Below are 245,000 nucleotides of genomic sequence, written 5' to 3' on the forward strand. Positions count from 1 at the left end.
TGTAATTACTTAATACATGACGAATACACTTATGCTAAAAAGCATTTACATGGGTATACATTCTAATGAACACAAATACGAACCAGGGGAAAAGAATATTCCCCTGGGATGTAAAAAAGACCAACAGGTCAGTAACTACCCCACCCTAACCAGGTATGTGGTGGAACATATTATTGAAAATTTAACCAAAGAGAATTTGTGTGATACTCATCAGTTTGGATGGTTTCCTCCGGTTACCGATAAGTGAGACAGCCCAAAATATAATGAGTGGTAGTTATACAGTCATTTTAGTATTGTATACCCATGTAAATGCTTTTTTAGTATTTAGGAGTTTAGCGGTTCTGTTGTTTTACTTATAGTTTATTTGTTTTTTTCTGTGTTTTTAATAAAATCCATCTTATTTATATGAGTGCTTTATACAGGACTGCATTTTTCTCTTTTGTGTATTTTGATCCTTTAACACCACCAGAGATTATTTTTATCTGTCACGGCGGTGACTCCTGAGGCGGGTAGGACCTCGCTGGCTGGAACAGCGGGGAGCAGGCAAGGATTGTTGGGGTCACATGCAGGGTTCGGTGTTAGGCAGCAAGCAGGATCGTCGTGGTCACAGGCAGGGTCGGCAACAGGAAGGCAGGAGCAGGGCAGAGGAGCAAGAACTGGGACTAGGGAGCAGGGACAGGACAGGGTCGAGCTAGCAGGAAACAGACTGGGGCAATCTAGTTCAATAGCAAGGGCCTTTAATATAAACAGGATTCAAAACAGGAACAAGCAGAAACAGATCAGGGCAGAGGGAGTCTGGACATACAAAACAAAGGCAAGGGAGGAACAAGAAACAGGACTCTATAAGGACAGAGGACAGGAGCAACAAGGAGACAGACAGGCAGACAGACAAACAGACAGACAGAGGAACCCCAGAGCAGAATGAAAACAACAGCACACTCGGTGTCTAGGAAGACTCTGACACTGCTCCCCCCTCTCAGGAGCGTTCTATGGACGATCCTCCAGGCTCTTCAGGGAGACCTAGATCAATGGCAGACTCGATGTGACCAACCTCTGCTGGTTTGACAGGCAAAGTATTGTCCTCACAGTGACATCAAAGCAAACAGCAATCGGTCCATCAGGCTCTTCATAACAATCAGTGAGTGCATTGAGTTCACTTTCCGTGGTCTCCTTTTGTGACCAACGTATCTCTTTTTCTTTGGAATCTCTTTCTCCAACTTTATCTTTTCAGACTCTAATTTATCACTAAATGTCTGTCCCTTCATACACTTGCTCAGGTCTTGGAAGCGTATGGCATTGCACCGTTCATCCATCAGGAAAGCGCTGTTGAACAATAGCAGTTCTGAAGAACTCAACATGCTGCCAGTGGCATGGCATTTTAAGCAGTTTAAGCATAGCCTTGCCACTATGAGATGCATGCCTATCTATAGACGTACGCTAGGCCTCGTGGGGGTGATAGGGGTAAATTTCTCTTACAATTAGAGATGCGCATGATCTATGAATTAGACACCATGGCTCCGCGAGGACTGAATGAGGAGTTTAGACTTAGCTGCTTCTTGTAGTCCTGCATTTTCCTTGTTGCTTATATGCTACGTTTCTCTCGTTTTAAGTATTACATGCAGTTTTTATTGACCTTAGAGACTTGTGCTCATGAAACATGTTCTTTTTCTTTCTGTGTTATTATGTAGTCACTAGAGGTTCTACTGTCTACCATCTGACATTTGTGTATTAGTCATTGTAGACCATGGCTGTTTTACACTGTCGCTTCCATCATTGTGTGTCATTGTATTTGACTGCCCACATATCCGTATTTGATGTTTTTAATACCCTTGTGTTTGATCATCACTGTATCTTTTCCCTCATTGTCTTTTTTCTATCATTACAGGGAGTCCATACATCATGTGGTGTTTCCCTGATACTGCACTGACTGGCCAGGTCTTATTTGGACTGATGGAAGACTACACATGTGCAGCATTATACTTTATGTTGCTTGTCATGACCCAGAGATGCTCTAGGTGGCAGTGCTGGGTAACTGAGTACGCCTCCTCTCTATGGTGCTGTTTCAGAGGCTGTCCTGCATGCACATGCTCACTTGCAATGTTTACATAAGCTCTGTTTTTCCAAGATGGCCGCTGCCTGTCAGTGCTATGCAAAGGTGATGTGGAGCTCCCTGATGAACTGATTAATGGACTTCTAATTGTCAACACTTGGTGGGTGGGAGTATATATGTCTTCTTGGTTCCAGTGTCTCTTAGCACTTCCCTGAAGAAGGTCCTTAGTGTACCGATACGTTGGTTTACACGTGCTGTCATGTTGTTTGGATACAATCTTTTTGCTACATACTACTGAGTGCTGTTTCTTTGCTTTCCCTGCTGGGAAGGCAATCTGTTGCATATACTTGTCTTAAGGAACACGCACCTGATGATTTGACTCTTTTGCTTGGAGTGCCAGCTGTGCTCTATCTGTGTGTGTGTGTGTGTATATATATATATATATATATATATATATATATATATATATATATATATATATATATATATATATTCTATGTCATAGCTGCTTGTAATAGGTGATTTTACATCCCCAGAGGAGCATGACAGCGCTGACTGAGGATTCACACATCGCTGGTTTCCCTGCTGCAATGGTTAACTTTGCTTATCTTGATAGGCATGATTGCACTCTGTTTATTAGGTTTTTCACCAACAGGGCGCCTATTCTGCACATAGGGATTTTTCATGGGCAAACCACCAGGACATACCCGTTTCGGATAAGGATTGGACTATGGACTGTACACTAAGGCTCTTGGACATTGAGCAGGTTTTGCATTAACGATTATCATGTTTTGCCTTTTAGGTGGTTAATGCCCCATTTATCAGTAATGTCATTAGAAGCCATAACCAGGCTACATATTATGTATCCATTGCAATGGCCTTGTGACGCTTCTGCCAAAGCTTTATGCCAGGGCAGTTTATATTGGTCACGTGCCGGGTCCACGGAAACAGAGACGGATTTGATACTAGGTCCACGAGTGACCAACAGCCTTCCACATCGTCGTTTTAACATTTATATTTTTGCACTTAGCACGTTGGAATATTGATTATTGTATGACAGTGCATGTCTGACCTTGGCCTCATATGCAATTTGTGGTTGGGGCTTTTTTTCTGTTTGCCACATAAGTGACACTGCAGCAATGTGAATAGGGACCACAGTTCAGCTCTATGGCTTCTGTCACACACATACATGTGGAGCCTACACACACCACTTTTGGCTTGGGAGCCACTGTGTGAACTTTAATCCCACCTTCAGTGGCTTCCACTATATTTCCTATTGAGCTACTAAGTACACTTTGTACTGAGTGCTCACATTGAGGTTACCCAAGGTCAGCACTGCATCTGACATCACGCTGTGCAATCAACTTGATTTGCAGCACCTGTTATTTGTAAGTATTCTAGGGGTATATATATGTGTTCACTTCTGTCCTGTAACTGCACCACCTTGACAAAGGTCCCATTCGTGGACCGAAACGTTGGTTTTGTGTTTATTTTTTCAATACATTTGTTTGTTCAATTCTGTAGTGCTGCCTGCTGATTTCATTTCCAAACGGTATCGTAGTGTGTGTGTGTGTGTGTGTGTGTGTGTGTATATATTTATATTAACATTTATGTACTCCATCCTGGGAGCCCACATTTCTAAAATGATATATTTATGTTCAAATTTTTTTTTTACCTTTTACTCACTCACATACACATTATTTCTCTTATGGCAAATTCTTGTGTTAGATATTTTATTATACTGCTCCTTGTTGTGCTTTAGTATGCTATATCAGCCATTGTATTGCTGGTTTTAAGCACACTGTCACCTTAGTGGCTTTATTCCTAAAACACTGCAAGCACTGCTGTGCTATTATGCATTTGGGTGCTTATTGGAGTGTTATCTCCTTCCTCATTTAGCAATGTTTGCAGCCTCCAGTTAGGTAGGAGGGTCTTTTTCATCTGATTCATGTGTGCTGATGAGTTTGTTTGCAGATATGAGTAGTCTCTTTGCATGTTTGTTGGTATCCTTTAGCTGTTCCCATACTAGTCATTTGGCTACATCATGAGCCAAAAATTAGCAGCAATTTAAATTCAGGTATTAAGATCACCTCTTAAGTGATAACCGGCCGGTTATAATCACATTGTGTACTTTGTCCCCAGTGTGATTTTATTAAATAGAAGGGGTTTTTCTCTGCCTCCTGTTTTGTTTAATTTTGACAGTCCTCTTTATTTGTCCTTATTATTTAGAGCTTAGCAGTCAGTTTTTCTAGTCAGTTTTCATGTGTGTTAATTTCAGTTTTTGATTTTGAGTGCCCAGTGAGGGTATAAAATAGAGAGTTTTTCTTTGCAACATTATCCCATGATGAAACACGGAGAACGTGGGAAACGCATTGAGGTATTGTTGCTAGCCTTAACATATCTCACGTCATCACGTCATACGTCGTCCCATTCAAGCGTTACACGCTGTGATGCGGTATTTGCCCTCACTGCTGCTTTCATCTACGGACTCATTCCTTTCTAAATCTCCAGGTGCGCGCTTTTTTTATTCTAAATGTAAGTCACTGATACACGTTGTGTGTGTTTTAATATAATTATTTGGATACTCAAATCTAGTGCACTGTGTGTCTCTCTTGTCTTTGGAGATCCGTTTTGGTCTCACCTTTGGGCGAGCAGAGCGCCCATACGACATACGCTGCGAGGAGTTGTTTTTTGCTAACAAGACCTATGACCTGTTCCCTGGAGTAGAGGGAGACTGCGCAATAGGGATTCATATATATATATATATGTTAGCCAAGCTTAATAATCAAAAAACGAATAGACAATACCGTTCTGTGGGTAACTAAGGGCCTCATGCAGAGAGCAGCGCTAAAAGGAATCTCGCCATTAGCCGGCGAAAATGGAGCTTTAAACTGCCGAAACAGGCAAGTTTTAAAAAACGCGCCATTTTTTTTTTCCCTTGAAATTCGCCGCGCGGCTGGAGAGTTTCTAATCTCTCCAGTTTTTTTTCTGCCGTATGCAGAGAGCCGCGATCGCCATCTAGTGGCTGTTCGCGCCAAAAAAATGGCGCGATTTTCAACATTTTTCCCCTCCACCAAGCAGCTGGCGCTCTGCGGCCGGTGGAGGGGGAAAAAAAAAAACGCGATTTTTTTTCCCCACTAGTTTCAACAGCGCTCATAGCGCTGGTTGAAACTCTCCATATGCAGAAAGGCAGTTTTATGCCCTTTCTGCATATGGAGATAAAAACTCTCCAATAAAGCTAAAAAAATTCCCCCTCTCCAATTCGGAATAGCGCTGCTCTCTGCATGAGGCCCTAAATGCTTTTATTTGTGTGAGCTTTCCAGATACACTGATCTCTTTTTCAGGCGGTGTTACAGTGGATAAAGCAAGAGAGGTTTAACTTAAAAACAGTGCATCTTGGAATATTATCTGTGACTGAAACCTATCCCTCCCCCTGTGCTGTATGCATTTATGACTTGAGGTGTTAAATGGTCCCTGAATTTTAGGTGTGTGTGTGTGTGTGTGTGTGTGTGTGTGTGTGTGTGTAAATATAAATATAAATTTATAAAGTGCCCAAAGTGTATATAGTGCTTTACAAAAGGTGTGTGTGGAGTGGGAGTGTATAACAAATGTGTGGGTAGGTGTAGAAATGTAAGAGGGTGTTGCATTACTATAAAAGTGTGTGTAGATACTATGTGGTCCCAATTGGTATATAGGGATGGAATTACGTTTTGTATTATATATACATACACACACACACACACACACACACATAAGAATGCGCTAAAATCTATGTATCATATCCATGTTTCATCCATGATGAAAAGATCCATATGTGACCTAAAACACTGTTATTCTACTGTTCTTGGCTGTCACTTAAATGAAGAACTTCATTATGAACTTGGGAGTAGAGTTCTACTTTGTATCTCTTTCTTTGAGGAGACCTGCACTTTGAAGAAATTGTTTGTCTGTGTTGTGTTGGCTGCACAAGCAGGATTCTCCTCACCTGAGGCTGTTTCCCCGCATGATTGGAATTGTAAGATATAATATTGGGACACTGCTGAACCAACAATACTTACTCAGGAGTGTTTCTTGCTCCAGCGTCCTGTGTAATGTTCCGTTGTAGCATCTTTGGTTATAGGTGGATCTCTCCATTGTGCCTCGCTGTTTCTCGTTCTTCCCATAAGAGCTCAGCCACTTTTACATATGTCCTTTGAGAAAGATCTCTTTACCAAAGCCCAAGTTAAAAGATACAGTACTGTCTTCAAATAAGTCAGATTCCCACATAGTGAAAGAAGGACTGCTTTCTAATAAGTAACTATATTCAGTTCATAAAGTCATCTTCATTACCAGGAGCAATCAATCCTAGATCCCTCTGATGTCGCAAAATGGCATTGATGCTGTCTTTGACAGTCTTGAATTTTGCAGCAGTAATTTTAAACTGCTTAAGTTCATTTAAAATGGCACACATAAAATTGGTGGAAAATCGCCGTCTTCCCCTGTAAAACTTAACTTGTTTGCACCACTGAAGATACTAGTCAAAACTGACATCATGCTTGAAGATAAGAACAGCAAATCGATGAGGCTGTCCTCCACATTTGGTTGCATACCTGGAAAGAGTTTCCGTTGATATGATGGAAAGAGGTATGTCACACACTGCATTTCCATGGATCACCTGTGTTTTTTGCCTCTGTGGTGCAGCAGGTGTGCTTTGGAAAGTAGCCACCACTAACTGATGTGAAATGGTGATTTCCTGCATGTCTCTCTCTCTGTATGGGGGTCTCGTAGCCAAAATGTCCTCCTCATCTGGGATGTTCTGCAACATCAGGGAGCTTGGAGACATATGGGAGGCCTCTGGTATTGGAAAAGGTGCCACCGGGGATAGTGAGGCTGCCTTCAGGGGTGGTGAGGGTGCCTCCAGATGTCTTGCTCTCTCCTGCTGCGGTGAGCATAGGATAAAATAGAGACCCGCAATGTCCCTCTCCAACTCCATTCTCTCCAAACTCAGGTCCAACTTGGCTTCAACTCTGTCCCTGTTTTGCTGCATTGGGACAGGTGTTTCACATCAATCCGACAGTTCCAACATGCTTCTGACAAACCTGAATCTGGTGCGAGGTGGGCTGGGACTGGTGAGAATGGCTTGGGCACTGCTGTATCCCGGATGAGGTGGGCAAGGGGTGCCAGTTTGGGCTCTGCTAGATCCTGGGCAAGGTGAGCAGGGGGGTCGGGTTGGGCTGTGTTGGTCCTGGAGTGAAGTGAGCAGGGTCCTGAGCTGGGAATGATGTGGATGGGGTTGTTGGTTGCAGCATCAGCTATAGAGCTCCCAAAACATAAGTGAAAATGGTTTAAGCCATCTTCCTCTTTCTCCACTTAGGACCCATATTTTTGACATTAGGAGTTTTTTGTGCTCCTTTTTTTTTTCTGTCCCCAATTTAGCTTTTTGTGTTTGGGGGTTTTGGGTAGTCCTGCCACCTTTTGCTTTCTCAGGATTTTGGAAGGGACGGCAGCAGCAAGGTTCTTACGCCTGTAGAAGCGGGATCCATACAAAGCACAAGAGAAAAACAGTTAGTTCTGATCAATATCAATGAGTGTGACTATGCAATTTCTGGGAGCTTTTATGTACAGTGCCACTCATGTCACCGGGGCAGCATGCGGTGTAGGGTGGAGCAATGTTTGTAAGGTGTCAAAAGTGGGTATTTACCTGCACCTGTCGCTTTGTCTTTTAAATGCAGCATAATGTATAATGAAGATGCAATTCACATTGAATACACATTCATTAGTGGGTCAGTCCCTATGAAAAGCACCAATGCCCAAACTAATTGCCAAGGAATACAGCATGGTGATGAAGCGCATTTTCAAGAAAGAATAAAGAATAGCCAACACACAAAGGTGGCCCGCAGAAGCGGGCATCCAGGTATCACTTTACTGTGTTCGGTATCATGCTTCTGGGAGGACTAAGATTTGTAGAAGGGTCTGCCAGGTCATAACTGAGTAACTACAGAACTGTATACACCTGTGCTTCTAAGGCTACGTCTATACTCAGGCAGACGGAGCGGAACGGAGGGGAGGCGCACACACACTGCAATACTCTTGCTAAAGCCTGAGCTTTTCATGGCTTTGCAGGGTATGCAACGGGCGCGATTTGGGGGCGTGGCAATGAAAATTTGGAGGCGTGTCAATGACGTTCCGGCGGGGACGTCACTTTCCTACCTCACATCCCAATGCCATAGCGCAAAAAAATCACTTGTCTCTGTCTTCTTGAATTTCGCACCGTTGTGAGCTCCGTCTGATGTGCGCGCTGGCGCCATCTATAGGCATCCTCAAAGAGGACAATAGATATGATCGCGCAGCGTGGGTGCGCCTCTGCTCCGTTCCGCTCCGTCTGAGTAAGTATAGACGCAGCCTAATGTCTTTATTCACGCAGCCCCACATTATCCACAGATCATATGTGGTTTTTGCCTGTGTGGTGAAGCAGGTGTGCTTTGGAAAGCCTTTTAAAAATATATATCTTTTACAACCTAGTCACTTGCTGAAATACAGGCTGCAGGGCTCGGGTCTATGCTTTTTATCTATTCGTGCATGCATGTCTATGCAACGCATAGCCTGTGTGTGTCATTGAATAGCAAAGAAAATAAGTAGGGGCTGAATTTTTTATGAAGTAAAGACAGAGAATTAGTGAGAAGGGTCCTTAGCCATCTGGGCGAGACTATTCCGCTTCATAGAAGCAAAGTAGAGGAGGGGGGGGTGGCTTAATCTATTCTATGCAAACAGTCAGTCGATATTGTGATCAAATCCCCCAGCACTAATGTGAGACACATTGTATTTGCAATGTTTTGCATTGTATTATAATATGTACACCGTATGTCTCTATGTGCCTATTATACTAAAATAATGTATAAAAGTGTCTAAATAATACATAGGTCTAATAATGTATACAGTATATTTCAATAGTATTAAAAGGGTTCAAAATTAAAATGGTTTTTGACTTCCATTGACGTCTTTTCCTGGCTGTCGATTTGACATTTTTGAATTCTTTAAAATAATTGTGAAATAATTTACTGTAAAATATAAATAAACAATAATTAAATGCTTAAAGTACAGTGCACACATATTTAGTGTGTGCACATGCATTAATGTGCTTATTGAAGGCCTATGGGTGTCATTTGAGAATTACAGTTCTACTATACAGTTTTACAGAACATTACTACATGTAAATGTAGCCATGTGTAAAATTGGTGTACATATCTCTTTCATGCTGGCAGTAATCCTGGTAAGTATGCAGGGTTGCCAGTAACACTCATGGAGGTTTGCGCTCACACCCTGGTGAAGTGCCATATGTACACAAGGGGAGTGGTAACATGCTCTGGTCCACTATTAGTGACACGAGGTGTGGCTATTTCCTAAGTCTATATAAGACACAGCACTGCCCAAAGTTAGTTGGTTAATCTGTATGGTTCAAGAGTTATGATTCAGTTCTGGAGGTCTGCAGCAAGCAAGGCTGTCAGACCTGGTCAATAGTATCTGCACTGTGATCAGGGACCTGACACAGGTGGTGATCTCCCTGCGGGGAGAGGTGACCCAACTCGATTGGGAGGGAAGAACTTTGTAAAGGGATGAACTGTAATACAATGAGCGGCTGAGTACGACCGCTGCGAGGGGCAGTCTGCTATGATGACAATAAAGATGCCCAAGTTCACCAAACCCTTGCTGTGTGGGAGTGAAGTTCTTGCACAGGAGGAGGCACCACAGAGGAAGTCCTCATCAGTTACATCTTCCTGCGGATGCAGAGATCCTGATGAGGTGGAGGCGCTGCATTGGATATAGGTAGGACTCTAAGCACACTACCTCAGATGCCTCTCTTGCTGATATCCCCATACCAACCCAGCGGGAGACTCAGGAGTCCTGTAAGCCAGCAGGTGCACCACAACATACATGCATGTAATGGGGACCAGTTAGACCATAGGGGCCAATATGAGATTGGGTGGGTCCAGAAAAACCGTTACATAAACTTGTGTAAATATACATTTGGTTATGGGATTAGAGATTGCTGGGGTTGTGTGTTTGTTAATTTTAATTCAAAGAACTACTGAAGCCACAAAACGCCACTGCATCTGAGCTGCAGTCACAAAGCCACAGCATGCAATGAAGTGCCAAAGAATTTCACAATTTTCCTGCAGTCACGGGAACAGTATATTTTGCTCCATCTATATATAATGAAACATATGTGTGGCCTCAAATACATTTCGGTGTGCCAAATATATGCCAAATGTGCCTATAAAGGTATTTGTACATGACTCCAACTGTCTTTATTAAATATTAATAATCTTCCCTGCATCAGTTTGCTACTGTATATATCAGAACATAGCTCCAGTATGCCATCATAATGCCTATCCAATGGACATTATATTTTCAGCAGTATATAAAGTAATTCTACTAATATGCAATATGAATGACCACGAATTCGTTAACAACAAATTTATGTGAAAGACAAATCCAGCATTAAACTAAAAAGTAGGACAAACTATTAGAAACTATTTCTATACACTATAGATTCTTAATCAGAACTGGAAAACTACAAACAAATTCATCTGAGTTTAAAAGTTGAAAGCATTTTAAAAGGTCAAAGATATTTTGCAAGCCTGGACTACTGTTGAATGGATAGTCTGAATTGGAAAGTAGTTTGTTGTTTTCTTTTTGTGTAATACACATCTTGTAAGGCTGTCAAACACAGGAATGTGTGATGACGGGAGTAAGCCAAGGGTTATAATTTTTTAAAGAAAGAGAAGAAATTGAATGAACACTGTTGAGAAAAATAATAATTAAAACAATCACATATTACTGTATATTAGTGTCCTTGCTTTAACTTGGTGTAAATGAGCTTTGGGATATCGCTTAAACTAATGAACCATTGCTGACTAATTATTTCGTTCAGATTTTAGTGACCATGTGTCAAGCTCCTAAAAAGTGTGTATTTTACTTCTTTTATATTTTCTGCTTCATCAGCTTAAAAGTACAGTACTGTATTAATCCAATTCCTTGCATTTCATACAGAGTGTTTAAAGAGAGACATCTTAACCTTTGTAGATCTCGGCACCCTCCTCCTAGTATCCATTAAAAATAATAAACTACAGTATAGTAAATAATGAGGATACCATTCATTCATGGTAAAGGTCACAGCATTTACAATATCTAACACCAATAGCATTAAAAAAAACCAAAAAAAAAAACCATTTAAATAGCCAAACATAATTTCTCCCGGACCTGGCTAAACACATATCATACTCGACTCTTTTTACCAATCAGGTGTGGGAGATGTAAGGTGGCATCTCGTAATTAACACAGAAACCCACCATGAGAACATTTAGCAACAGGCATGCCTTACAGCTATGCTCTTGCACTTGCATCCTAAACTGCCCCATCAACTACTAGCAAGGCCATCATGCCACCGCAGAGATCCTATGGTAATGAAATGGTTAAACCCTCCACTACCCACCCGAGAGGCCTAACCACCCACCCTGCGACTATTTCCCACTTCACTCAATCCCTCTACCTACAATAAACATTGCAATGCCTACTACCTACTGTACCAATACACAACCCACCCCCTGTACCCCCAACAACCACCCTAATACATACAGTACAGTACAGTGATGGGCAAAATTACTATTATCCAGACATGTGCATTTGCCCATTTAAAATAAAGTATAAACCAGCATAAATTAAATAAAATGTGCACTTACCGCTGCCAGATTAAGGCTGTCCTCATCATCAACACTTTTGCTCTTCGCCTCCACAAGATGACTCCTAAAAGTTTGTTGGAATTCAATAATTGGGTTTTTATCTAGAGTTATGTATGATGCAGCATCCCGTAGATGACAATGAGCGTCCTGTACGTAGATCACCCTATCCTTAATCACACCACCCCCCATATCAGCCTGATGGATGACAACATTATCCAGATCCCTGAATTCCCTCAAGGCAACAGATTCCAAGCCCGAATGGTTCCTTTTGCCCATAGGTCTTGAACATAAGTTCTCTACATTTTTTAAGACCATAGTGTAAAAGGTATCAATAAAATTGCCCTTGGACTGATATGGAAAAAACAGAGATTTGGGGCAAAAAGGTGAATGTTTAATCAATGCAGTCACAGAAATTGGAGTAGGATAAATTGAAAATTTGGACTCTATGAGAGAACTTAAATCACAGCTGTTATGAAAGGACTCCATAGGAGATGGTCCCAGTACAGAGCCAGAATTCATGGTTTTAAACTCCATGGGAGAACTTAAATTAGATAATTGCTCACTACAATTGGACTCACCAATAAAAGGACACTGTAAACTTGCTATAGAATCGGATTCCCTTAATATCAAGGTCAATACCTGTATACAGGCCTCTTCTTGTGTATTAAAATCTGGTTCAGGTGTCTCTCGAAGGGTTCTTTAAGATAAAATATCTTTTCAAGCTAATCTTGCGAATGAATCTATTTAGATCCATAAAAAGATCAAATTTGTCAGGTTTAGTAATAGGTGAAAATGACAAACCCTTAGCTAGGAAATTTGATTAGAGGAAAGAAGATGTGTGGAAAGATAAGGTATGGAATAATCCATACTTTGTTGTTCACATTTCAGTGATTTGTTCCTCTTCGCTCTTTGGCAGCGTTGCCCTGCTTGTGTTCCTCTGAACTTCGCTTTCTCCTTTGTTAGGTGTCTACATATGATCCGTGGTGATTCGGATATTTGTCCGAAAGCGGATATGTCCTTCTCATCTGCACACACTCACTCTGGGATTTCCCTAAAAAACGAAGACGAAGCACAGGACGCCAGGGCACCAGTACCTTTTGAGTGGGGATTATATAGTTATCATTAACCAGTTTCTTTTATCTTGTCCCACCTTTATTTTCGTTAGATGTACCAATATCTTAATCATTGACAACTGATTTATCCTTCTGTTACACAGAGTATCTATTTTCTATCGAACATGCACACAGTATGAGACATGAGTCTTCTCATCATTATTGATATTTTCAATCACAATAGATTTAGTCTTAGTTCCACCTTTGGTATCCTTGAGTGCATATGAATGTATTTTTCTTGAAGAGTCTAGACTTATAGTCCCGTGTATGGGATGTTGAACAACCCTTACCTTGTGAGAAATGTCTATAAGTATTCCTTCTCCAATCCATTGTTCTACCATTGGCATAATCATCCTCATCCCTTTTTGATTTATTTTTCTTTCTAGTAATAATTTATTTTTCAAATGATTCAACTCTTTTATTAACCATATCATCTAAATGTAAAAATATTGTGGTATCCATAAACGGCTTAACAATAGCTTGTACAGCCTCTCTCTCTACCTCTATTGACTTCAATTTCTCTTCCCTATATTTAATTAACAATTTAATAAGGGGGAAGGAGCAGGTCTCAAGTGCACAGTTCCAATCAATTGTAAAATCTATATCAGTCTAAAATGTGTGTTTTTGGGATTCTTAACCCCCTATGGATTTGTTTTTTTTATCCAAATATTGCTTCAGAGAGACTGAATCCCACCAATTGGCCATCTCTTCCCTAAACAGTTTTTCCAATTTATGGAACTGTGCCCAAAGATCTATGTCTCTCTTTGCAGCACTAGCAACAATTCTCTCTTTATTGTTAGCAAATGTATTATGCCTGGCTAACCTCTCCTCACACGATTTCATCATATTGAGAGTTTTAAATGTGGATACCCCAACCTATATAAATACACAAATTATGTGTGCAAATAAATTGCTCCCACAATTAAAATGCTAAATGTAAAATTTACAATGCTAAAATACACAATTCAAAAAGGCATAAATCCATAAATTGGCAGCTGTAATCAACAGTTGAGCAAATACACAATATTACATGTAGTATAGTGTTTCATGTGATCTGGCGGCCTGTTTCTGGATGCGTAAATGTAGAGCCTTTTTTAATGTTTCCGCACTGCGCACATGCTAGGCAGGGGAATGTTCCCTTCACCGGTGTAAAAAAAAAATCTGGTGAAGATCTTTTAGTGGTGCCTAAATCTGCTCGAACAACAGAATCCCAGATGGTTGGTGCCCACCTGTAGGACATCAGCGGTGGAGCTGTCAATACTTTGAGTTTCCCATCTGCTTCAATACCAATACTTCCGAATAAGTCGGCTTATATCAATACTAGCTGTAGAAAAAATACTCACAAATGGAATTCTGCTCGTAAGAGTATTAGTCATTCTCGGATGCAGAATTTCCCTATCAATAGCAGATAGACATCTTCTCAATCTCCAGTTCATCTATGGGGTATCCTCTTGCTTCAAATCTATCCACCATTTGATGTAATCTGTCATCTACCTTGGCTGGTTCGCTCACAATCCTTTTCACCCTGTATAGTTGGCTCCTGGGGAGGAGCGTATACTCTGAGGTATATGAAAACTATTATGCAATAAAAGGGTGTTTCGATTCGTAGTTTTAAAATAAAGATCGGTCTGCATCACAGGTAGACTCTAGTGTCTAAGAAACAGACCTCTTTTTGATCATAATGCATTGTAAAAGTGATAGTGTCCACTGCAGAGTTAAGTTGTTGAAAAACTGTAAGGAGACTGTCCACGTTAGCAGACTACACAATAAATACATAATCTATATAATGTAGCCATGTGGTAGCGAATTGTACATACAGCGGGTTGGTATACACATATTGGTCCTCGAAGTGATTCATGAAAACATTTGCATACGAGGCAGACACATTGGAGCCCATTGCGGTCCCCCATATCTGATTGAAGAACTGATCTTCAAATAGAAAATAATTTTCAAACAATACCAACTTCAATAGTGTTAAGAAAAAGTCTTGTTCTTGACCAGTGAAGGATTGCGTCTGTATAAAAAAAAAAGTAATGGACAGCCTCCATCCCCTGACGATGTCTGATGGAGGTGTAGAGGCTATCCACATCTAAGGTGACCAGAAATACGCCAGGTGTATTGATCGAAAAAGTCCTGAGATGTAACAGAATTTGCGTAGTGTCCTGGATATAGGAAGGGCCTATAATGACCAGCGGTCATATCATCATATCCAAAAAATTTGCAATTGGCTCAAATATTGAATTAGTGGCTGCCACTATTGGACGCCCAGGAGGATCATCTAGCCTTTTATGCACTTTCAGTAACATGTACTGTACAGAACAGGAATGATAGGATCCTTGACAGTGAGATATACTCTAAGCTGTTTGTTGATCAATCCCGCAGACTCAGCCCTCGCCAGTAGAGCTTGTACAACCCGTCCTGTTGGGTCCTGTGTAAGTGGGTGGTAGTTATCTTTATTGGAAAGTTGTCTCAAAATTTCTGATCGATATTGTAATTGGTCCATGGCAACTATCACTCTCCATTTATCAGCTGGTTTGATAATTATTGATTTATTATGTCCAAGGTTCATGATGTACAAGTCCTATCCAGACCTATATGTAGCCTTCTTCCTCTTCTGCTTCAGTTTTGTTAGTTCAGATAGAGTTAGCTGTGTATATGTTTCCACAGCATGGCTTGTTGATGGCAGATTTTGTACACTCTTCTTCTGGAGATCCCTAGATTGACTGATGATGGTGTCCCTATATGTATTAGGAAGTGACTGGTCAGTGCTTATCACCTGTGCATATGAAGTCTGAACTACCTGTTCCTGCATGGTATTGTGCTCCTCATGTGCAAAAAAAGCTTTCCACCTCAGGTTGCTAAACAAATCTATTAATGTTAAGATCTACTTCAAAGACATCAACATTATTGGTGGGCGCGAGTGACAGCCCTTTCTGAAGAACGATTTTCTCAATGCCGTGAGGCTATATGATGAGATGTTGATTATTGTCAAAATCCCTGCTGGAATGACCATGTTATCATCTGCTGTTGTTGTTGGCGTGGTAGTCGTCATCCTTGTCTTCCTCTGATGGCATTTACCTGCCCTTCGCATGGCACCTTGTCTCCTCCTTGGGAAGGTTCCTTCTCTAAAAAGAGGCATAGATGGATAGTTCAAAATCGGATGAATAAGTCTGGTCCTGTCTGCCATGGCAGGGCTTGTGATAGCATCGTTGTCCTCATTGGTTTGTAGACCGTTGGTAAACCCAATGATAGACCTTATTATTCTCATAAGCATCACGTTGGAATTTTCTTCTTTCTGTATTCATCCATAGTTTTGTCCAATTTCTCTTTCAAGATCATACCTCTGCAGGTGAAAATTTAAATTGAGCTTTTTTCTCGGTGTCCAGAATTTTCTCTTTCACCGCAGTAATCTCTTTATGTACCTGCTCAATTGTGAGGATGATTAAATTGAATAAACACTTGTTAAGTATTTTTTTGAATGTATCACAATAATCTTTGTTCTCACTGAATATTGTAGATCTGAGATTAACACGTAGACCCCATGGAATCTGCCTATGATACTCTGCCAAAGTGATCCCATGAAGCTGCAGATTTATATTCTGACGGAAATCACGAGTAAAATACTCCTCTTCTTGAACCCCCCAAAAATCCATCTGCCCCCTAACGAGCGTAGAGATACGTGCTGCCTCTATGTCACTGTAGGAGATGTATGGCTGCCCTCAGGTGGTGTGACAATTACTGGTATTGGCATTTTAAAAAGTATGAAATGTGTAAATTATATACGAAAAAATTATCATAAATCTGTAAGCAAAAGGTGCTACCACGGCAAGGTAAACAGGAAATATATCAACAGAAAAATGCCGGGTGGACACAAACATAAGACTATAAACCAAAATTTTTTTTGTATACTTAAAAGAAATGGAGGTGCGCACAGACGAACAGGGAACACCAACCAGTCCAGAAGATACACAGCAAAAAAAAGGGTCCACAACACACTCATATGAAGAATAGTAATTTAATGAAACATCAGGCAACCAACATGCTCCAGAGCAACGTACGTTTCATACCAAAACGGTCCGTTCTCAAGCTCTAGTTTGACAATGCAACAAGGGCAGAATATTTAGGTATCAGAGACATAAACGGTGCCAAAAGATAAATTAACCAGTTAGAATCAGCTGTGCAGTTAATCATAATCATCTGTGTGCCAATGCTGAGCATGCACAATAGCTCTAAACACATTGGCACTAATCCTAACCACTAAATCAAGCAACGCTGAAGATACAAGCCAATATACTTACATATAGTGGAAAACGGAGGGGTCTACACCCCATCCGCGTTGTCCGCAGCACCCCTGGAACTGGCGATCCTATTAGATAATAGCAGGGAGACCTGCTGGCATCCCAGACAACCAGCGTCGCTAGGGCTATCATAGGACGTGAAGACCAACTCCTCCATGTGGAAGGGGAACTGGCGTGATGACGTTATGCGCCACAAATGTAAACAGATAAAGACTAATACAGCAGCAAGCGCATGATGTATGTATGTATGTACAGTGGTGTGAAAAAGAAAGTACACCCTCTTTGAATTCTATGGTTTTACATATCAGGACATAATAACAATCATCTGTTCCTTAGCAGGTCTTAAAATTAGGTAAATACAACCTCAGATGAACAACAACACATATTACACCGTGTTATGATTTATTTAACAAAAATAAAGCCAAAATGGAGAAGCCATGTGTGAAAAACTAAGTATACCTTATGATTCAATAGCTTGTAGAACCACCTTTAACAGCAATAACTTGAAGTAATCGTTTTCTGTATGACTTTATCAGTCTCTCACATCGTTGTGGAGGAATTTTGGCACACTCTTCTTTACAACGTTGCTTCAGTTCATTGAGGTTTGTGGGCATCTGTTTATGCACAGCTCTCTTAAGGTTCAGCCACAGCATTTCAATTAGGTTGAGGTCTGGACTTTGACTAGGCCATTGCAACACCTTGATTCTTTTCTTTTTCAGCCATTCTGTTGTAGATTTGCTGGTGTGCTTGGGATCATTGTCCTATTGCATGACCCAATTTCGGCCAAGCTTTAGCTGTCGGACAGATGGCCTCACATTTGACTCTAGAATACTTTGGTATACAGAGGAGTTCATGGTCAACTCAATGACTGCAAGGTTACCAGCTCTTGTGGCTGGAAAACAAGCCCAAATCATCAGCCCTCCACCACCGTGCTTGACAGTTGGTATGAGGTGTTTGTGCTGATATGCTGTGTTTGGTTTTTGCCAAACGTAGCGCTTTGCATTATGGCCAAACATCTCCACTTTGGTCTCATCTGTTCAAAGGACATTGTTCTAGAAGTCTTGTGGTTTGTTCAGATGCAACTTTGCAAACCTAAGCGGTGCTGCCATGTTCTTTTTAGAGAGAAGAGGCTTTCTCCTGGCAACCCTTCCAAACAAACCATACTTGTTCAGTCTTTTTCTATATGTACTGTCATGACCTTTAACATTTAACATGCTAAATGAGGCCTGTAGAGTCTGAGATGTAACGCTTGGGTTTTTTGCAATTTCTCTGAGCATTGCACGGTCTGACCTTGGGGTGAATTTGCAGGGACATCCACTCCTTGGAAGATTGGCAACTGTCTTGAATGTTTTCCACTTTTGAATAATCTTTCTCACTGTAGAATAATGGACTTTAAATTGTTTGGAAATGGCCTTATAACCCTTCTCAGATTGATGGGCAGCAATAATTGCTTCTCTAAGATCATTGCTGATGTCTTTCCTTCTTGGCATTGTGTTAACACACACCTGAATGCTCCAGACCAGCAAACTGCTAAAACGTTGGATTTTATAGAGGTTGTCACACTTGCTGATAATCAATTAATCAAGGGCATTTGATTTGCAGCACCTGTCTGCTACTTAGCATCTTAATTCCTATGGAAGCAGTAAGGTTGTATTTAGTTTTGCACTCATAGATTCTCCATTTTGGCTTTATTTTTGTTAAATAAATCATGACACAGTGTAATATGTCATGTGTTGTTGTTCATCTGAGGTTGTATTTAACTAATTTTAAGACCTGCTAAGGAACAGATGATTGTTACTATGTCCTGATATGTAAAACCATAGAATTCAAAGAGGGTGTACTTTCTTTTTCACACAACTGTATATATGTATACTATATACTATAGGCTATACTGTGGAGGGTTTTTGTCACTTTTTTTTACCCACCATAACCTTAATAAATGTGGTGATTTTATATATATATATATATATATATATATATATATATATATATATATATATATATATATAAATATATATATATATATATATATATATATATATATATATATATATATATATATATATATATATACCAAGAGGTTTCCGCATAAAAAATCAACCCACAATTGGTAGAGGGGATCCTGAGTTTCTTAAAAAATGGATAGGCATATTGAACAAATGCTCCTTTGATTTAATGATTTTGGTAATAGATCAATCCAGTAAGGAACTTATTAAAATAAGAACAGAAATAGGCACAATTTCTACCAAACACGGGGATACTCTTAGCACAGATACATCCACAGATTGGGTTGATAAGATTCAGGTAAACATAGACGCATATCGTGAGAACATTATTAAATATAAAAAAGAAAAATTAAAGGTTGTCAAGGCAGATTACAAGGAAAGACGTGTTTATAGATGGTTACTGGGGATCAGTGAAAATACGCAGATTACACAACGCAATAGACGCTTTTTCAACAAATCTAAGAAAGCAGGCGCAACTGAAAGCACCTATAACACAAGTGATACTGATTACTCTGATAACCCTGATAACACACTAGCTGAACCTTTTTTAGGGCAGGGCAAGCCTCCCCTTCCCAAAGTTTACCCAACGCAGAGGGAAGACAAGAAGAGGGGGCGGAAGCGGCAGATATCAACTGCGACAGACAAAAACAAGAGGAGGGAACAAGGGCAACCAGCAGAAAACATAATATTTAACATGTCTAACTATACCCTCAACCCCGCTGAAATAAGTCTTTTGAATAAAGGTCTATCATTTGTTCCTACCCATAGACAGGACCCTTTCCAATGGGAGGTTGACCTATATAAACTAAACCGTCAACTTAAGCTCAGAGACTATTTCAGCAGGATACCAGGGACAGACGATAGCTCAATGGCCAACACTGACATATCTAGCTCATTCAGACCACAGAGTACATTTGACCCCCAAACGCATACAGTGGCGATCAACTTTATTCGAAGTTGGCAAGTTCCGCGAATTTCGGAATATCCCGGTGATGTGCGGTTTAGTAATGTTTTCTCCCGGGGTGTATTGCGTTATATCGCGCCCGTGATTTAAGCATTTTATTCCCGCTGGCTGCAATACTGCAATGCCGTGTAAAAACGCATGGGGGCGTTTGCGAGCTGTTGTCTTTGAAGCCGAGAAATTCATGAATTGTAATGCAGTATATACTGTATATATACAGTATATACTGTATAACAACAATCCCTATAACACCCCTATAACCCCTAACATACACATACTGTACTGTATATGCACATCAATGATACTATAGGCCGTCCCCTGGCGAGATGTGTTTGCAGCAGAGAGAGAACCACTGCTCTCTCTGCGCAAACATCGGCACATTAAAAATTATTTAAAATACATTTTTATTCATAGTGTAGATGTGCAGGGGGTCTCCGGAGCTGAACCGCGTTGGTTTCAGGTCTGGGGACCCCCTGCTCCCCGAGATACGGCCCCCTTTATGAGGTGCATTTAAAGGTCCCGATCACGTGACCGCGACATGTAAACAAAGCAGAGGGATACTGGCACCCCCTAAAGGGGCCTGTATCTCGGGAAGCAGGGGGTCCCCGGACCTAAAACCACAGCGGTTCTGCTCCGGAGACCCTCTGCACATCTACAGTATGAATAAAACACATATATAAATAAACACTCGTTCCTTTCCTTTGCGGCTATGTGCTATGGTAACGAAGCAGCATTTCTGTATTTTAATAATATTGTACAGTGAGCAGGGGGTTCCCTGAGCCAGAAATTAATGCTCAGGGGACCCCCTGCTCCTGCACAATATTATTAAAAATACAGAAATGCTGCTTCATTACCATAGCGTATAGCCGCTAAGGCAATGAAGGGGTTAACCCACCGTGCCCGCTTTATTGTGGGTAGCGGGGGTGGGTGAGGGGGGTATTTGGCCCTTGGTGTGAGTTTAGGACTTGCGGGGGGGTTGCGGGTGCACTTAACCCCTTCACGACCGTAGCAGTTAATACCGCTACGGTCATGAAGGGGTTAACCCCTCCCGCTACCCCCCGCAAGCCCTAAACAGCCACCATTGGGGATAATACCCCCTTCACCCACCCCCGCTACCCACAATAAAAAAAACTCACACACAGCAGCCGCCCAGAAAATAAATAAATAAATCTAAATAAATAAATGAATATAAATAAATACAATTAAAATATATTTTTATTCATAGTGTAGATGTGCAGGGGGTCTCGGGAGCTGAACCTCGTTGGTTTCAGGTCCGGGGACCCCCTGCTCCCCGAGATACAGCCCCCTTTATGAGGTGCCGGTATCCCTCTGCGTTTCATGGTCCCGATCACGTGACCGCGGCCTGTAAACCAAGCAGAGGGATACCGGCACCCCCTAAAGGGGCCTGTATCTCGGGGAGCAGGGGTCCCCGGACCTGAAACCAAAACTTTTCTGCTCAGGAGACCCTCTGCACATGTACAGTATAAATAAAACACACACATCAATAAAGAATCATTCTTTACCTTTGCGGCTATGTGCTATGGTAATGAAGCAGCATTTCTGTATTTTTAATAATATTGTACAGTGAGCAGGGGGTTCCCTGAGCCAGAAATTAATGCTCAGGGGACCCCCTGCTCCTGCACATTATTATTAAAAATACAGAAATGCTGCTTCATTACCATAGCGTGTAGCCGCTAAGGCAATGAAGGGTTAAGGCAGAATAAACAATAAATACATTACATACATATTTTTAATGTGTGTTAAACCTCCCTGCCTTCACTGTAATCTGTGTAAAACCCCCTCCCCCTATTGTGTTTTAAACCTCCCTGCCTTCACTGTAATCTATGTAAAAAAACCTCCCCCTATTGTTTGTGTTAAGCTTCCCTGCCTTAACTGTAATATATGTAAAAAACCCTCCCCCTATTGTGTCTGCTACGCTTCCCTGCTTTGACTAATCTGTGTAAGCCCCCCTCCCCCTATTGTGTCAGTTAAATCTGCCTGGCCTGTGTTTCTGTGAGTGCAGTGTGGAAGGAAACATGTATCTGTAGGCGCCTGAGATAAATATATGTAAAGGATATATAAAAACCGAGCCTGTTGATGTGTCTGGCGTAGCTCCTCAAGGTGTGCTTAAAAAGAAGAAAGCACAACACATAGCATAATACTGTATATATAAAGGACGTACTACATATAACACAACATATATCAGCTGAGAAACAGATAGGTGAAATTTACCAATAAAAACATTTAATAACAATTCATAACGATCATAGACATAAAAACATATGGACAGAATAAAATAAAAGTTGATTAGAGCACTCCGTAGCACCGATGATATCAGATGTAATGCCTACTTACCAGATGGTAAAAGTAAGCAGGCAGTGGATATATTAGAGAGTATCCCCTCTCGATGCTGTAAGCTGCTTCCTGCTCCCGGGCGTCTCCGGTGGTGTGTGTACGTCAGCCTGTGAGCAGGACCTCACACGATGCACTGGAAGGGACGTGCAGCTATTCCGGAACAGCAGAAGTAGATTCGGCTCTCCTTCACAAGCAGCAAACTAGCTGGATAGCAGCAAACGCAGATTCGTCTGTTTAGTGGTGGGGATCACCAAATACAAGGTGCTAAGGTGCTGAAATCGCCAGCCTACGCGTTTCAAAAGTCAACCGCTTTCTTCCTCAGGGGTATATGATGATCTGCTATCTGTTTCTCAGCTGATATATGTTGTGTTATATGTAGTACATCCTTTATATATACAGTATTATGCTATGTGTTGCGCTTTCTTCTTTTTAAGCACACCTTGAGGAGCTATGCCAGACCCATCAACAGGCTCGGTTTTTATATATCCTTTACATATATTTACCTCAGGCGCCTACAGATACATGTTTCCTTCCATACTATTTTTCTGACCAGGGGGTCAGTTTTTTGTATCACCAGGCAGCCCCCTATGTGTAATCTATTGTTAACACATGGGGTTTTGACACAAGTGTGATTATCATTGCTTTTTGGTTAGCGCTACCTGTTCTGTTGTTTTTATGTGAGTGCAGTGTACTGTATGTAAATGTGGGGAGGGGGATCCCGTGTAAATAACCACACCCACTACCCACTACCCACCTGCACATGGCCCCTCCGCTGCTGCAAAAAAGAGACAAAAATTAAAACATACAAAAGTAATGTCCCCTAACCCCTTAATCACCATAGCGGTTATTAACCGCTACAGTCATTAAGGGGTTAACCCACCCTCACCCACCATTCGGGATGCTTACATACCCTCCCACACTAACCCCCCCCCCCGTGAGGCCTAACCACCCAGTACCCACAAGGGAGGCCTACCCACATACCGTTGGGGAAACACCCCCCTACCCACCCCAGTACCCACAATAAAAACAATACAGTGCCCCACAATAAACATCATTCTATTTATTAAATACATTACCCACTCCCTGTGCCCCCCCCATACATACAAGATTTATTCTTTTACATACAGGGTTCATAACGCAGCCCCACGCGAGTCCCCGGTGGGCTGGCAGGGCACCTGGACAGACCTACAGTTTACCAGCAGCCCTTTTTACACAGGTTCTGGAGGCCTGCTGGTGGGTCCCGCCAGCACCATGGCCCCCAGGTGGTCTCCTTGGGTCACCGTGGGCCACAATTGGGTCCCCACGGTAGGCCCGCGGATGTCTGGGAGCCCCGGGTCAGACCCACAGGTATCTGCGGGGCTTCGGGTGGTTCCCTCGGGTGTCTGGGTAACTCACGAGTGCTCACTATGGGTCCGCGGTGCCCCCACAGAAGTGGGACCACACATCATCATCCCCGCACCTACGGGTCGGCGGTGCCCCCACAGAAGTGGGACCACACATCGTCATCCCCGCAGACTACGGGTCGGCGGTGCCCCCACAGATGTGAGACCACCGCTTCATCCCCGCATGTGTCACCCGTGGAACCACCAGCCTGATACCCTTGGGATACCCGAGGATACCCACAGGTGGTCTCCATAGGTCCCACGCAGAACCACGGAACCAACCATGAATGTAAAAAAAATAAACCTGGCCTATACATTCAATACATACACCCTCCCCCCCCAACACCTACAGTACAATAATGTGCAAAATAACTATTATCCAGATATGGATAATAGATTAATTGCCCATTATTAAAAACATTAACTAGCATATACAAATAAATAAAGTACTACTGACCTCATCAATACGAAGTGTCCGTCGCCAGCAAAATCCTTGTCTTGCCCACAACATACATAGCAAATACAAAGCCAATACATTGCAATTACATTCAGATATCAATTAACCCCTTAAACACCTTATCAGATAATAACCGCAAAGGTGATTAAGGGGTTAAGCCACAGTGTCCCGATACCCACCCTTCACCCATGAATTTGTACAGTGGCTTCATCATGCAACTATATTTATATACTGTATATATATATATATACAGAGAGAGAGAGAGAGAGAGAGAGAGATACAGTATATATATATATATATATATATATATATATATATATATATATATACAGTATATACACACACATGATGAACCAATATACAAATACATGTAGAAGGGTTATCAAAACCATACTGTCCTACAAATAACACTGCTCCATAGAACTTCTCCATAGACACACTACATTAAAATCAATTTCCTTTAATAATCACAACTGATTTTACAATCTAAATCATCACAATCCAATGAAAAGCCAATGAAACACCTCACATTCCAATATAAATGATGCATAAAATCTATGCACCATATACATTCTGCAAATGAATCAACCAAGTAAACAAAAATCAATTAGCAATCATTATTTACACCCCTAAACAATTCACACTCCATCCCGAACAATGAAACAATTAACTAATTCACGCCTGGAGCAGAACAATTTAGCCTGTGAAAAAATATAGTACCGACCAGAATACAACCTTTAAAACCAAGGCAACACACAATACAATACCAACGATTACATCTATCTAATTTTAAAATACTTTAAACTCACAATAAAGCATAGCAGCATAGACAAATTAATTTAAAACACATCAAATCAAGCTTTTAAAACAACATCATTTCTTACCCTGTATGTATATATCTCTCTAGACATATATACAAACATACATACAGTGGCAAGAAATTCCTCCGCGGCGTCTGGCTTCAAAATGAGACGACATAGGTTTTAAAGGCCTATGATGTCACATTTTTCGTCATGGTTCCCACGGTCCTGATTGGGCCGTGAAAACCATGTGTTTTGGCCGATTAAAAAAAATGATGACGTCACTTAAAGGGAATGAAAGCACAGCCAATCAGAATGGCTTTGCTTCAATTGCCTTTAAGATGACGTCATGAAAAGACACATGGCCACCCTCACATGGTATGGTAGCCAATCAGAGCGTGGGAACTCCATCCCTACTCTGATTGGCTCTAGTATACCATGTGACAGAGGTTTTGGGGGGAAAATGATGTGACGTACTACAGCCAATCAGAGTAGGGATGGAGTTCCCACGCTCTGATTGGCTCTAGTATCATGTGACAAGCTTTCAATGATGTCACAATGACGTCACAAAAACATCCCTTTGAAAAAGTTAGCCGTGACTGACGAAACGCGTCAGGGAGCGTCATTACGTCAGACGCACTGACATTGAAGTCAATACCAAGCGCTGGAGCGGACTTATCCACGCGCGAGTGCTACAGATACCTACACTATACTGAGCTACTTTCTTGGACTTTCAAACAGCACACCAGCCCTGGATATCTGCGGGGACGTCGTTCCTTTACAATCGGAGCCTGGGACTGCCCCAAGAGTATGCAGTATTAACCGGATGGTGGTGATTATTATCACATATGCTTGATTTTATTGTACTTTTGTAAGTGCGTTTTTTACCCCCCTCCCCCTTTCCCCTCATTAAATCTACCATTTTACGCTATGGGCGTGCGCTCTCTCCTCTTTTTTTCCTTTTAGATATCCTGTGGACGCGGTTGGTCCACATTGAGAGCTGCCGGAGACCCTCCATACCAGCACCCATACATTTTTACTGGAACCATTTGAGGACTGGTTTACCTTTTTTTTTTTTGCCTTTTTCTTTATATGTTGTTTTGTATTTTGTATGGGCCTATTATATGATTTTTAGGTCTATTTTGCTTATGTCATTCAGGGATATACCCACAATAGTTCACATTTGATTTAGATCTATTTCTAGCAATCACATCTACACTGGTTCACTTCAATCAGAGGCGCAGCTTTTTTCTTTTTTCGCTTTTCTTCTTTTTTTGTTTGTCATATATATATATATATATATATATATATATATATATATATATATATATATATATATATATATATATATATATATATATATATATATATATACACACGCAAGCACAGAAAAGAAAAGAGATATGGCGGCACCCAGACCTACTTAACGTATAAAAAGGCAAATGTAGATGAAAATCTATGTTGTACAGGACTGACACAAAATAATAAATATTATATTAATAATAATAAATATTATATATTTCGTCTCAAAAGACTTCATCAGGGGATGAGACGAAACGCGTAGGGAGTGCTTTGTGGACGTGACATTGTCCGGTTTTAATACTTGTTTGCTATCTAATTTACGGGACTTTATACATTTGGTAAATCAATACCAAGCGCAGCCATCACATTGTTACCCTTGCGGGGGCTGTTACTATCCATCTGGTAAACCCAGTGACGTCATCGAGTTCTCGCGGGACTGTGATCGGAGACTCATTGCAGTGACAAGGGGCTGGGAGTGGGACGACGCTCCTTACCTCCTCCGGTACAAGGAGTGCACCGTGGAAGCTGCTGATTTCCCTCCATATTGGATGATCTTACCGGAGTGGCTTGGTTCCTGCATTCTGGCTGGTGATTGAGTATTATTCATAAATGCTTGTATTCCCATTATGTTTGTAAGTGTGCATTTTTATACATTCAACTCCACATAAATTTTTGTTAACTTTACTACGCTATGAGTGCGCCTGTTTTTTTTTATATATATATATATCACACACACACACACACACACACACACACACACACACACACACACACACACACACACACACACACACACACACACACACACACACACGATAGAGAGGATGCTGAGGAGGATCTGGGAAAAGGGAGCTTTGGATCAGGAGGGTAGAGTGAGCCTGCTATGGAGGCGCTGGGTGGAAATGTAGGGAGGGTATTCCCTCCAAGTCTGAGTTGAAAACAAGGTTTGTCTCACTAGAGGCCAAGCTGTTGGGCAGATAATTCTGTTCTCTGGAATTTTGGGGGATAGATTTTGCCCCCCTCAAACTTCAATGAACTTTCCCATCTCTAGTTATAATGTCTTCAATGTCATGGTAGCTAATCCCAGTGACTGCTTTTTCAGTAAATTGATTTATCTTAGGAATAGCACCAATTCGAGAAGGCCACACCATTAGAAGATAAAATGGATGGAAGTATCCAGGGCCACTGCAAAGCACCGTCAATCAGCGTAGGCGAACCCAAGTGTATAGAGAAAAGGTTTTATTGCTGCACAAACATCAACATGTATGGCATTGTCACACCACCAAGGGAGTAGAGAGGTATGGACTGAACATAAATTTAAAAGACCAAAAAAGCCAGCGAAAAGCAAGCTGTCTCATATTAGTTAAAATCACTGACTGAAGCAACCAATCATGTGTTAGGTTTCTTCCACTCTAGTTATCTGTCTGTCAAACATTGAATCGGATATATCTTTGTAAATAAAGTGTCAATTGTATGGTATTCAGCATAGAGAAATCATGATGTATCATATAATTAATTTGCACGTGTATTAAATATTCAAGTGTATATGTAATGTCAAGGGATATATATTGGACATATTTCCCTGTGAAACATTAAGTTTAATGCAATTCAATATGTATATAAAAGACACTATTAGCCTAGTTACAAATATCCTTCCCATGTGAAACAAATGAATACAAATGTAGCATAAATGAAGTGAGCAACAATGAATGCATACTGCTGCGGCACAGTTTATTCGAGCATTTGCCCGTTCTGTGCCGCAGCAGTAGCCTGGCGCGCGCCCGAGTGTGACGGGCGCGCGCCGAAGCAGCGGAAGAGCGCCCTCCGATCGGGGCGCTCTCCCTACCGCTGCCGGGTCCGCCGGGTCCCCCGGAACCCCCTGCCGCTGTCCCGCGATCGCGGGACACCAGGGCTCCCTCGGGGAGCCCCTGGACACGCGTGCAGGGGGCGCACGCTCCCGATGACGCGTGACCGCGCGTCTATGACGCGTGACCGCGCGTCTATGACGCGCGGCACGCCGAGGGGCGGCCACTAGCAAGCCGGGAGATTTCCCGGCTTGCGATACCGACCACACTTCAATAAAGTGTGTCGGTAGTGTAACATCCAAAGATGTTTAGTGTAGTGAGCAACTTTTAACAAAAGCTTATATGTTAATCCCTTGTGCTCAATCTCTTTATATTTAAAATGCCAAAATTCTGACATTCATAAGATAAATATCTCTATCCCGAAAACACTAATGGTTGCAATTGTATTTAACCAACTTAAAACAATTAAAATGCTGCAGTGCACTATATCCGCATGTATATCTCAGAAATAGCTTTCGTCTGATGCTTCACCAAGAAATCAGTTATGATTAACCTCTAATAGAAGATGTTATGGTAATCATAATATAATGTATAGCAAAAAACTTCAATTTATGATAAATTCTCCTATATAATAAATGGGGAGTAAACATAATAAGCAGAACAGAACTGTAACTGAGCATTAGAGGAATTGTTAATTATTGGCAACCATTTTAATGCTTAAGAAATTCCAAACCATTTCCATAAAAAAAGAAATGTGAATAGGCTAAATCAGACATCGAGAGGAAGGTTATATTAACCTAACAAGAGAGCTGGAAAGAAAGTATTCCAGAAAAGGAATCATCAGACTGTATAAGGATAAGTGAAAGAAATCAATGCTCAAGGTAGGATCTTCTGAGTTATCATCAGAGATTTTAAATAACCATTAAAGAGAGTAATGAATATAAATATTCAATATAAATTGGACATTTATTTGGTGAGTACCCAGGTATAGAATCCTCAATGTTGCAAAATGACTGTAAAAGCTTGAAACCAAGGTTTCTGCAGGAACTATACCGACATGTACAGTACTTAACTTCTTTAACCGTTCAGACTCTAAATTAAATAATAATGTGTTTACCTGTATCTCTTTTCCTCATTCTAATTGTGGATGCTAACATTGCAATACTGCAATAATAAATGTGTATATTTATTTAATTGCTTTCTGTCTCAGATAAATTATAGCCAGCTTTCAAGGAGAGGGTGTGAGCAAATTGTGACAATACAACAACATTGAAATCACTTGGATTTTTGTCTAGTACAAATAAACATTTTACTAGGGCTCATAATCAGATTGGTAGGTCATAAGGCAGCAATTTATGTTACTTACAGTAAGTATGATAAATTCAAACATTTAAGAAATAATAAAGGACATGCATGCCACGTCATTACTAACTTTTGCAGTGAAGCTTTAAAATACAAATGTAATTGCATTATTTTTTTACAACTTTCATTTATTATAAAATCACTACATAACCATAAAAAGTGGGTTGTAATACAAATGGTAACACAACTCAAATGTGATTTACAGGAACATTTCCTTCTATTTGTTTTTTTTTTGTTTTGTTTTAAACTCCATTATTTACTTTTGACAAAGCGCTTCGGCGTGAAACGCGTTAGAGGATCCGCCAGAGCTCCAGTTTCCATGTTGCAATAAAGATTCTTCAAAGTCACACTACTCAGCCTCTGCATTGGTTTTTGGTGGTGCATTGATCTTTCCTCCTGCGGAAGGAGCACTATGGATAAGACAGACAGACAAAAGATTGGTATTGCGCACAGAGGATTGAAACAACGTGTCTGGTATCCACTGATACTGCAGAGCTTGCACTGAATAACAGAAATCCCATTTGTTTCGTAGTAGAACTACTTCTTCAGGGATAATGATTACACACGATAAGACACTATAAATACCCAGCGGAAGTGTGTGATTGGACCTGGCAGGGGGGAGTACCTGTCCAACCATGGAACACAAACAGCAGCTGATAAAGATGTCTATTAAAACACGTGTATTATGACATTCACAATTAAAAATATATATATATACTGTATATATATTGCACACACATATTTACACACACACACAAGATTTTAATACAATAATCATAAAATTTACTAAAAACAGTCAATGAAGACTATACATTTACTGAAAAATGTTCAAGGTGAGACAAGAGTAATCAGCGTTTGCCACCAGCATGCAGTTCCTACAGCAGTTCTCCACAACATAGGAGCACAATACCTTAGTGAAGTGGACTCAGACCACGCCAGGAAATGCCATCCCTATTACAAGGAGACCGAGGATATCGATCCGTCTGCCGTCTGCAGGAATCATCTTGTGCAAAACGAGAAGATCCGGGACGCTTACCTGGTTACAGTCTGCAGGAACGAGAGACCGGTGTGGAGATTGGGGGTCCTTTGCCACTGTGGTAACATGTCCTGCTTGTTAACCTCTTAATTGATATACGCATCTTACCTACTTTTATATATGGTTCACTAATATAATCATTATATACTTCACCATGAGATGTTTGCGTTGTTTTCTTTTTCCTTTGTACTAGTTTCATAGGATGTTGAGCCAACCTTTATAAGCAGCAGCATCATCTCAATATTCTTATACACAGGTCATATATTTATATTATTTTATGTGTGAGCACTGGTAATCACTATTCAATAGGATTTCACGTTATCACTTAATCACTGTTAACACTATATCTAAAATATATATTCACTAAACACTTATATTATTCATTATCTGATGCGCAGAAATCTATTCACGTTTGTTTCATTGCCATAGGGAGCCATCTTTCTTCTCAACAAAAGAATCTGGCTCCTACAGGAGAATTAGACTTGTGAATAAAGCCCCACTGAAGATTCTCCTGAATGTACTCATGCATTGCCTTGGTTTAGGGCTCTGGGAGCAATTAGGTACGGCCACGGGGAGGCACTGATCCTGGCAGGAGACCGATAGGTTTGTCGAATGGCCTGCGTGGGGGAAATACTTTTGTCTGGTTCTTATCAAAGACATCGGTGTAGTCCAGAAAGGGACTAGGGAGTCCAGGCATGGAATTAACGGGAGAGTGGTTAATTTCCAATATGGGGCAAGGAACTTGGAGGCTGATTCCAGTGTAGGATTTTCCCCATGCTGTCACCTGACCGGAGACCCAGTCAATCGGGGGTTATATTGCTAGAACCACGGGAAGCCCAGTAAGACAGTGCAGGTTGGGGAGCGAATGACGTCAAGGGTGATAGATTCTTTGTGAACACTAGCCACAGAGATGAGCAATGGGACTGTCTCCTGTGTAATTGCGAATTGCACAAGAGGTCTCCCATCAATGTTGGTCACTGACAAAATAATTATTTTAGAACATAAGGGAATGCCGTGAGCTGCTGCAAATGATTTGTCAATAAAGTTGCCAGCAGCACCAGAGTCCACAAAAGCCTGTAAATGTATGGATGAAGTCCCCTGTAGGAGATGAGCGTAAAGAGTAAAGCACTGGAGATGTTTTAGGAGAAATAAACAACATACAGTAGGCTTTATTATCCAGCAGCTTTAAACAGAAACAAAATTAGAGCAGAAAATAATAACCATGCCTTACCACATGTAGTGAACTCACTAACATTCAGCAGTCCCTATCTGAGGGCTGGAAGGCTAGGCCTCTTACCAACCTTTTGACACCAGTCCAAACAGAGGTACCTGTAGGCAGAGTGCTCTCCACATTAGTCCAGGGTCTGTGGTGGTGTCTGTGGGGGTTCCCTCTGGCGGGTTCCAGGGACCGGTGTTCTTTGGAACAGAGAGTCTCTATTCCACTGGAATTTCTCTGGCAGCACAGACTCTCCCTGTGCTAGAGATTTCATGCAGTCTGTGAAGCAGAATTTTAAGCCTGTTTGATGAGCCAGGTGGAGACTGGTCAATTAACTCCTACTGAAATTAACCAGCTCCCTGCTATACCCATCAGCTAATGACAGGCTAAATTTAGAAGTCTTTTAGACAGGGAAAAGACCCTGTAATATTCCACACGTTAACAGGAATCAGGAGCCGTTGACTGGACCTTGGAGGAGGAATAACTGAAACGCCTAGAGAGGATTCCTCAGCACTCTCTAGGAACAGGCGCTTTCCTACTTAGCAGGACACTTATTGGTGAAATGTCCACAACCCCTGCAGAACATACATCTCCTGTGCTTTTCCTCTTCTGACAACGACAACCTCGCACCAACTAACTTTATGGGCTCTTTAGCTGCAGGTGCCCTCGAGTGGAACAGGAAGTGGGGTGCGGGAATAAATGTGGAATGTTCTGTGAGATTATTCTTGCTCTGTTTGACACTGAATACGCAGGTCCATGCATATACAAAGAGCAATGCGATCCTCGAAAAAGGTTGGTACATCTTGGCAAGTCAACTCATCCTTTAGACACTCGGATAGGCCCTGCCAGGAGATGGCCCCAAGAGCCAGGTTATTCCAACTCATCTCAGCAGCTTGGGGCCGGGAATGTAATAGTGTATTGCCTCACAGTGCGTGTACCCTGACGCATCCGTAGTAGCAACTTGGAGACGGAGGATACCTGTTCTGGGACATTAAAGACCCTCCGAAAAGCCTGAATGAAGGCTGTAGAGTCATTCACCAGGGAACATATCTCTCCTGTGATGGAGATGCTCATGACAGGGCCTCGTCAATGTATGCCACCCTTGCCTGATGAGAAGTAAACATTGATGGCTTGAGCTCGAACTGAATTTTTGAATGAATCATCTCCATAACATAGAGGAGCAGATATATGAGGTTTCCAAAGGGTTGGAAGAGCCCTGAGTATAGGAGCTGAAGAGATTGGTGTAATCTGGAGGGTATCTATTCTGGCAGCAATTGTGTTCAAAGATGAGGACATTAGGGCCAGTTGTTGATCTTGGTCTGAAAGGCGTTTCTCATGGTTTTCTAGAAGATTCCCTTGGGCGGAAACAGCCTTCAATACCCAAGCGGGGTTCATTTCTGGCCAGAGCATAATGTAACGGTGCTCATCTAAAGACAGGAAGCGACCCGCAGGGCTGAGGTAGAATATTAAATCACCAACCTGCAGCACGAAACAGAGTCCTGAATTGAGTGGATTAGTCGGTGGTCACAGGCCGGAATCAAGGCAGGCAGCAACTGAGCAAGGTCGGGGTCGCAGGCAGTGGTCAAAGCAGGCGGCAGAGTTACAAGGTCTGGGTCATAGGCAGAGATCAAGGCTGGATGCAAGCAAACAGGAATGCTTGAGTTTAACTGGAACAAAACTGAAACCATGCACTGGTAGGTTCCAGTAGAACACTGTAGCTTCAGTGTAGGTAGAAGTGAGGAAAGGATTGACAGGAAATACTATTGTCATCAGAGCTTCAGTGTGAGCATTGACTGCGCCAAAGCCTCATACAAGGGCCAAATAACTTTCCCAAAAATTGTTACATTTTAATTATCATATCTCCTTATAATTCCTTGGCGCTACTTTACCAAGATTCCTTAAAAAAAACAGAAGCTAGTGATTTCTATTTTTGTATTGTATTGATGTCAACTTCATAGCTGGTGCACTTGATGGACTTTTTCATAAATTAAAAAGGTTAATGGGGAAAGATACAAAAAAACAAAAGGGATGAGGAAAGGGTACAATACATATACATTTCTATTTGATCATAAAATTACAATTCAGATAAAATACATTTACATATTTATGTGATCTAATTCTGATATACTGTATTGTGAATTTTTCATGGGGATCCAAATTTCACAGAATTTAACAAAAGATCCATTTAACAGACATGAGATGTTCCATAAGATTAAATTCTTTTCATTTTTGTAAAATCATAGTTATTGGTAGAGGTTCTTGCTTTTTCCAGAAGTTAGCTACCGTACATCTGGTGGCCAATAATTTATGTGGTCAATATTAAGAAACGTTTAGGTATGTTTTGGGATTTTTCTATGAAATAATTCTGTAAATGGATCTCTTGAAATTGTTTGATGGGTTCTTCAATCAAATCAAATATCTGGGACCAAGTTTGGGAAATTTGGGGATAAGACCAGCAGATATGAAACAATGTACCAACGTCACCACATCCTCTTCAATATCTATTGGAATATTGTGGATATATTTGATGTAATTTGTCTGGTACTAGGTTGGAGCAGGATTTTTGTTTAATAAATGCCTAGTAGTTTGTTTTTTGTCTTGTTTTTATTTCCTAATTTAAGGACATACATAATGCATCATAAGAAAATTAAATATGACTCTCAATAAGTAGTTCAAAAAGTAGTCTTCAAATTACTATCTAATTGAAATAGCACAATCATCAAAGTGTTAACATCAAAGTGCAGTCTCCGGGTAGAAAATAAAACCATGTTCATTAAAAGCTTTGCAGTTTGCATAACATCATTTTGCCTGTTTAAATGGGCAATCACTCCAAAAACCAAAGTGAACTAATGCCAGTGACAGGATTAAATAGTCTAATCTGGGTGATTCAAAATGCCATGGATGCAAAAAGTAGAAGTTGCTGCACAAAAGTTACCTGTATTTACTGTATTTGTTGAAAACTAAAAACACAAAAGGAAAATAAAAAAATATACACCATTCTTTGGTTTGTGTTGAATTTGCAATTTTCTTTTGATATTGTCATGTTATTATTAGCTTTTATACAATACATTCAATGTTTACATTATGGACCAATTTTAACAATACGGCTATGGTTTTGGGCTGAAAGCTATTTATTTGATGTAAATTACATTTTGTGTTCTGAATACTGTATTCCTATGTGTCATTCTTAGTTTATCAAAACATGTTATTTGAACTACAGTACAAGCTTTCTTTCGATCAACTAACTGCTTGCTGTGAATACACCAAGGATTTTAATGTATTGCTAATACTAGACTGTGTGGATTAAAGCAAAACATAAACCAACATTGTGGCACAGAATAAGTATGTTATAGGGCTATTGTGTTATTGTTCTCTGGTGATTGCAAGGCACAATTTGTGTGTCAACATCCACTCTTTGTGACACTTATCTAAAGTCAATGTATTAGCAGCACTTATTTCTTTTAGTGTTACCTATGTAGGTATAGTTGTCTGTTTTTCAAATCTGGATTTATTTTCTGTACGCCTCACATTATAATTATTAATATTATTATGTTGTAATTCTAGAAAAAATGTACACCATTGTAAGTCTTACTCAAAGGCCATTCATGATTTGGCCCATGAAGGGAGGGAGAAAGAGGGATATAAACTACTCATTGATTTCTATACTTCCAAAGATACCTCAGAGAGTATCTAGTAGGTGCTAAATGGAGACATACCTGTGAAAACACCTGAAATACCTGGGAAATATGCTAATATGAAAATACTGAATATTCACATTTGCATACTGTATATCCCAGGTGTGTGGCTATGATTTGTGTATATATGGTGCAATACCTGTGGTGCACATGAGATCTGAGTCTCCGCTACTGGTAATCTGGGTATACCTGAGTCGATGTTCGGTCGGTAGCGCCTCCACCTGTACAGGATTCTGTGATGTAGAATAACCCCGCTACAGGACCCGCATACAATGAAACACACACTTATGAAAGATAACAGTTTTACTGAACATAATAACCTAGGATATATATATATATACCACCAACCAGGCCACGCACGGCTGTACCCTCCAATGCTCCGCTCACCCACCCAAGGTGTGTGTGACAACGCTGCCCCACTATAGTGTTTGAGTTGGTGCACTGATGTGTTGGGTACCTGCCGGGTGATGCCAAACCCGGGAGCGCTGATGCCACGATGCTGGGATTTATGGATCCGATGCTGATACTGCAAAGCCTCCGCCTCTACGTTGGGTGGGTCCTTCATGGATTGTACCACCGTAAACAATGTCTTTATTAATGTAGGGCGATCTATGTCCTGGACCACAGGCCGCAGCCACAGTGCGGCGACTCCCTGTGTCCCTAGCACTAATATTGCTAAGCAGGGCAGGGTCCCTATCTGAGGGGCAAGTCCCTATCGCAGTCACAAACTATGTGGGAGTCAGGGCCTAGCTGATGCATAATAGGGGTATCTGGCCTAGAGCAGATGCCACTGACATCTGCACATAAAACTTGCTCCAACTGCCACTCTCCTAACTGTCAGCTCACACTTCAAGCACACCCAACGTTCCAATCTCCCCTCAGGAGATTCTAGCAGTCCTATTGGCTGTACTGTATCATTTGTTGTGCAGCCCCTGGGGCTGCTGGAACATTTGCATGCGCAAAACATTTCAGCACATGCTAGTGCACAAAAAAATGGTGGCGCTCTTACCGGCTACCCGCCTGCAGCGGAGGTGAGGATCGCTAAAGGGAGGACCAGGCTACACATATTATATGGTTTCAACAAAGACTTAACATTTGCGAAAGGCAGATTTTAATAAACTAATGAATAATCTAGTCAGAGAATGTTCAGTCCGCACTCTTGCTTCCTATGGATGTGGAAAATTGATTCCTCTCTGTCCTCTTGCAGCTCCTGTTGTTCGAGGTGTCTTCCCCCACCTCAAAGATGGATCCCGGCGGAGAACTCCGTCGGCAGAGCCAGGCAACCAAGAAAAAGAGAACACAGGAGCGCACCAAGGTAAGAGTATTATATTGTGATACAAAAAATAAAAAGTAAACACTTACATATAGTAAAATTTTAGTATGTCCCGATCTAGGCGATGTCCTTTTCAGTCAGGCACCACTTGAGAGGGTATGCAGAGCCGATGTTCAGATCCCTCCAGATAGCAGTCCCGCGTGCTGGGGCTATCTCTGTAGCACTAGCTGCATCTAGCCTCCACGAGTGTAAGCGTGGTTAGGGGCGAAGTGCGCATGCGTGGGAATGAAGCCCCCCGTAGCCGTCTGTGGATGCCTGTCCGTTTGGGTACTCACGACCGGAAAAGATACACTTGTGTGTATGCCAGCTACCAAGGTGAGTAGAAGCTGGTTACACAATTCGCAACGCGTTTCGTATACCAAGTATACTTCTTCAGGCTTTAACTAGGGCATCTATGGAGGGTCCTTTATATGTCAATCATATTCCACCATTGGCAGTTCCTGAAAACGAATCAGCCAATCATGACAGCACTTTGAGGGGTGGATGAAATTTCAAACCCTCCTCTCTGTTAACCTAAATTAATATATAATACTAATGTATGCAGTGCGAATTAAACCCAATCAATGTCACATTTTTGGATTTGGAGATATATATTGTCAACAACGAATTATTTACCAAAACCCATTTCAAGAGCACTAATGTTAACTCCTTTCTTCATCCAACAAGTGGACATGAAAGGAGCTGCATTAACAATATTCCATATCGTCAATTCTTACGCATTAGGCGCAATTGCGCTGACTTGGAAACGTTCAAGGTACAATCTCAGATACTCTTTGAACGTTTCCAACAAAAAGGTTATGACAATACTATAATTACTACGGCTTGTAATAGGGCTTTAAATACTAATAGGAATAAATTGATTAGACCCCAAACAACAAACAAATTAAAAATGAGATTGTCAATACAAATGGGAATTTAAACATACCCAATCAATCGTTGGAGAACACTTCTACTAACAATTCCACCTCATCAATTATTGCATCACATACTGTAGAGCTTAATGAACAAAACTATAAGAACAAGAAAGACACCTTATTTTGTCACAAAATGTAATAGCTCACACAACAAGATTAAACATATTCTCAATAAATATTGGTACATTTTACAAATGGATCCAATACTGACTAAATTTCTGTCGAAAAGACCGCCTGTCGTTTTTACTAAATCAAATAATCTCAAACCTATTTTGGCCCCTAGTCTTCTTAAGGGGAGTTGTTAGGACCAGTATGTCAGGCCAGAGTCTGCACTCATGTTAAGCTTCCATTTTGTATGGTCATAACTAGTTAAGATTCTGTAGTCAGCCTTTTTGCTGAAATATAATTCATAAATGCACTCAGTTTCTCTGCTAAATTGCATTTTCTTTCTTCCTGGCCAGAATATTACTAGATACTTTTGTGTGGTCAATTTCCTGGTGTTTTAGTAGAATATAATAGAATGGTTCTCTGCAAGAAGCAAGGTAGTGAAAAAGTTGCTAAGACTCAAGGTCTCTTTTGATAACAGACAATGAATAAGCTATGTATTTAGACAATTGCTTGTATTGAAAAAAGACACGTCTCAAAAGTCACGCCACTAATATGTCCTGCCCCTAAATCACGCCTCTAATCAAAGCTACGCCCAAGACACACCTAGTATACGCCCAGGACACGCCTATGATACGCCTCTAACCAATATCTTTTTTTATTCTGTATAAAAACCATTACCCTATGAGTAATAAATTGAGACGTGCGTTACGTTTCATTTTGTTCGTCTCCCAGGCCTGAAAAGTTCACCGAAGACCGGAGATAACAGTTGCAGGGTGTGAAAAACTTCTCCGGGGGAGTCTGCTGCAAACGGGTGCAGATGGTGTAGTATCCAGTCACAAGGCTTCAGTGTACCTGGCAGGGGAAAGGTTCCTCTCGGTGCTGAAGCCAGGGGAGGAAATAACGGATTTTCCTTTCAGTTTTGGCGTCTAGAAGTGGGAAGTTCACAGAGGTTGTGAGTATATATGTAAATTTTTATATATGATGCTTCACCCCCTCTGGGAATTTAATAGACCTAAATTGTGACTGAAGAATTGGGATAGGCCCTTTTAAACAGAATTTTTGGTTAGAGTCCAGTAAATTCTGTGCACGACTGGACTGTTGTCTCTGATCTAGCAGAACGACCATTGTATATTGTGTAAGTATAAATGTTGCAATTATTTGTCATAATTAAGCTGTTTTTCTTTAAGCCACTAATGGGTGCTTGCATGAGTAAGAATGACTCTGGACGGAAGCCTAGGAATGTACAATTTTTAAATGCGAGTGTAAATCTGGTCTGATTCCTGAGGAATTTGTTGCTCAGACAGCTAGTCATTACCCGTTTGTCGAATATGCAGAAGGTTGTTCTCGGCATGAAAATAAGGCAATGTATTTACAAGGCAGAGGGCAGAATAGACGGAGATCTTATGCTGGTCCCAGAAATCAATCAGGGAGAATAGCTCAGAATAATGGTGTCTGTTTTAATTGTGGTGGTTTTGGTCATTGGCAGAGAGTGTGCCACTATCAGTGAGAAGCAGGGAAGTGCTGCTTTGCCCGTGGGGGCTCAGAGTGAAAGTCTCTGTAAAAAAAAAAAATACCGCTACTTTATGTAGAGTTTGTTTGTAACCCTGATGAATTTTCTCCTGAATGATTTCTTGTGTGAGACACTGTATGGTCATGCTTATTAACATCTGTACAAAAAATATGAATATTAGTTGCTCATGATGAAATCTAAATTTTAAAAGGTTTTAAAAAGGTGTACACCGAATAAGGGAGAAATACCTCACAACTGACGGGGAGTATATTCAGCTCGGTCCCTGATTATAGTTTGAAAGGTTTATTCGTCCTGGCCAGGCGGATACTTTTTAAACCGGACACATTTCTTTTCGTTTGCGGTATTTCTATCTTAATAAAAGGAGGGGCACAGCCTCTCCCTTACAGTTTAAAGAATGTGAAGCATTCACATTAAAATTAACTAGCTCTGTGCTTAAGCAGTTTATTCATGAGTAAAATGGTAATGTAGAACTGTCTTCTTTTCCGTAAAGCAGTAAGATAACACATTTCAATTTTATTTCTACAGGATTAAGATGTTTTTGTTTAAAATGCTGGTAAGAGCTCATAAGCACTGTTTGAATTAATATATTGCATTATATATGTATATAACGCCATTAATGTACATAGCGCTTCAAAAGGAGGGTGTCCATGGTGTGAGCGGAGTGTGATAATATCTGCCTTTAGCAGCATGGAGGTCAGTTATTTTAGCGAGAATTGTCTCCGTTAAATAAGCAGTGTAGAAGCCATACAAGACAGGTAGGGTCAAGCTTGCTGTTTATTTAGTCATGGTATAACTGTTGCATGTTTGAAGATATTTTGTTTAGTTTAAGAAAGGACATAGTTAAAACGGGATAGCAATTGTATTGATGGAAGTTTGCAGGAGTATGAGATTTCTTTCAGAAGGCATTCAGGGGAATGAGTGAAAGAATGTTGCATGCTCTTGTTGGCATAGACTTGGTGTTTATAAGTAATTTAAAATATTCCCGTTATTTAATCTTTGAAAGACCATACAAAATGCAGTTTTAGGACAGCGTGGAAAGCTTCATATTTAACATTAAACTAACGTTAGAATCCCCTGCGTGAGGATTAATCCAGCAGTTAATATGAATTAGACAGCGAAACCCGTTATCTGTACTGTGGAATTTCTGGCTGTTTTCCCAGAAAGAAAAAAAAAAAAAAGGCGCTTTGAAAATTATTATTTTTTTTTTTTAAAGTCAGAGTGTCTTTTAAAGTGAATGCTGGCCGTGTGCTCAGCACTTTGCAAAGAGTTCAAAATTATTTGTCTATTTTAAAAGGAAATCTTTTGTTCAGGATTTCAGGATTTTTCTTATATTATAAATGCCACAGTTGTTAAAAGACCTACTGCAGGCTTTTTCTTTTAACACAAGCAGTAAATATTTTTATAGTCATAACACATACAAATCTATTTACCAGTTTAATATTGCTATATATCAAAGCAACCTGTTTTCATAATTTTTTTTGTATTTTTGTTCACATATATAGATAATATATGAACAAAAGAGGGGAGATACATACATAGGTTATTGAATTTATTATAGCAATGTTAACTCCAAGGGCTCTTGCAGTAATAAAAAGTTGCTGCGTATACTATTAACAAGGGCTGACATGCCCCTGGTAAAAAAAAATAATAATAATACCTTTGCAGATGTCACAGCAAAGCAGGTAGCAAGCCGTCCCTATGTTGAGGGATATATAATATCTGTCAAATTTATCATTTTGTAACCATTTATTTGTTTTTGGGTATGTCCTGGAAATAGAGTTAAAGGACAGGGGATATATTATTGCAAGTGTAATTGCATAAGTGAACAGGGTATATATTATATACAGGGCATTTCACATTTTTTTTAGCAGAATAGTTACAGTGGAGTGTTTGAAGTGAAAGCCAGGAGTGACTGTGGGTGTGGGACAATAGCCATGAGTGCAGGCTGTTGGGATGCTTGACTTGTGGGGCGAGTTTTAAGGTTAGTTAGTATTAAATGACTTAAAAGGTTGACACCATTTGCATCAGAGAAAATGGCAGATGGCAGTTAGGTATGAATGAGAGTAAGTGTGTATTGGGAGAAGAGAGATTGATTTGTAGTTTGGGACAGTATTTTTGTCCCCATTTTTGAAGATTGGGACAACTCTAGCAGTTTTTCAGGTCTTACAGGATAGAATTGATTATGGAAGCAATTGGTTTGGCAAAGGCTGAGGTACCAAGTTTTAGGAACTTGGATTGTAGCAAAGTCAAGTCCATATTGGTTGCTTAATTTAAAATTTGAGGAGCGTTAATAGGGAATATCTCTGTTTAATATTGTGGATGCTAATAATAGTAGTAACAATATTAATACAAGAATTTATTTCTAGGTATAAATTCTCTCCCTATGAGACACTTATGGGATGAGTTATGACCATCAGTAGTTCAAAGTAACGAATTAAGGACCATGTTATTGGTAATAAAACAATTAATAAGTATTGCATGCAACTAATATATATTTTTGAGTCTTTCTAGGCACAGGTTAAAGCTGAAAGTGCACCTACGCAAGACGGGTTAATGGTCAAGCATTTTCTACGCAAGCACGCTCTTCATCCCAGATGAAAAGGCCATTTAAATACTACTCATCACCAGCATTGCAGTAAAAATTTCTTATCATCATGGATACACATCAAGCACGTCAAAATAGTGCCAGCCTAGGCACAAACAGCTAATAAAGACAAAGACACAGCGCCTGCAAATAAGTGTTTTGATGGACACAATACTCTGTGACCACTAATCATCAAGGGAGAAAGGTTATAGGCAAAAATGTCCAGGCCTCAACACACGAACTTTGAACTTTTTATTTTTACAGGTTTTTATTATTTTTCAGTTACAATGTATGCTCCATTATGTTTGTGTAAGTGGCGTCCCATAAGGATGACAAAATAGTATAAGGTATTATTTGTTTAACTTTGTTTATTTTGTTTGGATTTCTAGGTTAATAGAATCTCCCTGCAGAATGATATCTCGGTGGGAGAATGCTTTATCAGTCAAACACACGGTTATGTTAATTGCTCACAGGTAGAGTAAGAAACAGAAGAGATGCACCCAATACACAAGTGCTAAAAAGTAGTCTATGGGAAGAATAAGTTTCAAGGAATTTATTCCCAAATGTAGGAGTTGGGTTACTGTATGACAGGTTTACAGGGATATCCTAAATCATACAGCCACAGATATTTACTCACTTAACCAAGAATAGGTTTAGTTTAAATTAATGACCCCGCAGAATAAAAATAGCTCTAGACTATATTTTAGCCTCAAAAGGAGGGACATGTATGCGCCCTAGTTAAAACGCAATGTTGTGTATTTATCCAGGATTTAGGGACCATGGGGACTTGGTGGTTGGATTGATTTGCTTTGAGCGAAGCTAGCGAATGTTTTTGTGTGTGTGTTTGTCCTACTCATTGCTCTCTATGTATTAAGTACAGCAAAACTCTGATCCAGAAGTGTGTTGCAACCCCCATCGAAGCTATGCCTCTCTGCGGTGATGATGTCGCCAGTCCCCCAGAAGAAGAGACCAAAGAAGAAATCAACTGGGCTGATATAATAGCCGGAAAAGAAAGGAATGCAGTTATGCACAACTTGGACATCTTGGTCCATCAGGACTATGAAATGGTTAACTGTTCTGTTCTTTAAATAGACTGTCTCTTAAGGATATGGGGGACTGAGAAGACTGGATATGAGGAAGGTGGGAGGTCACAAAGGGAAGTGAGTCAACCACAAGGAAAGGATCACGTCAGCCATTGTGACCATAGCAGCCATCTTGGTCCGTTTTGCCATTCTGAGTAAATGCAGTATGAAAGATGTGTGCAAGAAGAATGTTTGTGCAGTCGCTCTTAGCAGAAATTAACCCCCACCAATTCTCACAAATAGCTGACCCTTAGATTATGTGACATATTCTAATCTATAGAAATATTTAATGATATATATATATATATATAGGTTGTGTGGCATGTGGGCCACTAAGATTGTACCCTGCAATCACACTGCCCTTTGTTATCTGGGTTTCATTCTTCCCACTTTCTATGTATCTGACATGTTACCCCAAGGAAGGCTGAGAAATCGAAAAGATCTGACCAGGACCATTAGTCCAGCCCGCATTGCAGCTGGGGTTTTTATACCTAGTTTAGGTGTTCTGGATCTCTATTCTAAATTAAGTGAGCTGATGGTAAATATTGATGATGCTCTTAATCAGACAAGTGATGCTATCATCCGTTTGACTAATGAACAAGAGCAGATCCGGACAGTATTATTACAGAATAGAATGGCTCTTGATTATCTGCTAGCCTCACAAGGAGGTGTTTGTAAACTTGTAGGACAGAAGTGCTGTGCCTATATTGAAGACGAGTCTGGCGCTATTCATAAAGATATGGATAAGTTACAGGAAATTCAGGCAAGGATGCGTAAAGAATCCTCAGGCCTTAGCTTAAATTGGATGTCAGGACTCACTAGTTGGATCGGAGAATTGGGTATGAAAATTCTCTATGGTTTTATTGTAGTGATTAGTATAATCGCAGCAATTTTTGTTATTTTTCACTGTGCTAAGTGTGCAATGCTTTCATTTGTCTCAAGGAAACCTTCAGTTTCATCTCACGCCATGTATGCAACTAATAATTCATATGTGGCCATGAACAGAGTCTATGATACTATTGGTCCCCATAAGGCCATAGTCATAGAGAAGTGTACCTAGTAAGGGTATTTGTTCTTTTAGAGAACAAAAAGGAGGGATTGTTAGGACCAGTATGTCAGGCCAGAGTCTGCACTCATGTTAAGCTTCCATTTTGTATGGTCATAACTAGTTAAGATTCTGTAGTCAGCCTTTTTGCTGAAATATAATTCATAAATGCACTCAGTTTCTCTGCTAAATTGCATTTTCTTTCTTCCTGGCCAGAATATTACTAGATACTTTTGTGTGGTCAATTTCCTGGTGTTTTAGTAGAATATAATAGAATGGTTCTCTGCAAGAAGCAAGGTAGTGAAAAAGTTGCTAAGACTCAAGGTCTCTTTTGATAACAGACAATGAATAAGCTATGTATTTAGACAATTGCTTGTATTGAAAAAAGACACGTCTCAAAAGTCACGCCACTAATATGTCCTGCCCCTAAATCACGCCTCTAATCAAAGCTACGCCCAAGACACACCTAGTATACGCCCAGGACACGCCTATGATACGCCTCTAACCAATATCTTTTTTTATTCTGTATAAAAACCATTACCCTATGAGTAATAAATTGAGACAAAGGATTTGAAACCTGGCGTGCGTTACGTTTCATTTTGTTCGTCTCCCAGGCCTGAAAAGTTCACCGAAGACCGGAGATAACAGTTGCAGGGCATGAAAAACTTCTCCGGGGGAGTCTGCTGCAAACGGGTGCAGATGGTGTAGTATCCAGTCACAAGGCTTCAGTGTACCTGGCAGGGGAAAGGTTCCTCTCGGTGCTGAAGCCAGGGGAGGAAATAACGGATTTTCCTTTCAGGAGTGTTCCTCCGAAAAAGAAGGATTTAAGTGATATATTGGGTCTAAAAGGAAATCATAGATGCAATAAGTGTAAAATCTGTCCCAGAATGCTTACACAGGATCATTTCAAATCTAAAATGACAGACTTCAAATATGAGATAAAAAATTATATTGATTGTTTGACAACATATGTCATATATTTTACAATGTGGGTGCGATCTACAATATGTAGGCCGCACCAAATGCCATCTCAAAATACGTGTAATGGAACACTTAAGAAACATTGCCAATATTCCTAAATTATTGGCCATGGGTAAACCACTTACACATCTTTTGTCCCATTTCAAAGATGTTCACCAATGCTGCACCACAGGAGTCAAATATATGGGCATCAAACATATAAAGACCAATATTAGAGCTGGTGACAAAGATCTGCAAATTGCAAGGAGGGAGCAGTTCTGGATTTTTACCCTCCAAACTAAATATCCTGGGGGGTAAATGACTATGTAGAGCTGACTCCCTTTTTGAGGTGAACATCTATATATTATATCTTTGAAGTCTGACATATATTTGATATGTTCACTCTGAGGGTCTATGTCCTCTTCCCCTTTTTTTATTTTTATTTTTGGTGTTATATGTTATCCTCCTTTTTGATTTGTTTCTTTAACTTCTTGTTTTCTGTCAGCCACTAGTTTTTTCAGCTACCCCCCCCCCCTTTTTTTTCCCCCTCCTTCTTTTTTCCCCTTCCCCTTCGCCCCCCCCCCCCTCTCTATCTTTGTTTCATGTGTTTTGCATTATTTGTTTTCATGTATTTTACACAATGTTTTAGATGCTGTTCATATCATTATATATGATTTTTTTAGTTTAATATCACACTTAATTACAGGGGCTACCTACCAATGTAACTTTATATGTCCGAATTTGATTTCATTGGCATTCATATTTTGCTAATAGTTTATCATTTTTTACCATTGTAATATTCCATTACGATTTCTATATACCACTGCATACATTAGTATTATAGATTAATTTAGGTTAAAAGAGAGGAGGATTTGAAATTTCATCCACCCCTCAAAGTGCTGTCATGATTGGCTGATTCGTTTTCAGGAACAGCCAATGGTGGAATATGATTGACATATATAGGACCCTCCATAGGTGCCCTAGTTAAAGCCTGAAGAAGTATACTTGGTATACGAAACGCGTTGCGAATTGTGTAACCAGCTTCTACTCACCTTGGTAGCTGGCATACACACAAGTGTATCTTTTCCGGTCATGAGTACCCAAATGGACAGGCATCCACAGACGGCTACGGGGGGCTTCATTCCCACGCATGCGCACTTCGCCCCTAACCACGCTTACACTCGTGGAGGCTAGATGCAGCTAGTGCTACAGAGATAGCCCCAGTGTGCGGGACTGCTATCTGGAGGGAACTGATCATCGCCCCTGCATAAACTCTCAAGTGGTGCCTGACTGAAAAGGACATCGCCTAGATCGGGACATATTAAAGTTTTACTATATGTAAGTGTTTACTTTTTATTTTTTGTGTCACAATATAATACTCTTACCTTGGTGCGATCCTGTGTTCTCTTTTTCTTAATGAATAATATACCAGGAATAAATTGGGATGATGTTTTTGCAGGGAAAATTTTGGAAGATAAATGAGCAGTCTTTAAAACATTGTTAGAAGAGCACACTTATCAGTAAATATCTTGGGTAATAATTCTAAAAGAAACACATCTGGCCAATGTGGCCAAATAAACAATTAGGGGAGGAAATGGAAAAGAAGAGGCAGGCATTAAGGTTCTTAAAGTTGGAAGGGGCGGAGGCATCGTATCAGAATAATAAGGAATGTAACAAAGTTGAAAAAGGTCAGTCAAATTAGCAAACATTTTAAATGTAAAAAGGATTGCAACAGAAAGAAAGACCTAACAAGTTATCTAAGTACCTTAATAAAAAAAAAGATTACAAAAGAAAATATAGGAACCTTTCAGTGTGAGATGGGCGGGCAAATTATTGGAGATAAGGAAAAAGATGAGGTTAAACAAATGATTTGCCTCTGTATTTATCAGGAGGAATCAATTTCAAAAATAGTGCAACAGGAGGAAGCCACAACCTATATTAACGAACAAATGGTTAACTGAGGAAGATGTGTTTATGCAGCTTAATAAAACTAAAGTAAATAAAGCACCTGGCTCCGATTGCATGCATCCAAAAGCTCTCAAGGTGCTAAGTTCAGTAACAGCCAAACCATTAAATTTCATATTAAAGGACCCAATTTCCAAAGGCAATATCCTACTGTACGTGTGCTTTTTAAAAAATAAATCCTTTCTGTAGTTTTAGATAATACTTACTGCCTTATTTTATTTTAAAATGTGGTGCCTATGTTTAAAAATGGAGCTAGATCACAAGCAGGGAATTACAGACCTGTAAGCGTGACATCAATAGTGGGGAATCTACTTGAAGCTTTAGTATGTGATAATATTCAGGAATACCTAATGGGTAACAAAATTATTAGCAATAGTCAGTATGGATTTATGAAGAATAAATCATGCCAAACTAAATTTATTAGTTTCTTGGTGGATAAAAAATAGGAATTTAAACCAGGATAATGCAGTTGATGTTATCTACTTAGATTTTGCAAAGGCTTTTCATATGGTCTCACACGAGGTTAGTGCACAAAGAATAAGAAATTGGACTCTGTAAAAATATTTCTACCTGGACTTAAAGCTAGTTGAAAGATAGACAAAGTTGTCATAAATAAAACCTCTTCAGGTTGGGCTAAAGTTGTGAGTGGAGTACCTCAAGGATCGGTACTGGGACCCCTGTTTTTTAACTTGTTTATTAATGACCTTGAGGTTGGCATAGAGAGCAAAGTCTCCATCTTTGCTAATGACACTAAATTGTGTAAAGTAGTAAAATCAGAGCAAGTTGTGATTTGTCTCCAGAAGGACTTGGATAGACTAGAAAACTTGGGCAAATGAGGTTTAATACAGATACATGTAAGGTTATGCATTTGAGAAACAAGAATAAACAGGCGACTTACAAATTAAATGGGGAAAAATTAGGTGAATCCTTGATGGAGGATTTAGGAGTGCTTGCAGACAGCAGTCTTAGCAATAGTGCCCAAATTCATACAGTAACTACAACGGCAAAAAATATATCATCTTAAATGGGTAATGGATGGAAGGGAAATAAGCATAATTATTCCCCTCTATAACGCTTAGTAAGACCACACCTTGAATATGGAGTCAAGTTTTTGGCACCACTCCATAAAAAAGACATTATTGAACTAGAAAAAGTGCAGAGAAGAGCCACCAAATGAATAAAAGGGATGGAAAATCTGACGAAGAGAGGCAAGTTAATTTGTATTTGCTTACATTAGAAAAGAGGTGTCTAAGAGGGGATATGATAACTAAATACAAATATATTCGACGACAATAAAATTAGCTTTCAAAAGAACTTTTCAGCTCAAGAGCAGAACCAACATCATGGGGTCATCCATTAAGGTTGGAGGAAAGGAGATTTCACCAGCAACAAAGGAAAGCATTCTTTACATTAACGGCAGTTAAAATGTGGAATACCTTACACATGGAGACTGTGATTGCAGATACAATATATAGCTTCAAAATAAGTCTGGACATCTTTAAATAAAGGAAAGGTACACAGGGATATGCCAAATAAATAAACATGGGAAGGATGTTGATTGAGGGAGGAATTTGATTGCAATTATTTGGAGTCACAAAATAATGTTGTATTTTTTCCCTTTATGAGCCATCATTGAATAATGTTTAACTGGGGTTTTTGTGTGTCTTCCTTTGGATCAAAATACTGTGAATACAAATATAGGATAAGTATCTGTCATCTAAATTTAGCATACGGTAGGTTGAACTTGATAGACATGTCTTTTTTCAACCTCATGTACTGTAACAAGTAACACACCACTTTGCATCTACCTGATGCACAGAAGGACTTAGGCAGGGCAGCCATACAGTACAGTGCATTTTTTGTATCTCTCCTTTGAAATATATGTATAAAGAATAAAACACATGACAAAATGTGGAATACAAACATGTATGTCACTTCTCAGCTGCTGTGCCTGGGTTTCAAAAATAATTTTCATACAGTTAGAACTTCAGACATAGGTAGGCTGAAACTTGATCGGTTTTGTGAGAAGCTGTCTTAGCTCTTTATAAAATTAATTCAGAAGGTTGAAAGGAGAACAGTTTTACTAACAAAAATGGCCCATCAATAAATTAGATTTGTTGTTTTTTTTGTATTGCTTTACAGAGAAAAGGGCTTAACTGAATTTCACAAAAACTGGTAAGATTTCTAGAGCCTCTTTTCAACAAATACGTCTAACTTGTAACATTTTTAAGACCTTGATTGTGAAACATTATCAATGGCACCTACAGCATGAAGTACCTTGTTTTTGTACTTGCCGTTTTGTGTTTAGCAGCATGACTGCAGTTATTTTCACAAGCATGTAGTTATAACACAATACTAAAAATCAACTTTCAGGCACTTGACCTTTCTTTTTAGTTGTTTGCAGACAAATGGGTCATTTGTCTCTATACAAAGGTACATAAAATATTTATCTGATGTCCTGATACAGAACCCTTAAAGTGGTACACAAACTTTCTTGCAATGTTAAAATATATGCAAATGAATAGTACTGTATATACATGTTTACAAAATAATGCTCAAAGTATAGAAGGCACAATGTTCAATGTTACAGCTGAAACATTTTGTAGGTAAAATATATTAATGTACATTTTGACAAAAAAAAATGTTTTTTTTTCCAATGAGCTCTATTCATAGGGTGCATGTCAAATCAATTTTTTTGGTCCAAGCAATCTTTTAAAATGAAATTTGTCAAAAAAAAGCCTGCTGTGTTTAGACATGACTTACTAAGACCAAAGTGAATTAGTTTAAGTGATAGGTTTCCTTTTCTAAACAGAAGTGAGTGATGCCTTAAGCAAATGGACGTTTGTTTTTTGTTTTTTTAAACCATTGCTGGAGGTTTAGAATGTTTCCTTTGTTTTCAATTACAGGGAATGTTCTCGATGGAAAATTGGATTATCAATCTTGTCTGTTTCATCCCATTGATAACGTAATCATATTGTCCAGCAGATATGCCCCTGCCATCTAAAAAGACCAACTAGTAAAAGGACACATTTTAATCCTTTTGCAGCACAATAAATTACTGGCCCCTCTGGTCGTGAAAGGGCCAAGGTAGCTATTAAGAGGGTAATTCTATATATGCTGAAGCGGCTTTTCTATTAATCTTATTACTATCGTTTGTTTGTAAATCACCAACACGTTCCACAACATGGTGCAATGAGTTCAGAGAGATGTAAATTACGTTAACAGAGTTACATACCAAATAAGGACAAATAGCACAAACAGATATGAAAGGTAATGAGGGCCCTGCTACCAAGAGTTTACCATCTAGAGCAGTGGTTCCCAAACTTTTTCGGTTCAAGGCTCCCAAAGGCGATCAGGATTTTTCCACAGCGCCCAAAGTTAAAACAAAGTTGTATATACATACCTAACATCTCTGACACTCTCTCTCTCTGACACTCTCTCTCTCTGACTCTCTCTCTCTCTGACTCTCTCTCTCTGACTCTCTCTCTCTCTCTGACTCTCTCTCTCTCTCAGACACTCTCTCTCTCTCAGACACACTCTCTCTACCTCTCAGGCACTCTCTCTCAGACACTATGTCTCAGACACACTCTCTCTCTCTCTCTCTCTCTCTCTCTCTCTCTCTCTCTCTCTCTCTCTCAGACACATACACACACACACACTGATACACACACACACACTGATACACACACACACACACACACACACAGACACACTGATACACACACACACACACACACACACACACACACACACACACACACACTGAAACATACACACACACACACACACACACACACACACACACACACACACACACAGATACACACATAAACATACACTGATATACACACACACACACACACACACAAAATACTGATTAGTCCAGCTCTCCCTATATAAAGTAATATGATCACTGGTATAGAACCAAAAAGGAATTTTTAATATATACACAAATGAATAAAAAAGAGCATACAATACCACACATGGAAAACTACAATAACATAAATGTAGTACCATATATGGGGTGTGTGGAGGAAAAAGGTGGAACAAAACAGGTGGGGGCAAAAAAGGGGGCGCAACAACAAAAAGGTGGGTATACATGGAAGTACAGGGGGGCAACGTTTTGGGAATTAACCCTTCGTCAGGCCCGTTCCCCTCAGTCCCAAAAGGGACAAAAGGGTACTTCCCTGATCCCAGAACCCACAAAACCACAAATAAGCCCCAAATGAGAAAGTATAACCCCTCCACTAATTCTGATAGCAACAAGTGGTAAGTCTAAATTAATAAGTAATGACAAATATATACTCCACTAATCTAAGTGTTCAATACTAGACAGAGATGACCGTAGTGAGATAAATGCAAAATCTAAACATAAAGATCAAACCACAAGGTTCTCTGCACAATAATCAGAACGCGCATGCTCCTCCTTCTTCTGAGTGAGGAGCAGGCGCGTTCTGATTATTGTGCAGAGAACCTTGTGGTTTGATTTATTCTACCTACCTCTTATGACTTTTGAATGCCTAGTGCTGCATTCTGTTTATGATCTTTATGTGATAGTCCATAGTGCGGCAGCACAGGAGAAGTCTTGTAGGCGGGAGTTCTGGCAGTTTCAGCTGAAAATCCTCATAGACTTTAATGGAGATTTTCATCTGAAAACAGCCTGAATTGCTGCTCCAGGGTAGTTAGAATAAAGCAATAAGCAGTAAAACCCACCTTTGAGTTCAGGTTACAATATTTACAAACATTTCTAGAATAAACATTCAGGAATAAAGTAAAAAATACTTCGTTTTCTGATATTTTTCATTAAAACGAAATTTAATTTTAACATCCCTCCCCCCCTTATTTTTCTTTTGTACCCTCTCCCTCCTACCACAAAATAACTTGTGTAAAAAAACAATAAAATACAAGTTTAAAAAAAAGACATCAATTAACTAGTTTTAGCACATGAAACACACTACACCACTCTCACTTTTGACCAACAGTATATAGTGCTTCTAAGAAAACTTACATTAAAAAAAAGACATTGTACTCTAAAGTCCCTTAGGACTGAAAGGAATTCAGTGCTCAACAACTACCTGAGATGACAATACAGAATAGCAAATGAAAGAGTACAGGAGCTTGACGATTACAATAAAAATATATACTGTAGCGTACAAGAAAAGTTTCTACTCAACAGTTAATACACAGCCTCCCATTCTACCAATACAATATAGAAAATGTATGATGTGCAGTGCACAATGCAAATCTAGATTTTAAAAAAAATACATAAAGTCACACAGCGGGTAGACTGAAATCAGGGACATACAATGTCAGATACAATTCTGTGTCCCTGCATGGATGAGAAGGAGCAGGACCCTGAACCTCAAATGTAACCTCTCCATGCCACAGGGTCCCTATTTATCACAACACAGGACGGGTTAACTAAACGTACTGAGCTGATACTTTTCTAGCACGGCCAGCTCCGGACCTCGCCGCCCTAGCTTCCAGGATAGTGTAAGGAAGGAAATCAGTGGATGGCACGGATGCCATCTCATATGCTTTGCAAACAGAGGGGGTGTTGCAGTCACTGCACCTGCCTGCTCACATGCTGGTGGGAGTATATCGTTCAGCAGTGCACGCCGTGGGCTTATCACTCCTGTTCCTCCCAATTGTGACGTCACAGTCGTGTTCCTAGACATTGGCGGACCTGTTTCTTTAAAAGGCTCACACCAGCTGCCTTTTTCTTTACTAGCCCCTCAGCTGGTGGAGGAGAACTTAACCTAGAGTTCACCTCTCTAAAGCTTGCAAATCCAATAACACCAGCCCATTTCTATATCTGAGCCTCTTTTCAGAAAGATAATTTACCTTGAGATAGAGAAGGTGTTCTCAGCTTGAGTTCACATTACTGTATTCTCTACCTTGTTCTGGAACAGTTGCTTCACTTCACTTGGGGGCATTGCTCCACTGAACTTGGAACACTCTTGTTGGCTCCTGTGCTGCTGCTGCCAGACTTCTTATTGCAGTTTGAGCTTTTGTTTTTTTAAGGCAGCAGGGATGACATCAACTCCTACAAACGTGACCGGTGAAGAGGGACTGGTAATGTTTGCCCCTCTCGGGGAAGGGATCCTATGGTCAAGGAACGTATCCCAGAGCAATGTCAGCTCCCCCGTGGCTCACAAATTCGTGCAACCCCCTTGGCGCATCGCTCTCTGGTCCCTGGCTTATGGATCCATGGTGGCCGTTGCCGTGTTCGGCAATATTATAGTGATCTGGATCATCCTGGCTCACAAAAGGATGAGGACAGTCACCAACTATTTCCTGGTCAGCCTAGCTTTCTCAGACGCCTCTATGGCTGCTTTCAATACTCTGGTGAATTTTATCTATGCCCTGCATAACGAATGGTACTTCGGGGAAGCTTACTGCAGGTTTCACAACTTCTTCCCCATCACTGCCATCTTTGCGAGCATCTACTCCATGTCTGCCATAGCTGTGGACAGGTGAGTCAATCGTAGATGGGCTACAGTATGATCTGTATGCAACAGATCAGTGGTGTGGTTGTAATGATAACTCTAACCCATCTTTTATATTCCCAACATATTAATACTTTCCGTGCCAGTAAGTGTGGGATTAAAGGGGCAGCTAGTGTGACCACCTATTCCCTAATTAAGTAAATACATTATTTTTAATGTTACCAATGGAGTTCAGTTCATGTTCTACTTGGAGGAACTCTTTTGAGATAGGAGATATACATGTACTGTATGACTGCTGGAACCTGTCCTTGGTAATCTGGTACCAGCTGCTCATCCTTGTACTATCTAGTGTACATGTTGAGTCAATGATTTCAGATTTTGTTTATGCATCATTTTATATAATTACGTATGTTTTTTCGCGTTTAGAAAGCCTACAGTTCTAGTTTGTTAAAGTCCCCAAAGCTTTAACTTTGTCTTTAAACGACTGAGGCTAAAGTCCTACACAATGTCAATGCTTATCCCTTTGACAGAAGGGAATATTACTTACTGTATGATCAAAGATTGCAGCTCTTTCTCCATTACTCACTTGTTTTATTTTGCGATCCCATTGCTGAAATTCCTCTTCTTCTGCTCGTGGCAGGATCTGTTGTACCCTCCTGTAGGAGTAAATTCGAGCTGTTTGTTTTCACACGAGAGAGAGTCTTACAAACACAACAAATGAAATGAGGTAACGATCAGTGACCGAAATAGGATGGTTCAGGAACAGGGGATGCTAATGCTAATAAAACCACTGCAACTAAAAAAAATGTTTTATATCAATTTCACAATGCTCATTGCTCACAACACACAGATTATCAATAGGGGACGGTCCTTGTAATTAAACTGTCAGTGATAATCCAGTTTCCTCTTCCAGACAATATCCCCGGTAACATGTCAGAGCCTCTTTATCCTGACTTCTGTTCCCTTTCTCCTGTACAACAACTGTAGTGTAATAACAGTCACAATCTCTTTTGTTTTTTTGTTTTTTCAATGAATGAACCGTGGGAGGAAAGATCAGCACTTCACATGACATGTTAATCTTTTTTTTTTTTACTTCAAAATAAATTATTGCGAGTTACATAGTTTCTCTTCCGTGATCCTGTTATTATAAATCCACTATTTTAAATGATTGGTTTAGATGAATGTAGTCATATCTACTAGAACATATTATAATGCAATATGTACTTCTTTATAGCAGAATGCATAGAGAACCATCAACAAAGGCGTTTACATGTAGTGTACAGATATACTGTGAGCAATGCTGCACCCCCACTGCCATATAGTCTTGTAAAGCCAAGTAACAATTGAAACATATTGAAAATGTAATAATGTAACTATTTGAGTCCTAAACTTTACTTTGCTAAAAGCTAAACCAATAAATGTATAAAATACCCATGATACTGCACTTTAACTTATGATCATTATTTCCAATGCCTTGGGAACTAAAACATTTGATGATCATTTTCTGGTGCATTTTAAACGATAGGAAAAATAACTCTATACAGCTCAAAACTATTTTCTAAGATAAGAAGTACTGTATAGACACTGGGAAGTGATAGAGAATTAGTGATGGTCAGGTTTAGAGTTCAGTGAATGGAGACATGTAATGTGATGTATTTATATAGTTTGTTATTTGCTAATAGAGAGTCTTTAATGGCAGATGGAAAAGCAGATTTGCCCAACTACTCTATTATGGCTGCTTGGAGACTACTTTCTAAAATAAATAATGTATGCTATTACAATTTGTCTCCTCACCTTCTAAAAAAAATACTACCCTCACAGGTATGTTTATAGACGGTACTTTCCATTTTATTTCAAAAACAAGTATATATGTTTAGGGTGTTTTAGCAGAAAAAAATGCGTCTTAACTATTTCGCATACAATACATGGATTTGTGTTCATATCATAATGATAGACTAGTTGTATGTATTATAATCACTCAAGTAACCATTAAATCATACAATGTTGTAGTTTTTGTACCTACATTAAGTGAAAGTTTTTCAGTTTGATATGAAGAATGGGGGCCAATAAAAAACACATTAGAGAGTGTACACATTAATTATTGCCTGGCTTGGAGGCATGTGTTGCCATAAGTGATAATGTTCAAATAACATCTGTAAAGAAATGTCATCATGGTTCAATTAAATATGTTAATTCAGGTACATGAATCGATTTTTCTCTGGGAACAATATCATTTGTAATCTCTGTTCACTGAGAAGATAAATAACTCTGTACTGCTGCCCATTTCACTAGTATGTATCTTTTATTCTTATAGAGATCAGCTTGCAATACTACTGTGAATCTCATTCCAGTATTGGAAGCAGCCAAATTGCTACAAAATGTTGCCATTTTAACTACTGTATGACAGCAAATAACTGTCATTTTAGCATTGTCAATAAAACTCTTAGATTTCAAGTGTTTTGAGTTAAGATTTACTTTTTAAATAAAAGTCCAATAATGTCAGTTCTTATTCTCTTGTTTAAAATATTTCACCTGTATAATTGGAGATTTCAATTCACATACATTAAAACCCGTATTCAATAGAAGTAAGTGGAAGTTAATGCATCATTAATTGCTTGCTACAGTATCTCATTTAGGGTTAGATTCACAAAGCTAAGTTAATTCAGAACTCATTTACCTAAATCTGGATCAGACATTATATTGTGTGAGTTAACATAGTATCCTCAGAGCTAATTAATTATATGCAAAAACAACATCTGAACTACATTAAATTTGCATAAGCTTAACATCATAATATTGTAGCTTAACATAGTATTATTTTCCATTAATGCCAGTCTTGGCATTACTCCTATCCAGACCCCAAATAGGGCTTTTGCGGAAGTATAGAGAGAAGAGGGAAATAATGCCCGAAATATTACTGTGTTATTTCAATATTGCCTAATTCTGGCATTAAACCAGAAAAAGTACCTGGATAGGACTAACGCCAAGTGTAGGTATAACCTAAATAACATAATGTCAGGCTCCCATCTTAAGCTTAAAGGACATTAATGGATATGCAATTTTGTGATAATGCCCCCTTTCATTACAATTTTGTGATGATGCCACCCTTCATTGTCTTTTTCAAGTCATTTTCACTAACATCTGTTATAGTTAACACAATGCGTTTTACTCGGGAAAAACATGGCTTAACGTTATGCAATTTTCCTTAAACTATTAGTGTTAATCTGATATTACATTAGGTTAACACCACGTTAAGTGACTACAGAGCTGTGTGAATTGGGCCTGTGAATGAATTAATTAACTGTGCATTACCCTGCTCCTCATCATATTGAAATATGGCTTTAGATTCTATTCATATTTGGCTTGTATACTTGTGGTACATAAGTTGGTTAAAGTAGCATTACTAATTTGATGTTGTCATTTACCTAAACAGGTTTCATAAAACAGAACACATTTTTTTGTGGGGGAGGATTGTGGATGTTGCTGCTTTTATTCTATTTTACATTCTTTCGGCTTAAAGCCTCCAGCCTTTTGCCATTAATATACCATTGTTTTTCTGTTAAATTTGTTTTGACTAAGCTTAAAAAAAGCTTTTGTTATGTCTTAAGGTTAACCACATAGTCATTTCAGAAGGAAATGCACCCTAGGGTTGTTAAGGAGCTAAGAGGTAGATCCTCAGAAGGTCGCTAATGTTGAGCAAATACCATAACGTTCCCGAAATATAATAATGAATTCCACATTTTAACTGCCCTTACTGTAAAGAACCTTTTCCTTTATTGCTGGTGAAATCTCATTTCCTTCAACCTTAAGAGATAACCCTGTGTCATTTGTATGGCCCTTGAGATCAATAGTTCTTTTGAAAGCTCCTTGAATTGTCCCCGAATATATATGTACATAGTTATCATATCCCCTCTTAGACCTCTGTTATCTAATGTAAACACAATTACTTTAGTTAGCCTCTCCTCATATGTCAGATTTTTCCATCCCCTTTATTAATTTGGTAGCTCTTTGCTGCACTTTTTCTAGTTCCATAATGTCTTTTTTTATAGCGTGGTGCCCAAAACTGTACCCCATATTCAAGGTCTGGTCTTAATAATACTTTATAGAGGGGTATCATTATGCTTACTTCCCTTCCATCCATTCCCCATTTAATGTAAGATAAGATCTTATTTACCTTTGCAGCTACTGCATGACATTGGAAACTATTATTAAGTCTGCTGTTACAGTTCTTAAGGAGCTAAGTTCACTAATAGCCAAACCATAAAATGTAATATTCAAGGACTCCATTTCCATAGGCCAGTGTCACTAGATTGGCGTAAAGCAAACATGGTGCCTATATAAAGGAAGCAAGATCACAACCAGGGAATTACAGACCTGTAAGCCTGACAACAATAGTGGGGAAGCTACTTGAAGTTTTAGTATGAGACATTATTCAGGAATGCGTAATGGATAGCAAAATGATTAGTAACAGTCAGCATGGATTTATGAAGGATAGGTCATGCCAAAGTAACCTTATTAGTTTATTTGAGGAGGTAAGTATGAATTTAGACCAGGGTAATACTGTTGATGTGGTCTACTTAGATGTAGCGAAGCTTTTTGATATAGTCCTAAATAAGAGGTTAGTGTACAAAATAAAGGACGTTTTCATAAATGGAATATTTTCAGGTTGGGATAAAGTTACAAGTGGAGTATCTCAATAATCGGTTCTGGGAACCCTGCTATTTTACTTGTTTAATAATGACATTGAGATGGCATAGATATCAAAATATTTGTTGATGACACTAAATTGTGTTAGAGTAAAGTCAGAGCAGGATGGAATTTTTCTCTAGAAGGACATGGATAGATTAGAAACTTGGGCAGGTAAATGGCAGATGAGGTTCGATACAGTACTGTAACTGTAAGATTATGCATTAGGGAAACAAGAATAAACAGGCAACTTACAAATTACATGTGGGTAAATAAGTCCCTTAAATCCTCTCTTTTTTATAACTAAATTGTTGCTGTCATTCACCTACAGTAATCAGGTTTCAAAAAGCAGAATCCTTGATGGAGAAGGATTTAGGAGTGCTTGAAGACAGCAGGCTTAGCAATAGTGTCCAATGTCATGCAGTAAATGTAAAGGCAAATAAGATTTTATCTTGTATTAAACGGGGCATGGGTGGAAGGGAAGTAAGCATAGAACAGAGTACAGTTTTGGGAAACACTTCATAAAAAAAAAATTGTGGAACCAAAAAAAGTGCAGGGCAGAGCCAAGAAGAGCCACCAAATTAATAAAGGGGATGGAAAATCTGATTTATGAGAGGCTAGCTAAGTTAGATTTGTTTACATTAGAAAAGAGGTGTCAAAGAGGGAATATTAAAACTACTGTTTATACAAATATTTTCAGGGACATTACAAGGAGCTTTCAAAAGAACTATTCATCTCAAGAGCAGTACAAATGACACGGGGTCATACCTTAAGGTTGAAGGAATTTATTTTAATTGTACATTAATAAAAATTAAATAATAATTTATATTGTTATTGTTTATTTATATTGTTAAGGTATATATGGATATACATTATTGTACACCCTTACTTTATATAGTCATTATTATATTATATACCATATTAGTTCACACAAACATCACTTTAAACACTAAAACCCCTAATATAGTTTATGATGTGTTTCAGACATTACGATCCATAATATATCTTTGTATGACATATGTAACTTTTTGTAATGAAAGGGTTAAGGCCTATACTCATTACATTGCTTTCTAGGCTATTCCAAGAAATAATTCAATGATAATCAGGGTCTGGATGGGAGTAACGGCAGCTTTTGGAAGGTGCTAAATATCGTAGTGTTACTATCATGTGCTAACATGAACGGAGGACTGAGGATCTCCGTTGTTAGGTAAACTTCTCATTACCATATGATTTGAATGTGAAGAAACCTAAAGTACATTCAAATGTATTGTTCCCCTATTTTGTAAAGAAAATGGCTAAGCATCGTAGCGCTAAGCACCTTTGGGGATATGCGTTATGGATATCGACACGTTAAAATAGATAAGGTCACGTTAAAAATGTAACAACCTTCTGAAGATCTACCCTTTAGTTAGTAGTAGTGCTTTATTATTTTTACTGCAAATATAATAATTACTTTACAGATAATAAAAGTGAGTCAGAGCCTCAAGAAACTTAGAACCTAACTTAATGCATTGCATTGGTACAGGGCATGTAAAAAAAGTTTGTTTGTGTTGAGGTTTTGTGCAATGTAACATTTTGAGTCAAACTTTTTAAGTTTGGGAAATTGAATATCAAGACTGTAAAGAATCAGCTATTTTTTCACTAAAGTCCTTTCTTTGTAAGTATCTAAATCAGCAGTCGTTTAAGCAAAGGATTGCAGTGGTTCTACACTATGGAAGAAATGAGATTTTTCTAAAAGATGTAACTTTCACATTATCTACTGGACAGTCTTTTTTTGGTGAGCCAATCAGTAAGTGTGCCCATTAGAGATCATAAGTGAGACAGATTATTGGTCCTAATTCACCAGCTTCAACACACATTTAGCAAAGGGAGCAAAAATGTGACTTTTTGTACAGTATAAGCAAAACTCATAATTTAATTTAATTATTTTTTAAAGTGGCACAACTTCACACATCTGTACTAACTAGTATTATAAAGGACAGGAAGAAGCACGGAGAAAAAACAACACACCATATGACAAGGTAACATTAGGGGCCTTCTTATCGGAAGTGTGTGTTTTCATCCAAAAATTCCCATTGTAGTCAATGGGGATTTTTGTCCGATAATGGCCTGAATGCCCACTTCATTATACTATTATATAGAATTTCCCCATAATTTCATAAAAAGTTCACATACAAAAATATTAGCCATTTGAGGGCACCTTCGATATTGTGAAATCACAGAAAGTGCCGAAATGTACACAGGGGGCTTATTTATCAGAGTCTCCAAGCACAAAACCAATGAAAAAATACTTCATCAGACATTTGAAAAAAAATAGATCCTATAGGTTTCAATGGGAAATATCTTCCTAGTAAAATTTGATGCATCTTTGTTTTTCTCCAGTCATGCAACCAAGAAGCTTTGATAAATAGTAACACCATATTCCTAATGGCGGTCTCAAAACAGTCTGCTATTTTGTACAATTCTTTAGGATGATTGCTGTCATGCTTGTCAGAGAGATAGAAGAGTCCAGTGCACCCAGGTGTAAATTCATTCTCAACCTTATTATAGCGTATAGTAGCAACATAAATTCCAACATAAACCATTACAGCCCTATAGATATGCCTCTGAAATTTCCCTACATTGCCAACTAAGGAAAGAACATAATGTTAGTTGGATTGAAGGGACTTCCTCTGGTTTCTATAGGAAATATATATATATATATATATATATATATATATATATATATATATATATATATATATATATATATATATATATATATATGCAAATATAGCTGTATGCTCATCTGCATGTCTTAGGCAGGTCTGCAACCCCGCCTTTCCCCATTATCACCCAGCATACAGCACTTCCACTGCAGCAAGGGATTCTGGGAAATGACATGCAAATGAGCACACAGTGTCACTTTTTGCCTCAATAACCATTTTTAACATGGTTCCCTATAGGCTTAAGCTTGCTGCATGGTCACTATGCCTATAGGGAACCATGTTAAAAATGGTTATTGAGGCAAAAAGTGACACTGTGTGCTCATTTGCATGTCATTTCCCAGAATCCCTTGCTGCAGTGGAAGTGCTGTATGCTGGGTGATAATGGGGAAAGGCGGGGTTGCAGACCTGCCTAAGACATGCAGATGAGCATACAGCTATATTTGCATATTTGCTTTCCTGTGGAGGGTTTTTGTCACTTTTTTTACTCACCATAACTTAACTCAGTATTATGGTTTGGCCTATCCCATAAGCCTCTCTTGCATTCCCAGTAAAATCAACCCCACACTGATGAGACCCATCAAGGTCGAAACAGCTGTCTGTGGGTGGTTTTCTGGGTATGCACCTTAACCCTGGCTGTGCTCAAAGCTGTGACCATGCAGCAAGCTTAAGCCTATAGGGAACCATGTTAAAAATGGTTATTGAGGCAAAAAGTGACACTGTGTGCTCATTTGCATGTCATTTCCCAGAATCCCTTGCTGCAGTGGAAGTGCTGTATGCTGGGTGATAATGGGGAAAGGCGGGGTTGCAGACCTGCCTAAGACATGCAGATGAGCATACAGCTATATTTGCATATTTGCTTTCCTGTGGAGGGTTTTTGTCACTTTTTTTACTCACCATAACTTAACTCAGTATTATGGTTTGGCCTATCCCATAAGCCTCTCTTGCATTCCCAGTAAAATCAACCCCACACTGATGAGACCCATCAAGGTCGAAACAGCTGTCTGTGGGTGGTTTTCTGGGTATGCACCTTAACCCTGGCTGTGCTCAAAGCTGTGACCATGCAGCAAGCTTAAGCCTATAGGGAACCATGTTAAAAATGGTTATTGAGGCAAAAAGTGACACTGTGTGCTCATTTGCATGTCATTTCCCAGAATCCCTTGCTGCAGTGGAAGTGCTGTATGCTGGGTGATAATGGGGAAAGGCGGGGTTGCAGACCTGCCTAAGACATGCAGATGAGCATACAGCTATATTTGCATATTTGCTTTCCTGTGGAGGGTTTTTGTCACTTTTTTTACTCACCATAACTTAACTCAGTATTATGGTTTGGCCTATCCCATAAGCCTCTCTTGCATTCCCAGTAAAATCAACCCCACACTGATGAGACCCATCAAGGTTGAAACAGCTGTCTGTGGGTGGTTTTCTGGGTATGCACCTTAACCCTGGCTGTGCTCAAAGCTGTGACCATGCAGCAAGCTTAAGCCTATAGGGAACCATGTTAAAAATGGTTATTGAGGCAAAAAGTGACACTGTGTGCTCATTTGCATGTCATTTCCCAGAATCCCTTGCTGCAGTGGAAGTGCTGTATGCTGGGTGATAATGGGGAAAGGCGGGGTTGCAGACCTGCCTAAGACATGCAGATGAGCATACAGCTATATTTGCATATTTGCTTTCCTGTGGAGGGTTTTTGTCACTTTTTTTACTCACCATAACTTAACTCAGTATTATATATACTATTATATAAAATAATTTTGTCTGTCCCTCTAAAAGATATAACTCATTGGTGACATCATAATGTGCATAGCCTGGTAGCAGAAAAAGGAGAATAGTCATTGTGTGGGTGCTGAGGTCAGGATTGGAGAGGTTCGGATTGTCGTAGATAGCCGGGGTCAGGAGTACAGAAGAGCGGAGTCCAAAACAAGCCGGGTCAATAACAGAGAGCTGCGAACAAGAGGACAAGACAAGACTGCAAGGCTAGGAAGCAATGAACACAACTGAACATAGGATTATGCTCAGTCAATGTGACAGTGGCACAGCTTAGCATATATAGGAGAGAGCATCCAATGAGAATAAGGTGATGTGGAGGTATGTCATCAGTGGTGACCACCATTCGCTGCTCCGCTGTGCAGGACAGGTGTGGGGAGGCACCTAGGTGAATTGTTGATTGCTCATCTGCGTGTGCTGGTTGTGCGCTGCACGGGCTCTTTGCGCCCTGCTGACGGTGCGGCATGGGCAGAGTACAGAGGCGGGCTGGAAAGGGAAGCTTAAAGCGGGGTGAGCGCGCACACCCGCATGTTGGGCAGTCACTGGAGCAGCGACAGCACGACCAGTAGGTGGAGCCAGAGGACAGGGACCCCCGGCAGTGTATCTTCTAAAAAATCAGGGGACGTTGTCTCGTAGCCATAAAAATAAAAAGAACATTACATAGTGCAATAATGTTTTAAATCAGTGATTTGTGCGAAAAAGGCTCAAAAATGACTACTCACATTGAAGTAATCAAAATCGGACAGTCATCCAACTTAAGGGGTGGATGCACCCTGTGTATATGCAGCAGCCACCAGCCCCCAACCTCCAAGGAAAAAAGAAGAGACCATATAGTGCAGATGGTATTATATTAAAACAGGGAATACAAAAATGAAGGCTTACACTTCATATGATCGAAGTAGGCAGTATTGAAATGCGGATAACGGGTGCTCAGCTGGTCGCGATCCTCTGAGTTCCTCGCTCTCCTCTGCTCAACCGGAAACACTCGCGTCCACGCCGGGGCTCCCGTCACGTCACTTCCAGTGCAGTGGGAACCACGATGGTAGGAGTGGATCCTCAGTGTTCTTCCTCTCTGGTGTGGGCTGAAACACTCTACGCGTTTCGCCGTTACTTCTTACGGCTTTGTCAGGAGTATCTATTGGCTGCTAGACTGGGTATTAAATACTCTAAACCCCTCCCTCTTAATTATATTCTATTGGCCAATCAATGTGACATCATAGGTAAACAGAGTGGGTAGGTGTAGCTTATTAAATACAACCTCCTTTCTTTAAAAAGGGGCAGAATTTACACACATAGTTGCCTAATTCGGCATATAAATGAAAACAACCTCCTTTCTTGATCTCAAAAAAGGGGCACAATTTATACATATATTAGCCTAATGTGTCATATGAACAAACAAAGTATCAACATAATAAAATTATATAAAAAGGTTTAAAATTATATTAAAAGGCTCAAAAATCCTAATCTAGAGTTAACTTTATTCAGGACGATTGTGGTGTTTCTCAAAAGAAAAGGATACATAAAAGAAAACACAATTAATGTAATATTACAGATAATATAATCATAACATCGCAAAAGATTATACCTTATATTCACAATATAACAGATATACAGAACCTTAAAGAAAAACTCCCAATTCGATATCCACTTTGAGTCCCCCAGGGTTTAGGGTTTTCAATGTGAAAATTCAATAGGTCTCTCTTTTTGTTAGCTGGACATTGCGATCCCCTCCCCTCCAATGGGGTAGAACTTTTTCTAGGACCGTAAATGTCAGCCCTGTGGGATTTCCTTGATGATATTTAATGAAAGTTTGTTTCTAAGTCCTTTATTCACTATTTGGTTATTTAGACACTATATTGTTATTTAAGCACGAATATCACTATTATTGTTTATTATTCACATATGAGTGGTTATATTGTGTATTTTACATTTAGGGTGTGTTAGAGCGCTATTGTCACTTTTTCACCCCCGGCAGTGTAGGAAGGTTAGCGGGGAGCGCACCGAGGGTGTTGTGACTCCGCGATCCTTAAGGAGAGAAGGTGGGGGGAAAGAACAGTCAAACCCGTCATTGTTTTGCCAAGGTCTGGATTGGTGCATGAAGCTTACATGGGCTGAGCCCAAAGTACAGTATACTGTATGTATATATATAAATATTATTGCTATTATATGTGCAGGCCCTTAAGCTTGTATTTAAGCATGCATAATGGTTAGCATACACTCTTTGTTACGCAAACATACAGGAATTAATAGTTCGTAATTAGTTATTCATTTTTTGATGTTTTAGTAAAGAATTTGGCTTGCTTTGTTTGTTTAAGGGTTCTATACTCTTTGATAAAGTCCTGGAGAGGGACGAAATGCGTCAGAGTGCCCCTTCTGTGATATACAGCATGTATCATTAAAGCTGATTTTAATCTTATCCTTTCCTGTGCTGGACTTCTATTGCTGTGACCGCCTTCAACCCCTTTTTTCTATTTGCTTTGTTTGTTTGTTTTCTCTATTTTGTTTTTCTTCTTTTTCTTTTAATACACAGTACAGTATAAGCATTGCCTGGTACTTACTGTAGCAACATGTAGGCAACATGTAGGCCCTACATCGTGGGGGGTAATAGGCTTCTACAGATGCCCAGGGGGAAACTGCACAATGTATTGATGTACATACTGATGTCAAATGCACACACCAGACTTCCATGTTAACATGGGAATCGGAAAGAACCCTCTACTTTTTGTGACATCAGATACCTTTCTGTTCTCAAATGTGGAAAATGGGGGACTTTAGGAGTGTGGGAATGTTGCAGTGTACATGTGATAAAGACTGGTTAGATTAAAATGTTAGCAGTTGCTCTCTATATGTAATAATAAAGTTGAGATCAAATTATCATCTGAAATGCACTGGAGTCTTCTACTGTATTTTATTACTAAAAATAGTTTTAAGAATATTTATTTAAAACAGAAAAGCAGTTACGTTTCTGTTACTAAGCACTAGATCATACTGACCACCATAAAAGCAGAAAGGAAAAGGAGGAGCTACATTGTATTCTACAGAAGAAGATTTAAGACCATTTTGTTGACATTTATAATGTAATGTTTATAACATATAGATATACGGTATCAGGCTTTATCGTTCTCCCATTATTACACAGAATATCACTGTTTCAATAGGATTTAATGGCAGTGTGAGTGCAGTCTATCACAACATATTCCACCAAAAGGGAACAATGAAACCTTCTACATCTGTACTTTGTGAATTTTGCTCAGCCAACAGTGTCCTTAATTGCAATGCAATTGTGAATTGCAAATGTTGTTAACACGTACATTTCATCATACTTTATTAAAAAAAAAACATTCACCTTAAAATTTACAATAAATCAAGCATGATATGCTTAGCTATAACTATTATTAGGTAACATTATGTGAACATCATAAGTTAAACGCATACTACTGTATATGAAAATAAAGTAATAACATTATAAACCCATACAACTGGGGCTGTGCGAGCTCTAGAATAAAGACGTGTTTGTCTTTTAAATATACTTGCTTATTTCTGCATGGTTACAATGCAGAGTGTAGAAACAATTTACATAAATGTACTTATCAGGAGATGCACAGACAAAACATAAGATAAAGCTCTTTTTGTGTACTGAACAGATGGGCACCATAATACTATAGCACCTATCATGCTTGAACATGAGAAAAGTGATGTAGATCAGATTACCAATTTGAAAAACTGATTTACTTTGTGAATTACTTGTTGATTCCGGGCTTTCAACACTTACATTTATTTGGTAATTATCCCCAAACGTATTGCACTATAACTAGGACAGACAGATGTGCTACTATTGGTAACTGGAGTGAAATTCATTCCATTCCTACAGTACCTCTTCAGTTTATTTCCACTCACTCTAAGTGAACTCAATAACACTAAAATGGATATGTGATTGGAATCTCCTACAGCCATTAAGAACAATTACCATTCTAAGTCATCAATGAATTGCAATGGTGAATGTGTTTTTTTAAATGTATTTTCAAGTTGAACTCATAGGGGGATATTCTAGCAGCTGTAAGTTACATACATACATACATACATACATACATTTACAAAAACATGAATCATCAGGCAATCACCAAAACTCCAGAGCGACATACGTTTCAGACCACAAAGTCTTTTCTCAAGCTCTGTCCTTGACCTTGTGGTCTGAAACGTATGTCGGAGTTTTGGTGATTGTGTGGAGTCTAGAAGGAGTTTTGGTGATTGCCTGATGTTTTATTGAGATTAAATAATCATTTTTCTATTGAGTGTGGTGCGGTCTTCATGTTTTTGTGTATCTATTAGACTGGTTGTTATTCCCTGTCTGTCTGCAAGCATCTGGAGCCCATATAAGCAAATGCATCCCTATTTTACAGCTTTTAAGCACAGCATGGGACCAGCAAAGCAAGTCAAACCACTCACAGACATGTTTCAACCTTAATGGGTCTCATCAGTGTGAGGTTGGTTTATACCATGAAGTATAAGAAGGAAGATCGCATTGATGCATAATACACTTTCTGGATTTTAATTGGATAAACAAGGAGAGCCCAATGTGATTAATTTGAATTTGTGATGTTAATAAGTGAAAATAATATATTGATTTTAATAGTGTTTGTAGAGAATGGAGAGTCTGCTGAGTACTATTCCATATGTGGTGAAATGCAAAAAACAGAGATTATACTTTGTACAATTATAGGTTCAGATCCACAATAAAATGCTTACAGTCAATATAAAAAGTATCTGATGAATATTGCATACTCAAGTTAATAAAAAGAACAGGATTGTGCTTACACTTAAGATAAATTCATATTATGATGCAGCCGTATACTTCTAGCATACCATATATTCTGCTGTGTTGCTTAACTATTCTTAGTTATGCAAACAGAAAAAAGTTATTAGAGCAAGAAATAAAATGGAGTTTAAAATTAGCCTATTTCAGTAAATAATCTTCTCTGACCAGCTATGATCCAAAAGAAAATATACATGTTTTGGTAATTTTGAAAGGGGTGCAAAATAAAATGTATAGTACTGTATACAGTAGATCACAGCACATTAGTCTATTTTTGAGTGAGATTCTTTTAGATCAACTGATAAATACTATGACATTCTCTTCCAGAGATGTCCCATTTAATTAACGTTCAGGTTATTTTTTTGAGAAGTACTGTACACACAAGGTGAAAAGTTTGGCAAATTTTAGTAACTATATGTTCCCATCAATAATTTGAAGTTTAAGAGTAAAAAAAAATGGCATAATTATAATTTTTTCAAATGCAAGCTTACATACACATTTGCTGCATTCACAATTCGAAAAAGTCTACCATAGCAGCTGAAAGTTGTTGCAAAAGCCAACAAATTTGGCGAATGACATGGGATTCTTTAGAGAAATTTTACACCAGCGACTTTTGTAAATTTACTTCTTTTACCAATCACAACAGTTCAAAGTTCTCCATTTCCCAAAAACTGGGTGAAGGTTTTGCCAGAGTTGAGAAAAAAATCAGAGCTATTATTAAAAGAACAAGAGAGGGACCCAATATGAACAACTAGTGGAACTGTTGATACCTTTATTATAAATGTAACCGACTTCTGCCTAAAAGATATACATAGTTACATAGTTACATAGTAGATGAGGTTGAAAAAAGACATAGGTCCATCAAGTTCAACCTATGCTAAATTTAGACAACAGATACTTTATCCTATATCTATACTTACTTATTGATCCAGAGGAAGGCAAACAAAAAAAATCCATTAAGGGGAAAAATTAATTCCTTCATGACTCGGATTAATCGGATTAATCCCTGGATCAACATCCTTCCCATGAATACTTATTTGGTATATCCCTGTATACCTTTCCCATCTAAAAAGATGTCCCAACCTTTTTTTGAACAAATCTATTGTATCTGCCATCACAGTCTCCATGGGTAATGAATTCCACATTTTAACTGCCCTTACTGTAAAGAACCCTTTCCTTTGTTGCTAGTGAAATTTCCTTTCCTCCAACCTTAAGGGATGGCCCGAGTCCTTAGTATTGCCCGTGGGATGAATAGTTCTTTTGAAAGCTCCTTGTATTGTCCCTGAATATATTTGTATATAGTTATCATATCCCCTCTTAGACGCCTCTTTTCTAATGTAAATAAATCTAATTTAGCTAGCCTCTCCTCATAAGTTAGATTGTCCATCCCCTTTATTAATGTGGTGGCTCTTCTCTGCACTCTCTCTAGTTCCATAATGTATTTTCTTAGGATTGGTGCCCAAAATTTTACTCCATATTCAAGGTGTGGTCTTACTAGTGATTTGAAAAGGGGCATAATTATGTTTACTTCCCTTCCATCCATTGCCCGTTTGATGCAAGATACGATCTTGTTTGCCTTTGCAGCTACTGCATGACATTAGTCACTATTGCTAAGCCTGCAGTCTACAAGCACTCCTAAATCCTTCTCCATCAAGGATTCCCCCAATATATCTCCATTTAATTTGTAAGTCGCCTTTTAATTCTTGCATCCCAACTGTATAACCTTACATTTATCTGTATTAAACCTCATTTGCCATTTCCAGTCTCTCCAAGTCCTTCTGAAGAGAAATTACATCCTGCTCTGATTCTATTACCTTACACAATTTAGTATCATCAGCAAAGATGGAGACTTTGCTCTCGATCCCAACCTCAAGGTCACTAATAAACAAGTTAAAAAGCAGGGGTCCCAGTACCGATCCCCAAGGTACTCCACTCACGACTTTAGCCCAACCTGAAAAAGTTCAATTTATGACAACCCTCTGTTGTCTGTCCTTTAACCAGTTTCCAATCCAGGTGCATATATTATTACTGAGTCCAATATTCTTCATTTTGTACACCAACCTCTTGTGTGAAACCGTATCAAAAGCCTTTGCAAAATCTAAGTAGACCACATCAACTGCATTAACCTGGTCTAAATTCCTACTTACCTCCTCAAAGAAACAAATAAGGTTAGTTTGGCAAGATCTATCCTTCATAAATCCATGCTGACTATTACTAATAATTTTGTTTTCCATTAGGTATTCCTGAAAATGATCCCGTATTAAACCTTCAAGTAGTTTCCCTACTATTGAAGTCAGGCTTACAGGTCTGTAATTTCCCGGTTGTGATCTAGCTACCTTTTTAAATATAGGCACCACATCTGCTTTACGCCAATCTTGTGGTACTGAGCCTGTGGAAATGGAGTAATTGAATATTAAATATAATGGTTTGGCTATTACTGAGCTTAACTCCTTGAGAACTCTTGGATGTATGCCATCGGGGCCAGGTGCCTTATTTACTTTCATTTTTTCAAGTCGCTTATGAACTTCTTCCTCAGTTAACCAATTGTTCATTAATATGGAGGTTGTGGCTTCCTCCTGCGGCACTACTATTGAACTTGATTCTTCCCTGGTAAACACAGAGGCAAAGAATTTGTTTAATACCTCAGATTTTTCCTTATCTCCAATAATCTGCCTACCCATCTCACACTGAAAGGGTCCTATATTTTCTTTTCTTATTTTTTTGTTATTAAGGTACTTAAAGAACTTTTTAGGGTTGACCTTACTTTCTATTGCAATCCTTTTTTCATTATCCATTTTTGCTAAATTATTGCCCTTTTGCAAGTTTTGTTACATTCTTTATAATTCTGATACGATGTCTCCGTCCCTTCTGACTTAAAGAATCAAACGCCTTCCTCTTCTTGTCCATTTCCTCCCCTACCTGTTTATTTATCCACATTGGTTTATGACTTATTTCTTTTTTACTTATTACCCAAGGGTATACACTGATAAGTGTGCTTTTCTAACAATGTTTTAAAGACTGCCCATTTATCTTCTACATTTTCCCTGCAAAAACATCATCCCATTGTATTACTATTAGATTAGACCTCAGTTTATTAAAATCTGCCTTTCTAAAGTTTAAGGTCTTTGTTGAACCCAAGAAATCTATTTTTTGATAATTTATTTCAAATGAGACCATGTTATGATCACTGTTACCCAAATGTTCCAGGACTTGAATATTTGTTATTACTTCTACATTGTTTTATATGACCAAATTCAGTATTTCCCCTCTCCTGGTTGGTTCCTCAATAATTTGGGTCATATAATTATCTTTAAGCACCCCCAAAAACCTGTTTCCTTTTGTTGTACCACTAATCTCATTGCCCCAGTCTATGTCTGGATAATTAAAATCCCCCATTATGCAAACATGACCCAGTTTTAATGCCTTTTCCATTTGCAAAAGTATTTTAGCTTCCTCAATCTCACAGATATTTGGTGATTTATAGCATATTCCCACAAACATTTTCTTAATACTTTTACCTTCACTGCTAATTTCTATCCACAAAGTCTCTACATTTTCATCATTCCCTTCATAAACATCATCCCTTATAATAGGTTTTAGATCCGGTTTAACATATAAACATACTGCACCTCCCCTTCAATTTGTTCGATCAATCCGAAAAAGGGAATAAACCTCTAAATTAACTGTCCAGTCATGAGTTTCATCCCACCATGTTTCAGTAATGCCTATGATATCATACTGCTCCCTTGAAGCTATTAATTCAAGCTCCCCCATTTTATCTGTCAGGCTTCTTGCATTAGCAAGCATGCATTTAAGTTTTTTCAGCCTGTACTATTATCTTATCTGCTCCTTCCTTTCTGCTCCCACTCGGTTTAGTCTTTAGAAGTTTTCTAGTATTATCTGTATTTACTATGGGTGTCTCACTGCTTGTCAAACTCGCACTTTCCCCCATTTTACCTCCATACCACCTTGTATCCTCCTCTATTCCATTTAGTTCATTATCTGTAATATATATATCACTTCAAATATATAAAAAAACATTAATGGGAGACAATCTGTAAAATAACCCTTGAAGAAGTCACTCACGTGACGAAACGCGTCGGACATTGTGACGCACTGACGTCATCCACAAACCAGGAAGAGTGTATGTGGACACTGTAGCAGCCATACGTGGGTTAGAGCTGGCGATTTTGCTTGGCACAGAGTGAGAGGAGAGAGGTTACGCAATCCACACGGCTGGGGCGGCGCTCCGATCATTGGATACACAGAGTGTGGATTTCCTTCTGTGACGCTGAGAGTCCCTTCTAAGTGCTATGAGGGATGATCCCGTGGATACAGTTACACCACCACTGTAGTGAAGAGCACCATCCCTCCCCTCCTCTCATCTGATGACATCTATACTGATAAGTATATACCTGCACATCTACATAATTGCTCTGACTTCACCTTGGCTGCACCTTCCTCTTCCATGGTTTTGGAATTTTACAGATTGTCTCCCATGAATGTTTTTTATATATTTGAAGTGAGTGCATGTCCTGGCGGCATCTCTTGCAATTGAATAAATTTGTGTCTTTTTTATACAGTATTATGCTATGGAGCTGGCGCTTCTCTCTCTTTTGTTCTTGTAGATTCCCTTGATCTGGCTAGATCATATTGACTGGAAATTGAAAGATTTCTTAAAATAATTACAATAATCATTATTTTATTTTGTTCTGATCTTTGCTTTCTTTTCCCCCTGCGCTCCTATCCAATCTGTATCAATAGACTGTATATATTTTTGGTTCTGATAATATTGTTTTCATAATAGAGAAGAGGTGGTCCCAGGGGTCCAATGGCAGAGCACTACCAAACAAACACTGGGGGCTGCAGTCAGTTGAAATAAAAACAAGATTTAATTTTGCATTAAATCCTGTTTTTATTTCAACTGACTGCAGCCCCCAGTGTTTGTTTGGTAGTGCTCCGCCATGTGACCCCTGGGACCACCTCTTCTCTACACAACGCTCGGCGTGACGCACCCACCCAGATGGGATAGAGCTGTGCTGCAAAGGGAGACTGACACTGGCTGATATGGTATGTACTTTTGGTTTTGCTGGGTACTTACTCAGCACCTTTATGGCATATATGGAGATCTGAGCTAGCCATTCAGCGTTACTGGTACAATTATACCTATGCTTAGATTGTCATACAGAGTCTCCCTAGCACTTATATATGCTCTTATACTCACGGATTACAAATACTTATCTTGATTACATACTTATACCTTTTGGGACAGCTGAGACCTGACCTGGGGACATACCCCTCACCAAACGTTGTTTTCATAATATCATTATGTGTTTGTTCTTCATTAATATATTTCAAGGGATATTACTTTAGACATATCGCTATTGATATTTTTCTATAGACAACTTTACTATGTAGGCTATGAGAAGACATATCTTTTCTGTATAATGTCTCCCAAATATTATTTCATTATTATTGATTTGCCCTATATGTACTATTATCCATTTATATCCTTCTCCTCACCAGATCATTCTATAAGACTGTTTGTTTTTAATTTGTTTCAATGTTTGTTTTTAATGTGTTGCTATCTTTTCTCTGTGTGTTGATTCCTTTTGACACACAGTTGTTGCGCAGCTGATATGTGCCGCCCCCTGACTCGAATTCATTCACCCTATTGTTTCAGTGTTTGAGCCAATCAGATTGTAGTTTGGCGATTTCGCGCCATTGGACCTACACGTCACTGATCAGCTGGAGGCGGGGGGACTCCTATATCAGTGGCTGCAGACGCAGTCTGTAAAATATTCTCTTTGACAAAGGGCGACGGCCCAAAACGCATAAGAGCTTTTTACCTATCCCATACCATGATGAGGTCCCCCACACGTTTACGAGGCAACTACAGAGACAAAGATCACATATGAGCTAAGAGAGTGTTTTTTCCCTGTTATTTTGATGTATATTTGAGACTTTATTATATTTATGCTGATAGTGATGCCCTACAGCTGAGCACAGAATTTTGGAACTCTGTTTCCTATTACCTGCTAAGTGTAACTTCTTACTACAAATCTCTACCAGCAGATCCCACCACTACCTACAAAACGGAAATAGATTCCATAATTGAACTGGGCATTTCCAATATGTGGATCTCAGAGGAAACGGGTACATTTCTTAAACAACCATTTCCCCTCATACCTGTAATATATATTTGACCAAAAATTTCCAAGTCAGTTACTGCACCTACAGGTAGACCAATTATGTCCACCAGAGGATCACTCTGCCATCCAATTTCACAATTTATAGACTTTTATCTACAACCAATGGTAGTACAAAGGAAATCTTTCATTAATGAAATCTGTCGTATCTTTTATCACATACAGGGGTTATCCTCCATCACAGATTACACCATTTTAGTAAGCATGGATGTTGCTAGTCTATATACCAATATCAATCACGATGAAGGAATTGAGGCCAGTCACTTTAATAATCATGAAAAACATACGGGCCCTCGGCTCAATTTTTTGCTATTTCTTATGAAATTATCTTACATTAGAATTTTTCACATTTGAAAAGCAATTTTATTTACAATCAATGGGTTCTTCTATGGGGTCAAATATGGCCCCCTCCTATGCCAACCTATTTATGGATACATATGAGCAGACACATTCTCAATGGTACTGTACTCCATATAGCAGACACATTGTCACATATTTACGCTATATAGATGATGTGTTTCTCATTTGGGGGGAGGGCCTGGAACAGAGTTATTATCATTTATTGATGACCTGAATAGCATTCCATCTACCATCCGTTTCACAGCCAATTTCAGTAAAACTGAAGTTACCTTTTTAGACACAGTGGTCTATAAAGTAACAGGTCACTAGCTACAAGAATTTTTCACAAACAAACAGACAAGAACACACTACTCTTTGCCACCAGTCATCATCCCTCTACATTGAAGAGAGGCTTACCCTATTTGCAATTTCTTGGAAAAATAGAAATTACCAGTGATCCACATGAATTGGAGCACGCACTGAGCAAGATGGTACAACGTTTCCGGGAAAGAGGATATAACAGCAAATACATTGCCACTGCATTGGCTAAAGCCAAAGGATTGGACAGAGACAGACTTCTTAAACCGCTTGCCAAAAGTAAGTATGATGACCGGTTCAATATCAAACGCACATTTAGTACAGCCTCAGGTTTTATCAAACAAAGTATCTTGCAACATTATCACATACTCTCACATGGTAAAAAAAATTGACAAACACTTTGTCGATCCACCACGGTTCTGCTACAGAGAAGTGGCCGCAATCTGGGGGACTTCCTTACCCATGCAGACCCAAACAACAAAGTATGCATCCTAACCAACATGGCTACACATACCAGCAGGAGTACATAAGTGTCATGGATGCATTAATTGCCAACATCTGAACCTGGGGAAAACCTTTTCACATCCCCACAATGGCAATCAGATTAAAATCATGGATTACATGAATTGTGAGTCACGGTTCGCGGTCTACTTTATACGATGTCCCTGCGGTTTATACTACGTGATGAAGACCATGTGGATGTTAAAGGAACGACTGAGTCTTCATTGGTCTACAATACATAAGGCACTGCTGACAAAGACAACAAGGAGGATCTTAACCTTCAACCAGTTGCCAGGCATTTCAAAGAGCATCAACATGGATTATCTACACTTTGCTGTATGCCAATCGTGCAAGCTCATGCCCGGGCAAGAGGGTGTGACCACAATAAAATACTTTTCCAACTAGAAGCGAGGATGATTTAGAGCCTTGATACCCTGAGCCTCAGAGGCCTTAATGAAGATTTTAAACTGAGTTACTTCATATAAACACTGCTGATCCACTGGATATTGGACAACCATGACTGCTGATACTAGGATGCTTTATTTTCCACAGCAGCCAGAGATGGGGTCCAGAACATCAAGGATCTCACTTGTCGTTGTTCCTGTTGTGACTAGACATTATCACTTGCGGATTTCTTGGCATTATACATGGCCCCTTTTATAACTCATGTTTATGTTGCAATTGGGCTATAACTCAGGAATTACGGTTGGTATAGCACTAACCTTATTTTCAGTGACTGTATAAGATTTATTTGAGGTACTCAAATGACAAATTAACATATAGATTGCTCTCTAAGGGCCTCGTGCAGTAAGCGCCGATAAGGCTTTTATCAGCATTTTCCCGCCAAATTTGCATTTGCTATTCAGTAAGCGCAGATAAGTGGCCAAAATCGGCATTTTGTCTTCCCGATAAGAATTTATCAGCAGGCGGCTGCCGATAACCCTCTTATCGGCACTTTTTGCCACTTTTTCAAATCGGCTGTATTCTAGTAGCCCCGATCAGCTTATCGGTGCTGATCGGCACTCTAAAATTCAGATTTCTACAGCAATTTGTCCCGCCAACTAAAGTTGGCAAGTTGGAGGGGAGAAGGATCGGCAAGGTTGCCGGGACGGCACTTAGAAAAAATAGCCCATCTCTACATCAATTGAGTCAATGGAGCGGGGACTTATAACTTTATAGGAGTGTTTACGTTCTATTGCTCCTAATAAAAATTTTCTTGGCAATACAGTGTCGATGTGATTCACTTCATCGTGTCACCGCTTACGTTTATTATTGGCAGAACATTGTACTTGTCTATTTTATCATGTTTTGCGTGTCACATTAGTCTTAATGTTATGATGTGTCAAGGGAAACTCCTATAGTAAACTCTTAAAGGAAGAGGTCACATCATATGAAACATGTTACTTAAGTGTGCTTCAATTTATTATATGATGTAACACATTTTACACATCTAACAGATCCAGCGTATAGTAATGTTGGTATACATTATAGAATGCTTTGAATGTGTAACGCATGATCAAATGTCAATGTAGCTTTTTTTTTCATGTTTACATGTAATTTGTGTCCTTCCCTCTTTTAATGACGTCCGCAATTGGACACTCAATAACATTGCATGTTTACATTGTACACGATGCATTATAATCAGTTCATGCTAACTTATACACAGATCTATAATAGTTACTCATTTTGAGACGATTCAAACATAATCAATATCAAGTATCCTGATGGCATAAAATTATGCATAGGCACATTATAATTAGTTCATGTGAACATGTGACAATAACATGATAAATTAGACATGTTGCAACGTAGTTTTTCAACGTCAATGTCATGGTTGTATTCTAATGAGATGACTGAGTGTTGCGTTCATAAGTGGTACATGCATTACACATTCCATAAATACTTGCGAATAAATTGTTGTTCAAAGCTTAACGTAACATCATAGTCAAATATCATGATTGCTTGGTGAACACACATAAATAATCTGTATAATTCATAATGTATACCCGTTTGGAGTTCACAACTTGGATATGTTTATTTAACACCTTGCACTTCATCAACTCACGTGACATCATCACATAGGTATTTAAAGGAGGGCAATTAACTGCGCATTGTCAGCTACAGACCTGAAGATGATACGATTGTTCATGAGACGGAGGAGGATTCTATTAGAGGAGAGGCTAGCTGAGGGACAGGATGTCACAGGGCAAGGAAGGGATAGGGACAGGGACAGGGACGCGGAGGGGAGAGGAGATGAGAGGAGAAGAGTGTAGAGGGAGAGGGGGGTTGGCCCGGTATTACAGGGGTTGCACCCCATATGGCCACCCCCTAACCTCACCAGGGAGGCAAGGGGTTAACTGGACTGCAGTCCAGGAATGTGGCTTACACCTTGTCATGTCAGGAAACTGTATGTTCCCCTGTTACCATGTTTCATTATAATCCTGTATTTTAATGTTTTAAAGTGCATTTCTGTAGCTCCAGTTCTGAAGGTCACAGAGAGTTGATATTTGGCCAATATGTGGAGTCACTGTAGGCATTAAAAACTGGCAAATTTCAACCCACTGAGCCCACCAGAATGGAACTTATTAATATGTGTAGATATTAAAGAGTATATGTATGGTATTTTGGATCTGCTCTGAAAAATGCAGACTCCATCTGCTATGCTAAATAGGTCAGGAAGGGCAGCCGGATGATTGAGCCTAAGTACTAATCAACAGACCAAGTACTAATCAACAGAGACTCTGCCACTCTAATTGTTACCTGAGGGCGGAGAATCATCAAACTGGAGTGGTTTGTAAGTGTTATGTCTACACCTACAAACAATGAAGATACAATCAGATACTTCATTTGGTAGACTATTCGTTGCCCCTGATTGAATTATGAGGCTACAGAAATAAGACCCTCAGAGTCCCAGTACACATGGGCTAACTAGCTGGGGGGCATGGTTTAATCTGTGTCTCCACGTTAGGGATTGGATACAGATAATTGTTCACCAATAGTCTGTATTCAATGTTAAGAATAGGGTTACACAGGTATATAAACTGTGTCAACCCTACAGTTTTTAGTTGTGCTTCTGATTCCACCTGGAATGTCACCGGATTGCTGGAGAATTGCTAGCTGATATTTCTCCATCCCCCAACCCTAAGTAAGTGTTACCTTCTTGTCTGTTAATTGTACTATATTGCTGTGTTCACCTTTTTTAAGGAATAAATATATTTTATTATATCTAAGCCTCGTTCAGTTCAACCCAGATATTTGGTGTTCATTATATCTTGTCATAAGTTACCGTGACAAAGAGAGAGGAGAGAAGTTGTGCCTCGTCCACGTTTGTACAGGGAGAGAACCATGTTAGATGGGATGAGTGAGGAGGAGATCATAAGTCGGTATCGTTTGAGTTCAGCAGCAATCTTATCTCTTTATGAAGAGATACGGGTAGATTTAGATTTTGTGACAGCCAGTGGTCGTGCAGTCCCTGGGCTTGTTAAAATGCTGTGCTCATTACATTATCTTGCTTCCGCGTCATTTCAGACAACTGTTGGCATAGTGGGCGGGGTCTCGCAATCGACATTCTCGCGGGCCTTTACCCAGTTTTTATGTGCACTGAATAGACGCGCTAGGAATTATATTCATTTTCCTACAGAGCACACAGAGTGGCTGGAAGTCAGGAATGGCTTTTATACCATAGCCGGGATACCATGTGTGATGGGTGCAATAGATTGCACACATGTTGCCTTGATCCCACCTATTCAGAGTGAGCATGCTTACCGCAATCGTAAGCACTACCATTCCCTGAATGTACAGGTGGTATGCGATGCCACAATGAAGATTATGCATGTGGTAGCCAAATTCCCTGGTTCCAGCCACGATTCCTCTATCCTGAGAAACTCATCAGTCTTCCATGCTTTTGAACAAGGCTATTTTGGACCTGGTTGGCTGGTGGGTGAGTACATATTATGATGTGTTCACAAACAACTCTTGTTTTTATATGAAATGTTGTATGTAATAATGTTTACACCAATTGTTTCATATTTGTGCACGATGGATTATAGGTGACTCAGAATACGGAATTAGGCCATGGCTGTTGACCCCGGTGCCAAACCCTCAATCTGAAGCAGAGGAGAGGTATAATGTTGCACATATATCTACAAGATCTGTCATCGAGAGGACACTTGGCCTGCTTAAAACAAGATTCCGGTGTTTAGATCGAACTGGTGGGGCACTTCAATATAAGCCTGCTAAAGTGTCAGATATTGTAATTGCTTATTGCATTTTGCACAATCTGGCATTCCGCCATAATTTAGAAACCGACATATGGCAGGGCTTGAAGGAGGAGCATACCGTACATTTAGCAGCTGACACTGAGCAAACAGCCTGTGGTGTGGAGACACGTCGCAATGTGATTAACACATATTTTTCATGTAAGCAACTACCTATATGTTCATAGTACTACATAGATATATTAATTCATTGTAATGATAAATACATGTGTCCAAATACCATTCACTTAGGAAACAGATGTATATGGTTCTCCCACCTTTCTTTTCTCTGCTGTGTGGACAAATGCATGTGGCTCCGTTATGTCATTCATCAACAGGTTGTATTATACTTCTTACCACTAAAAAGTTTTGCGTGTACGTGAGGGAATAATGTGTACAAAATCTATCTTTTCTGTACATGCTATTTTTGGATATGCATAAACAATAAACCTACTATTTTGATAGACAATAACTAGTGCAATATGGTTACATACAAATGTTCATTTGTAGTGTGACGTGTGTCACAATGATGTGTAGACTATTGTGTATTTCAGATCATATTTGACGTTTTCTATGTTTTTGTTTAATATCACATAGAAAAGTGTCACTTCTATGTTTTGCTTACCTTAATTAACATGTCATGACAATGATTTTTATTCATTGATGTTTTCTTTTTCAAGGTATATCACTCCAAGGACTAGACGGAAAAAAAGGTAGCGCTAATCTAAAAAGGGAGAGGCCCGCAGCCTGTAATATAACTCTGACCCCCCAGGTCAGATATAGAACTAGAAGACACGTTATATCTGTGGCGCTGGGTCAAGTACATATATGCAAAAGTATTACAATGGTATCAATTGGCGCAATGGCGCTAAACAATTTTAAATGATTAAATATATAATTAAATATACAACCAGATGGTGATAAGATAATTCATTGATGATCTCAGCAGACGGTGATCAAACATGGAAAGAGAAAAAGACAAACATAGTGTAATACTGTAAAACACTAAACCAACAAACAAACAAAAACTAACAATGTCGCTGAAACACACAGTGGACTAAAAAATGTAAAAGGATATATTTAATATGCTATAAAAACTTCATAAAACATATGACACAATAATGACAAAGTGAAGGTCCCAAACGATATCTGGCCGGATTGCCCGCTTACCGGAGCCAAGAAGGTAAAAGGCAGTGGATATTTTAGAGAGTATCCCCTCTCACAGTAGCTGGCACAGCTCCCACACCTTCCTCTGGCGTCTGCCACGTGTTAGACGTTCATCCACGCTGTCGCAGGGGCAGGGAACGCTGGCTGAATGTACTGCTTCTGTCCTTAGCAGTTCGAGCATGCGCAGAAGCGCCCGGCACAGGGCAGATGGAGCCGCAGATTCTCCTGCTCCTTGCGGTCGCGTACAGGCAAATGGCGGCAAATTCAAAAGATGCTTTCAGGGGAGCAGCCACACGGCAGAGTAAGCAGTGCATATCGGCAGCAGATGGCAACGCAGAGATATCAGGGACCACTCTACGCGTTTCGGAAGACTGCGCTTCCTTCCTCAGGGGTGAAAAATATATAGTTCCTTGACCTTGCAATGTCCACATATATATAGTCCCGAATTAAAGGTGTACACTCCCAATGTATTGGTGGACATGCGCAAAGGTGTTTATAATTCCCAGTCTCAGCAACACACTAGTGACAACATAAAACTGACATAAAACTAACAATACATTACGTGTAAAGGCTGACAGAATATATACTCCACACAACAAATATACACTCATCTATGATCACCTACATATAACAGGAAACAAAAAAAACAAATGTTAGTACTAAAAACATATATGGATATATCTATTCCCTTATCGGGATAAGCAGCTCCAGGGAATGTATTATACCTCTAAACGTATATTATTCATCAGAATTGTATATAATAACACATCTCTACTGTCCTGGTAAATGGATTAACATGCAATGGACAGTATGCAAACGGGACTGGTAGAAAAATGCATATGAATTACAAATACATCAGGACCAAACGAATCTCCAGCCTCTCCAAGCAGGACAAAAATGCTCAGTCAGACAATAAATGTCTGGGATGAGTGTCAAAAAAATATAAAAATATATAAAAATGTATAAAAAAGTGGAATAAAAAAAAGTGTGAGTGATATGTGTTATATATAATAACAATAATGCGCTGTGCCTAGTAAATATAAAGAACACTTTAATGGGTAACAACATTATAGTGTAAAAGATGTGAATATTCTTAATGAGTGCAATACACGCCTATTAGTTGCAAGACAGAAAATCTGTGTACACTGGCGACACACTTTATTCGAGCTCGGCTAGTCCCACGAATTCGGGTATACCCGGGTGTATTGAGGTTTGTGACTGTTTTCTGCCCGAGTGCATTGAGTTATTTTCCGGCAGGGATTGAAGCATTTTATTCCCGTTGGCTGCAATACTGCACAGTACATATATATATATACTGCATTACAATTCATGAATTTATGCCATCTGGTAGACACGCGAAGCATTGCAGCCTATTAAATCCTAATCATTATCATTTAACAGATCAGCCGCCCATCAGCCAGGCATGAACCCAGGCTGGGAAGGCAAATGCAACGGGGCTTGTCAGAGGTGAGGAGCGGCGCATTCCAGGTATCTGCCAGGTACATACCGGGTATTTGCTCGAATAAAGTGTGTCGGTGCAGTATGAACAGTCACTGATCACGGAATCTACTTTATTTATTAACTAAAAAAGCCTTGAGGTCGAACTCGATGTTGAGCCCCATTGGCGTCAGAGTCTTCAGCTCGTATATCCAAAAGGACTCTTTTCTCCCTAGGAGACTATTGATGTTGCCACCTCGCCAGTTAGGAGTGAGTGCCTCTATGGCCACACATTTCAGTCCAGTGGGGTCCTTATTATGCACTTGGAGAAAGTGATTCGATACATTGTGTGTAATCAGACTTTTAGTAATATTGTACACATGCTCGTACAAGCGGCGTTTGATGGGCCTTGTGGTCATTCCCACATATTGCAGACCGCAGGGACACTCCAACAGATAAATGACATTTGAAGTGTTGCAATTAATGTGTTGTTTGATATTGTAAGTTTTGAATGTGACTTTGGAAGTAAAAGCTGTGCTTTTAAAACTGTACTTACAAGCAGTACATGTGTTACAAATAAAATAACCCTTGAGGCCGAAATTGCTAGAGGACTTCTTCTGCACTAGAGGGCAGCTAGGTGCTATGCTGCGTCCTATATTCGGAGCTTTAGTGAACACTATGCTTGGCCTTTTGGGTAATATTGCCGCCAAGTCCTTATCTTTCATAAGTATGGGCCAATATTTAAATAGGATCTTTTTGATATTAGGGGCCATTGAATTATATTGCGTGATGAATGATATCTTTGGGTTTGTGTCGTTTTTCTTTTTGTATTGAAGAAGTGTATCCCTATCTAGCAATTCGACCTCTGATATAGTCTGTTCCAGTTTGTTTAGGGGATATTTACGATTTACAAATGTATCTTTTAATTCTAGAGCTTGTGTCTGAAATGTGCTGTTTTTAGAACTGTTTCTTTTCAGCCGTATAAACTGACCTTTTGGTATGTTACCGATCCACGCAGGGTTGTGATGGCTACTGGCGTGCAAATAGTTGTTTGCTAGGACCGGTTTAAAAAAATTTTTGGTGTGTAAAATATTATTATCTATATATATACATAAATCAAGAAATTCAATAGATGTATTACTAGATGTGAACGTGAATTTAAGGTTAAATAAATTGTTATTCATATAATCTTGGAATATAATTAACTCTGAAGTATATTATGTATATATATAGATAATAATATTTTACACACCAAAACTTTTTTTAAACCGGTCCAAGCAAACAACTATTTGCACGCCAGTAGCCATCACAACCCTGCGTGGATCGGTAACATACCAAAAGGTCAGTTTATACGGCTGAAAAGAAACAGTTCTAAAAACAGCACATTTCAGACACAAGCTCTAGAATTAAAAGATAAATTTGTAAATCGTAAATATCCCCTAAACAAACTGGAACAGACTATATCAGAGGTCGAATTGCTAGATAGGGATACACTTCTTCAATACAAAAAGAAAAACGAAACAAACCCAAGATATCATTCATCACGCAATATAATTCAATGGCCCCTAATATCAAAAAGATCCTATTTAAATATTGGCCCATACTTATGAAAGATAAGGACTTGGCGGCAATATTACCCAAAAGGCCAAGCATAGTGTTCACTAAAGCTCCGAATATAGGACGCAGCATAGCACCTAGCTGCCCTCTAGTGCAGAAGAAGTCCTCTAGCAATTTCGGCCTCAAGGGTTATTTTATTTGTAACACATGTACTGCTTGTAAGTACAGTTTTAAAAGCACAGCTTTTACTTCCAAAGTCACATTCAAAACTTACAATATCAAACAACACATTAATTGCAACACTTCAAATGTCATTTATCTGTTGGAGTGTCCCTGCGGTCTGCAATATGTGGGAATGACCACAAGGCCCATCAAACGCCGCTTGTACGAGCATGTGTACAATATTACTAAAGGTCTGATTACACACAATGTATCGAATCACTTTCTCCAAGTGCATAATAAGGACCCCACTGGACTGAAATGTGTGGCCATAGAGGCACTCACTCCTAACTGGCGAGGTGGCAACATCAATAGTCTCCTAGGGAGAAAAGAGTCCTTTTGGATATACGAGCTGAAGACTCTGACCCCAATGGGGCTCAACATCGAGTTCGACCTCAAGGCTTTTTTAGTTAATAAATAAAGTAGATTCCGTGATCAGTGACTGTTCATACACAGATTTTCTGTCTTGCAACTAATAGGCATGTATTGCACTCATTAAGAATATTCACATCTTTTACACTATAATGTTGTTACCCATTAAATTGTTCTTTATATTTACTAGGCACGGCGCATTATTGTTATTATATATAACACATATCACTCACACTTTTTTTTATTCCACTTTTTTATACATTTTTATATATTTTTATATTTTTTTGACACTCATCCCAGACATTTATTGTCTGACTGAGCATTTTTGTCCTGCTTGGAGAGGCTGGAGATTCGTTTGGTCCTGATGTATTTGTAATTCATATGCATTTTTCTACCAGTCCCGTTTGCATACTGTCCATTGCATGTTAATCCATTTACCAGGACAGTAGAGATGTGTTATTATATACAATTCTGATGAATAATATACGTTTAGAGGTATAATACATTCCCTGGAGCTGCTTATCCCGATAAGGGAATAGATATATCCATATATGTTTTTAGTACTAACATTTGTTTTTTTTGTTTCCTGTTATATGTAGGTGATCATAGATGAGTGTATATTTGTTGTGTGGAGTATATATTCTGTCAGCCTTTACACGTAATGTATTGTTAGTTTTATGTCAGTTTTATGTTGTCACTAGTGTGTTGCTGAGACTGGGAATTATAAACACCTTTGCGCATGTCCACCAATACATTGGGTGTGTACACCTTTAATTCGGGACTATATATATGTGGACATTGCAAGGTCAAGGAACTATATATTTTTCACCCCTGAGGAAGGAAGCGCAGTCTTCCGAAACGCGTAGGGTGGTCCCTGATATCTCTGCGTTGCCATCTGCTGCCGATATGCACTGCTTACTCTGCCGTGTGGCTGCTCCCCTGAAAGCATCTTTTGAATTTGCCGCCATTTGCCTGTACGCGACCGCAAGGAGCAGGAGAATCTGCGGCTCCATCTGCCCTGTGCCGGGCGCTTCTGCGCATGCTCGAACTGCTAAGGACAGAAGCAGTACATTCAGCCAGCGTTCCCTGCCCCTGCGACAGCGTGGATGAACGTCTAACACGTGGCAGACGCCAGAGGAAGGTGTGGGAGCTGTGCCAGCTACTGTGAGAGGGGATACTCTCTAAAATATCCACTGCCTTTTACCTTCTTGGCTCCGGTAAGCGGGCAATCCGGCCAGATATCGTTTGGGACCTTCACTTTGTCATTATTGTGTCATATGTTTTATGAAGTTTTTATAGCATATTAAATATATCCTTTTACATTTTTTAGTCCACTGTGTGTTTCAGCGACATTGTTAGTTTTTGTTTGTTTGTTGGTTTAGTGTTTTACAGTATTACACTATGTTTGTCTTTTTCTCTTTCCATGTTTGATCACCGTCTGCTGAGATCATCAATGAATTATCTTATCACCATCTGGTTGTATATTTAATTATATATTTAATCATTTAAAATTGTTTAGCGCCATTGCGCCAATTGATACCATTGTAATACTTTTGCATATATGTACTTGACCCAGCGCCACAGATATAACGTGTCTCACTGCAAGGACTGCTCATGGTATGTATTTGAATTCACATATGTAATAAGATGTGAAAACCTCGATACAGGTATAGTTAGAGGATGTTTAAACAGAACGTAATGAACAAGTGCTGACAATAGAAATATGTCCTTTCTGTATTGTGTCCGTGCGTTTATCTACACTTTGTGGTTATTGTACAGTGTGTTTTAAAATCATTACCTACATTAGATAACATGTCATTATTACAACGTAACAACATCCATTCATGCACATGAGCGATGTTAACACTCAATGCATGTTTGTATGAAATGACCCAAATGTGGTAAACATCATTAACATTGCAATGTATGTCATTATTTATTCTCTCACTTCATCTTCATGTTGATTAATACATTGTCACATGTGTATGTATAAGTGAAAGATGTGTGTTGATTTGACGTACATGTTGCATTTGTCAAAATGTTAACACCATTCCAAAGTATAGTTCTTTGGATTCACATTTTGTTCAGAATCATTCAAAACAATGACAATGTTCCTAAGTAAATTTTTATTTCATTGACGTTACTTAATAATAATGATCATGATCCTTTATAACAACTGTCAACATATGAACATAAATGAAGTATACATTTACATACGCACACATTTCATCAACATTGCGTGTGTGTGTATTCCTGTTTTTGTGTGATGCATGTATTTCTACCTGAAATAATATTAACCTACATAATAATGTTGTTTTTATAATCGGCGTCACTTAGCTATGTATGTGTTTAACGTTTAATAATAATACTAAACTATAGTTAATCGTGTGAATGAAATGTACACACAAATGTTCATGGTTTAATGATGTGTACATAACATTCATTATTTCATGCATGTTAGGTTAGCACTACAACCTAGGTGATAATATAACATTCACACGACTAAAAAATTTCTATCACCTCCCTATTGTTATTGTGTACGTTCAGATACAATGTCTACGAGTTGTTATGTAGCATTTACATTCTTTGACAAGTCACACGTGAGATTATAATATATAGTAGATTAATGTGTTTGCTGAGTGATAATGTTGGTTGCATATATCACATGGCAATACATATAATGTTAGTAGAAAAATATCAATATAAGTTCTAACTTCAGTGCTTAACAACATCATTATGATAATTAAGTGCATTAAGTGCATAGTAAATATTTGCACTATAGGATAACATTATGTAGTGAGTGTTAATATGTGCACTAATCATTGCAAGCATTGTTACATATTCATTATAATAGTTGTTCGCTAGTCGTCACAATCAGCTAATATAACGATTGGCCCATCTGAAATCATACATTGGTCCCATGTATTCATCCTCGACATCTGTGAAATACAGAAAACACATGATGTTCAAAGATTGCACATTTATCTATGTTTCAGCATGACAACGCTTAACACATCTCTATATGATTGTGGATATTCACGCATAAGTAACGTATATGTTTAAACTGCAAGGATCAAAGTAAAGATATAAAACTATCTCATGTTTCAAATGGCGGTGTTCGCATTACTACTGATATGTTTGTTCCAGTGCCTGCATACATAATAATGTGCGCGCACAACGTCTGTTGCGCGCGCACGTCACGAATGTGTGGACTAACTCTTAGCGCATGCGCAAAACGATGTGTATGCTGTGCGTTCAATACATGTCCCTCCATGCTGCTGCTAGCAGTATGCATATCATGGCTGAAAGGTATGATATGGAAGCGAAACACATTCACTTCTACACCCGTACATATCTAAACTTTGTAAACGGACATGTGCCCACGGCCAAAACGGACGATCAGCCAATGAGCGAACAAAATACGTGTGACGTCATGTGAAGGCAACATGAAATGCACGCAAACACCCTTCCCACTGAATGAACATTGGCCTCCAGCGCTGTGCACGCACCGCCCCCCCGACGCGCACGCATGACACACTGCACTGACTGTAACAATAAGCTACGGGCACAGCCAATACGGTTTCACGCACGCACTTCGGTTGGGGGGGGAGGCTGCATCGGTAACCTTTTTAAGGACGCCTTGGGACATGATCACTTTCCCACGTCACATGTGGGCGACACATTGTTTTTATATGTTGAATGCTAAACAATGAGGTGTGTGTGTGTGTGTTACAGTTAGTGTAACATTTAGAAAAGATGGTTTAAAATCGATAATTATGAATGATTTAGGACTCCGTCACCAATGTGTACTCCTGGTTCGTCATGTAGTCTATTGTTATAGGAAATAATCTATTTGTGAATGCTCCATGTAAGGCTGTCTGCAATGTTACGCTGTATCCACTCATTCGGCTAACAAATTGTCTATATTATGCAGATTATGTTATAATATTTGTGACATATATAATTTGAGTCAAGGCATAACGGAATGTGTATTTACCATTATTGTAGAAATCAAAACTGATTTGGCTGCAACAAATCGCTCCATGAAGGCACAACAGTATCATCCATGGTTGAGTCAACCGTTGAATCCTGATTCAGGCACATCTCAGTGAGGCCGTCATATGGATCTGCAGTGGCTTCTTGAAACAAGACATTCGGAGGTACGTACAGTTGTTGGTTGTTTTCACCTCCACATTCGTATTGGCCATATAAGTTTTGAAACATATCACAGTAGTTATGTCCATCTTGCATCTCGTCGAGAGGAATGGACGGTGCAGGTATATCAGCAGACGCGACAGTCTGTGAGGCTTCTATGTAACTGGCATTAGGCAAAAATATGCTATTTAACAGCAGATATGTTCCATGTTCCATGGTACAGTAGAGGCAACTCTTATTCGAACAAAAACCAGTGGCAATTCCCCCCAAAAAACAGGAAACACCCAGGTATATTCTGAATACATGCCTTAAACTTTCCTTAAACTAGCCCCAGCATTTCTGCATTGATTAATTGGCTATCAGATTAACAGCGGGGGTCCCTGGCAGTCCCATTCAAACTGAATTGGACTGCCAGGGATCCCTGCTGTGTTAATCCTATGGGTCGTTAGTCAATGCAGAAATGCCTTAAACGTGCCTCAAACTAGCCCAGAACATACCCAGCACATACCCAGCACATACCCAGAATGTAACCCGGCTAGTTTACGGCAAATGTTAGAATAAACGTTGCCTCTACTGTAAGTTTAAATGATGCAGCAACCTGCCAGCAGCCGTATCGTTGAGCTTGACGATGAGGGACACGCTCAAAACATTCATTTGCGGATAAAGTGAAACGTACAGAAGTTTTAAATTTTCTTTGATTGGCTGTTTCTTGGTAGTATGAATATTTGTTTTGGATCAAGTCATAGATTTCCCCCACGGTAGCCTTTTTCAGTGGCGTTGACTCGATTGCTTCATAAATCAAAAATTTGTATGATTTACGTGGATGGCTGTGCAATGTGGAAGGTCCTGCCATTTCTTCTCTCTTCAAGTGTACAGTGTCTAAGTTGAAAGCATAAGGATGTCTGCTGAATGTGTGAATAGTTACATGTTATCTTTGCGGTATTTTCCAAGGTTAGAATACAACCGAACATTTATACGCCTTGTTTTTCTCCCACAAGAAATGTGTTACAATAATTGGCTGAGATTCTTTGTCTAAGATACCCTCTTTTCACAGGAATCAAAACTTTACTTGCTGCTTAGGCAATCAAAATGAGAAAAACAAGTTTACTCTTAATTACAATAACAATGTGTGTAATCATCAACTGTGCTATGATGAACAGATTTCTATCTTTCTCTCTCTCTCTCTTTCTTTCTCTCTCTCTCTCTCTCTCTCTCTCTCTCTCTCTCTCTCTCTCTCTCTCTCTCTCTCTCTTTCTCTCTCTCTTTCTCTCTCTTTTTCTCTCTCTTTTTCTCTCTCTCTTTTTCTCTCTCTCTTTTTCTCTCTCTCTTTTTCTCTCTCTCTTTTTCTCTCTCTTTATCTCTATCTCTTTCTCTCTCTCTATATATATATATACATACAGTGTATATATATATATATTATTACTGCTAAATTCAAGGCCTTGATGTGTGGAAACAGGCCTTGTTGTAATTATATTCAAAGTTCATTAAAGTGTATAAAATTACTGGTTCAGAATGCTTGAGGGCCTGATTGAGCCAGCTGTGTAGAAGTTCTATTTAGCAGCAAACACGGCTACTTTGCAGCCATTAAGGCCTATAATGTTATTTCTGATTATATATATTATATATATAGAGTGCAAAACTAAAGGCATTGATGGGTGTAAGCAGGCCTTGTTGTAATCATAATCTAAGTTCAATACAGCTGACTGAATTAGGGGTTCACTCATACTGATACAATAATTGTAGCAAGTGTCCTAACATTTGTATATCATTAACACAAGGGCTGTTTGCAGACAACACTGGCAGAAATAAATAAATATATATATATATATATATATATATATATATATATATATATATATATATATATATATGTATATATATATATATATATATATATATATCAGTAAATATATATACACACACACAAAGATTGACAATGTGTGTGTGTATATACATATATAGATAGAGATACAGAGATAGACTACAGATATATTCATACACACTTACAGATCTGTTATTGTAACCACAAATCATACATGATCACATGCCAACATGATGAACTATGAATGAAGATTAAGGTAAGTAATGTCTTACAGAGTGAAGACACAAGAAAACATTACATTAAAAGTAGGCTGTTATATGGGTAATTACATTAATTTGTATGTACATAATATTAGCATGAAATGACAATCTAAATTTCAATAATACACCTGTAACATGTAATACGGAACAAGAACTAAGTGAATGTAATCTTCCATATACATGCAAATTGTGTCATAATGTATTAACATTAATAAACTAATGATTAATAGATATTCATATGTTATAAAATATGCCTTCACTCATTCAGTGAATGAGCATTTATAAACATTCATGTGTACAAGGACATACTTGAATGTTTGCAAGCATCTGTACATGATCATACATACACTATGCATGAAAGAGTCTGCAGTAAAGGACACCAGTGCACAAAAATATTTAGTGAATGTGCTTATTTATTTTTGTTTATCCTTTTGAGAGCGAGTCACAGGCCAGCTTGTTGGCTGTTGTGTTTGCCTTTTCCCTGTGCCAAGTACTCTCGCCTTAACTGTTGCACTTGTACTGGCCTGTGGCAGTTCTGGGACACTGGTTGTGGGCTGTGGCACTTCAGGGGCACTAAGTGTGGGCTGGGGCAGTTCAGGGGCACTAAGTGTGCCTGTGGCACTTCAGGGGCACTGAGTGTGGGCTGTGGAACTTCAGGGGGACTGAGTGTGGGCTGTGGCACTTCAGGGGCACTGAGTGTGAGCTGTGGCACTTCAGGGGCACTGGGTGTGGGCTGTGGCAGTTGAGAAACAATTGATAAACATTGCAAGAGTAGTGGTGGAGCACTTTCTTGTGTTTTAATCTTCTTCCAAAAGCTGGTTATTAGTAATTGTTGTCCTAACTTTCTTTTGCGTGTCTCATTTGTAGGTGTCGGTTCCATATTTTGAACAGATGTAAGCGGTTGGATGTTGACAGGGACCTGCACAGAACTTGCACCTACTGTACCGGTATCATCTTGAAGTGGGGAATGAAGAACTGATGACTCTGGAGAAAAAGTACCCTCTGATGGGGTAAAGTGGAATTGTTGTTCTCTTGCTGTACTCCGAAACTGATTTGCTTGGCTTACATTCAGAACTAGTGCTTGTAATGTCCTGTTTACATTTTGGATTTCTTTAGGAACTTGGATGATGACATTTTAATTTGTGCCATTTCTGATATTGACCTTTCATGCATCCTTTCATGCAGTGACATCATCCTTTCAAGCATTGACAGCATTTCTGAATGGCGACGATTTTCTTCACCCAAGATTCGTTCTTCAGAAGCTGCAATAGCTGAGTAGGTGTCACGAGCAGGAGGACTTGAATGCTGTGTTAATCCAGGAGTGTCAACATCTTCATGGTCACTTGAGAGAATTTGTCCTTGAGCGGCAACATCTGGTTCTACAAATAAATAAAGACATTATGAACTGACATGGAACTTTCATTTTTTTTACACTATAATGATAGTTCTAATAGTGGAACACATATGTTTCCATAATTTCTTATTTGTGTCCAATTAAAAGATGATTGTTGAAGCAACAAGGACGTTTTGACTCAGTGTGAAAGAAGAATGAATTAAAGTTTGTTGTAACATCACAACTCCTAGCTGATACTTGAAAACAGACACAATACATGTTGTGTCATGAATCACTACATCTCCTGTGTCAATAACTGATGAGCAGTTCATTACATGTGAAAGGCATTTATTTTGCATGGCAAATGAAATGCTTCCAATTTAAACATTATATGGCCTGCACCTCATACACTCACCCTCCATTCTTGATGATGACCTTGATGAGACAGGTGACGAGACGTGTTCATAGTCAGGTGCCACAGGTGACACAGGAGCTGCCGGACCAACTATATAGAAGAAAAACATCAGAATTTAATTTTCATGTGTACATTATTAACATTAAGTATCTGTAGTGGGAGTACTTATGGCTAAATATCAACATCCCGTAAGGAAATCACAATTCTATTGTTAGGGCAATCTGTATATTATCCATCTTAACATAAATGTACATCTGAAACTAATAGTCACATCTCTTTTGAACACCATACAACATACATACAATGTTCATGCATGAATGCGTTATAAAATTAACTGGTCTGTTGTACATACACTGCATATGTTGGGTATTAATATAGCTACAATTATGTACATCACTACCATGAAAGCAAAGTTGACTCTGCTTATAATTCAGTACCTAATTGTGGAAATGTGTATAAATGTTTTTAGTGATCTGACTGAACATTTAAGAGAAGCAGGTGTAGCGCTTAATGTGGCTGACACTCAGCAACACATGCAGTGTGTCGCTCACAGATGGTACTGGTGTGAGAAGGTGGCGTATCTATAACGTTACAATAATATATAACTGAACGAATGACTAACGTACGTTGTAATATATCGTGGACTGGTGGTTGAAAGTAGTAAGATAATTACGATTTCTAATGAATGTGATGAACTTGTGTTCACCTGTTCAGCTTCTAACAACTGTAGTCCCTCCCCCAGCACTTGACACCACCATGACCTCTTATCTCCCACCTCAGGGGAGCTCGTCTCGTAGTTATGAAATAAAGAAACACTACATAGTGTAATACTATTGTGAATAAATTTGTGCAAACAAAGCTCAAAAATGACTACTCACAATAAAGCACCTTGGCTCGCAGGGAAGGAGCAGAGGGGCCGGAGGATTGGAGTGTACTTACTCTGCAACATAACTCCGGCCAGAAAGAATGGCCGCTCGTTGAGGCCGGGCTCATATAGAGCCTGGCCGCGCGCCCACAATGCCTGGGAGTGTGCGCCAATCAGCTGTCAGGTAGGGGAGTTTTTTTTTTTTCAGGCAGCGCGAGCAGGGAAAATGTTAGCGCGAGCGGGGGAATTTAAAAAAAAAACACGTGTGCTGCTTGGGCCAATATTTACTCGCTCAGGGATTAAATCCACCCGCCCCGGGCATGTAAATGTACAGGATTGTCGAACACTGTATATATAGATATACATAGAGATATATATATATATATATATATATAGAGAGAGAGAGAGAGAGAGAGAGAGAGAGACAGAGACAGAGACAGAGACAGAGAGAGAGAGAGACATATATACAGATATATATGTAGGTATGCTTATATTTGGAAGAAATTATAAGTTGCAGTGGAAATATGGATAAGAACTGTAACATAGGATACGATTAGTACAGTAATATTTGTCACCTGGTGGAAATTGAGCTGAATAAATTACGATATCTCTGTCCCATGGCAAACCCTCCACGACGACAGGAAGAAATTTTGCACGCATCTGCTCCTCCAATGGAGTTAAGATTAGAGCTTGTGCTGGCGGCCCACCTCCATTGGCAGAAGCATGCATCCGTTGTGCTTTGATTTTTTTCTTTAAATTGGCCTTGATATCATCAAATCTCTTCCGACAATTCCTGCGGTCCCTGACATGATTCCCACACGCAGACACAGCCAATGTTATTTGGTCCCACATTTCTTTTTTTGAGGCTGAACTTGTCCGCCCTTGAAATACATAAAAAATATATGACCTTACTAATTAATAGAAAGACGAACATTTTACACAAATGATACCTGTTCCAAGAGATACCAAACATGCTGGTTTAGGTTGAATATGTGTAGCACATGAGCATTTACGTGGAAACATACAAATCTAAGGAAGCTTGCATGATTATTGTATGAACTGTGGCAAACTTTTTGGACTGATTGTTATGGTCGTTATAAAGCATGAAGGATTATGTCTGAAACAATTAACTCTAATTGATCGATATTAGAGATTAATAGTTTGATATTAACACATGTGACATGAGATAGGATACAATGTCTTTGAACAATCAATGCAAAGATTGACTTACCTAATAAATGCCCATACAGAGAGTCATAGTGCTCCAAAATCCCTATGACAAGAACTCTGTTTTCCTCATCATTGAAACGAGGATTACGTGGCCGCTCCACACATTTCTTCCGATCACGTGCAGCCACAGAGCTTGGCTGCTGCTGACTGGACTCTCCTTCTTCCAATGGAAGAGACTCCAAAAGCGGCCCACCACCAACCATCCCACCACCAGACACCCCAGCAGCACCAGCAACAGACACCCCAGCAGCACCAGCAACAGACACCCCAGCAGCACCAGCAACAGACACCCCAGCAGCACCATCAACCGACACCCCAGCAGCACCAGCAACAGAGCCACCACCAGCACTCGCACTCACAGCAACACCACTCACACTCCCAGCAACACCAGTCACACTCGCAGCAACAGCACTCCCCTGAATCCTACTTTCACTCAGACGCGTACTCACACGACTACCAGTACAACTCACACCAGCATCACTCTTCCCACGCCTTTCGGCCATACCTATAGCACTCACAAAGAACAGAAAAGAAATTTAAACACAATCGCACTGAACACTTACAAACTGAACACAACAAAAAGATGTTAACAAAACAACGCAGGACAAACCGATCACAATACACATCAACTCTCTCTGTCAATCTGAAATATGCAAATCGCCGAGCTCTGTGTGTGTCTCTCTCTCTCTCTCCCAACAACAAAGAGAATGAATAAAAATACACGCTACCTTTAAATAGGCCGCTCAATCAAAATATGCTTGCTTCGGCAGATTCAGCAAGAAGTTTCATTGGCGAACCTAACACCACCTCGCCATGCACGCCGATACACCTGTGTGTGATCGGAAAATCATCGCCAGAGTGGGAACAAATGTTTTCGGCTTGATTTGGAAGGGATTCGGCACTTATTGCATACGGCGAGGGAAAATCGGCAACTTCATGCCGATAGTGAACACTTGCCGAGAGCAGTTTTTCGGCGCTTACTGCATAGAGCCCTAAGTAATGTCCAAGTTTTCTGTGTAACCCAAAACAGACTTACAGTATAGACTGCTCATGAACATCTGCTGGTTACATGTCGCCTACACAGATATTGTGTGCTTCTTAATATATGTTTTAGTACTTAGCACATACCATATTTCATCCTGTTACATCATCTCTGTATATATGTTTATTTTTCCCATCGCTTTTTCCGCTTGGGTGCTCTCACTATGTAGTCTATTCCTGCCATGCATTATTTGTCTATTTATGGAATTTATATTGTCTCTAGCTTCATAGAGACATCGCAGTCTGTGGACATCCTCTCCTGAGGGTTTACATGCTAATGTGCATGCGTGTTTATATTGAAAATGGCCACCTTGTTGGCTTGGGTGCCTAGCAACCTCAAGCTTCAGCCACACATGTGCAGTGGAGACAACCAAGTGAAATAAGCTTTGCGTATGCGCTAGACCCTTCGATCCAAGATGGCCGACCCGATAGTTCAAAATGGTTAGTGCAGTAATATAGACATTGCGGGAGCGTAGGTTTCGCGGACTTTTGCCTAATGTTATTGTTTGTAATTGATTGTGTTTGTATTAGATAAGTTTCATCTGGTCTTAGGGGTATTTATGTTTTGCATATTCATTCCATCACTGCACCACCCTGAGGAAGATCCCGCTCAGGGACCGAAACATTGGAATTTTTTGCTCTGTTTGTTTTCATTACAAACCCTTTTATCTGACTTATCTGAGTGCTGTCTTCTGATTTTGTTTGAATGGTATCGTATATATGTACATATGTATATATTTGTTAAATATAAAAATTAATTTAAGCTGGGTTTTTTTTGGGGGGTGGTGTATGTTCGGAGTGCAGCTATATGGAAACACTTTCTCCCTTTCTCTCCCTGTATTTAAATCACACCAGTTCCTGCTGGCACCCACCCTCACTGATGTTCTACTATTTCTCTACCAATTTGCTGAGCAGGATCACCTACCCCATCTGGGATCTTGTTTATTTCTGAAGGTTTTGCTCAACTGTTCTCCTAAATAACAGTAAAGTGTATATTGATTGGCATGCATATATTTTCAATAGCAATATATATTTTTTTAACATTGTTTTCCTCCAGCCTCACTCTTGGGGTGTGACACTTTCACACAATATTCATAATAATGTGCTGTCCATAAAGAATCTTTTTCTCCCTTTCTATCTTATGAGCCTGTTCACTACCATCCCTGAACTTAGAAAATTGGAAACTCCTAAACTTTTAAATCCTAACATTTTACCAGAGTGAGCTGCTTGAAGGTTTGCATATCTGTACTCATTACTGTATATATCATTTTTTGGAAGCTTTCATCTGTCTTTTAGAAATATTTCAACTCTCTACTTTAATATTTTCTCCTTCTCAATCAAAGTACAATAAAAAAATATATATATTGTTTATTTAAAGGCAAGTTTTATTTATTTTTTTACACTGCATTTAGGTAAAACGGAAAAGGGGTAAAATACAGAACCAGAACTGAAATGTAACAATGGTTGAACCAGATGTTACATTAGTCTGATCTGAATTATTTCCTATTTGCAAGTGCATTTCACTATAATACTATACCTGCAAAAATGAAAATTATTACGATCAACCCTAATGTAACATGAAGTTCAATCTTTGTCAAATTTTAATTTGCTGAGATACAGTACTCATTTTATATTTATAATTATATTGAGGTGTTTGGAGGTAGGTGTCCCCCTCCTCCCAGAGCTCACCCCTCCCCACCTTTTTAACTTGAGAGTTTTTTTCATTTTGCTGTATGGACAGGACCTACTATGGTTGTTTCTCCTTATACAGATTTAAAAGGAAAGGTTCACAGTTTAGTGTTAGGACCTGCAAATTTGGTTGGTATGCAGGCTTATGACACTTTGTCTAAAACTTAATAACCAAGAAAATATTATTATTGAAGTATTAAAACTTTATACTTATAGCCATATATGTGTAATGCTGTGCTCACCACAAACAAGGCAGGACCCCAGTACTGAGGTGGGAATAGGTAGAAATGCCACCCACAGCCACAGGGGCACGTCTGGAGAGTGAATGATCAGGCAGCCGGGTCAGGATTGGAGAGTTTAGATTAGTCTTGATACTTGCTGAGGTCTGAGGTAGGAGCCAGTAGAATTGTCAGAGTTTGATAGCCATGGTCAGGGGTTAGTGCCAGTTGTACAGAAAAAGAGAAAATACTAATATACTCTATTGTGAAAGAATAGTTATCCCATTGAGAACACCTAAGTGATACACATAAATATCAACAACCTCTGGTGTTATGAATTAGCGTCTGCAGCTGTAGCAAGGCGGAGTGACTCAGCACCCCTAGAAACACTGAAACAGAAGAAACAAAAGCGCAAACGCATATAGTGAAGTAAGTTCCAATTATATTAAAAAAATATTGTGGTAAAATATCTGCGTACATCAATTCAAAGCATATTAGGCATTTCATGCACTTATGTCATGTGTTACCCGGCACCGCAACGACAACAGGATCACTTGGTCTTAGCTGGACCATCAGCGTGGAACTTCGGGCTTGAAGGGCTGCTTGTTCACCATCCTCGGCAGACCCCCCGATCGCCTCTGTTTGCTTGTGTAGATGCTTGTGGATACCGGGACCATTGGAGCCGCCGTCAGGCTCACACTTCGGATGTTCCGTATGAATTGCGACACACCGCAAAGCAATGACTGCCGTCAGAGGTAGTTTACGTCGCTCAGAAAGTCCAAAGTCTCTCTTGATATCCGTAGGGGCTATAAAAATAGTACATATATCCTACGCGTTTCATAGCATAGGCTACTTCCTCAGGGATCAACTTACTTCACTATATGCATTTGCGCTTTTGTTTCTTCTGTTTCAGTGTTAGTGCCAGTTGGATAGTAGAGGTCCATAAGCCATGGTCAGGTTTGGAGAGATGCGGAAGGTCAGAGGTAAACCGGGGTCGGTAAGCCAGAAGTGCTATAAAATATATATATATATATAAAATATATGGTTACCAGAACCAGTCCGATGACAGAGAGACAGCACATAGTAGATAGAAATGCTAAATAAATTGTACTTAAGGATTTGCAGGACACAATAAGAATATGCAGGACCGAAACGTTGGTTATTGTGTCCTGGTAACTATATTTTTTCTTATGCTCTATATGACAAGCATCAGGATTATTGAGGAGGCTGTGTGTGCAACACTGTTCCACTACTGACAACATATATATATATATATATATATATATATATATATATATATATATATATATATATATATATATATATATATATATATATATTTATATGCTGTGGTGGGTATTGGGGTTTGAGCTTACTGGGAATGTGTTTGTTAATTCAATTCCAACTGGCAACAGTTGTTTGGAGGTAGGTGGCCCCTCCTCCTAGTGCTCACCCCTCAACACTTTATAAGCCTGCATGCCACGACAAGGCATAACCGTATGCAGGAACCTACACTAAATATATGTAATAGTTGTCCCATGGACTAGTGAAAAAATGTGTGAAATCCCTGAAGGGGTTAAATAAACATAAGCTTATGTGAGTAGTGCAATTAAAATATGGCTGAAGCCAGTACCATAGTTACCTTACTGAGATGCAAAATGTGGGTGCACAAATTCCCTTGTGAATATAATAAAACTTACACATATTTCTCTTTGTCAGCCTTATACATTCACCTACTCTTCAATAGAGGGTGATGTCCAGACTGACACTGGGGTGTATTATACCTGCACTAATTGGAAAATCGGTAGGGGCTCAGTAACTGCTATGTAAAGCAGATGAGCCAATAAACCTACCCCTATGACGTTTCAGAGATACTATATTTAAAATGCCCTTAGGGAGTATGCAGCAAGGGAAAGGATTGCCTAATATTTGTGAGAAACTGTATATATATATATATATATATATATATATATATATATATATATATATATATATATATATATATGATGTGGAGGGTATTGTGGTTTGAGCTTACTGGGAATGTGTGTGTTAATTATATTGATCCAGAGGAATGTAAATCAAAAATACCAGTGAAATATTTGCGTATTACAGATGTACAGTAGCCAGCTTTATATTACCTACCAATAATGCTGTATATTGCATTATAACACAGAATATTACTGTGTTTCTATAGGATTCACAGAAAGTGATAACTCAGACAATATCAGAACATCCCATCATAAAATGCTAACGGGAGCAATTTTTAACCCTTGCTACATCTGTATGTCTAATAAAAGAGAACATTCCTTCCTGACCCCAGTAATTGCAATCATATTTCTCCCTGGATCAACATAATTCCATTAGTTAACATATTGGATAGCTTTCAGTCCTAAAAGATGTGTAACTTTTTCTTAAAGATATCCACTGTATCTGCCATCAGAGTTTCAATGGAAAATACATTCAACATTTACTACTGCAAAGAACCCTTTTCTTTGCTGCTGGTGAAATTCCTTCATCTAATCTCAAGGAATGACACATTGTCATTTGTGCTGTTCCTGGGATGAAAAGTTCCCTTGTAAGTTCCTGGTATTGACCTTGAACATATTTGTAAATAGTAATCTTAACACCTCTAATCTGATGTTAACAATCCTCTTTTGTATAACATTTTATCATAAATCAGACCTTCTATCCCTTGATTTATGTGGTGGCTATTACAGTATCTGCACTTTTCCCATTCCGTAATGTATTTTCATGTACTGTAACAATGCCCAAAACTGAACTCCATACTCAAGGTGTGGTCTAACTAATGCTTTATACAGTGGCAAATAATGCTGACTTCACCTCCATCTTCCCCCTTTATGTTTGATAATTTACTATTAACATTTGCAGCTACTACTAGTACTATTACTAAGTTTGCTGTCTATAAGCACTATTTTTTGCAATTCATATTTTATTAACACAACGTAAAAAAATACATATAACTTGTAAAATTTTAAAACAAAAGCATTAGCATATTCAAAAATTAAGTTGAACTTTTACATATATACGCATATTTGTATATAACACATGCATTATTAAATAAATACAAAACGTATTATATGTATGTGTTTTACAGGGAGGATGTATAGGGAAAAATAAATAGGAAGCTCAAATTTGATAGGGAAGAAAAAATTAAAATGTATCTTATTTTCCTTTCTCAATTTTCTTTATTTTCAGTGTTGTTTACTTAATTATTATAGCAATTTAGAAAGAGATTCCAAATGTCTTTATACAAACTTGTTTTATTATGAAAATGAAAACTTTTTATAAAGCTACTAATTCAACCATTGCGTTAATCCACTCGGTATATTGGGTATTAACTCAGATTACCTTTTCAGTTATCTTTTTTGTGCTACGGCTCTTGCTCTGAGTAGTCAAAAACTATGTGAATTCTTTAGATTTTCGTTTTTATTATGGAAACCTAATACAAATACTGTTGGATCTTAATACTAATTATTTTCCTTTTTTAATCTCATTCCAAATGTGTAAAAATAAATAAATTGGGTCAATACCAGAACAAATTAAAATGTGTCCCGGTAGATTGATTACATTTCCAATGTTTGTCAGAAATTGACAGTCTTGCTTTATATAATCTACTGTATGTGGTGGTAAATACGTTCTATTATAATTAATATTTTATATATATATATATATATATATATATATATATATATATTTTTTCTGTCTTGAAATAATTTCCAATATTCTAATCAAAATTATGTTTATTATTGCTGTTTTTTAGATCATCCACTTATTTATTTAATACATATTATTTATATACTTATATTGGTATGTTTGACAACATCAGTCTGTTTGGCCTAAACCAAATTTTTTTTTCATATTGACACTGCACAAACTATTCCTTTATATCCAATGGGGTCCTCATAATATCTGCTATTCGTGTGCTATTCGTGTTTTTATATTTGTATGATTTTATAATTGCTCCATTCAAGTGGTATATATATGCAATCTACTAATTGACTGCTTCAATTACTTTATTGGCTAACTGTTTGAATACCTCCCTATAAATACTAAGGACTGGTGCTTAGAGGGCATCCCCTGAAGAAGTCGTCATTTGATGACGAAACGCGTAGGGCGTGGCTATACTCCGGCCGCCATTTGCTCACGAACACTGCTACTGTGTGACTGTAGAAATTTGGCTCCCGTGTGCGGCTCTCCCGGCTCTCCTGGACTATTATCTATCACATTGGAGGCGTTTGTGTCCTGGAGGGACCCTTCCTAGTGAACACCAAAGGTGAAGGACCCCTTTTCCGGTTCCGGTTCCACGGAGGATACTCACGTGACGACGCCATTGACTGCGGACGCATGCTGGTGATCGAGCTGCTTGGCACATGAGAGCCTATCTCATACACGCTTATATTTGCTGTATCTCTGTGAGTGGGCATTTGTAAGATTTTATGTTCATTTAATACAATTTTATTGTGGTAATGCACTAGGTGTGCGCCTGTTTTTTCTCTTTCCTTTTTTTATATATATATATATATATATATATATATATATATATATATATATATATATATATATATAGAGAGAGAGAAGAGATGACCTAGGCGCAGATAAGCCAGGAAAGAAACAAAGAGAAAAATATCATAGGGCAGTATGTCTGTAACTTTCAGAGTCAAGGTGGTAAGATATACACTTACACTTCGTCAGCCAAATATAAGCCTTTAATCCACCACTGGGATTCAGGAACACTGCTACTGTTATGTCTTCGTTGTTTGTATGGGTCTCAGACTCTCCACATATGCTGCTTGCTTCAGGAGTCACCTTTCATCTGCAGCTGCGTGTCTCCTTAACATGGGATAGAGCTCACCGGGAGGGGGGGGGAGGGGGATGGGGGGGGGGGGTGAAAGGGGACAATGGAACAAAAATAGTATAAAACCTTTTATTGTAAAAAACTATCTAAAAAATAACAAACAGTATCTCACTCACATGGTGTGAAATAGTATCATGCAGTTGAGAGTTTAAATTGAGTCTCTCACACTCGTAGAGTTTGGTCTCCGGTCCACTGCACTGATGCTTGCCTGGTTTACTTCCGCGTCACGTGCTCCGGCTCGAATTCTCGCGAGACTTCGACCTCCGATGACGTCACAGCGCTATCTCCACTCCGTTCTGCAGCGCGTCTCACTCTGCTCGGTTTGCAATGTCTGCAATGTCTGCAGGGTCTGCCCTACGCGTTTCTCCTCTAGGGCTTCCTCAGGGGCATAATATATATACTGTATATATAACAAAACACACAAACAAACAGTAGCACTTAATAATTAATTATGTGAATATTAACGTGCTTAAATCTATAAAAATTAGGCGAATACTTAATTATATTAGTGATTTAGACTAGTGCTATTAATAGCTATTAGTGTTATAACTAATTATAAGTGATGTTCATAAATCATAAAAAAGTCACTCAAAGTTCACACAGGTGTAGTCCATCAGGTTCACTGAGTATATGTAAACATTAGGATGGTATCCAGACCCCAGATACTAATGGTTCGTGCAGCTCTTTTGATGTGGTATAGCCACCCACAAAGTACCTACAGAAAAAAACAAAGAGAAGCGCAGGCACCATAGTGTTATACTGTATAAAAATAGAGTCCATTTAATAAGACACGCGGTCCCAAGGAATCGCACTTACAGGATTTAAAAACAACAAGCATGTAAGAGAATAATCTCTAAGGGGTTCCTCAGATGGGTGGGAGGGGTCCAGTGTATATACTCTGCCTGAGTAGGTTGCAGCCGTTGGAGCTCCTGACACACACCGCTGTGCTGTATAGATCAGCCTGATAATCCACATGCAGTATAAATCCTTCAGTCAATGGAGATTCCGGCTGCTAGACGCATGTGCAGCATGAATAACAGGGCTCCACACAGGCAGAAGGCACCTCCTCTCTCCGTCGCGCGCTGACATCACCACCTTGTCCCAACTAGTTTTGTCACTAACACGTGGCTTCCTCAGGGAATGGTGGACACCTAAGAGCACTTCCTATATGTATCCTAACTAATGTAAACCTGTCCCCATTAATGTAAACAGTTAGCTGATTCAACACAAATAAAAACATATTAACACTTCCCATGCTGTATCTCCAGGTTATAAAAATATGATATATGATATATATATATATATATATATATATATATATATATATATATATATATATATACAGGTGCGCCGACGAGTATTCTTGGAAAAATCTGGGGCTATCACCAACAAGACCCAGGTACATGCTGGGTACATGCTGCAACATTTCAGTGACATTTCTGCAGAAAGACTAATGGCCCATCAGATTAACACAGCGGGGGTCCCTGGCATGCCCATTCAGCTGTTTAAAGCTGAGACAAAAGGTGAGCTAGAGACAAAAAGTGGCACTGTGTGCTCATTTGCATGCCATTTCCCAGAATCCCTTGCTGCAGTGGAAGTGCTTTGTGCTGGGTGATAATGGTGAAAGGAGGGGTTGCAGACCTGTCCTGTCAAGGACATGCAAATGAGCATACAGTAATATTTCCATTTGTTATATTTATACTGTATACAGCTGCCCCTCCCCTGGGGTACATAAGCTGACACTCTCCCAGAAGTCAGGGCTATCTCCCCTCTCCCTGTGGAGTGGAAGCATCTTACCCTTTATCCCATCAGGGGGTAAAGGAACTGAGGAGAGGCCTACCGGGCCTCAAGCCTTGTGGGTGCTGCTCCAGGGAATGTGCCTGCTCTGAACGTCAGTATGCTGTTAATAAAGACTCCATTGAACTATACTTTGTGGCTACTTGACTGGGCCATTATCTGAATTGCCAGTGCGGATCATACTGGCTGTACCAGGATCCTCACCGGCTGGAAACGCTGCACTATGGATGATCATCCCTGAGAACCTGACCTGATGCCTCCCCATACAACAGCGGAGTTCTCAAGACTTCTCAAACTAACAGGTATGCACCGCACCAAAATACATGGTAGCTCTAAAGCATCAGGACAGGTTTTTGCAGCCGGACAAGGAGATACGCTCCTGCTTCACCCACCATGTTGATGCATGAAAAGTGTGTTAAATCAGCGGGGGGGGGCAAACTGGGGGGCGCGACCCCCAGGGGGGGCACGAGACTGCCGGCGGGGTGGCGCGGGGTTTACAGAGGCCCCGTGCGCTTCCCGAAGGCACTTAAATTAAGTGCCGGGGGAGCTGCACGGCCTCTGTAAACCTTCACTTACCTAGGCTCCGGCGGCTTCCTTCCTTCGTCGCCATGGCAACGCGGCATCAAAATGACGCCGCGAGGTCATGTGACGTCACGTTGCTATGGCAACGTGATGTCATGACTCCGGAGCGCAGGTGAGTGGGGGTTAGGGGGGGCGCGGGAGTGAGGGGACCGCCGGTAGGGGGGCGCAGGGAAAAAAGTTTGTGCCCCCCTGCTGTAGAAGACAGTTATGCTTTGACATAAAACTCCCTGGCACTACACCTTCCTGCCATTATGCTACAAATATTGTATACACTGTATATTTAAAATAAAAACTCATTTAAAAGTCCTGCAGTAGTTTCTAAATTGACTTGCAATTTATTTGTGAAATTTTGCATTTTTGATGCTAAGGGCATCATGCAGTAAGCGGCGGAAAGGCACTTCTCGCCATTTTCCCGCCAAAAAAGCCTATCCGTATTCAGTAAGGGGCGAGATTAAAAAAAAAACGCCAGTTTGGCTGGCGTTTTTTTTTCCCGCCGGTGGCGGAGCGAGAAGGCACTTTCCGCCTAAAAATCCAAAATTTTCCGCCACGCTGTATTCTAGTAGAGGCGAGTAGCTAAGCGGAGCTATTCGCCACTCTAGAATGGTGTTTTGCTGGCGGATCAGCCACGCAAGAAAAAGATGGCAAGTTGCTGCTGAGAGGCAGCGGATGAGCGGCGGATCGGCACTTACAAAAAATTCAGGCCTTTTTCCAGGCTGGGATTGATGCCGGGGGTCTCCGGAGCTGTTACCATTAATATCAGCACCGGACCCCCCTGGCATGCATCCGAGGCAGGAAAAATGCATTTAAAGCCCACTTCATTACCTTAGCGGTTAACACAATTAACTATAGCTATCGTTACAGAGAACAAGTTCACAACATACAAAAAAGGACACCAAAAATTACAATATACTAAAGCAAGCCTCTCCATAACCTACAGTACAGCATAGAAGCCCAAAAATTACATCTCTCTAATAATAAAATACATTTAACACACATCTATGCATAGCAGCATAGCCACAATCATTTACAATACAGTAAATCAAGCTTTTACAACACTATCATTTCTTACCCTGTATGTATATATCTCTCTACAGAGATGTAATTTTTGGGCTTCTATGCTGATGGTGACTTTATTGGATCACATAGTATACTTCTTGTGATGTCATGCTATTTTAGTTGGATTATTGTATTGTTAACATTGATTTGCAGCGTGTACATGTAGCTTACATTTTATGCTACATGTATACACTGTAAATGCAATGTTTTAAGTGGCATTTGAGGCTTTAGATTGAATGATTACATGAGATTTGTGTAGGAAATTGCTTTTTAATTCATTGAGGATGTTATGCATAAGTGGTGTTGCCATTGCAGGATGGCTTCACCCCTTAATTACCTTTGAGGTTAGTACCCGATAAGGTGATTAAGGGGTTCATTGGTATGTTAATGTCATTGATATGTATTGGCTATTTATTATTTTGGCAACAGACCCCAAGGATGATGCTGGCGACGGGGCCTTCTTATTGATGAGGTTAGTAGAATTTCCTATATTTTACTACGGTATTTAATGTGTTTAATAATGGCCAAATAATGTATTATCCCTATGTGGATAATAGTTATTTGGCACATTATTGTACTGTATGTGCTGGGGGGATAGGGAGTTTTGGCCCCAAGAGTATGTGGTAGGACTCCCTTGTGGGTAGTGGGTGAGGGTGGTTAGGCCTCAGGGGGTGGTCGGGTTAGTGGGGGAGGGTATGTGGGTGATGGTGGGTTAACCCCTTAATGACTGTAGCGGTTAATAACCGCTATGGTGATTAAGGGGTTAGGGGACATTACATTGGATGTTTTCATTCTTGTGTCTGTTTTGCAGAAGCGGATGGGGCATGGGCAGCATGAAGATGAGGATGGCCTTCAGCGTGGCAGCCGCACATGGGTGAGTGCTATATGTATTTAATGTCTTTATTGTTCTGTATGTATTTTAAATGGACAACTGCACTATTATCCATTTGTGGATAATAGTAATGTTGCCCATTACTGTATTGTATGTTGTGTATTGCTGCTATGTTTATTGGGGGCATTTGTCCCCAATAAACATGCTATTATGCGTTAACCCCTTCATTGCCTTAGCGGCTATCCGCTATGGTAATGAAGCAGCATTAATGTATTTTAATAATATTGTGCGGGAGCAGGGGGCCCCCTGAGCCGAACCGCATTGATTTGTGGCTCAGAGACCCCCTGCTTCCCGAGTTACAGGCCCCGGTTTGGGGCATCGGTTACAGTGTGGACGCCATGTTTATTGTGGGCACGTAGCGTATGGGACGCTATAAACATGGCGGCGACACTGCCCATCCGATCACACATATCGGGGCCTGTAACTCGGGAAGCAGGGGGTCCCTGGTCCACAAAGTGATGCGGTTCAGCTCGGGGGACCCCCTGCTCACTGTACAGTATTATTAAATAAATATTAATGCTGCTTTGCTACCATAGCAGATACCCTGTAAGGTAAGGAACAAGTCTTTATTGATATGTGTGTTTTATTCTATGTGCAGAGGGTCTCCGGAGCTGAAGCGCTTTGGTTTTAGGTCCGGGGACCCCCTGCTTCCCGAGATACAGCCCCTTTATGGGGTGCCGGTATCCCTCTGCTTTGTTTACATTCCGCGGTCACGTGATCAGGACCTTTAAATGCAGAGGGATACAGGCAGCTCATAAAGGGGCCTGTATCTCGGGAAGCAGGGGGTCCCCGGACCTGAAACCAATGCGGTTCAGCTCCGGAGACCCCCTGCACATGTACACTATGAATAAAAATGGTTTTAAAAATAATTTTTATTGTGCTGATGATCTCTCTCTGCTGCAAACACAACTTGGCATGGGACGGCTTCTCGGCAGTTTCTCGCTAGGCAGCCGTCCCGCCACCGGTTACACTCCATTTCATCAAATGGTGGTGGCTAATTCATTCGCCGCTGATTGGCCCATTCCTGCATACAGCGAGTTTAACACGCCAAAAACATGGCGCATTGCTAAACTGCCTAATGCATTTTTCGGCTGCTTACTGCATGAGGCCCTAAGTCTTTTAATAAAGGTGTCACTTAATATATAATATTTCTTATTGTCTTTTGACTAAACATCTTTAGTATTTCAAGAGAAGGTAGCAGGTTGGGACTTAAAAAAATGTAAACATTTGGAATATGTGAAAGTGCCTAAAGGGTTAAATTAATTAAGTATTTATGCTATCTGTGGTTCAGTGCAAGTAAAACCAGAAGTCAAATTCTTTATATATTCTATAGAAGTCAAATTCTATAAAATATTGTGGGTGTACAAGTTCCTTTGTGAAAAATAATAATATTTACATATATATATTCTCTCTTCAGCAATTGCTGAACACACAGTGACATCAGACAAAAGAGAGTTGCAAGGAGATATCCCTCCTGAGTTTTAGCTCAAGAGGCTTAAAAACTAACTTTTAAAAATACTTATAGGTGTCAGATTTCCATACAAAAATGCATAAATGACAAAGATGTAAATCCTTTAACATGGCCCTGGTACCTTGTTCATAGGAAAGATGTCTGGGTTAATCCTAAATGGGAAAGGATTTAAACAATCTTGTCCCATTTAATTTGTTGGTAGCATGCTTATTGTTACTTCCCAAATTCACAACCTTACATTTATTAGTATTGATAATCATCTGCCAATTACCAGCACAAGCTTTTGTAGAGAGAATACATCTTCCTTTGATTTTGCAACTTTACATTTAATGTCATCAGTAAAGATGGAGACTTTGATCTCTATGTCTACTTAAGGCAATTAATAAACAATTTAAAAAAAACTGTAGCACAGTACTTAAGCTTATCACACTCTACTTTCAACTTTTGCCCAAACTGAAAAGTTTCCGTTTATGATTGCTCTGCTTCCTATCATTAAAAGAGTTTTCAATCCAGGTACAAATATTTTTTACCAAGACCAATTTCCTTAATTTTGTACAATGACCTAGTTTTTTGGCACTGTTTTAAAAGACTTTTCAAAATCTACACTAACTACAGTAGTTTGCATCAACTGCATTGCCTTGACCTAAATTCAGACTTACTTTACCTCCAGAAAGAAAGATATTACTCCTTAATAAATCCTTAACTAATGTCCCTACTATTAATGTGAGGTTTCTAAATCTTCAATTCCCTGGTTATGACAAAACAGCTTTTTTTTTATAAAGTCACAATGCCTGCTTTACACTAATCTTGTGAACACTGAGTCCTTAAATATTAAATATAATGCTCTGACTATGACTAAGCTGAGTTCCTTAAGAACGCACAGGTACATGCCTGCCTGGCCAAGTTTTTTATGTTGATTTCTTAAAGCCACCTTTGCATGTATTCCTGGCTTCTTCAATTGTTAGTTAATCGTATGGTTGTGGCTTCCTTTTCTTATAATATTTTAGCAGGTTGTTCCTCTTCGGTAGATAGATGTGCAAATAATTTGTTTCCTTATCACCAATATTGTCCTTGCCCACTTTACACTGAAAGGATCCTGTATGATGTTTTCTAATCCTTTTGCTATTAATGTACTTGAATAACTTTTTAGAATTGATATTACTTTCCATTGCAATATTTTTTTCATATTCTGATTACCATTTTGAAACTTTTGTTACAGCTATAACTATGTATAGGGCCTCTGACCCTTCTGACTTCAAACAATCTAGACGGATGATTAAGAGTTCGGTAATAACAGTGGAGTTATGTGCAAACTCATAGTACGGGGGAGGGGGCTAAATGGCAAGTTTACACCCCCTAAAAATAAGACACTGACTTAGAGTTGGCCTCAAAGCTGTTTGCACATAATTATTACACGTAGAGGTATGATTGAGTAAAACGCTAAAATTATGCATAGCCAATAATGGCACTAATCTAGAACCTCATATAATCATTTTAGAACAGTTGTTTGCAACTCTATTGCACTGAACTTTAAGTGGCATATTCTAGTAGCTGTGAGAAGTGTACATCGGTCGGAAAGAGCCCTATCTGCTTGTAAATGCAGGTTTTGGTATCCTGTAAGCCCTTCTCGCATGTCCAAACAGAGCGTGAAAAGCTATTTTAGAATCAGTTTCATTATGGCTCTGTAAATCCAAGCGGTATGACCAAATAGATTCAAACTCGCAATTTTTGCCAACTCACTGGAGTTCTAATAGCTTTGTTAACTCCAAAAGGCAAAAAAGCTTCAGATAACTCTCAGTTTATTTCTCGCCACCTCAAGGCTGACGAGATAGCCTCAATAGATGTGGATTAGCATCATTACAAGCCACACAACCTATTTCAGGACTGCAGAGTATGAACTGACTTACTTTATGTGTTATTAAGTTATTCTCTTTTCGTTTTTGCCCTTTTACACTACAGAAAATCAATACACAACAAAACATAACATAGAAAGTATATTCCCCAAATTACATGCTCCATTGTCTCCTGAAATCTCCAGTGGCTTCATTAAATGGCACATTGATAATTAGCTGCCGATTGACACCCCCCAGCAAACACGCACTTCCTCATTGCCAATGTGGATTGTTTAAGCCTGTGGGGGTGTAGGATGTGGTCTATGTTATTGTTGGTGGAAGTTAATTAGCACAATGTCATTACATGTTTTGCGGCCATGTTGTGGGAAGAAAAACCTCCAACATGTCAAAAATTTCTATGTGATTATTATATACTTGATTGGCACATAATTTAGGAATCATTATTAATGTGATTTTGCAGAGCATCATGGATTCAAAGTATTAGGAACTTTATGGTGTCAAACCTAATGATTTCTTAAACGTACATTTATATAATAACTAATCCATATTTGTTGGCAAATATCTATTGTCATCTGGTCATTTAAACAAAAATGTTGATGGTGCAGCTGCTGTAAATGTTTTCCTCTGTTTTCCTCATGTACTGTACATGTGCCCCGGCTGCTACTAGATGGAGGAACTGTGTTCTGCAAACTTTCCAGCCCTGTGTTACCTGCATAAAACTTCTCTGTAGCTCTGTGCTGCCATCTGCTTTTCCTGATTTCCAATCATGACATTGATGGCATTATTTGTGTCCTTCGTGTGTTTTAATAGTGTGCACATTGTTGCAAAGAACTCCTTTAAGTTCCATCCAAACCCAATGGTATTATTCTTGTTTATAGAAATAATGCTCATCTAGTTTATCCACCGTGGGCTGCAATAGGTTCAACATTGGAATTTTCAGAACTTTATTTTGGGGAAAGATGATGCCTTCTCCCTCCAGAATGGGACATTTGGTCGTGGCCATTCTGCAATTATTAAATAGCCGCAGGCGCTTCACCGCGCCACTGAAGCTGATCCGCTGCTGGAATCCCCGCCACCGGCCGCTTCTAAAGTAAGTTTTATTACTGTTTAGGATAGAGGGTTAATTTAAGGATTTTAGCATTTAGGGTACGGGGTTAATTTAAGGGTTTTATCGGTTAGGGTAGGGGGTTAATTTAACGAGTTTTAGGGTAAGGGCATACAGTAAGCAGTTATGGTAAGGGCTTAGGGTAAGGGGTTTTAGGGTAAGGCACTACCTTAGTGGTGAATTGGCTGGGGGCAGCTTACGGCGGCGTGGTAAGTCGCAGCGAAGCGATGGTGGCCATTTGGTCACAGCCAAATGGCCGCCACCAACTGTCCTAGACGTCTCCCTCTGCTCATCTTGTTCTGAGCACTGTGGACATGCGTTGTCAGCAATGTCGTGATGAATCAGATGATGGAACCATTAGAGATGGGCGAAACTGTCAAGATTAGGTTTCTGAAATTCCGCGGATTCACTCCTTCCGATTCAAAGTGGATCCAAATTCGCCCATCACTAGCGACCGGTCAATCAAAAGTAGGACAAAGTCAGTGAAATTTAGCAGAAAATTGTAATGTTGTTACAGTGTCACAGCATGAGATTGTTAATGTCTTAAATTGTTCCAATGAGCAATATGTTTTATACTTTCTAGACAGTGAAAACGGTCTAATGTTAGTGAAGCTGATTGGAATAACAAATAAATCACTCTTCGAGATTCCATTTAGGGCAATTTCAACCAAACATTGCAATGCTTGACCATGGCTTTACTGCCATTCATATGAATGGAAGTAAATGTGTGGTGAATGTGGTCATACTATTGTTAAAGTGAAAATAAATGCTTGCATCATATTACATAGTTAAAAGATTCTTAAGAAATGCTTTTCTGCATAATGGTCACAATGTTTCTATAACATCATGTTACAAGGAGTAACAATTTAATAAGTTTATGAAGTGGAATACTATGACTTAAGTAGTCATTAAAAGTCTTCCAAATACACTTAGCCAAAATGGTAATGTACAACAGCATAGTCATATTCATTAAACAGTGATCATCCATCTCCCTTCGGCAAGGGATCATTAACAGACGCCACAAAGACTAATAATATCCACGAGCTACAGTAATAACAATACACCATACATTCATATATAGCCACAAGAAAACAACTAATATGAAAATCACTCAAAGGAAAGCCTGTAAAGAGAGAGAGAGGGGGGCAGGAGGGAGAGATAGTAGGGGGAGAGAGAGATGAGGGGAGGGGGAGAGAGAGAAGGGGTGAGAGACAAGGGTTTAGAGAGGAAGGGGAAAGAAGAAAGTGGAGAGAATGGGGGGAAAGAAGAGGGAGAGAGAAGAAGAGCAAAGAGACAGAAGGGGGAGAGAGAGATAGAGAAAGAAGAGAGAGATATAGAGGAGGGAGAGACAGAATGGAAGGAAAAGAGCTATTTGCAAGTGTTACTAGAGATGGGCAAAACTTTTGCCATAATTCGAGACTGCCACGAATTGGACAGTTCCATTTACCGGCGATATCCGGCGGATTAATCTCCAAAAGGTGAATTTGGCTTATGAATCTGTAAATGGATGTGCATCTGCAAATGTAATCCAAATTCTAAAATTTGAATGGGAGAAAGAGTATATACTGTACATAGGGGTGCAGCCTTCATTTTAAGCCATTGCATTCTATGCTGGGTTTAGCGGTGGTGGGTTGATTGGAGCTGCTTCTGCTACTGCTGCTGTTCTAGTTCTATACTATAGTTAAAACATTTATAAATTATTTACTTAATAAAATTTGTAGCTTAACCCTTAACCTGTGACTGACTGGACTGACCCTGTCCGTGTGTGTCCACTGTCCAGTCGACTCTCTGGGCTGTGGTCTTCCTGACCTCAGTGGTCATTAGCCTGTGCTTCTGTGTCTATTATATACATTACATTGCAGTATATTAATATTTAATAATAGTATTAATAACAACAATACTTACAATTAGTTTCAAGATGGGTTAAACTTATATATATATTTAGTTTCTCTCATTCTCAGCACCTAGTGTGCCAGTGCGCAGCCCAGACAAATGAGCACAGCAGCCATAGGGACATTCCATGACTAGAGTTGCCAAATTAGTACTACCACTGCTATTTTCAAAGCAACAACAACAGCAGCACTCAAGCACTCAAGCCAGGCAAATAAAAAACACTGTGCACAGTGCAAAAGCACCACCGAGTGCAAATCAAAATCACTCACTGTCAATTTTTTTCTCTGTTCTCTCTCATCATAACACACACACACACACACACACACACACACACACACACACACACACACACACACACACACACACACACACACACACACACACACACACACACACACACACACACACACACACACACACACACACACACACACACACATTCTCTCTATATACAGTATAGATTGTGTGTGTGTGTGTGTGTGTGTGTGTGTGTGTGTGTGTGTGTGTGTGTGTGTGTGTGTGTGTGTGTGTGTAAGTTTGGTAAAAAAAATGCAACATCACACTACTTGTTTTTTTTGTTTTTATTCCCTAAGTCTTATTGCACTTAAACTGTTTGCTTAAACTGCAGCCTGGAAGAGCTATATCTCAGTGCACAGCTGTTACAGGCGATCGTGCAGTTTTAGTGTAGATTTTAATAACAGTATATTGTAGCAGGGGTCTCCGGAGCTGAACCACATTAATTTCAGGTCTGGGGACCCCTTGCTTCCTGAGTTACAGGCCCCGGTATGGGGTTCTGGTGTCTCCTACGCGTTTAAATCTTCCACATAACATGACCGGGAAATTTAAACAAGGCGGGGATACCGGCACCCCATACCGGGGCCTGTAACTCAGGAAACAGGGGGTCCTGAGGCTGAAATTAATGCGGTTCAGCTCAGGAGATCCCCTGCTTCAATACTATTTTACTTAAATGAATTTTAAAGTCGCTTCATTACCTTAGTGGGTAGCCGCTAAGGCATTGAAGTTGTTAATCCAGAGTACCTGATTTATTGGAGGCAGAGGGGGTGGGTGAATGGGAATACTGTACTTGGCCCAGGAAGAGTGGTTAGGCCTACCAAGAAATTTGCAGGAGGAGTTAACCCCTTCATTACCATAGCGGTGGAAACTGCTATGGTAATGAAGGGGTTAACCCCTCCCGCTACCCACCCGGTAGGCCTAACCACCCACCCTTTGCCAAGTATCCCTCATAACATGACCGGGAATGGTGAATAGCAGTTTCTGCCAAAAATGCGATTTTGGGCATTATTTTTGCTTATCGCACTACTTGTTCTAGCCAAATTGTTATAGTACTATATAAAGCTGTTTTAGTGTGCTATTGCCGTGTTATCTGAGCTTTGTAAATATCTACACATGTACCAGTATGATCGCACTACAAAGGCACTTATAGTGCTTTAAAACACATATCAAAGTTTACTGAATAAGCCCTTAAGTCTCTGAATAAGCTAGGACAAAAGGAGATTGTCTGACTTATTATACTGTAATAATATACTGATATTATTATACCTTAGTTTAATATTATATTTAAGTAATAACCCCCGAAGAACAGGGCATTACTGGCCAATAATGCCCTGGCTGGATGAGTTGAAGTCCTGAGGTGAAGCAGAAGAACTTTAACCCAGCCAGGGCATTATAGGGGGATTATTACTATTATAGGCTAAATGTAGTTTTTTTTCCATAAATAATAGACACTTTTTTTTATCGTTATAGATTTTTTTATTGAAATAAAATGGTAAATACATTAAAGCACCTCTATATACACTTACACTGCAGCTACCTATATCCACACACTGCCCCCCACCCAGTGTACACACACACACTGCAGCTCTACACACACACACACACACACAAAACACAAACTGCTGCTATACTGAAACTCTGTAGCTACATCCAAACGCTGCTGCTGCTGCTAAACACACATACAACACAACAGCACCACACACACTACAGCTCTACACACATTCACACTCACACACACAAGCTGGTGCTACACACACCCACACACACAAACTCTGCAGCTACACACACACACACAAATTCTGCAGCTACACACACACAAACTCTTCAGCAACACACACATACACTGCAGTTACACACACACATACACAAACTCTGCAGCTACACACATAAATTCTGCAGCTGCACACACACACACACACACACAAGCTCTGCAGCAACACAAACACACAAACTCTGCAGAAGACACAAACACACATAAAGTCTGCAGCAGACACACACACTGCAGCAGACACAGACACCAACTCTGCAGCAGACACGCACACACAAACTCTGCAGCAGACACACACATGCACACAAATTCTGCAGCTACACACACATAAACTCTGCAGCAACACACACACACACACGCTGCAGCTACACACACACACACACACACACACACACACACACACACACACACACACACACACACACACACACACACACACACACACACACACACACACACACACACACACACACACACACACACAAACTCTGCAGCAGACACACACACTGCAACAGACACAGACACCAACTCTGCAGCAGACACACACATTCACACAAACTCTGCAGCTACACACACACAGTCTGCAGCTACACACACACACACACACACACACACACACACACACACACACACACACACACACACACACACACACACACACACACACACACACACACGCTCTGCAGCTACACACACAGACAAACTCTGCAGGAGACACACACAGACAAACTCTGCAGCAGACACACACTGCAGAAGACACAGACACACCAACTCTGTAGCAGACACACACAAACTCTGCAGCAGACACACACACAGACAAACCCTGCAGCAGACACGCACACACAAACTCTGCAGCAGACACACAAACTGCAGCAGACACACGCACTGCAGCAGACACAGACACACCAACTCTGTAGCAGACACACACACACAAACTCTGCAGCAGACTCGCACACACAAGCACTGCAGCAGACACACACACACAAACTCTGCAGCAGACACACAAACTCTGCAGCAGACACACATACTCACACACTGCAGCAGACACAGACACACCAACTCTGTAGCAGACACACACACAAACTCTGCAGCAGACACGCACACACAAACTCTGCAGCAGACATGCACACAAAAACTCTGCAGCAGACACACACACACACAAACTCTACAGCAGACACGCGCACGCAAACTCTGCAGCAGACACACAAACACTGCAGCAGACACACATACTCACACACTGCAGCAGACACAGACATACCAACTCTGTAGCAGACACACACACACAAACTCTGCAGCAGACACGCACAAACAAACTCTGCAGCAGACGTGCACACACAAACTCTGCAGCAGACGTGCACACACAAACTCTGCAGCAGACACGCATACACAAACTCTGCAGCAGAGACACACACACAAACTCTGCGGCAGACATACACAAACTCTGCGGCAGACATACACAAACTCTGCGGCAGCCACACACACAAACTCTGCAGCAGGCACTGTTACAGTGAAGAGGTCACCAGGCTCACTAATAAAGGTTAAGCCTGTTTGGTTACCTCTGACCCATGTGTTGGGGTTCAGGAGTGTCAGCTCTTTAACCCAACTGTGAAAAAGAAAAAATGTGAACAAGCGCTAAAGATTAAAACACCAATGTGACAAGTAAAAAAACAAAATATAGTGGCTGCCTAGTAATACTGTCAGTACTAACAGAAATTATGGAAACAAAGAAAAAAACCTGGCGCCAAAGTTCATTGGATAGTCCTGTACTCCTCAGGGGATCAGCACACTTGAAGCAGCAAGGCATAAACAGGCAATGCAACAAAGAGTCCTCTGGATGCTGTTGATGTCTTAGCAGAGATGTTATTCCTGCTGCGCCGTGACTCTCGTGCTGACCCTCCCTCCAGGGGTTACCAGGAACGGCGGCAGTGACGTGGGCCCGCTCGTGGGGCTCACAGCTCTACTCCACGTGAGGCTGCTCTCCTCACTTCCTCCTCCGGTTTCACAAGCTGTCTCAGTGCGCCCGCGCGCGAGTGTGCCCTTGCCCTTTAAAGGGACAGTTCGTGCGTTCTGTATGCCAAGAACTAACAGCTGCAATGGAGCTCAAACCTGAACCAAGTGTCCCAAAATAGTCCAGTACCAAGCTCAAAGTGACTGTGTCACCTGCCCTACGCGTTTCATAGATGTTACTCTACTTCCTGGTAACCCCTGGAGGGAGGGTCAGCACGAGAGTCATGGCGCAGCAGGAATAACATCTCTGCTAAGACATCAACAACATCCAGAGGACTCTTTGTTTCTTTAGCCCAACTGTTGTAAAAGCATTACCTGTAATTATGCAACAATAAAGAATTGTTTGTGTTTTTACCTTTTCCAGGGATGCCAGAAAGCAGGGATTGCTGTGGTATGAGTTTCAGGGGGAAGAGGGGGGTTTGCGGAGAAAGTGTTGTCAGATTGTGTCTTTCTAGTAAGGCCAGAATTGCTGGTTCCCCTAAAATGTACCCAGGAATCAGGTCATATCCTGGATACATGTAGACATATTGTCTCGGTAATATCTCCCCTTGAAAACGCTTGTGTGACTCACACTAGGGTCCCTGCTTCAGCACAGCCCAGAAAGGTAAATGGGGAAAAGGGATGTAAAGTATCCCTGAAACTATAAGGGGTCCCCAGGTTAGGGGGGATACCCAGTTACTGTACAGGTAACCTGTCATGTACGACCCCCTGCTAGCACACAACCTACATACGGGACAAGGGTTAATACCGACACTCGCAAGCGCACCCACTCTTCACCCCCGCAAGGGTTCGTCAAATGGACAGTATCGAAAAGTTCAGTTCGCGCTCTGGCTCTTTAAACTTGGAATGTTGATTCCTCTCTGTTCTTTTGCTGCTCTCGTGTTTTGAGGTGTCTCCCCCACCTCCAAAAGTGGATTCCACCGGAAGACTCCGACGGCGATACCAAATGTCAGCAAAAGAGAAAAAACACAAAAGCGCACCAAGATGAGAGATGTAATATATATTACCACAAATTAAAAATAGTAATAACTTACATGTATAAAATCTTTAATAATCCCCGATTCTAACGTTGACTACAGTAGTAGGGCATCAAATAGGATATACACGTGGATGATAGGAGGCACAACGGAGACAGCCCCAGCGCGCGGGACTGATCTCCCAGGACTGAGATTGCCCTTGCATATACTAGGATATTTTTAAAGTCTATATTTTATGGAACAGTGTGTTTTAAAACATATCTGCTTGTGCCCAGTATTATGAGCTGGGACTTTCAGAATGTGCCACGGTGTCTACCCATACAGTGGAGATGAAAGCCCAAAGGATTTCCGAGGTGGCAAGACCATTTGGACAGGAGGGAAGGACTCAAGTATATATGTCCTGAGATCAATGGACGCTTTTTGCATTTCCATTGATCCCACCAGACAGGCAAGAGCCTGTCACCGTGGGTGGCATTGAGGGAACCAGAGGCAGAGGTGCCAAATTGCAAATGCTCCTTGGTTCATTCGGATTTCCAGGTAACCCTGTTTCTGCCAGTTTGTCTAAGACTGGGTGCTGAGAATATTCTCACGCTTCAGATCAGGGGCCAGTATTCTGTGAATGAACGTCAGAGGTATTATAAACCCTCGCACCCCTCAGATAGTTCACCAGTCCTCTAAGATTCTCAGATTCTAAGTCTCCAGCAAGAAAAGGGCTGCTTCAGCGAAAGCTGCCTGGAATATTTTCAGTCCTGTTTTTGCAACTGTTATCAGGGTTAGGATTCCATGCACCCAGGAGAGTTTAGATCGTTACCCCAATTCCCAAGTAAGTGTGTCTTTTTGCTGTGGTTTGTGTAACATTGTGTGTTTGTCTTTTCCTGTGAATAAATGTACAATTTATTTCATTAAATTGTTTTGCTTAATGTATGATCCTGGTAAAAAGGTGTAAATTGCCTGATCTCCCGTGACAGCCACACACACACACAAACTCTGCAGCAGCCACACACACAAACTCTGCAGCAGACACACACACACAAACTCTGCAGCAGCCACACACACACACACAAGCTCTGCAACAGCCATGCACACACAAACTCTGCAGCAGCCACACTCACAGACACACACACAAACAATTAATGTATTTATTCTGTTTCAATACAAATATATAATTACTCCAGACAACATATGGAAATGAAAGATGATGGGGTTAAAACCAATGAGACCAAAGCCCAATCAGGATGATTTCAATTTAATCCACACAAGCTATTTAAAAGGAGAGGCTGTACTGGGTCTTCACTCCTCCCCTGATAATGTGTAACTTCTTTTACGTGAAACATACGTCGGGTTTTTAATGTCGTCACGACGGTGATGTCCGTGGTCGGAAGCTGATGTAGGCACAGCTGAGCTGCACACTGGATCGGGTAGTATAAGCAATGGATACAAAACTGCACTAATATACAGTATCAGAATGTATCTAAATAACTTTGTGAATATATAACAACAATGTGGACAGTTTTTCTCTTGTCTGTTGCAAAGTCGCTACTTCTGAAGTGTAACACATAGCCTAATGTGAGCAGTTCTGGGAGTGTTTGTGATCATGATGTCAGGTCTGCACTAGCACACAACGGTAATTAACCGCATGACTTTTGAGTCAAGGCTCTAGATAAATGGGCGTGTAAGTTATGCATATTGATTTTCAGCTTACCCCTGGCCGGACACACCATATGAAAGTGTCTTGTTTGTTAATCTCAGCAGAACTAAGCTGAAGTTGGTGTTCTGACTTGTCCAATTTATTTAATCAATTGCTACTGACATCTCAAACATTCACTGACTGCAATGATTTTACTGTGGTGAGTTGTCAGTGGTGTGAAAACTGAATACAGCACCTTTTATCAACTGGCATGTGTTAGAACTACATCAGAGTTTTGTGCTTAGTGAATGGACAAGATATCTCTCTCTACAGTATATACAATTAGTGAGGTTATACTGTATGTGCAAGATATACACATTAGATAAAGTATTTACATCAAGCTACTGGAGGTGAAGTCTGACTGATGATATATATATATATATATATGTGTGTATACCACAAGAATAGATATACGTGTCACTGACATGACTGTTCTCTTTGCTGCCGAGTTACTTTAAATAACACTGTTGGACATAATATTAACTGAGAGTCTTCTGTCTTTTGACCGTCCAGCGGCATCTCAGAATCCCACCACACATGATTTTAAACAATTCACTGTATATAAATACACACACATTTTTGAACGAATAAAATTGTATTATTTTGGAATAACTTTTCGAGGAGGTTTCTGACCAGTCTCTCATGGATACACATTATACCCTATGCCCTTATGCTGATTGTGAGCAATTCAGATGATCAATCAATCTGTTGATTTACTTATTTTTATCATTACTTGTTTAAGTGCAAACATATGGGGATACTTTGTTTGATTGCCTTTGATCAAATCCTTCTTCTGTGATACTAGCTATATTACCTATGCACCACAATTTTTCACTTTAACTAATTGTATTAGCGTAGAGCGTGTTGATAATCTCTTTGTTTGACATTAGTAAATAATTGAGATCAACTGAACCAAAATCTATCTTACTGCTATCCAGGGAGGTAGACAAATATAAGAAGCATGTAAAAGTAACTTAATGTAAATATTAATTGTAACCGCCTCTAGTGATCAAAGACTAAAAAAAAACTTGCTTGAATAAGTATTTTAATGGCAGAATTAGCTATTATAGGTTTTAACCTAGGCTAAAAATATGCAGACTAGTAACTATGTTAAAGTATATGCTAATGTTGAGAAACCTCCCACTCCCTGGACTTACAGACAAATACTGTACTGTAAGTTCCTTGCTAAATGCATCTCTCTTAGTTCTTCCCTGTTTAGACAATCTACATATATAAAACTCAAACAATGTTTGTCTGTGGGTTTGTACATTTTCTGATTGGTTGGCGGCCGGCCACACCTCTCGCTATCCCATTGGTTGAGGGGCGGGGTTTGCGGTGACCTCACAAACAGGGAAACTTCACCTGTCGGTTCTCCTCCTCACTCGGCGGTTCTCCTCCTCACCCCACGGGCCCCTTCTCTCTGCTCCAAGCAAGATGTAATGTCCTCCTCACTCGGTGCTTCTCCTCCTCACCCCGTGGGCCTCTCCTCACTACTCTGAGCAAGAGTCCAGGGCTCATGCCGGGGACCGGAGGAGGGGGGGAAATGAGCGCCGGGGAATGGGGTGGGGGTGGGGTAGTGTTCACCGATTGTCCTCCTCACTCGGAGCTTCTCCTCCTCACCCCATGGGCCCCTCCTCACAGCTCCGAGCAAGAATCCGGGGCTCGCACTGAGGAATGGGGACCGGGGGCAGGCGGGGTGAAATGACCGCCAGGGACTGGGGGCCGGGGAAATGAGCGCTGGGGACCGGAGGGGGGTGGAAACGAGCGCCGGGGACCGGGGGGGGGACAAAGGAGTGCTTGGGACTTGGGGGGAAGGAGCGCAGGTGAGCGGGGAGGAAGTGGAGAAAGGAGCGCCGGGGACCGGAGGGGGGGGTGGAAAGGAGCACCAGGGACCGTGGGGGAAGGAGTGCTGGGGACTTGGGGGGGGGCTTTGGAGCAGCGGGGAATGCGGGGGAGGGATCGAGCACCCCCCTACTGTCTCCCATCCTGGCAGCCAGCCACAGGGACAGGGGACAGGAGGGAGGGACACCGCTTGACCAGCACATCCCGGGGAACGCCGGGTATATCAGCTAGTTACCTGTAAAGTGGTGAAGAGATTGTGGAAATTTAGGAATTAGGGAAAAAGGTAGTGTGTTGCCAGAGAGAGAGAGAGAGATTGCATAGGATTTATGGTGTAACAATAGACCTTGCTTTGTAGGTTCTTTGCCCTAGTCCTAAACCTAAATCACAGACCAAAGGGTGATTTAGGCAGGGGGAGGGGAGTGAGGCTTAGTAGTAGCAGTGTGCGTTTTGCACTAATAGATCCCCTTTAGATTTTCCTACCGCTTCTCAATGTAAAGCGCAAAGGACAAGAATGTGAGTGATTTAAGTCCCAGCTCATTGTATTCTCTCTCAGATAACATCTCGTTCTGTATTGTGCCAGATAGACAGCAAGGCTCACGGGGAGCAGAGAGAAGGCATACAGTATGTAAACGCGTGACATCTATTGTCTCATGCACTTCGTGTTCTCTCTGCTTGCCCCTGAACAGACTGTCGGTAGTAGCCACCAACATACATTTTACTTGCAGGCTCTTCTTCTTGTCCCCCTAGCCTGGAGAGGGTTTATATAGCTATAGCACATATCTAATAGACGCACCTTCATTAACCCTATCAGTGGCCATGTTTCCTATCCCTCCCTCCCCCCTTTTCTCCCCCCCCCCTTCCCTGTCTTTTTCTCTGTCTGAGTACATAATGTTCTCTTTGGTCCTTGTTTGACCGTTGTGTGCATCATACGTGTATTATTAAATTCTTTTTTAGGCTGATCCATTTACTCTTTGTTTTTCAATTTGAGTGCTGGGAACATTTGAGTGTTAATTAAAAAAAAAAAAACTACTGGCCATTAACCCTTGATTACCTTAATGGTTAGTAACAACAATGGTAATGCAGGGGTTAACCCCCCATCCCCCGCTATCCAACCGGGGGGCCTAAATACACTCCCCGGAGCAACAACCTCCACCCCCTCTACCCATTGATTGTCACAGTGGGAAACCATGCCCCCAATATGGGCATGGATTGCCACAATGACAATAAAGGGGCAACCTTTAAAAAAAAAAAGATAACAAAAAATACAATACATAACAATTAAATAGATAAAAACAAGTATTTGACAAAAAATGCATTGATTGTCACTGTGCTTATCTATACCCTGAAAGGGGCATAGATAAGCACATTGGCAGTCAATGGACAACCAAAAAAACTGCTCTTAAATTGAAAAAACTAATCAATGCCTTTCTTGCTTTTGTTGTATTCACCCATGTCTTACTCTGGCACCAACCATTGACCCTCGACGCAATGCTCAACAGCCTGATGCGCAGACGTCCATGGTCCATTGTTGATTGAAGAGACGTCTCCCGTAAGTTGTTCCTTACTTTTCTTCTTTCTTCTTCCTTTTCTTCTGTCTTCACTTTTTTATAATCCAAAAGGGCCCGGAGATGTTGCCCCGCCGACTTCTTTGGATTCAAATGAGAAGGGACAGGCATCATATAAGGCCTGTGACTTCACATTTGAGTGTCAAATGATACACCCCCAATCCTATTAGTTGGTGTACCATGTGACAGCTTCCATTTTTTTAAAGAATATAACATCATCTTAAAGAGAGTGTAAACAAGCCAATCAGGTAGTACAGGCATACCCCGGTTTAAGGACACTCACTTTAAGTACACTCGCGAGTAAGGACATATCGCCCAATAGGCAAACGGCAGCTCACACATGCGCCTGTCAGCACGTCCTGAACAGCAGTACCGGCTCCCTACCTGTACCGAAGCTGAGCGCAAGCGGGGAGACTATAGAGCCTGTTACAAATGCGTTATTTACATCAGTTATGCACGTATATGATGATTGCAGAACAGTACATGCATCAATAGGTGGAAAAAAAGCAGTGCTTCACTTTAACTACATTTTCGCTTTATATACATGCCCCGGTCCCATTGCGTACATTAATGCGGGGTATGCCTGTATATGCTTCCTTCCCTTTAAGATATCACTTTTGAAAAAAAGAAAATGGAAACAATCACATGGTATACCCACCAATCAAATTTTCATTCCTTTTTAGGAGTGATGTGACATCTTCCCTCCCTTTATGATGACGTTACATCACTCCCAAAAAGGAAAGGCATCAAATGGTATATCTACCAATTTAATTTGTTGATGACTTCCATTTTTTCTTTGCTGAAATTATGTTATCTTAAAGTATACTACCTGATATGCTTGCTTTCCTCCCTTTTTGATGTCGTCACTTCCATAAAAAAATGAAAGCTGTCACATGGTATACAAACCAATCGGATTGGGATGTATTATTTGACATTCAAATGCGATGTCACAGGCCTTGTATAAGGCCTGTCCCTTCTCATTTGAGCCCAAGAAGACGTTGGAGCAACACCTCCAGGCCACCTTGGATTATAAAGAAGAAAAGAAGAAGTAAAGAAAGGAACAACTTATTGGAGACTCCTCTTCAATCAACAGATGATCATGGACTTCTGCACATCAGGCTGTTGAGCATATCGTTGAGGATCAAGAGTTGATGCCGGTGTAGGATTCGGAGGGTCAATCTCGGCAAAGCTTAAAAAAACATTGCTTGGCTTTAATTTAATTGCGTATTTTTTATACGGTAAGCTGCCCATTGACTGGCATTGTGCTTATCTATGCCCCTTACTCCCCTACAATCTATCCCAAACGCTGCTGCCAGAATCACGCTACTCTTTCCTAAATCTGCCTCAGCATCACCCCTGCTGAAATCACTCTTATGGCTTCCTATCAAATCCCGTATCACACAAGCAATTCTCCTCCTCACTTTTAAAGCTTTACACTCTTCTGCCCCTACTTACATCTCATCCCTAATTTCTCGCTATGCACCATCTCGATTCTTGCGTTCTGCTCAATGATGTCTTCTCTCTGTACCCCCCTTTGTATCTAAAGCCCTCTCCCGCCTTAAACCTTCCTCACTGACTGCCCCACACCTCTGGAATGCCCTTCCCCTCGATACCCGACTAGCACCCACTCTATCCACCTTTAAGATCAACCATAAGACACACTTGCTTAAAGAAGCATATGAGTAGCACTGAAGATATTACTAGACACATGATACATAAAGCTTGGCACCCTGCAGAAGCACTTACCAAAATGCCCTCCTACTGTTTCTGTACATTCCTCCTTCATACCAATTAGATTGTAAGCTCCTCGGAGCAGGGACTCCACTTCCTAAATGTTACGTTTATCTGAAGCACTTATTCCCCTGATCTGTTATTTATATTTATTTATTATTTGTTATTTATATGATTACCACGTGTATTACTACTGTGAAGCGCTATGTACATTTATGGCGCTATACAAATAAAGGCATACAATACAATACAAGAAGCAAAGTGACAATCAATGCATTTTTTATCAAATGCTTGTTTTTATTAAATTGTTATGTATTTTTTTAGCTTGCCCATTTATTGTGATTGTGGAAATCATGCCCATATTGTGGGCATGATTTACCACAGTCACAATCAATGGTATAATTGTCAAATGCTTGTTTTTATTTAAATGTAATGTGTTTTATTTTATGGTTCTTTTTTTTTTAGCTTGCCTATTCATTGTCATTGTGACAATCCAGGCCTGTGTTGTGTTCATTGTTTACCACAGTAACAATCAATGGGTTTATTGGCAAGTGTAATGTATTGTACTGTTAGCAATGTTATTTTATTGTGTATTTCTTTTCTTTTACAAACAAATGGATAAATGTGCTATTGGCGATTTTTGGCTTCTAGTGCCTTTGCCCCTTTGTATGTGTGCTGATGGGAGTTGAGGGGGTTGGGGTATTTGCCTCGGGTGGGGGGGTGGTTAGACATCCCGGGTGGGTAGTGGGAGAGGGGGCTTAACTCCTTAATTACCATAGCGGTTAATAACTGCTAAGGTGATTAAGGGGTTAGTGGCCAGTAGTTAGTGGAGGACGCAGAGGACGCGGAGGATGGTGATGAGGACGAAGACGGACTTCATACTGGCAGGGGTAAGTACAAATTTAATTTACTTTATGCTGGATCAATAAAGTTTTATTTTTAATGGGCAAATGGGCAAATGAGCTGTTATCCAGATTTTTTTATGCCTACTGGGTGGGTAGCGGGAGGGGTTAACCCCTTCATTACCTTAGCGCTTGTAACCGCTAAGGTAATGATGAGGCTAACTCCTCCCACAACCTTTCCAGGAGGCATGAAAACCCACCATAGGCCAAATACCACCTTCACCCACCCCTCTACCCCTATCGCATCTGTTTACTTTCACCTTAGAACTGGAGAATATTTACAAGGCACTGGTATTTAACCGGTAGTTGTTAGCCGCTATGTTAATGAAGCTGCGTGTAAATGTATTTTTATTACATAGGACAGAAGCAGGGGGGTCTCCGGAGCTGGTATTAGTGCGGGTCAGCTCTGGATACTCCCGGCTTCAATCCGATGCAGTAAAAATACATATTTTCTTCTAAATCACCCTTGTGGTGGTGAAATGAGAACCTGCGTGTTGCTTGCGAGTTGCAGTCCACGATGTGACTTGTAGCTACGATAATAGCTCAAATGTAAATTTTTGGAGCTCCCGCATGGTTTATTTGAGTGGGAGCGCTACCGATCGGGAAGAAGCAATTGTCAAGCGAGTCTGGCAAGTTATCGAAGCTTTCTGAATAGCTACACTTTAAAACTCATTCGAGAAGTACTTAAAATGCTCGATGAGTTACTTATCGAAGTAACAAGAATAGGCCAATATATTTGTTTCTCTCTTTCTATGTGTCTTTCTCTATCTGTCTCTCTCTATCTGTCTCTCTCTCTCTCTCTCTCTCTGTGTATCTCTCTCACTGTGTATCTCTTTCAGTGTGTGTCTATCTATTTGTGAGTGTGTCTCTCTCTCTTTATGTGTGTGTGTGTGTTTGTCCGTGTGTGTCTCTCTCTCTATCTTTCTCTGTGTGTCTCTCTCTTTCTGTGTTTGTCTCTCTCGCTCTCTCTCTCTCTGTATCTCTGTGTGTCTCTCTCTCCTCTCTGTTGGTCTCTCTCTCTGTGTCTATCTAGCTCTGTCTATCTCTCTGTGGGTCAGTGTGTGTGTGGCTGTGTGTCGCTCTCTATCTGCGTGTGTGTGTGTGTCTCTCTCTCTCTGTGTCTCTCTCCATCTGTGTTTGTGTCTATCTTTGCATGTGTGTATCTCTGTCTTTTTGTCTTTCTTTTTTTCTGTGTGTGGTTCTCTCTCTGTGTACTGTATATATCCTCCTACATGTCTCTACAACAATTCCCTGTTGAAACACGTGAAGTGTGAAACACGCAATGAAAAAAGAGTTTGCTTGTGAGACAGACGTTGGAGGACTTCCGCTTCTGGTCTGTGTTACTATATGTGTCAAGCTCTGGCTGGTGGAATTCTGGTAGTGACACAGACCACACATGAACCCTATTTCACATGCTTGAGTCCTGGTTTTCGGCTCAACTGTGCTAAAGTTTTAATACTGAATTGTAAGTCCGTATATTGATTTTATTAGTTATAAGAAAAATCAAAAACTGACTCTGGTGCGCTTTGTCTTTCTTTTTTCTACTCTCCCCAAGACATATATCTATTTTATCTATCTAGAAAACAAAAACATCTGGATTTTTTTAAACAAGACTGAGTTAATAATGGTCATTGGAAACACATCCCTTTTGCTTTCTGAAAAATATTAAAGTTATATTATATGAAGAATCTTTTTTTTCTTGTTGTTTTTCTTGATTTAAACATGATCAGTGGATTTATTATACCGTACCAGTAGTATACTACAAGTCAGCCTTTCGAGAGCATTTACTGGTCTTAGAACAGATGGAGAACCTATCTTTAACATTGAAACTAGTTGCATTAATTTGTTTAATCTCAAATATATCCTCCTTTGGGTTTTGTGTGATTAGCATTCCATGTATGAGGATTGGGCACAGACTCCATCCCAGTCAAACTTCGGTCACCTGATTGGCTTCAGTCTTGTTCCTGTTCAAAAAAAGGGAGTTATGCAGCGCTAAACACTATTCTACTAAGGAGTGGTAATAATAAATAAGTGTCTAAGTGAAATATAAAAATGATAAGACTTCAAAATAAAACATTTAAAAAATGTCCCACAAATAATGATATAGTGTCCCGAATTTGATAGTGTCCTGAGTGTTCGAACTGAAAACAATGTCCAGATTTATACTTAAGTCCAGCTGCTAAAGTCCAGGGAGGGGGTTCCACGTCCCTCCAAAACAGAAGTAATGTGAAAGAAGATGGTGTCCTCTGGCGCGTAGTCTCATTACTGTACATCATAAAGATATGTGGAAGACAGAAAAAATATGTGACAGTATAATAATGAACACACATTTTTTAAAGTTCTTTGAACTTTACGAGTATTAAAATCACTAATGTTAGTGACACAAACACGGTTCCTTTTAAGGAATAATATTGAGTTTCTCTTACTCTAGATTGGTGCTGTCCTGCGTTAATTAACTCCAACCTCTTTCACTCTGGGGCTCGTAATTTGTGCTTCTTATTCAGCCAGGTTGGTTTGCTAAAAATATGCGTGTACTGAATGGGTGATCTCATGAGCTCCATAGTGAGCAAATATTGAGGGTTGTGACCCTACCAATAGATAAATAATAGTAGTAATTGTACTATAGTAGTCATTTAAACTACAAGAAAAGAGGTCTTTTTCAGGAGCCTCTTGATATTGGTAGTCTGGATAGTAATAATTAAGTGTTAGAGATGTTAAAACAGAACCTGGTCCACTCTGGGGTTAATTGATGTAGCTTAGTCAGATTATATCGCTATATCTTATATACTGTATGCATAGACTAAATGGGTGACCCCATAGGCTCCCAACTAACCAGTATGTTAGAGGTTATATAGTTCAACCAAAAATAGAGGAAACCTCCATGACAGGATATGATTTAATAAAATAACTTGTAAAAAATACACTCACGGCATAGGTAATCACCTGGTGATTTCTTTCAGCTGCAGAGAGAGCTGCTCAGACAGAGCCGCCTCTCCCTGCACAAATCTCGCACGAAATTAATGTTTTTTAATAAAAAAAATTAATACTAGTGTAGATGAGCAGGGGATGATGTCACGTCCTTTTGAACTAATGTAACCTATAACATGGTACAGCAACCAATAAGATTGTCTTCAATACCATTGGCTGAAATACCATGTGATATAGCCATGTGGTTTTAAAGATGTGACGTACCTCCCTTGGAGATGACGCCACATCCTTAAAAAAAAAAAAAAAAAAAAGAGGCGGACACATGATACAGCGTATCATCTGACTATAAAATGTGACGTCGCAGGCTATGTATAAGGCCTGTATATCTCATATTACCTCAAGAAGCCGACGAGAGAACATCCTGTTCTGGATTTACCAGGGCGCTTTGTATTGACAGATGAAGAAAGAAAATTAAAGAAAAGTAGAAAATAATGACAGATGAAGAAAGAAGATGGTGATAGAAGATAAAAGAAAGGAGATTTTTTTTACCTGATGCTGGTCTTCAAGGTGGATGGCGTTGGATTGCGGGTGATGACGAGAGATTGCAGATACAACGGGATTCGGAGGGTGAAGATTTCTAAAGGTAAGAGAAATATTGAATGTATGTAAATGTTTTTTCTGTTGTATTTATTTATTTTTATGTTTGTGATTGCCCATTTACTGATAATGTATTAATCTGTGCCCAGTGACATTTTATGGCAAATGCTTGTTTTGAATTGATTGTAATTTTTTCTATTTGTTTTAATTGTTTGGATTCAATTGTTTGGAATTTGGATGGCTTGTTTTTAATACATTTTAGGATTGGTTAGCGTTTTAAATTAATTAATTGTTTTGTTGATTAGTGCTTTTATTTATTTCATTGGTTGGCTAATGCTTTTATTTATTTAATTGAGGTGTTTAGGTGCTTGTGTATATCTTTTATTATTGTGTATTTTTGGCCTTCATGCTTTTTTATTAGGGTGACTATTGACTGCTATAGAGGCACATCATGCCCATATTATATGGGTATGATGTACCACTATGCCAATCAATGGGTTTAGGGTGGGTATAGTGGTCCCGGGGTGGGTGGTTAGGCCTCCCGGTTTGGTAGCGGAGGAGGGTAGTTTAACCCCTTAATTACTATAGAGGTTATTAACCGCTAAAGCAATTAAGGGATTAGGGGCCATAAGATTGTATTTTTTCTTGTATTCGTCTGGCAACGGAGGACTTGGACCTGGAGTATGCTGATGAGGATACCCTTCATGAACGCGGGGGTAAATAGAATGGTTTATTTACTTTATTTATACTGGCTGGCTAATGTTGTATTTTATAAAAGGCTAATGAGCTATAATCCATATCTGGATAATAGTTATTTTGCCAATTACTGTACTGTATGTGTTGCGGGGTAGGGGGGTGTATTTATTTCAATCTATTGCACTTTTTTTTTTGGCCAGAGAATTGGTACCGCAGGCCAGCGGGGACCCGCAGGGACCACCCGAGGGACCTCAGACACCCACAGGAACCACCCAAAGGCACCCAGACACCCACAGGAACCACACAAGGGCCCCCACACACCCAAGAGGACCACCTGAAGACCCCCATGGGAACCAACTGAGGACCCCTGTACACCCAAGGAGACCACCAAAGGACCCCTGGAAACCCATGAGGAGCACATGAGTACTCCCAGACACCAGCGGGGACCACCCATGGGGACCACTCGAGTGCCCCTAGACTCTCATGGGACCACCTGAGTATCCACAAACACCCGCAGGGACCACATGTGGACACCCACAGGGACCACCTGAGGACCCCCGGACACCCTCAGGGACCACCCAAGGACCCCCAGACACACTCAGGGACCACCCAAGGGCCCCCAGACACCCATGTGGACCACCCAAGAACCCCTTGACACCCGTGGGGACAACCTGGGGAGCCCGGTACACCCTTGGGGACACCCTGAGGACACCCGGACACCCGCGGGGACCACATGAGGACCCCCTGACACCCACGGGGACCACACGAGCGCCCACACACACCCGTGAGGACCACCTGAAGACCCCCATGGGAACCACCTGAGGACACCCGTACACCCAAGGGGACCACCGAAGGACCCCCGGAAATCCACGAGGACCACATGAGGACTCCCAGACACCAGTGGGGACCACCTGCAGGGACCACTAGACACCCATGGGACCACCTGAGGACCCCCAAGCACCCGCAGGGGCCACATGTGGACACCCACAGGGACCACCTGAGGACCCCCGGACACCCGCAGGGACCACTTGAGGACCTCTGGACACTCTCAGGGACCACCTGAGGACCCCCAGACACACTCGGGTACCACCCAAGAACCCCTGGACACCCGCGGGGAAAACCTGGGGAGCCCCGGACACCCATGGGGACCACACGAGTGCCCCCACACATCTGCGAGGACTACCTGAAGACCCCCATGGGAACCACCTGAGGACCCCGTACACCCAAGGGGACCACCGAAGGACCCCCGGAAATCCACAAGGACCACATGAGGACTCCCAGACACCAGCGGGCACCACCCACTGGGACCACTCTCTGGCCCCTAGACACCCATGGGACCACCTAAGGACCCCCAAGCACATGCAGGGGCCACATGTGGACACCCACAGGGACCACCTGAGGACCTCCGGACACCCGCAGGGACTACTTGAGGACCCCCGGACACCCTCAGGGACCACCTGAGGACCCCCAGACACACTCAGGGACCACCCAAGGGCCCCCAGACACCCATGTGGACCACCGAAGAACCCCTGGACACCCGTGGGGACAACCTGGGGAGCCCGGTACACCCTTGGGAACAACCTGAGGACACCCGGACACCCGCGGGGACCACGTGAGGATCCCTGGACACCCACAGGGACCACCGAGGGCTCCCAGATACTCACGAGACCACCTGAGGACACCCGCGGCCTCTGGTATCAATCATGTGGGAGTAGAGGAGGTGGGTATTAGTGTTTATTGTGGGTAGCAGGGGTGGGTGAAAGGGATATTAGGCACTTTGTAGGTAGCGGGAGGGGGTAACCTCCTTCATTGCCTTAGCGGTTAGACCCCCAACATCAATCCGTTGCAGACAAAAAGCATTTTTTTCCCTAAGTTCTGTATCGCCGACTCTCAGCAGCTTCTCACCAGCCTCACGCCAATTTTTCCTGACGTGAGGATTTAGGGAGAAACTCGCCATTGTAATGCTGCGATAGGCCTCGATAACCTAATCACGGCTACTAGAATTCCACGAGGTTCAGAACCTATTGATATGTGGCTTATCGCCACTCACCCGGCGTTTTTTTTATGACGGCTGAAATTTTTGCCAATTCATGCTTTATCGCCCACTTATGGTGGCTTACTGAATAGCAGTAGGCATTTTGGCTGATAATTGCTTCAATATGTGGCTTATGAACACTTATAACATAGGCTCCCAAATGGTTAAGGTTGATAAACTGCATGTCACTATGACTTCTAGAACACGTGCATCTGGAACACTGGCTATTACTAAGACTTGTATAATACAGTACATATCTGGAAAGAATAATAAGGTATCACTACTAATGAAAACATTTTTTTAACTAAAAGAAAGGCTTCAAGCAATTTTCTTTTATACAATTTCTCTTTCATGGGAGATTTGCGTTATTGAGAAATTCTTCTCTTTGTACTGTGTATATTTTTCTGTTTTTCTTCTTGTTTTCCTTTGTGGTCCAAAACAATAGTTATTCTCAATTACTTTAGAAATGTTCAGAGATGTGTCTCATGATAATTGCCATGTTCCCACAGTAAGGACATACAATTGATAACACTGCATAATGGAAATACAATCTAAGATTAACTCTCACGGGATTTTCAAATGAATTAAGTGAAAGTATTTGCAGGTTTTTTTTTAATGTGGTTCATTCCCAAAGGCTCAATAAATTTATCAATCATACTTAGTAAATGCTCAGCCAGGATCTCTGGAGACATTGATTTTTTATTTTCTCCACAGAATCATTTTTTATAACTATGTAGAATAATAGACACTCATATCTACTGTACCAACCATGGATCAGCATGTCATTGTTTTCACTGGGTCACTAGAATCACTACTATAGATTGTCATATTACAGGATAGAAAAACGACTTTACCATGCACTTACATCAAATGTGGCTTTATACAAGCAACATAACACATTATAAGGCTATTTCAGGAAATTACAAGTCTCATTCATCAAGGTGTCAGCCCGTTATTTTTGTCCATATTTGTGGTAATGTTTTAACCTTTATATTGTATTTTGATAATATATCTATTAGATATTATTCTACTGTACTGTATATACACATTGTATGTATACTATTGTGATCACTTGAGTCTTGTGCTATGATCTCACTGCAATACTGTATTGGATTCATTATACGTTTTGAACATTTATTTTAGTGTCTTGTTTTTTTTAAAAACTGTTTATTGCTAATTTTTCCATATTTATAGTATATTTAAGTGGGAATTAGAGATACCACCCTGATACCACTCAACCATCTTTTTTTCATATATTTTATTTTCTATATTTGTTCTTTTCCATTACCTTGAGGAAACTCTGTGATGTTACATCTTATTTCTTATATTGAATTACAACAAACGGAACATCTTTTCACTTTTTATAAAATTATATTTTAGATACCCAAACTGTCAAATTAGCTTGAATGGCTAAAAGTCCTTAATAAGTAAGGCTGGGCTTATAGTGGCGCGTGAGGCAACAGAGCGACGGGAGCGACGACAGCAAAGCAAAATTTGGAAGCCGGTCAAATTTGATTTTTCAATAGCTGTCGCCACATGTGACAGCCTCTGAACCAATCAATGACCTGGTCGCCCGCGACGTCGCCGCAAAGCGAATTACAACTTTTTCTAGCGGCAATGAGTGACGTCACCCGTCGCGTCGCCGTCACGCGCACTATAAGCGCGGCCTAAGATAGAAAAGCAGCACAATAAACTCAGAGCTTCCCAGTCCCCCCCCCCAAAGGTAACTGGTGTGTGTATGTGTGTGTGTGTTAAGCATGCATGCTCTGCAGCTCTATCCTCTCTGGCAGAGAAAGGTTTAAAGTGCTCCACAGAGCATGGTCGGGTTTTACTGATACCTCCACTTCATGTTCTTCTGATTTCCACTGGGAGCTCACAAATATATCTACCTGATGTTAGGAGCAGCTGACAGAGCCCTGGGGATCTCTGTATGTCAGGTTATAAGGTCTAAAACACTCACCTCACCACGGGACATCTTTGGGGATCTGAGTTTATACAGTACTATATTCACTTTGTGTGGGTCAAGGGGCAGATTTATTGGAGGGCTTACAACAGAATGATAGATGAAGAAGGGGATGAGATAGTAAAAATAAAGGCAGGATTGTTTTCCCCAGAGTTGTATTTTAACGAGTGGTCTCTGCCTGATTTCTCTGAAACCTGCAGAACTCCTGGGTCCAGGCTATACTTTTCGGACCTGTGTGTGTCTCTGTGGGGGGGAGGTGTGTGTGTGTCTGTGGGGGGGGGGGGGTTGTCTATATCTCTGTGTGTGGGGGGGGGGGAAATTATGTGTGTATCTGTGGGGGGATGTGTGTGTGTCTGTGGGGGGGGTGGCTATACTGTATGTGTGCTATTCATGAGGGGGAGGTGTGTGAGGTGGGGGGCATTGAGTGAGTGATCGAAAGAGTGAGTGGAAGAGTGAGGGGGGAATGTGGAGGGAGTAGTGGGGTAAGAGGAGTGGGATGAGTTAGTTGGAGTTAAGTAATAAGGAGGGGGAAGAGAGAGGAGGGTGGTGTGAGTGAGTGAGTGAGTGAATGAGTGAGAGAGAGAAAGGGGTGCATGAGTGAGAAAGAGAGGGATGCGTGAGTGAGAGAGACGTGTATGTGAGAGATGATTAATAAATAATTTTGTCCTGGTTTGTCTCTTTAAAAATATGATCACCTTAAAAATGCAGCATTTCTTTTTTCCTACATGATCTTTCAATGTTATAGCCATGCATAATAATGGCATACTACTTTCCTCTCTGTTGGCAGTAAGTCCTGATAAGTACAGGTATGCCAGCAGTAGTTATGGAGGTTTTCCCTCACACCCTGGTGAGGTGCCCTATGTATGGAGGGGAGTGGCTGTATGCTCTGAGTCCCTGGATAGTGACATCAGGGATGCGCCTGCCTCCTGAAGTATATAAGGCTGTCAGTTAGTTAGTTGTTCCAGCAGTTATGTGAAGTTGCTGGTAAATTGTATTCTCCTGCATAAGGGATTGTAGGAACACTTTGTGACCCTAGTGCAGTAACTAGCGGTAAAGGTTGACCAATCAAGCCTGTCTAAGCCACTCTGTGTCCAGGGACCTGGCACAGAGAGGGTCTCCCTAGGAGAAGAGGGAATCCCACTTCAATACGGGAGGGCGTACCTGGCAAAGGGACAGCACGAAGAGATGTGCGGCTAGAGCCGGCAGCTGCATGGGGCAGTCTGCTACATCCCAATCTACAATAAAGATGACCTTGTTAATGAAAACCCCACTGTGTGAGTGTGAGATTACTCAGCAGTGGCAGTCACCACCAAGAAGGAGTTCCTCACCAGGACAATCTCCCTGCGGAAGCACAGACCCTGATGAGGTGGAGGCGCTGCACATGATGTAAGTTGAACTCGCACCCACTACCTCAGCTACCTGTCCTGATGACATCCCCTAATACCATCAAGCGGGAGACTCAGGAGTCCTGTTGCCTACAGGTGCACCACCAAACACGAACACGTAATGGGGACTGGTTAGACCACCCGGGCCAATGTGAGATTGGGGGGGGGGGGAAACCCGTTACACTGTTGTATCAGATTCATGTAACTACAATCATATTGTACCTATTTCAATCATCCACCCTTAAAAATGCAGATGCACTCTAGTGCTACCCATCTCAGTTAGCTGTCAATAATGGTGAGTCTACAACATCTGTCTTGATGTAATCTAAAGTATTTTTAATTCTGAAAAGAGCCTTGCACAAATGGAAACAAGTTTTAACTCTTTGAGAGCCCCAGGATGTACTGTAGCTACTTCTTCATCATGTCTTTGTCTCCTGGGGCCCATGACATAGTAGTTATAGCAGTTAATGGTGGCTCATTTTGCATAGGAGTACGGGACACGATCTACAGTACACTGATGAGGAACAGAAGGAGGATGACTACTCATCTGCCAATTTCTTACTTATAAAGGTCTAATAATACAATATCAGTATGTTTATTCTGTTAAAAGATATACATTCTTCACAACAAATTACATTTCCAAAATATTTTTTTAAATACATTAATTTTGTAGAAAAGCCAATATATCCACGATATTTAATTCCTTTTTCTGGCACAAGCTGCTAAATTTAATTGAGTGCAAAGACTACTAAGATTCTTTAAAGAACGCCTGTTTCTCCGCAAGGATTCATGTCTTCAAGAATGGTTAAGTCTGAACCATCTGTCCTTAAATTATAACATCAAAGGGAAAATATGAATTCTCTAGATGTTCACTGTCATTCACATGCTACACTCAAGTTCATTTTCAAAATAGGCACAGTTGATGGCACAGTACTGTATGTAAAAATAGAGTGGGGAACATTAATATCAGTTACTGAAAACGTACAGAGTTGCTTTTCATGACAGTCAGTTCTTAATAATGAATAGAAACTTAGCTGGAAAGCTTTCACAGTACTGCAGACTCCCCCAGTACTCCAATTAAGTGTAAGGTATAAAAAGAGCAGCACAAAGTTACTTAACGCATGGCAAGCTACATGCCTTTGAAGTATTAGATGTTTCATGGAAAATTGTTGACATCCTTTTCATCTATCCTTCAGCTACTTTAATAAGTATCTGTTGGCAATATTTTCAAATATGTACTGTATTAGTTACAGTGTGACAGATTGATTCTGCACATCTAAAGCTTTACATTGTTTTTAATGTGGGGTAACAATTGTTTTAATGAAAGATTTCATTGAAAGATTGTGGGGGCTATGCACTAAGCTCCGATAAGTCACTTTTAGACCGCAAAGTGCTCTTCGATCGTGATTTTTGGCTCAACCCGATGCACTAAGCAACGCAAACAGGCACTTGCAGTCTAAATTGACTTTTTTCAGGAATTTTTTCTAAGTCCAACTTTGCTCGATCGCAACCCTGTTTGCTTGAAATTCTGCCCTTAAAAGGGATGCACTAAGCAACGCAACCTTAGCAAACGCGAAAGTTGCGTTGATTAGAACACGTCAGGTCAGAGTAGACGCAAAGAAATCTGGACTTAGAAAAAATTCTGGCTTTTTATTTTTGCATGCACAAAACCCATACAGCAGGCCGGTGGGTGTCCCCGGCTGACCCCGCGGGGGTCCCGATGGAGCCCGGGGGTCGCGCGGGTGTCCCCGGCTCACCAAGTGGGGGTCCCCGCGGGAGTGCGGGGGTCCCTGCAGGAGTCCGGGGGTCCCCGCGGCCGTCCCGGGGTCCCCGCGGCTGTCCCGGGGTGCCCGCGGGCCTGCAATACCAATGTTGCACCTCCAAAAATAAAAAACAACAATTCTAATTAAATACACCCCCTAACACATACTATACAGTAATGGCCAAAATATCTATTATCCAAATGTGGATAATAATGCATTTGGCCATTTTAAATACATATAACATCCAATAAATACAGTCAAAACATATTACACTTACCTTTTACAGGCACCCACGATGAAGGCCGTCTTCATCCTCATCTTCATGCTGCCCATGCCCCTACGGTGCTGCAAAACATGAACAACAATTACAATAGCCAATGTAATGTCCCTTAACCCCTTAATCACCATAGCGTTTATTAACCGCTACAGTCATTAAGGGGTTAACCCACCGTCAGCCACCACTCGGGAGTCCTACATACCCTCCCACACTAACCGCCCACCCCGTGAGGCCTAACCACCCTCACCCACTACCCACAAGAGAGGCCTACCCGCATACCCTTGGGGCCAATACACCCCCCCACCAACACATACAGTACAATAATGTGCAAAATAACTATTATCCAGATATGGATAATATATTATTTGCCCATTATGAAACACATAAAACATCCACAAATCAAAACATGATTTTTTAATCTTAAAACCACCACATTGCATGTTAAAATAAATCCAGCAGCAATTGCAAATATAAAAAAAACAAACTGCAGCTACACAAATGTCTCTGAAATGTCACACAATTGCATTGAGTGTGTACATGATGCAATTAATCAGTGCATCATATAACACTTTGCAAAATATATGTAACAATCAAATACACTATGAACAACGTCCCCTAACCACCAATGCCATCCTGAAAATCAATTAGAAACTAACCAACATCAATACAATTAGCATCAATCAATTAATCCATTTCCTCAAACAATTAAAATACAATACAAATCAATTATACAATTCCCTATTCAATTGCTAAAGCCAAACCATTGCTAAAACAATTCTTATTTAAAGTAACCACCATCATTCTAATCTTACTACCACGTAGTAGCGGCAAAAGCGAGTGGCGTTCAAGCCTTGTGGACATTGACTGTGGCTAATTCACGCCGATTTGAGCCTTGTGCTCTGGGACTTTCACCTTGGTATTAACCCATCTACCACCCTGAGACGGAGAGCTCTGGATACTCTGGAGAGTGAATAGCAGACGAGACGCTTGCTGACCCACCACCTGCTGAGACCAAGTAAAGGGTGTCGCCTCCGGTCGTCTCCTGGTCTGGTAAACCAATTAACCAACTGCTTGTTTATTTCACTTTGATGTACGCAGAACTATTTACTTTTAATCATAAAGTCACTTTTTAAACTTTACTTCACTATGTGCGTTGTGCGCCCTGTTCTTTTGTTTTTTGTCTAGTTCCAGGGGTGTCGAGCCACCCCCAAGAAAGGCTGCAGACCCACATGTAGTGTCATCCTCACTTATAAGGTCAACAATATTGTTTTTTATTCACTGTGCACTGATCACAAGTTGTCTTGTACTAGGTATTAGCTGCGCACTATCACCTATCTTTTTACCCTTTATGGGGTGCTGGTATGCCCTGCAGAATGTAAATAACCCAGTTACGTGACGCGGGAGCTTTAAACTCCAGGGGATACTGGCACCCCATAACGGGGCCTATATCTCCTGAAGTAGGGGGTCCTCGGACCTGAAACCAATGCGGTTCAGCTCGGGAGACCCCCTGCTCATGTACACTATTATTAAAATGTATTTATTTAGTGTACGATCACTAACTGTAACAGTCTTGCACATATCTAGCAAATCTCCATGCAAATGTTACAGGTGGCTTTTTTTTCTATCAGCTAGCGAACTGAAAGGTTCAGAACGCTAGCAGGGGGAAAAGAAGCAACTCGTACGCTGTGGCTGTTTTGAGCTATTTTGAGCAGGTATGTTAAAAAATGGCCTCAAGGCCTTAGTGCATCGCGTCCCCGGCTTCACTTTTTAACGAATCTGCTTTTTGGTCAAATCAAAACGCAAAGCCATTGAGCTTAGTGCATAGCCCCCTGTGACTTCAAGTAGCTCTCAGCTGTTAAACATTTTCAGTAAAGTATTCAACACTGACTGAACAAAATTATAGACTTTAGTAAACTAATTAAAGCATAGAGTTTGGTGCGGTTATATTACCTTTAACATTTAAAAAATATTGTTTATGAGCATTCAAACCCATATTGAGCCAGTGTACCAAGCTTCCATAAACTGTTTCGACACACCACAAAAAAAAAATCTGCATTTCATGTTAGAAAGTTATTAATAAACGTTTCTAAATGTAATGACACAGATGGTCATTCAGAAGTCTTTATATCACTTCAGATGTTGTGGAATTTTTGGACACTATGAAAAGGGAATCGCAAGATTGAACATGAACAGGAAATTACATACAGTAATACTTCCCATTATTTTATGTGCCTCAAAGTAGCTCATCACTGACCTCTTCTTTAACCGCATTCAAGATTGCAAGCTGTTAGATGTGACGCTAAAATAAAAAAAACATTATGCTATACTAACATGTGCGCCATTCAAAAACAATGGTAACGCGGGCTTTACAGTATCTCAACACAGGCATGCATTTACATGTTATTTTGTACGTTACTCCATGGTAATGGGGACACTAACGCCTGTTACATCTGTACATTGAGGTAGGCTCATAAGGTCAATCCTACGGTGAAATTATTAGCAAAAGTAGTTTTTCGAACTGATTCATAGGCCCATATTCTACATTCTCTAAAGTGGCAGGGGCAGCAACAGAATTTTTCTTCCTGCAATTCCCCCCTATAATTTTCTTCAAAATTTCACTGTATTATATAAAAAAAATTCTCAAAAAATATCGACGTGTAGAAATAAACAATCAAAGCAGAGACAAAATGTTGACAAATATCCTGAAGGGCTTGCTCTCTGGCTCTGACTTCGGGTTTTGAAACAAAATGCTGAAAATGCCAGGTATATATTGAAATATTTTATATGCATGGCATATTAATTTAATATATAACAAATCAAGTAGCATTCAGGGCTTAAATCACAATACCTGTTAAAAAAAAAAAAAAAAAGAATAAAAAGATCCAGATTATATGGGCACTCATAATCTCCCTTTACAAGACAAATACAGCAAAGGTGATTCCTCAATTTATTTTAATTTATTACTATCTTAAAAGATATTTAGTATTCCCACTTCTTCATGTCGCTCTGTGCACAAATCTAATACAATACACAATTTAAAATCAGAAAGATATATCACCAATCAAAATAAGGTCTATAAACTACTTCGAAAAGAATGTACTCTATATTGATACATAGAAATACAGGCATACCCCGCATTAACGTACACAATGGGACCGGAGCATGTATGTAAAGTGAAAATGTACTTAAAGTGAAACACTACCTTTTTCCCACTTTTGATGCATGTACGGTACTGCAATCGTCATATACGTGCAGAACTGATATAAATAACGCATGTGTAACAGGCTCTATAGCCTCCCCGCTTGTGCAGAGCTCCGGTACAGGTAGGGAGCCGGTACTGCTGTTCAGGACGTGCTGACAGGCGCATGCGTGAGCTGCTGTTTGCCTATTGAGCGAAATGTACTTACTCGCGAGTGTACTTAAAGTGAGTGTCCTTAAAGCGGGGTATGCCTGTATACATTTTAAAGCTGCACGAAAAATGCTCTAAAATTAAAGTTGAATAATGAATTTAGCATTTTTTCAATTCATCTTCAAAATACACAGTCCCAAATGTTAGACAATTAGAATACATAGGATTCTTAATTGAAAGAGGACTCAAATGTTCTGTGCTTTAAGAACATATACATCCATCACTCCTTGACCGGGCAAGGGTAAGTAACCCCAAGACGTCAAATAGGGCAGTTTTCTGTTAGTTGTGTTTCCAAGAGTCTTATTGCACTAGTGCTTCCCCACTGTAGACATTCAGTAGATATATATAATAGATCAGGATTTTTTGTGTACAGATCTTTCAGCTTTTGCGCTCCCACAATTTTTGTAGCTCTATACACTCCTTTCTATGGAGCCCCACCAGGCTGTTCTACTCTCCAATAATAGCAAGAGTGAACAAAGATGTTCAAAAGTACCCCTATAGATGCACTCTAAACAAAACATATATGTTTCTAAGGTAATAAGGTGAATAGGTCCCCTATACCAGAAACTAAAAACGAAAACGGCGCAAAAAACAAAAAAGTTTTAATACATCTTTAAATTAAACTATTACACTCAAATGGATAAAATATGGGTATGAACTGACCCCTAGAAGGAGCGATATGAGTCAATATGGAGATGCTTATGGAACTAGTGTTCTCCTATTAATATGGAATGCACCCCATAGACTCCTGCGTATGTATAGGACATATATTACCACTGAACCTTAACACTAATCAAATGTCTATACGGTGGCTATATCTGGCAAAATAGTATTTACTGTGTTAAACTTAATAGTTCAGAGGTTGCCAATTTAACACAGATGATCATGGCCGTCGCACTGTATATAGTAACAAGGTGTTAACAGGTCTATGCTCGTACCAGCGTGTGAACTCCCGGGACTGTGTCCCTTGCAATGGTATTATCCCTTCCACATATATGAACTCAAGTGCTGCAGACAATGTTGTAACAGGTGTAGCTAGCTTGTAACAAAAGATTGCTGAATAATAACAGCTACGGCGCTCGTTGCAGTGCACAGTGCACACTATAAATTCAAGTGCTGCAGACAATGTTGCAAATCATGTGACTAGGCTGTAACAGAGAATTACTGTGTGGTAACAGCTAGCGGCGTTCACCCTGGTACAAACATGCAACTCCGCAGAAATAAACGGCTACTGTATTCACCGCAACTGCACTCGTGATTGGCAAAAGGCCAAATCTACTGACTCTCCAGTGGAGAAGGGGAAGGGAAAGCAGGGAGGCTGCGGCGAGCCTTAACCAAATAGAGAGAGGCATGCAACCCGTTCAGGCATCAGGTAGGGTCCTCGCAGTCGCTCCTACAGTGACGTCACCATCGTGACGTCAGCAACAACCGACACGTGTTTCGCGCGTGTGACGCGCTTCTTCAGGGGGAGGAGTCTACCCTTCCGAGTAAGTCTGTGGTATTTGTAGGGAGACCTGGACTCCTATTGGTCCATGGATCCTTAGAATTTTTACCTATAAGCTATCAATAGCAGGATTAACCCTATCGGACCGGGTTTGTGTCAACGAACTGATAGTTCAGGACTTATTAGCTATTTTTAATAATGTGAAGTCATTCTACATTAAAATGATATATTGTTAGTAAGTCATTCCTAGGTTGTTGCACAATAGGTATGAATAAATTTGGAGTGCAGATTATGTATCGCCCAAATCATCATGTAGGAGTGTCTCAATAGTATATAGCGATCCGCCCCTAGGGTCAATACGGATCTTGGCACATGAATTATGCTGTATGATAATAGTTCAAAAGTTGTTTAGAGACTCAAAATAGATATGACTTTGTTATAGGCTGAGGGGTCGTACGATAACAAATGAGGTATGTGGGTGTAGGAGTGTGTCGCCCACTTATAGTGATCCACCCCTAAGGTCAATACGGATCTTGGCTTAATTTATACACTGTATACCCGTGCCCCAGATTAGTGTGGTATTGGCTGTATCTAGTGCCATAACTATACTAAAGGTATTTAAGGTACCTGATATAGATGTTCTACTATACTTGTTGTCATAAATTAACGTAGAAATGCAGAGTACATAAATCCCTCATTCAATCCCGAGGGTGACTGTGTGTGAAGGAGATAGATCCACCGACACTCATGTTGGAGTAGGATTTTGTCCCAATCACCCCCTCTAGGGCTGGGAGGTACATGTTCAATTGCTGAAAAAGTCATGACTTTTGAGTTGCCCTGATGGTGCTCAGCAATATGTCTGGCGATGGGTGTGTCCGTAAGATTTCTTACGTTGCCCAGATGTTCCAATGCACGTACTTTGAATGGTCTGTGGGTTTTACCCACGTACCTCATTCCACATATGCATGTCATTAAATATATGACTCCACTAGTTTCGCAGTTAATGAAGTCATTTATTTTGTAGGTAGTTGTACAATTGATGTTCATATATGATTTGATGTTCTGCATGTAGGGACAAGCTTTACATCTCGTACATTTAAAGAAACCCTTTGGTTTGTCTCCAAACCATGTTTTCTTAGGTACCGTTTGGAAGTGACTGCGTACGAGTCGATCCTTGACGTTTCTGCTACGCCTACAGCTCATGCTTGGCATCTCTGGGAGAATTTTCTTAAGATCAGCATCCTCCAGAAGAATATGCCAGAACTGATTAAAGATATTTCTCACTTCCTGCCATTGGCTGCTGTATTTGCCAATAAAACGTATGATGTTGTCTTCGTGTGGCTCTTTTTTGTGTACGAGAAGTTCTGTTCTCACTGACGTTAATGCCCTATAGTAGGCTTTTTTGATCACCTTGTTAGAGTAGCCTCTTTCCCTGAACCTCAGTGTCATATCTTTTGATTGCAATTTAAATTCCTCTAGGGAAGAGCAGTTACGTCTCAAACGTAGGAACTGGCCGATAGGAATGTTATCTACAATATGTTTCGGGTGATGGCTTGTAGCCATTAACAGTGTGTTGGTGGACGTGGGTTTCCTAAAAATATTGGTTTCTAGACTACCAGTGTCAGTCTTGAGGATAGTGATGTCCAGAAAGTCTAGTTGTTTCTTACTGGTTTGGTAGGTGAGTTTGAGGTTGAAGGCATTATTATTCAGATGGTCAATGAATTCTACCAATAGTGCCTCTGTACCGTTCCATATGAGAAGGATGTCATCGATATATCTGACCCATAATTCAACATGTTGGGTGTACCTCTCAAATTCCTCAAAGAAGACAATAGTCTCTTCCCACCACCCCAGGTACAGGTTGGTATATGTGGGTGCACAGGTCGTACCCATAGCCGTGTCCTGTACCTGGTGGTATAGAAGATGGTCAAATAAGAAGAAATTATGGGTCAGAGTATATCTAAGTAGGGTGAGTACCAAAGTGTTGTGTGGAATATCATCCTGCCCTCTTGCTCGCAAGAAATGCTCTACCGCAGAGATCCCAAATTCGTGGGGGATACTAGAGTATAGGGCCTCTACGTCGAGTCCTACTAGAAAGGTGTGCGGTTCTAGTGAAATGTTGTCTATTTTAAGAAGAACATCTTTAGTGTCTTTCACATGTGAGGGAAGGCATGTGACATAGGGGCGTAAAAAGGTATCCAGATACACGCTGACGTTTGACGTAATGTTATCAATCCCTGAGACAATAGGTCTTCCTGGGGGGGGAATCTTCCCTTTGTGTATCTTAGGCAGACTATAGAAAGTGGCTACCTGCGGTTTCTTAACTAACATGAAGTCATACTCCTGCTTGGAGATTAGTTTGCTTGTCAAGGCTTCTGTGAGTATGTTTGTAAGTTCTTTCATGAACGCAATCGTTGGATTGCTTTTTAATACCTTGTAGCAATTACGGTCAGATAGAATACGTTTGCATTCACTTTCATAGTCACTTTTGTTTAATAACACAACATTGCCTCCCTTGTCAGAGGGTTTCAGGACTATTGAAGAATCAGATTCTAGGTCTTGGAGAGCCTGTCTTTCATTAAAGGTTAGATTTTGTGTTCCCTTCCTTATCTTTATTGATTCTATTTCCTTCGTAACTAGTTGACAAAACACGTCTACATTGGCACATGTACCACCACCAGATACATGTGCCAATGTAGATGTGTTGTCAACTAGTTACGAAGGAAATAGAATCAATAAAGATAAGGAAGGGAACACAAAATCTAACCTTTAATGAAAGACAGGCTCTCCAAGACCTAGAAACAAAAGGAGAGATGGGGGAGCACAATGTGAGGGGGATGTAATAACTTTCACTGATGGTCAATATGGTGTTTAAGACTCTATTGATCCCTCATAGAAAGAGAAACTCCTTGGATAGGGAGTTTGTGTACAAATGTGTGCACAGGGTTTAGATGGAAAAATAAATAAATAAATAAATAAACTTACACGGCCTTGTGTAAGTTGTATCCCATCAAGGTTTCTTTTACTTCTTTTCGTGTCTTGCTTCTGAATGGTGGTACTTCTTTCTTTCTGGTCCTTTTTTCTCCTTTGGGTCTGTGGATTCTTGACTGTAGTTCGCCTCTCGTGCGGATGTAAGTGTAAACAATAAAAGAAGGCAATTAGGCATATGCATACACAGGTCTGCTGCGGTATGGGGGTGGAGCAATATGATATTGCATGTATCCAATACTGATAAATAATATCCCACTCACACGGCCTAATGTGAGTGATCTCCTATATCTGTATCTTGTCAACACCAATACGATTAACAGATTTTTGGGTGGATAACATATAGCCAATGACCAGGGCTCAAACGTTCAAACCTGGTGGAGGAGGGATAAAGGGATGTACCAAAATACTCACACGGGCCAGTGTGAGCGCACACTCATAAAGGTATCTTTGATACTCCAGTAGCAATGGTGGTAGGTAAACACCTAAGAGCTATAAACAATCTCAAATGGACTCAGGGACACTGTACACTATGGGAGGTGAAATCTTTATTTAAACTGGCATAAAATAAGCAATAAACACCTTAAAACAATTTAAAACAATAAGGGGCTAGGAGATATAAAACAAAGAAGCCACTGCTGCTTCTTAAATAGGGAGAATAAAACAGCAAAAGGAAATGGTTGGTGGTTAGTGGGCACAAAGTCTCTTTTCTCCGCGTCCGGATGAAGAGAGTTTCCACTGCACCTCCGGATCCTCACTGAGTGCTGCGCGGTTCCAAAAGTCGATGAGCTACGCGTTTCACCCTGAACAGGGCTTCCTCAGGCTTTCACGAGCCATCGACTTTTGGAACCGTGCAGCACTCAGTGAGGAACCGGAGGTGCAGTGGAAACTCTCTTCATCCGGACGCGGAGAAAAGAGACTTTGTGCCCACTAACCACCAACCATTTCCTTTTGCTGTTTTATTCTCCCTATTTAAGAAGCAGCAGTGGCTTCTTTGTTTTATATCTCCTACCCCCTTATTGTTTTAAATTGTTTTAAGGTGTTTATTGCTTATTTTATGCCAGTTTAAATAAAGATTTCACCTCCCATAGTGTACAGTGTCCCTGAGTCCATTTGAGATTGTTTATAGCCCTTAGGTGTTTACCTACCACCATTGCTACTGGAGTATCAAAGATACCTTTATGAGTGTGCGCTCACACTGGCCCGTGTGAGTATTTTGGTACATCCCTTTATCCCTCCTCCACCAGGTTTGAACGTTTGAGCCCTGGTCATTGGCTATATGTTATCCACCCAAAAATCTGTTAATCGTATTGGTGTTGACAAGATACAGATATAGGAGATCACTCACATTAGGCCGTGTGAGTGGGATATTATTTATCAGTATTGGATACATGCAATATCATATTGCTCCACCCCCATACCGCAGCAGACCTGTGTATGCATATGCCTAATTGCCTTCTTTTATTGTTTACACTTATATCCGCACGAGAGGCGAACTACAGTCAAGAATCCACAGACCCAAAGGAGAAAAAAGGACCAGAAAGAAAGAAGTACCACCATTCAGAAGCAAGACACGAAAAGAAGTAAAAGAAACCTTGATGGGATACAACTTACACAAGGCCGTGTAAGTTTATTTATTTATTTTTCCATCTAAACCCTGTGATCACACATTTGTACACAAACTCCCTATCCAAGGAGTTTCTCTTTCTATGAGGGATCAATAGAGTCTTAAACACCATATTGACCATCAGTGAAAGTTATTACATCCCCCTCACATTGTGCTCCCCCATCTCTCCTTTTGTTTCATATATACCAAGGGTCCAGGATAGACCCTAGTGGGGTAATTTGAGTCACACGAGGACTTTTCAAGAGACCTCCGATTAAGGTTGTATTATACCCTTCACATCTTTAAAATACACCTCCATTAACCAAGCGACGGTTAGAGCTAGCGCCCGAGTAACACACCATAACTTCTCCAAGACCTAGAATCTGATTCTTCAATAGTCCTGAAACCCTCTGACAAGTGAGGCAATGTTGTGTTATTAAACAAAAGTGACTATGAAAGTGAATGCAAACGTATTCTATCTGACCGTAATTGCTACAAGGTATTAAAAAGCAATCCAACGATTGCGTTCATGAAAGAACTTACAAACATACTCACAGAAGCCTTGACAAGCAAACTAATCTCCAAGCAGGAGTATGACTTCATGTTAGTTAAGAAACCGCAGGTAGCCACTTTCTATAGTCTGCCTAAGATACACAAAGGGAAGATCCCCCCCCCCAGGAAGACCTATTGTCTCAGGGATTGATAACATTACGTCAAACGTCAGCGTGTATCTGGATACCTTTTTACGCCCCTATGTCACATGCCTTCTCTCACATGTGAAAGACACTAAAGATGTTCTTCTTAAAATAGACAACATTTCACTAGAACCGCACACCTTTCTAGTAGGACTCGACGTAGAGGCCCTATACTCTAGTATCCCCCACGAATTTGGGATCTCTGCGGTAGAGCATTTCTTGCGAGCAAGAGGGCAGGATGATATTCCACACAACACTTTGGTACTCACCCTACTTAGATATACTCTGACCCATAATTTCTTCTTATTTGACCATCTTCTATACCACCAGGTACAGGGCACGGCTATGGGTACGACCTGTGCACCCACATATGCCAACCTGTACCTGGGGTGGTGGGAAGAGACTATTGTCTTCCTTGAGGAATTTGAGAGGTACACCCAACATGTTGGATTATGGGTCAGATATATCGATGACATCCTTCTCATATGGAACGGTACAGAGGCACTATTGGTAGAATTCATTGACCATCTGAATAATAATGCCTTCAACCTCAAACTCACCTACCAAACCAGTAAGAAACAACTAGACTTTCTGGACATCACTATCCTCAAGACTGACACTGGTAGTCTAGAAACCAATATTTTTAGGAAACCCACGTCCACCAACACACTGTTAATGGCTACAAGCCATCACCCGAAACATATTGTAGATAACATTCCTATTGGCCAGTTCCTACGTTTGAGACGTAACTGCTCTTCCCTAGAGGAATTTAAATTGCAATCAAAAGATATGACACTGAGGTTCAGGGAAAGAGGCTACTCTAACAAGGTGATCAAAAAAGCCTACTATAGGGCATTAACGTCAGTGAGAACAGAACTTCTCGTACACAAAAAAGAGCCACACGAAGACAACATCATACGTTTTATTGGCAAATACAGCAGCCAATGGCAGGAAGTGAGAAATATCTTTAATCAGTTCTGGCATATTCTTCTGGAGGATGCTGATCTTAAGAAAATACTCCCAGAGATGCCAAACATGAGCTGTAGGCGTAGCAGAAACGTCAAGGATCGACTCGTACCCGGTCACTTCCAAACGGTACCTAAGAAAACATGGTTGGGAGACAAACCAAAGGGTTTCTTTAAATGTACGAGATGTAAAGCTTGTCCCTACATGCAGAACATCAAATCATATATGAACATCAATTGTACAACTACCTACAAAATAAATGACTTCATTAACTGCGAAACTAGTGGAGTCATATATTTAATGACATGCATATGTGAAATGAGGTACGTGGGTAAAACCCACAGACCATTCAAAGTACGTGTATTGGAACATCTGGGCAACGTAAGAAATCTTACGGACACACCCATCGCCAGACATATTGCTGAGCACCATCAGGGCAACTCAAAAGTCATGACTTTTTCAGCAATTGAACATGTACCTCCCATCCCTAGAGGGGGTGACTGGGACAAAATCCTACTCCAACATGAGTGTCGGTGGATCTATCTCCTTCACACACAGTCACCCTCGGGATTGAATGAGGGATTTATGTACTCTGCATTTCTACGTTAATTTATGACAACAAGTATAGTAGAACATCTATATCAGGTACCTTAAATACCTTTAGTATAGTTATGGCACTAGATACAGCCAATACCACACTAATCTGGGGCACGGGTATACAGTGTATAAATTAAGCCAAGATCCGTATTGACCTTAGGGGCGGATCACTATAAGTGGGCGACACACTCCTACACCCACATACCTCATTTGTTATCGTACGACCCCTCAGCCTATAACAAAGTCATATCTATTTTGAGTCTCTAAACAACTTTTGAACTATTATCATACAGCATAATTCATGTGCCAAGATCCGTATTGACCCTAGGGGCGGATCGCTATATACTATTGAGACACTCCTACATGATGATTTGGGCGATACATAATCTGCACTCCAAATTTATTCATACCTATTGTGCAACAACCTAGGAATGACTTACTAACAATATATCATTTTAATGTAGAATGACTTCACATTATTAAAAATAGCTAATAAGTCCTGAACTATCAGTTCGTTGACACAAACCCGGTCCGATAGGGTTAATCCTGCTATTGATAGCTTATAGGTAAAAATTCTAAGGATCCATGGACCAATAGGAGTCCAGGTCTCCCTACAAATACCACAGACTTACTCGGAAGGGTAGACTCCTCCCCCTGAAGAAGCGCGTCACACGCGCGAAACACGTGTCGGTTGTTGCTGACGTCACGACGGTGACGTCACTGTAGGAGCGACTGCGAGGACCCTACCTGATGCCTGAACGGGTTGTATGCCTCTCTCTATTTGGTTAAGGCGCGCCGCAGCCTCCCTGCTTTCCCTTCCCCTTCTCCACTGGAGAGTCAGTAGATTTGGCCTTTTGCCAATCACGAGTGCAGTTGCGGCGAATACAGTAGCCGTTTATTTCTGCGGAGTTGCATGTTTGTACCAGGGTGAACGCCGCTAGCTGTTACCACACAGTAATTCTCTGTTACAGCCTAGTCACATGATTCGCAACATTGTCTGCAGCACTTGAATTTATAGTGTGCACTGTGCACTGCAACGAGCGCCGGTAGCTGTTATTACTCAGCAATCTTTTGTTACAAGCTAGCTACACCTGTTACAACATTGTCTGCAGCACTTGAGTTCATATATGTGGAAGGGATAATACCATTGCAAGGGACACAGTCCCGGGAGTTCACACGCCGGTATGAGCATAGACCTGTTAACACCTTGTTACTATATACAGTGCGACGCCATGATCATCTGTGTTAAATTGGCAACCTCTGAACTATTAAGTTTAACACAGTAAATACTATTTTGCCAGATATAGCCACTGTATAGACATTTGATTAGTGTTAAGGTTCAGTGGTAATATATGTCCTATACATACGCAGGAGTCTATGGGGTGCATTCCATATTAATAGGAGAACACTAGTTCCATAAGCATCTCCATATTGACTCATATCGCTCCTTCTAGGGGTCAGTTCATACCCATATTTTATCCATTTGAGTGTAATAGTTTAATTTAAAGATGTATTAAAACTTTTTTGTTTTTTGCGCCGTTTTCGTTTTTAGTTTCTGGTATAGGGGACCTATTCACCTTATTACCTTAGAAACATATATGTTTTGTTTAGAGTGCATCTATAGGGGTACTTTTGAACATCTTTGTTCACTCTTGCTATTATTGATACTATACCTCTTTGCACCTAACATTTTTAGGACTTCCTGTCAAATAGGTGAGCAGCTCTTTATAACCCTTTGTGTTCTACTCTCCAGTTATATATAAATACAATGTTTATTTAGAAGATATTTGTGGGCTCATCAAGAAGCCAAAGCTTGGCCTTCTTTCCACTAAAATTGCATTGCCCAAATTAACAATATATAGCCTAGATCCCCCTGGTCCCCTGTTTGTCCCCTTACCTTTCCATAGTCAGTGGAGGCTGGGAAGAGTGCAGAGGGATGCGCAGTACTGTAGCAAGTGCAAGCAGTGGCCATTAGGAGAATAGCACAGCAGGGGAACTACACTTCCCAGAATGCTGTAGGGGATGATCACGCGGTGCAGCTCAGCCAATAGGGCTGAGAGATGCATGGCAATTAGAATTCTGGCAGTTGAAGTGCTGGCAGTTGGAGCCAGGAGAAAGAAAGGGAAGGTAGGGTCTGGGTGTTAGTGGCACCCAGACTAGGCCAGATCTTTAGGTGCAAGATAGGCACCACTAACCTAATCAGATTGTGGCTGCTACAGGGAAACTCCTAGCTAGGGACATTTTCCCTGCAGCTTTATGCAGTTAGTGTATAGTGCCATTTGAAGACGCCGCATAGCGATTTGCGGACTGTGGTCAGGGGCCGGACTCCCATCATAAACTATGACAGGTGAGACCCTCCTACAGGAGTTCACCCAACGCAGAGGCAGAGGTTTTGTTGACATCGAAGTCGCAGGATCAGTGTATCCATTTTGATTTTCAGCCATACCCGGGTGCTGTAGGACCTAGGCAGCAACGTGCAATGTGCACCAACTATAACACTTTCAGTTACTGTTGGCAGCGCTGTCTCACACATTGGGTGGGTTGGCTTTTGTGGACACCAGGGAGGTTGGGTACCCAGGGGCACCTCAGTACTTTTGGGAAATTCCATCAGGGGTGGACACTACTGTTGGAGGGCACAGTGGGGATATGGCTGTGCTAGGCCTATATTGTATGTGGGTTAATGATATATCTAGTTTTACCTGTGTTCAGTAAACTGTTATTAAATATAAGTGTGTGATCTTATGGCTTTGGGTCCTGTGAAGGGGTTATCTGGTGCTGTCAGGATCCCTCACAGGTGGAAGCGCTTTCACCAGATGGATCAGGAACACCCCAGGCTCCTAGTAGCAGAGGTTCAGGCCTCCTGTTAGCCACAGGTAAAGCACCACATACTCAGTAGCCGTCACATTTCCCATTGGGTGGGGGAAACAGTGCTACATTTTGAGGTTCTTGCTGCGATTTCAGATCTGGGTGTAAGGAATCGGGGAACACGCCCCTTGTGTTGTGTTCCCTCCTTACCTGCCGCATCTCAGTTCCCATCTCCTTCCAGAGCATGCACGCACCCGCGGTTCCTCTACTCGTACCACGTAGCCCGACCAACCCCTGGTCGTGTCCCACATTCTCTCACGCATGGCGCGTACACATGCGCCGCCCTCTAGCTGCGAGTCAAGACTCTCTGTGGCTTTAAGTGTTCTGAAGCAAGCGACGCCATCTTGCTTCCTGGCAAATCCTGCCCTCTTCCTCCCGACAGGAAGTAAACCTCTCTCTGACTTTCTCATTGCTAACAGCTGCCGCTGCCTTTTAAAAGAAGGCAAAGTACTACCCCAGTACTCTATGCTGTTCTTGTCTGAACTTACTCTGGGACTTGAACTCATCTCCTTTGGATTCCGGAAGACTGGGACAGTCACTCATTCTACTACTGAGATTAGTTTACCGTGCGGGTAGTGTAGGATCTGCTGATTAGGGTTTGCCTTGACGTGGTAGCAGGCTTATACTCCTTTGGCCAAAGGATAAAACTAAGAACCCTTAATTTATATTTAGTGTTGCTGCACCCTTCTGTTTCTGGCATTATGTCTTCAAGGAGGCTGGACATCCTCCAGGAATTAATTCCCTTGTGACCTTCTGCTCGGGACTCTATCCTCCCCTACTCCTCTCCAGTGGCAAACACACTCCCCAGCGTTGGTGCCTGAGAACGCGCGCCTCCCAGCTCTGCTGCCAGAGCATGCGCGCACATGCAGCTAGGCTACTCGTGTCTTTGAGCTTGGCTCCGCACCTCCGGACGCGTTTCGCATTCTCTTGTGCGCGGCGTGCTCACGTGACTACGTGCGCCGATCCCCAGCTGTGCGGCAACTATTCCTATATCGTGTCTCCTGCGGCTTCCCCACCTCGCTATTGGGTCCCTTCCTTTCCCTCGGTTTGTGTGTAGGAGCACAACCGTAACACCCTCGGCTTGTGTGTAAGAGCACAACTGTAACACTGGGATGCCCAATCTAAGCTTAAAAGCAGTCAGACCAAATTAGGGACCATGTCCCGCCAGAGCGTCCACCATATGATGAGACACATTGCCTTGCAGTTGCCATTAGTCAAGTCCCAGTATCCCTGCCCCTGCCCAGCTGGCGAACTGCACTGAGACAGATACCAGGGTTCACAAAAGTACGTATTGTGGACGCTAAATGGGAAACAGATGTCCAGTAGAGTACGCTCCTGATTGATTGTTGATGTAATATTCCAGTGGACAATGCCCCACAGTTCCTGCAGCTTCCTGAAGCCCCACCCGGTGGAAGTCCACTTATCTACCCTAGACTGAGCACCAGAACATAGGCCGCTAGAGCTGCTCGAAGCGTGGCAAAACATCAGGCGGCCCCCACATCTCTCCCCAGGGAGCCCTAGCCAGAGTGAAGCTGGCAGCCAACGGTCTGGACAAATCCACAATAGTGCCCATGGCCCAGGGGAAGCTCAAAGCCTCATGGAGGCCTTACAACAATTGACAGAGAAAATAGGTCAGTTAGCCCCGGTCCAACCCTACTGCAAATTAAAAGCATTCTCTGGTGTGCGGCTCACACCACTAGAAGAAGAGGCGTTCGAGGAATGGCACGACCTGGTGGTGCACGTACTTGACGTGCATGGACGCGGTCAAGAAATAGACTCAATGAATGCCTGCTGACTCCTGCAGCCAACAAGGTATGGTTTTATTGCGATTGTCACCCGGAAGCCAACGCCAAAGCTCTACTCCTGCCTCTATTCAAAGCGTATGGTGTCCCAGACAACGCCATCTCTCTAATGGCTTGGTTCTATGGCCTTACCCAAACAGAGGGGGAGGAAGTGTCAGACTTCCCTTAACAGCTTTAGTTGACCCTATGGACCCTATTGAAGAAGAAGATTGTCCAAAGGTCAGAGGCCGACAAGTTAAGGACCCAACAATTCCTGTGGGGAGCATTGCCAATGCACCCGGTCGCCATCCGAATCAGCTGTGTCCTTTCCCTGGAGCATCCTCTCCCATTCGAGAAACTTATGGATAGAGTGCAAACTGAAGAGACACTCTTGCAGGTGCATCTTCCCAGAACATCTCGTGGCTCTGCCAAAGGAGAGAGACATGCATATTCCTCAAATGAGTCACCCAAGGAGGGGAGAAAAGGGGCGTCTGTCCCAAATCCCAAGTAGGCGGAAGGTGCCGAAGACAACCCTCCTCCCAAAGCACATGCATCCGCGTCCAGGACGCCCAAGAGAGTTTTACCTACCTACAGAATCGAGGTGAGCCAGAACGATGTCATCTTCTACAACTGTGGCCAGAAGTGTCAGTTCTCTCAGAACTTTCCGGAGCCTAGAAAAGCCCAGAAATCCAATGCCAAGGTCATGACCTACACAGTGCAACCCGCAACAACATCCTCCATGTTCTCAGAGAGTCCGCAATCACTAAAAGCCATGTGAGGCCGGCAGCGATCATATGCAACCTCGTGGACGGCATATATTCATCGGTTTTGCTGGACACCAGGTCCCAAGTGACCATTGTGTACCTCCCTTTCTATGACCAACATTTTAAACACCTGCCCATACAGTCGATGGACAAGATGAAGTTGTGGGAACTCAGCAATGAGGACTACTCCATTGACTGCATGGTGAAGGTTCAGCTGGAGATACCACAGCTGAACACTGGCAAGACTCACACCATGTATGTGGAGGCTCTGATATGCCCTGAGCCCCGAGAACACCCAAGCTCCCCGATCATATTGGGAACCAATGCCAATGTGGTGCGGGCGGTGATCCGAGCATACCTGCAAGGGGCTGGTGAACTACCCCTGTCTGCCCTACAAATCCACCCGGCACTAAGGGAAGTGTGCTGCAAAATATCGGCACAAGATGGATATGTGGACCTGTTCAATCATACCAAATGATTGACCGGGATTCCACCAAAGGGAGTGTGACGATCGTGAGGGTTTGGCCCGGGATTAACAGGGTTACCCCCCCAATTGGCCCCCTCTAACCTCGCCAGGGAGACAAGGGGTTAACTGGGCTGAGGCCCAGAAATGTGATTTAACCCTTGTTATAACATGAAAATGCTTATTCTCCTGTGTAAATGTATTGTTGCTGGATCAGTGGCTGCATAACCCACCCACTGGGACTTAAGGGGTTAATCTTATATGCAGTGCTGAACAAACAGTTACCTGAAAATTGGTAATTTGGGAACGGAGTAAGCCAGCCCCTGAGTCTTGGGGTGCAGCCTCAGGGGAACCCCCCAAGTACCCACATATTAAAAATATAACTTTGTCATAAGAGGGACATATATTTTTGATAAAGTGACTTTTTGCAGTTTTGAAATGCATACCAGAACCAAATGTTGCCTCTGCCTGCCCTTTGTAATGCAAGATTCCTCTCTGGAAGTGCAAAAGTGCATATCAAAAGGGAGGTGTGAATGGGCCAGCTGGATGCTAGAATTTAGCCCTGCTTCAAAGGGGAAGCCAAAAGCCTGCTTCAAAGGGGTTTATTGATGGGGCCAGGGTGGGGCACCCCAAGCAGGATATCTGAATGGGTTTCCTTATTAAAAATAAGAATATTATGAGATGTCCTTGGCTGAAAATGATAAGAATTACATATTTGTATTCGTGGGATTTAGTCCATCTTTTGAGTCTAAACACTGTGTATTTAACCGCTAAGAAATGCCAGATATTAATATCTCTATTAATTTTCAGATTACACTGTAATGTTTGGTCTCTCTGCGAGCGTCAGGTGTGACGGAATGTATTAATATATCTCACCTGCCTGTATGTATTACTGAACTCAAGTTAGGGAGTGATTTGCAGTAAATATGAAATTTTGGTTGAGTTCTGAAAGACTGCAACCCCCCCCCCCCTGTTATGATAATGAGCAGGGACGAGGATGTTTTTGTAAACGTGGTAACTCACACTTACACACCAAGGTTTCCTGCAGGAGTGAACATGACAAATGTCCTCCCTGCTTCAAAGGGTTTATTGATGGGGGGGCTACCCCAAGCTGGAAGTCCAAAATGAGCTTCAAAAGCTTCAAAGGGACTTTTGCTAGACGGCACGGCGCCGTATCTGGGAAAGAGGGGGTTAAAATGATATATAAGTCAGAACCACCTTTTACCCATTGTTCTTCATGCAAATGTTCTTCATGTGTTCATTGCCTTGATGCCTGCATGTCATCAGGCCTGTTGTGCTATACCATCTTGATTGCTGAGAAGAAATGCCATGCAATGTCTTGGGCTGATTGCTGCATGGAACTGCCAGTCCAGCTGGGACTGTTTTCATTATTTTCATCTTTTAAGTAAGTGTCTATATTTTGCTGTTATTTGTACATATCTGTTGTGTTCACCTATCCTAAGGAATAAATACAATTTGTTATATCTAAGTCTCGTCCCAGTTCAAAGCCAGGTATATATATATTTATATATAGTTTTGGTGTAAATTACAGCCTGTCACAAGCTCTCGTGACAGGCTTGTAATTAACTGGTGGCAGCTGGCGGGACTGAACTGGACCTGGATTACAGTATTCTGCGGGGTACTGTGATCCAGTGGGAACTTGATGGTAATTGCAAGTTCCTGGGACTAAAGATATTGAACACACAGTGTACAACATATAACACAAGATATGGCACATCCTCACTGTTCCCCTACTTGTGAGAAGCATTGCCTCCAGAACCAAAGTGCCGGCCATCCGTCTGACTGGAGCCGGGCACCGAGATCGGAGGAGTGCATCAAGTCGGTGCGGGGACCAGCAGCCAGCAAGGCTGAGAGAGAGACAGCAATGGGTGAGCATGAAACCCGGCAGGCTGAGCAAAGATCCACAGCTGCAGCTGCTGTAACCATCACACCGCCCGGAGAGCAGGGAAGGGACCCAGCTCCGGGACGGCAGAGACTTGTGGAGGGAGCGGGTAGTCTTGGATACCATGGAAGTCTTGCACCACTGCAATGTCAATTGCCAGTCCATTTTACCCAGAATTGCTGGCCCTGATGTTTGCGCAGGGAGAGATGTCCCCGGCAGAGCGGCTCGAGCAGCTGAAGCTGGCAATGATCCGACCCGCTTATCCCCTCCCAGAGCCCGGCGCTCCAGCAACTCTGCTCTGGACTCCATTGCCCCTTGCTGGGGTTAGTCCACTGGCGGCGGAGAAGCTCTGGAATGAGCCCGGCGCTCAGGCAACTCCGCTCTGGACTCCGTTGCCCCTTGCTGGGGTTAGTCCACCGGTGCCGGTAGAAGCACTGGCAGTTGCTGCGGCACTGCCAACAAATGGGCCACAATAATGCCCAGTGTCCTGACCGTGCGCGGTCAGGCAAAGAAGCCCCTCAGGGCCAACGCTCACGAGCTGCGGAAAAGATGACCCAGTTAGCGGCATCCTCTGATGGCTCCCGCCCAGCCGGGGCGACAACCCTCCTCGGGACGTCTCCTGGAGAACCTGGACGGGCTGCATCAGCAACAGCGGCGGAGAGCAGCGGCCATCCACCTGATCCCGGCAGAGAACCAGCGGCGGCTGCAGAGAAGAAGCCACCACTCCGGCATCCTGCCGGCGGCAGTTTTATTTGGGGGGAGGGACAGGGTTTGCGGGAGGGGGTTATTTTACCAAGTTTGCATGGAGCTGTGTTCCTCCACAAAGACCTGGGACCCTTGTCCTGCACCGTTTTACCTGTACCCAACCTGGGCGCTGTTGCGGCAGCGGCCCGGTGCTGCCCAGCCCAGATGGGGCCGGCGGCGGCCGCTCCAGTCCCCCTGCAATTGGGACCAACGAAGGCGGCGGTCTCTGCGGGGACCAGCAAGGTAAGCCAGACCAAGTCGCAGACTGACTCTGACTTATGTTTCCCTATGACTGTACCCTGTTTTTTCACTATAGGGGTGACCGGGGGGGTGGCAGGAGATAGGGGTACCAGGGGAGGGGAAGGAAGGGCAGCTTGTAGGGCAGCCAGGCTTCCCCATTACCTGGGCGGGGCAGCAAGGGGACTCTCAGTTAAGAGCCCCACTGTTGCAGCCTTGCTATGGGCTGGAAACCAGGGGTTGTGGCACAGTTAGACCACCCCCAGATTACCTGCCAGCCAGAAGCTAAGGTGGGTGCATATGCACCAGCAACCCTGAGCTCATCCCTGGTAAGGAGAGACAGTGTCAGGGAGATGGCCTTACTCAGGTGTCCCTAGGATCCAGGCTTGGATTAGCTAGAGAGAAGCGGAGTGAGGGGAGGCTGCAGGTAGGTAGCCAGCATTAGTTCTCAGTGGGAGAAGCAGGGCTAGTGGTAGCCGGGGAGGTACAGCAGCAGGTATGGCAGCTAGAATCCCCCATTACCCTGGCAGAGCCTCAGGGGGTTTCTCAGATCAGCAACCCCCTGTTGCAGCCTAGCTATGGGCTGGGGGTATCATGGACAGTGGCCAGTTTGTGCCACCCCAGAGATAACTGCCAGCCAAAAGCTAAGGCGGTTGCATCTGGAGAGGTGCCCCTGAGCTCATCCCTGGTAAGGGGGAGAGAGTGTCAGGGAGATGGCCTCACTCAGGTGTCCCTAGGACCCAGGTTAGGGTTAACTAGGGAGAAGCGGAGTGAGGGGAGGCTGCAGGTAGGTAGCCATCAGCAGATCTCAGTGAGGGAAGGAGGGCTAGTGGTAGCCAGGGAGGGAAAGCAGCAGGTATTGCAGCTAGAGTTTCCTGTTGCCCTGGCAGAGCCTCAGGGGGTGTCTCAGATCGGCAGCCCCCTGTTGCAGCCTGGCTATGGGCTGGGGGTATCCGGGGCAGTGGCAGGCTTGTGCCACCCCAGGGATACATGCCAGCCAAGCGCTAAGGCGGTTGCATCTGGAGAGGTGCCCCTGAGCTCATCCCTGGTAAGGGGGAGACAGTGTAAGGGAGATGGCCTCACTCAGGTGTCCCTAGGACCCAGGTTAGGGTTAGCTAGGGAGAAGCGGAGTGAGGGGAGGCTGCAGGTAGGTAGCCAGCAGCAGATCTCAGTGAGAGAAGGAGGGCTAGTGGTAGCCAGGGAGGGAAAGCAGCAGGTATTGCAGCTAGAGTTTCCCGTTACCCTGGCAGAGCCTCAGGGGGTGTCTCAGATCGGCAGCCCCCTGTTGCAGCCTGGCTATGGGCTGGGGGCATCCGGGGCAGTGCCAGGCTTGTGCCACCCCAGGGACACCTGCCAGCCAAGCGCTAAGGTGGTTGCATCTGGAGAGGTGCCCCTGAGCTCATCCCTGGTAGGGGGAAGACAAGGTCAGGGAGGTAGGTGCACTCAGGTAGTTCCAGGGTCTGGGTTAGGATTGCCCAGCAAGGAGAGGAGTGCAGGTGGGCTGCAGGGAGGTAAGCAGCAGGAGTCATCAGCAGGGGCTGAGGTGTTGGGCCTAGGGGAGGCTAGGCAGAGAGACCCTGGGAAGCAGGGGAAGATAGGAAGTCAGTGGGGTGTCAGGCAGCTGGCAGAAGCGAGGGATGGGCTAGGTAGGCAGAAAGTCCCTTGCTCTGACGGGCCAGGAGTGACCCCCCTGACAGATTCCCCAGGGTTCCCAAAGAGAGGGCTGTGGGTAGATAGGCAGCCAGGGAGGAGAGTCAGGAGTATAGCGGAGCAGCTACGGGTGGGCACAGAGCCAGGGCAGGTAGGGTCCCTACAGAATAGTGACATAACCCTTTCCCAGACTTGGTTGACAGGAAAGCGACGGTCTATGCTGGATAGCTGGTCTCCTGTTGATGCAGAGATGTGCCAGTTTCTGGGCAATGTGCAGCATAGTCTGCACAGGAGCCCCTTTCACCATGGACTTGGTTCACAAGGCACTGGGTGGGGGGCAGAGGGAGGCAAAGGAGAATGCCCGGCTTTGCAGGACAATGTACTGGTCATTGCCGGAGGACAATTTTGCCAGGCCAATCCCTCAGGGCGTATTGAGTGCTCCAAGAGCGCCAGTGGTATCCCAGGGCCAGGGGAGGCCGCTGGGGTACCAGGGCCCCTTGAGCAGGGGAGGTGTGATGATTGTGAGGGTTTGGCCTGGGATTAATGGGGTTACCCCCCCAATTGGCCCCCTCTAACCTCGCCAGGGAGACAAGGGGTTAACTGGGCTGAGGCCCAGAAATGTGATTTAACCCTTGTTATAACATGAAAATGCTTATTCTCCTGTGTAAATGTATTGTTGCTGGATCAGTGGCTGCATAACCCACCCACTGGGACTTAAGGGGTTAATCTTATATGCAGTGCTGAACAAACAGTTACCTGAAAATTGGTAATTTGGGAACGGAGTAAGCCAGCCCCTGAGTCTTGGGGTGCAGCCTCAGGGGAACCCCCCAAGTACCCACATATTAAAAATATAACTTTGTCATATGAGGGACATATATTTTTGATAAAGTGACTTTTTGCAGTTTTGAAATGCATACCAGAACCAAATGTTGCCTCTGCCTGCCCTTTGTAATGCAAGATTCCTCTCTGGAAGTGCAAAAGTGCATATCAAAAAGGAGGTGTGAATGGGCCAGCTGGATGCTAGAATTTAGCCCTGCTTCAAAGGGGAAGCCAAAAGCCTGCTTCAAAGGGGTTTATTGATGGGGCCAGGGTGGGGCACCCCAAGCAGGATATCTGAATGGGTTTCCTTATTAAATATAAGAATATTATGAGATGTCCTTGGCTGAAAATGATAAGAATTACATATTTGTATTCGTGGGATTTAGTCCATCTTTTGAGTCTAAACACTGTGTATTTAATCGCTAAGAAATGCCAGATATTAATATCTCTATTAATTTTCAGATTACACTGTAATGTTTGGTCTCTCTGCGAGCATCAGGTGTGATGGAATGAATTAAAATATCTCACCTGCCTGTATGTATTACTGAACTCAAGTTAGGGAGTGATTTGCAGTAAATATGAAATTTTGGTTGAGTTCTGAATGATAATGAGCAGGGACGAGGATGTTTTTGTAAACGTGGTAACTCGCACTTACACACCAAGGTTTCCTGCAGGAGTGAACATGACAAATGTCCTCCCTGCTTCAAAGGGTTTATTGATGGGGGGCTACCCCAAGCTGGAAGTCCAAAATGAGCTTCAAAAGCTTCAAAGGGACTTTTGCTAGACGGCACGGCGCCGTATCTGGGAAAGAGGGGGTTAAAATGATATATAAGTCAGAACCACCTTTTACCCATTGTTCTTCATGCAAATGTTCTTCATGTGTTCATTGCCTTGATGCCTGCATGTCATCATGCCTGTTGTGCTATACCATCTTGATTGCTGAGAAGAAATGCCATGCAATCTCTTGGGCTGATTGCTGCATGGAACTGTCAGTCCAGCTGGGACTGTTTTCATTATTTTCATCTTTTAAGTAAGTGTCTATATTTTGCTGTTATTTGTACATATCTGTTGTGTTCACCTATCCTAAGGAATAAATACAATTTGTTATATCTAAGTCTCGTCCCAGTTCAAAGCCAGGTATATATATATTTATATATAGTTTTGGTGTAAATTACAGCCTGTCACAAGCTCTCGTGACAGGGAGTAAGGATAATGTACGCAGTATGCTGCTATCCGGGCCGAGACGAGGCCGATCATCTCTTCTCTCTAGAGAGTATGCCAAAGGAAGACGCCAAGCGCGGCTATAAGCTTGCATCCGAAGTACAAGAATGTAATTCCTCAATACCAGGGAAGATCAAGGTGTTTATCCAAAACATCTCTACTTAAACCTTGTCCATCGACCAAGGAGAATGGTTGGGTAGGATATACCCAGTTACCCCCGTCAAAACAATGGCCACTCAAGTGAACACTGCTGCAGTGCAAGATCAACCAGATGGGCTGCCATTCGACTTCGGGGAATCAACCCTGTCCGCCAAGTGGAGGGATTGGTTAACGGCCAAGTTGGAAGAATGCCAGGACGTGTTCTCCACCAGTGAAATGGACGTGGAGTGTAGCCTAAATGCCCAGCAAACCATCCGGCTAAGTGATACCATGCCCTTCTGGGAGCATTCCCATCACATCGCTCCTAGAGATGTGGAGGACGTGAGAGACGTCTTACAAGAAATGGCCACTTATTGCCACCCAGAGGAAATTAATATCACCCCAGACAAAATCATCACCTTGAAAGATCTGGTGCAGTGCCAGATATGGGATCCCGTGGCTGTAGCTGTCCGCCCTCCTTGATGCAACGTGCTCCCAGCAACACGGTCACCATACTAATGCGGGAAATGGATAAATTCGAAATCGACAAGGGTTTACTCTATTGGGTGGTTCAATACCATAACCACCCGGATAGAAGGCAACTGGTTCTACCCAGGAACCTACAGCATATGGTTCTTAGATCACTACATGATGACCATAGACATCTTGCAGTGGACAAGACTTTCCGCTTAATACGCGACCGTTCTTCTGGACTCAGATGAGAGAGTCGGTAGAACACCATTGCCGCTGATGCTCACGTTGCATCCAATGCAAAACACTCCCTACCGGAGCAGCTCCAATGGCTCATCTGAAGAGCTTGGGTCCCCTGGACCTCGTATGCATGGACTTTCTATGTATCAAGCAACATAGGGAAAAGGGAGACCAAAAAGCGCACCAGCACAAACGGAGCAGGAAGAACCCAGGACAAAAAAATGATTAAACGGGCACTTTAATGTGACAAAAGACCCATCCAATGCGACGTTCGAAATGCATTGGATGGGTCTTTTGTCACATTAAAGTGCCCTTTTAATCATTTTTTTGTCCTGGGTTCTTCCTGCTCCGTTTGTGCTGGTGCGCTTTTTGGTCTCCCTTTTCCCTGTATTGCATTGAGTAGCTGCACAGCCTGCCTTCCTGCCCTACCAGGATGTGAGTACTTGTATATTCTTCAGGGGAACCTGCCAATGAGACTGATGGTGAGTGGGTTGCACCACACACCACCTGTCTTCAGGAGGATAGTACCCATTATATGACACAATAGGTACTATATCAATTGTTAGTACCCTGGTACAGTAGTCTGGCTTATTATCATTTTGAGATATACCTGCATTTGAGCGCTTCAGCTATTTTCCATATATGTATCGAGCAACATGCCTGCGGTGTCTGCAACGTACTAGTGATCACAGTACATTACACTCGCTATGCCCAAGCCTTCCCCACCAAAGACCAAAAAGCCATCATAGTGACAAAGATTCTGTGGGAGTGGTACTTTATACATTACGGCCTACCCAATCGCCTACATTCAGATCAAGGCTGGGACTTTGAAAGTAACCTCATCCGGGAGTTGCTGAAATTGCTAAATATCACTAAGTCCCGAACGAACTCTTACCATCCTGAGGGAGATGCTAAGCCGGAGAGGTTCAACCGGACCCTCCTCGAAATGCTAAGCACTCTAAAAAGTTGAGAAGAATGAGCGGAGTAAGCATGTAGAGTCCTTGGTGCACGCCTATAACTGCACCCACCACGAGTCTTCGGAATACACTCCCTACTTTCTAATGTTCGGCTGAGAAGCACGGCTTCCTGTAGATATACATCTGGGGGTGTCTACCGACGGGGTACCCAACAAGACACACTTCAAGTACTGTAGGTACAACGGCTCCAAGAAAGCCCGCAACGAGCCTACCAACTAGCAGAGAAGGCATCGGCTCATCTGAACGCCTGTAACAAACGGCGCTACAACCATAAGGTCCGCCATCGAGAGATTCGTCCTCCTCCGCAACCTTGGGATCTCCGGCAAACACAAGCTGGCCGACTGTTGACGAGACAGAGTATTTGAAGTAGAATCGCAGATGCCAGGCCTCCCGGTCTACCGCATAAAAGACAAGGATAGCTGAGTAAAGTTCTGGCACCTAAATCCTCTCCTGCGTATTCCGCAAGTGGAGGATTACGATCTCAAAATAGAAACTGCACCCTTGGTCGGTGAGCCCAGTGGAGCTGACGAGAGTTCAGAAATAGTAACAGAGATACCCGAGGATCCTATGGAAGGGTCCACTAGTAGTATAGAGCATAGTCAGGAGCCACGGTAATGGGCCACGGGCAGCATACACCTACTCTGGTGGCTCCAATGAGCCCTCCTTTGGACTTGGGCCCTAGGAGTCCTTGTTTCGTACCTGTAAGAAATATGTCAGAGACTGTTACAACCCCTATGCCTGAGCGTCAAGCTTCTGTTTTTTACTCCCCAGAGGTAGTTGCCAAAGAAGAGCTTCGCAGAAGCCAAAGAGTGAGGTACCCTCCCAACCGGGTTACCTATGATTCGTTAGTGGCACACCACTACGATGCTCTGTAGTGGTCTCGTAGCAAAATTAAATCTGTCATTGTAATGTTTACAGAAATATATATTCTGGTATAAAGCCATTGCAATGCATTAAGTTGTATAGACATGAAAATACAAATGTAGAAATAAAACCTGACGCATGTGTACATTAATTATGTAAGTAAACAAAATAAATGTGTATAGTCCATAAAAGGATATGGGTGACTGAAGTGAGTAGAGTCCTTTCTTCCAGACTTGAGTGGTTAGCGAATAGAGAATGGACTCAGTTCTCAAAGCACGCAGGGAAGATATTCCTCTTCACAGCAAATACTGTCCTATAGATTGAGACATAAACCGGGGACAAAACATTGTGCAGTATTGTTTTTCAGCAATGAAGTCCTCACATATGAAACTCAAATAAATGCCCACTTACTAGAGGTAGGTAGGCAACATGCAGTGGAGAGAAACTGTATGTGGGGTCTTCTAGGTCCAAACGTTTTCAGGGTGACACGAGCCCCACGTGATGTTCCCGATTCCGATGGATGCAAAAAGAACCTCCTTCTCAGGAAAGATGTCTCCTGAATCTGTCCCAGAACTCCTGTATTTTAATCTCCAACAAGGGATAAAGAGAAACAGAGGATTGCGCAATATATAAAAACTTTAATGACGCCTCCAGAACTAAAACAGAATTATACTCACAAAAAAACGTGAGTTTAAAGTCAAATTAGAAGTGCCCGACCCGGCACACACATCAGCAGCACACAGTCTCTGGTAGTCCTTGCCGGTATCGCGTGTACCTCGCGTTGTTCCGGTGCAAACATGATGATGTCACCGTCTCCGTTCCAGACTGGTGATCAGATGAGTGTCCAGGGCAGCGTCTCCTTAGGCTCCTCCCTACGCATTTCGGGAACGTCACTTCGTCAGGGCATTGTGGAGCCTCAGCAATCCCGTGTGTATAAATAGCCCCATGTTAACCCATTAAGTGATGGAGCAACATATGAAATGACAAAGGTGAATCTACTGGTGCTTTGTGATGGCAACAGTGGGGTTAAAAAACACCTCTGAAATGGACAATTGGTTCTACTAAGAACACAAATATGAACAATATAAAATACATAAATGAATGGCTAATAAAACCGGAAACATATATTGAACGGCAGGAAAACATATTCAAATGATATTCTTATGGTAATAGCACAGGGAGTCTCTAAAGGAAGGATGCCAAATCAAAGTCAATGCAGATAAGTCCATCAGGTAACATGTTGTGATGAATCTTAAAATGGTTGGATATACAGTACTATGTGTCTCCAAACCCTTTTTGATGTTATACACATGTTCTGCAAATCTTCTCTTAAGAGGTCTCCCTGTTCTAAACATATACTGTATGTGAATGCAAGGGCATTCTAAAAGGTAAACACAAAAGTTGGATTTACAATTGATAAATGTTTGAATATCATAACTTTTGCCAGTAACATTAGATTTAAACTCTTTACATTTAGATCCAAAACTGCAACCAATACATTTTTTACAAGGAAAATAACCTTTAATGTCTCCTAGCCACATGGTTTGGCCAGATCCAAAACATTTCTTAGGGCAGCTTGGTGCTAATTGTGATTTCAAATTTCGGGCTTTTTTGTATTGGCGTGCTTACCTTCTGCAATGTAGATCAGCACCTGCCCTCTCCCGCTGTGCACACGCGCTCATGCGTGTGCACACACGCTCTCCCAAGCGTTGTGCTTGGGGAGACAAGGGAGAGATACTTTCGTGCTGAGAGCAGGGTCACATGAACCTGCTCTGACCAATGGTAAGAGAGAGGGGGCGTGTTCTACTCCTGTCACACACACACAACATTAAATTTTTAGCTGAGAGGGAATAGAGAGAAGTGGAAAAGGGGGGGGGGCAAACGGATTACTGCTGGGGTGGCAAACAGACTACTGCTGGGGTGGGGGGGCAAACGGGCTGCTGCTGGGGTGGGGGCGGGGCAAACAGGCTGCTGCTGGGGTGGTGGGGGGGGCAAACGGGCTGCTGCTGGGGTGGGAGGGGCAAATGGGCTGCTGCTGGGGGGGGGGGAAATGGAGTGGTGTGGTGGGGGGGAGAAGGGAGAGAGAGGGGGAGAAGGGAGAGAGAGAGGGGAGAGAAGGGGGAGAAGGGAGAGAGAGAGGGGGTGAGAATGGAGAGAGAGGGGGGGGGAAAGGGAGAGAGGGGGGATAAGGGAGAGAGAGGGGGGAGAAGAGAGAGAGGGGGTAGAAGGGAGAGAGGGGGGAGAAGGGAGAGAGAGGGGGGAGAAGGGAGAGGGAGAGGGGGGAGAAGTGAGAGAGAGAGGGGAGGAGAGAAGGGGGAGAGAAGGGAGAGAGAGGGGGAGAAGGGAGAGAGAGCAATGGGGGGAGAGAGAGAGGGAGGGAGAAGGGGGAGAAGGGAGAGAGAGCAATGGGGGAGAGAGAGAGGGGGGAGAAGGGAGAGAGAAAGGTGGGGAGAAGGGAGAGGGAGAGGGGGGAGAAGAGAGAGAGGGGGGAGAAGGGAGAGAGAGCAATGGGTGGTGAGAGAGAGAGGGAGGGAGAAGGGAGAGAGAGGGGGAGAAGGGAGAGAGAGCAATGGGGGGAGAGACAGAGGGGGGAAGAAGGTAGAGAGAGGGGGGGAGAAGGGAGAGAGTGATGGGGGAAAATGGAGAGAGAGTAATGGGGGGAGAGAGAACGCAATGGGGGGGGAGAGACAGACAGACACACACAGAAACACAGAAAGCCCCTATACAGCCAATGACACATCCCCTCCCGTATAGCAAACCCCCCCCCCCCCCCCCCCCCAGCTCCTGCTCTAAAAATGTTGCAGGACAGCGATCGCTCATGCTTGGAGAGCTGGTGACATCACCGCTCTCCAAGCATGAGCGAGCTCAGCAGCAGCATGGACTCAGCCTAAGAGTGTGGTAATGGTGTAGTGTGACAGCATCTGGACCCTTTGGTGGTATATAGAGTGGCTGTTACATGCACACTACCGTAACATTGTGATTTGTCAACAAATCCCACAGGACAGATTGGAACGCATAGACCTTATATACACATCAGACCATGGATTTATACATCTGCCATGGGAGCCAAGTTTCCTCGAACCTTTAGCACAGTTACTTTGAATACATTTTGTGATCTATATACTGTATATTAAAATCATAGTCCACTGTATTCTCTCTTCATGCAAACATTGTAATCATGAGGCTTCTGATGCAAAATAGTTCAGTATATGGTCTAATATTTAAGACAAATCAGGGCATGTAGCATGTAGTATATGCATTCAGGCTACTTCATTTAACATTAATCAAATACGTTATATAACATTTTAGTTAAAATGTAGAAGATGCATCATGGCCTACAGTATTTCTATCACTTGCATCAGTAGTAGTAAACTGATGACCCTATAGTGCTATGCATTCCATTGGAACTAACCCGTGTTTTTCTTTAACCTGAGCTCATGCTCCCTGGTTTGCCTCCTTCTTCCACAGTCTCGCCTGTGAATGCAAGAAAGCCATAGGATTGATGTAAAATCAACCCTCCTCCTATATTTCAGTCAGTATTGCATAGGGTTAATCACACTGTGGGTCTGTCCCTCACCTTCTCGTCCTCACAGATTTGCATGCATTACTCTCTGAGCTTTGTGCTTAGAGAAAAGAGGAATACAGGTGAAATTATATGTTATAATTTAAAAAATATAAACTGTGTACTGACCTGCAACAGTGCATCTCCTTGTGCTTTATTAAATTATATCACAGATTATATCTACAGTATAAGTAATATCTGTAATAGTGGTATTTGGCCAACATTCTAAAATTATGAAATTACAGTTCAGGGGTAATTTGTGCAAGTGTCAAGGTCATAAGTCAAAAATAACAGCTCATCATCCTGACTATCTGAATATTGTAAATGTCTCAGCAGAGCAATTTCAATACAAGACAATAATACTGAATGTAAAATGATGTTGGTCCAGTAAACGATGTAACACATTGCAGAAACCTATAATATATACAACCATTGTATTGATATGGTTATGATATTTTTTCTTAATAATTTAAGTTTGTAACGCACAAAGACATACAGGAACTTTTATTGTGCTTTTTACCAGAAGGGTGTTAGTTCATTTTCCCCCTTTTTAATGTTGGTGGTTGTTTCTCAAACCAGAAAATGCTTGTACTGTAGACAAATATTTGTAATGCCAGTGGGATTTCTCATTTCTTTCCATTCTGGATAACTGATTATTACAAGCACTGAAAGCTCACCCTGTCCTTTTTTTTATTGTTTATTTTTCATTTTTATAGATACATGGCTATCATTGATCCTTTAAAACCACGGCTGTCTGCTACTTCAACAAAAGTGGTTATTGGGAGTATCTGGATTTTTGCCTTCCTGCTCGCTTTTCCTCAGTGCCTATATTCCAAAACCAAAGTGATGCCTAGCAGGACTCTTTGTTTGTTGGCATGGCCAGGATATGAAAAAAAATTTACGTAAGTCCAGCTAATTTTTTCATTTGTATGTAAAAGTGCCGCGGTTTTAGTATCTGTGGCTATATGGATGAGAGTAGCCACTCAGATGTACTTCTCTCTTTTGTTCTCTGAGCAAATCTGAAAAACAACAGTGCTTAGGGATATACTGTAAACAGTGGCAAAGTGAATCTCAACAGATTTGTGTACTCTAATAAACACAGACTGGTACAAAATGTGGGGTGTTACTATAACAATGATGTATTTACACAGCTACTCTCAAAGATATCCAGAGAAAATTCTCATTTCTAAATTTCTTCCCAGTTGTGTCACCTACAAAATTATGTAAAATCTACACTTTCCAAACTAATTGATATAATTCTGCCTAAGCCACGCATTTTTAGAGGAAATGTTATAAATCATCCAAAGACCTTTTTTCCTGGCCATTATAATGCAATAATTCATCAATTAAGAAACACCTTTATTATATTAAGTTGTATACATAAAAACACAAACATATTATTACTGTACATGCAATCATCTCTTAAAAATATATTTCTCATATGTGTCTACCTATTTTCTAATATATATAGTGAAGATTTTGTTTTATTACTGTTCATGGAGTACACGTAGACTCATTATTTATTGCATTGTTTCACCATGAAAAGTAATGCACACTTTCACATTTTTCAATATAATATTTCTAAAGACGCAATAGAAACACTGCCCATTTCTCCATTGCGCATGTTATTGCAAAAGTTACCACTCCCATAAAGATTCAACAATATTTTCAATCAAAGTTGCAGTAAAGTTCATTAAACCAGCTATAGTACATATTTGAAGCTCATTTGCACACAACAAAACTAATCAAAAATCAAAATATCAACAAACATAAATCAGATTAAATTGAACTTTGAAAAGTTATATTGTTCAAAATAATTTTTCATAATTAAGTGACTTTGGTTCCAGGTTTAACGATTTTCAATTTAAGGACAAAATTATGTTTAACCCTTTCTCTACCTTGAGGCAGCAAAAGGGTTAAGATGCTTGAAATTAAAACTGTGTAAGATGTATAGAGCACTGTTGGATCTTCTTTATTAATTTCCTTACAATACACAATATGTGTAAAAAAAATGTATCCACCATAACCTGCTTTATCGAATGAGTATTCATGTAATTCTGTATTATAGGTATCAAGTGTTTGTAGTTTTGCTGGTGTACTGCTTTCCATTACTAGTGATGGGCGTCACTTATACAATTGTTGGAATTACACTGTGGGGAGGCGAGATACCAGGAGACACATCTGATAAATATCACGAACAGCTTAGAGCCAAAAGAAAGGTAATACTTTATTACTGTAGTTTGAGCTACTATTTTTTATATTCTGTGATGCTATCCTAAAAGAAGCAATAAACATGCTATTTACAATATATCAAATCATATTTATGATAATCTGTTTTCATAAGTGACATATTATTTATTCTGTATTACTTCCTGTCATAATTTTGATGAAATACTAAGCAGTCCCATACAACATCCATTAACTAATTTTGAATATGAAACAAATACATTAATAGATCCATCATGCTGACAGTAAGAACAGAAGAAGGTGAATATGGCGGTTCACAATCGAAAGTAAATACTCTTACGCGTTTCGCACCCGTGGGCGCTTTATCACTTTGATAAAGCGCCCACGGGCACGAAACCGTAAAAGAGAGGTCTTATTTTGTGCTACATGTGCCAATTCCTTTTTACAGTAACTTAACCTACAGCAGCGGCAGCTTTTATTCGAACAAATCACCGGCTTTTACCTGGCATGTTCCTGGAATGCCACGCTGTTCACCCGGAGCATGCCGCGTTCCCAGCCAGGCGCATGCCCGGCTGACGCGCGGTTGATGTGTTAATTGATAATGGTTCAGGATTTACTAGGCTGCAATGCTTCGCGTGTCCGCCAGATGGCATAAATTCATGAATTGTAATGCAGTATATATATATATATATATATATATATATATATATATATATATATATATATATATATATATATACTGTATAACAACAACCCCTATAACCCCTAACATACAGTACTGTACACATACAGTACTGTATACTGTATGCACATCAATGATACTATAGGCCGGCGGGGGCGAGATGTGTTTGCAGCAGAGAGAGAACCGCTGCTCTCTCTGCGCAAACATCGGCACATTAAAAATTATTTAAAATACATTTTTATTCATAGTGTAGATGTGCAGGGGGTCTCCGAAGCTGAACCGCGTTGGTTTCAGGTCCGGGGACCCCCTGCTTCCCGAGATACAGCCCCCTTTATGAGGTGCCGGTATCCCTCTGCATTTAAAGGTCCCGATCACGTGACCGCGGCATGTAAACCAAGCAGAGGGATACCGGCACCCCCTAAAGGGGCCTGTATCTCGGGAAGCAGGGGGTCCCCGGACCTAAAACCAAAACGTTTCTGCTCCGGAGACCCTCTGCACATGTACAGTATAAATAAAACACATATATAAATAAACACTCGTTCCTTACCTTAGCGGCTATATGCTATGGTAACGAAGCAGCATTTCTGTATTTTAATAATATTGTACAGTGAGCAGGGGGTTCCCTGAGCCAGAAATTAATGCTCAGGGGACCCCCTGCTCCTGCACAATATTATTAAAAATACAGAAATGCTGCTTCATTACCATAGCTGATAGCCGCTAAGGCAATGAAGGGGTTAACTCACCGTGCCCGCTTTATTGTGGGTAGCGGGGGTGGGTGAAGGGGGTATTTGGCCCTTGGTGTGAGTTTAGGACTTGCGGGGGGGTTGCGGGTGCACTTAACCCCTTCACGACCATAGCAGTTAATACCGCTACGGTCATGAAGGGGTTAACGCCCTAAACAAACACCGTTGGGGCTAATACCCCCTTCACCCACCCCCGCTACCCACAATAAAAAAAAACTCACACACAGCAGCCGCCCAAAAAATAAATAAATAAATCTAAATAAATAAATAAATGAATATAAATAAATACATTTAAAATACATTTTTATTCATAGTGTAGATGTGCAGGGGGTCTCCGGAGCTGAACCGCGTTGGTTTCAGGTCCGGGGACCGCCTGCTCCCCGAGATACAGGCCCCTTTATGAGGTGCCGGTATCCCTCTGCATTTAAAGGTCCCAATCACGTGACCGCGGCATGTAAACCAAGCAGAGGGATGCCGGCACCCCCTAAAGGGGCCTGTATCTCGGGGAGCAGGGGGTCCACGGACCTAAAACCAAAACATTTCTGCTCCGGAGACCCCCTGCACATCTACAATATGGATAAAAATGTATTTTAAATATATTTATTTATATTCATATATTTATTTATTATTTAGATTTATTTATTAATTGTGCTGCTGCTGTGTGTGAATTTTTTTTAATGTGGGTAGCGGGGGTGGGTGAAGGGGGTATTAGCCCCAACGGTGGTTGTTTAGGGCTTGCGGGGGGGTAGCGGGTGCACTTAACCCGTTCACGACCGTAGCGGTATTAACTGCTACGGTCGTGAAGGGGTTAAGTGCACCCGCAACCCCCCCGCAAGTCCTAAACTCACACCAAGGGCCAAATACCCCCTTCACCCACCCCCGCTACCCACAATAAAAAAAATTCACGCACAGCAGCCCCACAATTAATAAATAAATCTAAATAAATAAATAAATACATGAATATAAATAAATATATACATGAATATAAATAAATAAATATATATATTGTTGTTATATATATACTGTATATATATATATATATATATATATATATATATATATATATATACAGTATATATATATATACATACTGTATATATATATATATATATATATATATATATATATATATATATATATATATATATATATATATATATATACAGTATATACACACACATGATGAACCAATATACAAATAAATGTAGAAGGGTTATCAAAGTCATACTGTACTACAAATAACACTTCTCCATACAGACACACTACATTACAATGAATTTCCTTTAATAATCCTAACTGATCTTACAATCTAAATCATCAAATGACAAAGAAAAACCTCACATTCCAATCAATATATTGCATTTACATTGTATAAATGATGCATAAAATCTATGCACCATATACATTCTGCAAATGAATGTGAACAATATCATTGCAAGCAAAATACAGATAACTCCAAACAAGTCAACTATTTTAAGCAATCAAGTAAACAAAAATCAATATATAAGTACCAACCAGAATACAAAATTTAAAACCAACGCTAACCCTTACAATACCAAGGATTACATCTATCTAATTGTAAAAAACATAATACTGTACACACATTGAAGCATTGCAATAAACAACATACAGAACAGTACATCCCCTGTATCTCCCTGCCTTGAGTGTAATCTGTGTAAAGCCCCCTCCCCCCTAATGTTTCTGTTAAATCTCTCTGCCTTGTGTGTAATCTGCTTAAAGCCCCCTCCCCCCTAATGTTAATGTTAAATCTCCCTGCCTGTGTTGCTGTGAGTGCAGTTTATGTAAATGTGGGGAGGGGGAGTGGGTTATAACCCCACCTCCTTGACTGTGATCTGTGTAAAGCCCCCTCCCCCTAATGTGTCTGTTAAATCTCCCTGCCTCTGTTGCTGTGAGTGCAGTTTATGTAAATGTGGGGATGGGGGGGACCCGATGTGCATACTGTGAGGTCTAACCACACTCACCCACTACCCACATACCGTTACCCCCCCCCCATCCTGGCCATGGCCACTCTGCTTCTGCGAAACAGACACAAAAATGAAAACATCCAAAGTAATGTCCCCTAACCCCTTAATCACCATAGCGGTTATTAACCACTACGGTCATTAAGGGGTTAACCCACCCTCACCCACCACTCAGGACGCCTACATACCCTCCCACACTAACCCCTCAACCCATGAGGCCTAACCCCCCCTCACCCACTACCCACAAGGGAGGCCTACCCACATACCGTTGGGGAACCCCCCCCACCCCCAGTACCCACAATAAAAACAATAGTGACCCACAATAAACATCATTATATTTATTAAATACATTACCCATCCCCTGTGCCCCCCCCCCCCATAAATACATGATTTATTCTTTTACATACAAGGTTCATAACGCAGCCCCACGCGAGTCCCCGGAGGCTGGCGGGGCACCTGGACAGACCTACAGGGTACCAGCAGCCCTTTTTACACAGGTTCTGGAGGCCTGCTGGTGGGTCCCGCGGGGGTCTGGGGAACTCACGAGTGCTCACTATGGGTCCGCGGTTCCCCCACAGAAGTGGGACCACACATCATCATCCCCATCACACCTACGGGTCGGCGGTGCCCCCACAGAAGTGGGACCACACAGCTTCATCCCCACAGACTACGGGTCCGCGGTGCCCCCACAGATGTGAGGCCACCGCTTCATCCCCACATGTGTCACCCGTGGAACCACCAGCCTGATACCCGTGGGATACCCGAGGAAACCACAGGTGGTCTCCAGAGGTCCCACGCAGAACCACGGAACAAACCCTGAATGTAAAAAAAATAAACCTGGCCTATACATTCAATACATACACCCCCCCCAACACCTACAGTACAATAATGTGCAAAATAACTTTTATCCAGATATGGATAATAGATTAATTGCCCATTATTAAAAACATTAACTAGCAAATTAAAATAAATAAAGTACTACTGACCTCATCAATACGAAGTGTCCGTCGCCAGCAACATCCTTGTCTTGCCCACAAAATACATAGCCAATACAAAGCCAATACATTGCAATTACATTCAGATATCAATTAACCCCTTAAACACCTTATCAGATAATAACCGCAAAGGTAATTAAGGGGTTAAGCCACACTGGCCCGATACCCATCCTTCACCCATGAATTTGTACAGTGGCTTCATCATGCAACTATATGTACAGTATATATATATATATATATATATATATATATATATATATATATATATATATATATATATATATATATATATATACAGTATATACACACACATGATGAACCAATATACAAATAAATGTAGAAGGGTTATAAAAACCATACTGTCCTACAAATAACACGTCTCCATACAGACACACTACATTACAATGAATTTCCTTTAATAATCCTAACTGATCTTACAATAAATCATCAAATGCCAATGAAACACCTCACATTCCAATCAATACATTGCATTTACATTGTATAAATGATGCATAAAATCTATGCACCATATACATTCTGCAAATGAATGTTAACAACATCATTGCAAGCAAAATACAAACACTTCCAAACAAGTCAACTATTTTAACCAATCAAGTAAACAAAAATCAATTAGCAATCATTATTTACATCCCTAAACAATTGACAGTCCATCCCGAACAATGAAAAAATTAACTAATTCACGCCTGGAGCAGAACAATTTAGCATGTGAAAAAATATAAGTACCAACCAGAATACAAACTTTAAAACCAAGGCTAGCCCTGACCTCCCTCAAACACACAATACAATATCAACAATTACATCTATCTAATTTTAAAATACTTTAAACTCACAATAAAGCATAGCAGCATAGACAAATTAATTTAAAACACATCAAATCAAGCTTTTAAAACAACATAATTTCTTACCCTGTATGTATATATCTCTCTAGACATATATACATACATACATACAGTGGCAAGAAATGATATACCACAAAAAAACAAAAATACACATGTTAAAAAAGCTTTTAAAAAAATTAACAAGTTAAATAAAATACATTTCTTTAGTTCACTTACCATTACTTGGCCCCACCGACTCCCGTTGCGCAGCTTACTCACGAACCAATCCACCAGGCACAGGAACCCATAAAATAAAAAAACATAAAAAAATAAACATTAAACTAAAAATCCAAATCAATCCACGGGTCTTCTATTTGTAATCCATCTTCATCTTCATCTGTATTCTTCTTTCTTCTATCTTCTTCCGGGCGGGGCGAGGTCTGCTTTCCATCTTCGGCAACGCCGAGTCGGTGGGGGCAAGAGATATATATATACAGGGTAAGAAATGATGTTGTGAAAATCAATACATTTTACCATCAAGTTAGAAGGATTTAAGGTGCACAAATTATTGGTAAAGTACCATATGAAGATAGGACTTTATATCCTTCAAGATTGAGGCAGGTGTCTTTGCTCCAATAATCATTTATTCATCAGAGACAGAAAGCATATTACAGGGATGCAGTTTGAGTAGAGAACTAATCAACATGATAGTATTTCCTAGTTCTGTTCTGTATGTCAAAGCAAAACCTTAATACCCTTTTTCTTATAACCAGCTATATATGGAAGTTACTCCATTTTCTTATGATCAACCAGATTATACAGTACATAGCAATTAATATTAATAGACAGCAAGAAAACATGTTTTCTTCTTTCGTAGATATATTTTTAGACATTCATGGTAGAACAATTATTCCCTATATTGTTATCTTCCAGCCAACCTTGTGAGATGCCAACCCATACTATCCATCTCTGTTCTGAAAAACCTATCTTGTTCAGTACTCATTAACTATGACTAGAACGGTATATTTAAACCTTCTTTATTATCCTACAAATATTCATACTTTCTAAACATGCTCCTGCCATACTGATTTAAATGAATTTTTAAACTCAAAAATCCTAATTGTAATTACCAAGGCTTGTACAACATAGATAACATAGACAATATGGATTCTTGAGTCACATGAGACCTTTCTACGCCATAAATGCGGGATGACAGGGGAAAATTACTAATCTGCGAGTAAATAAGTACATTCTGTGACACAACCCAAGCCAAACAGCACACAATGGGGCAGATCAACAGAGCTCCATATTATAAGGGCAAATAACGAGTTGTTCCCTGTGCCTCAGGCACCAAAATTATAGATTGTAAGATCACCTGGGCAGGGACGATGTCTGTAATTTTGAAGCACTTTGAGTCCCATTGGGAGAAAAGCACCATATGAAATAAAGTCATTATTATTACCTAAATAGGTAACAGATGTTATTCTTCCTACATTTTGTGGAGAACCACAAATCTAATTTTATGAAGTAAAAATGTCCATTAGGTCCCTCAGCATATGGCAAACATGCTGTTAGCCAATTAACATTGTGATAAATCATCCCAGCATTTTATGATCTGCCACTAACTCTGCCACCTTTGGCTAGTAGTTCTAATGGCCAGTACTGTAGAGGGGAGGTTAGTTTTTTTGGGGTGGTGGTGGTAGGGGGGGGTTTATTATTGGGGGGAGTACCCCAGAGTGGGAGGTTAGGTAACCCAGGAGGTATAAGGTGGGTGGTTGACCCTTGTATGTGTAACCCTGCTTCCCCCCTTCCCCCAGACTCTACACTGGTGTCTAGGGTGCATGAGGGCAGATTACATGCAGTGTGGTGCATACCTGTGAGGAGGGCCTGAGCTTCCCGCGATGTTATTGGGGAGCCAGGACCGGGCTTCTGGGGTGGTAGCCTCCATGATCTCTTAGTGGTGCAGCGCCTCCATCTTCTATACTCCCAGGAATATGGGACAGGACCTGTATAGAAGAACCCCTTGGGTCCCAGGGTAATAGCTTCCAATTCACACACAGTCTTTGGTAACAAAAGGATAGTCTCTTTTATTGGCAGATCAGCAACTCCCAACAGTAGTGGCGTCCAGCAGCCGCAACAACAACAGCCAAGCTGTACTTATTATTCCGCTCTCCTCACACACAGATATCTCCTCCTCTCCTTCCCTCCAAGTCTCTCCTCCGACAGGATGGTCTGGGCTGAGGCTTCAATACCCCGCAGCCCACCCCCGAGGTTATCCTCGTGGTGGGGCTTGAATTCTCCCCATCACCCCAGGCAGAGGGGTGAGGGGCATTGGTCCACCAGGTCTATAACGCTATCAGCTCTACTAAAGGGGCTGAGTCTCTCCACTCCTCTCTCTGCTCCTGCACGGCTGTGCAGGTGAGACCGCGGTCTCCTCCAACTCCTTGGACCGATCCGCAGGACTCACTACTCAAACATGTCCCAATGCAGACTCTCAGCATACTATCACACTACTCTAACTCACAGGAGTTGGCTGCTAAATATAGAGCTAGCCCCACCTCTCATGATGTCAGCAGAACCTCCCTTCTTGCTCGTGCCTGCAGCAGAGTCCAGGCCTGCCTCTACCACTCAGGGCAGGGCTATGAAGTGGGAAACCCCATGATGATTACTGGTGCCTGATCTTAACAGGACTTACCACAGTAGAAGGGAGATAGGTATAGCCTGTGCTGTTTACAGGGGGCTACACTCTCCCTATGGTTGAATCCAATGGTCCCCACTTGGACCTAGTTTTAGCAGACCCATCCTGCGGCGAACCACCTGGGAAAGAGCACACATAACATTGTCATAATACATGGCATAATGAGGTAATTCAATACAAGTACGCCCGGGTACTCCCAACATGGAGAACCCTACAGATAATGCTTTGGATCAGGCTTTCTTACCCGCCATCCATTATGATCCGTGACGGTCACAGCGAACGATTGGACTGGCCCATGCTCAGGCCTGTATGTAACACTGTGCATGTAAATACATCTACCTATGCTCCATATGCGTACTAATTCACTAATATTGTCCTCATTGTGATACCCTCCCTGACCGAACTTGGTCCGAAGGTATTCCTGGACTGCCTCCCTGAGCCAACTGTCTCGGTTCTCTTCAATTTCTCTCATGATGGGCTCAGGCACATAGGGATACTCATACCCGTGTGACTGCCGGTATCTAGCGACTATGGCCCGGTCAGCTCGACTTAGTTTGGTGAGTTTGCGGTGCCCTGCCCTGCTCGGCAGTACCCAAAATACAGGCTCCTCTGGGGCCACCTCATCGTACAAGATACTGGGGCCTCGAGGTACAATCAGTTTCTGTTCTATCTCCCTAAACTGGTGATCTAACTCATCCTGGACCTCCTGCGGAGTGAAAGAACCAGCCGCCCACCAATGGTCTACATCATTCTTAATTAATAAGAACCGTGTACGGTCCATCCCCTCGTGGTATCCGGTGAACAAAGGCACCCACCATTTGTCGCGGTGTTCGTACTCTGCGGAATGACTAGTGCGTTCTACATCAGACTCTACCTGTAATGATACACCGGACGTACCCGCATCAGTAGATCGCGAGCAATCTCTCCTTTCCTTGGCATTATAATACGTAGTGGGGTTCATTTTGTGCACCACTTTGCTGGTAGACCCAGCCTCTACTGGAGTGTGAGACCCAGAGGCCCTCCCTCTAGCTGCAGGAGAAAACAGCACAAGTTTAGGCACAGGTATAACACTCGAATACGGTATCTCCCCCTCAGACCCTTCATCACTCAGCTCCCAATCCCGCAAGTCCTTGGAGTATTTGGGATATTTACATAACTTATCCCTGGTAGGTCCCGGTGGCACCACTCGTGACGGGGCAGGGGCAGTGGCCGGGGCAGTGGAGCTATGGGCCGGGGCAGGGGGAACGTCCAGGGCATTGTCCAGCAAGCGGGTGACACCACGCCCAATGAACATTTTCTTAGAGGCACTCCCCGCCATACTTCTGGCTTCTCGGGAGGGGCCTCGACTCTGTAGGGTAGCCAGGGCAATGGCTGAGTCTATGCTTCGAGAGGAGAACACTCCTCCCGGCCTTCTCTTTCCGGTGGAACTGGAAACTACGTCATCAGGATCGCCTGCAGAATCTCCACCCGCTCCTTTTTGCGACGCACCGGAAGTGCGTCGAGGACCTGCAGGGGCGGTGGCGGAGCATCCGGTACACGGTCGAACAAATAGGCCTCAAATATCTCTTTCTCGTTCACCGGGGTTGCCGTCTGCACCAGGCGGGAGTAAGGGGGTGGTGGAGTCTCCTTACCGCTCTGCTGCTTTTTGATGACATCGGGCTCCTCTAGGATCATCTCGGTCTCCATCTCCATCGCACTGGGAGTCACCACTGCGGTGGGACACTTACGGGCCTCCGGCCGCACCAGCGCTCGCCGTCAGATGGTTTCCGGACTTGTCTGCTCTCTCTTGATGCCTTTGGGGTGGTTTACCAGTAGGCGCATCGCCACCGATGTCACGCCAATCTCTTCCTCCGATGAAATCACGATCGGTTCCTCCGCTAGGGAGTCACCTGGTTCTTCGGCGATACAACCAGTGGGTATAGGTACAAAGTGGTCTCGCTCTGGTACCTCCACTGCGGTCGCGCTCTTCTCTGTTGCCAGCTCGCTCAGTTCAATAGCGGGCTGAGCCTTGGTTCCTCCCGCTTGGGTATAACGGGGAAACAGGGCAGTCTTTTCTTTGCCTTCCGCCATCTCCGTCAATGTTCCCGAAGAGGCACCCCTCGGGGTTCCGAACAAAGGCCACGGCTCGTTCGGCCAAAGGTAAAACGCGCCACATTGAGGGCATCGGGCCTTGGTGCTTGGTACCGCGCCCGGTATCCCGCAGTGAACGCACAAACACCGAATGTATTCGTGCTCAGCTACCTCCACTACCAGTAGGCCTCCTGGTAATTGGTAAATGGAAGTACTCATCTCGGACATGGTTCGCTCAGGGTTGGAACAGCTCAGGGTTCCAGCTCCTCGCTCCTCGAATGCCAGACAAAAGTGAAGCTCTTCGCCCAGGCTTCTAGTCCCTCCCTTCGCTGGGGAGGACTCTCCTGATTGTCTCTACTTGTACCCCCTCCCTCTGGTGTACTCCAGAGGAATGATCTGCTCTTCTTCAGCGTGACGTGGCCTGGCTTTTTGACCAGTCACAGCACAGGTGGGTTTGCTTTCGGCTTTCGCGCCGCTCCGCTCCCCTTGCAAAGAATCCGGGTTTGGCGCCAGATTATTACACATGTCCCGCCACATTCTCCTAATAGTCTCTGTGCACGACGCACGTGCTTGCTCCAGGCTTGGCGGGAACTGCCATTTTAGATCACTGTTCTTGCTCCGCGGAGCACATGTCGGGATGGACGCCATCTTGGATGAGTCCTCCAAACATCCATGTGCCCTATCCTCAGTGTCTAACGGGTATCTGCGCTCTCCTGACTACCCTCGGCATATGCAATTGCGCCAATCCTTCTCCAACACTCTGCCCGTTCCGTCTTGCTATAAGCCGGTCCTGTTCTGACATATCTCTCAGCAGTGCCTCCAAATGTAACCCTGCTTCCCCCCTTATCCCAGACTCTACGGTGGTGTCTAGGGTGCATGAAGGCAGATTACATGCGGTGTGGTGCATACCTGTGAGGAACAGGAGGGCCTGAGCTTCCCGCGATGTTATTGGGGAGCCAGGACCGGGCTTTTGGGGTGGTAGCCTCCATGATCTCTTAGTGGTGCAGCGCCTCCATCTTCTATACTCCCAGGAATATGGGACAGGACCTGTATAGAAGAACCCCTTGGGTCCCAGGGTAATAGCTTCCAATTCACACACAGTCTTTGATAACAAAAGGATAGTCTCTTTTATTGGCAGATCAGCAACTCCCAACAGTAGTGGCGTCCAGCAGCCGCAACAACAACAGCTAAGCTGTACTTATTACTCCGCTCTCCTCACACACAGATATCTCCTCCTCTCCTTCCCTCCAAGTCTCTCCTCCGACAGGATGGTCTGGGCTGAGGCTTCAATACCCCGCAGCCCACCCCCGAGGTTATCCTCGCGGTGGGGCTTGAATTCTCCCCATCACCCCAGGCAGAGGGGTGAGGGGCATTGGTCCACCAGGTCTATAACGCTATCAGCTCTACTAAAGGGGCTGAGTCTCTCCACTCCTCTCTCTGCTCCTGCACGACTGTGCAGGTGAGACCGCGGTCTCCTCCAACTCCTTGGACCGATCCGCAGGACTCACTACTCAAACATGTCCCACTGCAGACTCTCAGCATACTATCACACTACTCTAACTCACAGGAGTTGGCTGCTAAATATAGAGCTAGCCCCACCTCTCGTGATGTCAGCAGTACCTCCCCTCTTGCTCACGCCTGCAGCAGAGTCCAGGCCTGCCTCTACCACTCAGGGCAGGGCTATGAAGGGGGAAAATCCATGATGATTACTGGTGCCTGATCTTAACAGGACTTACCACAGTAGATGGGAGATAGGTATAGCCTGTGCTGTTTACAGGGGGCTACATATGCTATAGCGGTTATACCTCTATGACACACAATGGTTAGTAAGGTATTAAGGTATTGGTATTAATCCCTTGGCTATTTTAGTGTCCATGAAGGCATGCCTCCACAGTCACTGTGGCTTCCAATGGGTTAACACATTTTTGGCCTAGTCCAGGAAATTCATTTTGCTAAAACAATATAGGAACCCAAAGTGGGCCACTTCAGCACGTTGAACAAGGCCAAAAAAAAATCTACAACCTGGTGTTAGGTGCCTCCAGCACCTAACGCCAGGTACTGATGTAGTCAGACTTACTGTTCCTGGCATTGCAGAGGAACCAGCAAATTTCAGCGGTGCTGTGGACAGTGTCCACTATGATTGTGCTGTGGGGGCTCCATGCTTCTGAATGGAACCACGCACATTAATCCATAGGAGCCACAGCCACCATGGTCACGTCACCATGAGCGGCCTTGGCATCGAAGACGATAAGCTTTGCTATATCTGTATAGCCATGACTTAAAATAACCCAAACATTTAAGCTGGCATTAACTTTAATGGCCTGCTGCTGATATAATATGCATTGAGGTATTCCAAACCTCATTTGCATACCATTATCATTAAAGGAAGGCAGTTTTAGCAGTAAGATAGGCCTTAACTCAGTGTTAGTGAGCTTTAAATATGCCCGTTTGCACTTAACAATACATTAACCTAAGTTAACATCTCATTAAGTCAATAAAAGAGCTTTATGGAGCTGCACCCCTGAAAGTTATTCATTAAACAGAGTGCAGATTAGGAGACTATAAATGGGAATTTTAAGCAAGAGTGCCCCGATCAGCTCTATAACAGTTTAGTGAATTCCCCACCAGAAGTGGCTGGAGGGTTTTCACAATGTCTATATTTGCTGACATATGTTTATAAAGTGAAAGTTTTCAGGATGAATCTGGCTCCTTCCTCAGACATAGAGGAAGGTCCTCTGTGTAAGGACCAGAACGTTGGCTGTATTTGCACTTACATCAGTGAGCTGAATTACTTTCTTTAGATCTTCTGCATGTTTATCGATTTATCACAGATATGTTGTGACGGTGAGTGGGTAACCAGGCTCTCAATAAAGGAATCAAGCCTGTCTCATTACCTCTGATCCATATTTGGGGTTTTAGAGTGCCAGCTCTTGAACCTATTTATTGTATCTGCAATGTATGTAATTATGTGACAATAAATAATTTTCTGTGTTTTACCTTTCCAGGTGTGCGAGCAAGCAGAGAGTGCTAGGCTATGAGTTTCAAGGGGTGTTTTATGGAGGAAGTCTTGTCAGAATGTGTCTATGTAGCGGGGTTCCACAGCAAGTGTCCGTCTGGTTTAACATTGTTTCATAAATGGAGGCTATTCATCTAAATATGGTATATGTTGGGATGTGTGGCTAGATTATACCCTACATTGAGTTCTTTCTATCTATCTGTGACACATTTGCACAGCCATCATAGCAAACATGTCACATGACTGTCATTTATACATTCTGACAGACAAAGATTTTTAATACTCTTATTTTTCTTGTTTCATCTTTATTATGTGCTGTTTGTCCCCTGATGCAGTTTGAGATGACCCTGATGCCCTATGTGGATTAATTTTGCAATCAATGTCTGGTCCAGGAGATACTACTCCCATCAACAGAAGTTCCAGCCACGCAATTGGTTCAAATTACTTCAAAAGGATGTGACATCATCCCTTAAAGTGATGTCATATCCTTTTGATCTAATGTAACCTATCACATGGTACAGCAACCAATGGGAGTGTCTTCAATCCTATTGGCTGTAATACAATGAGATATAGCCATGTGGTTTGCAGGAAGTGACGTCACATCCTTAACAAAACACAAACAAAAAAAAGAGGCTGGCACATGATACAGCGTCCAATCAGATTGGAGCTGTACCATCAGACCTGTAAATGTGACATCACAGGCCATATATAAGGCCTTGATGTCTCATTTAACAGGAAGAAGACGATGAGACAACATCCATTGGGACTTACCATGGGGTTGGATTGACAGATGAAGAATGAAGATAGAACATTAAAGAAAATAAAGAAATAATGACAGAAGAAGATAGAAGAAGGTGATAGAAGATAAAAGAAAGAAGAATTTTGTTACCTGTTCCGGATCTTCAAGGTGGATGGCGTTGGATTGACTTTGATGACGTTGCAGTACGAGAGCTTGCAGAATCGCCGGGATTCGGAGGGCTAACGCTTTTAAAGGTAATAATAATATTGAATGTATGTAATTTTATTTTTACAGGGTTTTTTTATTTTATTTGTTTCTTTTAATATTTTTCATTGGCCATTGACTGATAATGTATTAATCTGTGCCTGTTTAGGGTACAGATAAATACAGTGAAAGACAATGCATTTTTTGGCAAATGCTTGTTTTCTATTGTTATTTTTTTTATTTCTGTTTATTGTTTGGCTTAAATTGATTTGAATTTGGATGGCTTGCTTTTAGTACATTTTAGGATTGGTTAGCATTTTAAATTTATTTGTTTTGTTGGCTACTGTTTTTTTTTTTTTTGCAACTTTAATTTTTATTTGGTTTTTACACGTCATACACTGCATCACCTCCCAGTGTCTTATACCAATACATAACGTAATGGGTCCGATGGCCCATTGATTTGTAGAAACTTATTTGACTGACATGACAAACGACACTGACTAACTCCACGAGACGTACATGACACACTGGATACAGGCAAGACACATAAGGGCGACTATCCCGGTCAGACGGGGGGAGGGCGGGGAGGGGAGCGAGGCAAGTGTAACTGCTTCAAAGGCTGGAGCTTTTCCCTGGAGCCCACGCAGATCTGCCGAGCCTGGTATGCGCTGCTGCGCTGATACGCCCGTGGGAATTTGTCTACTCTATCCGTTACTATGTCTTCGTCTTACCTGCTTGATTGAAGGAGAGCGCATTTGAAGCTATTAGTGCAAGATTGTGCGTGTGTCTATCCCTGGGATGTCTGTTTGGGCTATCAAGGGAGCCCATACCTTTAGATAGTTTGAGCTAGAGTCATTGACCCAACTAGTCAACTGCTCCATGTGGCAGACATGCCAAATTTTGTTCCGAATTTTGGGTATAACTGGTAAATCCATTTGCTTCCACAATGCTGCGATCTCGCATCTCGTGGCGGTTGCAAAATGTACAATCAGTTTGTGTGCCGCCTTGGACACACCCTGGATCCGTCTGCCCAGTAGGAACAGCCACGGGTCCAGAATCCGCTGTAACCAATCTCTAATAGATTCCCATATCGGGACCACCTGCTGGCAGGACCACAGCATATGCTTCAGGTCAGCTGTTTCCCCGCACTGTTTTGGGCAGAGCGGGTAATAACCCCTGACAAATTTAGATAGTTTTAGAGGGGTATGGTACCACCGCATTAGGACTTTATATGCGTTCTCCTTCAATGTGGCGCATATTGAGCTTTTGGCTGCTGCTTGCAGGATTTGGTCCCAGTCCTCGTACTCTATTGTCTCCCCTAAGTCTGTCTCACATTGTCTCATGTATTTGAGTTTTGGATCGTCAGCAGTGTCAGGACAGATCACTTCCTCGTACATCCTAGATGTTAGTCCCCGTGTGTCCGTTTCTCTAGAACACAGCTGTTCGAAATTGGTCCGTGCCGGTCGGATTGGGGATTTATTGTAAAATGCTCTGATCTGGAGGAATCTAAAGAATTCAGTGTTTGGTATTTTTTTCTCTGCTTTTATCATCTCAAATGTTTTTATAAATTTCCTACTCTCCAGATCCTTCAGTCGTTGGTATCCCGACTGCGTCCAGATCCCAAATTTAGAACCTTGCAGCCCCGGAGCAAAATCTGGATTCCCTACTAGGGGGGGTCATCAATGAGTGTTTGGTAGTCAGATTATTTCGTAATTTGTAGGACTCCCAGACTGCCAGCGAGTTCACTATGGCTTGGAGCGGTAGCCCCATCTTGTTCCTACATTTTTTTGGTAGCCAGATTAGGTTGTGTAGTTCCACTAGAGCGCAACAATCTTTTTCCAATGCCACCCACCGCCTCTTTTTTGGGTCTGAGTGCCACTGTATAATTTGGCAGAGCAGGGCCGCTTTGTAGTATGCCAACAAGCCAGGTACCGATAGTCCCCCTTTTGTGACTGGTCTTGTCAAAATGTTTTTTGCAATTCGTGGGCTTTTTTTGTTCCAAATAAATTGAGTGATGTGCGACTGCAGCGAGAGGATGTCAGCCTGAACTAGTGGTATTGGGAGTGCTTGAAACAGATATAGCATTCGAGGTAGTAGGTTCATTTTTATAATGTTCATCCTTCCGAACCAGGAGATGCCATAACCCGCCCAAACCCTGAGATCCTCTCTCAGAGTCCTTATTAGTTTGGGGAAGTTGGCTTTGTACAACAATTTATAATCCTTAGTGATATATACCCCTAGATATTTTATCGCGGAGGGCTGCCATTTAAAATTAAAGTTTAATTCTAGTAGTTTTTCTACCGGTTTTGGTAAATTTATATTGAGGGCTTCAGATTTAGTTTGATTAATTTTGAATCCCGAGATTTGATTGAATCTCCTCAAGATCTCAAAGACATTGGGCAGGGAGGTGAGGGGTTTAGATAGCGTTAAAATCACATCGTCAGCATACAGTGCCACCTTATGCTGTTGCTCTCCCGCTGCTATTCCTGAAATGGGCTCAATCTTATGTGGGCTGCGAGGGGTTCAATACATAGGGCAAATAATAGTGGGGACTTCCCTGTCTCGTCCCGCTGCGGATGTTAAATAGTTCCGAGGGGTATCCCTGATGTCTCACCCTCGCCATAGGCCCATTGTAAAGTACCCAAATTGCATCCAGCAGGCGTCCCCCAAACCCAAACGCCCCCAGTGTCTCTCTTAGGTAGGGCCAGTCGATCCTGTCCAAGGCCTTTTCAGCGTCCAGACTTAATACCATTGACGGAATATTCTTCCTTTTAGCCAGATCGATCAAATCAATTATCCGCCTGGTATTGTCTGCCGCTTGCCTACCCCCTATGAAACCTACTTGATCCGGATGTATCAATCAAGAAGGACGATGCCCACCCTGTTGGCTATAAGTTTCGAGAAAATTTTGCTGTCTGAATTAATCAGGGATATAGGCCGGTAGCTCTTACAGTTTGCCGGGTCCTTTCCAGGTTTGTGGATCAGTGAGATGGACGCCTGGAGCATCTGCGTTGGGAAGAACGCCCCTGCAAGTATCCCATTAAACAATATCAGCAGGTGACGAGCCAACATTTTGCTATATTTTTTATAATATAAATTAGAGAAGCCGTCTGGTCCTGGGGCTTTGGCCGGCTTGAGGGATTTCATTACCTCAGTGAGCTCCTCTAGGGAAAAATCTCCTTCAGCGTTTCCCTTTCCCCCCTGCTCAATGTGGGTAATTTTGCCTCTATTAGGAATTTCCGCAACAGTTCGGTAGTCTTTTGGGTGTGGCTGACCTTGTCTCCGTCATAGAGCGAGGCGTAGTACTGCTTAAATACTTCCGCAATTTGTCAAGGATTGGAGGTAAGGTCCCCCCCCTGGGATCTACTTGAAGCTATACGATAATTTGGAAGCCTGTTTCTGAGCTTATTGGCAAGTAAGGTATCTGGCTTGTTGGCTTTCTCGTAGAATCTGCGCTTAGACCATGTCAGCTCCTTCTCGGCCTAGGAGGACAGCACGAAAGTAAGCTTAATTTTAGTGTCTGACAACTCTTTCCATGTGTCTCTGTGTTTATTTTCCTTATGCTGAGCAGTGAGGTGTGCCAGCTTCTCCTGCAGCTCTATTATTTTTTTCTCCTTCTCTCTTTTCTTCCTAGCGGCCAAATTCATTAAGATCCCTCTAAGGGTAGCCTTATGGGCCTCCCATAGTGTGGATTGTGACGTCACACTCCCTTAATTTTCCTCAAAGTATTCCTTAATCTTTGCTCCTATCTCCGCCTCAGTCACTGGGGATTTCAACATGAGCTCGTTGAGCTTCCAGTTTGCTCTGGGTCTGTCTAAGGTGTTCAATGTGCACCTCAGCTCTATGAGATGCAGTGAATCTCCGAATGGCCGACCACCGAGACCACCCTGTTCGACACTAGGAAGTAATCTATCCTGCTGTATCTGTTGTGGGGATGGGAGAAGAAAGTGTATTCTCGTGAGCCTGGGTGCGGTTCTCTCCAGACATCTACGAGCTGACAGTCTTGGAGGCCTTGTTGTATTGTTAGTACGTCCTGTCTGTGGGCCGTGTTAGTCACCGTACATCTGTCTAAGTTGGGGTCTAGCGTGTGATTAAGATCTCCCACAAGGATAATATTGCCCTTCGCCACTTTGTGCAATTTATTAAAGAACTGCATAAAAAATGATGGACTTTGCTCGCATGGGGCATATATTGATGCTAACGTCAGGTTTTGGCCCTGGATTGCGCCAGTCACAATGATAAATCTGCCATCTCTATCTGTGTACATCTATTTCTAGTGCTAGTCGATTGTGTATGACGATGGCAACTCCCCGTTTTTTGGCCGAGGCCAAATAAAATGTTCTATAGTTTTTATCTAGGTACTTTGGGTGATTTGTTTGTGAGAATGTGTTTCTTGTAGGAAGATTAAATCATCTTTTTTACGATTATAATCTCTAAATGCCAGTCTCCGTTTAAGCGGGCTATTGAAACCTTTTACGTTGTGCGATACCATAACTATATCTTTACTCATCTGGGCTGTCCGGCGGTGCTGCTTCGTTGTCTGGCTGGAATGCTATCCGCGAGCATTCTTTTATGTTGTTTGCTCCTTCCACAGGATTGCTCCCACTCCTCTGTCGCTCCGCAGGGATGGGGGTGCTGGAGGGTGTCAGGAAAACACAAAAGGAGGGGGGGTGGGAAACAACTAGACAACCACACATATAACAGATAAACAGTGTCCTCAAGACCCCGGCACTCGCACCCCGGTCCTGAGTCCATCGCCCTTGGGTCAGTGGCAGAGGAACGTGCTCCCCTCCAGCTCCTCTTGTTCCCTCTGCCCCTCGCCCTCACCCAAGGGACTTTGCCAGTGTCCTGGGAAGAGCCCTCCCCAGTCCCCGGCGGTTGGCCCATGCGGCTTCCGGAACAGGCCTCCTCCCTCCCACCCCGGACCCACTCCTATGTTTACTTAAAACCAATAACTTTCTAACCTATCAGTGCTCCAACCTGGATGCCATTGTGCCCTGTGGTGCATGTCCCTGAGCTTGGCCCCTATTTTGTTCTTTAAAGCTCTGCTCTCGTCTCAGCCTCTTTGGCGTATTTTTACCTCCCTTGTCAGCTGCTACTGAGTAGACCACTCTTTCCCTCTCCTACGGGGTTCCTTCTCTGCTATTCCTCTTTTGTGTCACTTCTCTTACATTTCGTTTTTCCTGCCGTCTTTTGTTCATTCCTTTCCATGGCGTCTCACCTCTCTCCCCCTTCTCAGCCTACACCCCTGTCCCTTGTCTACTCCGCTACCTGCTTCTTTCTTTCTTCTGTCAACTTACTTCCCCCTTTCTTCTATTCAACCTGCTTCGTGCCATTCCTCATCGCTAACTTCCTTCCTGCCTCTTTTCCAGTTCAACTTACATATTCTAATCCTTCTCTCTTTACCCACCTCCGTGTTGCTACCCTCTTCTTACCTTCTCTGCGTCCCCTCTTTCATACTCTCTCATTACTCGGTTTCCTAAACACTTCCCCCCTGCCTGCTTACTTTCATATGCTTTCCCTTCTCTTCACATACTATTAAACTTACTACTCTTTCTCTGTCTTCCTATGCTATTTCACTTGCTATGCCCTTCAACTTCTAATTGTTCCCTCTGTCCTGCGCGTCGTCCGCTGGTGTTTGCGCCGGCTTCGTGTGCCTCCGCTCTGGCGTCTCCTTATCTCTGGGTACTCTCCCGCCCGGCTCTCGGGTGCAGTCGTCATTTCCGGCGCCGCGTGATGACGTCGTCGCTGGCATCCCTGGTACCTTCCGCCCCCTCCAAATGGCTGCCACCCATGCGGTTCCGGCTGATGACGTGTGTCCGGCCGCCGCCATCTTGGATTCATCAGCTCACCTCTGCGGACGCAGTTTCCTGAGGGCTTCCCGCTCGTTGAGTTCTTCCCTCCAAGCTTCACTTCCTTAGTCTGCGTGCCACTCTGGGGAGGCTGCCTTCGCCATCTTGCCTTGGACTCCATTCTTCCCCACGAGGTGAGTGAAAAAGTTTTTTTTTTCTTTTTTTGTTTCCCCCTCCTTCAACATAGGGATCTCCGTTTCTTGGAGGATCAGCTCTCCGGGGCTTGGTGCTATGAGGGCTATTGCAGGTAGGTTTGTGTTAATTCCCAGGTTGGATCTATCAACTTGATAACTGTGGGTCCTTTTAACATTGGAACTTGAAACTTTAAACTTTATTATAACAATATAACTTCCACAAACATCATAATCGCCTAGCATATAATATCAGTCTTATTTGCTTCAGCCTTGGTCTGCTCCTGCCTTGGCTGGGCTCCCCACTGTGGTCCACGAGGGCCCCGGTGCTGTTTCCTCTACTGCTGGGCCGGGAGAGTTTCCCCCTATCCCCAGCTTTTTAAGAAACGTGGCCGCCTCTGCTGGATCTCGCATAGAAATGGGTCGCCCATTCCGTACCACCAGTAGTCCGAATGGGAAGGTCCACCGATATCTGATGGCCTTGTCCCGTAGTGCTTTGGTAATGGGCCAGAGGTTCCGCCGTCTGGCAAGTGTGGAAGGTGAGAGGACTTGAGAGACCGATATTTTGGCGCCCTCGAACTCCATGGCGGCAGCGTTTCTGGCTTTTTGCAGCACCGTTTCTCTGGTGCCATAATAATGCAGCCTGACAATGATGTCTCGTGGTTGCTCCTTCTGAAGGGATCTGCGTGCTCTGTGGCACCTGTCCATGAGCAGCCTATCTTTGGGGCTGACAGGGCAGAGGTGCTCCAGCCATCGTGCCACAAAGTCTTCACAATCCCCTACTGACTCTGGGATCCCTCTGAGGCGGACATTGTTCCGGCGGTTGCGGCATCTTCTTGCCTCTCCCGGATCTCATCTATCTGGTGCTGGAGGTCTGTTGTCTTTTTTGTGTTCTTTTTTGCTGCCTTAGCGTTAGCATCCCCGCGCCCTTCTAGTTCGTTTGTCCTCGTTCCCAGGCTCCCCACCTCCTTTCGGAGTTCATGGATCTCTGCCTGCAGGAGCGACTTGAGGTCCGTATAGAGGCGCTCAAAGTCACAACGCCTGACCGGCAAGAGCCCCTGCGCCTCTCTCGCTTCTCCCTCCCCATCTTCCTCTGATTCGGATCCCGTGCGGGAGGTGGGCGCCATTGCGGAGGCCGCCCTGCTGCTTCTCCCTCCTCCGCCGAAATATTCCAGTAAACCTTTCTTCTTGGGAGTTTTGGTCATTATTTTGGACATCCTGCGCTCTTTGGCACCGTTTAGTTTTGTGCGGAAAATGAGCGTTTGAAAGTTATTTATTTACTTTATTTCTGGAGCGGGTCTTGGAGCTAAAGAGCTAAGCGGCCACGCTCAACGCCGCGCATGCGCCTCTCCGGCAACTGGTTTTAATTAGTTAATTGTTTTGTTGGCTAGTATTGTAAATTAATTAATTATTTTGTTTTCTAGTGGTTTTATTTGTTTAATAGTTTACTAGGATAGCTGTTTATTTAATTGTATTGTTTTGGAATAACATAATTGTTATAATTTAGCTATTTTGGTGATAGATAATTATTTGTGTACTATTAGGCTATTTAGTTATTTTATTTTTGGGGTGTTTAAGTACTTCTGTATTTATGTGATTATTGTGTATTTTTGGCATTCATTATTTTTATTAGGCTGAACATTAAGTGATATAGTGGCTTATCATGCCCATATTATATGGGTATGATATACCACTGTGCCAATCAATGGATATAGGGTCAGTAAAGTGGGTCTGGGGTTGGTGCTTAGGCCTCCTGGGTGGAGAGCGTGGGATGGGGGTTAACCCCTTAATTATTATAGCGGTTATTAACTGCTAAGGTGATTAAGGTGTTCGGGGCCATTAGATTGTATTTGTTCATGTATTCTTTCTGGTATCGGAGGACATGGACCTGGAGTATGCTGATGAGGATGCCCTTCATGATGGCAGGGATACAGTAAGTAGAAAGGTTGATTTACTTTATTTATGCTGGCTGGCTAATGTTTTATTTTATATTGGGCAAATTAGCTATTATCCATATCTGGATAATAGTAATTTTGCCCACTACTGTACTGTATGTATTGGGGGGGTGCATTTATTTAAATGTATGCAAATATATTTTTTTATGCACAGGATTGGTACCGCAGGCCAGCGGAGATCCCAGACATCCACAGGGACCACCTGAGGACCCCCTGACACCCACAGGGATCACCCACGTGGACCACCCGAGGGCCCTAGATACACGTAGGGGACCATCCAAGGGCTCCAAGACACCAGTGGTGACCAACCCAAAGGCCCCCAGACACCCGTGGGGACACCAGCAGGGACAACATGGAGACAACAGTGGGGCCCCCAGACACCCACGGGGACCACCTGGAGGCCCACAGACACTTGCAGGGATGACCCGGGACCCCCTCTGGAATCAATCCTGTGTGAAAACAATTAAAAATTATTTTATGTGGGGGCACAGGGATTGGTGGGTTTTTTATTGGTGGCTAGTCCATATTGTAATGTTTATTGGGGCCAGAAGGGGTGAGAAAAGGCCCATGTACCCGCTTCACTCACCCCTCTGCCCCCAATAAAGCTGCTGTTCCGTAACCCTTTCATTGCCGTAGCAGTTAGCCGCTAAGGTAATAAAGTTGCCTGTAAATGCATTTTTATTGCATGGTATTCATGCCGGAGGTCTCCAGTGCTGATATTAATGGGAATCAGCTCCGGAGACTCCCGACATAAATCCGATGTAGGAAAAATGCATTTTTGTTTTCTAAGTCACCTCTCGCTGGTTAGCGGCAGCTTGTCACCACCTTCCTGCCAACTTTTCCTGGCGAGAGTATTTTGAGAGGAAATCTCTATTCTAGAGCCGCGATTAGCCTCGATAAGCTAATCGGAGCTACTAGAATTTCACGAGTTTGAAAACCTGGCGATAAGTGGCTTCTCGCCACTCGTTTTGGCGTTTTATTTTTTCTCTGAAAAAAAAATTGCCGGAAAGGTCTTTTATCGCCGACTTATCAGGGCTTACTGAATAGCAGTAGGCTTTTAAGGCGAAAAGGCCTAAAAGGCTTATCAGCGCTTAGTGCATTCGCCCCTTAGTGTTTGCAAATTAGTCACCATGTTATCATAAAATGTACCCAATAACAGATAAAATAAATCAATCCGTCAGTTTCATTTGGTAAATAATGTTCCTCTACTCTCTTTTCTCAGTATCTCTAAACTCCAATTACCAAGATAAATTAATTATCAAAATGATGGATTGTATTTCAGTACTTATCTTTTGCAGACTCCTAGGACCATAACTAGGAGTTTCTTTTTAATTTTACAACTACATGTATTTTTATTTTTATGTTTATGTTATTTAGTAATAGACAACAGAAAAAAATAGTAAAAGTACAGGGTAAATAATACTGTAGACTCCAGAAAACATCTGGCCTCTAGTATGTACCCCTAGTAGCTGTTACTGTACATTGCTGATCTAATTTCACATGACTTTCCGTGAAGTGACAATAAGCAAAAAGTACATTTGACCACCTTTATAATTTTATAATATAACTTTATTTCATATAGCAAAAAAACATAAATAATAATCCTATGCCCGATGGCCTAACCTCCCCGCCACCCCCCCTTAAAAAACATTTCTCCATATGTCGTGGGGGTGTCCACTCATATCAACTTATTGGCAGGAAATCAAGATGTGGTCACAGAGGTTTTTTGGTTTGGACCTCCCCCTAGATCCCTGGTTATTCCTATTAAACAAACCATATCACCTTCTCACGAGACATGAGAATACATTTTTATGCCACTTGTCTTCAGCCGCAAGATGCGAACTAGCGGCAGTATGGACGCAACCAACTATCCCCTCAATCCTTAAAGTTAAAAATAACTGTATGGAAAAATTTGCTGCATGGAAAAATTGGTTAGTCTTAACAACGATACATGCGCAAATTTCCAGAAGGTGTGGTTGCCATGGATTTTGGGTGCTGACCAACCAAATATTAATACCCACCTAATTTTGTTGTAAAAACTGCTATATATATATACTGACTGTGTGTATGAATGTTATAAGATGATTTGCTAGGTAAAATTCTAACTGATGTGTTCTCTCCTCACTGTCTTTATTTTTTGTACCCTCCCCATCTTTTATTTTCTCCATTTATCCCTCTCCCGAAATTTTTTAATAAAAATTGAGTTTATAAAAAAAACAAAAAAACATTCAAAGTAGTGCAAGGGCCAATGACATTTGTTATCCATTTGTAATTGTATTTGTAATCCAAGGCCATCAATGATCTGTGACTTTGGATCCTCTACATGACTCAAAGCCCTGGATCCTCTGTTGCTTGCAGAATCTTCTTTCAGTATTTCTTCATTTTCTTCTTTCTTTTATTTTTAAAAGCAGTCTTCTTGCCTTTTCTGTAGTTGCTACCACCAGATGTGGCCTCTTCACTGACTTCCAGTATTCTGCAAGGACTGAGGCCTTTTATAGTAGCCTGGGCCATCACCGAAAATGTGTCATTGGGCCACATGGTACATAAACCAATCAGATTGCTTAATGTACAATGTGCTTCCCTCACTTTTTAATGCAACCACGGATTTTGTCATCAAAGGGGAAGGTAACCACATTTTGTTACAGGTTTACATAGATCTCCCATGTGGCTCTCTAAGATCAACAAAAGAATGAACTATGCTAAAATAAACCTCACATGGGAAAATAGATGAAAGTACCAAACAAAGATCAGTGGTGTGCTCAGTCCATAAGAGCTAGGGTTTATTAGCTCTTCTTGTTCCCCCAAAGTGGATCCTTAAGTAAAGTATTGTATGTCTTTATTTATATAGCGCCATTAATGTACATAGCGCTTCACAGTAGCAGTACACATGGTGATTATATAAATAACAAATAATATATATAACAGGTTATGGGAATAAGTGCTTCAGGCATAAAAGTAACATTAAGGAAGAGGAATCCCTGCTCCGAGGAGCTTACAATCTAATTGGTAGGTAGGAAGAATGTACAGAGACAGTAGGAGGGCATTCTATTAAGTGCACCTGCAGGGGGCCAACTTTATGTATCATGTGTCCAGTATTATCCTCAGTGCTATTCATATACTTCTTTAAGCAAGTGTGTCTTAAGGTGGGTGTTAAAGGTGGATAGAGAGGGTGCTAGTCGGGTATTGAGGGGAAGGGCATTCCAGAGGTGTGGGGCAGTCAGTGAGAGAGGTTTAAGGCGGGAGAGGGTATTAGATATATCCTTGAGAAAAACGCAAGTGTCGGGATGGTGCATAGCGAGCAATTTGGGCTGAGATGTAAGGAGGAGCAGAAGAGTATAAAGCTGTAAAAGTGAGGAGGAGAATTGAGTGCGAGATGCGGGATTTGATCGGAAGCCAGGAGAGGGATTTGAGGAGGGGAGACGCGGAGACAGATTTAGAAAAAAGTAGAGTGATTCTTGCAGCAGCGTGTAGCGTCCGAATACCAAGAGTATGGAGAATGTGAAGGAGAAGAGGCTAGGCCACGGTGTCAAATGCTGCAGGGAGGTTGAGTAATATGAGCAGAGTGTAATGACCTGTCTTTGGCAGCATGGAGGTCATCAGTTTTTTTTTGTGAGGGCTATTTCAGTGGAGTGAGCAGTGCGGAACCCAGATTGTGGAGGGTCTAGGAGAGAGAAGGTGTTGAGAAAATGGAGCAAACGAGAGAATAGAAGACGTTCAAGGAGTTAAGATGCAAAAGGCAGGAGGGAGACAGGTCGATAGTTAAAAAGACAGGTTGGCTCAAGTTTGCTGTTTTTGAGTAATGGTATAACTGTTGCATGCTTGAAGGAGGAAGGAAAGGTACCAGAATAGAGGGAGGTGTTAAATATGTGTGTGAGCGAAGGGGTTATAGTAGGAACAAGATGTTTTTGGAGAGGTGAGGGAATGGGGTCAAGAGGGTAAGTGGTAGAGGGAGAAGAGGAGATCATTAGTGATATATCCTCCTCTGTAACAGCGGAAAAATAGTCAAGGAAGGCAGGAGGAGAATTAGGAAACAGTGTAGGATGGGAGGAGGAAACAGAGGGGATATTCTGATGAATGGAATCCACCTTTTCCTTGAAATAGTCAGCAAAGTCCTGAGGTGAGATGGAGGAAGAAGAGGCAGCTGGAGGTGGTTTGAGTAGACAGTCAAAGACAGAGAAGAGTCGGCATGGGTTAGACTTTATGAGTGTTGATTAGTAAATAAAAGTTGGTTTGTTTAGCTTGAGAGAGGGCAGAGTTGAAACAGGTTATCATAAATTTGTAGTGAAGGAAGTCTGCAAGAATGTGAGATTTCCTCCAGAGGCATTCAGAGTAACGAGTGGAGGAACGCAGCATGCGTGTGTGGGAATTTAACCAGGGTCTGGAATTAGAAGGGTGAGGACGGCAGAGAGAAAGTGGGGCATGTAGATCAAGAGAGGAGGATAAAGCAGAGTTGTAGTTCCTGACCAGGTTATCAGGGTCTGTAGCATAACTGAGAGAGGAGAGGGAGCAGCATAAAATGGACTCAAAGGCCGGTAGGTTAATAGAGCGCAGGTTTCTGCAGAACCGAGGGGTAGATGGAGGTGGAGAAGGAGAGGAGAGAGAGAGAGAGAGAGAGAGAGAGAGAGAGAGAGAGAGAGAGAGAGAGAGAGAGAGAGAGAGAGAGAGAGAGAGATTGAGATTGATTAGGTGATAGCCAGAGAGCGGAAAAGAGGAAATGGAGAAATCAAAGTGAGAGAAAAACAAACAAGCACAACTGTAGATCAGTATATGAAAATTTTAAAAGTTGGTAACAAACAATGTTCACTTACAGGTGATATGTAGCACTTGTACACTTCAAGGCGCTGGTGAGGGATACCACACAAGTAGTTTTTATGTCTGTGTGGGACTTCTTCCAGCTACCAACCATCTTTTTCGGATGCCAGAGTCTCATAGTCCAAGCTGTCTGTTGAACAACCGCCAGCGTCCGCTTGTCCGTGTGTTCGCTGCTCATGATCTGCTCTTCCGCACCCTTCTATGTTCGTCGTCTGCTGTCTCAATTATGTCACTGTAAGAAACGTGTGCAGAGGTACGCAATGGAGACCGTTTAAAGTGAAACTAAAATGAGGCTTTATTGCGCATGTCCCTTTAACACAGCAAAATATTTAAATGAAGCAAAAAAAAAACTACTCCACTTTAGAGAATATCTACACATCTAGTCCAGCCCTCTCTCACTGAGTGGTTAGCTAAGCTAATTAAACAGCCCCAAATATATATACATTTATACAGATATACAACAGTCCCATAAGAAAGTCTTATCTGTTTCTTGTAGCTGTAGGGGAAGACTTCTCTGCTCTCCTGGGTCAGCCCCCTTGTGTGCTAAGGCAATGTCTGTCCAGGTATCTCTATACTGAGATACACTTTGTCTTGTTGTCAACCTGCAGTCTCTTTGCAGCTCAAGACATCTGTCCTTCCTTGGTTCAGCCCCTAATTGTGAGACTCAGGAATCCTCTTCCTGTGTCTCAGAGCAGGCTTTTTGTGACAGAGCTGTGATTAGGCAGGTGGAGTTGGTTGATTGCACACCAGCAATTAACTAGCACACTGCTGGAATGGAGGCAATTTGCTTTAACAGAGATAAGTCCCTGTTACAGTTACCATGCTCTTTTTGATCAGATAATGTCACCAATAGTCCTACTCATTTCACTAGTGATTGCTTCATCAGGGATCCCCTAGCGAAACGCGTATGAAATATTGGAAATATTATCCAATGCGATCGCGATACGGAAATTAATGCATTATCAATGCTTTATTAATGGCGGCTAGTGTTCAAATATTGCACCCAGTAAATTATTACTATAATCTTGATGACTTAGATCATAACATTGCGGTAATAAAATATATTTTTACTGAGTGCAATATTAACCCAATTTTAACGGAGTTTGATGTATCTAGGGCCTACCAACATAAATCTATATGCCTTGATAGTAGGCCATAGCCTTATGTTTGTAATAATCAATTTATTCCTAATCCCTACAGTATAATCAAGTAATTCAGCATGTTCAAGAATGTTGCACAAGGGTCCTCTGTAGTGATGAACGTCCTCCATCAATGCGGATAAAGCGCTTTGGCGTGAAACACGTTAGAGGATCCGCCATAACTCTACTGATATGCTCTTTTATTAATAAAGTACCCACGGTCACATTTCCCAGCCTTTGCTTATCTTTTTTGGCGGTGCACCGATTTTTTCCTTAGTTTTGAGAGTTGTTGCTGTTCAAGAATTTTAGTAATCATATGGGTCAGCCTGCTTTCCAAATTAACCTCAAGATTATTTTTTCAATTTTGCTTCGGGAAGCAGTGTTATCCATGATCCAATCTCGTAACAAAGCTTTCTGGCCCATATTTACTAAGGGGTACAATTCCATAAGACTCCAGCCTACTCTATATGCTTCCCAAGTTATCCTAGAAAATGTACCACTAATTTTGTTTGTTTGTTTAAATAAGTATTATAAATCAAATTTTATACTCTAAATAAATTTTGGTTACAGTTATGTAGCACATATTCCCCCTCTCCCCCCCAACCTCTGGGAGATCTTGTCATGGCTATTGCTAGGTGTAGTGCTGATTACCTGTGAGGTACAGGAGAGCTGAGGTACCCGCTATGTTGTGGGTGAAGACAGGCAGACTTTTGGGGGATTCCTCTGGTTCTTTCCTTCTTGGTGACAGTGCCTCCAGACATAGGGGACTTCAGCAGTGCCAAAGGCGGTACCTGCTATAATAGTCCTTACTCCTAATACCTCCCTCCAAACAGACTGCCGCGGAGCCAGAAGTATAAATGAGGATAGTCTTTATTACAGCGCCACTGCTGGTGTTGGTGCAGTGTATGCTCCAGTTGATAAGGTAGATCCTTGACTTCTGGAAGTTACTGGCCTGCGTGTAATGGTGAGGCCTCTCTGGATTAGAAGGTGCCTCAGCCCATGAGGGGTTAAGCACATGTCTCACTCCCAGCCTGTCAGTCAGGATGTCAGCATGAGGAGGGAGAAAAACCCCATAGGATAGCCTGTCACTGTCTGTGTCTTACTAGAACTTACATGACAGGGAATGTAGCGAGATAGCTGGACCAGCCATCGCTACAGTATAGTTAAATGAGACATTAGGAAAACATAGGGAGAAAATGTGTGTATACATCAAGGTGTGATTGCTTGTGTGCCATTTCTCTGTTAACAAAATAAAAACACCAGAATATAGATGAAAAAACTTGCTAGTTTTAGTGGTCAATGTAAGAAACGTATGGCACTTTGCATAGAAAGAAAATTATGTAACACTGCAGTCTAATGTTTTCGAGGGGAGGTGGTTGCCTTTTTGATGCTTTTTGTTAACAAGAAATAACATGAAATAATGTGAGTTTAATTTTTGCTTTGATAAAAAGTTAATTACTTCTCGGCACATTCAAAAGTATTAAATATTGTAAGTTATGACAGACTCACCAACCTCCTAAATTGTTAGCCTAACCTGGGAATGCTTAAGTTACATAATAAACCTGATTAAAATATAAAAAAATCAATTACATTTAATAGCTAATGTTACAGAAGGTTAGGATGCCAAATGATATAAATTAATGAAACGTAATAAATGGATTTTCACTTAATTTAAATGAGCTTTGAATTTATGGAATACTGTATGTATTTGGCATGAATTCAGAACTACAGAAAGGCAACTACATTATTTACCTAAGATTGCTTCACTGGAAATGTATGTATCTGTATTTAATTTATTTAAAATATTCAGCAGCTAAATAACTTTATTATTAATATAGTTTCAATGTTCTTTGGACTCAAATATGTATACATTATTAAAAATGTTTAAAGTATTATTTGTTTTTTTTAAATTGGCCTACGATATGATAAATTAGAGGCACTATCACATAGCAAAAGGCATTTTTTTTTAAGTGCAAGTCATTAACGTGCTACAGCAAAACAATAACGCATTTTTTAAGAACACTGAAATTACAGTAAAGTTAAAATTGCCAGACGCGCGATAGAAATAACACAAATGGATGTAAACGTGGGAGTCATCAAACAGTGATGACCGGCGATAAGTATGTATGTACTGTATGATTTTGTTTATACAGTGCCAACCATGTACAGTACAGTATGTAGCGTTTTATAACATTACAGTAGGAGGTATATAATGTACATTACAACAGGTAAAACACAACAGAAGGCTAAAGGAGATTCTGCCCAAAAGAGTTTACAATGTAAGGTGTTATGTTAGGAGCCTTACAGATAAATTAGGAGTAAAACGTGCATTATTAGAAGTGTAGGCCAAATGCATCTGGAGTTTGTAGCAGAGGTTTAACATTTTTAACGAACTACTTCTTTTAAGAGGTGAATTTTCAGCTGGGTTTTGAATGTGGAAATTGAAGGTAGATTAGAGATAAAGGTTTGAGACTAGAGAGGGCTATAGAGGTACAGGTACAGAGATAACCCAGGGTAGAGCATAAGAGATGGGATAAGAGTTCAGATGTATGGAGGTGCAGAGGCAGAACTAGAGGGGGTGAGTGGGACAGCTGCCCCAGGTGCAGTCTGATATGAGCTCGACATTAGAACCAACACTAACACCACCCTAACTCCTGTTACTAGTTTAAAAACCTGGTCATATGGCTTGACTCCCACTTAACATTCGGGATGCACATTGATACCCTGACAACCAAGACCTATGCCAAATTAGGGGTACTTTACAGGAACAAATCCTCCCTAAGTCTCCTGGTCAGAAAACATATCGCACAGCAGATGCTAATGCCAATTAGTGACTATGAAGACATAGTTTATGGCTCGGCAACTCAATCCCACCTAAGCAAACTTGACACCCTCTACAATTCAATTTGTCGTTTTGTTCTCCAATGCAACTATAACACACATCACTGCAATATGCTCAAAGAACTAGATTGGTCATCACTAGAGTCTGGGCGCAAAGTTCACCTTTCCTGTCTTGCCTTCAAATTCTTTATGGGCAAGCTACCCAGCTATCTGAACAAGCTCCTCACCCCTACCACATGCAGCACCTATCACCTGAGATCAGACTCCAAAAGACTGTTCACGGTCCCAAGGCTCAACAAATTATCCGGCCGCTCCTCCTTCTCTTACCGTGCACCCCAAAACTGGAACAACCTACCAGAGTCTCTTACATCTACCACCAGTTTAAGTTCTTTCAAATCTAAGGCTGTCACACATTTTAATCTGGTCTGTAACTTTTTCATACGCCCATAATATATATTATCTTTAACTGTGCATACAATGTCTTGTATATAATGTATACCCTGCTCATTTATGTAACTGTATTTGTAAGCATATATTTGTCATCATAACTCTGTGCCCAGGACATACTTGAAAACGAGAGGTAACTCTCAATGTATTACTTCCTTGTAAAATATTTTATAAATAAATAAAATGAGGGCTAAGAATCCTCCCCTGTTGGTGACTTAATCAGTCAGTGCTGCAATTGGTCATAGCGCAACATCAGAGCAGGATAGGGTGCTTTGAGCGCAGGTAAGGGAGATGGAAGCAGAGGGAAGAGAGGAAGGAGAGAGAAGGGAGGGGGAGGGGAATAGAGATATAGTGCAGCAGAGGTTGGGGCAGGAAGGAGGCAGAGAGCTTCAGGCCTCTGCCCACCTCTGCTCTCCATGACTTCAGGGGGAGCAGTTAATGTGTGTTGCTGTGTGAAGTTTGCTGTGTGTGTTTGTGTGTCAGTTTGCTGTGTGTGCTTCAGTGGCTGTCAGTGTACTGTGTGTACTTCAGTGTTTCTCAGTGTGCTGGCAGGGGGAGGTGCATTTGGTGGAGCTTGCCCGGGTGCAAAACCACCTAGTTACTCCTCCTGTGCAGAGTACAGTAGAGATGGGGTACTTGTCTAAATCCGATCCGTGTATTTCTAAGGCTCATTTTACCTAAATCTTATCAAGAAATTCTGTGAGGGGCATTGGGTACTAAAAAATCCGAACGGATATATTGGTTCCAATCTGCTCAAGTTCCATCTCGAATCTGAGTTCGGATTCTTAAAAATACAAAGTCGGATTTGAATATCAGAAATATCGTTTTCACATGGTCGAGGACAATTATTAGATACTGTACTGAGGCCAGGTGAAATTAAATTAAGCACAGGTTTTCTGACACACACAAGTAAAAAAAAAGAGGAAGAACAGCAAATAAAATAGATTCAGAGAGAAAGTAATATAACAAAGTGACCTGGTGACTTGAGTTAGTACTTATAATCTTAAGAAGGATAATGACAGTGGACCATATTTAGTGTTCTGCCATAAGGCAACTTCGGTGCTTAAATACAATAAAGCAATTTCAAATAAATAAACTGTTAGGTGTCTTCCCAAGCCAGAAGGTGTCTTAAGGCAGAAGACTGCTTATTAGATATGGTTCTCTAACCCAGAAAAGGGTCAAGTGTTATGTACAGGTATGAGCACTAAGTGAGAAGTAGAGATCAAAAATACTGTATGCTGTCATAGAGGTGCTATTATCCATCAGCTAGTTTAGGTTACACTGCTATCGCTGCTGCTCAGGAAAGCAGTGGTCGTGGGTTTTAGTCCTGTTGATTCTGACAGAGTACACTAGTCCAGTCATTAAGTGCCTTATGCTCGTCAACTTAATATAGTTATTATGACTGAAGGAAAATCCGTTATTTCCTCCCCGGGCTTCAGAACCGAGAGGAACCTTTCCTCTGCCAGGTACACTGAAGCCTTGTGACTAGATACTACACCATCTGCACCCGTTTTGCAGCAGACTTCCCCGGAGAAGCTTTCACGCCCTGCAACTGTTATCTCCGGTCTTTGATGAACTTCAGGCCTGGAAGACGAATGAAATGAAACGTAACGCACGCCAGGTTTCAAATCCTTTGTCTCAATTTATTACTCATAGGGTAATGATTTTTATACAGAAAAAAAAAAGATGTTGGTTAGAGGCGTAACATAGGCGTATCATAGGCGTGACATAGGCGTATACTAGGTGTGTCTTGGGCGTAGCTTTGATTAGAGGCGTGATTTGGGGGCAGGACATATTAGTGGTGTGACTTTTGAGACGTGTCTTTTTCAATACAAGCAATTGTCTAAATACATAGCTTATTTATTGTCTGTTATCAAAAGAGACCTTGAGTCTTGCAACTATATTACATTATTTATTTATTTATTTATAAAATATTTTACCAGGAAGTAATACATTGAGAGTTACCTCTCGTTTTCAAGTATGTCCTGGGCACAGAGAAAAACAAATAATACATGGTTACAAGTACAGTTACATAAATGAACAAGGTATACATTATATACAAGACATTGCATGCACAGGTAAAGAAAATATATATTATGAGCGTATGAAACAGTTACAGACCAGGTTAAAATGTGAGACAGCCTTAGATTTGAAAGAACTTAAACTGGTGGTGGATGTGAGGATCTCTGGTAGGTTGTTCCAGTTTTGGGGTGCACGGAAGGAGAAGGAGGAACGTCTGGATACTTTGTTGAGCCTTGGGACCATGAATAGTCTTTTGGAGTCTGATCTCAGGTGATAGGTGCTGCATGTGGTAGGGGCGAGGAGCTTGTTCAGGTAGCTGGGTAGCTTGCCCAGAAAGTATTTGAGGGTGAGACAGGAAAGGTGAACTTTGCGCCTAGACTCTAGTGATGACCAATCTAGTTCTTTGAGCATTTCGCAGTGATGTGTGTTGTAGTTGCATTGGAGAACAAAACGACAAATTGAATTGTAGAGGGTGTCAAGTTTGCTAAGGTGGGTTTGAGGTGCCGAGCCATATACTATGTCTCCATAGTCAATAATTGGCATTAGCATCTGCTGTGCAATACGCTTTCTGACCAGGAGACTTAGGGAGGATTTGTTCCTGTAAAGTACCCCTAGTTTGGCATAGGTCTTGGTTGTCAGGGTATCAATGTGCATCCCGAATGTTAAATGGGAGTCAAACCATAAGCCCAGGTATTTAAAACTAGTGACAGGTGTTAGGGTGGTGTTAGCGTTGGTTCTAATCAGTAGCTCAGTCACTGGAAGCTTTACAAATTTAGTCTTGGTCCCAAATACCATTGTTACAGTCTTGTCAGTGTTTAAAAACAGTTTGTTTTGGGAAATCCAGTTTTCGAGTCTCAAAAAGTCAGACTGAAGTATGTGTTGAAGGTCAGAGAGGCTATGGCTGTGTGCATATAGGATTGTGTCATCTGCATACATGTGTATTGAGGCTTCATTACAAGCTGTGGGAAGATCATTAATGAACACTGAGAAGAGTAGGGGCCCCAGAACAGAGCCTGTTTGCTTCTTGCAGAGAACCATTCTATTATATTCTACTAAAACACCAGGAAATTGACATCACAAAAGTATCTAGTAATATCCTGACCAGAAAGAAAGGAAATGCAATTTAGCAGAGAAACTAAGTGCATTTATGAATTATATTTCAGCAAAAGGCTGACTACAGAATCTTAACTAGTTATGACCAGACAAAATGGAAGCTTAACATGAGTGCACATTCTGGGTCTGACATATTGGTCCTAACAATGACCATCATTTTGTAGAACGTTATTAAAATTAAGTATATAAATTCAGTATGTGTCTGGCAGATGGCATGGTGAATATTTTTGTCCCTGTTCTATTATACCGTAGCCACCTTTGTGCATATCCTTTAGAAAAGCAGTGTTTGAGGGTTCTTGTCCGGTTGTGTCTGACAGCATTCCAGCTATTAGGTTGGTATTTTAGGCTTATCAACTCTATATACAGGTAAACCCCGTTATAGCGCGGTCCTCGGTGGCCACCCTGAGACCACCGCGTTAGTAACGGGGTCGCGCTAATTTAAAAAAAATATGGCTGCCGCGCGCCTGTTCGGGAGGGAGTGAAGAGGGAAGGAAGGAAGAGGCCATCTGGCCTCTCTGTGGGGCCTGCGATGACTCTGGCCGGGCGCCAGTTAATTAAATAAATTTTAAAAAAAAGTTTAAAAAACGGCAGCGATTCATCCCTCCTCCCTCCCTCCCAGCCTCCTCCCACTCATAAAAGATCTATGAAGCATGGACCAGGAAATGAACCATCAGAGATGTATATGCATGTAACATAGACCTGTGGGATCAGGAGGAGATAGTCACACAACTAAATATATTTATCTATAGAGATATATACACATGTGTTAAACAACAGGCACCCCATGCATCATTGGAAAGATAAAGATAACAGATAATAATAAATCCATCAATTCCAATAGATGCATGTGTGCACCGGTGTACATAGTAAAATAAACCCCTCTCCAGAGCCACTCCAGGTATATGAAAGAAACCCTATATTCTTACCAAAACTAGGGAGAGTATAAATGTGCCCAAATATAAAGAATAACTGGACTAAATATCAGAAAACAAAAATTATCCAGTAAATAATATATAATAATTGGTGGACACATATAAAGCTAACCCATACAGAAACTGCACAAAAAGAAAAGAAGGAAAAAAAGGGGAGGGGGGGGAAATATATGGTTCAAATATTAAAAATTATTAAAAATGTATTATACATCAACTCTAGTACTGAGATCAATTTATTGTAAGCTCAAGCAAGATGGTGAAGCTAGATGAAACGCACTTACGTGTATCGTGCTTAAGCATTTTATCAAGGTGTAAGGTACAAATGAAATCTCACACAAATTTATACATACCAATTCGCGCCATAACGGAGATGAGAATGATGTCATCAGCAAGCGCAACCCAACACTGAGTCGCTGACGCGACACCCATCCTCATTGGCCGGATGGATCATGGGGAAATGAGAACAACGTCATCGGCAAGCGGTACACAACAACGAGTGGCTCACACAGGGTGATTTTGGACCAATGAGTATCGCAAGACACGGCTATTTAACCCGCCCCTTTTCTATGGGATCCCCCCTTACTTACCAGAAGCCTTGAGAAAGTGTTTCAAAACGCGAAACGCACGCGTCGGCTAGTTCACGTCAGGCACGCGCAGGGACTGTCTTCACTGTACACAGCGATGAGCTGCCGGTTCCTGCTCCTGCTGGGGAAACCGCAGCTGTGAGTCTAACAGAGTCTGCTGTCCCCCATTTGAGAGTCACTAGGTACCAGAGTTGCCAATATAACAGTGTGAAGGAATAGGAGCCAGTGCTCCTATGCAATGCTCACAGGAAACGTCCATGCAATGCAAACAATGAAATAATTCCAAAACACACAGCTTTGTATTGTTATGTCCTTGTCACTAATAACCCTTAAAGCCACTCTTTGTGGACTCCCACTAACCTCTATATAGGGTATATTTTGTATGGGTGTCACAGGCCATGGGTATAGTGAAAACAGGAAAAGAGGAAACTCACAAGTTTCTTGAGATCCTGGTGCTGTGGGGCGTGCTCCTACCGGGTTGGTATTCAATGCAAATGTTTCTTGTGTGGCGGTGCAGCGGCCTTTGAAAAAATTTGTGGGACCAAAATTGCAATATGCTGGGTACAAAACATTTAATGGCACATAAAAAACAGCAACAGACAAACTCTGACGCGTTTCAGCCGCCAAGGGCCTTTGACAAACGCAGCTGAAGCTCGTCAGAGTTTGTCTGTTGCTGTTTTTTATGTGCCATTAAACGTTTTGTACCCAGCATATTGCAATTTTGGTCCCACAAAATTTTTCAAAGGCAGCTGCACCGCCACACAAGAAACGTTTGCAATATAACAGTGTACCTGTTATCTTATTTTATTGTTATTAGTTACGCTACAGTTTATTCCAGCACAGGATTTCACTTGAAGCCAAGCAGTTGCGTCCATTCATTAATATGGTCATGGGTATACAACTTACCACACTGCACAGGCGTCCTTAAGGTCAGTACATATTTTCTCCATGCGGTTTGAGCCCATCATTAATATGGGCACTAGGTATACCAACTACCACACCGCTGTCTGATTTCTCCTAAACATATAAGGCTTTGCGTTAATTACTGTGTTCACGTTGGAGCACAAAAGTCTTTACCTTTCCTGTAACTGCTGGATATACACTGAAGAGATTTAGGTGCTACTAAACTCTGTAGGTTTTACTACAGTATGTGTATTACTCCAGAGGCTGAAATGCCAGGGTCTTCTTAGTCTGTCTAAAACAAATCTAATTGCTCATTAACACTGTAATTACCTACTATTAACCACCATTTATGTGTTTTTTAGCCATAATTATATACTGTAGTGCTCTCATAGTACATCCTCCTTCACACTCCACTACTTAGATACACCCCTAAGGGATATCTGTTTTACAGGCCCCTTACATTGAATAATTGATTTAATCAAACTCAATTATTTGTCTTACTACCAGTTGTTCCAGAGTGCCTAATGCACTCGCCATAGGAACATTAGTTTGTGTGCTAAGTTTGTTCATTTTAATCACCTATATTTGAGTCATTATGATCAATAAAGATTAATTTTAATTAATTAACTAATCATTCAGTACAGGGAGTAGGAGTGCTACAAGTTGGGTTCCTTTGTCTTCTCTACAAATTGCTTTATTCAATGTAACATCGCCGGAAGAAGAGATAAGTGTATCTCGAAAGCTCACACAAATAAAATAGTGGGGTAAATGTAGGTGCTTATCCCATAGGGATATGATAGCAAACGAATTTCCAAAGGAAAAAAAGACAGCACTCTGTAATAATACAAAACGTAGTATATTCAGATATAAAAAGCACACAAACAAGCCCAACGTTTTGGTCCTCAGAGAGGGACCTTCCTCAGGGGGTTGCTGACAGACAATGATTGAGACCAACATATATAGCCACAAAACCTGATGTAAACACAGAAGGAAACAATTAACCAATCAAAAACTCCACAACATTATCTAACCCAGAATGGCAGTGATGTCAGTTAATGAGCAAAATACCTCACCTCTGTCCAGTGTTAACCTGCAATTAGCATGCCTGTGTGGAAGCAAAAACGAATTGGTATACCCCACAGCGTGTCCCTGACAGCTCATCCTTCAGCCAAAGATAGTGTGAACAAAAGTTGCAGGCGCAGGCCCTGATATACAATACCTGTCCAGTATTATAAACAGTCCTTGAAAGTTTAGACAGTTGAGACAGTCCTGTTATGCTTCAGCACGCTGACTCTATGATGTTCACTCAAAGTTCATGCTCTATAAAGGATGAGAAACAGGAACACCATTGCGCAGTACATATGAGATTAGGGAGGCCCCCTCACCTTTGCTAACTGCTTACAATATTTGTGTAGTCAGCATACACCAATTGGTATCTTTAGGGACTGGTAATCTGGACCTGCACCTGCAACTTTTGTTCACACTATCTTTGTCATTTATTGCTAGATCCTAGTGGAAGGATCTGTATTGTATTGTTTGTAGGCTGCCATTCTGCCACTTCTGTTTTGCAGCTAGTCAGGATACCGCTTGTGTTAGTTCTTAGTAAGTTTCACACTGTTTTCCATATTTGTTTTTCTCTATTAGTTAGAGTGATACTTTATTGGTAACTATTGATTATTTCATTTATGTTGCACATCACATTGTTTTATAAGGCACCACTGTAATCACGGTTAGTCACAATATTGTTTTATTAGTTGAGCGCTTTTTATAGTGTTAGTCTTTAGCTCTCTTTTTTCACTGTCATCCTTCAGCCAATAGCATGCAGCCTGGTGCTCAGAATGTCCCGCGCATGCGCAGAATGCAAAATATATCTGATTCCAGCTACAATGCTGTATAGCACCCACAGTGCATGCGCAGAGCATCCGTAAATAAACTAAAGGTACCACAACTATTCCTGGGTATGATCTATGGCTGTATGCGTACATGATAGAAGGCTTTACAAGCTAGGTGCCCCCCATGGGTTCTTAGCAAGCTACAGGATGGTCAAATTGAAGCAGAGGCAAAAAAAAAAAGACACAAACCAGGGGACAATTCACATTATAATCCCCCAGGATGAGTGAAAGTGTAGGGAAAAGGGGAAAGGGAGGACTATTTACAGATTGCTGAAGACTTGATGACATGAAGGGAACAAATTGATAACAATGAAAACACAGTGGTCACCCCGGGGTGACACAGGCAGAGGGATTGACAGATAAACACACGTAGAAAAACAAAAAGAACGATTCCTACCAATTACAGTAAGCTAAAATAAAATAATAATCTTATGAAAAAAGGGTTATTTTGTTAAACCCTTTGCCAAAGCATTTATAAGCCTGCATGCCACAAGGCATAACCGTATGCAGGTACCTACACTGAATATATGTAATAATGGACTGGTGAAAAAAATGTGTGAAAGCCCTGAAGGGGTTAAATAAAGCATAAGCTTATGTGAGTAGTGCAATTAAAATCTGGCCAAAGCCAGTATCATAGTTACCTTAATGTAGAGGTAAACTGTGGGTGCACAAATCCCTGGTGTGAATATAATAAAACTTACACATATTTCTTTCTGTCAGCCGTATACATTCACCTACTCTTCAATAGAGGGTGATGTCCAGACTGACACTGGGGTCAGAAGAGTAGGTGAATGTATAAGGCTGACAGAAAGAAATATGTGTACACCCACACCCATAGTTTACCTTTACATTACCTCCTACATTACCGCAAACTGTAAACTCAATTTCACTGTCTTTTGAAAATCTGGTAGCACAGCGCGACTGCACCTTCCGTGCGAAGGTGCATACTGGGCCCAGCCACATTGAGGGGCAGTGCTTGTACGCACAGCGCACTCCGAGTCGTGCACTGTAGAAGACACGGGGACCGCAGCATTAGAGATAATGGTGAAAAGCAGGGTTACAGACCTGTCTGAGAAATTTAAATGTGCTTACAAAAGATTTTTTCATTTGCTGGATGCTATATGTTGGAGGGTTTTTTTTCGTCCCTGTTTTTGCCCAACATAACATAAGGGCTGAATGTCAAATTATATATATATTTTTTTTTTAAATACACCTGTATCTTTAGTCAGTCTGAAATTAATCACATTGACTTATTTCAGGAAAATAATGATGTTTATAAAATACTTACCATGTCTGACACCCCACGTTACTACTGTTAATTTACAGAACTGATAGATCCCTTCTAATGATAAAGTTGCATGGTACCCACACATAACCATGAGCAACAACATTTACTCCCCTACTTGAAGCTCATAAATCGGCAAACATATACAGTTGTACACTAGTTCACTTTTAGATGTCATTTGTAGGGTTTTTTTTGCAGCGTAAGGATGAACTGTTTCACTTGCATTGAGAGCTCCTTTGACCGCTTGTTGTGGGTTCACAGCAACAGCATCCAAATGCGAATGCCACAAGTGAAATCAACTCCAGACCTTTTACCTGCTTAATTGATGATGAAATAACAAACACACCGTCCATGAAACAGCTTTTGAGTCAATTGTCCAATTACTTTTGGTCCCTTGAAAAAGAGGGGGCTACATATTAAATAGATGTAATTCCTAAACCCTTCTTCCAATTTGGATGTGAATACCCTCAAATTAAAGCTGATAGACTGCACTTTCAGCCCATATTCATTATTTAACTGTAACTTGAATTTATTTTGGAACACAGCCGAAATAACAAAACTTGTATCAGTGTCCAATTATTTCCAGATCTAACTGTATCTATCTATCTATCTATCTATCTATCTATCTATCTATCTATCTATCTATCTATCTATCGATCGATCGATCTATCTATCTATCTATCTCAATTAAGCTCAAAATAGATTATTCGTCAAACCTAGTGAACTTTCTGGAAACAACAGTAACACTGAAGAATGACATACTACACACATCGGTCTATAAAAAACACACTGACCGATGTAGTTACAGTACCTCCATAACTCAAGCTTCCATCCTAGTAATACAAAATGAGGCATTATACACATCCAGGCAATAAGATATCACTGCACGTGCTCTGACACTAAATACAGGAACGGACACCTCACAACCCTGACTGAATCATTCAGACAGAAGGGATACAAGCCAAAAATGATTGCCAAACAATCACAACAGCACTTAAAGTCCCACGAGCACATCTACTCCAATACAAAAAGAAAAAACAACCACACGTATACCATTATTGACCACATATAACCCTTCCCTAGAGAGAATGCAAAAAATAATCAAAGATCTGCAACCCATGCTGACAGAGAATGAAACATTAAAATACATTTTCCCCAAAAATCCCATCCTTAGAGCAGCCCACCAATTGTCAAACCTCAGATGGACTTTGCTCAACAGAAAACTTTATAACAAACTCACGGATGCTGAGAATAGAGCAAGACCGTGCAACATCACATGCTGCAAACTTTGCAGACATATACAGATGTAGTGCAATTCAAGTTCCCCCTGTATATAACTTGTAGCGGGTGGACCGAGGCCGAAGTGCGGCAGCGATTGTGTCAAGTGCATCACGGCCCAGCGCAGGGGGCATTTCCCATAAGAATCAACGCAGCAGAGGTCCCTGCTTTTGAATTGTACTCCTGCTGTGTTAATCGTGCCAGGCCACTACCAGTCTGGAAAAGCTGAGCAGAGAGAAGTTGTACCTCTCTCTGTCTCCCCCTGTAGACTCTTTAAAATTAAATTTTTATTTGTAGTACATAATATTAGCCATATTTGGCTAATAGGGTTTTGGCAATTCCTTTATTTTGTGTTGGGGAAAGAGAGGGTGGGTGAAGAGGGCACTTGCCCCAGTGTCAGTGGTTAGGCCTCCCGGGAGGGGATGGAGTGGTTAGCCACTAAGTTAAGGAAGCTCTGCTTTTATTTTAATTTTTAGTACATACAGTATGATTGAATCAGGGGTCTGCATTACTTTCAGGTCCGGGTGTTACGATTGTGCTCGCCACAAACCGGGACCGGACCGCTGGGCTGAGGTGGGGTTATATAATCACCGACCTTAGTCCGCGTAGAATGATCCGGAGTGCACAGTTCGTGGTCGTACGTAGCAGGGTCAGGTTTGGAGAAGGCAGCATCTTCGTTATTTAAGTAGGAGTTCGGCAACAGGTAGTCAAGAGTTCCCCACTTCAGCTTAGGAGCGTGAGCGCGGGAGTGGTCTCTGCGTGAGGAGCGGGCTCGGCCCATGATGCCGGTCTCAGCAAGGGGAGACAGCAGGCTGGTAGAAGTACACCGCGGGGCAGCGTCGGCAAAAACCAACGCATCAGCACAGAAGTCCAAAGCAGGCCTCTGCGTGGAGAATAGCAGCAGGCCTCAGGAAACGAAGGGTAACCTCTGCTAAGGGAGAATTCAGCAGGTACCAGGAGCCTGTGCTGGCTAAACAACACTTCAGCACAGGAGTCAGGAACAGGCCTCTGCGTGGAGAGTAGCAGCAGGCCTCAGGATAATCAGGAAACACAGGCCTCTACATGGAGAGTAGCAGCAGGCCTCAGGATACTCAGGAAACACAGGCCTCTGCATGATGATTAGCAGCAGGCCTCAGGAACTCAGGAACTACTAGCGATAATTAGAGAGGTTAGTACACAAGGAGACAAGCCAGGCGGCTTGTGGCAGAGACAGTAACGTCCAGAGAAGGATTATGCTCGGCCCTGATTCAGTGCCAAAGCCAAGCATATAAAGGGTGGAGATCCAATTACAGGGGAAGGGTGTGTGAGCATTCCTCCAATGATGGAGCACAGGCAGAAGCTGCAATGAGAGGCAGCACATGTGCCATTGATTGCCAGAGGAAGCTTTTGCAACTGCAGAGGTCTGCAAGGCTATAATCAAAGCCAGGAGTGGATTCCTTACAGTACCCTCCCCCCCCCTTCAGGTGAGACCTCCGGACGAACAGGGTTATTCACAGATCTGGGGGACATGGAGGTTTTCCTAAACTTCCTTAGGCGAAAGGTGGCGTTGAAAGCCCACGGTTTGTTTGGATTCCTTACAGTCAATAAAGAGGAGGGGGGAGTGGGGGGGGGTAAGCTCAAGCTACTGTCTAAGAGACGGTGACGGTTTTATCTCCCCTTGGTTTTATCTTCCTTCTCCTTCTCCTACTCTTCTTTTTCTACCTCCTTTTCTTTTCCCTTTTCTCTCCCTCTCCCCCCTTTTTCTCCCCCTCCACTTCCCCTTTTCCTTTTCTCTTTCTCCCCCCTTTCCCCCCCCGTTTTCCCCCTCCCCCTCCCCCTCCCCCTTCGAGCAACATATTAGATTTAGCTACAGACTAGCAGATAGTGTGATTCAAATGATCACACTGTGTAGCGTATTGCTACCTTTTCTGCTTAGCCCAGCGTTCAGAGACGCTCACCACTCACCACCCGGTCAGAGCTACGTCGTGACGTCATGACGTTTAGCCTCGTTAGTCCCGCCTCCCACCTGACGCACATTTCGCGGAGGCTTTTTCAAAGGTGGTCCACCTTTGAAAAAGCCTCCGCGAAAACGTGCGTCAGGTGGGTGGCGGGACTAATGAGGCTAAACGTCATGACGTCACGACGGGGTGGTGAGTGGTGAGCGTCTCTGAACACTGGGCTAAGCAGAAAAGGTAGCAATACGCTACACAGTGTGATCCTTTGAATCACACTATCTGCTAGTCTGTAGCTAAATCTAATATGTTGCTCGACTTTTGACACTATTGAGGTATACTTGAGCCATGACGATGGCACAGCATTTGTAGCAACTGAGACTGAATCGCTACATTATGACTTGTTATTAAGTTAACCAGAAAGACTGCTGCAACATAATATGGTTTCTCAGCTGTAAGTAATTGCGCTAGGCGCTACCTCACTAACACACGTGATGACAGAGTGACGCTCCTCTGTGACGTCATCACGTGTGTTAGTGAGGTAGCGCCTAGCGCAACCCGGAGGCAGCCCTCACTGGGCTGAGTTGTATTGAGGTTTGATGCTATATGATCACTGCTGTATTATCCATTTTTTACTCCACCCGGCTAGCTAACGTTCTGTGGTGTTCATGAATACACCACGAATATGAATACCATGAATATAGTGGAACCTCTATAGACATAATTTGATCGATGCAGTGGTCACAACGCATTCTGGTCTCAGCTATTCAGGTATTATCTATCCTGTTACCTCCACATACTTGAGTTTATTGGAGACCACATACACCACACCCACATTACACAAATGGCCAGTATACATCCAGTGACCTGTATAGACTTCCATTATATTATATTAAATGTGGAACAGTGTATATATTCAGGCTAACTGTTAAGTCTGATTGACTGATACCCTTCGAATTGTGATCACCCCTATTGAGCAACCTGGGTAGTATTATCACTACACATACACCCTATACACAGGTCACTGTGATTAACTGGGTTACGGGTGTCCCTTTTTAAACATCTGCTGACATAGCAGCTATACACCCAGATACCGGTTTACTTTTACTGGACCATCTTAACTGTTTCCACGGAGGATCCTGGGTAGCAGTTGAAAGCTTACTTTGTATTATATATTTACCTTTCTGCTTCCATATAGGCTTGGGCATTCTATGGTACTAATTAGATACCACTAGCATGCCCCTGTGAGAGACCTTGTGCATACTTAACCCAACAGGGTGTTCAAGGCTCCCAATTTGAAGCCTTTCCCTAGCTACACAGTAGCTTTATCGTTCAATGTTATCATTCTGCGTCGCCTTTAAGGACCTTTTTTAATCTTAGTTTGTTTACCCTAAAGATTTGAGTACTATTTCCAGGTACACTAACCTCTGGAAATTATTTGCATGTGAGTCTGAGATATTGTGCACGGATTACTCACTACTAACCTCACCATGTACTCTCTTTGAGTAACAATTTAATCAGTTGTGGTTATACATACGGGTGTCTGTCCGGTACACCATTGACAGACACAAGATTGGTTCCAACATATATACCACTCTGAGGCACAAGCTATCCATCTATTTTTGCATGTGCCAGTCACTATAAGGTTCCTTATCTCTATATTGCAACCAGTCTGGTACATAGGACTGGGAGGTATTTAGTTTAATAACTTTTTTAATAGTGTTGTGTGTTTATCCTTTCACCCTCTTTACCCTTATATCAATAAAGGTTATTTTATTCACTTATGTTTATTACCATACGAGTTATTCCTTACAGTACCTCCACCTCTGGGTGAGAAGCCTGGGTGGACAGGAACATTCATAGGTCTGGGAGACATTGAGTTGTTCCTGAAGTGTCTCAGGCGAGAATTAGGTCCAAAATCCAGGCGTACACTGGAGAGCACCACAAAGGAGAGCGGTGGCACTGCGGTTCTCGGTACATGGGCAGTGGGACCCGGGGACTTGGAAATCCAAAGCTGAGAAAGGACAGGGGACTCCGGAATAGGGACATCAGAAGGGTAGCAGCCAGGTGTCCGGTGCATAGTAATAATCCAAGAGTACGGGACACAGGACACTGATAGCCGGACATGAATGACATTAGGGAATACAGGGCAGACAATGGCTTTGGTGGAATCAGCACGTAAGAAGTTGCGAGAGTCTTTAGTTCCCACGAAATTCAGGGTGGTGGTTAGCGAGGGTATTGGTCGGGCGGGTTCACTGCAAGATATTGGAGCAGTAGTCTTGATGCGAACCAGGCTTGTAATCCCAAGCAATTCGAGAGAGCTGGTAGCAGTGTTTACGTAATTCTTGGTTGTGGTACAGGCAGTTGAAGAGTCCACCTCCTTTTGCCTCTGAAATTTGGGGCGAATCAAATCCGAAGTTATGGCCTTGACGAAGGGCATAGTAAGCATCAAGGAGACAGTAGGGGACAGCATGTCCATACCCATAGTGGGGCCATCGAGAACAGGACGGACGCCTCAGGCAAAGCAACGAGGTCCAGCATGGGTGTCTTCATCCTAGAGAATGACGACATGCAATCCAGAAAGGGCACTTCAGGCACCGTACAGAAACCTGCGAGTAAAGACTCTGTTTGAAAGGTAAGAAAACAGATCTTATCCGAGAAGACAGGGAGCCGGGTAAGCGGTGCAACAGCCTTAGAAATAGAAGTTTTGGGGTTAAAGCTGGGTACTTCCAGCAAAGAAAAAGAAAACGGAGAACATGAACTTGAGTTTGGCGTGGAGGTCCCAGGTAACAAGGTCTTGCATGATACTGTGGGAGAAGCAATGCGGAATATGACTGTTTTAAACACAGGGTCCTTAGCATCAGTAGCTACAAAAACCTTCCAGAGAGGTACCCCTAGTTTTGCGACAGGACAGTCAATAGTATGTACCCCAAGTATTGTGGAAAATACAGTGAAATATAAGTCCATCTTGTACGCAAGAGTTTTTGAAAAAAAGGGACGCAACGGGTATTGCCGAAAGTTCCAAGTGCGATACCCCTGAGTTCGTGGTAGCAGACATGCAGAGAGTAGCGGATACCCGAATACTGTGGGTGAATCAGTGTAAAACAGTATTATTAGAGGAGTGGACATCCCAGACTTTAAGGCTAAGCGTGGAGTTATAGGGAGATTAGAACGAAAAAGGCTATTCCCAGTGGTGAGGAGCTTTAAGTCATTTCTAATCATCCGTGGCATGATCCGTGAAAGGAACTGGGGTAGACTTTCCAATAGAAATAAGGGACATCTTGCTTGTCACTGAAGTGGATGATTGAGAACCATCAGGAACTGAACTAGCTACTGTAATAAGATCAGAGAACCTTGTGCTTGTTTCTGAATTGGGTCCCTGAGAATCCCTAGTGAGGGCATCAGACTCCATGGGAGACTCAGTGACAGGGGTCTTGGGATCAATTAAAGGAATTGCAGGTATCACAGACTTAATAGGAGAAATACCTTGCAAAACAGGAATTTTAGCAAAGGTGATAGGCAACTCACAGACTACAGTGAGAGGGGACTGCAGGTTTACAAAATCAGGGGTAGAGGGAGTTTTAGATTTGAAAACCTGATCCTCCAAAAAGGAGGGGCCTAACTATAATTGTACTAAGGGAGCAACAACAGATACGCTGGTCTCAGAAGGGGTCACTTGGGAAGGAGCATAAGGTGCACTGTTCGCTTTTAACCCTAGGATTTGAGAAGAGGAGAACACAGACAGTACAAGGGGGGCAACCACAACTGTGGTGGTCTATCATGTGGGTATTTGGGAAAGAGTGTCTGGGACATCAGAAACGACTATAGATTCCAAGAAAAGGGTTCTATGCTCAGAAGCAGGGGTCTCAGCTCTCTGAGTGACAGACGGGGTCAGCGAAATAGCTAGGAGTGGGGATTCTGCGAACAGGCTTTGGGAAACAAACGGTTCCCGAATACATTTTTACTGGAGCCAGTATTCTTGCCGAAGGTTCAGGGGGCACAGCTCCGAGAATTTTAGCTGAACCAGGGGACTTATAGTAAGGAGTATCCAAAAGTTCAGCAATTTGCACATTAGGGAAGTCATTCAGTGAAACCCCTGCTGTGAGACTTGGGGGTTCATTCTCTGATGCAAAGAAGGACACATTAGCCTGAGGGCAGCAAGGATTTAAAGGGGTTAAGGCAGATAGTACCAGAGAACAAAAGGGAGACTTGTCTCCGTAATTGGGGACATAAGGGGTTCATCCTCTAAAGCTAAGGAGGAGTCCTTGACTGGCGGACTACAGGGATTTACCACGGGGGGCTCATAGGGCAGACCCGCAGGGGTTAATACAGAAAAAAACATCAAGGGTTAAGTCAGGCTGTGCCTGAGAATCAGAAAAAGAGAAGCTATCCTCCGAAAGTGGGGTCATAGGGGGTTCAGCCTCTTGCCCTAGGGACCTAACATTAGTCTGTGGAATACAAGGGTGAACAATGGGGACCTCACAGAGCAGACTAAAAGGGGTTAAAACAGAAATAACCTCAGGGACAGAGCTTAGAAATTCTGGGTTAGAAAGAGAGGGCAAACAGGGTTCATTCTCTGGTGCTAGGAGAGACATACTGACCTGGGGAATGCAGGGATTTACAGTGATGGACTCATAGGCCTGACTAGCAGGGGTTAAGACAGGAATAACCTCAGGGACAGAACCCAGGGAGGTTAACTCAGGACTAGGGACTGTGGCAGCTTCTTCCTTAGGGCGTAAAGGCAAAGAGTCAGGGTAACAGGAAATGGAGTCAACAGTAGGGACCGTGGTAAATTCTTCTCTAGGCTGTAGGGGCACCAAGACAGTAGGGCTATCCTGAGGTGCGGGAAGAACCCCCAAGGGTTCAGCAAAAGGGCTTGAGGGAAAGTGTGTGTAATTAGAACGTGCGTAGGCAGCGAGGAGAGGGTTCCGTAGTCTAATGGAGTGGTCGAAATCTAGGCAAAGCATATGAAATGCATCACGGGCCTGGGCCAGTACCCCAATATCCACAGTCTCCCAGTCTATAGTGGAAGTAGAAGGGTACAGTTGGGGAGCCAGGCACTGTTTCATCTCTCTATGGCACTGAGCTTTAGTAAGGAGTTCATAACGAATCAGTCTTTTTGAAAGGGTTAAACCTACACACATACCCACAGTTTCAGGCGAAGGCAGTCTCTCAAACAGATATGGTTTTTCAAACAGAGACTGGTCCGCAGCCTGGGACATAGGTTCAGTAAAATATTTACCAACCCCCGCGACGGCACGTCCGGTTTTGTGGGGCCGAGCATACTGTTAAGATTGTGCTCGCCACAAACCGGGACCGAACCGCGGGGATGAGGTGGGGTTATATAAACCGACCTTAGTCCACGCAGACTGATCCTGAGTGCGCAGTTCGTAGTCGTACGTAGCAGGGTCAGGATTGGAAAAGGCAGAATCATCGTTATTAAAGCAGGAGTTCGGCAACAGGTAGTCAAGAGTTCCCCGCTTCAGCTTAGGAGCGCGAGTGGCCTCTGCGTGAGGAGCGGGCTTGGCCCATAACGCCGGTCTCAGCAGGGGGAGACAGCAGGCTGGCCGAAGTACACCGCGGGGCACCGTCGGGGAAAACCAACACTTCAGCACAGAAGTCCAAAGCAGGCCTCTGCGTGGAGAATAGCAGCAGGCCTCAGGAAACGAAGGGTAACCTCTGTTAGGGGAGAATGCAGCAGGTACCAGGAGCCTGTGCTGGCTAAACAGCGCTTCAGCACAGGAGTCAGGAACAGGCCTCTGCGTGGAGAGTAGCAGCAGGCATCAGGATAATCAGGAAACACAGGCCTCTACATGGAGAGTAGCAGGAGGCCTCAGGATACTTAGGAAACACAGCCCTCTGCATGACGATTAGCAGCAGGCCTCAGGAACTCAGGAACTACTAACGATAATTAGAGAGGTTAGTACACAAGGAGACAAGCCAGGCGGCTTGTGGCAGAGACAGTAACGTCCAGAGAAGGATTATGCTCGGCCCTGATTCAGTGCCAAAGCCAAGCATATAAAGGGCGGAGATCCAATCACAGGGGAAGGGTGTGTGAGCATTCCTCCAATGATGGAGCACAGGCAGAAGCTGCAATGAGAGGCAGCACATATGTCATTGATTACCAGAGGAAGCTTTTGCAACTGCAGAGGTCTGCAAGGCTATAATCAAAGCCAGGAGCGGATTCCTTACACCGGGACCCTCTGCTTCCTGAGGTACATACCCCAGTATGGGATGCTGGTATCTCCAGCAGGTTTAAATGTCCTGGTCATATGACAGGAGATTTAAACTTGCAGGAGATACTGGCACCCAATATGGAGACCTGTACATTTGGAAGCCTGGGGTCCCCAAACCTGAAGTAATGCGGTTCAGCTCCAGAATCCCCTTGCTTGCATCCTACTGTACAGTATGTGTTACAAATAAAAATTGAATTTTACATTTTAAAGAACTGTGCGGGGAGAGACAGAAAGAAGGACCACTTCTCTCTGCTCTCTCTGCGCAGCTCTTCCAGACTGCTGCGGCCCGGTAGGATTAATGCAGCGGGAGTCCCATTTCGAAGCAGGGACCCAAGCTGCATTAATCCTTATGGGAAATTAGTGTACTGGACTCTTGATCATAAGAAAGCTGCGATCGGGCACAGTCAGGCTTTATTCAGCTGCAGTTTCCTTGAGCCCAAAATGAACATACTGTACATTACAATGCATCTGTATGCCAAGATCGCACAGCCAGTCGTAAACATCAAACACTCAATGTTAAAGGATCATACTACTGTACATCCTGGAAAGTGGTACAGTATACCGTATAGGATTCAATGTAGCAAATGTGACTAAGGATGCTACATTGGTGAAACCAGCCAAAAACGTCAAACCAGAAGGAACCCACCCAGACACACAATAACACACCATGACGAAGGAAGATACTGCACTCCTGTGGGACGCCACTTCTCACAGCAGATCATTCCATAAATGACTTAAACATCAAAATCCGCAAAGGAATGTTTAAGAGGGAGAGAAGGAGAGGGAGAGGGATAGACTCGGGAAGGAAATATATGAGTAAATTTCATTTACTGTACAGCAAACAAAACCTTGACTGGGAAACATTACAAATACTGATAAGCAGAACAGCACAATAAGTCTGTTGTGGGTTAAAATGAATATCAATCAAAAATCCTGGACATCACAAATGGTTTTTAACCATAAACATTCTTAATTAAAATCCGGCTCTATTTTAGTATTCCTTGATTACTTTAAGCAACAATATGTTGCAGGCTTCTTCACAAGGGAAAGCATTAATCAGTTCTATTGGTGAATTAATTAGGATTCTGATTCTTGTCCCATTTAATCTGTTCCCCTGAAGCTATGCCTTTAATGTGTCATATATGCTACATATTTTCACTCTTTTATGCCCCAAGGATCAGCTTGGTGTTGAATGTGAATGTGAGCACTTTATGTGTCTGGCATTTGATTAATCTTTAACCCAAAACAAGGGAGTCAGTTAAGCAACATGGACAGATCAGTGGCAATTTATGAAATTCTGGCTTCAAACTGCTGCCAAATATTCTGTAGTACAAGATTTATTCAGAAAAATATGTCCATTGAAATCAATGTTTTTTGTTGTTTTTTATACCTTGAATGTTGATTTTTTGCGTTAGTAATCCATATTTTTTTTTTAACCTTAAGACTTTGATAAATATCCTCAATCCCAAAGCCTCCATACTTTTTTATTTGGTTCTCTATCTGCATTATGTGAAGCACAGATTATACATGTAACGTACAACACTAAGTTTCATACTCTCATAAATTTAGAAATGTCCACTAATTCAGCTACAGAATGGTGCAATATTCCAATATGCTAATTTCATTAACCTAGCATGTGTCTAGTGTCACCTATTTCATTAAACAAAACTCATTCATTTATTTCAAAATCAAACAACAATAGGAAAATAAATTACTAAAATCACCTTATAAATGTACAATCATCAATTTTAAACACCAACGCATACATCTTACCACATGGAAAACCTACTTATCTTATATTGGTGACTGTAAATGTTTATTCATGTATGCTTCAATAGTCTTGTTAAAGCTCTAATATTTTCAGCAGTTAAATGAGCATTAGAAACAAGAAGATGATCAATTGGACTACCGCTTGCTGATATTCGGTTTTTGAGTTCGTTAAATGAGCATTGTAAGTTGTGTACAAAATAAATTATTATGAGTAAATTATGGAGGAAACTTACTATGTTTTAACAATGATTTACATTTCATGATCTAGCTAAACATCATCAAAACTATTTTTCATTGTCATTAAATGGAGCTCTCTATATATTCTCAACCAAATTGTTTATTTAATTGTATTATACAATCAAAGCATTTCTGGTGGGTTACTGTATATATTAGCCTTTGATTTGTATTAAACTTCTACTATTGTTTGCATGGTACAAAACAAGCAATATTCACCTACAGTACTATATGATATCTGCCTGCAGATGTTTCCTAAATTAAAAAGGTTTCACATAATCATATGCATACTTTAGAATATTGTTTTTTTTTTTTTTCAATTTCAAATGCTAACATTTAAAAATATTTTTTTTTAAGATGGTTAGATCATATTTGTACTTGAAATATGCCTCAACAAGGGCATTGCAAATGCATACTACTGTACAGTATGTAAGTAAATATAGATAATAGTCCTAAAATAAAAAATATCAGATGTGATAGGACATAAATACAACAAATAGAATAGAAGGCCTAGAAAATTTATCAGTTGAAGGAATTGAAGAAGCACTGAATATTCTCATTATGTAAAGCATGCTACAATAACTTAGGTGAATGGGAAAATGCTAAAAACCTCTGTGATTAGAGATGAGCAAAATGTTTGCACCACTTGGATTCGCCCGCGGATTGGCAGTTCCTTTCAGTGGAGGAATTCCACGGATCAATCTCAAAAAGGCAGATTCAGATTTTTTTCCGATCACTGAAAATCCGCCCGAAGGATTCGGAATCCCAATCTGCAAATGGAATCTGAATCCAAAAACTGATTTATTATGGGAGGAGGAGTATATAAATAGGGGTGCTGCCTCAAGTTTAAGCTATTATGTTGTAGGCAGGGTTTGACTGTGGGTTGGCTAGGCCTGCTGCTGTAGTACTTCAGTTAAAAAATGTATGCATTATTTACTTAATGCAACTTGTAGCTTAAACATAAACCTGTTAGTGGCTGGACTGATTCCTGCCTGTGTGTGTCCAGTCCACTCCCTGGGCTGGTGCTTGTCTGACCTTAGTGGTCTGAGCTGTTCTCTTGTACAGTCTGTGTCTAATAAATACATTATATTGCAGTGTATTAATATTTATTATTAATAATATTATATTAATAACAACAATAGTGTCAATTAGTTTCAAGGAGGGTTACATTTATACATATTTAGTTTCAGTACTGCCATTGGCCAGTGGCCCCTAGCAACAAGTGACATTCCTGCTCCTGGCTTTAGCCAAGCTGGCTATGTCAGACCAGGAAGAAGTATTTGGAAAGGAAGGTAAGAGGAATTTAATTGGGACTGAGCCATATGCTTTCAGGGAGAGGATGGAGAAGACAAAGCATCTCCATCACCATGTACTTGAGGAAGCACAACTACAGGGACAGGATTTGTGGCACGCTGTGAGGTCTACTGCACCGACACACTTTATTCGAGCAAATACCCAGTATGTACCTGGCAGATACCTGGAATGCGCCGCTCCTCACCTCTGACAAGCCCCGTCGCGTTTGCCTTCCCAGCCTGGGTTCATGCCTGGCTGACGGGCGGCTGATCTGTTAAATGATAATGATTAGGATTTAATAGGCTGCAATGCTTCGCGTGTCTACCAGATGGCATAAATTCATGAATTGTAATGCAGTATATATATATATACTGTGCAGTATTGCAGCCAGCGGGAATAAAATGCTTCAATCCCTGCCTGGAAAATAACCCAATGCACTCGGGCAGAAAACAGTCACAAACCTCAATACACCCGGGTATACCCGAATTCGTGGGACTAGCCGAGCTCGAATAAAGTGTGTCGCCAGTGTACAATGACGGTTCCAAATGGTGAAATTGCTGGGGGTGATGCAGCCAATTACTTATATTCGCACATCAAGTTCCTCACCTACAACTTACCCACAGTAAATGTAATGCATCATCACAAATGCCATGCAAATTGATACACTCTGTACTTTGGCAACAGCCATTATCCCACTCTAAAGCCTACTAGTTCTCTCTTCCTTGCCTCATTCTGTTTGGGGTGGTGGTAGATGTGGGGGAGAAGGAGGATGTTCCACAGATGGGTAGAGAAGCAACAGTCACTTCTCACAGCAGTGGCAGACTGGGTAGCCTGCCTGGGCCTGCTGTTCAATCGAGGAGTAGCAGTGGATGGCCACTACCTTTCGGAGGGTGGTTATGGCTTTTCCACAATTACCTGGGGCAGGATCATCACATCTGGAGACAATGTGAAAATGCATAGGTTCGTTGACGCTGCCTCTCCCCGAGGTCATAGGGGTTGTTCCTGCAAGTTTTTCTGCAGACAACTTATCTCCAGGCAACCTCCAATCCTGCTCCTATGCACAACAGCTCCACAAAGCACACAATGTACCCCTGCAGAGTCACTCACTGAGCCATCGCAGGACAATTGGAAATATTCACATACCATGGGTGGTGGCTCCTCTAGGCAGATGACTTCACTCCAGTGAGGCCTGCAAGCTAGGAGGGAGGCTGGAATACAACAAAGGTCAATATCTGGGACTACAACCATGACGTCTTTAGAGAGGCATGTCTGCATTCCTCCACCTAACCTTCTCCCAGATGCTCTTCGCTAAAATCATCAGAAGAGCCATCATCAATGTTACCCTCACCCTCTTCAACTTCAACTGATGCACTCCTTATACAATATGGGCTTACAGTAATCGTGACCACATCACTGATGGAAGTGCTCCCTACTACTTTACCTACTCCTCTTGCCTGGGGTTCCACCTCTTGAACCCCAACATCACCTCCTAATGATGCTACTTTGCCAAACCTAGAGAAGCAGTTGAGGTGCTGGATGGAGCAAACTCATATGGGTCAGCTGAAACCAGATCCAACAACACAGATTAAAACCTGTAATGGGGTAACACAACAGGATAGAACTGGGCCCTGCTCAATCAACCCTGACACCTGCCAGACTTGCTTGCACATGTAACAAGTGCTGCGGTATCTCCTGCTGACACATCTGTTCAAACAACAGCTGGCTCTGGTCACAAGTAGCATCATCAATCTCTGTGAGTATACATATATAATCAATGGTCAATGACACAGAGGAAATAGCTACTGAGAAATTTAGCCCTGACCGAAACTCACTCAACAACAAGTAGGCAACAGCCTCCAAAACCTCAGTCCTACCTGCTTCTTCTAAAACAGAGCAGCAGGTTTCTGAGGAATACACATAACGGTGTTGCACAGCCACAGTACTACAGCTACTCTTACAGTTGGTAATAGGAAAATCCACTGGTACATGGACCACTGCCCTTGTTGTTGTTTCTCTCTCTCATTCTGCACAGATTTAAGAGGATGCAACTCGGTTCCTGATTTCATTCCTCGGATCAGAATGTATCCATACAATTGGGAAAAATCTGCAAATTTTGACAGGTTCGCCCAACTCCTTTCCTGCTTTTGCTTCTCTGAACATCTCTAGAGTGTAACGGGTACTCACCACAAATATGACAGAACCACAAGGCTGAACCTTCTTCTTCTTCACATTATCCATACCCTTGGTAGCCATAACAGAGTTCTACCCTGGATTTCCTCTTACCTCTCTCATCATACTTTTAGGGTCTTGTTTGCTAATACCTCCTTCTCCTGATGTGTCGATCTTTCTTTGGGTGTACTCCAGGGGTCTGTCTTGGACCTCTTCTCTTTTCTCTTTACACTCTCTCTAGGTGAGCCTATCACATCTCATTGGTTCAAATATCACCTCTATGCTGATGCAAAACACATTTACCTTTCAACGCTGACCTTAAACCTGCTATGCAGACCAAAGTCTCTGAATATTTCTCCGCTATATCATCTTGGATGGCCCTCCGCCGACTCAAATTTAACATGTCCAAGATGAAGCTTCTCATACTTTCTCCCAAGCCTGGCCCTACTTCTCCCTTCTACATTACTGTTGGCAATACTATCATACACCAAGTATCACAAGCACGCTGCCTACAGTAGGTGTCACATTTGACTCCTCCCCTACATTCTCCTCTAATATGCCCTTTTCTCTGTTGCTCTTCTGCTAAAAATCTAATGCAGGCCCTAATTCTATACCGGCTTGACTATTATAAACTTCTACTGTCCGACCTTCCTGCCTCTCAACTGTCTCCCCTACAATCTATCCTAAATGCGGTTGCTAAAATCACTTTACCCTCTTGTAAATCTGTCTCAGCATCTCTCCTGCTGAAATTCCCTTCTTCTATTTTAAGGCTATACACTCTTCTGCCCCTCCTTATATCTCAGCCCTAATTTCTCTCTATACACCTTCCTGACTCCTGCGTTCTGATCAAGGATTTCTTCTCTCTACCACTTTTTTTTTCTAAAGCCGTCTCCCACCTAAAACCGTGCACACTCACCTCCCCACACTTCTTGAATGTCCTTCCCCTCAATATCCAACTGATGCCCTCTCTCTCCACCTTTAGGACTTTTCTTAAAACACTAGACTTTAATGAAGCATATGGGTAGCTCCACTGTACATCTCATATACACTGACCTTGGCCCCTTGCAGAAGCACTTACCAGAAGACCCTCCTTCTGTTTCTTTAAGTTCTCCCCACTTACAACCTAGGCTGAGTCCATAGAGACTCCAGCCATGCGGAGGTGCAGATGCTTTCCCTGGCCTTACTACGCGCGCTGTCCAGGGACATGTCTGGGGGTGGGCCAGTGTTGTCACGGAGCTGATTCGCTTTCATTGGGCGAACCGCTCACGTGACGGGCCTTCCACTCTCCTCAACGCGTAAACGAATTTTTTTTTTATCTGCTATGCCTCCGCATGCCTGCGGAAGCATTCGCTAGCCCCTGCTAAAGCCGCTCTTATTACGGCTGCAGGGGCTCACTGGCAAGCATGAGCGCGGCTCAGCAGCTAAGCGCTGACTATGCCCGCGGCCTTAGATTGTAAGCTCTTTGGAGTAGGGTCTCCTTTTCCTATTGTTTTGTGTCTGAGGCACATTTTCCCTTTATGCGTTATAATATTATGCCACGTGTGTTACTGCTGTGAAGTGCTGTATACAGTAGCTGGATGGTACTGTGACGGCAAAAGGGCTAAGTGCCTGCTAAAAAAATATCAAGCCCGGTCCATGGACCCTGCTGTTCTTCCCCGGGACACATCTAGTCACCAGACCCCTGCACTACCCTGTAGTTACATGCCCGGTAGCCCCTTGCATTCTATGTAATAATATATGCTCATTCCTGTCTGTCAAATGTATGAAAAGTATAAAAATGTGCTTAGTGTAACATAAAGCAAAGCCATGGTCTCTGGACATGCAGTTCTGAAAAACCCTTAATGCTGCTCGCATGTCTAGAGAAAATGATTGCTGCTAGGTCTGGTGAGTGAAAAGAAGTGCAGGGACAAGGGTGATGGTGGCCAGGGGCAAATATAGGGCCGGGGGGTGGGGAGGAGGGCATAAACGAGGACCAGAGCCATTTGCTGCCTACCCAGCAAGAGCAGTGCCTGCCCAGCAGGAGATATCCTGTCAGCCAGGGGAAGCTGTAGCCAAGTCCCTCTGATATGTGCTGTGCTCATTGGCCCATTTGAGCTTCCCTCCAAAAAGCCCTTTAACTCTGGGCACCCGCTTCCAGCCATGATTGGTCCAGGGAGGCGAGCCCTCACTTCCTGATTGGTCCGTGAGCTGAACCTATGCTCTGCTTGGTCACCAGCCCCCAGGCCCCTCTACCATGTTTTCTTATGGCAGAGGGGAAGATAGAAAAAGGAAGCCCAATCAGCACCCCAGAGCTCACTTGAATCTTGTCATGCAGGCGATCTAAGCGGTGTGTTCCACTGCTTTGCTGGACACATCTGAAGGAGCATCGGAGAGCCCTTGGAAATGGGACATTTGAACTTTATTTGTGCTATGGGACTGTAGCTTTGCCAGCAATGATTGAGCTAAATTGTTAACATGAAATGTCACAATAATAGGCACAATTTGCAATGAATTATTAATAATGACTTGCAACTACTTAGGCTTGCTGTGAAATGGTATGAGCTATGACTGTAGCTTCAAACATAAAAAAGCTTGGGAATTAAGCAGAATAATGTTTTCAATTTAGTACTTTAGTAGATTGTATGGATTGGGCTAATTCTCTAGTCTTCCTCATAACACGGTAAACATTAGACCATTATATCTATTTTGGTATTCTACCACATGACATGATATTGACAGTTACGCTTCAATAAGTGAGCACTGTATAGAATAATAAGTCCACTATACATGATTTGTGTGTGTGTGTGTGTGTGTGTGTGTGTGTGTGTGTGTGTGTGTGTGTGTGTGTGTGTGTGTGTGTGTGTGTGTGTGTGTGTGTGTGTGTGTGTGTGTGTGTGTGTGTGTGTGTACGTTGTGTGCATCTTTTACAATATTTATATACTGTACAGTTTGTGTGATACATTGATAATTACAAGGGGAAGTTAAGGGGCCAATTTATGCAAGTCTCCCAGCTTCTAAACTTGAGCAAAAAACAGAACGCAATGATCTTTTTTTAATTTGATAAATCTGGTACAGATTTGCAGATGGGAGACTTTGATATAAAGACTCCACAGGAGTATATAGAGGAAAAATGACAGAGAGTAAAGAGTAGGGAGTTGTTGGTAGCAGCAAGAAGAAGACACAAGATGCACTACACCTCCAAACCCAACCAACACGGCAGGCTATAATGCTAAGTCAGATTGATAAAGCCAAGTTTCTGTTGAAGATAAAAGATTCAGAGAATGGGAACAGAAAAAAACCATGCATGTTCAGCAGCTTTTTAGGGAGGGAGTAAATATTCCAAAGAGAACAGGAAAAAGAAGTGATAAGATGGCAGGGAAAATAAATTGAAGTGGTGGCAGTGGTGAGAAGGACGAAATGAGGAAGATGGGTGAAGGCGGGAGTAAGTAGGGATAGAATAAGGGTTGGATGAAATGTTGCCAGCAGAAAGGAGGAGATGGTAAGATGACCTGTGAGTGAAAGCTATTCTACTGGTTGTGTAGGTAGATGTATCAGATAAGTACAGCAAGCTGAAACGTTCCCGAGTGCACAGTCGTGGAGAGGGAAGCAATGAAGGGGAAATGTAAACAGGAGAGGGGGAAGAAGGTGCACGGTGGAAGGAACAAACTGGTCTGGAGAGGAGTGCAGTGATCGTGAACCAGCAAAAAGGAGAGAAGGCATGTGCAGAGCAGGATTCATATAGAACTATATTAATATAGCATATAACTTATAGTTTTACTTCTTCAGGTACTTTATATACTGTACACAGTCTATAGTATTTTCTTTTATACTATCAACAGTTACGTAATATTTTGACTGTAATGTACAATATATTACTATTACTTTACTACACAATGTTTGATAAAACACGGTACAAAATATATTGTACTTTTCTCCATCTTTAGAAAGAGATTTACATTTTTATTTTGTGTCTTATATTGCAGGTGGTGAAAATGATGATTGTGGTTGTGGTAACATTTGCAATTTGCTGGCTTCCCTACCATATCTTTTTCATAGTTACGGCACTTGACATAAAATTGGACAGATGGAAATATATTCAGCAAATCTACTTGGCTATCTTTTGGCTGGCAATGAGCTCGACCATGTATAATCCCATCATTTACTGTTGTCTAAACAAAAGGTAAGAACAAATGTTGAAATGCCCTAGACCCACAGCTATCAAATATAGTGCCTGATTGATGACAATTACCCTTCATGAATTCATCCAACTGTTTTAAATGTTTAACGAGGCAACAAAAAGTCACTCAGTAGGGGATATGTTCCACACAGTATCGCTGAATTTCCAAACTGTAATTGCTGTTTGATAATTAGGATTCCAAGCATTTGTGGGTAGTGATTGGAAATAATCTGGCACATGTGATACCTGTCCATAATAAGAGCAGTGTAGTAATGTTACCTTTGTAATAGATGATCTAGTGTGCAGTAGGGTTTTTTGCCTTCATGCTCCATTTGAGGCTTTAAATTAATAATGATATATTTATGTAAGGGTCTCGATTTTTCCTCTGACTTTCTTTGAATGGATTAACTTTATCATATGTTTCTCTTCTTTAAAACATGCAGTTGTGCAGTATGTCTGCCTAGTGTGTTTCTAATATTTTGTTTCTTTGCTAAAGAAACATGTAAGAAGTTCAATATCATTTGATCTAACTCAGGTACCAGGTATATATCATGGTTCACATGCCAGTTATTTCTATTTTATTTATAAAATATTTTACCAGGAAATAATACATTGACAGTTACTTCTCGTTTTAAAATATGTCCTGGTCACAGACAATGACATTTAACCCTGACATACTGTAGGTGCAGGATAAATGCTTTATGAACAATTTTACTGTGGGTGTGAAGTGCCATTGTCATTTAACAATGTATTTTAAGTGCAGGAATTATTCATATCAAATGTTAACTTTATAATAATAGTATGCCCTGTCTTGTGCAGTTCATTTTAGAAAACCTGTCCAAATGTTCTAGGTTCTCTCATATTTAAGAATTTTATAGCAGAATAAAAAATGTTGGTATGTACAAAAGCAATTTCTTGCAGGGAAAATTGAAATAAATCCTACTTTATATTATAAGAAAAAAAAATTGCCAACAGCAGAGGTATAGACTACCGTATAGGATGAACTGCATTTCTATGATTTTTATCTGTATAGCAGGTTTTTTTTTTTTTTTTTCAATTAATCAGGGAAACTGGGCTCAGGTAAAAAAAAAAAAAAAAAAAGGACTGTCACGGGAGACCAGGCATTTACAACTTTTATTCCGGGATCACAAAACTGAGCAAAACAAGGTGGTAAAATAAATTTATTCACTTAAAATAGGCTAAACACAAAGAAACACAAAATACATAAGAAGAACACACTTACTGGGAGGTCTGGGGCTGAAAATTAGACTTTCCTAGCTTAAATAGAACGTAAACAAAGTCTTTGGTTGACCGGGACTTGTACCGAAATGTCCTGTAACTCAAATCGACATGAAGTTCCTGATGCCACCGCTATATCTGCTCTGGAGGAGTTGAAATAACTTGATCGCAACTTAGCTCCAAATATCCTAGAACTATTTTCAGCTTGAAATCCCAGCCCCAACCACTGCATTCAATTCTCAGAACCTGAAGCCGGCTCGCTGTTATTTCTCATTGAGCATCTTTTGGTACATTCAAATTTGCTGCTGCTGTTCTGGCACTTAGAATCTCACCTCCAGATTGGCTGACTGACTCATAGTATTTCAGAGTTTATTCATGAAATACTACAGCCAATCCGAGCGTGGGACATACCCTACCAGCCAATCAGAGCACTGCCAGTCTACCAAAGCCGGGCAAGCGTGGATTCAGAATTTGACAAAGGCATGGGCCAACCTGGCACCTTTACCACTTGTCATGCAGAAGCCATCCGCTGAGTTAGGCTCCTCAAAGTCTGGCTGGGCCAAATGGTGGTCCGAGGACTTCCATTCATCCCAGGACGTGAGTACTTGTGCCTAACTCTGGTACCCAAATGGCTTTCACATTTGTCAACCTCTGAAGCTTTCATTTCCGAGCAGACTTGATGGCACCAAGCTTGGTAGCCACATGGTCTCTCTGAACCTTGGACCTGGAAGTCCCAGCTCATATACCGTGCACAAGCATATACAGACGAGACCACGTGTATTCTAAAGCTTGGCTTAAACTAGCCCGGTTAGATTCTGGGTATGGGCTGGGTGTAACCTGGCTGGTTTAAGGCAAGTTTAAGGCATTTCTGCATTGACTAATGACCCATAGGATTAACACAGCAGGGGTCCCTGGCAGTCCCATTCAGTTTGAATGGGACTGCCAGGGACCCCCGCTGTTAATCTGATGGGCCATTAATCAATGCAGAAATGCTGGGCCTAGTTTAAGGCAAGTTTAAGGCATGTATCCAGCATGTACTTGAGTCTACCGGGGTCTTTTTGGCGATTGCCACTGGTTTGTGTTAGAATAACCGTGGTCACTACAGTACACACTTTAAACCCACTGTTTAACAAAATATATATTTTATACTTTTCTAAGTCTTATGGTTATGGGGAATAGAATAAGAATCTTGCACTTTTATTCCTACTAGCCATATTCCCCACACACTATACCGGACTTAGATTTTCTTGCAAACGTATGTAGTTTGGAGTACCCCCAGAACCCCTATACCGGATTCTTGGTGAGATGGGCATTAACTTGACATCCCCTCTTATACTAGGGACCCCTTTACCGTTCTAGGGATACCACACATCCCTATGCCCCATTTACCTTTCTGGTCTGTGCTGAAGCAGGGAATCATAGCGGTGAGTCGCGCAAGCGTTTTTAAGGGGAGATTTTGCCAGAGCAATGTGTCTCAATGTATCTGAGGATCCGTCCTGATCCCCGGGTACATTTTTGGGGTCTCCAGCAACTCTGGAACCCGGCTAGCTAGACACATTCTGACAAGACTTTCTCTGCAAAACCCCCCTTGAAACACATAGCCTTGCTATCTCTGCTTGCTGGCACACCTGGAAAGGTAAAAACACAAAAATCCTTTATTGTCGCATAATTTACAGACATGCATTGACAATCACTGGGCTCAAGAGCTGATACTCCCGAATCCCAATACATGGATCAGAGGTAACCAGATGGGTTACCCCTTCACCATCACAAGGACCATGTACAATATGCTTTGAAGTCGTTATCCCATTGCTCAGGACAATTTAGGATCCATTCACTTAACTTGAATTTGAAGCTAAGGTCACCCAAATAAATAATCAAGCAGAAAAAAATTAATTGAAATCAATATTTTATAAACTATTCAAATATAATCACACCATAAAAAATGTCAGAATTATTACAATTAGAAATGGAGCAATAAAAGCATACAAAAGTATATTAAAAAATAAACGTATGAAAAATACTGTGACAAAAATAACACATTTAGAGAAACCTATCCATGAATTGAAGATAAATTCCAGGCTGACACCCTAGGAAAGAGACTCAGCGTTTCAGGCTTATCAGCCTAGCATTTATCTTCAATTCATGGAGAGGTTTCTCTAAATTTGTTATTCTTGTCATGGTATTTTTCATGCATGTATTTTCTGTATACTTTTGTATGCTTATGTTGCTTCTGACATTTTCATGCAAAGATTAACTTGAATAATTTATAAAAGGTTGATTGAAATGTATTTATTTCTGCTTGAATATTTATTTTAGTGACCTTAGCTTCATATTATTATTTTTTGGTATAGTTACATTTAATGGTGTTGAGAGACACAATTTGAGCATTGGTTACCTTATAGTTATATCTCCCTATATTTATAGATTCTCTGATTATTTTACCCAGGAGAGTGATTGAATTGAATATTCAGTATTATTGATTTTATAATATAATAATAATACTATTAACATTATTCTGTAATGACAGAGGTAGTTTAACATGTTTCTCCCATCAGCAAAACTTTTACCTCTCTGTTATTGTCAGACTTACTGTATCAATTAATGTGACAATGATGTCAGAAAGCAAGATTTTTTCACATTTTCGAGATAGTTTGCTACTTCCTCCCGTTCCCCCTCCAAGTATAAGACAGAGTAAAGGGTCACAGGAATGAAAATAAGAAAACTAGGAAGTGTGGATCAGGAGAAATATAGAATATAGAAGCCTTCCTCACACAAAGCAAACTTCTAGTACTTGACACCGAAGTGGAGCCTGGTGAACATTGGAAAGGTTGGAATAGTACTAAAAATTGCAACTCTGGATCGGAATGCTGTTTTTGTGGTTTACTTTAAATATGCAGTAACATAGTCTATATAAGGACCCGTTGACTTGTTGCTGGTGGGCCAAATAATGCCCCTGAAGGGTCTTTGAGTGGCCCTTATTCTGTCTGTCCCTCCTAATTTTATTACAATTAAGTGCAGTTTATCATAGTGAAACGCACTTGTTGTAAGCATGGTTAATATAAAAATGCATGATACAGATAACCTCCTTTATAAAATAATAAGACAAACATACATATTTTGTAAGTGGTGGATAGTATCAACTATTTTATCATACCTCATGACCCAACAGGGCAGGAAGAGACCATTGTCACGGTAGCTTGTGACAGGCTGTAATTTACACCAAAACTATATATAAATATATATATACCTGGGTTTGAACTGGGACGAGACTTAGATATGTCAAATTGTATTTATTCCTTAGGATAGGTGAACACACAAAAAATGTACAAATAACAGGCAAAATATAGACACTTACTTAAAGATTAGGACAGAAGGCCATCAGGATACAGACTGGGCCACTTCTCCCATATATCAGTTGACATCACAGCAAGACAGGCAGGTCATACAGCAAAACCTGCATCATCCCAAGACCTTGCATAAAGACACAGGCCTGATGACATGCAGACATGAAGATCATGAAGAACATTTGCATGAAGAACATGAAGAACAATGGGTAAAGAGTGGCTTTGACTTATATACTATGTCAAACTCATCTCTTTAACCCTAGGTGCCGCGACGGCTAGCAAAAGTCCCTTTGAAGCTTTTGAAGCTCAGTTTGGACTTCCAGTGTCCAGTGTGAAAGGTCACACTTTTCTGATTAGTTCCTTTTGTCCGTTGGGCCAAGCATAAGCAATTAGCAACTTAGCCTTTGATGACCAGGTGATGTCAATTCTAGCCTTTCCTGCTCATCACAACAGGGGTTCCTCAGAACTGAACCAAAATTTCATATTTACTGCAAATCACCTCATAACTTGAGATCAGTAATACATACAGGCAGGTGAGATATATTAATACATTCCGTCACACCTGACGCTCGCAGAGAGACCAAACATTACAGTGTAATATGAAAATGAATAGAGATATTAATATCTGGCAGCCACTAAGGACCAGATATTAAGTGTTTGTAACGGTTGGTGACGGGGAAGTCCCACGAATACAAATATGTAAGTCTTAGCATGTTCAGCCAAGGACATCTCATAATATTCTTATATTTAATAAGGTTACTCATTTGATTCCCTTCTTGGGTAGCTCCACCCCTACCCCCATCAATGAACCCTTTGAAGGGCTTTTAGCTTCCCGCATAAACAATTAGGTAATTACCTTTTTATCACTATGTATCACACCTAGCAAGATGTCCTATCTAGCATACAGAGGTAACCCAGCTTTAAGGTGTCAGGACCATTTGGTTCCTCATGCATTACAAAAGGGCAGGCATTCTGCCTGTACATTAGCATTAGCACACCATTAGCATTCTGCCTGTACATTTCAAAAACTGCCCCAGAAAGGCACTTTATCAAAAATATATGTTCCCCTTATGACAAAGTTATATTTTTAATATGTGTGTACTTGGGGGGTTCCCCGGAGGCTGCACCCCCAGATTCAGGGTCTGGCTGCAAACAGGTATTAACATACTGTACACTAAAAAACCCTTCTGCTTTTCACATTCAACTTCAATTAAGCCCTTTGAAGTCCAGATTCCCTGAGAAGACACAATACAGTGGAATGTTCTTAAACTGTAGCTTATTAGCCCCTTATGATCCAGGGTGTGTGTTATGCAGACACTGATCCCGCAACAATACCTTTACACAGGGGGATAAGCATTTTCATGTTATAACAAGGGTTAAATCACTTTTCTGGGCCTCAGCCCAGTTAACCCCTTGTCTCCCTGGCGAGGTTAGAGGGGGGCCCTTGGGGAGTAACCCCGTTAATCCCGGGCCAAACCCTCACGGTCGTCACAACCATACAGTTGAAAATACTTTAACCCTTTCTTTAAAATCCGTTTGTTATTAGCAGCATATTTGTAACCAAGTTATTTTTCATTTTATAGTAACATCAAGTTATAAAATCAATACATACTTGAAATGACAACAGTTTGGTATTATTGAAGCTAAACCTACTATACTCCGCTTGAACCTCTTAGCAGCTCTCATAAGTTAACAAAAAAAAGATAAAACTACGTAAGAATGCCACTTGAGTTCAGTGCTATTGCAAAACAAAAAATAGTGACTCAGTGGAACATTTTTGTTAAACGGTTGAAAATGAAGCCATTGAAGTACTCCATAGTGAGATGCTCAGCTCACACATCTAATATGTCACTAACATTGCAGTAACCTTACAAAATGTATCAGATTGTTCTGAAAAAAGGTGTCCTGCTCTTAAAATGTAGCACTACATACTAACCATTATTATTGTATCACTAGAGGCCAGTTAAAATGTAATAAAGGCCACATAACTATTTGACCTTATTTGTATAGACACACGTCTTTCCATACATTACTTTTCACTGAATAAGGTGCTTTTAACTTTCTGGACAAAATCCATTTCTGAACTTTGTAGAAATCTGAAAAATGCAGCCACTAAAATAGTAAATGCAAAGTACTATCAGATAGCAAAATATGAAGGTTTTGAATATTGGACAGTGCACTGTGCCTATACAATACTCCACCGATGTAGACCATTGTGCATGTGCAGCAAAAGAAAAGTTCAAGATTTTGCGTCTCCCACCTACTATATGATGTAATTCATTTTTTACAATTTTAAATTATGCAAAACCAGAACTAAAGCCAAACAAATTGGCCCTGGAAAAAAACAAACTTAAAACCTAAAAGTTCTTGAGTACCAAAACACCAAGCCGAGTGCAAATCCCCATCTTTATTTACACATTTGCCATCCTATCCTATCATAAAGTCTTCTAACTTCATCTCTGATCTATTCTTCCTTTCTCTTTAAATTCAAGCACTGACATCAATTCCTACTCTAACACATAATCAAATAACCTCCAGACAATGGATGGCATTTCAAGGGTTATTTCTAAAATGTATTCTTTATCAGAGTTCTGTTGCCAAAATTCATGCAATAATAAATACAGGTTTCTGAATGCTACAAGGTGTTACAACATTTCCTTTAATCTTATTACCCTCTCCTCTTCCTCTATAGTTTATGGTTGGTACCTGTAATAAGATAGTTTACTGTATTTCATAGTTTTATCTCACTTCTTGTATGTATGTACATCTAATGTGCCACTCCCACTTATTCATTATATTTTGTTTCTGTACAGGTTCCGAGCTGGTTTCAAAAGAGCTTTCAGATGGTGCCCTTTTATTGAGGTATCCAGTTATGATGAGCTAGAACTCAAAGCCACCAGGTTCAACCCGACCAGGCAGAGTAGCATGTACACTGTTTCCAGAATGGAATCAAGCATGACAGTGGTGTTTGACCCCAGTGATGGAGAGAATTCCAAGTCTACTCACAGCCACAAGAAAAGAGCTGCTTCTAGCGAGTCCACAGTCAATGGTTGCTCACGTCGCAATTCCAAAGCGACCTCTACCAATTCTAGTTTTATTAGTTCTCCCATTACGTCTGCAGATGATTACTCATAAAATGGAAAATAGACCATTGTAATTTGGAATAAAAAACCCCATTCATTTTGTTTACAATATATACTATCATTCTACTTGGTATGAACCAATTTAACGATGAGAAATGTAATTGAAAAAACGGTCTACTCTGTTTAGTTTAGGGATCTTCAGTTTTAACCAGCAATCGAGTTAATCTGTTTTCATACGTGCTTGGGGCCTGTTTTGTCCGAAATAGTGTACAAGTTATATGTATCAATACTGAAGAGAAATTGCTCTTTTTAAATTGGTTGTTACCATCTGTAACCCATCAGTATTTCTAACTATTGTGTTTACACAAATTACTAATAAAGACATACAGTATTGGGCCATATTTAGTAAATGGTGTATTGTGTTATAGTAACAGGTCTTATAGATTAATGCTGCTTACTAAAGATGACCTGTTATTTTTTAATTGTGTTGGGCCTTGATCCAAACTATCTAATCTCATACTTTATTTGTTTTTTTTTCCATCAGAGCTAAAATTCAAGATTAAACTTCTCATATATTTGTAACAGTGTCATATGAATATATTAGCTTATTATAATATAATTAGTTAATTAACTAGTATAGTTATTTAGAGTTAAGTTGCATCTCTGCCAACTAAGCATTAAACATGTAGATTGTGCAAGTGGTCCTCGCTATCCGTTGGTCCGTTATCCGTCAAACGGATTATCCGACGCTGGATAATGCATTCCACGGAACGCATTTTCCAACATCGGAATGGATGATTTTATGATCAACGCTGCAGATTGACATTCGATCCGCAATAGTCCTCAATCCGGTTTGGGGGACGGATTCCAGCGGATAACTAAGGACCGCCTGTATAATGAATACAACATCTCTTTAATAGTGTGTATAGTTCATGGCCTAAGTGTCTTCCCACCAGCCACCCAAACCTTATGGTGGCCTTGAGCTCCACCACCATCCAAAAATGGTTTAGGATGTTATGTATTATCTATCTATATTATGTAGCCTGAGCTGTAATGTAGCACCAGAAACCCTGCTTAAAATCTCTGAAGAGGCAACTAATACACTGCTTACTGGCATGTGCTTAATGTATTTAAAGGAAACATTACTTTGTTCCATACTATGGATTTCTTAGTATTCAAAACATATCACATCTGTAATATCTATCACTTATTTTTTTATGGAGAAAGGGATCACATTATATCTCTAAAGTTCACATTCATTTCAACTAATTAATTTTTATTTCTATGTTTTCAAAATTGAAGCAGAAAACCTTATCTTCTGGTAAAACATATTCAATTAAAACTAAATGATCTCTTCTCAGGAATAAGACCCCATTGTATAGATACGAGTTTAGACATGGTGAAAACAGAGATAAAAGCATACAAGTAGTAACATTTTAAGATACATATTTGTTTACTATTGTTCAATAAATGTGTTTGAGTGTTCAATAGTGAAGATGTTTTTGAATGGAATAGAGTTGCATGTCACATCAGTAATTTACTAAACACAATATTTCCGGGTTCCCAAAATACCTTAAATTAAAACTCTGAAATTGTTCATATATTGTGGTCGCTTCGGTTATAAATTACTTAGAGTAGAAATTTATTTTTACATAAAAAAGACTTTCAGTTATTTTCCCAGCTGTATATTTTTGTGTATTTTGTTGCATCCACTTTGAAATAGTGCAACTTAATCATCACACAAAGTTGTTAAAACTGTAAAACTCCTGGATATACCTGTATTTTTATGCTATTACTTGATACTAACTGTTAATAAAGGAAATAATACATACTGTATGTGAACTGTAATAAAATGCACAGTAATGGCAATGAGAATGTGTGTTTTATACTAAATGTTTATGCTTTCTAGAAATCTTTTTCATTTGCAACAATATTTTATACTTACTTTCAAAACAATTGTATACATAGTGGTATATATATATATATATATATATATATATATATATATATATATATATATATATATATATATATATATATATATATATATATATATATATATATATATATATATATATATATATATATATATTTATCATATATATATATTATACATTTGTTAAGGCTTTAAATTTGGTTGTTAATTAAAAGAAATTATATGGAATTAGTGTATAATACAACTTGGTATATAATAATTAGATAAATGCTCAGAGAATTACATAAACTGGTAAATCTAATTGTACTTCATAACTTTTTATGTGAATATTGATGACATTTGCAAATATTCATAAATATGTGCAATAATTTCTTTACTATATTTGCAAAATGTCCATGAAAGTTAGTGTCAATGTGCTTTTCAAGTAAAACATCCGTGGTTGGCACATTTTTCTTTTTCATATCTTTGCAATGTTTTTGCCAGTTGCAAATGCAAAGAAATCATCAAGTTCATGAACTTGTGGGAAGATTTTTCCTTGCTCTAGATATAATATACAGTACAAAAAGGTGCAGTTTTGATTCTTTGGTGATGTGTTCTAGGTCTGATCTTGAACATTGTATTAGAAATGCAATATACATTGTTTCTGCAAAGTTTTCAATACTAGTTGAAGAATAAATGTCATATGCTCTGTATTGTGTTTTGAAATAGCATTTACAGTAATTGTCCACGAAACATGGTATTTTGATATACCTGTATGTACATCTTTATTTATGTATTTTGCATCAATGCCTAAAAGAACAGGACCGTTGTAACATTTGGCAACACTATTTTGATCCTGCATTATCAAACTTTCTATTACAAATATTTTCAAGGCCACGAAAATAATTTCTGTCTGCTTATGCAGCCATTTTCCTTCTGTGTGGCTGGCAAATCATATAATGATTGCTTCATACAGTATCAATGCAATCATCAATTATTTTGTTATGAATCCAAAAAAGGCAAATACAGTAATTAGTATAGATTTAAAGAAGAAGCCTCTCTCAGATTCTGCATACTGTAAAGACCTTGTGCGCTGCACAAATTGATTAACTATTTGTGGGAAGCTGAAACACTGTAAATGCATTTGATTTCTTTTGTTTCTCCATCTTACAATATGTACCGAACCACACCTGGAGGCTCTTTCTATTCGTGCTTCTTCTTTAAATCTATACTTATTATTGCCAGTATGGGAACAGCATTTGAAAGAGCAGAAGAGAAGGAAGCTTTTAGAAAAGCATAACACTGTATACCGTTTATAATATACAGTACATATTGACAGTGTTTTGAGCGTATATTTGCATATGTTTTTGAAGAAAATATCCGCGGAGAAGGTTTTCTTTATTCATTTTTTTAATTCATTTTTTGTTTTTAACACATCAAACTGATGTGTTTGAAGTGCAATCAGTGCACTATTAATATGTTTGATGAAAATTAGATTATTAATTGCATTTTAGATTTTTATTAAAGTGATCCCTTGCAATATTTTTAGCGCTTTAAATTATATTTTTTCCTGTTATAGTAGTTAGTATCACAGAAAGTTGTAAAAAAAAAAAGTTATATAAATCTAGGACAGAGTAAGATTCAAATTGTGTTTTAACAGCTTGGCTGCAGAACACCATTAGGGGCCATATGTATTGAGCGGTGCTAAGCAATAAAATACCTTCTATTGCAGAAAGGTGCTTAGCTATACTTGGTAAATATAGCCCTTAATGCTGCCACCACAGGGAGAATGTAAACTATTACAGTGCATTATGAATAACTTGCTTGGTTAGTCCAATTAAAAATGTCACTCAACAGAAAGTCAACTAAGCATGTCTATCCAGCTGTAACGAAAACAAAATAAGGATTGACATTGACAAAAGGTCCATCGGTATTTGAGAAATGAAGAACCCTTAACTACTGAACCTTATATATTTGTAATCAAAACAAAGTAAGATTGTCAGACAGCTGGGTAAGTTTATGATTGTGACCTCCATGCAGGGACTCATGGGCATTTTTATAATGTATATAAATATGTTAAGGCACTGCAATTGCTTGATACACTAAGTAAAACAGAAAAATTGTGTAAACAAATAAGCCATCTATTGTGTAATTTGTTTTAACATTGTGGTAAAGTTGCTGTGCTTCAGAGTGCATGCATTATAGTAATGTAGCTACTAAATAAAATCACATTTTGTTCAGTGGCGTATTGCTTATGGTTGCATTATTCATGTATACCGAATGTGTGGGAGGCTAGTGTAATTAATTGTTTTCTAAGGCACATTTTGAAGATTAACCAATGATACTGAATAAAGTGGATAAGGGAAACTCCCTAATTGGGTGCTCCTAATACTTCCAGTGGTGCTGTGAGCTATATTCAATAGCATAATGTGGGCAGGGGTCCAATCCCCATAGATATATTTAAGCAGGCTTAAATGTCTCAGGTTCCCAACACTTATAAATAAGGAAAACGTATTCCAACTATCAGGGATAAAGCCTTCTAACCTGTCCGGTGAGCTTCTACTCCACCCGGCGGTCCCTCTCTGGGCAGGCTTCCAAATTCTTCTGTGTCTCCACGTATCCTTAGAGTGTATACTTACACTACCGGCTCAGCCTCCGGTGTGTTGCTTTAGTTGGGGTGGACTCTGCTTCGTGGCGTGCATCCATCCCAGTCGTAGAGTCATAGGAAAAGTAGTGGGAAACGAGCACTGCAATCAGGATCAGGCTGGAGGCAAAGTGCTATTCAAAAAAAGAACTTTATTACGGCATACAAGCCAAGGGTAAAATTACATGAGGAGGATCCTCTGACGCGTTTCGTCCGCAGGGGGACTTTATCAAAGAGTGATCTGTGGTAGCCGGACATCGCTATTTATAGCCCCTCTCCCCTGCGTGCAGGTACGCAGCACCTCCCCCCTTCCCCGCTGTTACAACAGCTGATGATTACCTGATTACTTCTAGAGAGGGAGTGTCACACACCCGCACGCCACGGGTGAACAGCAAATACCTTTCAAAATGCACACCATAATTTATACCCTCATCCACGTGCCCCAATGTTTATATATCAAATTCAAATGGAAGCATATAAATAAAGGATACAATAACTTCTCCGTTTGGACACACAATGGCGGTACAATATCACAAAGTTAGAAAAAAAAACAGCGTGTCCGGTCTATCCCATCAAACTGATACAGGTAAAAAACATTACATACTTTAAAAACACAATAAATAAACCATTAACCAAGAAAAAATATACATATATCATAAACCCATTTGTCATCGGATGTATACAGACGCATCTACACTAAGATCAAATCATTTACAAAAAAGATAGGTCTGTACACACATGCACAAGCATCATTCTAATGAGAATATGAATACCCCACAAGAAAAGGGAATTACATCCTACAGATCATATGCAATTCCGAAGATATACACAAACCCATATCTATAGCCTAACGTAAAAGACATAGAACAGAAGAAAAAGAACAAAAGAAAAATAATAATAAAAAGATAATAATAAAATACAGAAAATTACAAAATTGACCTAGACTAATAAAGAAAAACATTTAATCGTAAAATCAAATAAACTCCTATGTCAAAAAATAAAAAAAGTTATAACGTAAATAATAATAATAATATAGAGAAACAAAAAAGATCAGGATGTATATGCTCGCTCACTTAATGTGAAATAGTCCATACTACTTTACTTTATCATGATTAGAAATAATAATAGTAAACCCTATAGCTCAGCGCAAAAAATATAAATGTGTAAATACAATGAGTGAATATAAATGTGTAAATACAATAAGTGAATATTAAGCTTACTGCTAAATGAAAGCTGCCAAAGGGGTCTCTGCCTAACAAATTTCTCACAAACTCATTTACAGAAAATAAAACACAAAATGCAGTGACCCGGCGCTCCAGGCAACAACAATACCCCAGTCCAATGATCAGTCCATATGGATGAGGAAAGTTTTTTACAATGTTCCAGCTGATGGAGAAATGATGATCCAATTTCTGGCTGTTGGTTTTAGACTCCTCCTAGTGTATGATAGACAAAAGGGAAAAGACCATTGCGCAGCTACAAGAACCAATAAATGACTCCACAACAGAATAAAAGTAATAAACTTACAAACATTCTGTGTCGTTGTTCCTTTGAGACAATCTGTGCTTTAAACCTCTTCTCTTTCAGATATCACGAATCCCTCGTGTTGTCTGTCATTCATCCAAGTTTTCAGTCTGTTCACAGCATTACCACTTAGACATGGTCCCCATGTGTTCCCAGAAAGGAGATGACATAAAAGATGATGGTGCAGATTGATAAAAATGTATTACAATAAAGATAAAAACAGCCAAAGGCTTACTCACATAAACCAGGCTGCATTAAAACAGCTGACAACGTGCCGTCCGCAGCTTGAAACAATCAGGTATGGCTGGCTTCCGGGATGATGGCGCTTTTACTCTTAGCAAACCCTGAAGTGGCGTCTGACTCTACGCAGTTACTCTACGAGGCCCCCCTCTTCTATTTGCAGTTTGCTATCTCTAACTCAGCTTGTGGTGGCCAGCACTACACACTGTGCTCTGCTCTCCCCTCTGAGCGACTGCCGTCAACCCGTGCACAGCTCAGTGACGTCACACTATGGTGTCTCTCCTGGTCTCCCTGCTCCTGACGGTCGTATCAGTTCTAACTCCTCCCTCTCCAGACGCGTTTCGTCCCTCGATATGGACTGAGGAAGTGACCATATTGAGTGACGAAAGAGAAGCGGTTTAAAGCACAGATTGTCTCAAAGGAACAACGACACAGAATGTTTGTAAGTTTATTACTTTTATTCTGTTGTGGAGTCATTTATTGGTTCTTGTAGCTGCGCAATGGTCTTTTCCCTTTTGTCTATCATACACTAGGAGGAGTCTAGAACCAACAGCCAGAAATTGGATCATCATTTCTCCATCAGCTGGAACATTGTAAAGAACTTTCCTCATCCATACAGTATGGGACTGGGGTATTGTTGTTGCCTGGAGCGCCGGGTCACTGCATTTTGTGTATTATTTACTTTATCATAATGTCAATATAATTACCAATTCATATAATATATAATGGTAGACATAATCTATATCACATAAGTCTTGATGAACACAAAAAGCAGTGCAGTATACATTCTAATAAAGAGCACTTATGTCAAATAGCCTATTTGCAGTCATGAACGAAGCGGGCCAAATGGTGAAGTAACAGATCTATGCGACATCTATCAATAATGTACAATAAGTCCCAGAAGGAACCTTATATTATAGATGTTATCACAGTTTATATTTATGTGACCCATTGTACATTGGACAGATATGCACATACAAATTGTAAATATATACCACTCATGAACCTATAGGAAATGGGCCAATTCCCAATCCACATTAATACTGAATGAATGGGGACTATCCATACAGAAGATCCAAGACATCTCTCGCTTATTTAGGAGGTTCAATCTGTCTCCCCCCCTTGTGGCTGCTGTATATGCTCAAGGCCTGAGAAAGAAAAGCCCTGAATCCCTCCCATAGGGCAAGTGGAAAAATGTCTCGGGACCGGGTGTATTGTGTCCCTTTTCTTAATCAAACGAACATGCTCTTGGATTCTATGTTTTAGGGGCCTGATGGTCCGGCCAATATAGACCTTAAAACATCCACATCTAAGTATATAAACCACATAACTGGTGTTGCAGTTAATGAATGTTTGTATGGTCTTATGTACCTTAGGTTTAGAGTGTGCACACTGCACACTGCACACCCCACTACACTGCACACTGCACAGCCCACTACACACACTACCAGCACACACTGCCCACTGCACACCCCACCACACTGCACACTGCACACTGCACAGCCCACTACACACAATACTAGCACTCACTGCACACTGCACACTGCACAGCCCACTACACACACTACCAGCACACTGCACACACTACACAGCACACTCCACACTCTCACAGCACACAGCACACAGCACACAGCACACAGCACACAGCACACAGCACACAGCACACAGCACACAGCACACTCTCACAGCACACAACACACTCTCACAGCACACTGCACTCACAGCACACTGAACTCACAGCACACTGCACTCACAGCACTCACAGTACACCACACTCACACCACACTCACACCCCCCCTCCCACTCACCCTCCCTAGCTTTGGTGTCGGCTGCTGAGCTCGGAGCGGAGCTGGCATCGGGAGGAGGAGGAGGGGGGGGGTGTCAGTGGGAAGGGGGGTGGTGTAGATGCTGGTAGGGGGGGTGAGAGAGGAGCAGGCTTGGACTCGGAGGGCCGCGTAGGAGTGGTGTGTCAGAGACATACAGACTGAGGGCGGGAGTGGAGGGTCTCTGGATGCCGGGGCGACGGGCCGGTAGGTGTAGGGGCCTCGGGGGGGAAGGAGGTGGATGCCGGTGGAGGGGGATGGATGCCGGTGGTGGGGGGGAGGTAAGGAGCAGGCTGCGGCTGGACTCGGAGGGCCGCTGCTGGGGGACGTGTAGGGCTGCCGGCTTCCTGCTTCTGGCTTCCGGCTCCCTCCTCCCTCCTCCCGATCGGGCGCGTGGCGGTCATTTTTTTTTTAAACTAGCGCGACCCCGGATCTAGCGCTGTCGGATCGGGTGGCCCCCGAGGACCGCGCTATAACGGGGTTGAGCTGTAGTAACGTACTGTAAGCAATGTAACAGTGTTCAGTTCTACATAGGGTAAAAATATATTTTACACATACAGTATGAGGAATAGAACCTGCAGTATTCAATTTTACCTTATAATTCTTCATCTTAGTGTTCAAAGAGTTTTGATGTTTAATTAAATTAGATAAAAAAGGAGAAAGGTTCAGGGCACTACGGATTTCAGGAAAATTATTTATTGATAAGCACAACGTTTCAACCAACAAGCGTGGTCTTTCTCAAATGAAGGTAGAAAATAAATCACATATTGTCCACTATTTATAGCCCCCAACCCAGGTGAAATTACTTAAA

The 245,000-nt window shown here is 41.5% G+C and overlaps 1 protein-coding gene across 1 annotated transcript; it reads left to right on the forward strand.

The window, feature by feature from the left end:
- The first annotated feature begins 52,781 nt into the window (after window positions 1-52,781).
- On the forward strand, window positions 52,782-238,008 carry TACR3 (tachykinin receptor 3). Its single transcript, XM_075608922.1, has 5 exons — window positions 52,782-53,554; window positions 167,961-168,146; window positions 169,313-169,463; window positions 228,181-228,377; window positions 235,774-238,008. The coding sequence occupies exons 1-5, from the start codon at window positions 53,112-53,114 to the stop codon at window positions 236,093-236,095; spliced, it is 1,299 nt and encodes a 432-aa protein (XP_075465037.1). The 5' UTR covers window positions 52,782-53,111; the 3' UTR covers window positions 236,096-238,008.
- Window positions 238,009-245,000: the final 6,992 nt, after the last annotated feature.

Source organism: Ascaphus truei, chromosome 1, assembly GCF_040206685.1.
Source record: "Ascaphus truei isolate aAscTru1 chromosome 1, aAscTru1.hap1, whole genome shotgun sequence".
Classification (NCBI taxonomy): domain Eukaryota; kingdom Metazoa; phylum Chordata; class Amphibia; order Anura; family Ascaphidae; genus Ascaphus; species Ascaphus truei.

Coding starts and splice junctions, on each gene's coding strand:
- TACR3 (XM_075608922.1), top strand. CDS start 53,112: ATGACATCAACTCCTACAAACGTGACCGGTGAAGAGGGACTGGTAATG. Junction 168,147..169,312: donor GGATATGAAAAAAAATTTAC/GTAAGTCCAGCT, acceptor TCTGTATTATAG/GTATCAAGTGTTTGTAGTTT. Junction 169,464..228,180: donor AGCTTAGAGCCAAAAGAAAG/GTAATACTTTAT, acceptor CTTATATTGCAG/GTGGTGAAAATGATGATTGT.